The following is a 285,310-nucleotide window of genomic DNA, read 5'->3' on the forward strand; positions in this document are numbered from 1 at the left end:
CGTTCCAATAACTGTCCTGTGTGGTCACTCTTAATTCATGTCTGGCTCTGGGATTATACCGTCTGTTATCTTGACTGTGATTTCATTTAACGTGTTCATGTCACCTTGTGTCAAATTCCTTTAATCCGACAACACTCCGTTGGTCCATACATTCGGGGGATAAAAGGAGAATTGCATGTTTTTTAATCCTGAAAATCTGTCATGTCCATTCTGCAGTCACCCAGGGTGAAGGACGGGTCCCAGAATATGGAGGTGAGTCTATTTGTGGTGGACATGACCTGCAACTCTTGATTTATTGTAATGCCTTGTCAGAGCAATCTGCATGACTGTCTTCATGTGTGTCCATTTCTTTTTGTTGTTTCCATATAAAATGTAAAACACCTGCTGATTTAGTTGCAAATGTGTTGCCTCTCAGCTTTTCCCAGCAGCAGCAGCAGCATCAGAAAGCTCCACTGGACATCTGCAGGCACCTGGTGCAGCACCTGGTGCAGCACATGAGGCCCCGGCGGGTGGGGCCCCGGCAGGAGACGATGCTCCTGCTAATACAGCCAGCCTCTCGCAGGCACCCACTGCTCAGGTGAAAACTAACAGAGAAATGTTCTTAGTCATCTCAGGCAGTGGAAAATGCTGAGCAATTACTGCACAGTCATTCCTGTACTGTTGCTGTTTCAGGATCCAGCTGCAGCCAATGCCAGCGTCCCCATCAGCCTCGTCCTGAGACTGAGGAATCCCAAGAAGGAACTCAATGACATCCGGTTTGAGTTCATGCCCGGCAGAGGTAGGAATGATTACCTAACCGTTTCTCTTCTTCACATGTGCATGTAACGCTCAATCTCATATCTTTGTTTTTGGACACGCCCCCTTGTCCCCCTTCAGACTCTGCTGATGGAGTTTCTCAAGAGCTGGTTTCAGCCGGGTTGGTGGACGGGAGGGACTTAGTCATTGGTAAGTTGGAGAGATAGCACTGGGAGGGGAAGATCAGGTCACTTGCTCAGTTTACAACTCGATTCAAATAGTACATATTATACTACATTATATTTTATATATATATATATATATATATATATATATATATATATATATATATATATATATATATATATATATATATATATATATATATATATAATGTAGTATAATATGTACTATTTGAATGTGTGTGTGTGTGTGTGTGTATATCATATCCATATTAAATAAGCATATCACATACTAATGCAAACCATTATTTGATTTCTCAACATTTATTCCTCTATAGTATAAAAAATGTGCACCTGCTTGAGCTTTTTGTTTGTGTTTTTCTTCTGTCTAGTTGCTGCCAATTTGCAAAAGATTGTTGATGATCCTCAGAGTACCAAAAACTTGACCTTCAAACTGGTGAGTGCATGGACAACAATCATTTGTCCAATACATCAGAGTCTGTCCACTGATGTGTAAATGAAGTCAACAGGTTTTCCTACAGGCCGTTTACGATCATAGATCATTTCTTATTGCTCGCTGTCTTCCAGGCATCTGGTGTGGTGGAGGAGTCTGAAATCCCTGACGATGTTAAACTCATTGGATTCGCTCAGCTCAGCATCAGTTAAGTCACGCAGAGCCAGAAACAAAGGACAGAAACTATTGGTATTGCACAGCTGCATTGTAGTCAATTCCAAGAAACCACTACTGCCAAAGAGAGGAAGGAGAAGATGAGGATGGTGATGATGAGACATGGAGCTGGCAGGAGTGTGACACTACTGCAGGATGCATGAGGACCACATTGAGAAGAGGCTCAGTTCATCACAGGAATCACACTTGAAACGTTTACAGTGCGCTTATACAGTAAATGGGAGAACAGATGCAATCAACTATATGAACTCCTAATTTCTTTTTCTTTCTTTTTCTTCCTCTTCATACATAAGCACAATCCAAACCATCTCCTGCCAGTACTGGAAGTGATTTTTCTCCTTTTTTTTTTTTTAATCAACTGTGCCACAGAGTCGTGCCACCTTTACATGGCACCTTAAGCTACACTAAAATTGAAAAATGTAAATTCAGCCTTAGTTCATCAAACTATAGATTTTACCAGTGTGATTGGTGAAAAATTAAGTCTGTGTGATCATTTGGCGTATTCTCTGTACGCCTGGCGATTAAATCTAAACTAAAATAGCCCTTAAAACTGATTGAAATATCTTTATTGACACACTGCAGCATAGTTTTTAGTTCTTAAAGACCAGATAACTGTATAAGGCAGCGCAACTCCTCCACAGCGTCGGTGTGCGCTGGTTCGTCAAAACATAACCAGTGTGTTTGCTCAGACTGCTCCACTGATTGATTCAATGATACAGAAATCAGCTGTACCTGTAGTTACAATACCTGAGCCATCAATCACTGATTGAGACTCTCCTAATATTCTTGTACTATGCAATAATTATTTTATTTTCACCATTTGTGACCAATAGTTGCAAATAATATTTTCTCTTTGCTTGATAAACCCACTTTTTGTGCTCGTACCTCAAAAGGAGTTCATACAGAGTTCAGAAGGAGTCGACCAGCCAAACGGGGCAGCTTTAAGAACCTGCAGTGAGGATTTACTGTCATTTTTACAAGCATGTCGATCAAATGAGAAGTTAACACACCAACAGGCCGACACGGGTAATTTCCTCTTCTTTTTTTTTTCTACGTCCCCTTGCAAGATGTAACTTAACCCTGGTTACAGTTATTGATAAAATAGCTGGGAAGAATCCTGAATGCTGGTGATGAGGGTTGAGGCGGCAGCAGCTGATGAACTTCTGTGGAGGTGTGCACGCTCCAAAAAAAAATAAAAACGTTCCACCAATTTGAAATTAAACTTTAGGGGGCAATAGATGTTGTAACTTGGTAAAGTGGATTTTAGTCATGCAGACAGTTTTGGTCTTATTGTATGAAGTTTTTGTCTCTGAGATTTCTGCCTGTGTCCCAATAGAGCAAAAATTAACATTTGTTTTTTAGCATCTTTGCTCTGAATGGTACTGTTAGTCAGTCAGTGTGGTCACCATTGTGATGACTCCAAATACTATTGGCTGGACCCTGAAATGAGCTGCGCGTGTTCAGTGTATCTGATGGATGGAATGGATTGACCTTGGTGACTCTGACCTCTCGTCGAGCTCCGCCATCAGGTCCAGATGTGAGTTGTGTTCAATTCCTTGTTTTATGACCAAAATTCTGCAAACTAACAAACATTCCCATCAGCAGTGTTGTGTTATTAGCATGCTCATTGCACAACTGTTTCGACTCTTGGTGTTCAAATCACTGAAATGTTGTAGTTCCTTTAAAAAAAAAAATGGTAGTACGTCCTGCTAGTTATTGAAAATACAGTGGAGTGTTACTGCTAGAAGCATGGCTCTATGGATGGTGATCCACTGACATAGTGGCACCTTGAGGTTGTGGTACAGATACCCCGGATACCCCCTGTCCCCTGACTTTTGATCTTGTAACCAAATCTCAGCCTCAGGTGAGCTGTGTGTTTAGCGCTAGCGAGCAAGTGTCGGCATGCTGAAAGACTAAACAAAGTAACGCCTGCTAATCATCAGCATGTGAGCGATTTAGCATGAGCAGCTAGCAGAGCTGTAGACTCTTTGCTTTGGTTAAATATAAGGCTTTCAGTGCTCTGAACACCACATGTCACATAATGAGGGGCAGCAGGAATCTGAGCAAATAGAACTCCAACCGCCTGCATGGCTGGACACCACTAGTGTTAACTTTTTCATATTTTGGGGTGAAGTAACCCTTTAAACTTTTCCAGAAGCCAGAAATTACTTTAGGTTTTGTTTTGTCATTGGGCAAAGTTGTTTTCACAGTACTGTAGTCACTTTTCTTCATAAACACTCACCAACAAATCCCTGTCGTCACTCCCAGTGTAGCTGTATGGTTGTAGTACCACGACAAAGAGCTGTGGTCTGGCTCCTTGTTCAGGTACCGATGTAAATGGTGTATGTAAAAGAAGTTGTAAATGTACGTTTGATGGCAACTCCATGCACTGTCACACCAACAGGTTTGTATGTAACAATGTAGATTCATTGACTGTTTAAATGTACATGTCGGATAAAAGGAACATTTTACTTGTAAATATTGATTATGGCAAAAAAAAAGAAAAAAAAAGACTGAGACTCGTGTTCAGTACATAGTTAAATTTGTTTTGTAGTGTTTTCCACTGTTGGCCTTTTGTTAGAGCATCACTAATCATGCACAAATTATTTGTTCAATTGGCACCTTATTGATACGTTAACTTGCCTATACTTTGAAGTACATGGAGCTTGTAATGACACACTGTGCTTTGACGTCATGAAATTCAGTTGTTCTCACTGAAACCTGTCCGAGCTGATGGATAAAATGTTCTTTTAACAAGGCGGACGGCACAGGTCATACTTTCCTCTCTCTCCCAGTGTGTGTATGTGTGTGATTTTGGTGAAAAGTAATGATTGATCATCAAAGGCTTTGAGGTGAAAGTCACCTGGATTTTCTAAATTTGTTTCCCTTCCATCGTTTACTCATCGTTCTGCCTGTTCGTGGTAGCACTGAACTGAATGATTAGTGTTAATTTAATCAGATGATTGGCAAGTACATTATTCTTTTAATTTTTTTTTTTTTTTTTTTTACAGATCATTACATATATTTTTAAATAAGCTTAATCATAAAATGTCTACATCTACAAATGCATAATTTGAAGTGGAATATTTGTGGGAACACAAGAGATTCCTCGACAAAGTCTATACATTGTTGAAAAAAATGTCAACACATGAAAAATGATTTTTAGTAGCTGAATAAAGTCACATGATGGAATTCAACGCGTGGATGTTTATTTAAAATGTGATGTCTCAAAGCTCAGGGTGTTTGGGTCAACCATTAGCAAACGCAGTTTACATGTGTGTTCACACATTTAGTTACTGGCTGAAGTCAGGTGGTTAAACATTTATTTTGACTATGACCTATGTCTGAATAAGACAAAAGCTTCCCACTTTGTGGAGCACAACGTCTGCAGTGTGAAAATGACCGATTTTGGAGAGATCCTACGAACCATTGGGGACTTTGGTTTCTTCCAGAAGGTTCTCATTCTCGGCTTGGCCTTCCCTCATTTCATACTACCAGTTTTCTTTTGTAGTATTCTTTTCATCCAGTCAGACCCAGAGCGACACTGTAACACAGACTGGATCCTCAGAGCTGATCCTAACCTGACCACAGACCAGCAGCTGAACCTGACTCTGCCCCGGGAGGAGGATGGGACCTTCAGCAGGTGTCGGATGTTTGTCCCTGTGGACTGGGACGTTGGCTCCATCAGGGAGTACGGACTCAATGAGACCACAGGTTGTCAGAGTGGATGGGTGTACTACGACACCCTGTATGAGTCCACCATAGTCACTGATGTAAGTAATGAGTGATGTGCACTGCAAAAACTCAACATCCTTCCAAGAATATTTGTCTATTTCTTGTCAAAATGTCTCATTTCTAGTCAAAACTAATTTCTTAAAACAAGACTCATCACCTAAAAATGAACTTGTTTTTAGATCATTTTTACTTGTTTCAAACAAATTTTCACTTGAAATAAGTAGAAAAATCTGCCAGTAAAAGGAAGGAGGAAGAAAGAAAGAAAAACTTGCTCCACTATTTTTCTACTTTCAAGTGAAAATCTGCTTGAAATAAGTAAAAAAAAATGTCTAAAAACAAGCTACTTTTTATGTGATGAGTCTTATTTTAGGTCAGTGCTGACCTTCCTACTGGTTTTTTTCAGTTTGATCTTGTCTGTGACAAGTCCAACATGGCTGAAGTTGCACAGACAGTTATCATGACTGGTTTACTCACTGGTTCATTCGTCTTTGGACCAACAGCTGAATCGTAAGTGATCTTAAAATGATAAATGATACATCAGATTTTCTGCAAAATGTTGGGAAACAACCCTTCAATAGTCGCTCACTTTCTAAACTTCAGGTACGGCCGCAAGAGAACCACCCAGATACCAGCTGTCCTCATACTAGTATCTTCCTTGGTGGCCGGTTTGTCTCCAAATTTCTATGTTTACATAGTCTTCCTGTTCGTACTTGGGGCTGCGCTCGGAGGATACAGAATGAACTCCACTGTATTAGGTATGACATAATTATAATACATTTATTACTTTTTGCATATGTTACAACAAACATGTAATGTCCTGTTCTTTCATTGCACTTTGGTGTTTAAAAATTCTGTGTGTAGCCACTGAATGGATTGGGGTCAAGAGACGGTCTTTTGCCTCCTGTGTGAGTCAGATGTTTGGAGCTCTGGGACAGTGCGCCATGGCTGGTCTGGTCTATGCTGTTCGTGACTGGAGAACAGCACAGTTTGTGATGTCAGGGGTTCAGGCCTTTGTAATCTTGTACATATGGTATGAGTTCTATATACTTTTTTTTTTTTTTTTTTTTTAACCTTTGTACGGTGTTGTGTTTGGTTAGTGACACACTTCCTGGTCCCAGCAGGCCTCATCCAGTTTAACCACATCTATCTAGTTTCACTGCCTTTGTGTTAAATCACATAATAAGATAATAACAATGTTTCAGGGAAATTGTAATCAGCCTTGATGGTTTGTGTTTGTGGTTTAGACTCTGACAGACTTTTTGTTAGTTTGACATTTTATATCTTTCAAGGTGGATTCCCGAATCTGCAAGATGGTTGCTGGGAACTGGAAGAAACGAAGAAGCAAATAAGTTGATTCGTAGAGCTGCAGCAATCAATAAAAAGAAAATCCCAGAGAATCTGCTCAACAAGGCAAGTCAGATGTAACTCATCACATGTGATCCGATGAAGGAGCTCTACAGTATGTAACTATTTGTATTTGCTACAGAGCCAAATCACCCACCCAGAAGAAATATTGTGAGCTAAGCATCAAACTTTATTTTACCTAATTTTTATGTTTCTATTATATCTTTTATTTTCTTCTGAAGTTGATCTGTCTTTTCATTCTCCAATACTGAGTCACAGTAGCCTCCAAACATCCCATCCCCTGTCAAAGATAGAAAAATATAAGGTTCCTCCAAGCTGGCAAATTTTCATTCAAGCAAGTGGCTGCCATGTTTGAGTTTGGCATCCACTTCCTATACTTACAGTAGGCTATATAGTATTGGGTCATAACAGTATTTGTTTGTTGAAATCTTAGATTTAAATAATTTCACGTAATCCACTGGTTATCATGAAAAATCATTTTTCATCCAACAACTATCAAGATATTTCAATAATAAACATAAATAGCAAACTCAGTAAAGTGATATTTATCCTTCAGGAATGTGTTGTCCTCTAATCAAACTACACTTGCCCTTCAGGTAACTGAGAAACGAGAAGTTCAGAGAGGAGGATTCAGAACTATTTGTTCTTCACCAGTCCTGATGAGAAATTTATTCATTATATCATTTGCCTGGTATGTGAAGCACATGTCTTAATACATTTTAAATTGTAGGCTATTTTACCTTGAATACATTTTTGCTATGTTTTGTGCTATCAAGGTTCTCATTAAACCTTGGCTACTTCTGCCTGGTTCTGAATGTGGGTAAGTTTGGTCTGAGCATCTTCCTGGTCCAGTTCCTGTTTGGGATCTCTGAGTTCCCAGCACATCTCCTCTGTATCTGGGCTCTGGAGCTGGTGGGGAGGAAAAAGTCCCTGATATTAACTCTCCTGATGGGAGGACTTGTTTGTCTCTTAACTCTGGTTTTCCCTCAAGGTGAATTTCCTCTCCTTCATATTCATATTCAGTCAATGAGAATACATTAGTTGGACTGTCATTGTTTTAATATATTCTGTATATCAGACAGTGCTGTTGTTATCACTGCCCTGGTGACGACGGGGAAGTTCTTCTTGAACTGGGCTGGTTCTGTATGTATGGTCTACATCCAGGAGCTGTTTCCCACCTCTGTCAGGTACAAATGTGCAAATGGTATACTTACCAATATTCAACATATTCTGTGTAGATTTTTTTTTTTTTTTTTTAATGACCTCCATGTGCCACTTTTCAGGCAAACGGCCGTTGGTCTGGGCTCCATAGCGTTTAGAATAGCAGGGCTGCTGTCTCCATTGGTCAACATGTTGGCCACATATCACCAGTCCGTCCCCATCGTACTCTTCAGCAGCCTGGCAGTGGTCAGTGGAGCTCTGGTCATCCTCCTCCCTGAGACCAGCAGAATAGAGCTTCCTGATTCAACCAACGAGGCCGAGGGCAACAGGTGAGCTGTGTTCCATGGAAATGTGATTAATCTTCCTCCTATAATAAAATGTTGAGAGGACCTCACCACACAAACTGCATGAGCTCATCTCACTTCTTTATGTGGGACATATAAGTTCACAATGTGTGATGGTATGCTGCTGTATCCTGTCACCCATTAACAAATATACACATAGGGGAAGAAATAATAACACTGTTTTTGTTTGCTTGAACAAATCTAAAATAATAAAAGACATTTAAGAACTGAATCTCAGTTAGTCACTGAGTGTTTCTGGAAACGAGCAATAGTCAAGAGCTCAGAGGCGAACCACTATAATTATATTATATTATATTATATTATATTATATCCTTATTGTAACTTATAATTTTTAACAAGTTAAATTAAAACTACACGTACATGAACACTCCGGTACGATAAAGATCAAAAATAAATTTATATGGCCAGAATTACATCCGAATTTCAGTTAGTCACTGAGTGTTTCTGGAAACAAGCAGTAGTCATTATATTATATTATATCCTTATTGTAACTTGTAATTTTTAACAAGTTACTGTAAATTGAAACTACACGTACACAAACACTCCTGTACGAAGATAAAAAAATAAATTTATATGGCCAGAATTACATCATATAAATGTTGTATGTGTTTTCATTATAGGAATATGACCGCCAAGAGGAGTGGAAGTAACTCCAACATGACTGACAACAACAACAGCAGAAACTGCACCAAGCTCTAGTTGGCAAAAGACAGAGACACATGAAACGTCCCTCACTTGTTGGGGCCCGACTAAATCTGTAACTTTCTCAGAGAACTGCTTTGATAACTGCAATTAAATGTGCCTGCCATCAGCTGATCAAAAATCAGTAGCTTGAAAACTGTTATGCAGGTATATGACGAGATGAAAAGTGAAAGTACAAAATCTTGGACGACCTCAGGGTGGCGCTGCAACAAAGATGTTTACGTTTAAGCCTGCACCTTAACTTTTATCATTGATCAACTCACCCAGGACTGTTTGTCAGATTCTTCGAAAACTGAGTGTGAATCATCTGCAGGTAAAACTTGTACAAAGGTGTTCATATGATACTGACTCTGAGTCTGCCCCCTGTACAACAGGGGAAAGGTAATCCAAACTATTGTGACACTGACAAACACCCAAGTGGTTGCTTCAGTTATAAATGGCCAATCTCCAATGCAAAATCTGCAATCACTCTAATTGAACAAAAAGTACTCATTCAAACTAAGTGCCAAATCTGTCTATTATTTAGCCTGTGCATTCCCTGAGTCCTTGAGTATCTTTTATGTGTAGCTATGCATGTCTGTGTCTGATTGTGTCTCATTGTCTCAGCTTGCATTCATGGTAGCTCATTAACTACTGAATAAAATACAAACACCCAAATTCTCATTTACCTACTCATTTACCATATCTGACCTGTTGCTCTGTCTTTAATTCTGTCTGTTACTAAATTTCTTGAAGTGATAACGTTCAGATCAGCCGTAATCTGTTTTATGGTCGAAATGTCTTATCCAGAACCATGTACAGGTCCTGAGAGGGAATACATGAGAGACAGTATATTAGGCAGACGGTCAGAATTTTCTGAACTAGACTCAGCACAAATGTACTGAGCTGTAAACACAACCAATTACTATTACCATTATTAAGGTAAAAGAAATGATGGTTATTACTGTAAGACTAGTGACTTTGAAGCAGAGAAGCAGGAAGCCAGACTTAGGGCTGATCAGACAGTATCAGAGAAGAAATTATGACAGTGGAGAAACTGCACAAGTCTGCAAATGTGTAGGGTTTGTGTTGTATTTAAAGTATGAGAGATGAAATAGAGAGATCATCTCACTAAAAAATATGGCGTCAAGCAATGGTCCCTCTAATTTTCAAAACTCCTGAGCAGAAATTCAACTGCTTAAGCGTACACAGTACGTCCACATGCTGGTCCTATGGCCTCTCTCCAACTCCAAATATCAATACTATTGGCTATTACCATAATGATTAATAACAGATTATTTTGACAACATTACCTAGGCTACTCCAGTTACAGTTAATGATAACAAAATACAATATTGTTTTGGCAAAATAGAGTTTGCATTTATTGCCATATGAACAATATGAAAAAAATAACTAACATCAAGTTGGTGTCATCAACTCTTAGCACTGAAGCATTCTTGATATGAACAGTAATAATAATTCTCAAGCAAAAACTTAAATCGTAGTTGCACTACAGACCACGGTTAAGGTCATACATTTCACAATTCAAAGCGCACATTAGGGAGAAATGAACAGTAAACTAGTCGGGGATATTTGAGTGTTCAACATTTTTTTGTCTTCTGGGCAAAGAGGTGGGGAGCAGTGTGCAATTGCACAGTAAAACACCTTAGAGGGAACAGTGGCGTCAAGCCCCATGCAGAGATAATAAACTGAACTGTATTCAACCATAAACCTATGATGCGAAGCCTGCGGAGCTAGTTCAGGCAGACAACTCAAGCTGCGCCCATCCTGATCAGCTGATCAGTCACATGCCCTCCTCCTCCAAATATTGAACCCCCTCGAAAATGAGATGGCACATCTCAAGGGGCTATCCTGTAAAATAAAGTCAAATAGAGCGGACTATTTAAACCCCCCAGTTTACTTGCTCCTCCCTGGCTATGCTGCTGCTGCTGCCACTGCTATTTCCTGCTCTGCTGCCTTGCTGCTGCTTCTGCATACATCTCGCTGCTGCTGCCCATGAGGTTTTGCAGACCCACCTCCTCCCCAGCATCCACCTGTGGGCTCTGTCTCTATGATCCCCTGGGGGGGGTCTGCTTCATTCCCTGTAATGTCTGGCAAACCAGATCATTCAGGGAACAAATAACTGAGACAGAGCCTCTATGCTACCTATGCTGTGCTTCAGCTCGCAATGCTTACAATCAATCCTGCTGCAACCATGCTCAAGAATATGCTAACTATGCTGTTCTTCAGCTTGCCATGCTTATACTCAATACATTATTTGTTCTCATTTCAGAGTTGTCTGACTGAACTGAATGTGACAAGCCTGCACACAAAGGGTATTTCTGAAAGTATCATTTGTAACCTCCAGTTCACAGATACAACTTCTTATCAGTCTGAAAACAAGGTGGTATTGCTTTATGATTGGCTAACGGATACTCAGTCCAGCCTTGACTTTCCACTTCGGAAGTTACAAATTGACATGTGGGCTGACAGACTGGACTGGTTGTAAATGTCCCCACTGTGGGACAAATAAAGGAATCTTAATTAATTAATTTAACATTTACAAAACCTGGTGACATGACAAAGACAAAACATGCACGGTGGATATTAGAAATATCTTTAGTTTTCAGTGCTAAAGTGAATGAGAGAGGGGAAAAAATTCTGAAGTGGTGAAAACTCAAAAAGCAACAACCTCTCTGTCAGACTAAGATTTTCAGCTTGTGACCTTAATCCTGGGTCATCAGACAAGTTGCAGTGTGTGTCGGGGTCAAAGCAGCATTTATGGGCAGATCAATCTAGACAGGAAGAACAAGAGGCATTTCCCTTAGAATCATAAGCCTGACAAGATTGTTTTATTTTCCTTTACAACAATAAAATCTCGGCTAACTGCGTCACTACAGTTACGATGGCTCCATATTGTGTAACATTTTCACCTGTCATGTAATACAGGCAGCATATTGCAAAAGTTAGTCAAAGATCAGCAGTTCTCTAGATAAGACATGATATAACACATTGTCTGCAGAGAGTCAACAGAACAATGTTACTGTGGTTTTACTAGTTGCTGCAAAAATTATTTTGAGCAATGTCAATACAATAAAATCGATAAAACAATGTATTCATTTTTGTACATTTGCTGTTTAGCAAGATTGCCACTGTCATATGGTCATTTTGAAAAACAGAAGCGTGTGAAAGCTGTTGATCAGTGAGTACAGAGGTGAATGTAACTTTTTGGCATCAAGCCAAAGCACGAAGAGGTTATGAAAGTGTCACATACAGAGAGGTACAGCAGTGTTCTGGTTAAACTGTTATAGGTATAGTGTTTTTTTTTTATTTTCCAAATGCAATTACACTTAAAATGCTGTCTCATCCTTCCTCGGCTGTTCAGCCCTGGGTTTAAACATTAATGGGCATTGTTTAAAGGTCATCATCGTGCAGCATCTCTAAACTGAAAGTCAGCTCTGTCAACATGGCTGATTTTGGAGAAATCCTCCGGAGTATAGGAGAGTTTGGATTATTTCAGAAGGTCATCCTTTTTGCTCTTTGCTTCCCAAACATTTTTCTTCCTTTTCACTTTACCAGCGTATTTTTCATCCAGTCAGACCCAGAGCGACACTGTAACACAGACTGGATCCTCAGAGCTGATCCTAACCTGACCACAGACCAGCAGCTGAACCTGACTCTGCCCCGGGAGGAGGATGGGACCTTCAGCAGGTGTCGGATGTTTGTCCCTGTGGACTGGGACGTTGGCTCCATCAGGGAGTACGGACTCAATGAGACCACAGGCTGTCAGAGTGGATGGGTGTACTACAACACCCTGTATGAGTCCACCATAGTCACTGATGTAAGTAGTGAGTGTTTACCAGTGTACCCCTGTTATTCACCTTCAGGAAACATTTCATTAGACATTTTTATTATTTTTATTTTAACAGTTTGACCTAGTGTGTGACAGGACTAACTTGGTGGAAGTGGCACAAACTGTGCTGATGGCTGGAATTCTTGTTGGCTGTCTCTTATTTGGACCATTTGCAGAGTCGTAAGTGCATACAGTTGTACAAAATATGCACGTCATTTTACTATGTCATCAGAGAGTTCATCATATCAGCAGAGAAAGTACGTTTTTGTATTATTCTATCTCTTCCAGGTTTGGTCGGAAGCGAGCAACTCAGGCTCCCGCCGTTGTGATGTTCATATTCACTATAACAACTGGATTATGTCCCAACTATTACTTATACCTGGCATCCCAGTTCATGGTGGGCCTTGGCTATGGAGGTTATCGCCTTAACGGGGTTATATTAGGTACAGTAAATCTGTGTTAAGACAGATATTTAATTCTTAATTTATAATGCAAACTCACAACCTGTTGTCTTTTAACTTTCATACAGTGGCCTTGAGCTCTGCAGCGTAAGAAAACACACTCAGCAAGCTGCACACCTGTTGTAAAACACATGACTATGTTTTCTTAAGTTGCAGTGTGTTGAGCTCTCAGGGCCATGGTTATGTTCTTTATGGAGCTTCAAAACTGACAAAATTTTAGTCTACATCAATAAATAATATATTTGATGAATAAAATTAGGTTAAACTAGTGCAGCCTTACACAAGTTGTAGAATAAACCATACCCTAAACTCAGTCCGTTTTACAGTTATTTTATGAAGATTTTGGAGTGTACAGTAAATTTTTGCAATATTTTGCCCATGACATTTTTGTCAATGAGTAGACAAAAAATTAGAAATACATCTCAATCCTAACTCCAATGATTATATCACTTTTATATAACAGTTTTAACACATACTAAATGTTTCCCTTTATGATGGTCAGATTTATTATAGGTCTGCTGCATGAGGCTCTGGTGTTAACTAGTTGCTAAGATAAATTACATTTTCTTATATTCATATTTTCCTTTCCTTTGTTGTTAATCTCCTTGTTTTACACATGCAGAATATTTTCTTCATCAATGAACTCATATAGAAAACTGTTTCAAGCGAGCTTCACTGAGAACAAGATGTGTATCTATGAACCCACCAAGCATCCAGCTGCACACAGCCATTCATATAATGTTTATTTGCCTATATACTGTACAGCATACTGCTGCATCACTTCATACACTGTGCTCATAACATTATCTACTTCATTGCAACTAATGCTGCTACTTGTTTTGTTTTGTTTTTAGCATGTGTCAGTTATTTCTGACTCTAGTTTGTGATTATTAAGGCTAATGTGTTTATTTTCTGTTTGTAGCCACTGAGTGGATCGGGGTGGCCAGACGATCATGGGGGGCATGTGTAACTCAGCTGTTTGGTGCAGTTGGGCAGGTCATACTGGCTGCTATGATCTACCACATCAGAGACTGGAGACTGGCTCAACTTATCACAGCAGCTCCATTTGCCCTAATTGTTGTTTATATATGGTGTGTATTAACTCTTTCTTTTACCATATTTTCATTAGTTTAATTTCATATAGTAAATTGCACATACTTAAAGGTGTCACTGATATTGCTCCTATCAGGTTTATTCCAGAGTCAGCCAGGTGGTTGTTGGAGAGAGGAAGGATAGAGGAGGCTAAACAGCTCATTTCCAAAGTGGCAGCCATCAACAAACGTCCTGTTCCACACTCTCTGCTGGAAAAGGTACAGACCCCTCACATGAAAACTGATTATTGTCTTTATATTATTGAATGTAATATTACTAATAGGAAAAAATGCAACACAATATCACTGCTACAGATGCTACACAACAGACTGCCAGGGGAACCTCAATTCTCCTTTTGAAGGAAGCATTATGTTGAACTGTAATGGACTGGAAACAATACAATCTATTGGTTATTTGAGACATCGTGACAGACCGACTGACATACTCTATTTAATTTATAACATAATAGCATTCATCACTCCCAGTGTGAACAAACACTGATAGCCTACTCTTTGGAAGGCTGTTGGATTACATGGTTTGCTAACACAAGCAAATGTTAGCATGATGTTGTGTCCACCTCCTGTGCATTACAGATTGTTCTGACAGAAACTGAGAAAAAGGGAGGCATAATAATTCTTTTCCAATCACCTGTGCTTAGGAAGTATTTCTTAACATTAATATTGGCATGGTAAGTAGCATTCTTCAAAATAACTCTGAGCTCTACTATTTGTATTCATTCTTTCTCTGTGGGAGACTAATTCTTGTTTTCCTCAGGTTCTCACTCAACGTTACCTACTACTGCCTTTCATTCAATGTGGGGAAGTTTGGCTTGAGCATCTTCCTGACGCAGGCCATGTTTGGTCTGTCTGAGCTGCCAGCTCATATACTGTGCATCTGGCTGCTGGAAGCAGTGGGGAGAAAAGTGTCACTGATGGCAACACTTCTGACTGGAGGATTGTTGTGCATCTTAATCCTGGCTGTTCCCCAAAGTAAAGCATTTCAGATGGCATTTGCATCATTTCTGTCTGGTTTTAGATACATGTCACTCAGGGTCAGTTTGAGCTGTTGCAATCACAAGTCACAATCCACTTCACTGGCTAAACTGTCATTAGCAACTCATGCAATCAATAAATATGATTAATGACAAAACTTATCACATTCCACCAGCCTTATCTGTTCTTTGTGTTTAGTGCTAATTAACCATTATTAGCATGCAAACAGGCTGAATCAAGAAGATGAACATGATGAGCTTTAATAATCATCATGTCAGCATTGTCACTGTGTATGCTGCTAGCATGGTGTCATTATCGTTTAGCTCAGACTTTTGTTCCCAAGTCTTTTACATTTTCCCCAACACTGTTTTTCTGTTTAAGGTAATGCTGTTGCTATCACCGCATTAGCAATTGGCGGACGTTTTTTCATAAATTGGGCAGGATCCGTATGCAATGTGTACGTTCAGGAGCTGTTCCCAACATCTTTTAGGTAAGCTGAGTCTTTCCATCTCACTGTAATTAATATACTGAACAGTGAAATGTTCATTATAATGTTGTAATGGTAAACTACCAAAGATGATACAGTATATTTTCACAGTCATTTTGACTTTTGAAACCACCAAGAAATACTTTAACAAACTGTAGCCTACAGGTTTGACATGTGTCCGCTCATGTTTCAGACAAACAGCCTCCGGTTTGGGCTCCATTGCAAGCAGAGCTGGTGGCTTATTGTCTCCACTGCTCAACATGTTGGCCATGTATCACTGGTCCATACCCACCGCAGTGTTCAGCACCCTGACTCTGGTCAGTGGAGCTCTTGGCTTCCTTCTTCCTGAGACCAGGAGAAAAGAGCTTCCTGATTCAACTGATGAGGCTGAGGGCAACAGGTGAGCCACATGGAACATTTAGTATGACAACACGAACCTGTCAGACAGCAATAGTTTCATTTCTGTAGCGCATCTTAAAATAAAGAACATTACAGTGCACATGACACTGCCCAATTAGATAAATTACACTTCTCTGTCTTCCTTTCTTCCTCAGAAACAAGGCGGCCATGAAGACCCATGGAGCATCCAGTGTGCTGCCACTGAGCAAATCAACCAAACTATAGTGTCTGAAAATTCTGTTATACTTTCTGTATGTTGTTGCTCTGTCCTAGTCCAGATCCAAGCAGCTACTCCTAGGTCAAAGGAGATATGCAGTCATACAAGAAATAATGAATTATAACCGAAGATTAGCAAGACACTAACATAAGACCTTCGTGAGCGTATTTATGGACGCTCCTTTAGTTATCTTGCTGAGCCACACTCCAGCTATGTCAGCACTTTCATACTCTACTCGACATCGTGTCCTGACCTCTTCTGCCACCCTCTGGAGAAACTTTACACTTTCAGTCAAACCACATGTGCTGAGGAGACCAGACATCACTCTGTGGAGGGCACTCGCACTTTACTGTCACAATCAATACCAAATCAATACTTTCTCCCATCAGATAGCCTAACTGACTCAACCAACAATGCAAAATATATGTAAACAGAACAAAATAAATGTAAATGTTGTACTTAATGGTTTGATCTCATCATTACTTTTTGTCTTGAATATTGTGTTGAATAAATTATTAACTGTTCACTATTTTGAACCTATTTTCTATAACGTATGATTTATATGTGATGTTTATGGTACAATATAAACTGTTCACAGGGATCGGGGTATTTATTATTTTAAATGCCTGACTCTCTTTAACCCAGGGTAATAGACACTGTATTGGTGCTATTTGTGGGGAAAAACAGTCCTGGTTTGAACAAGGAGAAAGTTGAAAGGTGAAAACAGTATGAGCTAAAGCTGTTGCAGGTGATAAATATACGACAAAGCATAGCACCAACTGCTGACAATTAGGGTTAAACCTACATAGTTCATGTCCCTTTACATTTCATACATTTTGGTTGTGATTAGTGGCAGATACTGTACACATCAGGTGTGCACTTGCTCACTCATCTTGGCATTCCACACATGACTTGACAAAGGCCTTATACTGGCCGAAATGTTGTCAAATAAATTGGTTGCATTTGGAGTTGAGTGTGCAGCGTTTCTCTTTCCTTCCTAGTATATTCCATCGCCAGCACCTCTAAAAAACTATGGTGTGCGTTTGCTTCTCATCTCAACACATTTTCGTGTAAACTCAACTCTTTTGCACAATCTACCTCCACTTAATACCCCATAATGACAAAGTGAAAATAAAATGATCAATATGTGAACATTTCAAGGTCAAGGTCAAGGTCAAGTTTATTTATATAGCACCTTGAGCCAAAGTGCTTTACAGTTAAAACAATTTCAATTACAGTTTAAACATCAGAAAAAAACACAATAATAAAAGCACAATAAATAAAATAAACATCAGATAAAACATTGGATAAAAGCACAACATACAATAAAACTGTAATGATAAAACAATCGGTCAAGGGTTAAAAGCCAGGGAGAAGAGGTGGGTTTTCAATAGAGATTTAAAATCCTACTAAGTTTGGAGCTGTTCTGATTGGGAATGGTAGGCTATTCCAGAGTTTAGGAGCGGCGACCGCAAAAGCTCGATCGCCTCTTGTTTTTAATCTTGACTTCGGTATGCTGCGGAGGAATTGGTCAGCTGACCGTGATGTTCTACATAGAGTGTGGGGGACAAGCAGGTCACTTAAATAAAGGGGAGCCAAGCCATTCATGGCTTTGAAAGTCAACAATAAAATTTTAAAATGTATCCTCTGGCAAACAGGAAGCCAGTGGAGAGACCTCAACACTGGGGTTATATGCTCAGTTCTCCTAGTACTTGTTAAAAGGCGAGCGGCCGCATTTTGGACTAGCTGGAGACGCTGGATAGAGGACTGGTCTAGGCCCACATACAGAGCATTGCAGTAGTCCAGCCGGTTTGTAATAAAGGCATGCACCACTTTCTCTAAGTCACCCGGGGAAATGTAGGCTTTTATTTTGCTTATTAATCTCAATTGGAAGAAGCTTGAGCTGACCACAGATGAAATTTGTTTTCTAAATTTAAAAGAGTTATCGAGGTGCACTCCCAGACTTTTCACAGAGTTGAGCGTATTTGAGGAGATTGGCCCGAGGATGGGTTCATCCCCCAATGTTTGTGTCATTCAAAATGAGCATCTTCTTTATACAGTCTATGATGAGCATGTGAGATATGAAGTATCATAAAAGTAGGATTTGCTACATGATTATTTGATTTGGTTTGGGATGATGTGTGTACCTCATAAAAACACTAAAACACTAAAAAGGTGCAGCCTGAACATATGTGTGTGTACAACACAAGTTGGATGCTGTTTATAAAGACGGGCTATACAAATAAAATTGCCTTGCCTTATGTGTGTGACTGTATACTGATAATAAAATGCAGCAGCATTGCATGCATGAATAAAAAAAAACAGCAAATTGTTCAGAGAATAATAAACTTTAGTGCACCTCAAATGAAGATAGTTAAATTTAATCATCTGTGTGTTAGGTTAAAAATTAATGGGCATTGTTAAAACCTGTGATCCAGCATTTTCAAACTCACACAAAGTGAGACAACTGACACCAACATGGCTGATTTTGGGGAGATCCTGAGGACCATTGGAGAGTTTGGATTATTCCAGCAGCTCACTCTGACTGCGCTTTGCCTGCCAAATATTTTTTTGTATTTTCTGTTTGCAAGCTCTATTTTCATCCAGTCAGACCCAGAGCGACACTGTAACACAGACTGGATCCTCAGAGCTGATCCTAACCTGACCACAGACCAGCAGCTGAACCTGACTCTGCCCCGGGAGGAGGATGGGACCTTCAGCAGGTGTCGGATGTTTGTCCCTGTGGACTGGGACGTTGGCTCCATCAGGGAGTACGGACTCAATGAGACCACAGGCTGTCAGAGTGGATGGGTGTACTACAACACCCTGTATGAGTCCACCATAGTCACTGATGTAAGTAATGAGTGATGTGCACTGCAAAAACTCAAAATCTTTCCAAGAATATTTGTCTTTTTCTTGTCAAAATGTCCCATCTCTAGTCAAAACTAATTTCTTAAAACAAGACTCATCACCTAAAAAATGAACTTGTTTTTGGATCATTTTTACTTGTTTCAAACAAATTTTCACTTGAAATAAGTAGAAAAATCTGGCCGGTAAAAGGACGTTTTTTGTGTTTGCAATAAGAAAGAAACACTTACTCCACTATTTTTCTACTTATTTCAAGTGAAAATATGCTTGAAATAAGTTTTTTTTTAAAAGTCTAAAAACAAGCTACTTTTTATGTGATGAGTTTTATTTTAGGTATAATCCAGGTAACATTTTTTTTAAAATTATTTCAACAGTTTGACCTAGTGTGTGACAGGGCTAACTTGGTGGAAGTGGCACAAACTGTGCTCCTGGCTGGAATTCTTGTTGGTTCTTTAACATTTGGACCTTTAGCTGAATCGTAAGTGTATATTTCACATCTTACTGATATTTGTAATTCATACTTCAAAGTTGCAATTTAGTAGAAAAAGGAGAATACCTGCACAATGTCTAGACTCGCAAAAAGAGTAAATTTATTAGACTACAGCATTTCGGTCATGGGCCTTCATCTACCTGAATTTTTTTTTTACTATTTTTGCAAGTGCAGACAGTGTGCAGGTATTCTCCTTTTTCTACTTTGTTGTTCGCCCCTACAGTGTAGAACGGTTTGGTGTGAACAGGACTTTTTTGACTTTTGACAGCCGAATAAAATTGCAATTTAGAAAACATGACGATGAAAGTGATGAGACTGAGCCACATTTTATGCTATGTGCTCACAGTATGAAGTCACAAAAAACAAGCCTGCTGAAATAGTATGATCTATTCATACCCTGTACTCTGAATGTGAAGTCATAGGAAAACTATTCACAAATGTGCAGATTATTTATTTAATTTACTAACTTAAAGCTGCAAACTTGTGATCTCACTGCAACATTATAGTCACAAGCTGAGTCTTTCATTAAGTTCATGTGACCATAGGACTCTTTTAGTGTTTTGGCTCCTCTTGTATTCCACACGTTCACTAGACAAACCAACTTGATCTTGAGCATTATAAATGCATATTTGACAAAATGTCAAAAATATTTCCACCTGTATTGATATATTCATTCTAAAGCTAAATTAATCAGGAAATAGTGCATGATTTCAATTTTTATCCAAACAACCCACAATGCAGCATTGTTACAGTGACTGTATTGAATTGATTTGATGTTGCTCACATGAAGCGAGTGCCCTCTAGTGTACGGTATTTAACAAAATGGAAACTGCTTCCTCATTTATGCTGTCTGTTGGGCTACCTACTGGATCATGTTGTTTCTTTTCTGTGTCTTTCAGGTTCGGTCGCAAACGAGCAAATCAAATTCCACTGGTTATAATGTTCATATTTGCAGTGTCAGTAGCACTGTGCCCCAACATCTATTTATATCTAGTAATGCTGTTCTTGGCTGGAGTCGGAGCTGGAGGATATCGAGTCAACTGTATAATACTGTGTATGTATATACGCAATTTGAATGAAAGCCCATTCAATACTAGCATATCCCCTGTGTAAATGCCTTTTCAAAATGCTATAATGTAGCTTTAGCTTTAACTTTTTAATTTTTTGTATCATTTCATTCAATCAGATGCATATTTGAGCCCAATAGGCCTGGTCTTAAAAAAGATAAAGTAAAAAGAAAAAAAAAAGTCTAATTGTACTAATGTTAGCTAAATTAGCTAGTTACAAGTGATAGGTTCAGCAAGTTGACTGTGACTGGTTCAGCCAAAATGACATATTCTATATTTTTCTAATTGCAGCTACTGAGTGGATTGGGATGTCCAAAAGATCATGGGGAGTGTGTGTGACTCAGCTCTGTGGTGCACTGGGGCAGTGCATACTGGCCGGTGTGGTCTACTCTATCAGAGACTGGAGACTGGCTCAACTGGTCACAGCAGCTCCACTAGGAGTGGTTGTCATCTACATATGGTGCGCATGCGCTCTTCTTGATCCCCTGGTAGTGTTTGATTTTGAAGTGACACTTTCCTTATTCGTGTCAGGTTTATTCCAGAGTCAGCCAGATGGTTGTTGAGCAGAGGAAAGAAAGAAGAGGCCAAACAGCTGATTGTCAAAGCAGCAGCCATCAACAAACGCACTGTTCCACATGATCTGCTGGAAAAGGTACTGAAACTTCAACTGACACACAGATAGATGGTACAATTCAACCTGACCTCTTAGTTAAAGTTTGTGACTTTGTGCAAGGCTGCCTCTTTTTTAAATCTCATTAGGAGAAATAAGAGAGACAGGAGCAAACCAAATTGATGGTGACAAAAAAAGTTGAAGAATCATACAGAATAAAGTTTGTTTGTTTTTAATTTCAGAAAGGTATTTTTTTTTGCATATCTATCTCAAAGTTTATTCAATCAAATTTTGAAATTAACAAAATATCTCTATCACAGATTTCAGTGCACGACACTGTGAACAAAGGAGGTATAAAAATTATATTCAGATCATCTGTTCTGACCAGATACTTCTTCATTTTTGTCTTGGCATGGTAAGCTACAATTTCCAAAAGTCACTACTGAGAAAAATAAAAATAGAAAAAAATGTATTGATGTAGGCCTATATTGTTATAACCTATGATGAAAATGGTTATATGCTCAATGAGCCAAAATGCAGCAAATTGATGTTGTTGATGAAATGACTGATCACAAAATCCATGACAGTGAAGAAACATTTTGTTGTTAATGTTACATGAAACCATCCAACACATTCTCTCTTCAGGTTTTCACTGAACCTTGCCTTGTACTCCTTGTACTTAAACATGGGAAACTTTGGCTTGGACATCTTCGTGACACAGCTCCTGTTTGGTGCCATTGAAATACCAGCCAATATATTTTCCATGTGGTTGTTGGAGGTGTTTGGAAGAAGAGTATTATTCATAGTAACACTTCTAAGTGCAGGATTCTTCAGCTTACTCATCTTGGCTATCCCCCCAGGTACACACCATTCAGTTGGTTAGCCAAGAGAGACAGTTAAAGGGATAGTTCACCCAAAATTCAAACTGCACTCATTATCTACTCACCCTCATGTCAACTAAGAGCTGTGAGAATTTTCAGAGTCCTCCGTGCCTTCTCTGAATTACGGGGGGGTCCGTGCGGCAGTATTTGTCCATATAATGGTTGTCAATGGATACCAACTTTCTTCGTCCAAAAAGACACACCAAAATCATCCAAATACCTCCATACTGCTCGTCTGTAATGTCCCTCTTGTATTGAAGCCCCGACATGAGAAATTGTTCTGAAAAAAATTAAATAAGTCTATATTTTAAGCTTGTTTGTAGCGGAAGCTCCCAGTGTCTCGGTTCACTGCTCTGACCGGCGGAACAACAGTGTCTTTTTGGACGAAGAAAGTTGGTATCCATTGACAACCATTATATGGACAAATACTGCTGCGCGGACCCCCCCCCCCCCGTAACTCAGAGAAGGAACAGAGGACTCTGAAAATTCTCACAGCTCTTAGTCATCATGAGGTCGAGTAGATAATGAGTGAAATTTAAATTTTGGGTGAACTATCCCTTTAAATATTTTTGTCCCATTTGACTGTGTTAAGTTTTTTCTTCTCTTTTTCCAGGATATGCCATCGCTGTTACATCTTTAGCTGTCGCAGGGCGTTTTTTCTTTATATGGGCTCGTGCTATATGCAGTGTCTTTATGCAGGAATTGTTTCCAACATCTGTTAGGTAGGTGTGAACAGTCTGTTTTTAGCCTCTGGTCTTTTTGTGTAAAGTGAGTGACAACTGACAAATCAGGCAATAAGTATGAGCAGTATGGTAGGAATTAATTTACAAGTATACGTATGGCATCTCTCTAATGTGTAATTAAAGCAGCACTAATTCAGCATCTGACCCATTTGCCCAACATCCCCTTTCAGACAAACAGCCACAGCTTTGGGAGCTATATCAGGACGAACAGGTGGATTACTGGCTCCCCTGCTAAATATGTTGGCCATGCACCACTGGGTCATACCCACCGCAGTGTTCTGCAGCTTGACACTGGTCTGCGGGGCACTTAGCGTCCTGCTTCCTGAGACCAGGAGCAAAGAGCTTCCTGAAACGGCTGATGAGGCCGAGAACAGGTAACTAAGGCTAATATACACAGTGTGTATACTGTATGGGTTGTTGACAAATATTAAAAAATATTTTTTTTGTAAAACACATTTTTTGTGGAAAAATATATATTCATGTAGTTTGAAATCTGATATTTGCGAATATAAGTGATCACTAACTTTTTCAATTATTTTACAGTTTTTTTTAACATCTTCTCTGACCTACACCATAGATGTGTCCTATGGTGTGACGTAAAAAAAAACTTAAGAAAAAAAAAAACTTAAATACTACACAAATACTGTAGCATGAGACCCACCAAAAGCGACCGGAGCGACAGCCGTCATTCATTTTCATTGGCGACAAGGAGCGACCGGCGACGGGGAGCAACGCGATCTGAGCGATGCGATGTGAGTGACGCGACGGGAGCGACAAAGATTGAACTTTATGCAAATGAGCAGCGGCGCAACTGCAGCGACAGCCAATTGCGGACTGGGATTCTCACAGCCGGAGAAATTGAGAGAGCCTGAATGGACACATCCGCAACACAGCTTGAAAGTCCCGCCCCTTTGCTCACTTGGTGCAAGGGTCTGCTAGAGCTGGCAAGCGGCGCGATAGGAGCGACCACGCCTGGGATCCACTGGCGTTCGTTGCGTCCGCCGCGACGCAGCTGCCTGTTCATTTTCTATGGGACGCGTCAAACGCAGGGTCACTGTCCAATGGTGAGAGAACAGCTCGGGGGGTCGGGGGTCTGCTTGTCCACTGTCCGTGCCTCTCAGTTAACTCGCCGATCTGTGTTCCCGCCTACCGAAGCGTCCGTTTTTTTGGAGGCGTTGCGTCCGGCAAGAAATCGCATTGACGCCACTGGATCCCAGCCACACTATCTCCGACCAATTCGCGGAGCGTCGTGTCGCTCCCTTTGAGAATACATTGGGTGGCGCCGTCGGGAGTCGGCGTCGCCGCGCAAAGCATGCTGGGATACCTGACGACGCGACCCAATGTATTCTCAATGGGAGCGACGCGATGTTCCGCAATTTGTATAGTGTGGCTGCACTTCAACTACAGGCGATTTAGGGTGCTTTCACACCAACAGCAGTTGGTACGCACTAAACAGTCCATTCGAACCAAAAGCTCTTAGTTCGGTTCGTTTTCGTTGGTGTGAAAGCATCAATCGCACTCGGGTGCGCACTAAATCAAGCGGACCGAGACCTCTGAAAAGGGGTGGTCTCGGTCCGCTTCATTCCGCACCAAATGCCAGCCTCTGGTGGGGTCCCTCTGGTGTGAAGGCGAACCTGGACCAACTCAGGTCTACCAGTGTATTTTCATTGAAAAGTGGGGTGTGTTTGGGCCCGCCACAGTCTCTCACGGAAAAAAAGAAACCGCGTTTCACCATCTATCATCTCTGCCAGTCTGCCCCTCCACCTGCCATCTCTCACGTGCGGTCACACCGCGCACACACACGCACACACACACAGAGAGAGAGAGAGGCGCATGGAGAGGTTGCGCTTGGCCGCTAATAAACAGTACATCTATGAGCTGTATCGCGCTATTTGTACAGTATTCTACAGTGTTCTCCATTGTGAAAGTCCAAATTGGCGCTCATTTCTACCAGAAGATGACGAAACGTCATTCAGACCAGTTTTAGTTCGTTTGCATGTGTGAACGCGGACCATTCCGCAGTCTGTAGCTACAATGTAACAATTTTACTGTCTGGTGCGGACCAAATAATTGAACTAGCGGTGTGAAGGCGCCCTTAATCGCTTTTGGTGTGAACGCTTTTCATTTAGAACACGGCTGTCTCTGATTGGTCAATCACCAATTATTCTGCGGTGTTTTCTCGATAGACCACCGTCAATGTAGACCACCGCGGAGCCGACTGTTGCTAGGGACTCCATAGCAACAGCCGACTGTTAAGGCTAATTTTACATGAATAAAATCTCTTTTAATCGTTATTTTGTGTTACATTATTGAATGATTTAGTTGTAGGCCGTGTTCTAAGCGGGATAATGTATCCACCACTTTCCGGAAAATGACGCTGGGTGTCGCCATGACACTCCACCGTTACTGTTAATTGTTGATAGCATAGACTGGTTGATAGACATTGCCCGTGATGACTTTATTTATAATCATCACGTAATGTTAATGAGAACAATACGGACGAGGTAGCTTTATGTCACATTTTCACGTCACTATATCACTGTTGCGACTACTCTGATGTTTATGAAGTCTATAAAACGAATTGTTGAACAAACATTTTAGATTAGCTGGGCTAACCGTTAGCTGTTAGCCGTTAGCAGTGTCAATAAACAATAACTCAATAAAGCAGGGTAGCTTATCATAGCTTAGTATTGAAACTGATTCAAAAGCTGGTTGTAACTATTTATTTATGTAGCCTATTTATTTATTTTAGAGTGGCGACAATTATTCAATGAATTGATCGACAGAAAATTGATCTGTAATGATTCTGATTATCGAATAATCGCTTCAAGCTACTTTTAAGCAAAAATGTCATGAATTCACAATTTTTTTTATATAGCCTATGTTCAATTGATATGGTTTTAACTATGTCTACATTCTTGGGAGTTTACTTTGGTCCTTGGTATTGATATAAAGTTAAGTATGTTGTTACAATTGGGTCCCCGTATGCGTTACAATCGCCCCCACGTAACATTTGACTTCTTGTGTTTGAATCAATATTGTGACTCAAACATTTTTTGTAAAAACATTTCATTACTGTTAACAAGTAGAACATAGATAGAAGATTCCTACATATAAAAAATTATCCAAATAGCTCAAGCGGTTTTTGAGTTATGACATCAAAACCAAAAAGTGTTAATTGCCACCGGTCTCCCCTACAGTGCACATGACACTGCCCAATTAAATACATTAGACTTCTCTGTCTTCCTTTCTTCCTCAGAAACAAGGCGGCCAAGAAGACCCGTGGAGCATCCAGTGTGCTGCCACTGAGCAAATCAACCAGACTATAGTGTCTGAAAATTCTGTTATACTTTCTGTATGTTGTTGCTCTGTCCTAGTCCAGATCCAAGCAGCTACTCCTAGGTCAAAGGAGATATGCAGTCATACTGTACAAGAAATAATGAATTCTAACCGAAGATTAGCAAGACACTAACATAAGACCTTCGTGAGCGTATTTATGGACGCTCCTTTAGTTATCTTGCTGTGCCACACTCCAGCTATGTCAGCACTTTCATACTCTACTCGACATCGTGTCCTGACCTCTTCTGCCACCCTCTGGAGAAACTTTACACTTTCAGTTAAACCACATGTGCTGAGGAGACCAGACATCACTCTGTGGAGGGCACTCGCACTTTACTGTCACAATCAATCAGCAATACCAAATCAATACCTTCTCCCATCAGATTACAGACTCAACCAACAATGCAAAATATATGTAAACAGACCAAAAGAAATGTAAATGTTGTACTTAATGGTTTGATCTCATCATTACTTTTTGTCTTGAATATTGTGTTGAATAAATGATTAACTGTTCACTATTTTGAACCTATTTTCTATAACGTGTGATTTATATGTGATGTTTATGGTACAATATAAACTATTCACAGGGATCGGGGTATTTATTTTTTTTTAAATGCCTGACACTCCTGAGCTCAGGGTAATACACACTGTATTGGTGCTATTTGTAGGGAAAAAACAGTCCTGGTTTGAACAAGGAGGAAGTTGAAAGGTGAAAACAATATGAACTAAAGCTGTTGCATAGCACCAACTGCTAACAGCATACCCCCCAAAAATAGGGTTAAACCTACATAGTTCATGCCCCTTTACATTTTACACATTTTGGTGTAAACAACTCAACTATTTTCCCACAATCTATCTACACTTAATACCCGATAATGATGAAGTGAAAATAAAACTCAGGCCATGATCAACATGTGAACATTTGTGTCATTCAAAATGAGCATGTGAGATGAACAAGTTAAGTTTATAAGGATCATAAAAGTAGGATTCAGGATGTCAATGTGTCCCTCATAAAAACACTAAAACACTAAAAATGTTAATTCATTTACAAATCTGCTGCAGCCTGAACATACAGTATGTGTGTACAACACAAGTTGGATGCTGTGTATGTATGTGACTACACTGATAATAAAATGCGGCAGCCACCTCTGAGGAAGAGGTCTTATATAAATAGTAAATACAGTACCAAGTCTAGCCGTAAAACATCCTGAGGCTCAGTCCTGCTGTGAATCAAAACAAAGCAGCAAATTGTTCAGAGAATAATAAACTTTTAGTGCACCTCAAATGAAGACTAGTTAAATTTAATCATCTGTGTGTTAGGTTAAAAATTAATGGGCATTGTTAAAACCTGTGATCCAGCATTTTCAAACTCACACAAAGTGAGACAACTGACACCAACATGGCTGATTTTGGGGAGATCCTGAGGACCATTGGAGAGTTTGGATTATTCCAGCAGCTCACTCTGACTGCGCTTTGCCTGCCTAATATATTTTTGTCCTTTCTGTTTGCAAGCTGTATTTTCATCCAGTCAGACCCAGAGCGACACTGTAACACAGACTGGATCCTCAGAGCTGATCCTAACCTGACCACAGACCAGCAGCTGAACCTGACTCTGCCCCGGGAGGAGGATGGGACCTTCAGCAGGTGTCGGATGTTTGTCCCTGTGGACTGGGACGTTGGCTCCATCAGGGAGTACGGACTCAATGAGACCACAGGCTGTCAGAGTGGATGGGTGTACTACAACACCCTGTATGAGTCCACCATAGTCACTGATGTAAGTAATGACGAATTTACAAATGCACCCCTGGTTGTCACGTCCATAACATTTTAATTTTTTTTTTATTTCAACAGTTTGACCTAGTGTGTGACAGGGCTAATTTGGTGGAAGTGGCACAAACTGTGCTCCTGGCTGGAATTCTTGTTGGTTCTTTAACATTTGGACCCTTTGCTGAATCGTAAGTGTATATTTCACATCTTAATAATATTTGTAGGGCTGGGACTCGATTAAAAAAATTAATCGAATTAATTAGAGGCTTTGTAATTAATTAATCGCAATTAATCGCATTTTAATCGCATATAAATATTTGTAATTCATACTTCAAAGTTGCAATTTAGTAGAAAAAGGAGAATACCCGCACAATGTCTAGACTTGCAAAAAGAGTAAATTTATTAGACTACAGCATTTCGGTCATGGGCCTTCTTCAGATAGATCTACCTGATTTTTTTTTTTACTCTTTTTGCAAGTGCAGACAGTGTGCAGGTATTCTCCTTTTTCTACTTTGTTGTTCGCCCCTATACGCACCTGTTTAGAACTGTTTGGTGTCAATATCCTTTATTTAACCATAGGTAAAAAAAACTAATTGAGATTTAAAACCTCTTTTCCAAGAGTGACCTGGTCAAGACGGCAGCACAAAAGCAAAATAGTTACACAAGTCACAAGACACAAATAAAATACAATCACACCTTTCAGGAAAAACATGGTTAGACAATGCAATCACACGATCCGGTTGAGCTCAATTCTCTGTCTTTTATAATTGACTTGAATTCCCCCAGAGTTACAAGATGTGTCAATTTCAAGTCCTTCTGCACATCGTTCCAGGTAGACGGGGGCAGAAAATTTAAAAGCCTTTTTGCCCAGTTCCGTTCTGACTCTCTGGACCTGCATCTGTATAATGTCCTGAGAACACAGGCCATATCGGCTGAAGTTATGTGTAAACACAAATATGCAGGCAAAAGTTCAAAAATAGATTTATAAATAAAAGTCAGCCAGTGAGAGAGTCTATACGGACATTCAAGGATGGACAATGTGCAACGGCATAACTTGATGTGCACAGGACTTTTTTGACTTTTGACAGCCGAATAAAATTGCAATTTAGAAAACATGACGATGAAAGTGATGAGACTGAGCCACATTTTAGGCTGTGTGCTCACAGTATGAAGTCACAAAAAACAAGTCTGCTGAAATAGTATGATCTATTCATACCCTGTACTGTGAATGTGAAGTCATAGGAAAAATATTCACAAATGTGCAGATTATTTATTTAATTTACTAAGTTAAAGCTGCAAACTTGTGATCTCACTGCAACAAAGCTGAGTCTTTCATTAAGTTCATGTGACCATAGGACTCTTTTAGTGTTTTGGTTCCTCTTGTATTCCACACGTTCACTAGACAAACCAACTTGATCTTGAGCATTATAAATGCATATTTGCCAAAATGTCAACAATTTTTCCACCTGTATTGATATATTAATTCTAAAGCTAAATTAATCAGGAAATAGTGCATGATTTCAATTTTTATTCAAATGCAGCATTGTTACAGTGACTGTGTATTGAATTGATTTGATATTGCTCACATGAAGCGAGTGCCCTACTCTAGTGTGTTTAGCGTAATGGAAACTGCTCCTGATTTAAGCTGTCTGTTGATAGCCTATGGATCATGTTGTTTCTTTTCTGTTTCTTGCAGGTTCGGTCGCAAACGAGCAACCCAAATTCCACTGGTTATAATGTTCATATTTATAGCGTCAGTAGCACTGTGCCCCAACATCTACTTATATCTAGTACTGCAGTTCTTGGCTGGAATTGGAGCTGGAGGATATCGAGTCAACTGTATAATACTGTGTATGTATATACGCAATTTGAATGAAAGCCCATTCAATACTAGCATATCCCCTGTGTAAATGCCTTTTCAAAATGCTATAATGTAGCTTTAGCTTTAATTTTTAGTATAATTTCATTCAATCAGATACATATTTGAGACCATATTGCAGAGGCCTGGTCTTAAAAAAGATAAAGGAAAAAAAAAGTCTAATTCTACTAATGTTAGCTAAATTAGCTAGTTACAACTAGGTTCAGCAAGTTGACTGTGACTGGTTCAGCCAAAATGACATATTCTATATTTTTCTAATTGCAGCTACTGAGTGGATTGGGATGTCCAAAAGATCATGGGGAGTGTGTGTGACTCAGCTCTGTGGTGCACTGGGGCAGTGCATACTGGCCGGTGTGGTCTACTCTATCAGAGACTGGAGACTGGCTCAACTGGTCACAGCAGCTCCACTAGGAGTGGTTGTCATCTACATATGGTGCGCATGCGCTCTTCTTGATCCCCTGGTAGTGTTTGATTTTGAAGTGACACTTTCCTTATTCGTGTCAGGTTTATTCCAGAGTCAGCCAGATGGTTGTTGAGCAGAGGAAAGAAAGAAGAGGCCAAACAGCTGATTGTCAAAGCAGCAGCCATCAACAAACGCACTGTTCCACATGATCTGCTGGAAAAGGTACTGAAACTTCAACTGACACACAGATAAATGGTACAATTCAACCTGACCTCTTAGTTAAAGTTTGTGACTTTGTGCAAGGCTGCCTCTTTTTTTTAAATCTCATTAGGAGAAATAAGAGAGACAGGAGCAAACCAAATTGATGGTGACAAAAAAAGTTGAAGAATCATACAGAATAAAGTTTGTTTGTTTTTAATTTCAGAGAGGTATTTTTTTGCATATCTATCTCAAAGTTTATTCAATCAAATATTGAAATTAACAAAATATCTCTATCACAGATTTCAGTGCACGACACTGTGAACAAAGGAGGTATAAAAATTATATTCAGATCATCTGTTCTGACCAGATACTTCTTCATTGTTGCCTTGGCATGGTAAGCTACAATTTCCAAAAATCTCTACTGAGAAAAATAGAAATAGAAAAAAAAAATTGTAGTATAGGCTATTATTATAACCTATGATGAAAATGGTTATATGCTCAATGAGCCAAAATGCAGCAAATTGATGTTGTTGATGAAATGACTGATCACAAAATCCATGACAGTGAAGCAACATTTTGTTGTTAAAGCAGAAGTAAGCGATATTTTTGTGTTACTATAAGTCTTAAAGCAGAAGTAAGATCCGGTCATTTTGGCTAATGCTGCGTTCCAGGCAGGCTTTTGAAATCGTAAATTACAGCTTCAAGTCACGACTTACGACTTTGTAGCGTTCCAGGCAACCCACTCGTGTTTTTCCGACCTGTTTTACCTGTGAAAGTCACTATAACGGCCACTCGTAACTTCCGACCCGGCGTGAACTCGTACCAGATCGAACTGGTATGACTTCACAGGTCGGAAACACACGAGTTACGAGTTTCCTTGAACGCACCATAACAGTCCTCGTCCCTACGTCACCACATTCACGGCGTCCCTTGGCTGCACACACAGCCCTGCATGCCGTTCTCTCTCCTCATTGGATAAAAACTGTAGGATACGATAAATGTTTTCTCCTCGGCTCAGAGCAGAGCAGAGTGACTGACAGACCCGTGTTTCGGTCCAAACACTCTATGTAAGTGATTGCTGTCGGAAGATATAACTATTTAAGACTTATATTAACACAAAAATATCGCTTACATAGAGTGTTTGGACCGAAACACGGGTCTCTCAGTCACTCTGCTCTGCTCTGAGCCGAGGAGAAAACTTTTCTTGTATCCTACAATTTTTATCCAATGAGGAGAGAGAACGGCATGAAGGGCTGTGTGTGCAGCCAAGGGATGCGCGTGAATGTGGTGTCGTAGGGACGAGGACCAATAGATCCATGACGAGGGCGGGGGCTGCTAACTCCATCGGCTGACAAGAAGTTATGGTGCGTTCAAGGCAACCCGTAAGTCGTGTTTTTCCGACCTGTGAAGTCGTACCAGTTCGATCTGGTACGAGTTTATGGGTCGGAAGTTACGAGTGGCCGTTATAGTGACTTTCACAGGTAAAACAGGTCGGAGAAACGCGAGTTGCGGGTTGCCTGGAACGCTACAAAGTCGTAAGTCGTGACTTGAAGCCGTAACTTACTGTTTCAAAAGCCTGCCTGGAACGCAGCATTAGCCAAAACGACCAGATCGCTTACTTCTGCTTTAATGTTACATGAAACCATCCAACACATTCTCTCTTCAGGTTTTCACTGAACCTTGCCTTGTACTGCTTGTACTTAAACATGGGAAACTTTGGCTTGAGCATCTTCGTGACACAGCTCCTGTTTGGTGCCATTGAAATACCAGCCAATATATTTTCCATGTGGTTGTTGGAGGTGTTTGGAAGAAGAGTATTATTCATAGTAACACTTCTAAGTGCAGGACTCCTCAGCATACTCATCTTGGCTATCCCCCCAGGTACACACATTCAGTTTGGTTAGCCAAGAGAGACAGTTAAATATTTTTGTCCCATTTGACTGTGTTAAGTTTTTTCTTCTCTTTTTCCAGGATATGCCATCGCTGTTACATCTTTAGCTGCTGCAGGGCGTTTTTTCTTCATATGGGCTGGTTCTATATGCAGTGTCTTTATGCAGGAATTGTTTCCAACATCTGTTAGGTAGGCGTGAACGGTCTGTTTTTAGCCTCTGGTCTTTTTGTGTAAAGTGAGTGACAACTGACAAATCAGGCAATAAGTATGAGCAGTATGGTAGGAATTGATTTACAAGCAGGGGCGTAGCACCAAATTCTGTGCCCTGTAGTACACTCGTGGGCCCCTATCCATGCCAGTGCACAGAGCGCAGAGTTGTTTTCAAGGTAAATTTATACAAAGCCGCCGATGCGCATTCCTGTCAGGGCAGTTTTTCGGCAAGCAGTCAAACTCTGTCTCGTAACGTTCTGATACCCCGATTTATGTTTTTTTGGGCGGCATTAGGACAGTTAGCCTCCAGGTCATTCAGTCTGGGCTCACTGATGTTAAACTTGTCGCCGGCCGCTGTCTATGGGCAGACTAAACCCTTTTGCGCCTCCAAGAGGGGGCCCCCAGAATGTAATATGTTGGGAGGACTGTGACAGAGTTCATTCTCTCAGTTGATGTTATCAGTATATTTGAAATAAATTATGACACCAATTAATTGGAGGGCCCAATTCATTCGAAATAAAAACATCACACAAAAAAATAATAATTTCAGGATTTTCATGGGCCCTCTCCCTACTCGGGCCCTGTGTAGTCAGGTCCCCTTCCCCCCCCCCCCCCCCCCCCCCCCCCCCCCCCCCCCCCCCACTACCACGCCAATGTTTACAAGTATACGTATGGCATCTCTCTAATGTGTAATTAAAGCAGCACTAATTCAGCATCTGACCCATTTGCCCAACATCCCCTTTCAGACAAACAGCCACAGCTTTGGGAGCTATATCAGGACGAACAGGTGGATTACTGGCTCCCCTGCTAAATATGTTGGCCATGTACCACTGGGTCATACCCACCGCAGTGTTCTGCAGCTTGACACTGGTCAGCGGGGCACTTGGCTTCCTGCTTCCTGAGACCAGGAGCAAAGAGCTTCCTGAGACGGCTGATGAGGCCGAGAACAGGTAACTAAGGCTAATATATACAGTATGATAGGCCTATACAGCCTACAATATACAGTATGTGTGATCAGATATTATATTTTATCACTGTGATATCGCTCATCTGTCCTTTGTCTTTTCAGAAACTGCACCTCCACAAACACAGCAAGTTGTCCATATGCAGATACAACCAAACTGTAACACTGAACATTATCATGTAGCAGTAGGCTATAAAGTGCACCGTAAAATATTTCTTACCCTTTAATTGTTGAATATGAATGACCAATGAATTTGTCATAAACTGACTAGCCTAACTATTAGGCCTAGTAGCCTAACTGGAATTTTTACTGATCATAATGTATGTAAACATGAGAAAAATAAATTATGACAAATAAAAAAGAGGAACATTTCTGTTGCAAACCTTTCTTTTAATGGGCTACTAATAGGTTTTAATTTGCTGCTGAACATGGTTTCTTGATAAGAGTTTCAGCTCTCTTTGTTCAGTCTGAGTCTTCAGGACAGACTGAAGGCTACATAGTTGCTATAGGAAAGTGACAGCTAGTTAGCTTGTTACCCTCAGGAGAAGAAAATAAGTCATAGACAAAACTCAACGTTTCTCTCTCCACCTCTGGAGACTGTGCTGGTGATTAAAGAATAGATTGAAGAAATGTTTGATTCTGAACTTGTGCCTTTTCTTCTAGATTGGTAAGTTAGCTGTTCATGCTAATATTATCTGTGTGGCAAATTTGTGGCAGTTTTCTTTTTCTTTTTTTATACATACAGCCGATTATAAAGAAAAAATATCAAATAACGCAACATGCCAAGATAATTTCTATGTTGTTGAATGCTTCCTGCCCAATAGGCATTAGCCTATATTCAAATTATTTTGTACCTTGATAAGCTAGCAAGTCACAGTCATGTGCAGACTAAGCAAACATAGCCTACACAAAATGTAAGTGGAAGGTTGCGAAGAAAATAGCAAAAGGTTAAAGATACAGTTTATGATATAGAGACATAAATTCAGAGCTGGAGTCACGTACCACTCTAATGTTCAAATATGAGGCTAACACCAGCAAACAGTTAGCTTAGCTTGGCACAAAGACTGGAATAGGCCTAACGTTACAGAGACTGATCAAATTAAGTGTCAGTTTTTGCACAGTTCTTCATCATCTTCATACATCATGACATAAACATTAAAAAGGTGTGTGTGCGTGTGTGAGCAATGACCAATGAACAAAAACACAAAATTGACTGGGACTTAAAAGGTGAAATTTTATTGCAGCAATTTTCATAATCTCATAAAATTTTATTTTCTGGAATGAACAAAAACAATTTACAGTCAAATTACACCTAATTACCCAGGAATCCTATCATTTCCATGGAAAATAATCTTAAAATGTACAGCTATTTACCAAAATGTACAACTGTTAATGTAATTCATTCTGCAGCTGTAATATAAAGACACATAAAGACACGCACAAATTTGAAATGAAATTTGAAATATTACAGGTTGTGTTGAACACATATTTCTAAACAAAATGAAATTGTTAATGAGAACAACATCTTTGATTATTTAACTGTTAAGAGGCTTACAGTATAGGCTACAGGTTTTAAAACAATGTTAATATGATTTCTTCTTTTCTTATACTTTCCAACTTTGTGTAGCCTATTGTTTTAAATCACAGACAATCACCCGAGCAGATCGTCCATCCAGCTGCTGTTTGTGTCTGTTTTTGCTGCTGCTTGCTCAGTATTATTGCTTTCAAGCCCTAAAATACTGTCCATAAATGAATCAGCAGTGCCAGCCTCAGATTGTGGCAGCAGCTGTGGTCCTGATGTGAAGATGTCATCAGCAAAAATATCAATTGGAGCTGAAGAAGCAGCAGCAGCAGACGATGCATCTAAACCAAGTAAATCATTCAGTGGGTCAGGAGAGGCTGCACCGTTTGGAACTGCAAACACACCTGCACTGTTTGACATGTCACCAACTCCGAAGGTGTCATCGATAAAGGTAGATGCCTGGGTTGTGGAAACTTCAGCTTTTCCCTGATCGGACACATGAACAGCAGGAGGCTGGGTGAACAGATCATCATTTAGGCTGAATATGTCAAAGCCAGAGCTCTGGTCATTTACCTGGCTGTTTATATCAGGATCTGAGGTTTGACTCTTATCTTGGTTTAGAGGTGCTGGGTCAGGGACAATCAGCTCATCTGACATACTGAGTGTTACCTCACTCTCAGTTGACATTGGCTGAATGTCAAGAAAACTAAATCCTTCAGAAGCCACAGCTGCAGAAGATGAAAACATATCACCAGGTGTGTTTCCAAAAAAGTTCTGAGATTCAGACAGACCAAAAAGACTGGAAGAATCTGCAGGAGGTTCATGGTTGAGGTCAAACAGCGCTCCTTCTCCAATGTTTCTTCCATCATCTGCTGCTGCATCAAATAATTCGTTTGGCTTTTGAACAGATTCATCAGTATTGATCTGAATGACCAGCGGCTCAGTGGGGACAGAAGTGACACTGTCTCCAAAATTATCATCATTAAATGGATCACTTAAAACTTCATCGCCACTTTTCTCAGCTGTCAACTGGCTGAATGACTCCTCAGATGATTGGCTCACTGATTGCACGGCAGCAGGAAGATCTCCAGACTCAGCTATTCCAGGAGCAGAGACCAACAGGTCCTCGGTCCCACTGCTCTGTAAATCTGACTCTTGATCATCAGTTGGATGAGGAGCTGCATGATCCTCACCCGTCTCAGTAGTTGAACTGTTGAGCAGGTTGGATACCTCTGTAGATTTGCTTATATCCTCACATTTGTTACTCTCCGGTATGTTTGACTCTGCAGAATTTGACTTCACATCCTCTTGTTCCAGAGATGGGACTTGAGGCGTGTTGTTTTCGTTTTGGATTTCCTCTGTAATAGCTTCCTTTACCTTCTCTGTCTTATTTTCATCATGTGTTTTGTCCTGTCTTTCATCTTGTGCAGCCACTTTTTTGCTATCATCTAGCCTCTCTGTGGATGACTGAAACAGTCTTCCCAAGATTCCACCTCCTGGTTTGGCTTCTGGTTTTTTGGCATCTTTTGATTCAGCCTTGTTTGTTCGTTCATTCCCACCTGATGTGAAGAGCTTAGACAAAGGACTCTTTCCTTTAGACCAGGAGCCCAGTCTGGGCTTGGTCTTTTCAGCTGGTTTTGCAGCATCCTTCAGAGAATTTGTTCTCACAACAGCCTTATTCTGACTACCATTATTTTCTTGATCATTGGCTGAGTCAATCTTTTCAGGTGGATTTTTATTGCTGTCATGGCTGCCTTCTTCTTCAGTCATTTGTCCTGCAGAACTGTGCAGGACGGCTGGATCTTGTAGTTCATGTGGATTGACTGAGCTTTCTGGGATAACATCCAAATGATCCGGTGACTTTTGATCCAGTACATCTTCAGTTGAACTGGAAGTTTCAGTGAGACTCTGAGTATCATGTGATTTCTCAGGCTTCTCTGCAGCTCCATTGAGAACTGTAATATCAGCTGGAGGACTCACTTGACTGCCCTCAACCAACGTATTGGTTATTTCTCCATGACATTCATTTTCAGGGAGTTCATGGCTCACTTCATTTTTGCTCTGTTTTTCACTGAGCTCAGATGTCAAATGATCAAAGCCATTTCTTTCTTCTTGCATGTCCTTGGACTTATTCACTTGATTTTGTTCAGATTGCTGTGGAGGCTCCAAGATCGTTTGAGAAGGTTCATCAAACTGAGCCACGTCAACTTTGGGAGCAAATCGTACAAACTTCTTAGCTTTATTTGGAAATAAATCCGGCCTGTTAACTGCTGGACTGTAGTTTGACTCTGAAGCGAGTGCCACATTTGTCTTCGCTATTCTTTGGTTTGTGTAAATAAAACCTTTATCTGTGGAGGGTGAAGTAAAGGTGAGCTTTCTTGGAGAGATGCTGTCTTGGTTGCTTCCAGCTTTGGTTGGATCAGTCCTCTGTTTTGATTCCTCTGAACGTAACTCAGGTGAGGTAAACCTTGTTGTCTTTGATTGATCCTTGATCCCTTTGTCCTTCACTTCCCCTGACTGGTTGATCTTTAATTGGGTCCTGTCACTTTTCTGATGCTCTGTAAAGCTCATGCTATTAGTTGCTATTTTACTGATGTCAGGGCTCTTATTCAGAGCTGGTGTATACGCCCTCTGTGATGAGTTAACACCCGTATTCTTCTTCTCTGGTGGCCAGCTCATTTTCAGTTTGCCTTTCACATCAGCATCTCTCTTATTCCCAGGCTCCGTTACAGATGACTTTGTAATAAACACACTTGCCGAGATGTCTCTTGGCCCATCAGAAGTTTTCAAGTTGTAGGTAGCTGTTGGTTTTTTAGTTTTGGGAGTTGGCGAAGCATCCAGCTCATCTATTCCTTTATTTTCCCCAAGCCAACGATCTTTATGTTGTTTGTGCCCAAATCCCTCATCATAATTTCCCTTTCTTTTAAAAAGCTGTTGGTAGTGAGACATGCAGTAGAACTCTCCATAAAGAGAAGAATAGTTGCGAATGCTGAAACAAAACAAAACAAAGCCTTTTGTGATATTAAACTTTTTAAAAATCAATCAATCAGATATTTTTGAATTTGATTTATTTGTCATGCTTCATCAGCTTAGGTGAATGATTTCAGTATTTTTTTTTCTTAAATCCTCCATTATAATGTTTTAACTCAAACAGCACATAGAAATTTACTGTGTACTAAATATGGGAATTACTCAGCAATTTATCTGAATCAGTTTTTCGAACCATAAAGTAACCTCACCTGAGCTTCTTCCGACAGTGCTTACAGCAGAAACAGTTGGTGTGCAGGACAAGTTTGTTGGCGACCATTTTTTCCATTGGATAGACAGGTGACAAACAGGCTGAACACATTTCCTGGGCAGGTGACTGGAACTGGGATAATAAAAAACAACTTCAGTTCAATGGACACCGACATTAGAGGACCTCTCTGTCCTGTTTTTATTCCTCCTACTTTCTAAATATTTTAATGATTTTCTTTTATTCCTTTGATCCCAAGTTGTTGAACATTACATCTATCCTCACTATGTATCACAGCCTCTGAAACTTCTGATTAGCTTGCACATTTTAGTGACCAGACAGTTTAACCAGACACCTAGTATAGGTACAATACAGTAGCCTACACTATTATTAAATTCTTGGTAAAGAAAACAATATGAAGCCAAAGCTTAACAGCTATGTGATTTGAGTGAAAACTTTTTATTTCATTTCAAATGTGTTTGATAGTGAAACAGACCCAAGGCCTGGTTTAGCCCAACATAACCTAGTTTCATCTTCAAACAAACTTAAATCTGCCTTATTTGCCTGTATTTTGCTAATTCAGGCCATAGAAATAGAAAAACAATTATTTCATCATATTTATTTACCGGTACTGTATTTCCATTGCCAGAGTGAACATTTGTGAACATTTAGTAAATTATTTGTCTGAGCTGACCTGCTTAGGTTAATGGAATAATGTACTTAAAGTTCTTAAACTAAAAACTTGTATATCTATTAATGATTTTAAGTTTATTTTAAAGAATGCAGTGAGGGAGCTCATTGTTTTTTCTGGAGTGAACAGTGTGTGAGTATCCGACATTTTGTTTTGATTGTTTATTGTCTATCTTGTATGGGCTGATTTGACATGGCTGCTACCTTGGCCAGGTCTCCCTTGTGAAAGAGATTTCTGATCTCAATGGAACATCCTAGTTGAATAAAGGTAAATGAATAAATAAAATATCAGTGGTTGATGACATGGTGTTCCATGATAATTGACAATATTCAACCCATTAAGATTTAAAAGAAATGACAGGATGAAGAGGCACCAGTGCAAAAAAATAGAAATCAGTTTTTAAGACCTGGTCTTTAAACTGTCATTTATTTCACCATTTACACAACAGAACATACAGTATCAACTATATGCTAATATTTAATAAAAGAGGAGAAACACTTGATCGTGTGGTTACAGTATAAAATCTATAAGACACAATTTTCAATTAAAAGTCAACATTTTTTAAAATATTTTTAGATAATCAGTTTTATGACTAACAAAACCTTTTAGTTTAAACATATTGTGATAAATATACAAATGGAATAACTGCTTTTCTAAAAGTAAAGGACTGGGAATTGCACTCTCTGATAAGTGGCTTGTTTAGTGCTTGTCCTTTGGTTGGCTAAATGTTACAAACACTGTTCCTTCCTCCTTGGCATTATTTTCAAAAGGGCGACCAGATCTTCGCAATAAAGGGGACGTTACAACTTCATATCTGGTTGGACTCCCAACTACTTCAAACAGAGCAGATGAATTAGTGTCAGATTGTTTGGTGACAAATGTTGAGGTCGTGGAGGAAACAAATACGTTGCCAAAGCCGTCGGTCTCTTCATATGTCTCACTGACAGTCTTTGTGCCGATGATCCCTGCAGGTTGCTCTGGCACAGTTTTCACCTCAAGCACACTGACCTTGCGTTGCACAGGATTGTTTGTACCATTTTTTGAGGACACTGCAGCAGACTCCTGTCTCAGCTCACTTTTTGCATCCTGGGAACTATCCTCTGTTTTTGGTTTAAATGTGGACATGGTTGGCTTTGGTTGTTCAGCAGGTTTTCTGGCAGCTGAGTGAATGGAGATGAATGACGGGGAGGACTGGGAAGAGGACTGTCTGACCAGTGGCTTATTGTGCACTTGTTTTGTGTTATTGTGTCTAGGCACTTCTTTCTTGGAAGAAGTTGAATCTGAAACATCAGTGATCTCTTTTGTTTGGCCTGATTTGGCCTTGCTTGACCCGATACTTATTTTCCTGATGTTGTTGGCAGACTGATGGTTTCGCTCAGATTGGAAAGATTCATCAAAAAGTCCTGACAAGCCCGCAATGTCAGCCTCAGATTTAAGATTAGAGACAGAGTACAAGGCCTTTTTAATAGCCTCTTCAATGTCAAGAAGTTTTGCAAGAGTCTCTTCCTTAAGATTCATTATGTCTTTACTTGCCTTCTCTAGATCTTCAAATGCAGTGTCAACTGAGGAGATACTTTCTAAATCATCATCCTGTGTCTCTACTTCAACTTTCTTTTCCTGTGTTTTACTTTGTTTGGCATTTCTGCTTGGAGTGGCTACCCAAGCAGGGACATTCTCATATAATGTCTTCAAGGTGGTGACGTCAACACTGCTGGTTTCTCCTTCCATCTCCTGGACCTGAGACAGGATTCCTTGGAGTTCCTCTCGTTTTTTCAGATTTTCAAAAATTTCCATTGCTGCCTTCACATTTCCTTTCATGATCTCCTCCTTGTGAACAGAAAGCCTCTGCCGCCGCTCATCCTCCGTCTCCCTTCCCTTCTTCTCTCTAAGAACAACTTTATCCTCAAGCTTTTGATGCTGTCCATTGAGGTAATTTTGCTGTAAATGGCACATATCAGCCTGACTGTTGGTGTCTGACACCTGCACCTCAGTGCTATGTTGTTTTTTGATAGGTTCAGGATTTGATTTGGTTTTTTGAATAATGGTTTTGTTTGTACATTTATTGTCACTCTCATTTATTACTTTAACCCTTTTGGATAACAAAGGGACTTTTCTGTCCAGAGACTCACTTTCCTTTCTTTCAAAGTTCTGTAGAGCGGCTTGCAACCCCATGCTCATTTCATGTTTACCATCTTCTGCATAACTCTTCATACACATCTGAATCTCCTCAGCTGCATTAATTTTCTGTATTAAATTCCTCTCCATTTCCACAGTGCTGTTAATTACTTGGCAGTTCGATTTGTCCCCTTTAAGTGGTGCTGTTTTCTTTTGCTTCTTGATTTCCTGAGTCACTGAGTTGATTATTAGATGTTCATTTGACTGACTTGAATCTTGCACTGATTTATTAACACATTTTTTGTGGTATGTTTCATGTAATATTTCTTCATTGGTTCTGCTTGCTTGTAGTTTATCTGTAGAGGGCAAAGGGAATTGCTTGGAATTATGTTTTGGAGGAATCTCTGCGCTCATCCCATTGCCGTCGATGGGGGAAGAAACTTCAGGAGTAGCAGGAAGTGGAATATTTGGTTCCTCGTCTACAGCTATTGATTTCATCCATTGTGGCTTTGGTGGTAAAGCTGGCTTCTGCTCCTGTGGATTCTCACTAGTCTTTTGGGGGAGTGGAGGTGGAGTTACACACTCAGAGCTGGATGATATTGAGTTTCCATTTGCTACAGGGTTGGGTGTTGAATTCTGTGTTGTAATGCGTGGTTGTCCTTCACAGGTTACTGAAATTGAAGGAGACAATGTTGTGTCAGATGGAGGCACAGACACCACAACACATGGCTTGTGAACAGTCTCGCTCCTCCCTGAACAAGCCCTACCTGAATTTCTGTATATCATTGCAGCTTTATAATCTCCTTTGGATACATTTATACTAGAATTTCTAAGAGATTGCAGAGCCAATTGAACATTACCTTTTACAATATCTTCTTTGTCTAGGAGCTTCTGTTCTGTTGCTGCATTCTGCAGAGACCTAATAGCTGCCCTCACATCTCCTCTGATAACTTCTTCTGTCTCATCTTCTGTCATCTGGCCATTACACTCATAACTTACAAAAGGTGGCAGTGATTCTGGTGCACAGGTACTAACTACATCTGCTCTTTGTTGACAAGCCTCATAGGAAACATGGCTTCCCTGACCTTTCACTGCATCACTGACCTTTGGACAAGTCCTGATTTGCTGGCATCTGGAGGAAGATGAACACGTGGATTGCGTCGCTGCTGATGAGCTTCCCTCTTGTGCCGAGACATTGATGTTGTATATTTTTCCAGGAACAACGACTTCACGCTCCACATTCATACTTTGCTGTTTAGCCATTTCAAGGGACTTTTTAGCTGCTTTCACATCTCCAGATATAATGACCTCTTTTTGTGCAGGGCTTCCCTCTATGTCAGGACTTTCTGTCGATAGATCCATGTCATAGATAGTTCCAGGTTTAATGATCTCCCGCTCCACACACATGCTCTGTTGTTTTGCACGTTCCAATGACTGCAGTGTTGCTTTGATGTCCCCGGCCACAATCTCCTCTTTTTCCACCATGACGGCTTGCTTTACTGCAAGTTGTTGCTTCGCTGTTAAGACATCCCCAGGGATTATTTCTTCCTTTGGAACACATGTGTCAACACTGAAAGAGCACTCGGATGAAAAAACTTTTTTGGTATTCTGTACATCTCCTGGCAAGACATCAGAAATGGTTCGCTCCACCTGTTCTTTCTGCTGGCAGAGACTTCTCTTTGCCTCTCTCACATCCCCGTGAACGATTTCAGTCTGTTCTTTAGCAAGAACACTGTCACTATCAACTTCATCCCCTGACAACTCAGTATGAAGACTCTTCAGGTAGTGCAGATCTCCTTTCTCAATGCAACTTTTGTACAAGTTTACATTTCCCTTTTCATTGTCATCCACTCTACATGATGCTGCAGTCCTCTGACTCTTGGCAGTGGCTAACAGATTTCCAATCGTTGACTTCACATCTCCCCTCTCGATGATGTGACTCTCAGTTCTGGTCTCACTGTTGCAGATGAGTGAATAAACGGACATCTCTGCTTGTCCCCCTGCAGTCTCTTGCATTACGATTCCTTTTTTCAAAATCTTGTCTTGAACAAGCAATTCATCAATCATCTGGACAATGTTTTGTATCCTTTGATCTTTCTCGAGGTTGATAGTTGTGGGTGACTGGTAGACTGGAAGTTCTACAACTGTTGTGTTCACGTCCCCCTTCTCCACCTCTCTCAGAAGAGTAACTTGAGGCTTTAGGGTTGGTTTAAGTAAGAGTTGTAACATGATGTTCCTGATGTTACCCCCAACAACCTCTTCCTTCTGGATTGTCACACCTTCATTGCTTTCAAGCAGATATTTAGCCATGTTTACATTACTACTTTCATTTGCTTCTATTATGATGCCGCTTGAGTGAACAAAAGACATTTGGTGTAGATACAGCAGGCTGTCAGCAACACTGTTGGCAGTGATCTTGTCCAATGGAGTGGTCTCAAAGAGCCAGGTAGTGCACTTCACATCAGCTTTTGGTATCTCCTCCTCAACTCCTTGCTTTGAGGCATCCTCAGGCTCCTTGATTTTGTCCAGTGGCTGAGATTCAAACATCCAAGTGCAGCGTTTCACATCTCCTTTCTGGCTGTCCTCCCTGTGGACAGTTTTTACTGGACCTTGCTCCTGAGGTTCCCCTTTCAGACTTTCCATCGGTTGATTCTCAAAGAGCCAGGTGGAGGTCCTGACATCACCCTGCTGTACATCAGTGACACTAACCATTCGCACAAACTTCTGCTTCTGCTCAGCTTCAAATATCTGCTTATTGAGCTGCACACTGCTGCTGCCAAAGTCTTCAATGACCCTGACAGAGGGCTCCTCTCTGCTGGCAAGGGAGTCCAAAGGTTGCGTCTCAAATTTCCATCTGGCTGACTTGACATCTCCCTTTTCAACATCTTCTTGGGTGACAGCTCGGATCACATAAACCTCATTCTCTGCTTTGATTGCATCGAGTGGTTTTGTTTCAAACATCCACCTTGCTCCTCGTACGTCACCACTCATTACTTCCTCCTTTTTCACTGTTGTGACCTCATGAAACTGCCCCTTTTTGTCTCTAATGGCATACAGTGGCATGGACTCAAACATCATGGTGCTTGATTTCACATCTACATTGCTTTCCGGCTGTTCCGCAGTGAGCAAGTTCTGCTCAAGGGGTTCATGTTGGATTTTGTCCAATGAGGAAGTTTCGAATATAAACCTCTTGTTCTGGATATCCCCACTCTCAGCACCGCTCTCTCTCTGAATTTCTGCATCATTGTCCTTATTGATCAGGTTCATGGGGCAGTTCTCAAACATCCAAGTAAATTTGTGTACTGAACCCTTTTCTATGTGCTCACCTTGGGTTTGTTCATCAGACATTCTCATCATTTCAGATCCTATTTCATCAAGGGACTGAGATTCAAAAAGTTCTTTGACTCGTGAGACATCTCCTGACTGAAAGTTGACCTGGCTGACACATCTCATGTCTTGTTCTGAATTTGTTTCCTTCCTAATTCTATCCAAGGTTTCTGTTTCAAAAAGATGTTTGACTGTTTGAACACCGACCTCTGACTTGACTGAGTCCTGTATGGTATTGCAGAGCTTCAGATTGTACTCCTCACCATCTTTGATGCTGTCTAGAGGCTGTGATTCAAAAAGCCAAGTAAAGGACTTGACATTGGTTTTGTCAATGGCTTCTTTATCCATCACTTTTTCTGATTTATCATACAAAATGTCCATTGGTTGTGTCTCAAACAGCCATTTGCAAGTCTTGACGTCACCTTTATTCGGCTCTTCTGCTGCTGAAGCATTTTGTTCTGTCTTGTTGAACTTGGAATGGATCCCATCTATTGTCTGGGTTTCAAAGAGCCACTTTGCCGTCTTTACATCACCCATTGTATCCTCCTGTCTGGTAATGCCTTTGATTACCTCGACATTTCCTTCTTCATCTGCAAGCTCATGTAAAGGTTTGGTCTCAAACATCCACTTATAGTTTTGGACCTTCCCTTTGATGAATTCTTCTCGGCTTACTGTTGTGATTTTATGGAGGTTTCCAGAGCTGTCCTTGATTGCATACAAAGGAGTTGTCTCAAACATTTCTTTGTTACCCTTTACATCTCCTGGTGTAATGGCATTTTCCTTCTCAACAATTTCTTCGTCAGAATGAGCAATTTTGCCCAAAGGAATCGTTTCAAAAAGATGTTTGAATCCCTTTACATCACCCTTTTCAATCTCTTGTTCTTTAAGCGAGGCATCCTTTTTGATACTGCAGCTCTCAAACATTTGCTTTCTGCCTTTCACTTCTCCTTGTTCATCAGCTGAAAGGGTAATTTTCTTCAGACGCCCAACTTCATAGGTATCAGTAAGAGTCTCCATGGGTTGAGTTTCAAACAGCCACAGAGAAGTCTTGACATCCCCTCCAATGATGTCTTCCTTTTCTGGTGAATCTCCTTTCAGTGCTGCCAAAGGTTTCATCTCAAAAAACTTCCTTTTGTTGACAACATCAGCCTCTCCTTCACATTCACCCACAGTTCCTTTAAAATTGTCTGCTGCTCCCTCAACCTCTTGTATGGTGTCAAATGGCTGTGTTTCAAACATCCACCTCTTTTGGTCAACTCCTGCTCTGTGACCCTCTTCCAGTGATATACCCCGAATTATTTTCACTCCATCAGTTCCCTTATTAATCAAGTCCAGAGGCTGGGTTTCAAAAAGCCAGCGGGCAGTACTGATGTTGTTGCTGTTGATCTCTTCCCTGCAAATGGATTTAATTTCATGAATATTGCCGCTGTTGTCTCTGATGGCACAGCAAGGCTCTGCTTGGAAGAGTTTCACAGTCTTCTGGACGTCTCCTTTCTGCTCCTGGAGCTCTGATCTCAGTTTCAGGAAGCTATAGTCTTCTACAGAGTTGCAGCGACCCAAGTCACTCACTGTTTGAGACTCAAAGAGAAGCCGAGTCCCTCTCACATCTCCTGGCTGGATGGGTTCTTTCAACACTGCCTCGACCAGTTCACCCTCTTCTCTTTTGGTTTTATTTACAGCATCTAAAGGCTGAGTCTCAAACAGCCACGTTGATGTTCTCACATCACCTCTGACAGACGTCTGTCTTTGAGCAAACATTTGTTGGCTGCTGTCAGCATGCTCAAACATTGAGGACGTGCTCCTGACATTTCCACCTTTTAACTCTTCATCATCCAGCAGCTTCTTGGTTGCATGAGGATCCCCAATATTGTCTAGGGTCCAATTCTCAAAAATCCACCTCATGGACTGCACTTCAAATTGATTAGCTGTATCTGCTGTGTTTTCTGACTGAACCGCCTTCATTACATCGTCATCCACGACATCATCAAGATTTGCCCTTAGGTCTGGGTGGATGTGTTTGAAGAGCCTCTTCAGCTCATTCTTCTGCCGTTGCTGATAGAATGTGGAGAAGGTTTCTTTAGGTGGAGGAACAGGGAGGCTAGTCAATGATGAAGGCCCTTCATAGTCCAGGGGTCTAGGAGGTACAGGAGGAGGTGGAGGGAGAGGCAGGTCTTCTTCATCATGAGGGGGTTGTGAAACTGTAACTTTCCTGGCTATGTCAGCCATCTTGAAATGAAAAGAGAGGGAAGTAATATTGTCAGAGTTCAGTAAATTAAAACAATATTAGAAAAAGTACATGCAAATAATATAATGTCATGCATTTGGCAAGTGAAGCCATACTTTACCTTTCTCGATCCTCACTTGATGTTTTTCACTGCAAACCATCTTCTGTCACACCAGGGTTAACAAAACACTTCATAGCTGTTAGTAGGCAGACATCAGCCAGACATTTATAACTTAAGCTCAAACTCTTTTTTTCTCTCTAGAACCATCTGGAAGAATAAATCTTTTATTGCATATAGTCCCTTTTTTTAGTATTTGGTAAGCGGATATGTTTTGGACAATAAAAACAAGGATTTAGTCATTCATTTAAACCCGCATTGTTGTCTACTTGGGGGCAGCAAACACAAGTTACCAATACATACGTACAGTACAATCAGTTGCTCTACCTGATTAATTTAAGTCCAGTATTCATGCCACTGTGCTTTTCTCTAATAAATGCTCATTGCCATCCTGCAGTCAGTTTTCTATTTTGTGTTATAGTTGCAAGAATTGGTCGCCTGCTGTGGCCAACAACTATGCTGTGAAGAGCAGCTGCAGAGGGAAATTGCAGTTCGAGCGGAAAGTTCACTTACAGCTATTTGATCAGTTACTGATATAGGCATGGCCGTTGCTAGGAATTCTGGGCTCCCTGAAAAAATACTCAAGTGGGCCCCTGCCCCCTGACTTTTTATTTAGCCTACTCTGTTTTGATGCTAATGCAGCATTACTATGTAATAATGTATGTACTATTAGTCAGGGTCTTATGCAGAATAATTCAGTCATACAAAGATTAGACTACTGGGGTTTTTGTGGGCACTACTGGGCGCTGGGCCCCTAGAATTATCATCACCTTTCTCCCCTATACAACGGCCCTGGATATAGGTGAAGATGAAAGTCAGTACTAATTGGCATTGTTTCATTTTGATTTAATGTATTGGAATACTGAGCCAAAATAATGAATCATGCATCACTGTCAGCACAGTGCCTACACACTGCACTGTAAATATTAGAACGTAGATTCAGACACTTAAAGGTGTACAGAAATGGCCGTTTGTCCTGTTTGTCGCGCCGAGTTGTCACGAGCTGCAACACGAGTTTACCCGAGTGAGGAAAACGAATTTGATTGGTCGTTATCGAGCGGGCGGGATATTCAAAGCTTGGGGCGAGACCGAGCTCCGTGTGTGTGTGTGTGTCTCAGACGTTTGAATTACGGATGACGGATCCAATATCAGTGGCTGGTGAATCGTGTACAGGCTGACGTATAATCCGTGCGCCTGCACTATCCAATGCGAAAAAAAAATACACACTTTCATCCCGGATTTACTCAAAAATAGAATTTTGCACAAAGTTTGACCTACATCGTCTGAAAGATGAGTTATTACATTAATTTTATGATCCAGAGTGGGCTCAAATTCAATTTTCTTTTCTGTACACCTTTAAAAAAAATCTTGGGCACTCATATTAAATTTTAATTTCATATAATTTTTCAAGGATGGCTTCCCCAATTGTTTCTGTAATCTTCTGAAGTAGCTTTATAATCTTGTCACATTCATGGCATCAGGAATTTTCACGAGGTGTATATTCAGTGTATTACAATTATTATGAACTTCTATAATGTAAATGTCAAGCCAATGCAATGTTATTGCTTCAGTTCTAGGTCAAAGGTTAACTGTCTTTGGTCATGCAAGCAGAGTGAAATAGTGAACTACCACAGCACACAGTTAATAGCAACCACACTTCAGTAAGGGGATGAAAATAAAGCAGGAGAATACAGTACCTTACTGTTTTTAGAACTTGTCAGTGGAGAACCAATGAATTCCTGCTGAACAACAGAAATAGAAAGTGTGATTTATATGGCTTTGGATCATGAGAGGCATTATTTTCAGTGTAAGTATATACTACGCACTGTTCTGCACATGTGCTATATTTGAGGAATGCAGTAGATTAAGTGCAACATGTGGAGTTGCTCCTATTGTCAGAGCATTGTGGCCATTCCCCACTGAAGCCCCTTGACCTCAGTGTGTGGGGAGGAATGAGAGGCATTTCTGGAACTCACTGGCTGTGTTGAGCCTCCTGTGGAGTCGATAGCTGCTGCTCTTGACAGATAGAGAGCTGATCTGTCTCTCACCGAGGAGGAAGTAGATATCCTGTCTCTGGGTAGTCCAGCTGGGGATCCTCCCTTGGTCAGTGATGGGCTAATTTTATCACCTGTAGCATAAAGACAATATAAATACAATAAGATTTACAGCCAAAGTACCAAAGTAACTGGCTTAATAACAACAATAACTGTGGTAAAATAAAATTTGGATTGTCTCAAATGTCGATACACTGACTCTTGTGAAAGTAGGACTCAGATATTACTGTGTCCCAAAATAAACAAAGCAGAGAGGGTCTAGGTGTCTAGTGTCAGCAACAAGTTTAATGATAACACTGAGTGTGTGTATTTATAGTGATGTTCATAGTATGTGTATATATATGATCTTGGAAACTTTCTTATCACTGTTGTAGCTCCTTGTTAATATGGAAACAATGTTGACCATTGCAGTGTGGCCTCCAAACTGTGATTCTGAGCAGCTCAGTGGACGTGTGATTTATTGTGCCAAGGAGAAAATATATAACAAACTAGTCAGTTTAGGAAGGCTTTGATCCCAGGGGGCTGACAAGATTAATAGGCCCACACAGCCTGCTCGCCTGCTGCCTGGGATGTGCCCCAAATTGCATGCAGTGGATTGACCATGACGCCCAAGAAGAGAGAGACAGAGAGAGTGAGAGAGAGAGAGAGAGAGAGAGAGAGAGAGAGAGAGAGAGAGAGAGAGAGAGAGAGAGAGAGAGAGAGAGAGAGAGAGAGAGAGAGACAGAGAGACAGAGAGACAGAGAGACAGCAAAACAAAACAGCAACTGCTAGCTCAGCTGGAGTGACACAGATTGTTTGCACATTGTTTATGTGAGCCATCAAACCATCAACTCCTGACCAAAGGAATGTGACCCCATGAAAAACATGGAAATGATTTCAGCTTTAACCTGCAGCTGAGTGTTGCTGCTATGGTACTGTGATTGTTGTAAGGAAATATCCTCTAAAAATACATAAAAAGAAAACAACAATAACCTAATGGTGAAATAGTGTGGAGTTATGTTAGTCAGGAATAAAGTGGATATGTTTGATTCAGAAAATATTTCAACAACAACAGCCCAGTGAACAATATGGGTAGAGGTCAACAGGCCTGTGTGTTGCACAGGCCATCCAGCTGTAACTAATGTCCAGATTTGAGCACACCTCCTCTTTTCACACACTAAGCCCTCCCAGGACAAAAGGACGGACCAACAAGCTGGCGCCTCTCACGAGTCCGGACTTAAAGCATTTTGCATAGATGGATGAGCAGACAGAATGAGAGCCATGCGCGTCCTCACCCACTAAACTGAGGTCAACTTCATCACTTATCATCCATACATTCACACACAAACAGTTTGATCTTGTTTGTAAAATCCTGTTCTTATCAATCAAAGACATCTCCTGGTGCTTTCTGACTCCTCTTTGATCTGGGTTCATTCTGCAGGAATGAAGAGGAGCTATTAGCGGCTCAGTAATGTCAGGGAGTTTTGGGCTGCTGGCAGCTGTACAAATGATGGTGAAATGCAAATGGTATTTGTTCTTCACCACCACCACCTTCACCACCATCAGCTGTTGCCAATCGTAGCCACATTCACAGACTGTAATGAAAATCTGCATGCCAGAAGGTAGCTCACTCCGGAGGGCCCCGGACCCCCCAAAGCGCACACACCCCGGCACAATATACATTTTTTCCCTTCTTGTTTTTTCTAACCTTTATGCTGCATCTCACTCAGCAGTTCACAGTCATGGAAAGAAGTAAAGCCAATAACAGAGTTAATACTGTTCTCTGACCTGCTGTCTCAGACACGTCTATGACAGCGGCTGAAAACTGATAGTCAACTTAAGACTTAATGAAGATGCCAGCAGCATCATCAAATCTCTCATTAGGAAAGACATGCACATGGAAAGAATCTGCATCACCTCTGTTTCACTAGTTTGACAAAGCCAGTAATTCAATTTTAGACCATTTTATAGGTGTTATAATCAATTGATTAGTCGATTGGAAACTACTTAAAATTAATTGTTTCAGTTATGGTCTTTTCATCAAATGTTTATTCTTAATTTTTTTGAATTCATCATATATCTTTGTCATACAGTTTTTTTTTTTACGTTATAGAACAAATCATAAATTCATCATTAGTTGTAAACCTAAATTGTTTATTCTAATGTTTTATGCTCTATGAATTAAATGAAATGTATTTTTGCTGAAATGAAAACAAAGCGTGTCCACTACGACCATCAACATCCATTCTGCTTATCCAAAGAAATCAAATCTCACTGGATAAAACATGAAAACTGTCACACAAAACTACATTACACATTAACATTTACCATTTCAACCCAGTTAACACTCAAGATACTCACTAAAACACCAGCGTCGCTCTCACTTCCTTCCCTGTTTATCCCCTCTGTGCTGGGTAACTGACTCTCAAGGCCTGTGTGATGTGATGTGTGGCGCAGCCTGTCTCCTCTCTGCCTCGTAGTTCTCTGTGACTGATCGCTTTCTAGTCCTGTGGCCTCAGTGACAGCTGATTTTTATCAGGCTCCGCTGCCCCAGTGGAAGACTTTGGCTATTTTTGGGAGGGTGGGCTGGCGGCTGCTGCTGCTGCTGCTGCTCTGGCTGAGTCAATCACCTCTGTTAGTCACCGGGGGACTGGGGCTCCCCTCCACCTCCCATTCCCACAGCTACATTGTCACCCACTATAACGGGCACTGGGTGGGACAGTATCTGTGTCAGTGGGCAAACACAAACAGGAACACACTAAACGTCCTGTTCTGGTTAGACGGTACAATGCTGACTCTGCTAAGGGCGCTCTTTCATACCGTAATCATTCAATCCAGTGGTTGAAATATACCTTGTAAAGAATATAAAACGATTTTCAACATTCTTTAGGATAATTCACTATAAATCGTGCCGGTAATCCTCAGAAACTCTATAGGAGACACCATAGATGTCCCCTCACATTCCTGCCTGTGTCTTATTCATACCAGACACATCCCAGGGTCAAAGCGTCAGTATGCTGGGGTGATATCAGTTCCACAGCAGCTCAGAGGGCCAAGGTCTGCGTCACGGTCAGAGCCGTCAGTGACAGCCTCACTTCTATCTTAAGCATGTGTGCCAACACATAGTTATGTATTTGCACCACTACATCCTCGTCTTTATTTAGCTGTTTCCTTGCAACTCTCAGGGTCAAAGAACACAGAGGTTACTGTTTACTCAGCTCTGTCAGGATTTAAAACTTCATTAAGATTTATGTGATACACTGTAAGCTCATGTCTTTTTATAATTTCACAATATCTGTAACTTCCCCTTAGTCTATCAGAAACCATTAAAAGGACTGTTAGGGATACAAACATTAAATGACTGGATGGGCTTTCACAGGTTTCCAACAGTGAGTACTACAGATGATCAAATGTGGCACAAAAATACAACAGTGAGCTCATGCCTTTGAGGAAACCCTGGCTTCCATCCCATCTGCCCTATCAGATCACAGAGGCTGTAAACATGGAATATAGCACCGCTGCTCACCGTGAGAGTATCTGGACGCTCTGTTGTAAGACTCTTGAAGCCCTTTCATGGTCTTTACTCCGTCTGCGCGGGAACTTCCCTGTGGATCAACAACATGCAATGTGATCGAGACAGTTACATCTGTTTCAGTGTTGCATGGTTTCTAGCCAAGTTAGCAGTTTCCCTTCGTCCCCAGCCTTAATGCTGACCTGGGCTAACCACCTACTGGCTTGATAAGAGAAGTCAATCATCCACTCAATCATATAATTTCAAACTGTTCTTTAAAAAAAATACACGTGCGTGCCAGAGTGGCTTTAGATTTCAGGAGAATGTGTTTGGGACCTGGGCTATCACATGCGTACCAGGACCAGCTTCAAGTCAATCCTATACCACCAGCTGGAAAATATAGGCCTGATATTGAAGTTTTACAAGAATATTATGTAATATTGTTTGTTAAAGGGATAGTTCAACATTTTGGGAAATTGGCACATTGCCATAATCCCTATAGTCATAGCAGTAGGTTCGTTACCTTTATTTGTCGGTGCAAGCTATTTTTAGGACGGCGGAGCAGAGCCGTGAGCTGCTCAGAGCTACGCTACGGAGGCTCATGGGATTTCTTAGTTTCCCTCATCAAACTCATCAAATACACAATCCAACAACTCCAAAACGCTCTGGTGGACAAGTTGTGACCTGCACATTCACCACGCTATGAGATAATAATGTTACGAAACTGCTTGCCAAAAAACTGCACTTGACAGGAACATCAGCGGTTTTGCCTGAATTTATCTAGAAAACAACTCAGTCTCATAAAGTTCCGTTATTATCTCATAGTGTGGTGAATGTGCAGGTCACAACTTGTCCACCAGAGCGTTTCGGAGTTGTTGGATTGTGTATTTGATGAGTTTGATAAGGGAAACCAAGAAATCCCATGAGCCTCCATAGTGTAACTCGCCGTTCTAAAAACAACTTGCACCGACAATTAAAGGTAACAAACCTACTGCTAAAACAGGGATCATGCATGGGCCAATTTGCCAAAATGTTGAACTATCCCTTTAATTGCTAATTAGTCTTTTGGGGGGTTCCTGTAACACTATAGAATGTAAAGCACCAAGTGCAGTGAAACATTGTGATGTATTGTGTTTCCTCATGTTTGTGCAGGTATTCTACACACCTGTGTAGTGTTCTCCTTCAGTGGGTTGTTATGACCTCTACAGTCCTGCAGGGGGGGGTCTCTCCTCGTGTGGCTGCCAGCAGCAGACCTCAGGTTCAGCCCAGGGCTGCTGTGCTGGCTCTCCTGCAGGTTGGCCTTGGACTCAAACAGGGCACACAGAGCCCTGGTCCCTGAGGACTCCTTCTGAGGGAGGACGTCCATGGAGCAGCTCCTGAACAGGTTGAAGCCGGACGCCTGGAAGGCAGAGGTTGATATTCATTTGAGCTTTTGGACAGTGTGGTTTTAATGACTGACATACTGCTCCTCATGATGACTAAAAGAAAACGAACAGATGCACTACCTGCAATTTATGTTCTGCTTTGTCAGTCCTTAGGTCAGCATGACTTTGGTAACTGTTTGAAGAAATATATTGGCACAATAATCAGCAATGATGCTTGTACAAGCATCATCTGGGAGTTTGTGAGGAATAAAATTAATGAAATTGTCTTTACACCCTTGAATATGACACAAATGTCCAACTTTCATTCCCTGCTGGCTACCAGAACAGGACTGGGAAGCTTCCAGTGTGTGTAAATGAATGAACATGAAGCAGTCAGATGAGGTAAATAACGCTGTAAAGTGAACAACATGCATGTGCATACATGTATTTTGTAGCACTTACTGTTGCACCAGCTCAGACACAGACTTCCTCTTCCAGTGGGTTGGCGCTGGCAAGACCCTTGACCTCTCTTGACCCCAAGAGAGACTCTTCAGGGACTGGGTCCTCCTCAGACCAAATGTCTCCATGGTAATCCCTCTAATGGCAGCTAAGGTAAGGAAGAGTTAAATCACTTTCTCACAAACATGTTTTTGGTCACTCATCATACAGCTTACAAACTATTTAGAGCAGTAAAGAACCATATAAATCCATATAAATGCTTTATTCATTCGTCTTCCTTACTAGTACTGAAACACACAACTAAACTTCATTTGAGTTATTGTGTAACTATGTCACAGTGACAGTCATATGACTTTGTTAATGTTTCTGAATGTCTGCACTGAGGCAGCAAACCCAAACCAGCACCTCAGTCTGACTGTGTGCTACATTATAGTAAGATATGATTATATTGTTTCTAAAAGACTTCTCTCACTCTCAAAACAAAAACAGGCACAAAGGAAACTTAGAGCAGAAAAGGTTATTTTCTAATTCATATTCCATAAATTAATTTGGGGGTAGAAACCCATAAATTACAAAGCATAACACAATTACATTGTTATCATTGAAAATAGATTCCTGCTGTTCTGTTTTTGCAAAAAATCTAAATAGATTTACCTGAGCAGAAGAAGAAGTTGCCTGTGCATATCTGTCTTTCTGACTGACTTGTGGTTTAGGAGCATCTCTCACAAGACACGGTCATTTCCTGTGACCAAAGTCCTTAACACCTTGTGATTCAAGGCTTCCGGACATAAGGACTTGGTACCTTCACTAGCTCTGATACATTTCTCTGATTGGTCAATAAAACACTGCAGGGGATTATTTGTATGATGGAAAGAGGATCACAAAATGATTGTCTCTCTGTAAATGAAACATGTTATTTTTTGTAGTAAGTGGTAATGACAGCGATGACAGTGTGTAACATAAAAAAAAAAGATGCAGAGGAACCACGACAGCTGGTCCAGTCAGATGTCAGTGCTGAAATGCCTGGCATAGCCTCTCTGTTACTGTATCTCATGCCAAAACCCAGAGCAGCAGCATTTTCTGCACCTCATGCTTACCATGGTCTTTTTTATTGCCGCAGCAGGAGTCATGTTCATTCACCTCACATGCCATTATTCCTTAATGTGCTTAGACGATGATGTGTCAGTTTGCTGTTTCCATTCTGCCGATACAGGACTGAACCAAAGTGCAGAAAAAGCTGATGCTGCATGTAGTGCTCATTCCTGTTCCTGATTACAGCCTGCTGCAGCTCAGTGAAGTTACAACTCTGCCAGACTATTGCCACATGAAGTTTATACACCAATAAATCAGAGGGAACTTTATATTTCACTTTTTACTTTTTCTTGAGCAGGAAACATGAGGTAACCATTAACTGTCTTTAAAATTCACAAGTCGACAGTGTTTCACAGTGCACACATCACACTCTCTGACAGTTCAAGTTACTAAAATTCTGGATTAAGGGGAGACACTACAGGTGAATAGGGTAAACATTTTAAATAACAGATATCACCATGAAACTTCCCAAGTTTATCGCTTACATTAAGACAAATATTTTTTGTATCACAAGTTTTGTCAAATGTTATGTTTAAATATGTAAATGAGGCAATATCTGATGAAATATGTGCTACTGTAATTTGCATACATTTCCAGAACCGAAATCTGAAAAGTGGATAAAACTCCTTTCAAAATTCTTGTTTTATTTTGTTGACATATTAGAGTCAGAAGTTTTTATAGAGGGGATTTTGGATATCTCTTTTTATCACTTTGTAAATAAGAAAATACTGTCACCAGCCCTAAAAAAAAATCAAATTTTGCCATGTTTTTAGGAATAAAATGTTGTATAAATCAGGCTGTGAATGATATATCAACAATTCCCTCTGTAAAAACCTTCAGAATATAGACAGGAATAAAACTGGAAGGTTTGGTGTCTGTAAGTGCTGCTGAAGTGGAGATTTCGGGCTCAGAGTATGAGGAAAAACTCATTTTGAGAAAACGGCCTTTACAGACTTGTACTGGAAAATTCCATAGATTGTTAATGTAAATCATACTTTTACGATTGGTTGCGGATACAAAGGAAATGACAACGTTTGGAGCCTACATCATTGTTCAGGAGAGAGAGAGCTTTACAATGATACCTGACATGACCTGGGTCAGACAACAACGTAAGTCACAGTAGCATCACCAAATCTAGGAGAACATGGCCAGAAGACGCCATCCCTATGCTGCAGGACTGTTTCTATCACACGGATTGGGATGTATTCAGAGGGCAGGGCACGGACACTCGTGAATCCATGGATGAATACACCTCCACTGTCCTATGCTACATAAACTTCTGTGTGGATAACGTTACATCTTGGAAACATTTTCGTGTGTATCTGAACAGGAAACCTTGGATGACACACAGTGTAGAACAGCTGATCCGAGCTAGGGACTTGGCACATAGCTCTGGGGATCCTGAGGCATACAGCAGAGCCAGGGCTGCACTGAGGAGGGGCATCAATACTGCCAAACAACAACACCGGAGGCGTATTGAAGCCTGTTTCAACAACTCTACGAACTCCAGGCAGGTATGGGAGGGCATCAGGGCCATCACGGACTATAAGAGCAAGGCAAGAGTAACATCTCCCTCAGCTGATGCCACCCTGGCTGAGGACTTAAACCACTTCTACGCCCGCTTTGACAGGGAAAACACAGACTCTGTGCTGTCCCCCCTTCCCTCCTCTGACCCTGCCCCAGTCCTGAGCTCTCATGAGGTAAGACGTGTCCTCCGCAGCATTAACATCAGGAAGGCAGCCGGGCCGGACGGCGTGCTGGGCCGGGTGCTGAAAGACTGTGCTGCAGAGCTAACGGATGTCTTCACCTCTATTTACAACACATCACTGTCTACATCATGGGTTCCCGCCTGCTTCAAGGCAGCCACTATTGTTCCCATTCCCAAGCAGTCAAATGTCACATGTCTGAATGATTACAGACCTGTGGCACTCACCCCTATTCCCGCCAAATGCCTTGAGAGACTGGTCATCAAACACATTAAAGGCGCAATACCACCAACACTTGATCCACACCAGTTTGCGTACAAACAGAACAGGTCGACTGAGGACGCTATTGCCATCGTGCTTCACTCACTACTGGAGCATCTTGAGCAGAAAAACACCTATGCGAGACTCCTCTTTGTCGACTTTAGCTCGGCCTTACAATCCGGCCCTTCAAGCTCCAAGTCAAATTACACCATCTTGGACTAAACATCTCACTGTGCAACTGGATTGTGGACTTTCTCATAAATCGAACACAGAGTGTGAGAGTGGACAAGTACACTTCCTCCACCCTTTCAATCAACACCGGGGCCCCCCAAGGGTGTGTGCTCAGTCCTCTGCTCTACACCCTGTTCACACATGACTGCTCTGCTTCTTCTCCCTCCAATCTCATTGTTAAATTCGCCGACGACACCACAGTGCTCGGACTCATCAACAACAACAATGAGATGGATTACAGGACCGAAGTGCAACATCTAGCAGCATGGTGTGTGGATAATAATCTCATACTGAACATCAAGAAGACCAAGGAGATTATTGTGGACCCCCGCAAAAAGAAACAAAACAACCATCTTCCACTCTCTATCGGCAGTGAGGCGGTGGAGAGGGTGGCGCACTTCAGATTCCTGGGAGTGACCATCACTGAGGACCTGTCCTGGGGCATCAACACCGCCTCAGCAGTAGGAAAGGCCCAGCAACGGCTCTACTACCTGAGGCAACTGAAGAATGCCGGGATCCAGAAACAGCTGATGGTGAACTTTTACAACTGTGCCATCAGCAGTGTTCTGACATACGGTTTCCTAGTGTGGTTCTCCAGCTGCACTAAGGCCGAACAGCAGGCACTCCAGCGGGTGGTAAAAACAGCGGGGAAAATCATGGGGACCATTCTACCAGAGATCAGTACCATCTATACCTCCCGCTGTCTGAAGAGAGTGCGTAACATCCTGCGTGACCAACACCACCCGGCCCATCACCTGTTCCACCTGCTGCCCTCAGGTAGAAGGTACAGGGCCTTATCTGCCAGAACCACCAGAATGGCCCACAGCCTGTACCCTCAGGCAGTGAGGCTGCTGAACAGTGCCCCCCTCCTCTCTCTCCCCCCCTCACATGGACAGTAACCACACCCCACCTTACAATAACTGTGAACTGGTCTTTGCATTGCTGCAACACACACTATACTACCTCTGAACATGTTCTCTGATGCCCCTGTTTCTGTTTTTGTCTTTCCTTGTTTACACTCCATGCCCCCCCCCCTCCCCCATATGGACAGTAACCACACCCCACCTTACAATAACTGTGAACTGGCCTTTGCATTGCTGCAACATACACCATAGTACTACCTCTGACCATGTCCTCTGGCGCCCCTGTGTTTTCTTGTCCTCTTTTTCATGTACATGATATGCCCATGGGATTCTGCACCATTGCACATTTTGCACTATGCACTTTTTCACTATGTAAGGTTGTATGCTCCAACGTAATTTCATTGTTATTTATGGCAGTGACAAATAAATGATTGATTGATTTGATTGATTGATGTTAACTTTTGGTGAATTTAGGAGAAATCTACCAACAAAAGAGACTAAATGAAGTAAAATAACCTAAATGTGGATTTTCTGTCCATTTCTTTTGACTTTTCTGAGAGAATACATGTTAAGGAATAAAAATAGCCCAAAATCTCAAAATTGATCAGTGCATAAAATAATAATAATAATATATATTAATATCTTTTGTCATTATTGTAATACAGTATATTTTATATTATAGAGAACTCAGTTTTTTCCATTAGATGATACGAGCAGCTGTGAATGTGCAGTATGTAAGCACAGGTAGTAAGCTATCTACTGGGCCTGGGCTATCTGCCTGACACACCTCCGACGGTGCCAGTGGGTCAGTTGCAGGGTCATCAGCCTTCACTGATGTTTCGCTCTATTAACCCCAGAACATCTCATAGTGCTGGAACTGCAGATATGGGACATAGAATAGCAACAATTTTTGTATTTATCAAGAATTGGATGGTATATGTTTACAGTACTTTTACAGTCAAACATTTTCATGCACTGTAGGCTCAATTTTTGATTAATCAAAAATCCGAGAAACAAGTTTTGTGGAGGACAGTCTGGAGATGCTCTGTATCAAGTTTGGTGACAATTGAGCAAAAATTGTGGGAGGAGATACATTTTAAAAGTTTTACAGTTATTGAAAAAAACAGAGTGATGGACTTCATAATTTGTAATAAGTTTAAGTGGACAAAAGTTTCAGCAGAAGAAGAAAGAAGAAGAAGAAGAAGAAGAAGAAGAATTCCTAGGAATACAATAGTGTCCTGGCAGCTGCGCTGCCCGGACCCTAAAAACAACCCATTGATTTTTTTCTCAATATCATTTCCGAGCCAGGAGATGGCACCAGAGCAACATGCCTCCACCTATCTACAAACTGTGGTTAAAGGGCATCATAGCTGCCAGCATGTTGACAGAACATGTGTTGTTATGCTCATATATCAGGGGAGCTGAGCACTCACGTACTATGCACGACACCTTTTTGCAGCACTAATGGATTGTTGGATTATATTTGTTTGTGCACACGTCAATGAACAAGTATCACAACAAACATTACTGAATTCAGTAATGACTCAAACTCCAGTGATCAGTGAAAACGCCATCCGATATCTGACAGTTGCGTTGTCAGCCTTGAATGCACGTGTTTTGCCAGCTGCAATAGAAGAGAGACAATCGGTGAGGGATTGAGTGTGGAGGGGAGGGACGGGGGAGTCAGACAGTCTCACCCACATGGCTCCACAGAACAGTCAGTGCTGGCCTGAACAGCTGAGAACAGAGCAGGTCTCCTTCCTGCTGCTGCTGCTGCTGCTGCTGCTGTGTGCTCCTGCAAAAGCCTCACATGGAGCCACATGTGACAGCCAACACCAACAGCAGAATACACTGTGCTGGAGCTCAGAGAGCACAGGAGCTCCCACTGCAGGGCTGACAGCCAAACGCAATCAGTGGCACAATGATAACACAGACACACAACTGCGTGCACACACTTTACACGGTTTTGTTGGTCTGTAAATGTGAATGCATAATCAAACAGTGAAAACATAAAGAGATATACATCTCTACTCCAGTGGTACATTTTACTGTTCTCCTTCAGGGGGAAATGTCTCCTGGGTCCACATTGCATCACACAGGCCAGTTTGTGAGTTTGTAAGAAAGGTCACCACAGCTCTGTGGCTGATGTTGACAACAGGCTCATTGTTGAGAGGGAATGTCAAACCCAATCACACAGCTGCTTTGCTGTTACAGCTTGCTTTGCTCACATGCAGAGACAGATAAGATCACTTCTGTTGAAAACTCTAGTTGTGTAACCTACTGTGCTTTCTGGGCTGCAGCTTGACTTGCTTTTGCAAAAAAAATAGGTGGTCATAGACATAGGATATATAAGCTAAAATTGCTCATATGATAGGCCTATGACAGAAATATTTAGGCTACAATTACTTTTTCTGCAGTGCATTGCCTTAATCAGAGTAGCAGCTTTGAGCCTCACTGATCCTAGTAATGACAAGGCTGTTAAGTGAGGGCATTTGAATTATGCATTGCGGTTCACTGTACTACATGTGCACTGTATGCTGTTTACTGCCATTATAACACAGATCTCTTACATACCAGTTTTTCAGCCTACATGTTGCTCTGCAGGCAGCTCCTTGGACTGCAGGTTGCAGAGATAGGATATTTCCCCTGGATGAGCCCCAGGATTAGTCAGAGGTAAAACTGGCATCAGGCCAGGCCGTGCTGTTAGGGTGTCACAGGAAGTTCTCTGGTGTCACCCCCCTGAATGAATACCACTGCACAAACAAAAACACAGCAGTTGACATAATCACTTAAGGTGTCACTGTGGTGAAATTTTATCCAAAGTCTTTATTTGACGGCGTTTCCACAACGGAGCAAGTGTGAGATTAGCATCTCTTTGATAGCGGTTTGGCACACAGTTGAGTTTAAAGCTCATGGAAACCTAATTTCCATACGAGCCTTTTAACAGGAACAATGGGTAGCTACATGAACACAACAGTTCCTTCCAGTGCTAAAGCAGTTTTGGTTATCTCTTGAGATTTCTGTCTGCACTGTTTTACCGTCACTGTACCCAGAGCGCCGACAACTCGCATTGGAGCTCATTTGAGACAAGGAGGTGATGTCACATGTGTGTGTGCTAAACAGAGTTCAGGGTTCAATCAACATGTGAAATTTTGGACTATCTGTACACTATATTCAAAACTTGCAATCGTTTCATAGATTTTGGTAACATATATCTTAGCAGTCGTGTTAAAAGGCAACATGAAAAAATTGTGGGTGCTGTCGCCAAGAGGCACGGACAGCAATGTTAACATTAGTGCAGCTAATGCTATATTAGCATTCCTCATCATTGGAGGAATGTGCTAGTTTATTCACTGTTACATTTGCCAATACAGTATTATTACAGCTGGAGGTCAGGACTTTTACATTTAAATGAATACTAGAGCTGTTGCCAAACAAGGTAACACAATATTGATTATGTAATAAGCCTGTCAGCACGGGATAGATCTTCCTGGGTGACACCAGTTTAAATGCGGTGTCTGTGGTGACCTTGCTATGCTGATGCACTGGTAGCACTGATTTTTATTAACCAACAATGTTTAGTAGATCTGTGTTTAAGTTTGTGAAGATTTTGTCTCTGCATTGAACATTGCAGTGACTTTCACTGCCAGTTGGGGGACACAAAAGCTTCACACCGCAGATTTTACAGTAAAAATACCAACTCCAGAGAGATGATCTAAGGTAAACAGCGACCAGTCAGCAACATGTCAGCAGAAAATGTGTTCTGCTTTCTATGTAAACTAAAAAGTTACCTAATCCATCACATCTGATTAATTGTTGGTATATTTTGGTTACATCTTTATTATTTCAAGGGTTAAACAATGTGACTGAATCCTATTGTTATACATTATTATATATTATATTATATTATATATTTTTAGGAAATACAAAATGTCACCAAGTTGTGAATATTTGATGTTACAGTGAATTGGTTACAGTAAGATTTGAAACAAGTTTCAGCGTCTTACAATAAGTCCTGGAAATTTGTTGAAAACTTGAATCTAACATAATTTGATTAAGGCCTGACGTACCAGCTTCAGACAAAGACATCAACATCTAGGTCAGTGAACCTGGAGCCAGAAAAAAATGGATCAAAAGAGCTAATACCACTGACGTAAAAAGAAAAAAAAAAAAGATGATGATGGCAGTCATGCTGATGATGAAGACCAATATAATGATTCACTGCCTTTCCACCCTCTAAATAGAAACGGCTGGGCTTTATTTGCCCTTGCGACCATGGTGACGACTGTCAAAATATGACATCAGAGGCTGTGTGAAAATGAGCCAAGATGTCTCCAAGTGCCATAGATGGATAGATAGATAGATAGATAGATAGATAGATAGATAGATAGATAGATAGATAGATAGATAGATGGATGGATGGATGGATGGATGGATGGATGGATGGATGGATGGATGGATGGATGGATAGATGGATAGATGGATAGATAGATAGATAGATAGATAGATAGATAGATAGATAGATAGATAGATAGATAGATAGATAGATAGATAGGCCATCATTGTAAATAAGAATTTGTTCTTAATTGATTCTGCCTGCAAATAAAGGTTAAAAAAAAAAAAAAGATAGATAGATACTTTCACGGGTTGCAATTTATTCATGAATTAATAATTACATATACATCACATACATAGGCCTATGAATTTGACCATTCTGCAAAATAAATACTTGTACTTCATGTACCTTCGGTATATTTTTATGGTTATGATTTAGGACTGTCTATCATAACCATCAAGGAAGTAAGTATCAGGGGGGAAAAAAACACAATATCCGGATGGCAGTTGGCACCTTACATTACTACCTGACTGGAAAGCAACAACACTACCTGATACTTCCTGTCATGCCTGTTAACACTGAGCGGGGTCCTTAAAAGGAGGGCAAATCCCTGAGATAGAATCCACAGGAAGGAAGGAGACACTGGGGCACAGTTTCACATGCCTGAAGCTTTGTCAACTCTGTCAGTATATTGCTGTATGTGGGCCACTGCTGGCACAGCTTGACTGAGAAAACGGGGCCACAAGAGCCATTGGCAGCAACCTGAGAGGCTGCCAGAATGTGAGTTAGCCATAGGTTGTGTAACATGGACTCTGGCCTGAAAGCAGAGTAATGGTTTACTCTCACTGTTCTCCGACAGATGTGAGACAGGATCATCTGTCAGACACTGAATATGAGTGGGAGACATTGTTGGGGAAAACAGCTCTGACATAATGAGCCTATACTGTGGCGCAATCAGTTGTCCATACATGACAAAAAATGTAAAGAAATCAGGTTACGGAAGTGAATAAATACAATGCATGATGAACAAGAAATGATCGTCGCACTGCTTTTCTAGTGAAATTCAAATTGTCCTACATGACTCATCTCCTTCTCCGCAAGTGTCGACTGGACGCGCCACACGTAACAAAGTCACACTGTGCGTGGCAACAGCCGGCAAAAAGGAACAGGAAACTCCAACTGTAAGGCACAAATGTATTTTTGTCCACGCAGTGTGATGGTGCTATAAATAGCCCACAGCCTCACGTAGCACTTTGATCATGTGTTATGAGTAAGTCGCTCTGAGATCTCAGAGAGGATGCACACACTGAATTTACCCTCAAGATGCAGAATCTACAGTACCTCACATCAAACACTTTGATTAATATCATTGTATTATTCATACAGACTCCAAGTCAAATAAAGGATGATAATGATAATTACTTATTCATGTGCTGTTTGCCCTGTATTAATTCTTTGCTTTGCAGTTGCACACTCGCATGGTGTTTACTACCCACCCAGGTCAGTGGAATAGAAAACACACACATCATGCACTACAGTGATCCCTGCCAAAGTGGGTCACAGTCTTTGTAACACACTTCCACTGAGTGCTGAGGTCGGGACAAGCAGTTCTACCTCTGGCCACAGCATTTGCACCAACAGGTATTTGGTATTTTGTTTAACTCCTCACTGATGCACTGATGTGTATCAACACGGGGGTCAAAGCTTAAGCTCAAGAGTGTTTTGGACTTGTCTGTCTTTCCGTTCATCTGTCTGTCCATCTGTTAATCTGATGCTCTGTTTGTCCGCCTCACTCTGTGCGCAGAGCTTCATTTTCCTCCCAGTCGGGGACACAGAGTAGCCTATGATTATCTTTAAAAGCAGAGACACTGGAATGTTAATCCCTTTGCTTTTTCTCACTCGGTGGACTCTGTACCAACCTGCGTTCAAAATGAGCGTGTGCATGGACAAAGTTCAATTCATGCCTACATCTGTTTATAAGAAATGGAGTGCAGCGTGGAAGCAGGGTGGAGGATTTCTTCCTAGGGCAGAAGAGGCAGAGGCTTTACACCAAAGTCCATAATCCTGCCCACATACAGCTCCTCTACGCCTCAGGGAGTTCCTGGCGCTTAGGAGTGTCAGAATAAAATCATAATTACTGAAGAACACCTGTGAGTCATATAGTAAGTAAATACCAAGGAGTGCATGTCACCTGTAATAGAGTTCTGGTCACCATTTAAAGATGTCAAGTAATTTCCAAAAACAGAAAATAGGCCTACCAGACAGACCACAAATAAAGAAAGGTCATAGAAATGGGAAACACCTAATACTTCATTGTAATATTTTACCACCTAATTTTACCTAATGTTGAAAATGACAAACTCTCTCTTCCAACTTTTTTTACGATTTGGAAAGCTTAAGAAATGATCCAAGTTACAAGCTGCTCAAACAATAAACCAAACAACAAACATAAACACTCTTGAGCCAGCACATGTGGCCCCACACGTTTCTAATAGCTGATTGCCTCCTGATGATAATCATCGGGCTGGACATGTGATTTATTTACCACCACATCATTGTTGTGACGACGCAGTGTGATCGCAGCAGACAGGAATCTGTGGGCAGCAGCGTCAGTCATGAGCGTCTCCTGCCCCCAGTGTGTCACCGCCTGCGTCAAGACAGACAGGGGAACTGCAGAGAGTACGGCAAGCGAGAGGAGTTCTCCTTCAATACCTGGGACTTCCGGCGTCGTCGAGAAATAGAGTAAAGATTAACCTACTAGTTATGTGGCTTTGGTAAAGGCAGGTTTTAGTTACGACTGTTCACACAGAAGTTGGTAATACTTTTTTTGATAACGTGTGAACTTCAGTTGTTTCGTTTCATTGCGAGTTTCAGTTGATTTGACCGGACGACGTCAAAACCACCTCCTAATAAAAACCTGAAGTTGCTTTAAGTAAGTGAAAACGCTGCTGCTGATTCATAAAGTGGACTACCAGGTGTCAGTCGTACAAACAGTTTACGTCTGACTTCTCTAACACAAATATCCTCAGTAACATCGAGCCGTGCGCATGTGTGAGGTCTGCGGCGGTTTCAGAGAGGGGTGAACTATCTTGAAGCTCCGTGTTGACTCTTTGGCAGCTCCCAGCCAGTGCTCTCATGTTCACACTAGTACTACTGTGAAGCTTCACATAAACACAGAGGGACACACAATGCTCAATTGGCTGGACCGCGGACAAGAGACATAACTTCGTGTCAAATTCAGCCTTCCTTCGTTATTATGCTGCCTTTTACTTGGTGGTGAGTAACTAACGAGAAGTCACCGCACGACTCCCGTGTTGGTTTATAATGTGTCTGTCAGTGATTATAATCACCTTATCGCATTTTATGGTCAGAACTTCGCAGATGTTTATCTCGAAAAATGTAGCCTTTATTATTGGACAATTAGCACGCACTTTATTGTTAAACATTGACCATTTAAACACAGTTGTGGAGTCTTGGACTGGTGTGGACATTATTTTAAGTGTTTACACAAACTTAGTGGTGTGGTGGCAGAGGAAGTTTGCTGTGCTTTAAATGAGCTTGTGGCAGTCTGTGGAGACAGGAGGGGACAGGGTGGGGGGACAGTGTTGTCATTGTAGTTGACATGGTCGCCGAGTGTCTCGGGGAGGGGTGAAGAGGTCAGCTGCCTAATGACTAGTATTATACCAAACAGGAAACCACTCTTCTCCAATGAAACCTCGGTGTGACATCCGTGTTACATTCCTGTAGGGATTTAAAGCGTGTTACCCGAACACAGCAGTCAAGTATTACACAGTATGGCCCTTTAACGTATTATGCTTCTCTGTATGTGGTTTATTTCTCACTAATGTCACTGTTTAAATGACCTAATCTGAACTATTAATGCACTATGCCCCCCCCCCCCATCTCACCTTCTATTGCCCCTCGTGAACGCGCACGCGCACCCCATGCCTCTGCTGCTTTGAACCTTTAAATTATTGATGTGGTCTCAGTGGAAGCCTACATGTACTGTAGCCTTTCTGCTCTGTCAGATATTAAATGTAATACATGTGATGTAACTGGGACAAGAGGCAGATGCTGCAGTGCTGGTGTGATTACAAATACTGTCACTTCACTTTGAGTTGCACTGAACAGACGTGCACATGTGTTTTCGGCGCAGATAAATCCCTTTACACCTACTGTCTGTGTAGCAGAGGCTCCTACTGTGTAAACACTGCAAATGGCACAATACGCTGTCTCTTGTTTCACCTCCTATTTGCTGATGGATCCAGGAAGTTTCTCACTCTGAGTACATACACACACACACACACACACACACACACACACACACACACACACACACACACACACACACACACACACACACACACACACACACACACACACACACACACACACACACACATACCCAACCCCACTGGTGTTTGAGTATTTGCTTATTACAGACAATTTGAAACACATTGTTTTTTGAATGAGTCAGAGCAGGACTGAGGCTGGTCCAGCCTGTCAGTGCAGATAAATGTCAGTTAGCACTTTATACTCCTTTTTTTCTGGCCAGTTGCACTGTCACAGTTTTACCTGGTGTACTCTGTCTTCTAGAAAACATGTATGTTATGTTGTTGTTGTTTTCAGCTCGGTTGGTGTCAGTGGTCAGCTGCTTGTATTACTGTTGCCTATTAGATCATAATGGAAATGAAACATCCCAAGGTCAAATGGTTGTGATTGTTGAGGGGAAAGAGTTCAAGTTAAATTGCGATTATTCTGTTTTCAGAGAACGACTTCACAGAGATTTGACTGTTTCCAGAACTGTCACTTAAAATGAAAAACCTAAACCAATCAGAAGCTGGATGGATTTGTCAATTAGCATCAAACTTTTCAAGACCAAACCCTAGAAACTCTAATTCCAGCTTCCCAACCATGTGTAAATATGTTTCCTGATACTTCAGTGATATTAGCTGAATACCTTTATGCTCTGGATTGTTTCACAGAGGGAAAAAAACAAATCAGCTCGGACTTTTGGGAAATTGTGAAGTATTTTTTTTTCTTTTTTCTGACATTTTATGGACCAAGCTGCTTCATCAGGAACTTATTCAGCAGAATAACACTGACATCTTAGCATTAAACCAAAAAACCACAGCAGTTTGTCTTACATCCAATCACGCATAGGCTTCAGAACATGGATTTACAGCTTCTACACACACTGCTAACGTGACTTGTTTAACTCACCAGGTTGGACTAGTCGAATAGCAGCTTTTCTTCTCTTACATCACCCCCCTTTTACAACATACTTTCTTGAACTTTGTAGTTCTCAGCCGCCTGGCTAAGGTTTGTAACCTTGAAATTACTCATTTGGATTTATTTTCCATGTTCACATCCAAAAATAACAGCCACTTGAACTATTACCCCCCCCCCCCCTTCAGCCATTGGACGGTCTGTTTCCACGTATTCACAAAAAACTTGAGGCATCAGTGGAATGTTAATTACTCTGCAGGAAAAAGAAAAAAAAGAGCTGTTGATTAAAAAAAAAAAAACTCTCTGAAGTGCTCAGCTGGTTATATGTGAAAGTAGGATTTCAGCCCACATTTGCACACTTATGAAACATGAGTTTGTGGGATAATCACTATCAAGATGTGATTAGCCTATACAAACTCACGGCCTGACACCGGCTCAACCAGCAGAGCAGCAGCCTTCAGCAGGAAATAGAAATATCCTCTCATTCCTGCAGTTGTCATATTCAAAAGACGTTGTATTCGACTCTGTCAAACATTGTCGCTGTGTAACTGCTGCTGTCATTGCATTAGACTTATATAATGTCTCATTTCATGTTCGGGGGAGTAGGAATGCTGAATGCTGAAATGAATGCCATTCTTTGGATGAAGCCACACAGCACTGACCTGTTTTAGAATATTGATCTTGTGCATTGATAAATATTTAAACCAATGTGCCTTTTGTCTTTGCAGAATGTACATCAGCCACTGCAGCCAAACAATGAGAGACATCCTTAAGAGAAAGTTTGCCGAGGTAGTGGACAACCCCTGCTACTCCTCCTCCTCTCCTCCATCCTCTCTCTCCTCCCCTGCCTCCTCGGAGTGGGAGTCGGACGGGGAGAGCAGCTCCTCGGACAACCAGGAGTTCAGCCCCCGCAGCCCCTCCTCACCCACCACATCACCCAGTAAGTCCCCAAAGCCCAGCAGCCACTCTTTCAAATAATGCAAACCTCTTCCTTATCTGGTCGTTTTCGCTTCAGTGTTTTATAGGAGTGTCTCTTATCACCCTGCAGCAGCACTGTTATGACTTGCTGATATGAAAACGCTAACCTTAGGGCCATTCCTGATAATGTGCCCAGAATGACTCGCCTTCTCTGGACTGTCTGTCCAGTTGCGTGGAGGAAGCTCATTTGCCTGAGCGATAGTGCAGCGTGGAATCAATTTGAATAGCAAGGTCCCTTTAAACAAGTCATATCAAATGTCCTCACCCAGGTATCACACAGCTGCACACAAGGCTTGCAATGAGTAAACAATATTCTGCCAGTTGCACACTCCAAAACCTCATGTGTTACAGTTGAGGTTTGTTGACGTGAAGCTGCACAACTGGTTCAAACAACAGTGCCCCAGTGTGGAGCTGCAGAGAGCAGCTTAATCAACTGCTCTTGGTTGTTTACGGCTGCTGGAGTGCAGCCTCAGTTATGTGTGAAGGTCAAGACAATTTTCTGAAACCAAACTGTCAAAGCAAACGGTGGTAACCCGGTGGATATCAACAACTAAACTGGCAGAAGGAGTCTAATTACATCCTGCCTGGTCAACCTTTCAGCAGTTAACTCTCAGCTTCACCTCTGTTCACTGTCTGCTGTTGATCTGTCCAGCTGTAGCCCTCTCTTGGTATTTCCTTCCCACATGTACAGTATGTTCAACTAATGACCAAAGTCACTTAAGAGCAGCAGCCAGTGCAGTGTGTCCCCTGGTGGCCGTCAGAGGCCTACACAAACCAAAGCATCTGCCAAAGTATTTACTGTAACACTCAGTTGGAGATATTGTTCATGAAGCTTCCTACAATGAGTTCCAGCAAGGACAAGAACTAGATTTCTGATCGTCTAATTGTTGTGCTGTTCCTTTTTTTTTAAAGCATTTTTTTTTCTTTTAGCCTTGCTTTTAACTGATTCTTATTATTTTTATCGTTATAAAACAAACAAATTATTATCTATTATTATTACTTTTTTATTCTATTTTAATTCATCCATTTTTATTCTATTTTATCCTACTACACCTGTCTATTTTACTTCATTTTATCTAGTGTTTTCCCCATTGCAAATGATTGAGTGTAAGATAGCGTTTCCTCGATGTGTTCCCTATGTTCTGTGTTTTTATCATGTGAAGCACTTTGAGCTGCCGTGGGCATGAAAAGTGCTATACAAATAAAGCCTGATTGATTGATTGATTGATTGATTGATTGATTGATTGATTGATTGATTGATTGATTGATTGATTGTTAATGTTTTGTGTGTCTTTTTCAAACCCAACCAGTTCGGTCCATTATTAAGAGGCCTAAGCTTGGAGGTGCACAGGGCAGTGTGCGCTTTGACCAGGTGACGGTGTTCAGTTTCCCACGCTGCCAGGGCTTCACCAGTGTGCCCAGACGTGGAGGTGCCACCCTGGGGATGGCGCAGAGGCACAGCGCCCTCCAGAGGTACACGGTGGCAGAGCACGCATTGGAGCGGAGGCAAAGGCGCAGAGAGAAGCTCAGAGAAAGACGGAGACAAGAGAGGTTCAGCGCGCTGAAACACAGAGTAGGTTCACTCGAATTTGATGATTGTTTAGTTCACTTTGCTCATCTGTGCAGCAGTTTTCTCACTGTCTCTGTTGTTTGGGTTCCAGCTGATCATCAGCGGGGCCATGGACCAGCAAGAAGCAGACCGGCTCACTGTGGATCAGATCCCGGATGAAGAGGGCGACTTCCACATCAGCGATGCTGAGCTGAAGGACGGAGGTTTCCTCACACCGTACAGCTCCAGACAGCGGCAGGCGCTGCTCCTGGCGGCGGGGGTGAAGCGGATCGACCGGGAGGAGAAGAGGCAGCTTCACGCCCTGCGTCTCTCCAGAGAGGAATGTGGATGTGACTGCCAAGGTTTCTGTGAGCCAGAGACCTGTGCATGCAGTCTGGCAGGCATCAAGTGCCAGGTAATCATTAAGTGTCCCTTATATGTTCACATAATTATTTCAGAAGCGAACAAAAGGAATTCAAATTATTCCCATTCCCATGAGTCTCTGCGGCACATTAGTGAGGTTTGATGTTTCATCTTTGGCATTTGAAAGGTGAACAAATTTGAATATGAAACTCTAGTGAAAGTTGGTTAAGCATCTCATGCATATCAGTCTTTAATTAAGAAAGTTATGAAACATGTATCTTTAGTGCTTATTGCAAAGCAATATAATGATATACCGTATACACTATAAAACAATTTATCCAACATTAGAGATTTTACTTTTTGTACCTTTATTCTGTGGTAGCTGCCCCTTATTGACACCCATCAAGGTCAGGATATTATTTAGCTCTAAAAAACACGTCACAATTTATTATTGAATGTTCTCAATTATTATATAGTTGAACTGTAGAAGTAAAAGAAATGGGAAAAACTGGACATTTCCGCCTTCAATCCATTACAATATTTTTCTTGTTATTTTCCAACAATATGCCAGTGTTGTGGTATGATGTTACATATACTGTAATTGTAGATTTCATTCATATCGCCTACCCCACTTAGTGCTTGTGTTTTTTTCTAGCACACCTATGATAAGGAGGCAACTTTCTCTTAATATAACAGATCAAACTTTATCTGTGTTTGTCTGTCAGTGATAAACCTCTGACGCTGTGTCACAATCTGTGTTGTGTTTAATGACCCACAACTCTCTCTTTCCTCCACACACACAGGTGGACCGCTTAAACTTCCCGTGTGGCTGCAGTAAGGACGGTTGTGGAAACACTCGTGGACGTATTGAGTTCGACTCAAGACGTGTGCAGACCCATTACATCCACACCGTCATGAGACTGGAGCTGGAGAAGCGACTGCAGGATGAAACGCTGAGCCGAGACGAGCGGACGGGGACGGAGCTTCCGGAGGAGCACGTGGAGTACGAGCAGCAGGATGAGGCTCACACCGCGCAGAAAGCACAGGACAAGAGCTGCCCCTTTGCATTTAGCATGGAGGAAGACGGTCTTTCTCTCACCCTGCCCTCCACTCCTTCTTTCCATTTCATCCCAGAGCGGTTAGTAGTGGAGGAGAACAGCTGTAGCAGCGACATGACTGAATCCTCCTGCTCCTCCTCTGACTCTGACGCAGGGAGATGCCTCACGGGGAGTGAGAATCTCCCCGAGGTTGATGGGGGCTTGGCTCGTTCCCTTAATATCTGTGACTCTCAAAATGATAACTACTCCATGTGCAGTCAGCTGATGCATATGGGAGAGCCGTCACCTCGGCACAACAGCAACTCCCCCACACACGGCACAACTACTGACAGTACGGGACCACCCACAGCAAACACATTCACAGACAATAGAAGCAGGACCTCGCTGACGGATTATCTTGATGAAAATGCAAACCAGGCCAGAGACCCGTTTGACAGCGACTCGCTCGAGGACTTCCCCAACACCCCCTCCCCCACAGTGGACTATTCATCAGGCAGGTACATGGACCTGAGTCTGTCCTCCGACTCCGACCTGGAGTTCTTCGACAGCGACTACCCCTCTGGGCCGGTGCACAGCTCTTTTAAAGGACACAAGCATCCAGACAGCTTTGGCCATCTCCAGCTGTTCAGGTCTGTCACTCTGCCAGAGTGCGAGTCGAGCACCTACCTCCTGGAGTCTCTGATCGGCCTGACTGAACCCAGCCCAGAGCAGGTTTATTCACTCACAGATAATCAGTTTTTATAGGTGACTCAGGATTACAAAAGCTATATGTAATTATTTGTAAAGAGCACTGGTTTTATATATATATATATATATATGTATGTACGAATATTTCCGTGTACAAAGAGTGATTGATGAAATATTTTCCAAGCTGGATATTTTTTCTATTTCATAAAGATAATTTGCCTTTGTTGTTGAGAAAGAAATCACGCCTGAATAAACTAATATATGTTTTTCCATGAATCAATATAATGAGGTGTTATTTAATTTCCTCCTGTACCGTGGCCTCTGACAGTATTGGATTCTGATGAATGGAGCAGTATGCATCATTTTCAAAAGTTAATGTTACCTTTCAAGGCCATATTTTCCCAGGATATCAATAAAAGCAGCTATATTTTCACTGGCCATGGTGTACAGTAAGTGGGATAATCCACTTTGACTCATGTTTGCATTTTGTGAATTAGTTTTGATAACTGCAAGAATCATTGTGGATTATCCCTTATATGTATGGTTAGAATGTCTGTACTGGAATAATAAAAGAAATCATTTTTTATTTATTGATATCAAATTTGTTTGAGTGGTAATTTTGTGTAAGTCATTGGTTTTGAGTTAGCATGAAGAAACCAGGACTGCACAGATTCATTCATATAGATTCAGTTCAGTCAGCAGGTTCTAACAGGCCAGAGTATTGGGAAGTGCTGCAAAACATAGCTGATTATTGGACTTGAACTATGCCATAATGGCCCTTATTCACAGCAGACATTCATACTCTTCTATGGGGAAAACAGAATAATCACATTTTTGTCTTATCTCCATTAAGTGTCCCAGTAACGACATTCCAGCCAATCGACAGACACAATACCAGGAGCCTGAAACTGGCTGGCATGAATGGAATGAGGTCGTTATTAACGTAACTAATTTCATAGGTGTGTTTCCCCTTCTATGACTGCTGTGGAAAAGGTCTACTGCTGTGGTGTTTTTGTGGAGCCACTTTAGAAAATCTTATCACAACTTGCTCTTATAAAATAAACAAACAAACAAACACTTGTGTGAATAGTTGTGGCCTCATAACTGTAAGTTATTTTTATAATAAGGAATACACATACACATACACAGACACTTAACATATATCAATATAATGTGTATATCAACAATAACAATGGATATACAAGGGTATAAAAAGAACAACTTGTTTACACAAAGCATATGCTGATGGTTTTTTCATTTAGTGATTAGGCTGAATGCTTTGTGTTGTTTTACGAGCTCCGGTTTTAGTGATCATAAGCAAGTTACAAAGTTCCACAACTCGCACAAACACCCACTTCAGTTTTCTGTTCCTTGTCTACTTGGTTCAACCTAACAAGGTAATTGACATCTGCTGGAGTCTTGTGCCTCCATTCGGGAGTGTACTTACGTATGTTCCCTGGTCACATACTGGGGAACATAGGGATGACCCCCTCCATTCTCATGGACGCATGAAAAATCACATAATACTAAGGGATTAGCAAGGTTTCCCAAATTCAACATAGGAAAAAAAAAAGGACTTTTCACAGTTTGCTTTGCGTCTTGGTCTCTGTATGTTTGGGTCTGCTATTCTCTTTAATAAAATAAAATAAAAAAATATTAAACCAAACCAAGGAAACAACCAAACAAAAATAAAAAACATACAAGCCCTAAAACATTCCCAAATATGAAATATTTGGTAATAATTTTACATTATTTTGCATTGTTATCATTTGTGCGCGCGCTGTGTGTACGTGAACGCGCGCACGCTCGACAGCAGCAGCGCTCGATTGTTTTGGCCTGAGGACAAGATGGCCGCCAACTGTCAGCCGTGATAATTCTCACGCTCGTCTTATTTTCTTGCAATATTCATATTTGAGAGTTACTGGAAGAGATGGGGCTGTCACAGAGTTCAGAGGCGTCAGAGGGAGGGACGTACGGATACCATGTTCACGGCGTAAGACCTTTAACTATCGGCTTTGTTTGGGTTTGGTGCAGCTCGTACAGCAGCTAACAGAGAGCTAGCTGCTGCTGCTGCTGCTGCTGAGGAGACACCGGGGAAAACTGACGTGGTGGTGGTGACACCGGTCACTGCTCAGCCCCCAGAGCGAGGGGATATCATTATACAACACTAACCTTTACTCTGCTATTTAATGTTGTCAGAAATAAACTTTAATCCCAGTTAACTCGTCTCAAATCAAATACTCCATTAGTCCGTCACAGTGGTGCTCAGCGCTTCATCTGAATGGGAGATCAATACCTGTGTAGCTAATAATTTGACGTCTATAATGAACTACAATAGATATGTTACTGAACTTCGATGAATTTCCTTGTTTCAAGCTTTTCACTGCTTTGCAAAGAAATAGAAATAGACTAATAAACGCATAAACCTTGTTTTAGTGCTGAAGTGATTACTGGACCAAATCGATCGATTAATCGTGAGCGATCCAGCTGTCTGGGCTTGTCAAATGGCTTTTCTACTGTATGTTTTACATTATTCTGACTTCATTATTTTTGCAACAGGTGGTCAGTTCAATCAAGCAAAGTGATGTTGTTGGGCCCGAGGAAACAATGTTACAATTTGAATATTGAATCAGCTAATTCATAATATAAATCATCCTTTGTTGTATTTATTGAGTTTAGTGGCATATTATGTATAAAGGTTCCCTCCAGTTCTTAAATAAATAGAAAATGCTTGTCTGTTTTGACAGGTGCAGCCAAATTCACCTGCAGAGAAGGCCGGACTGCAGCCCTTCTTCGACTTCATCTTGTCTTTGGACAGTAAAAGACTTGTAAGTTAGTTGATTATCTGACAATAAGCATTGAAATTAGTCATTCACCACAAGATGAGTGTGAATAAAGGGTGCACAGATGTTAAAAACATAAGATTTTCTCCCCCTTGTCACTGTATCCCAGAATGAGGAGAATGAGCTGCTGAAGGAGATCCTGAAGGCCAACATGGAGAAAGCAGTGAGGATGGAGGTGTACAGCACCAAAAGCACGATGGTTCGTGAGCTGGAGGTGGTGCCCAGTACCATGTGGGGAGGACAGGGTCTGCTGGGCGCCAGTGTTCGCTTCTGCAGCTACCAAGGAGCCAGCGAGAACGTCTGGCATGTCCTGGTGAGCTGCTTCATCCAGGAAAACTCGTTAAACTGGCCTGAGCCTCTCTGCTCTCAGCTCATACAGTAGCTTTATATTGTGTTTGCTCTATAACTGAAATTGATTTCCCCCAGGACGTGGAGGCGAGTTCACCTGCTGCACTGGCCGGCCTTCAGCCACACACTGACTACATAGTTGGAGCAGATCAGGTGTTGCAAGATGTAAGGCTCAATTTAACATCATCATGCGACGCTGTGTTGGGTTCACATATATTTCCAGAGATCATTTCTGGCATTTTATTTGACCATTAGTATATATACTGTATATATATATTTATATTCTATAAAGCTGTGTTTAAAGGCATCTTTAAAAGTCAAGTTGTTGTTGATTCAGAGTTTCTGATTTCCAGTCAGAAGACTTCTTCTCATTGGTCGAGGCCCATGAAGGGAAGCCGCTCAAGCTGCTGGTCTACAACATACAAACAGATGGCTGCAGGGAAGTGGTGGTCACGCCAAATGGAGCGTGGGGAGGAGAGGGCAGGTATGCAACGATACACAGATGTGTGACAATTTCATGGTCACTTAGTCGCTTAGGAGTGTTTAACATTCACTACTTAGACTGTTTTCATGATGAATGAAGAGAAAGCATCACCTGGATTCATTCTTGTGCTTAAAGGAATAGTTCAGCATTTTGGCAAATTGGCCCATTGCCATAATCCCTATAGTCATAGCAGTAGGTTCGTTACCTTTATTTGTCGGTGCAAGCTATTTTTAGAACGGCGGAGCAGAGCCGTGAGCTGCTCAGAGCTACGCTACAGAGGCTCATGGGATTTCTTGGTTTCCCTCATCAAACTCATCAAATACACAATCCAACAACTCTAAAACGCTCTCGTGGACAAGTTGTGACCTGCACATTCACCAATAATGACAATAACCTAATGTTACGAGACAGAGTTGTTTTCTAAGTAAATTCATACAAAACCGCTGATTTTTCGGCCAGCAGTCTCTGCGTTTGCCTCGAAAACAACTAGCTTGCACCGACAATTAAAGTTAATGAAACTACTCCTAAATCTATGGGGATTATGGCAATGGGCAAATTTGCCAAAAATGTTGAACTATCCCTTTAAAACTAAATTTGGTTCCAATGATACACCTAAAATAAATCAGTCATTGTAAAGGTAAACAAAGTCAGTCAGCCAGACATTTACATTGAAAGTGTCCAGTGTTATGTGGCATGATTTTATGTTATAAAATGTATTAATAATTTAATAGTAATAATATGATATGAAATAATAAAAAAGTTTCCTTTCAGTTTGGGCTGTGGCATCGGTTATGGCTACCTGCACCGAATCCCTGTCAATCCCAATGTACCGACTCCAAAGCCCCCCACCCCTGAACCTGAAGAGGAACCTTCTCCCACTCTGCCCACACATGGATTCACAGAGGTAATGCTGAATTAGTGCTGCAATAAGTAATTACTTTTATGTGAATAATCAATTTTAATCATTTTTTAAATAAACAGGGTAATTGTTTAGACCAAAAAAAAAAAAAAAAAAAAGGAAAGGAAATACATTTTTCCACAACAGATAAATTCAATCATTTATGGATACTTAAAGAGATATCAATGAATGTTGAACACATTCAAGAAATGGCTTATTGTTGTTTCAGTGCCAATACAACTTTTTGCAGACTCAGTGTGGTACTCTGATGTTCAGTTAGATCAAACTCACCTCTGTGTGTTTTCAGGCGCCTCTGATGGCACCTTCAAGCCAAAGTGAAGAAGTACTGGACGTGGAGCAGGTCAGCATCCAGGAGGCTCCTCTCCCTCCACCCGTCCACAGAGTCATGGACCCTGGTCAGTTGTTTGAAAACAAGAAGGTCTCTGTCTTTTGACCTGTGTGTCCATCAAAATCTAATAATGGTGTTTGTGTTTGCAGGTTTCTCAGACTCCGAGGTGGCAGTGATGAACCCTGAAGCTGCAGATTTGGCGGACAGGCTGGATCTGTCCATGTCGTCCATCGACATGACCAACACTTCCCTGGCTATGCACGAGGAGAGGGAAGGTGAAATCTCTGGTGTCGGTGAGTTAACACAGCAGCAGCTCCTTTCACTTTCAGATTCTTTTAGCCACTTTTGTTAAAGGAGAATTCCGGTCATTTTTGACCTCTAAATCGTTGTCCTGATGGTCCCCCAGTGTTGGGCGGAGCAAAAAACGCGACTAAAATTGATGCAGGCAAACCAGAGTTACACCATTGGCTACACGGCGCTAGGGATAGCAACAACGCTAACCTATGGGGGCAATTCTTTCAACCACAACAAACACTCAAAAAAAAATCAAATATCTATGGTACATGACTAGAATCCTTATGACACACCACTGAACTCATATAGTGTACAATAAACAGTATAAACTTTGTGTTTTTGCATGTAATCAAGATAGCCGAACTCTGAAACATCCTGGAAAGACATTACTATCCGATCACAGAGCGCCTGCTCTCCCCGCCACAGAAACAAACACTTTTTCCTTGTTGTGATGATTTCTTTACAAAAATAAACGGTCAGAGATATTTTGGACATTACCACTGCACTGCTCAACCGTTTATTTTTTCAAGTTTATACTGTTTATACTGTACACTATATGAGTTCAGTGGTGTCTCGTAATGATTCGACTCGTGTTTTTTGAGTGTTTGTTGTGGTTGAAAGAATTGCCCCCATAGGTTAGCGTTGTGGCTATCCCTAGCGCTGTCTAACCATGGTGTAACTCTGGTTTGCCTGCATCAATTTTAGTCGCGTTTTTTGCTCCTCCCAACACTGGGTGACCATCAGGACAACGATTTAGGGGTCAAAAATGACCGGAATTCTCCTTTAATTCTCCTGACTGGATTTGGTTTCTTGTTGTACAGAGGAGCTGGAGGATACCGTGCTGCTCTCATCATCAGCTGAGGACCAGGACGAGTCACAAGAGCTGAGCTCCCAAGTCACCATGGACCTGGCCTCTGCGCTGGCTTCCACTGACATTTTCTCTGATTCAGGTTTCCCGCCAGCTGAACCACATCAACTGCCCGCAGAGTCCACAGACCCACAAAGCTTTCCCACCGAGTCTAGTGAGAGCCCAAGTCTACCAATGGGTGACTCACCTCTCCCTGTGGACTCCCATGATCCTCCTGCTGAGCCCCCAGCCCCGGCTGAAGACCCTCCCTGCCCGTCTCCTGTGGATCTCCTCCTCCAGGCCTCGGCCGCTGACGAGTCGACGGCGGACAACGACTCTGGCGCTCTTGCCGCGGAGGGAGCTGCTTCAGGATCAGAAGAGGAGTCTGTAGAGCTTCTAGATGTGGATCCTGCTCAGCAGTGCAGCCACGAGCACCATGACGAGGAGCCAGAGGAAGCACATCTTGATTAAACTCGTGTCAGGCCACACAGAAAGTACAGAAATCCAGAGTGAGCTCGACAATCACTTTTTAAATGTTTTTTTTTTAAAAGAAACGCTATAAAGAAAGTACAGGCCAACCAAGGGAAAGCTGATAGTCTTACCTAAGTGTACATGATGAGGTTAGTTACACTACAGAAACCAGCTAGAGCATTAACATGTAATAGAAAAAAAAAACTTTGAGGCACTATAGTAATATTCTCTGTTTTATATGTGAGAGTTGAAAGTTACGGCTGATTTAAAGCCAAAAAAAGAAAGACATTTTTATCAGCGTTTTGTCCTCGTGTGGTGCAAAATTTAGAATATACGGGTGACGAGTCTTTGTTTCTGGTACACTAATGTGACGACTACTTGAATACTTCCAAAGATAAACACGTTGTATAAGGAAAAAAAACACACAACAAAATGCGTTTACTACGGCAAAGACCAGCTGCACCTTTATATGTGTAACACTATTAAAGTTTTTATACACTTTAAAACCAGATGGTTGTTTTAGACGAGATGTGTCATGGTGCAATTGTATCTGTTAAAGAAGCATCATCCGCAACTCTGTCCCACAAATAGAGCTTTTAGATAAAGCTTCATTATAGGAGGGAGGGACATTTACATTGATTGGGTTTTACAATATGTTTCTTGTGGGATGAGGGAAATATTTGTCCACTTGTATTAAGGTAAAGCAGCCAGTTCACATTTTGACATATCTGTCTTCAGTTTAATTTATTGCGATCCATGATCACTTTGAAAGCCATTTAACTTCCTGTCAAGCTGGAATTATGTCCCTGTGTTTTATTTCCCATTATTTTTACCTTGTAATCTATGCAACAGTAGATGAGAACTGCCTGTGACTTCACAGGCAAGTGCGTTCATTATGTAAATCCAATAGATAACAAGCCTTTTTAATAAGTGTGATAACACAGTAATACTGCTGATGAATAGTTTTCTGTTTTTCTAGGGGGCTACTTAAATGTTTTTTTTTCCACTGTCGATGTAGGTGCTAGTGTGTAAAATAAGGAAAAGTATTTTTGCAGATATTTTATCAATGAATTGTATGTTTTATTAGGAATGAGTGCAGAGTCTTTTGATGAATGTGAAATGGGTGAATCTTCGATGGTTAAACAATCATATCACTTGACTTAAAAAAAAAAAAAGTTGTCCCTTGTTTTGTCTTATTTCACACTCATCAGCTCAACACATTACAACTCAAGAAACATCCACCTATAATTCCCATCAATCTCATTGTTAAACCATTCCAATTTATTTCTCTGAATGCCTAAAATATACATATTTCACAAATTATTACAACAGGGATATTGCAGTGTTGTGGCCTGATTTACGGTACCCATCCTGCTTTTGGCCAATTAGAGCTCACTTGATGCGTCCCCACTGCAGCTTTACACACACACTCCTCATGGCAAAAATTAACTCCAGAACATTTACAATGAAAGGATTTGTTGTTCTGGTTGGTGACACACTAAGAGAGAAATGGGTATTTAGCGTTTATTTCACTTTGGTGAATTTCCCACAGTGGTTGAATGTTCATATATTCTCTTGGATGAGATTCCCCTTCAAGTTATATTTATGTTTCATTGAACTCCTATTGAATCTAAACGAAATATACATTAGGAACAGCCCTCACTGTCAGCAAAGTCACTGCTCATGAGCCAAGCACAGAGCGAGTAAGCACGAGTTATTGTTAAAGATATATACCTTATATATAATTTCCCCAATGACTTGGACGACGACTGACATTCTTCAGCGTGAAACTGCAATCTCTGGGTTGTAGTGAATACAACAAATGCAATTTATAACATCCAAGTCAAATTACCTTCATGATCACAAATGTGCTCTAGGGATTTGGAAAAATAACTTGGTTCTTAAGTAAACTGTACAACAACAAAATAAAACTGCTGCAAAACCAAAAAAATAATAATCAGTCAAAAATGTTGTACATATATTTACAAAAAAGAAAAAAAAAGAACATTCAGTCCATTGAGAACAGCACAGCTAAACAGAAGAGACAAAGACAAGTGTTTCTGTCAATGAGGTTCAATGATTAGACGTCTAAGCCAAGGTTAAGTTCAGGTTAGGATGAACCACGTTGACAACAGAACGGATTCGGGTGGTTTCGAAGGACTGTGATGCTACCCAGAGACCCACTGTACTCCTAAACTGGTGAAACTGCTGAGACGGGTGTTGGGTGTTTGTAGAACGAGGACAGTTTCTGGAATGTACTAGAACAGTCTACTACATCCATGTGTATATACACACACACACACACACACTCAGACACAAGCACGGTCGCTTCAAAATAAAATGCCAGTCGGGAGGAAAGAAACAAACATAGCAGTCAAAGATGTGAAAAAAAAAAAGAAAGTAATCAGTGTGTGAAGTGGTGAAAATATTGGAGTCCATTCTTCAAACTGTAAAAATAAAACAAAACAAACAATATGAACCACTGATCTCCCAGGTGTCTGTTGACTGCTCCGGCCTGTTACTGGTCAGTTCCCTATGATACACCATGAGCCACGTCCTCACACATTTTTACTGGTTTCTCATTGATACTGCGACTCTTGACCACACAATGGGGTTTAGGGTACTACATGTCAGAGGTGGGTGGTGATTGGCAAATGACAAAGAGTTCTTCTTTTTAAAAATTGATGACTTTCACGTGGACTTCTGCCTATAGTGAAGCGTCAAGTCCCCTCCACTCTTCCAGATAAAATGTTTAACTGTTCGCAGGTCCATGTTGGGATCCAGAACCTGGTTCAGAGATGAAAATAAATAAACAAAAGGGTATTAATAAATAAAATAAATCCTAATTTAGAGATGCAGAGCTCATGTAGAGATGTACTGGCGAACACTGTGTGCGTACCTGGTCTTGACACATGAGCTCGATCTTCTCCTCAGCTAGCATGGCCATGTCCTCCTCCTTCTCCTGCTCCCCCGGTTTGTCGTTGGCCGTGGAGCTGGTGGTCTGCGACTCGTTGTCCAGGTTGATGATCTTCTCGTAAACGTGCTCCATCACCTTCCTCACCTGGAGCATGTCACTGGCCGAGAGCCGGTCCCTGCAGAACGCACAGCGGGCAGAAATCAGCTCCAAGTGGGCAGGTTGTTAACTAATATTAAAAAGCTGCAGCATCCAGGTCAGTGTAGATGACGTTTCTTTATGTGCAGTTCTTTATTTGTTATAAGGAAATACATGTTTTTATAAATCCTACAAGAAAAGAAAGAGGGAAAAACTCACTTCTTCAGAGTTTTTGCACCAGAAGAGGAATGGGGTTGGAGGTAGAACGGGATTTTGTTGAACTTGGGCATATTTTTCTGCAACAGAAGAAGAAGAAAGATTATGCAATACATGTAAATATAACAAAGTACAACATGGCAGGAATACATGCAAAGTCTCAGAAGGCAAAACCTCTTCCTCTTGAATTTTCCAAAGAGCATTTACAATCATGATAATTACTTTGTATTTTGTTACCAACATTGTAAATCAGTTGTGAAATACTTACAAGGTAAGTAGTAAATAAGTTACTGAGAATACTCAGCACCATTAAGTTTTTCCTTCAACATAATGGTACAACACAAACACACTCATGTTTGCCCTTTGATTAAACAAACCTGCAGGTCCAACAGACTAAAGCTAGAAGACTAATGGCCCTTTTCCACTAGTGCGACTCAGCTCGACTCGTTTTTTTTGCTTTTCCACTAGCACCTAGTACCTGATACCTGGTACCTTTTTGGTAACACCTCAGCCCGGGCTCCAAGCGAGCCGTGACGATACTAAAACGTGACGTCAACGGACTGCTTTCCACTAGGGATGTCACGATTACTTGTTTTCACAAAGATTCCTAAATACCGTAAATGTTGGCATGTCATTTTTAATTAAAGAAAAAGCAAAACAAAACACGATTGAAATTAATGCAAACATTTGGTATAGATGACAATTTATGACCTGAATATTTCAAATACTTCCCCTGGGAATTAAGAATTGGTCATATATTAATAGATATTTGAAATATTTAGTGTAAACAATGAGTAATGTAATTATATTTTGACTATATTTGATTTTACACATTCATAGCGTTCTGAAATTAATTAATGCATAATAATCGTGATAATCGTAATACCGTGATTATTTCTCTGACAATAATCATACCAAGAAAATTTATAATCGTGACATCCCTACTTTCCACTGGCCAAAACGTCATCACTGGAAGAGTCGCACGCACGACGTCAGACACGAGAGTCAAAGGCGCTAATTTTAAAAACACACCGGCAGCAGCGCCCACTGAGCTGTACTGAGTATGAGACTGTTGTTATTCTTTCACGTCAGTTAAATGGCTGCTGTGTGGAAAACCACAACCTGGCCCGTAATCGAGGTGCAGTGAGTTTGGAGCCGACGAGAGGATAGAAAAAAATGACGACTCTTTAGGAGGAACTATGAAGGACTCAGCTGTGATGGAAAAGGACCTAAATCGAGTGGAGTGGAGCTGTAACTGTGTAGTGGAAAAGGGGCATTAGGTTTCACAGAAGGTGAAACACTGTACCTTCTTCATATGTGTAAGAAGAGAGCCATCATACTTACATCTACAGTTATATCAATAACCCACTGTGGGACTGTCTCATTCAGTAGCATGGATTCAGTCTCTCCACCTGAATCTCTACATAGCAACCTGAAGCAGACAAAACAAGACATCAGGGGCAATTATGTGCTGCAATCAGTCACTCAGCTGCTAACATTTCATATGACATGACAAATCAATATGACAAATATAAAACGGTAAGACATGATTACATAACAAATCCAATGCCAGTGCTCTCAACTTACATTCAACCTGCACTGTTAGTGAAAATAAATACCTGAATAGAGTTCTGCCTCCTGCCTCTCCAAAGATGACTGGCGTGTGTGGCGGCACCTGGAAATATCCATTTCCCTTCTGGACCCTGTTCTCCTGCTCTCCGTTCACTGTGGGCACAAGGAAACAATCCTGCTGTGAGAAAGACTGAAACAAATTGAATGGATCAACAGACGTCATCGACTGCGGAGGTTGGACTGTGTTTGGTCTCCTCACCGTGGTTCACCTCGTTCTCTTCCTCATCCATGGGGTTGATGCGAGTTCTGGGCCAGAACTCCAGCAGAGCCTGCAGCAGCAGTCCACCCAGGTTCACTGCAGAGACCCAGGGCCAAAGTCAGGCAATATTGAGTTACAGCCTCCACTCTGCACCATTTAATATGTAATTGTATATAAAGGTCTGAAATCTTACACTTTGGGTCGGACCCATCAGAGCTGGAAAACCCTGCGTCCTTTGCGGACACCCAGGCAGCGAAGCAGTCGCTCTCATCCAGTGTGATAGTGAGCATCTAATCATCATCATCAAACAAAAACACAACACAACTGTAAGACTACTAAACCAGGCTTAGAGGGGACTTCTGGGAAAAAAGGCACAACTGCTTGACAAGATTAAAACTTGTGGTATTACTAGGTTTGGCACTCACCCCAGTTTTCAGATCAACAGAGAACCAATTTGGCACATAGACCATCTTGAAGCGCTTTTTAATCTCTTCATCGAACTCCACTTTCCCCAAGTCTTCACCCTTGCAAGCCTAAAGGTAAAAAAAAAAAAGCTCATCAAGTCAAAACAAAGATATTATCTTCAGTGTTTATGACTCATCATGGCAGGAAAGCACCAAACAACCACAACAATCCTCTTCTGAGTGACAGGATTTGTTAGACTGTAATTTAAACCATCAGTTTCACTGAGGGTTGCATGACACGATCACAGATGTGATCACCCTCTAAACTCCTAATAACGCCTTCACTTTATGACGGATTCACCTTAAGGACATCCCAGAAAGCCACATTGTTGTTGGTATCTTTGGTGAGTATGTGTCTCTTGTCGTTCAGAATGTGGCACTGGATAATACTGGCACCTCCTGAAAACACAACAGAACATTTTACTTGGTGAAAAAAACAACACTATGACTCATTTGGAAAATGCCGTAAAAAACAAAAACCACAAATTCACCTTTGATGACTTGCTCTGGCTGAGTACACAGCGGTGTCAGAGGGGTAGTGCAGTCGTTGTCATACTCCCCTGATGATCTGAAGTTGTGCATTCCCTTTAGAGACTAAATAACAACACACACAATAATCATTACTGACTGTCCTGGATTTTAATAATTGCTCCACTACAAGAAACAAGTGTGACGAATATAACAAAATATATAATAATGTAGCACTCCATCATAAAGCTGGGAACTGTTTATCATATAAACACATATTACAGGGTTCCAGCTGAAGAGATGAGGTGCCACATGCACAAGTCAGTGTCTGCACTGAGTTCCAGTCATTATGTTGTCGGTCCCCCAGAGATCTCAGAGGTGTCACGCATGCTTACCCATTTATTAACGGATGACTTGGTGGTGGAGACCCAGATAGCTGGAGGTGGGTCAGCAGATCTGTCCAGTTCCATCTGGGCAAAGAGAAAGATGGGGAAAAAAAGGGTTGAGTGACTCTACATGGTTAGCTATGAGCACAGATTTGGCCGAGGGGAGAATGCCAGGATCGTTAATTCGATTCTCTAGTTTAAACTTTATTAACTTTTAATACAGCAACAAAATTCCTTAAAATGAGAGCTGAGAGCTCAGAGCTTCAAGGTAAAAGCAGAACATGATTCATGCATTGGACATGACTTGCCCTTACCCTACACATTTAAAAAAAAAAAAAATACACAAAAGTTACCAGACCCAGTATTTACATGTACACTGTAGACACCAGCTGAAAGAAGTGTTGGTATAGAGACAGGACCTGTACTAAGGTTACTACACCTTTTTTTCCTTTTTAAGTCCCATATGTGTTCATTAAAGCAGAAGTAAGAGGAATGTTTGTGTTAATATAAGTCTTAAATAGTTCTATCTTCCGACAGCAATCACTTATATAGAGTGTTTGGTCCGAAACACGGGTCTGTCAGTCACTCTGCTCTGCTGTAAGCCGAGGAGAAAACTTTCCTTCCTACAACCTTTATCCAATGAGGAGAGAGAACGGCATAAAGGGGCGGTCCTCTCTGTGTGTGCAGCCAAGGGATGCGCGTGAATGTGGTGACGTAGGGACGAGGACAGGGGCTGCTAACTCCATCGGCTGACAGGAAGTTAGCCAAAAGGACCGGAACGCTTACTTCTGCTTTAATCAGTGTATTTCATAGAGTTGGACCATTACTGCATAACAGAACATTTGTTTGGAGTTACAGAGTTTTGTGTTCGTACTTTGAGCACCGGGGCCTTTTCCTCACAGATGAGCACACGGATGTCTGGGTTACGCAGGTCAGTGCAGTAGATCTTTTTGTCCCTGCCTCCAGAGTAGACGTGTGTAAAGGCCTCGTTGACCTGCAGGGCCCACACCCCTTCATCGTGCACCCGGTAGGTGGCGATACACCTCTGCTGGCCGAGCGACCACAGGCGGATGGTCCCGTCCGAACTGCCCGATAGGCACTGAGAGGATGGAAGCAGAAGAGACGAAAACATTAACATTTGGGGGGTTCTGCTTAACAGTCTCCAACCACTCTTCATATCAAATGTCTTCACTCGCCTGTGTGCCATCTCGATTCAACAGCAGCGACTTGACGTTGTCTGTGTGTCCTTTAAGCTTCATCAGTTTCGCACATGTTCGAGGATCCCACACTCTCAGTACCTGAGAACAGAAAGAAAGCATCGGAAGAAAGATGAATTTGGGATATGCATAGACATACAACCTTGCACCACTCTGTAACCTTTCTGATATGCACACATGCACCAGTTTAAATCAAATTAATAAAGTATTCAAAAGCAGTTTGTTTGAGAGCTGTGATGTGAATTTTTGCTACATCTGACCTCAAGATAAAACTGAATAAAAGTATTTGAGTTAACATGAGTGTTGCATTTATCTCATGTTAATTCAACTAATGTGAATGGGATCACAGACCTTTTCTGTAGATCCAGAGACAATGACTGTGCCCATCTGGTTCATAGCCAGACTGTAGATAGAGTCCTTGTTTCCACTCAGTGAAGACGCTGTTGCAGGGGAAAAATAGAGTCAGTCCACAAACATAAAATAAAAAAATATAAGCCATTACCAAACACTAATTCATGTCAAATGCACAAGTATCACAATTAGAGTATGGGCACAGCTGTCAGAGAAACAACCATCACTCACTGGTGACAGTGTTGTTGGAAGCAGTGAGTGCTGTTAGCGTGTTCACATCCCAAAGAAAGATCTGGCGGTCCAGACCGGCTGATGCTACCAGCTCCTTGTCCTTAGCGTAGGCCAGAGCTTTCACATAGTCCTTGTGTGTTCGTAACGTGGACATGCAGAAGCCTTTGTGTGCGTTCCACACTTTGACTGTAGTATCTGATGAGGCAGATATCACTGCAGACAGAAGAAAACCAGTCAGAACTGTAGGAAGTAAAATGCAGCAGTGGGAACTTCAGGGCACAGAGCCTGATTTCTAAATCAAACAGCAGCCAATGATCAAACTCACATGTTTTTCCATTGCAGCAGAGAACTATGTCATTAACCCAGTCTGTGTGATGCTCCATCGAGGCGATGTACGGATCCTGCTGCAGTGAATAAGAGCAGACACTGAGACGAGTCCAGGTGTGGGTATAAACAGCATGTGACAACACAGCTGTCTGGGTGTAAAGTGGGTGTTTCATTATAATTGACCTGGGGAGAGGAAGCAGTCTTACCTTGTGCTGGTACACACTCCATATCCGGATGATGGAGTCCCTTCCAGCGGTGAAGAGCCGGTTCAGCGCAGGGTCCAGCTGGAGCGCGTTCACCCCATTTCGATTGTACTTTTCCACCTCATCTCTAATGACATAGGACACCTGACACACACAGGGAAGGGAGTGAGCAGTGAGCACACCTACTTCCTTGTGCAGAGTTCAACGTTAAATGCACTTGCAAAGCTAGCCGCCGACGTGTGCGGCCGAGTTAATTGACATATATTTTAGATATTAATTCTCTACACAAGCATTATAATAATGGACAAACACCGTGCTTAAAATACAATGTGGCTTGATAGTGTATTATAGCGAGGTTCGCGGAAAAAAAATCACTGAGATACGTACGCGCTTCCAGCAATTAGACGGAGCCCACACAGAGAGCAGCTAAGCTACTGTTAGCGCCGCTAGCAGCTCAACCCGCCGCTCGGACCGACACCGACCACCGGCGCCCACAGACAGGTTCACAGCTATGATACAGCGTGTCTGGACTTTAGTTGTGTACGGATTGTTTACTAAAGCATGTAGTCTTTTCACCGTGGCGCTAGCAGGAGCCGCTAACAGCAACCGTAACCCAAGCTAGCTGTGTTAGCCCGGCTTGAGTCATGACTCGTAACGGCAGCGCTGTCTTCTCCGGCCGGTTTCCGGTGTCGGTAAAGTCTCCGTGAAGCACCGTGACGGGCAGGACAGCCTCGTTTTGTTGTTGCCAAACACTCAGTAGCAATGTAACTCTGAACATTTACCTGTACTTTTCTCCGCCCAGCAGCATTTTGCCTGTGATGCGTGGCCATCTTGCATGTTGACAGTCAGTTCATGTGATTCTACATCCGGGAAAATAGAAAACATATGCACCTGAGCTTTATGGGTAATGTGGTTTTTACTCTGCCCCCGCTTTCGCTGCGGAAACTCTGAAGATTTGTCAACTTTTCAACTCTGGCGGAACTGGGAAACCTGTGAAATCTGTAAAGAAAAAATATATATTAGGGCCCATAAAAGCAAAGCAATAGGCTACTATGAACCGCTAATGTCTAGGCATACACTTCCTTTTATTTGTAGCCTACAGATTTTTTAATTTCCCACCATGACAACCTAGACTTTTAAAAAACATACACAAAAAAACGACCAGAAAATAATAATAACGTGGGTATGACTTCAGTGTTCTCACTGATGTGAACGCAACACAGGTAGGTTGAAAGTCTGTTTTTGACCACTAGAGGGCGCAACATGACACTGAAAACACTAACATGCAGGAAAGTGCAAAAAATCCCAATGGAAACACAAAACTAAAATGATGACAACTTGTATAGAATCACGGCCCTTTAAGGTTTAAGGTTCAAGTGAAACATGTTTCGAAATCAAACACCAGGTGCTTTTATTGATCAATTCCTCCCTGTGTTTGACCTCTTTCAGTCTATGTTTGACAAGGGAGACGGTTATAGCCTATAGTTTCTGTCTCTGCAGTGTAGGCTAAATGTAAAGTAAATTCAACATGAATTATGACCGAAAGAATACCTTATTAATTTGCTTTGGTTCAGAGGCCCCCACAGCCCCCCATCCTCACGAATGTAGCATATAGCCTAACCATCAACTTGACATGAGGTTAGGCTATACTTCCTATGTTTATCATTAAGAGTCACATAAGGTTTTGACAAATCAGAGCAGCCTAATTTGTGTCAACACGTCTTTACCGTACGGTCCTAAAAATCCTAGTAGGCCAAATAAAGCTGAAATTTCCCCTGTGTCCCATTTACTGATATTATTTTCTATAGGCCTACTTGGTGCTGTGGGAAAAGCGCCAGCTCTCTCACTACATCCTGTGTCATATTTGAGTGTGACATGGTGCGCCTATAGGAGCGGTAATCCTCTGTGGTCCAGCAGCAGCAGCATCCTCCCTCCCTCCCCCTCCCCTCCCTCCTGCTCTCTTGCTCAAGGGCAAACCGAGGTGCGTCTCTCCTGCCGCCGCGCAGCATCCGCCCCACTCCGCGGCTCAGGACCTCTCCTCTGTGGGATGAACGCGGCAGAGCCACTCGAGTGGCACGGAAGCGGGCAACTTGTGCGTCCCCCCCACTGCGGCAGGTGTCAAGATGTCTAACATAAGGTGATCAGACCTGTGGTGTTTGTGCAGAAGTCAGCTGAGTGAGTTTCCTGGTGACACTTCTCTGCCCTGTTGACTGGAGTTTGGTCCACGATGAAGCGGGAATAAGCCTTGAGTGGAAGACATGGATTTTGCTCGGAGGGTTTGGCTGCTCCTTCTCCTGAAACCCGAAGAACTTAACTCTGGAAACTATGGTGTAAACCTCAGAGTTTCATATGTAAGTATCCCCCGTGAGGACCTGTAGATCCTGGCGTTAATATTTAACATACAGGAAGTGTGTGGCTATAAGCAAGGACTAAATTATTGGTAGGCTAGCCTCTGCTGCCTTTCTCTGTTTTCACTTTGATGATGGTGATGGTTTACTTTTTTGTCTGGTAAAAAAAAAAAAAAAAAAAAAAAAAAACCTAACAAATTATTATTCAGAAAAAACCTCCGGTTTTTCAGCCTATTTAATATATAAAAAATAACACAAACATGGCTTATGTTATAGACTACAGTGTAATCCTAAAAAAAAAGAGAGAGACTAAATACCAGAAAGTGCATAATGCAAAAAAAAAAAAAAAAAAAAAAAATCCATTTACTGTTTTATGTTGGAGTCTTAAGCATTAAAGGCTTACACTTACTTTAGCAACTCACTTTCATGGGCTTTCCCTGTGCAAAATCTGCTAAAAACAGATACCACACAGGAAGGACAAGCATCTTTAGTGCGAAACACTTCTCCACCATTTCCATACTTCATTGAAATTAAATGGGAAAGACATTACATAATGATATTTGAGGAAGTGGGATTCATCCATTTCCCTTATTTGGCAACATCCTCAGCCGGAGTGTGACACTTGTTGTGATCATCATCTTGTCTAATGAAGGATTCGCTTTAAGACTCAAGTGTTTCTGGAGACAGAGGATTTAAATGGACATGAGCATCTGATAGTCTCATGTCATTTTAGTCATCACTCTAGTCACATTAATACTTTCACCACTGTCTCATTTAGGTCTATACCTTCCATAACCTACAGTACAGTACGTATTTAAGCTGTCTGCTTCAATTACATTGAAAGGTTTTTGCAAAAGAATTAGGTCATCAGTTCAGTCTGTGCACCTAGGACCACAGTGTAAAGCTCAGAGAGGTCGATGTACCGTTAAGAACATACAGTATATGTAGCTTACACTTTGACCTCCAGGCTGTGGTGGGAGGTTGGTTTGAAACTTTGTGTTGCGTTTGTGGTTTCAGCTGAAATCTGGTTGTTAAATTCAGTATTTGAAGGGGATATCAAATTTTTTTGTGTTATAGACACTTTTCTGTGAATTTGAAGTTTGAATTCTTGATCCATACCAAGACAGACAATATAATCAGAAATGGAAATGTAAAATGAGAAGAGCAACATACACATAGAACATAGTAGTGTATAAAACCACTAATTTCGGATTATATAATAAATCACTACGAGTGAATAAACACCGAAATGCTTGTTGTGTTATCATATCCTGAAATAACCCTCTTTGGGATCTAACCTCTTAAATCCACAAAAGCTCAAAACCATAATATTTGAGCAAAAATAATAAAAAAAAGCACATCATTCAAGATGCTGCTTTTACTACAGGAAGCTTTTATATAATTGTTTGTTTGGTTAAATATCCTTAGGTATATTCGGTCAAAGTTTTAGAAATAGTGCATGTTACATAATGCCCATGATGACGAGGTTAGCACACTTGGCCTATTTTAAGGACACAATCTGCAATATTAAATCCAGAACACTCATAGGAAACACGGAACAAATGTTTTTTCTGTTTTTTAGATATTTACAAAATAGAATTTAACAAAAACTCAAATAACAAAAATGTGTTACAGGTAATAAATAAATACATTTCACTACACAAAGTTACTGTTATGAAAGCCAGTTGAGAAAAACACAGAAGCTGCATTGACATTTTATCAGAGGTACAAATAAGAAGTAACAAGAAGTTGACTGACAACGTTCATGGTGTAGGACACAAAGTGAGACTGAGGTCAGACTATCAAAAAGAGGTCAGGTGGTCATAGTAGAGAGTGCAAAGCTTTGTTTGTCCTGCTGTGGTGTTTGTTTCATGTTGGAATACATGTTGACAAAGTAAAGCATGGCTTTCATAGAAATAATCAGTGTGACAGACAATCTGGCTGCAAAGTGGTGACACTGCAAAAACAACCAGGGAAACACTTGATAGAAGACGCGGTAGCCTCCTCTAGAAATCTGTTGAAAGGGAAATTCCTCTTATTTGGTCTGGTGCATTTTCACACTATTCAACGCAGTTATACAAATTTAGTTTAATCAGGAATTTCCTGTGTCGTGGGACTGTGTCCGAAAAGATCAGGTCTATTGAAATCCTGATTACAAAGCACTCAAAGTTTGTTTTTAACAGACACACTGAGTGATCATTGCTTGTCCACTCTGTCTTTGTGAGGCATGGCAACAAAAAAGTACAGTCAATTTAGGATGTATTTGTCAAATAAAGGAAGGTTTGACAGCTCTGAGACCCTGACAGGGATATGACATCAGTCTCCTATTTGCACTAATACCATACATGACGCACTACAGCTCCTACCCAGGAGGACTGTGACATTCATGAGGGTTACAACAAATCTCATACCAGCTTTTGTTTCCAAACATTATAATTTCCTGCTTAGCACAGATGGACTAGTTGAGAGATTTGAAGTATCCGGTGGTGTTACTGAAACACTTTTACTTAAAAGCTACGTGGTTGTTGAGATGAATTGATTATAAATTATTTTCTTGTTTCATTATATTGACTTGTTTTCATTCAGTAAGCCATTCACTGTGACAGACATTGCACTGTGTTCAAAAGAGATTAGTTCTCTTTAGTATTATGATTTATGCTTTTAAAACCTCAGCATGTGCTTTATCATATAGTTCATCATCTGTTGACTTAGAGTTTCCACAAGTTTCAACAACAAAAAAATACAGGGAGGTGATGCATGCTCTGTGTAAATTATACATGCAGAAGCTTCAAGTGACCAATGTATTGTATACTCACTATACTGCTCTAAGTCTGTAGCAGATTATTCTATTGATTGAAATATGAAATACTAGCTCATTAAAACTTCATACGTAATCTATATTCATACAAAAATACCTTTAAGGATAAGGAGGTCAAACATGCAGAAAGTACAGATTTTAACTTCTGGAGCAACTGATGAGAGGGGAAACACTCATGATCATTTTAACGTTCATAAACAGCCGTGATGGTGGATGCTGAGCAGCCAGTGAATCGGTGCCTTGCTCATGGACACAGTGGTGGCCGTTGATGAGCTCTTCAATACAGTCATTTTATACCTTTCACTAGTAGTATGTCAGGCTGAGTGTGTGTGTATTTGTGTTTGTGTGTTTGTGTGTGCGTGTCAAAACCACCACTCAATGCCACCGCTCTACTTTCAATCTAATTATCTTAATTATTTGCACTGATAATGACGATATCACATCTGGCTGTTATGTGAATGAAATGTCATTCAACTGAAATATTTTCCCTCCGTGCTGTTTAATTCTTTACAACCGTCCCCTCTCTAAAGTGAGCTAGCGTGCACCCTGGTAGATACGGGCAGTTTCTATGTGCTCATTAGTGTGTAAGTCACTGCGAAGTTTGTTTTAATTGTTCAGTCCTGTTACATTTGATAGTGGAGACACTGCGATTGCCTGTGAACGATTCGTCACATCCTGTCTCATCGTGACAGAGATGTCACTGCTTTGAACCCGTTTATCTGCTTTGTGACGTTGGAAATAGACCTTAACCTATTTATTTTGACAGCAAATGGGAAAGCACTGGATTCAGTATATGAGACGAGCTGATCTGAGATCAACCTGGGCCAAATAAGCAGATCAAGTGAAAGCAAATAACTAGCGTCTGGCTGGACGTGTGAAGGGATCAATGCATTTCAGGATAGGAGGAGATGAAAACTCATAGAGCTTAGTCAATATGAAAAGGATACAATAGTATTTCTCTGTCAAAAGGGGCGCATAGAGATGTAATCCTCTCTTTGGAGAGCTTTTTCAGTTATTAAAATATCAGATTGTCACTGGCTAAAATGAGAGGTTAAATTTGGGGTAGTGGAGAAGCCTTTGGTATTGTCTTTATTTAGTGGCTTTGGTCTCAGATCAGATAATCTGCAAACTGTCTTCATGTTTCCTCCAGATAGGCAGAGTTTGCTGATATGAACAAAGCAAATGTGCTCTTTTAAAACAGTTTTTAAAATTCAAAGAGGAACTTCTCTGGCAGTGTTTTAATGTAGCAGATGACCTGAAATATGTTGAGATATTTGTAGACAGAGCTTTGGACTGTAATCCCACAATGACTATGACCTCACTGTCAGGCAGCTGATAGTTCACTGTATTGATATCAGATCTTAAAAACCATTTAACATCTCAATTCCCTACTACAAAATTCTAAAAAAAAAAAAAAATCAATATGATTACTAATCATTTTTAACTTATATTTTCACATGCACATTTTTTCTGCTTACATTTTGTATCTTGTAAAATCAGTTTTGTGGGGGTTCATGGTTCAACTTTTATTAATGTAATAATTCATTGCTTTTATTTTTCTAGGAAGTCCCATAAGGTTTTTTAAAAAATCTCAAGAAAGAGATGTGTCCAATATATATATATTAGTATGTATTAATGAGACACAACAGACAAATTTCCACATGACATGACAGCAATTTGCACTGATGGGTGCAAGAAAAACTACAGTTTTCTTCATGAAGCCTTTAGCATTCTTTGATATAATTATAATTTAGATGTCCAAGGTAATTCGTAGTAATCTGTTTTTTTTAAATTGAACAATGCATTGTTGGACGTAATGTTAAAGTGGCTACTTTTACTGTTTTCTTGTATGTAACAACATCTATTGCACGTCTGCCCATCCTGGGTGAGGGATCCCTCCTCTGTTGCTCACCCTGAGGTTTCTCCAATTTTTCCCTGTTAAACTCCTGTTCCATGGAGTTTTTCCTCAGTGGATGTGAGGGTCTAAGGACAGAGGATGTTGTTGTGATGCCATGTAAAGCCCTTTGAGACAAACTGTTTGTAAAAACGGGCTATACAAATAAAATTGCCTTGCCTTACCTTGCCTTATAGCCTAATGATCCTTCAGAGGAGTATCAACGATAAACCATCACTGTGTGCGTGCAAGCACAATGTATCAATGCTCCGTAGAGCATTTTAAACATTTATCAGCTCATTGTCTTGGTTTTAACAGCAAATAACAATAATGTTCTAGTTTATTCACACAGCTCTTAAGGTCACCTCCACCTCCAGCTGCAAGAAGTAACTGTTTCTATTAAAAGATTAGCCTAAATAAACCAACATGCTACCCAAAGAGCATACAAACAAATCTAGTAACTATCAGATGAACATACTGTAGCCAAGCACTGAGCTGCTAAAGGTGGACAGCAAACCAGAGCTAAAGGACACAACATATTGGATTTGCATCTGCCAGTTGCTGAAACATGACTCCAAATAGTGAGAGGGATGTGTAAATAAACATTATTATTATATAAGGTAAAATCTCAATGTGGTGTATGAAAAAATGAGGTGTGTCTTATAGTGTCTTCTCAACAGTGATTTAAAAGTTATTATTTGGCCTGTGTACGAGCACTGAGACAGAGCGAGTCAGGCATTTTGGGATTTGCTATCAAGTGTGACCATAAACATGATACCATGATGAGTTTACCTTTAGGTTTGTTAGCAAGTTGATGTCATGCCCCTGCAGTTTCCTTCAGTTCAACAGAGGCAAACAGCAAGTGATTGCCATGCTAAATCAAAGCTGGTGAAAACCCCTGGTCAGAGCTACAGACTGTGGGCTTAATCCCTCTGACTCAGAACTATGGCTGCCCTAGTTTGACAGAGACAGTTGGATAACAGGAAGCGATGGTCATCGGGAAGGGTAAAGAATTTATATCTTGTCTCTGGACCTCCCTCAGTACCATCTTCCAATCAGGAAGTCAGAGGCAATCCAGCTTTTGACTTTAGCTTTTTATATTGCAATTACACAATGTTTGAAATAGAGACATGAGGGACCTTCGGTGGTGGAGGCATAAAGGCCACATTTTGTGTTATGAGACCACTGGGCTTTCCTTGTAAGAGATTAGAGATTAGAATATTTGCAGATCCCTTTCAGACATGTTTTTACAGAATCACTCTATTTTAAGCACTTATTTCTTTGAGCACAAATTAATCACTTTGATGGTGTAGATGCCTGTTCGTGAGAAACTGTTGTTTTTCCAAAAATGTAAAATCTATCTATAAAACCTGTAATGATTGAATATTTTGATATAATGTAGAGTTACAAACTGTAAACAACAATGCCATGTTGTATTGCGATAAAGTTGATATGGCTAATGTGCAAACACTGGCTACTATCAGAACTGACACATTTGGAGTCATGTTTGTGACCACCAACATGATGTAAATCCATCATTCACTCTTCTGTTAGACCTGTTTGCAAACTCCTGGGCTAAATATTTGGCTCTTTAGCTGCTAAGTGCAGCTACTTGTTTGTTGGCTGTTTGTTGCTGCTGAGCAGGTGCAGTTCACAGTGGTTTATCCAAGCTTTTTTAATGACAGTATGCAGCTGCTGCTGCTGCTGCTGTTGAAAAATTGAATTAATGACACCAGTAAGACCAGACTGTAGAGTAGGGCTAAAAATAAACTGTAAACATTGAAGCAAGACCACAACAATGAGAATGATTGCTGTGGGTTTGTGACAACAAGCTTTTTCACACTTTACAGAGTCATTTCATCCATTATAAAGATGTTGATTCAAGCTATTTCATAGCATTTGAAACTTATGGTTATGTTAAACTTGTTGTGCTTACAGTGGATAGAAAGAGTCATCCAAGCAGCTAAGTTGTTGTCTTTTATACGCCTGTTTTTTCTCACCTCCTCCCATCTTTTCTTTTCTTGTGTCTCATCTAGCTGTAAGTAAATTCTAGTACAGAAGAATCAGGATGAAAAGATGGCAGCCATGCTGTTACCAACGGGTCCTGATGGCTTGCGGCGGTTCACTCGCGAATCCTTGGCTGCCATGGAGCAGCGGATTGCGGAGGAGCAGGCCAAGAACGCCAAGGGTTGCCAGGAGACTCACAGGAACGCAGAGCTACCCAAACCCAGGCTCGACCTGGAGGCCGGCAAGCAGCTGCCACGCATCTTTGGTGACCTCCCTACAGGACTTATTGGGGTGCCACTGGAGGACATTGATCCATTTTACTACAGGAACCAGAGGGTGAGAGTTTCTGTCTCTGTGTGTGAGCTAGACGCTGGTCAAGTGGTAGCTCTTAATGTGTGTGTATGTACCTGTCTCAGTAGAGGTGAAAGTTTATTTGCATGCAAATAGGTCATGCACGTGGATCTACATTACTCTAGGTTGTTTCATGAAATGAAGTTAGGAAAATCTCCAATCATGTCAGACCATGGTTTGGCTGAATAAGTTCAAATTAAGTGTACAGAAGTAGATGATGGCTGATGTCTGAGATACCATTTCATAAGATAATCTGTTTGCTGTATTAACTTTGACATTTCAAAGGCAGTGATGAAACTAGAGTTGGCAAAGAAAATATAGTTCTCAATCCACACAAACTTACAGGGTTTCAGAAAAAGAAAAAGAAAAAGAAAACATTTTACCTTCAAATCTCAAGATGTAGCCTACATTACCCTGTCTATTATTACCTCCTGACTGTGACAGCCAGCCCCAAGCTTATTTGTTCACTCTGAAGATGTAAATATTTAAATGTGCAGTGTGTATGATGATTTACTTTAAGTAGAAGTAATGTATTTCCATCTGTGGATTACAGTACCAAACACTGGTGCCTTGTTAAGTAGCAGCAAAACATCTGGTCAAGACTAAATGACCAACTACAGTGCTCAGTGTAATGAATAGTAGTCAAGAACACATCAGGGTGAGCAGAAAAGTGACTCATCACTTTGTTGTTTATTTTTGACCTAGAAGAAGATGTATCAGCAATTGTACATTCAATACTTGTTTGTTTTTTTGCTAAAGATATAAATTCTGTTTCAGATATGACAAGCAACTATGACGTGCTGAGGGGAGGTCTCACTGACCTTCTCAACATTCATATTATTTACATTCAAGTCAAGGAGTTGTTTGGCCTCAGTTTGCACACACAGTAACTTGTCTGTCTGTGACATAAATGAATCGGTGCCAGGAAGAAATAATTACCTGTGACTTGTGAATATTTTCAAATGAGTAGGCCTAATGCACCTAACAGTTTCAGTTAGTAGCTAGCCACACAACATCCACAAGTTAAAGAAAAGTTAGTCAACAAAAAAATACCCGTTGATAATGTATCTTTAAGAATTTAACAAGCTCAGATTTTTTTTTCTTTAAAACTGGCAACTGATTTTGAATTGCTGTCATTCAGCCTAGTATCAATGATGCACTGTATTGTCCTAAGCTTTCCTCAGATTTGATTTACCCATGACTTCTGCGTATTTTACTTCTGGCTGCACTTTAAATTAACAATACATGTCTCATCTGGGCTTGTGAGCATGATATGGTAGTGATCCTCCAGATCAGCTGATGTTTTCATTGAATTTACCAAGTGGTGTTTTATTTAGAGCAGCCGAGGCGCAGCAATGGCTGCCTCTTTTTAGATCTCTTGTGGACACAGAAATAGGATTAGCAAGTTTTGAGTCGGTAGATCAGGCTGCTACCCATTAATGGGCCGCTTATGGAGAGATGAAAAAGGACGTGGCAGTCATTCTCAGGGTCTCTTTGTTTTGGCATGTGATACGCTGCTGGATGGGAGGATTATCCAAAGACTAAAAATATTTAAATAAATGCCACATCTGTTAGGGAAAGGTTCAGCCTGCTTTGGAGTTGCCTCCATTATCTCAGCTGGCCTTGCTTGCTGCGTGTATGGGGGCTCACTGCTTTCTTGGAGGCAGTACTGTTTATTGTGGAAGTTGACACATATGGTAGACACACTGGTAGACTCAACACAGCAGCTACAATATCATCCCTGCTGCACGAAGAAAATGGCTGAACTGCTGCTCAGAGATGCTGTCGGGTTTCTCTGCAGAACTAACAATGATATGTGTCTGTGCATGGAAAATTGGTTTTGGAAATGTATTTACAAGAAGATGGTATGTTACAGCATATTTTATTTATAGACTGTGACCACTTGTATTTGAAATATGTGATTTTTCTCATGACTAATGCCTGTTTTTTTTCTCTTTTTTGCAGACTTTTATAGTAGTTAACAAAGGGAAAGCCATCTTCAGATTCAGTGCCACATCTGCACTTTACATATTTAGTCCATTTCACTTCATCAGAACAATCGCCATAAAAATTTTAGTCCATTCATATCCTTTTTGATTACCCAGAACCTGTGTCAAATGATCTCAGTTGTTTATTTCTTAGTTGATGAATGTCAATTTAGATGGTTTGAATGTCTGAAATATAGGCCTAAATGAGGATACAGAAAAAACTGAATGACGTGTAACAGTAATAATCAGGCAACTCTCTCAGGACAGAATCCGATGTAACATTGCCACCAAAATAATAATTCTATGTCAGAAAAGGTCTAGAAACAGCTATTCATACTGGCTGATAAGCCAATTTCTAATATTTACCGATTTCCCCCTGTAGGTTTCTATTGGATTTTTCCGTTGTCCCATTTTTGAAACAGCTTTGTAATGGTCCTCTCTGGCATCGCAAAACAAATCCCCTCATATCCCTCTTTTAATCTCTGAAATGAAATAAGAGCAAGGAGATTTCACATCATGTGACGGCTGCCTATTAGTTCTCAGACAGCTGATTTGTACTTTACATGTAGAAGGGAATCTTTCCTCTGGATTCCTCTGATATGTTATAGATTAGAAAGCAACTGTTAATCCAATTATCGGTTAAATCTATCCATCAACTGTTATTGATTTCACAGAAGTTATTGTAACTGACAATAATATACTGTGGACAACATACTTAACAGTCCTAATACCATTTTGCAATAACATTATATAACGTGGTTTAGATTATTGAATAACTTTTTATTGCATTTTTCTAATCCCAAATCTTAGATTGTTCGGCAGTCGACAGAGCTTTGTTGTGGCTTCATCCATCCATAGGAGAGAATGATATCACCCTCCTGATTTAATGTTAAATGGAAATTACTTACATTTTCTGTAATCTGCATAGCCTACTATGCTATAGTCTAATGCCATTGGCACGCACACAGTGATGGTTTATCTTGATGGACATATAGGATTATGAGAAACATTGTGACTACGTTAGCTGTCTCTGTGTCAGTTACAGTTTTTGTCATGAGCCAATAATTTCTTGTGAACACGTCACAGTTCACTTTCCTTGACCTCCTCTCTACATTGTTTAGCTTGTTCATAATGTTCACTATACTGACCAACTGCTGCTTCATGGCCATGTCTGATCCGGCACCATGGACCAAGTACCTGGAGTAAGTAGCTACACAGACTGCTGCTGTACATTAAGCTTGTTGTCTCATCCTAAATACTTTGCCTGGGACAGAAACTGTAGCTACAACATGTTTTCTAATGTGGAGCTTTGCTGGGGTTTGTTGCTTTACCGGTGATGACTGAAGAGTCAGTTCACAAGTGAGTAGCCTAATATGATGCATGTAGTATTTCAGAACGCCACATATTCATGGGGGAGCATACATCAGTCCGACTGCCCAAAAGTCCGACGGCTCATTTCTCCGACTACCCATTCTACAGTGTTGCGGTTAGGTTCAGGTTTAGGGTAAGGTTAAGGGTTAGGGCTACTTAAGTCGGAGAAGTGGGAGGTCGGACTAATGGACGCAAAAATAAAGAAATGTATGGTCGGAGAAATGGGTAGTCGGACAGACGTCATGCGCCCATATTCATGTCGTGGTGTGGAATGACAGTCATCACGTAAACATCTTCAGAAATATTGTCCTGCGCATGATGATGTGACAGACGTGTTTATCATTATCAGTGGGTCAGAGGCATTAGCATGCAGCATGATACTCATTGAAAAAAAAAAGTTTAATGTTTTCATTTAGGTTTTGTAACTTTTAAAATAAACTGTGATTAATGCGAAAAGAAGACAAGATGCCTTTATTAAAATAACAAAAATGGGAAGATAGTAGTCTAATTCCTGTACGCGCCAGTTTAGTTTAGCATAGTTTAGCTAGGCTGAGAAGACTGTGAGGTTGCTAAGTAACCAGTAGAGACTCCAGGAAGAAACTTCCTGCTCTGGGCTACGACCTTCAGCCTTGGATCCAAATCCAAATCCATCCATCCATGCCTTCAGCCCATGATATCCCCCACATTAAACTTCAAATGGTACAGATTAAATAAGATGTTAATGTTTGTTGTTATTAGCTTTAGCTTTAGCATGTTTAGAAAGCAGAGTCTGGACACAGCCAGGCTAGCTGTTGACTGTGGCAGCCCTGAAGAAGACTGTGACAAGAATGAAACAACTATTACTTTTCACTGGAATGTCTTCACCACATCTTTTTTTTTATTTTTTTTATGTAAAGTTCAGTATTCTGTGTATTGTATGTGTGTGTGGTCAGTCACTATCTTATTTTAAACTGTAACATCAGTTGAATAATTGTAACTACAAATTATTTTTGCATTTAATTAGTTTTTGGCCAAGAGTTTTGCACATCAATGTTTTATCATGGCTTCCATAGTAAATAATGTCAGTCTTCACAGTTACTGTTGTGATTTATTTTAAAGCTGAAATGTATTGTGTTTTGTACTAACTCCTAAAACTGTCTTCCTCCTCCATGAATATTTTCTAGGTATACTTTCACAGGCATCTACACTTTCGAGTCAGCGATAAAGATATTAGCAAGAGGATTCTGTCTATTGCCGTTCACCTTCCTGAGAGACCCATGGAACTGGCTGGACTTTAGCGTAATTGTCATGGCGTAAGTTACAACACCATCACACAGATTATCATCACCTGAAATGTGTTAAAAATTAAAAATTAAAAGATGTGCTGTGTGTTCAGGTTCTGTCTTGGGACAGTTTTTATGCATTGCAATAATACAGAGAAGAAAAGCTTATCCCTTCTCTCTCGGTCATGTCAAAGTGACTGTAGTCAGTCAGTTATCCTGATTTGAAACACCATGAAAGATAAGCCTATTGTGGAGGTCAGAGATATGTGTGCCATGACTCACTGGCCAACAGGTAGCAGATTAGACAGGTGACCTCTCAATGCTGCTGCATTGTCTGAGACCAATCATCCTGATAGGACATTTATTTGTTTGGAAACAGCGCGACAAAATCACTTGTACTGGTTGTACCCTCTCTGAAAGCTGTCATTACCTGCAGCAATTAATTTGATTAATAATGGGCCAGTCGGCTAATTCATCTATCATGTTACCACATACACGCTCCTCTGTTGGTTAAACTCATATGGAGAGTGTAATCAATGTTTTTATCTTCACTTTGGACCACACAACAACTTAATGTAAAGAGTTGCTTGTAGTGAGGAACTAATGTGAATTATTGATCAGTTCAGTCAGCAGCTCCCTGCAGTTTAAAGAGCATTTTAACATCTTTTTAGCTCATGGGTTTTCTGCACCACAGACTGCAGACCCACTCTTACAGCATTGTTTGGCTTTGTTCAGCTAAAGTGGTTTTTAAAAAATCCCTGTAACCTACACTATATTACCAAAAGTATTCGCTCACCCATTCAAATGATCAGAATCAGGTGTCCTAATCACTTGGCCTGGCCCCAGGTGTATAAATTCCCTTAGTTCCAGTGAAAGGAACTTTGAATGCTTCAGGTTACCAAAACATTTTGGACGATTCCATGCTCCCAACCTTGTGGGAACAGTTTTGAGCGGGCCCCTTCCTCTTCCAACATGACTGTGCACCAGTGCACAAAGCAAGGTCCATAAAGACGTGGATGACAGAGTCTGGTGTGGATGAACTTGACTGGCCTGCACAGAGTCCTGACCTGAACCCGATAGAACACCTTTGGGATGAATTAGAGCGGAGACTGAGAGCCAGGCCTTCTCGACCAACATCAGTGTGTGACCTCACCAATGCGCTTTTGGAAGAATGGTCAAAAATTCCTATAAACACTCTCCTCAACCTTGTGGACAGTCTTCCCAGAAGAGTTGAAGCTGTAATAGCTGCAAAAGGTGGACCGACATCATATTGAATTCTATGAGTTAGGAATGGGATGGCACTTCAGTTCATAGAATGAGTAAAAGGTGAGCGAATACTTTTGGTAATATAGTGTATGTGATGTCCTTTATACCAAACTGAAAACTGGCAAAGTCAACAGCCAACTAGTGAACAAAGTGGAGCAGCTAAGGCCAAAGGGCCAGAAGTTAGAGAGACCAAAAACAGAGTTAAAAGAAGAGTGGACATGGGAATTCGCCTGGGACATTTGCCAGGTCAGGACAGAAACAAGACTGTAGGTGAATTTTAATGTTGCTTTATGTCTGCTGGCTAAATAGTTGATGCAGATTAGATATATAAACTTAAATTGTACGTCAGTGTTGTGTTTGCAGCTGCCGTTTCTGGAATTAGTTATTTTAGACAGTACACTCATGTAGTACTGTGTGTACTGGCATGAATTCCCATAGGGGAGTGTTGTCCCGAATTAAACGCTGCTGGAAATGATGATCCCAACATGTGACCTGCCTGCTGGCTGCTTTGCTCACTTGACATGAAAATTAATGTTTTACCGTCCGTATGTGCCCCCTGTGCCATTAAACACAGAACTTAGGCTAACGACAATGTGACTTCCCTTTTCGGTCACCGTTTTTAAGTTTTAAGTTTGAAAATATGATTAAAAGGCCTATACTTGATTATTTTACTGTTTTGAGAGCATCATCTGGCTGCATATGGTGCACTGCCTGCAGCCCGTGTCATTGTGTAGAACTTATACAGGAAGTGGGGGTGCCTCGCTCATTCACCTGGTGGAGCACATGCCAGACACGTTCTATGAGAACTATACACAGTTTTAATTTTCTTTAGTGTAGATCTATATTAAAAAAAGATCCTGACACACAGAAGACCTTCTTTGTTTAATCTGCTCTCACTCTGCATTTTAAATTGCAGATATGTGACAGAATTCGTAGATCTGGGAAATGTCTCTGCATTAAGAACCTTCAGAGTACTACGAGCCCTGAAAACCATCTCAGTTATCCCAGGTAAGATCATCAGCTCAAACTTCTTCAGATCATTTCTATGCTTCTCATTTCCAGTTATGTCTTCAAAGACACTGTGAAACTAAACATTCAAAACATTGTTTTATCTTTTTCATCAAGGTTTGAAGACCATTGTCGGGGCTCTTATCCAGTCTGTGAAGAAGCTGGCGGATGTGATGATCCTAACTGTCTTCTGTCTCAGCGTGTTCGCCCTCATCGGCCTGCAGCTTTTCATGGGGCTATTGCGACAAAAGTGCGTCCGCAGCCTGGCGCACTGTATCAACTCCTCCTACAGCCACAATGCATCCTTCATCTGTAACAACAGGACATGGAGCTCCAGGGCAGACTTCCTCAGCAGTGAAGGTAAGTCAAAAACAATATATCACACATGTTTAAAGCTCTAAATACTGCATGTATCGTTCAGTATTATCAGGTGAAGTTAATAGAAAAAATGTGTCCTTAACTCCGTCTTTTCTGTTCCTTAGATAATTTTTACAAAGTTGAAGGAGCAAAGGATGCCTTAATATGTGGATATGGAAATGATGCAGGGTAAGTGAGTGTCCTGCTTACTGCTTGTTATTAATCATCTGCAGGCTATTATATAATATTAAAATGTTTCGTATCTAATGGCTTTTGATCCCATGCATGTCATGTGTATAATTGGATAGGAGCTTGAGCACCGGGATTGGTACAGATAGTTTTTGCAGAACAAGAAAAAACAGACAGAACAATAGATGATATACACTCTAGGCTTGATATTGTCAATCTGTGACTTAATGTATAGAGGCATGATCCTGACAGAGGGAAGGGTGTAGCGTGTGAGAGGCTGTACACAAGACGACATGTGGTGTGGATAATCACCCTGGCTCCACTGGAACCCTTTACTGAGAAACATGGAGTTGCCAGCTGGAGAGAGGGGGGTCTTTGGAGATTTCATCATCTCAAAAGCTCTATGACATGATTAGGTTAACCGGAGCGGACCGGATCACTTCAGATTGATACCCTGTCATTGTTGAGAGGGGATACTGTGGTGATGTGAAGTGTTAACTCTCGTTAAAAAAGAGAGAAAGTTCGATTTGAAAGTTAAATATAAAGTTTTAGCATCTGTAGCTCACTCAGATGACTGTAAGTGTAGACATACATTGATGGTATTCTAACTGTAAAGTGACAGATTTTGTTCCCAATCAAAGGCACAGTGTGAAACCATCCAAATATTGCTACTCAGCCTACGCACTGAATAATCCTGTAAATCCAAATGCTTTTGAAACAAGCACAACAGGATGACTCTGCTCATGCCAGGCCCAGTTCAAGGGTTATAGTGAACTAAATACCCATCTGTGTGAATTTGAAATCCTGCAGCTTCAACAAATGGCCTCCATTAGGTGCTCTTGTTAATGATACACAATGATGGCTGATAGCAAATAACATAAAATGATGATATTAAGCTTTTGTGGGGATTTTTTTTTATGGTGTAAAAAAATCATTCTATACCATTCATGTTCTATATCATGATAGGTAAATGCTACAGAAGATAAGCAATGCATCGGAGCTCCATTTTATGAATTATGGCATAAATCACACTGAACTATTTTGATAATTGATTTATTGTTGAAGTCATTCTCAAGAAAAAAGGTAAAATAAAAAAACCTAAAAAAAAAAAAACCTGACTTGTTCTGACATCCCAAAAAGCTATTAATTTGATGTTTGTTTCACAATATTTACAATTACTGAAAAATAACTGATGATGATAAGGAATTCTGGCTTTTCTCTCAACAACAACAACAACAACAAAGATAAAAATGTTGTGTTCCTCTGGAACTATTTCTATCACTGTTACAACAAAAGGGATCAAGCCACAGCTGTCTTGTGTTGACTCAGTCTGTCCACACAAATATAAACATGTGATTAAGTACACACAACCAGTGGTTCCTGTCACAGGAGGAATCTCCAGAACCACAGTTTGATGACACACAGAGGAAAGGCCAAATTTATTATTAGCATTAACGATTGCAATGTAAAAGGTTAACTAATTGGCTGGCTAAGAGTTAGCCTAAACAGCCATTTACCAACTTACAAAGGTGATATGTTGTTAGCATATGTATTTCATATTAAAATGTTACTATTAATAATAAAGAAGTGTAGATTGTTGAAGTGCAGGGGAAAAGTCTGAAGAAAAACTCAAAATTATTGTTAACATTATTGTTAATGTTAGGTAGCCTATGTAAAAGGTCAACTAGTTGGCAAAATAAGAATTAGGCTTGAAGGTAAGACATTACATAACTGATGTGTTAACAAAGGTTAAGATGCAACAGAGAAGTCTGTATAAAAATGAGAAAGATAGATAGCAGCTTTGTTTGGCCATTCAAGATTAGGCGAACAGCTTTCAGCTCCCCTCCCCCTCTGGGCAGAAAGAGAGTCTAAGAAAATAAAAAGATCTATTAAATAAATTAAATAAGTTTCTTTCATCTAGGTTTAACAGAAACCTAGAGGTCCTTGATTTTTTTTTTATCACAGAATTTTCAAGTATGAACAAGTCTTTTTTTATTATTATTATTCTGCAAGGGATTCAGCTTCTACTAGTGATACGATATTTTAATGAGTTAACAGTTATTGTGTATACACAGTGGAGGTGGTTATTGGCATCAGTGCAGCCACCCCTTTGGTTTTTAATCTCACTCTGTAACCTCTCCTCCAAAAACACAGGAACTTAATCTCCCAAGAAGCAAAATCTGATTCAGTAATTTGTGTTCAAGTCAGAGCGAAAAGAGGATCCATCTGAGGGCATTCAGGGGGAAGTGACGTCATTAAACTCCCTTAAATAGTGGGTCAGTAAGATCAGACTAGTACTGATGAGACCTATGCAGCTGTCCCAGGGTTTACCTACGAGTCACTGCAATGGGACTTTCTTTTTTCTTTCTTTTTTTAGGTCTGCAGCTTGTTATTGTTTGTGTTTCTACCATTTGTGGAGCTTTAACAGCACTGTGATCCACATTCAGTGACATTCACATCAGTGGTATAGATTTCTTCTTCATCTAATGGGTGTGTTAATGGCTCTATGGAGAACAAGAGAACAAGGATTAGTCCTTTTGTCCCTTTGATTTAAACATTATTCTGTCAGTATGGTATGTAGCATTTATTGCTTGTGATTTTTGCGGTTAGATTGATGCGATATGAAGGACAGAGTGACGCAGCTTCATGACATGGTTACCAGGTTAGGAGGCAAAGTAACCATAGGTTTAGCTCATGTTTTGGTTTGTAAAATGAGACAGCCTTTTGACTTCTGTGACATTTTAGATGGAACTTTCTGCTGCTGACTGTGGAGACGGGCAAGATATTAAGCAGGTCAGGATGGAGGACGTAAAACATAGAGGATGCTTAATCTTTTGAGTGTATTCCAACAAGTAATCCCTGAGTAGATTTCCAAATTAAAGCTTTGGATACGTTATGATGACACACACTGACACACAGTCACACACATGCACACAAACACCCCAGACACAAGTGGACACACATGCACACACACATATTGAAATGATATTTTCAGCCTTGACGGTTAACAAGTTTGTGATAAATGATTTGCTCAAAGGTCCTGGCTGTTTCTCATCACGGCTACTGTAGAGTTGAGGCGAATGCTTATCCCCGCATCTTAAAGCCACTGTGCATCAAGGATTATGACTGATTGTATAGACAGCTTCAACTTTTGCCCTTGACTGGTTTGATGTGGGCATGAACACCCACTGCCTGAGTCCCGCCCGGGATAGAGGGGAAAACACTGTCGACACTGACAGATGTCTCTCTGCTGTTACACAAACTACAGGAAATGGATGGTAATTTTGCAGGATCCTTGTGTATTTTTTTTGTGTGTGTGTGTAGGGATTTTTTTGCAGCACATGTGTTATCAGGTTGATGATTCTCTGAATTTGCATTGTATTTGTGTGCATGTGTTGCTTTGTATCGCGCTCTCAGGTGCTGAATAGAATATGAAACATGCATAGTGAAGACCTTTCAGACCTCTTACACACCGATGGCTGTGTTGCCTTGATTATGTAAGATGGTGATGACCATTTGCTTAAAATGGGCCTAAAACATCCAGTAAGCTGCAGATACACAGATGTTAACACCTTGATGAGAGCTCAGAGGAGAATGGTCAGACTCAGACACTTTTTTTTTTTTTTTTTTACCGTATCTCAAATGACCAGTCTTTACAACTGTGCTGAGCAGAAAAGCACATTGTTTCCCAGTCATCTGAATCCAGTCGAAACCTGTGAGATGTGGTAGACTAGGAGATAGTATTGAATGTCAATATGGTGCAGAATGTCAGAGGAAGGTTTCCAACATCTGGTAATTGAAACCTCAAAGAACTGAGAGCTGAGGCTCCACTCACTATCAGCACGTGTTCCTCAAAGAGCATGTGAGTGAAGGTTACTTATCTCTAGTTTCAGGTTAATTTCTTCAAAATATACTCAAAAGTAGGGATGTCACAACTATACATTTTCTTGGTACGATTATTGTCGATAAATAATCATCGCGGTGTTACGATTATCACAATTATTATTAGGGCTGGCTCAAAAAAATCGAAGCTTCGAAGCTTCGTTCGTTGCCATGGAAAATCGATCATGAAGTCCGTGATCGATTTTTTTCTTTTTTTTTCTTCCTTTTTTCCTTTTTGACACCGGTTCTCATCGGCAATTGTTACATTACAATGAATAAGCTACTTGGCATCCTGGAAACCTGCCTGATTTTGGAGATATGCAGTGTTTGTTTGCCATTACTTTCATTATTTCTGCTACGATCGCGCCCCAACCCAAACTGCCTCTGCACGCAATAGGGTAGCGCTACGACTAATCAGAGCAAAGAGCTGGATGACGTCGGTAGATTAAACTTTTCCCATATCCATTCGGCAAAACACCAAATACATCCTTCTTCGAAATGAATGACTTCAGTGCAGTTTCTTTCTCAACTTTTAAAGAAAATGACAAGTTTAATTCTTTCAAAGTTGATGCCAACGCCGATTCAAACGATTCCTTTGCCAAAGCTATCTTGTCATGTTTTTCACCTTCGCAAGTATGTCGTCATCGCGTTAAGCCCGCCCAATGACTCTCTAAACAGATAGAGCGCTGTGATTGGTGAACACAAACGGTGTTCAAGACTCAAAAAGTTCCTATGGCTCGTTTCTAGACCCACCTACGAAGCAAATATATTTGCTGCCGCTAGGGTGCGTCTAGATTTCTAGGCTAAATCCCCAGGGGAAGTGTTTAAAATATTCAGGTCATAAATTCTTATCTATACCAAATGTTTACATATCATTTGTTGTTTTGTTTTTTTAAATACAAATGACACTAACATTTAAATTCCTATCAATTCAATGTTACATTAGTTGGACCAGTATCTGAATATTATTATTATTGTGGCGTTTAATACCACGGTTAATTGTGAAAACAAGTAATCGTGACATCCCTACTCTAAAGAAAGTAATAACTATCAGTATAAAGTAATATTAATATTGAGTAATAGATTTTAATATATCACTGTCTGCTGTGTATGACTAATGAGTAGAGTGTAGTAAGAGAGAAAACACCAGCATGACATGTGGTCTTCCATGTCGTTAGTGCTTCACTCAGATCCCACAGTGGGTACATGTGTCGCAGCAGCTCTCCTTCAGGAGTGCATCCTCAGTCTCCAGGGCAGTTACCATAGAAACCTGTGGGACATTACACCAGCATCTAATTGCAAGGGAAGCTTCACATTCACATAGACGCTTTTAAGTGACAGCAACGGCCTACGGTGTGGTAATAAGATTAGCAACCACAACATTAGGCAGTGTTTTTTTGTGTGTGTGTGTTTTTGTGGGCTTTGCATGTTTAGGCAACAACAATTAGATTATTAAGAAACTTAACTGAAAACATGGTGCTCTGAATAAATAGACGAGCAACGAATTGGACCTAAAATGCCTTTTCTATTGTAATATAAACAATCTATGCAAAAGTCTCCATTAGATTATAATAAATAAATACATTTTTTTATTTATTTATACATTTTACCATCACTGATTCCTAAAGCACAGATTAGTGACAGTTATACACCTCAGGCTTTTGTATTACTGTAATTGTAACATAGGACAAAGAAAAGCAGTAAATCATAACAACTGAGGAGCTTTAACTGTGGTATATTTATTATTATTTCATATAAAATATTGATCAACAAATAACAATATGTGTTGATCAGTATTGTGATGGTCAACTGATGAATCATGTGACTCAACATTTCAGCTCTGAAAATACAAAAAAATACATTAACAGTGAACTCATCTGTACAAGAAAAGTAAATCAAAATCATTTCTTTAACAGCATTTCCATGAATAAGAAGCATAGTTATTTTACAGTTTACTGAGTTGCAATGTTGTGAATTCATTATTAAAGCCTCCTGGAAGGTGGGAAAATGTACACATAATTAAGGACATCCTGGGTTATGAAATACCTAAAGGATGTAGTGTTATGTACCTTGGGAACTTGAATCACTATGTCCTGGTCAAAGACAGATATTTAAAGCAGAAGTAAGCGGAATGTTTGTGTTAATATAAGTCTTAAATAGTTATATCTTCCGACAGCAATCACTTCTATAGAGTGTTTGGTCTGAAACACGGGTCTGTCAGTCACTCTGCTCTGCTGTAAGCCGAGGAGAAAACTTTCCTTGTATCCTACAACCTTTATCCAATGAGGAGAGAGAACAACATAAAGGGGCGGTCCTCTCTGTGTGTGCAGCCAAGGGATGCGCGTGAATGTGGTGACGTAGGGACGAGGACGGGGACTGCTAACTCCATCGGCTGACAGGAAGTTAGCCAAAACCACCGGATCGCTTACTTCTGCTTTAATAAAAATATTACTGGTCACATGTAAAAAAACAAAAAAAACAAGAAGATGGTATAAGGCCGAGCCACCAGCTGTGAACGAATGGTTAGAAAGCATTAGAGAAGTCCATAACATGGAGAGAATGACATAAGACTTAGAATGAAGGAAAATGTCTTTTTGACTAAATGGGAGAAGTGGACGCGATGGGACACAGATGGAAATACTTGAGATTTGTCTTATTCATATTCTTTTCTCTTGGATCTGTATACAGTGTAATTTAATCATTTAATAATCTTTTTTTGTTGTTCCCTTTTCAGTTGTATCTGATTTTTTTCAGCCGCTCCACATGTAGAATGTAATTCATGGATCTCTATGTATACTAGGGCTGGGACGATATGCTTTTCTCCCGATTCGATTCTTCTACGATTTTTTGGATGGCGATTCGATTTAAATTGCGATTCTACGATATTGCCGATTCTCTCGATTTTTAGTCTGCATTTTTAACATTTATCTGCACACAAATACTGTAGGAGCCTATAAATTAACATACTCCATTATAAAGTGAACTTAAACCCTTTTCAAAACCTGTACTCCCTGTATGTAAAAAATGATAACAAATGCACATTGCGCAATATTTAAAAAAAATTCAAAAACAAAAAAAAAAATTCAAAAAACAAAAATTTTTCAAAAAACAAATCTATTTATAAATCGTCAAAAAAGATATTGCGATATTTATGTGAAACGATTTTTTCTCCCACCTCTAATGTATACCCTGTTGTTTACATGTGGAGAGGAAAAAAATAAAAATAAAAAAAGCCTCCTGGAAGGTGGCATGTCAGTGTGTAGACTATACAGTAGTATGCTTTGACAATTGGTTGTCAGTAATGTCTTCACAAAGCATCATGATGTGGTCAATGGGGTAAATGTTGTAAAACCGCTGTGCAGTCCTTAAAGACGGTACTTGTAGTATCTTCAGGTTTGTATGTTTTGTCCTGTGAATGAAAAGCGGGCAGCAGATTGATGGCAGCTTGAGCAGAGCCACAGAGGGAAGGAACAGCCTGACAGGAAGATGTCGCTGGCCTCACGCAGCCTCCTCTGTCCTCACTGCTGGATATTAGTGAGCATTCCTGCTTAGCTGGCCTGTTGGTGAGATCTACAGCTGTTCTCACAGCAGCGCTCTCCCCGCCCAGCTGTTTCCCAGCCATTACGAAATTATTCTGCACTCAGCTTGACATGGCAGTCCAGCTTGTTCTCAGCTGCTGGACTTAAATATTTGCTGTAATGCCACTATGCTGACAATGAAGATCAGAGATGGAGGCATCGAGCTGAAACATTTTTTGAACTGCAATTTGATATCCATCTGGCTCAGTGTAATCCCTTTTGCTCCAGTGCATTTTAGTGCTCCTGCCTGGAATGAATTTCAAGTGCCCTCTTCAGTTGAAATAATGGTGATGATAGCAGTGTATGTACTTACTGACTCATCCGCTTCTCTCCCCTGTGGAGTCAAAGGCCACCGGGCTACATGTAGATACTGGAGATGTTTTTAACTCTGGTAAAGCAGCCCGCACGCTACCACAGCTATATCTGTCCCAGCTGCTTTCCATTCACTTGTGTGCTGCATTTGTTTATCAGTCCTGTCCTATAATCATATGTCCCCTGCCTTTTAACTGTCTGTGCATTACAGGAAGTGTCCAGATGGATTTGACTGCCTAAAAGTAGGAAGAAATCCAAACTATGGCTACACCAGTTTTGATACTTTCGGCTGGGCTTTTCTCGCACTTTTCCGGCTCATGACACAAGACTACTGGGAAAAACTTTTCCATCAGGTGCCATTTTTGAATTTCCATTCTACGAATAATCTGTGCTTTTTTCTTTTTTTTTTTACCTCCCCAGAATAATAATCAATTTTCTAGTCTATGCAGACAAAAACATTAGCAGCAGGATGTAAACAACTCTTATTAAACTAGGTGAAAATCAGCTGTTATAAGTGTGTGCAAAGGATAACCTTAATAATAATATTTCGATTAACTATCAGTGTAATGTGATTATCAAGTTAACCTACAGAGAATAAGCACCTGTCTCAGCCTGTTTAGTGTCTTTTGGCTCTTTGTTTTGGTTTTCCAGCTGCAATTTTGTTTTGGTTTTAACAGTACACAGCTTTAATATTTATTTGATTCAAAATTCTTTTAGAAAAAACACTTTTAGCAGTAGAAAGTGGTTGTCAGTGAGAAAAACACTCAACTAGTAACAAGCCAGTGAACACAGAGCTAAGTATCACTTAAAAGTGAATTGAGACAAAAAAGAACATAGAAAACATAGATAAAAGGGTAGTGAATATTGAACAACAATAAGGCAATAACATGACAAAAGTAGTAGCTGCCTCCTTTGACCTATATGGGCCCTATTTTCCTGGCGCAACTCAGGGGGGCGCAGCGAGGCGAGCCCTGGCGCAGCTGGTGCAGTGGCATTTTCCTCCAGTGCAACAAGGTGCGCAGCGGATTCGGTAAATTGGCAGACTGCTGTGCGCCGAGATGGGAGTGGTCGCGCAGCAGGGGGAGGTGTCGACAGATTCACCGTGGCGCAGTGACAATTTGTTGCAGATAGACCGCGCGGAGTGTGCGCCGAAAGCTCGCCAGCTCCAACCTGGTCTAATCTCAGCGCAAGGTGCAGCGCAGCCAGCGGACTGGTATTTTGACTGCCCAGCGCGCAGTGCGCCCACCAGTTTCCACAGTTCCAGGCACATTTAAATGCAATTAATAATAATAATAATAATAATAATAATAATAATAATAATAATGATCACAATAATATATCTATATCTATATAGATTGTCCCGTCACACTGATGACAGATCAAAGGCTTGCGTAATGGAAACTCAGCCTGACTGAATTAACACAGATGAAACCAGGGAGGGACAAAAAAGCAGCCGTGGATGTCCCAAGAGCAGGTGTGGACACTACACACTGTGCCGTTGCGATGATCAGCTATTTATTTATTTATTTACTTATTGATTTATTAGGGGCCAGCGCGCATCGTCACGCGACCATAACAAATAAAACTGAAAACAAATAAACTATCATCTCTCACAGCAAACCACAATCAGCCTCGGCATCATAGTGAGCAGATATTCACATCTCCCATCTCAGGTAAATTCTAAAGAAAAAAGAAAAAGAGAGACGCTCCGTGATGCCTCCTTTACGCACAGCTGTTTGTTTATGTTGTGATCTGTGCACACGGGTTTAAATAGTAGGTTACTAAATATGAGTGTCTTTATTAATGGAAAAGGGGTGTGTGTGTTTTTTTTGTTTTTTTACTGGGTAACAGCTCTCAATATGTCAGAGCAAACCTGGATAACATCATAACCTCCTCCCTCCCAGACTACTTTTGCATCATCAGCCCGTGAGGTCTGTTCGCGCGACCATATATTCGGACACTGCCAGCTTGGACCGGACCAGAACATCAGTTTCCTCCCGTCTCACTTGCTGTGAGAGATGATAGTTTATTTGTTTTCAGTTTTATTTGTTATGGTCGCGTGACGATGCGGCTCAATAAATCAATAAGTAAATAAATAAATGAATTTTGCAAAAGCAGATAACTCCGTTTTTTTTAAAATTCTAGAATCTTCATTTTTTATTTACATATATCAGTCAAACCAAAGTTGAGTGACTTTGAGATGTAACAAAACAGACATATCTCAAAAAAATAAAGTTTTATTGAAAACAACACTATGCAAAGAATAATTACAAAGCCTCAGCTCATTTTTTTTCAAAATGGCACTTATCTGCTTTTGCAAATGAACTCTTTAAATATAGCAGATCATCGCAACGGCACAGTGTGTAGTGTCAACATAGCAGTAATCCATCCTCATCTTTCATCTGTGTTAATTCAGTCAGGCTGAGTTTCCATTAAGCATGCCGACAGCCTTTGATCTGTCATCAGTGTGACGGGACAATCGATATAGATATACAGTACGTGTATGTGCTGATTCAGATAAAATGAATAGGGGTTATTGTGATTATTAATTCCATTTAAATGTGCCTGGAACTGTGGAAACCTGCCTGTGAGGTCTTGGTGACGTGTGCGCACCAAGTCAATTGCCTCCCTCTTCCACGGTGAAATCAAACGTGCGCCTCTCGCGCGCGGCGGATTTAAAGGAGAGGAGCTCATTTGATTGGTGAAGATCTGACTCGGCTGTGTCAAACCCACTCCACGCCTTCTCTCCTCCCTCTATGCCATTTGCGCCGGTGGGAGGGAAGTAGGCGGGATGCGCCCCGCTGCGCTTCGAAGGAAAATTGCAAACTGCTCCTGGACACGCCTCGTTGGCGAAGCGAAGGCGAGGCGCAGGGCAGACTCGCCCCACCTGCACCTAGTTCACGAAAATAGATAGTGTCTGTCCAGTAAATAAGTAATGTAGTATCTCAATATAATTACAAGTATAGGCAGGGCAGGCTTTAAAGGGATAGTTCACCCAAAATTCAAATTTCACTCATTATCTACTCACCCTCATGTCGACTAAGAGCTGTGAAAATTTTCAGAGTCCTCCGTCCCTTCTCTGAGTTACGGGGGGTCTGCGCAGCAGTATTTGTCCATATAATGGTTGTCAATGGATACCAACTTTCTTCGTCCAAAAAGACACACCAAAAAACATCCAAATACCTCCATACTGCTCGTCTGCAATGTCCCTCTTGTATTGAAGCCCCGACATGAGAAATTGTTAAGCCGGTCACTGACACAGGAAGAGCAGTGAACCGAGACACTGGGAGCTTCCGCTACAAATAAGCTTAAAATATAGACTTATTTTAAATGCTGCTATGGGTACCTGGGAATGCCTCAAATGGAAATTTCGTTGTATGATATACAATGACGATAAAGCATCTTAATCTTATTAAATTTTTTTCGGAACAATTTCTCATGTCGGGACTTCAATACAAGAGGGACATTACAGACGAGCAGTATGGAGGTATTTGGATGTTTTTTGGTACGTCTTTTCGGACGAAGAAAGTTGGTATCCATTGACAACCATTATATGGACAAATACTGCTGCACGGACCCCCCCGTAAGTCAGAGAAGGAACGGAGGACTCTGAAAATAAGATAATGAGTGAAATTTGAATTTTGGGTGAACTATCCCTTTAATAAGGAGAGAGCAACACAAAGTCAAACAAAAACTCACATTACCTCAGCAATGAAATAAAATATTGATTAAAATGTTTGCCATTATAACTATTACATCATGTCATTATGTGCATTATGTCAAAAGTATAAAAAATGCAAACGGCCTTTACTGACATCCCGTCTGCTCCTTCAGACTCTGCGCTCGGCGGGGAAGACCTACATGGTTTTCTTTGTGCTGGTAATCTTCCTGGGCTCCTTCTACCTCGTCAACTTGATCCTGGCTGTGGTGGCCATGGCCTACGAGGAGCAGAATCAGGCCACAATTGCTGAAGCCTGGCAGAAAGAGAGGGAGTTTCAGCTAGCCATGGAGCACCTTCGACGAGAGCAAAGAGTAGGTGCATCGCAGCATGTTTTCATCTCATGGCAAACAACATACCCTGTAATGTCGTTTTTTTTTTTTTTTTTCTGTATGTAGTTGGCAGCAAGGAGACTAGCCCAGGAGACAGACTCAGTGTTATCGCCAGAGCTTTCTCCATTCTGTCAGAAGATGGGAAGTATACGACGTAGCAGCTGCAGAAGAAGAAGATCTCACAGGACGCTGTCAGAGGAAACAGAAGAAGAAGCTGCCGAGGAGAAGTTTGACCCACTGGACGAGCCAATGGTAAGATCTCTCCACAGTTGGACTTGATAGCACCCAAGTCTAAAGTCAAAATTACAAACAGCTCAAAATAGGGCAGCTAGACTTACTCTTGATTGTTCTTATAGATCGAGTGTTGACCGTATGCATTCTTGTCTTGGATGGCTGAAGGTTATTCATAGGTTATCCAGCAGTTTATTGTTATTTATTCGAAACATTATTCATAACAAGTATCCTACAGCTCTTTTTAATCAGATTGGTTATAATGCTGATGTTCACCACTACAGTACCAGAGCTTCAACCACGACCAAGAACTAATTCAATGAAAAGCACTGTTGTATATAGAGGCATTTCGTTATGGAATACTCTTCATTTAAGTATTAGGACTATTGCAAGTAAAAAAGCATTTAAGAAACATGTAAAGTCACTTTTTAGACTTAAGAGTTAATATTTCATGTTATCATTTTGAGAACTTTCTTTTTCTTTTCTTTTTTCCTTTCTTTTTATTGTAACTGGACCTGTGTATGTTTTGTAACTGGATCTGTGTATTATTATTTTATTTTGAACTTTTGAAAAGGACCCCAGGAAGACTAGCCTGGCGTTTGTGTGTCGGCTAATGGGGATCCTCAATAAACAATAAACAAACAATAAACAATTAGCCTTTGATGTTGGAGGTGATCAGAGATAACGTGGTGTCCTCTGTGTCTCTGCAGCCTCCTCTGTCTCCCCTCCCAGCCCACCCTCTGCTGGCCACGCTGTCCTCTCACCCCCTCAGCACCAGGAGAGGAAGCCAGGTCAGCATCTTCAGCGCTTTCCGGGCGCGCAACAACTCGGAGGCCGATTTTGGGGATGACGAGTACAGCGTTCACGGGGACGCCTTTAGGAGTCGCGCCAATTCCACAGTAACGCCCTGGAAGAGGAGGACGGGCAGCGTGAGGAGTCACTGCTCCCAAGTCTTCACCCCGAGCCTCACCGTCAACGGCCGGCTCAACGTTTCCCTCGACCAGAATGGAGTCACCACCGTGGGTTTGCACACGCCCACCTCCATGCTTGGTTACAGCATGGAGAGGGTTAGAGAAGACACGGTGAGTGATAAAAGCCTGGGTGTCATTTTAACATCCTCTAAAAGTAAAATACGTGTTGTGTGTTTCTAGAATTTTAAAACTAAATAGAAGTGAGTAGAAAGCCTTGTATATAATTTATCTTTGTTTCCTATCTACCAGGACACGTCTCCCAGGGTTTTCCTCCAGCCTTCCCCAACAGTGACAGATCCTCCTCCAGTACAAAGAAAAAGAGGGCTGAGCTCTGTCAGCTTCCTCAGTGATGCCATGGAGGGTAAGCTCTTTTGGTTATTAGATAGTTTGATATACAAGCTCTGGAAAAAATTAAGAGACCACTTCAAAATGATCAGTTCCTCTGGTTTTACTATTCATAGCTATGTGTTTAGGTAAAATTAACACTTTTGTTTCATTCTATAACCTACTGACATCATTTCTCCCAAATTGGAAATACAAATATTGTCATTTAGAGCATTTTTTGCAGAAAATGGCAACTGGTCAAAGTAACAAAAAAGTTCCAGTGTTTTCAGACCTTGTATAATGCAAAGAAAACACGGCTTTTTTTGTCATTCAAATTTGTATTTGTTTTAACATAACTCTACAGACATTTCAAGTGTTACAGATATCGCACAAATCAATAGCCTGTTCAAGAAAGCAAAAAAGGAGAAACAGATTGATAGGACGAGGAGAAAAACAGACAAAAAAAGAAAAAAAAACATCTGAAAAAATAAAAACAAAATACAACATTGATGAAAACAGAACACTCATCCCACAACTCAAAGCCAGCCCCCACCCCTGGCACCCCTCATGCTTCATACATATTCAAAGCATAAATAAATACAATTACATGCAATGTACACAACACTACTTTTTAAACTTAGGAAGAGTTTAGAAATCAACATTGGTGGAATAATCCCAATTTTTAATCACAGCAGTGTTTTTATTTATTTATTTATTTATAATCTTCCTCATAATTAAATATTGATTTGGTTCAGGTGATCAGCTAAGTAGAGTGAGTTGGTTGTGTTGGAGTTCAATAGACACTGGAATCGATGGCTGCCACACATGTAGAGAAGCTGATTTATTAACAACATTTTGGAGTGGTCTCTTTATTTTTTCCAGAGCTATATGTAAGCATGGCTGCCAAAATTTTGACCAAAGGATCGCTACCATTCCCACGTCTGTCCTGAAGGGGGTCCACTCATAATTCCAACATCACATTATTCTGAAAAATAACCCATTGTTCCAACATCTCAGTGTTTCAACCTTCCCACTGTTCTGACGCCCTGTTGTTCCGATATGTGATTACGGTATACTAGGCGTCAAGTTGTGTGCAAACAACGCGCTGGGGTCTGGGTTGTTTGGGGAGCTCTCCGTGGTGCTGACTCCCCCCGGCAGGTTAGATAGGTAGAATAGATAGATAGAAAACTTTATTGTTCCGCCAAGGCAGGAATCTTCATCTTTGGTCTCACTTACATAAAAAGAACACAGACACTCGCCAGCAAGACTTACATAAGAAAAAACAAATCAACAATGATCACATAGTAAAAATACATACATACAGGAAACATCTGCACTTCAAGATCCCCTTTACTGTGTCTTGTTGATTATGGAAATGGAATTGGGGATAAAGGAGCCCTTCTAGATCTTTTTCTTTGCCAGAGGTTCTCTTAACGCCGCCCTTATGGGGGTTAGGGTAAGGGCTACGGACAATAACGTTGTCTGATGTGCAGTGTGCACGGGCACAGGTTTTCTTTCACTTGTATCAGATACTGATGGTTATGGTTAGGGTTCGAAACATTGAAATTTTGGTACAACGGGATGCCGGAAAACAATGGGATGTCGAAACATTGAGATTTCGGAATTCGAAATTCGGAATTATGACCTGGCACCGTCCAGCAGGCTTCAGCAAAAAATGGAAAAGGAGTAAAATGGGTCTGTTGTGTTGGTAAGAAACCCCCTCCAGCTTCTCTAAAGCTTAAAGGGATAGTTCACCCAAAATTCAAATTTCACTCATTATCTAGTCACCCTCATGTCAACTAAGAGCTGTGAAAAAGGGGGGGTCCGCGCAGCAGTATTTGTCCATATAATGGTTGTCAATGGATACCAACTTTCTTCGTCCAAAAAGACACACCAAAAAACATCCAAATACCTCCATACTGCTCGTCTGTAATGTCCCTCTTGTATTGAAGCCCCGACATGAGAAATTGTTCCGAAAAAAATTAAATAAGTCTATGTTTTAAGCTTGTTTGTGGCGGAAGCTCCCAGTATCTCGGTTCACTGCTCTTCCTGTGTCAGTGCAAATCTCTCGTGATTTGCACTGACCGGCGGAACAATTTCTCATGTCGGGGCTTCAATACAAGAGGGACATTACAGACGAGCAGTATGGAGGTATTTGGATGTTTTTTGGTGTGTCTTTTTGGACTTAGAAAGTTGATATCCATTGACAACCATTATATGGACAAATACTGCTGCGCGGACCCCCCCGTAACTCAGAGAAGGCACGGAGGACTCTGAAAATTCTCACAGCTCTTAGTTGACATGAGGGTGAGTAGATAATGAGTGAAATTTGAATTTTTGGTGAACTATCCCTTTAAGGGTTAAGAATAGGAATGTTATTTATTTGGTTATTGAAGTTTAGAAGACATGAACCTGACCTACATGTTCATCTCATCCAACTCTCTTCCTCTCAGGATTGCTCTTGTAATTCACATGTTGTTCACACTCGGAGTATGGCCACTCGTTTTTGAAAAGAAAGTGAAAACAAATTTTTCAAGTGGAAATTCAACAAAAAAAGTCTGAGGATGAATAGTTAATAATGGTGTCTCTTTGCAGAGCTGGAGGAGTCGAGGCAAAAGTGTCATCCCTGCTGGTACACATTTGCCAAGAAGTACCTGATATGGGACTGCTGCCCCTGGTGGCTCAAGATGAAAGACTGGGTGAAGTTAATGGTTAATGATCCTTTCCTGGATCTCGGCATCACCATATGCATTGTGCTGAACACCCTCTTCATGGCCTTGGAGCACTACCCCATGACTGATGAGTTCAACACCATGCTCTCAGTGGGCAATCTGGTAAGTGGGGGGGGGCGGGGTTAATGATAACAGAGCGCAGATATGCTGCATTTAACACACTCTCACCTAAGTGTTGTTAGGTGGTAGATGAGCAATGAATGAGTTGAGTTATTCAGATAATGTATTTCTGTATCAGACAGCTGCACTTCTATAGCCAGTGATGCTGAGCTGGACTTGTAGGGTCATGAGGATCCTTTGCCAGAGCTGAGGCCGGCCTCTGGGGGCCCACACAAATGCGACCAAACAAACAAGAAGATCTGTGAAGGGCAGGGTGCACATTCATAGTGGCCGCTGCCAGATGCGGTACCCAATCCCCTCTGCTTGCCTGCTTCCCTCGCAGTGTTGGACGTCATCCATTGTTTGAGTTGCCAGCACTAATGTTGTATGCATGTCTGGGTGCCACCGTAAAACACATTTCTGATGTTATTTGGCAGTTGGCAAGTGTTGTCGGTGCATTACCTCCACCCTCTGGTGCTCTCTTTTAGGAGCTATGGATGCTCATATTCACATTCATCATTAGTAAATGGATACATTCAGGTTATCAAAAGCATGAGTTTGTTCCATGATAACACTCTTTTCCCAGCCCCTGATATTTCATCTGATTTAATAGTATATTTTTCTCATCTTGGTATTTTTTTTACATGAACTGTTTTGTTAAAATGTTTTACTCTAGTAATCTAAGGCAGGAGTACTCAGGTATATTGCTCAGGGGTCACATCTCCTGTGTGTGTGAGGATTATTTATGTACTGGACACAGTATGCTGCCAAATTTTTATAACTTTGAAACAGTAGGAAAACCATTAACCAAAAAAAGAAAATAAAGAGATCTACCTTTAGGAATCAAGCCAAATTATTGATTTTGCGTGCAACACTAGCAGCGATATGAGCAATAGTAAACAGTTTACTACAATATAGTGCACTGCACTGCATTTTGAAGTGAAAGTAAAATTAAAAAAGAATTAGCATTGCATAAATTGTCATATATTTACATTCTTAAGTGACAACTTCAAAAGCAAAATTTTTGAACAGATACCTTAGACTGGAACTGAAATTGAGTTTCTGAAAAACAGTGTGATTTTAGGGCAGACCCAAAACAAGCTCTGTGGTGGAAAACTTTCTTGATGTTTTACTCATGTTGTCACATGACTTAACCACACTGAACATTTAGCTCCCTCTGCCATTGTCACTAGGCCAATTGTGTGTGTGTGTGTGTGTGTGTGTGTGTGTTGCATCCACCTCCAGCATGCGGCACACAGCTGAGCTTCCCCTCACACACACATGCACGCGCACGTAGCGGGACAGAGTGTCACTCGTCCTTTTCACTATCCTGAAAGCAAAAGTGCATCATCAGCAAAGTCTTAAAAAAAAACAGAGATGGTGAAATAAAACACATACAAAATAAGTTTTGACAGCAGATGCTGTTGTTACTGCACAGAACTGGTGAAACAGTTTTATTACCAAGGGGCTGCTGCATTATTACAGCCTCTTTGTTGTTTAGATGATTTATTGTGGCAAAAATGTGAAATTAAACAACTGAAACTTGTTTCTGTTGCTGTGTTTCAGGTGTTTTCAGGGATCTTTACAGCTGAGATGGTGCTGAAGCTGATTGCCATGGACCCTTACTACTACTTCCAACATGGCTGGAACATCTTTGACGGCATCATCGTTTGCCTCAGTCTGATGGAGTTGGGTCTTTCCAATGTAGAGGGGCTGTCTGTGCTACGATCTTTTAGACTGGTAAAACAAGCTTTGACTCTCAACAGAGCAATATGGATGGATGGATGGATGGATGGAAAGATTGGTGGATGGATGGATGGATGGATGGATGGATGGATGGATGGATGGATGGATGGATGGATGGATGGATGGATGGATGGATGGATGGGTGGGTGGGTGGATGGATGGATGGATGGATGGATGGATGGATGGATGGATGGATGGATGGATGGATGGATGGATGGATGGATGGATGGATGGATGGATGGATTAGTGCAGGGGTTCTCAACTAGTCTCACTCTGGGACCCACATTTTCCCATGGTCATTAAGTCGCGACCCACTTTTATAGAACTCAAACCAAGAATTCTTTTTTAAAGTAAGTAAACTCATTTTGCTCTTTATTGAGCAAAGTGCATTTCAGAGCACATGAATGAAACTGAGGAGGACCATGACAACTGCATGTACGGAAGTGAATAAAAAAATATCAAACTGCACAAAATGGAGACCAACAAAATGATATATTTGACTTCTAATGCATCTCTGCATTCAGAGCATATTCACAAAAGTGAATAAATATCAAATTGCACAAAATAAAGACCCACAAAACAAGGTATTTTCACTGCAATAAGAAACTGAGGAGGACCATTACAACTGCATGTGTTCACGTGTCTCGTGTGCCTTTCAAAATAAGTTATTTTTCAAAATAAAAGACATGTCCAACATCAGTGGTGCATTAAATATTATTTACTTTTTTGCCCAGCTGTCCGCGACCCATCCAGAACGGGTCCGCGACCCACTTTTGGGTCCCGACCCACCAGTTGAGAACCACTGGATTAGTGGATGGATGGATGGATGGATGGATGGATGGATGGATGGATGGGTCGTGACAGTGTTATCTCACTGATAACATTCATCTGACAACATCATTTTCCATCATGAACATCCAGCGTTGTCTTGTATAGATGATGTAAAGATCATTTGTCTTTCTCACTCTGTTCTGGTCGTTAGTTACGAGTCTTCAAACTGGCGAAGTCCTGGCCAACTCTCAACACTCTCATCAAGATCATCGGCAACTCAGTGGGAGCCCTGGGGAACCTGACACTGGTGCTGGCCATCATCGTTTTTATCTTTGCTGTGGTGGGCATGCAGCTGTTTGGGAAGGCCTATCAGGATTGTGTGTGCAAGATCTCAATGGACTGTCAGCTGCCTCGCTGGCACATGAAGGACTTCTTCCACTCTTTCCTAATCGTGTTCCGGGTGCTGTGTGGCGAGTGGATCGAGACAATGTGGGATTGTATGGAAGTGGCCGGGCAGCCCCTCTGCATCCTGGTGTTTATGTTGGTCATGGTCATAGGGAACTTGGTGGTGAGTATTCATTTACTTTACTTATTCTATGAAAAGATCAAAGGTAACAATGAGTTGATCCTACTAACTGCACAGTTGAGATATTTGCCAGTTCCTGTGCGTTCACACCAAAAGTGACCGGAGCGACCAGCTGCCATTCATTTTCAATGTACGCTGGCGACGAGGAGTGACGAGGAGCGACCGGCGGCAGGAGCGACGCGATGTGAGCGACTTGAGCAACGAAAGTTGAGAGAGGCTCAACTTTATGCAAATGAGCAGCGGCCCGACCGCGGCGACAGCCAATTGCGGACTGGGATTCTCACAGCGGGAGAAATTGAGAGAGCCTGAATGGACACATCTGCACCACACTTTGAAAGTCCCGCCCCTTTGGTCGCTTGGTGCAAGGGCCTGCTAGAGCTGGCAAGCGGCGCGATAGGAGCGACCAGAGCGACTACAGGCGATTTTATCGCTTTTGGTGTGAACGCACAGTTAGTCTCTCATTTTGGTCAGACTCCTCATCTGAGTCTGAGTCTGTCTGACACTTGAACATGTGGCTGAGTCTCTCCGGTGTTGCCAACACCTAATGCCAACCATCTGGATATACACTGCTCTTTCACTGGTTACTGAAACCTCAGGACAAGACTTTGCATTAGCGTAGCTACTAACACTTGTGAGCCACTGCCAGTTTCAAGCTGACAAACAATATGAACTAATATTATGTTGTATTGAGTAATACTGGCCTGATTCTTTAACGGTAACTATATGATAAGAGGAAGTAGAGAGACGGTCAATTGAACACTAGAGCAACTAACTGTAATCAAATCCAAATGATGATGTCACAAGTAATCAGGGATTATTTTTGCGCTAATGAGGACGGGTGATTTTATATTATGAAGATGAGACCTTGAAAAGCCTCACTGTGATAAATGATGCAAACTCACACATTTGTGTAGAAAATGGAATGCCTCTATTGGCCCATAGGGCAATTCGTTTTCACACTCTGTCACTGAGCAACATAAATAGGAACATCACCAACACTGAACGACATGTAACACAAAAACACCACCAGACACTAAGCAACATGTAAAATACACACACCAGACAACAAAAGCCAGTGGATTGTGAATTTGTCCTCAGTACTCTTGAACGCACACGGAGGAAGTGGTTATGTCACAGCATCATGCTAACTGTCTTGCAGATTAGCATTAGCGGACTTCAAAATAGATCAAGTCTGGACGACGTATAAACCATCTGTTCTCCCTCCCAAGTCATATATGTTTAAAGTATTATCTGCACATGCTGTCATGCAGATTCTAGCCACAACAGACACACTCTATGCTCGGAGCAGCTTTACTCAGCCTCATGTCCAACAGGCCTGAATATTTTATCCACTGCTAATGAACTAAGCCTTACGGGTGAAACTGTGACCTAAGTACTGTACAAATCAGCCTCACTGTTGTTCCAGTTTTGTTCCAGGTATTGAGTCGCACACAGGATCAAACACAGCCTGCATGGCATTACATGTAGCTGTTTTTATAAAAAATGATTAATCTGTCCGACAGCTGTGTTTGCCCACAACTAAGTCACTAAGTTCCGTTGTAAGGATGCTTATTGTTGGTCCAAACATATGCTGATTTGTTGTCCAGCTGTGTCATGTGAGCAAAAGTTAACAAGAACAGAAAAAAGAAAAAGTCCCAGAAGAGTCAGGATTGGCAGCATTTATTTGTTTTCAGTCTAATTTTAACTCATCACATTTAGAAAGTAGGTTTAACACTGTTTCACCATAAATGAGTGAAAGGTTAGCTCCTAAAATTGATTTTCATGTTCATTTTCTTATTATGATGTTTTTTTTTCTTATTCCATTTTTAGGATTTCCTTTTTCCCGTTTGTTTATTCTCCTTCATTTAATTTTAGATCACTGGTTCTGATTCTGAAGATTTCGAGACTATTATCCAGTCAAAACAAGAGAAACATATCAGAATAGTATCACATACTGGAATATGAGCATCGTCTGCACTGCTGTCCATTCACTTCTTTCGTAAAATCCTGGCAGACTTTTATAAAATGGAGCGACGAGGCTTTGAGCGTGTAGTTACTGTTGGATATTTTTCAAACACCTGTTCTCAGCATGCCTTCTGTTCCCTCTGCCATTAAACGCTAGTTTGTTCCTAATCCTATGTCCTTTATCAGTCAGACATGCTTTAAAACCTCTATGGTTACCTTAGTTTGTTTTTATCTTCTTTGCCTCGGTGATGACTGAACTGCAAAACATGTTCTCAGACTATAAGTCACTGGGTTAGTTGAAAAATAGGACCAAATGAACAAAAGAAGTGTCTTATTTATCCACTTTGCACACACATTCAGGAGTGGATTAAAGATAACATGAGCACGTTTATCTGTTGAAAGAAAGACACAAATGTTAGCATGCACGCCTAGCTGAACTACTAAGGTGAAGGCCAAAGCTACAGCTTCAAGCTTTTAGGACAGCATCACAGTCGTAGTATCTCTATTTGAGTTCCCTTTTGTGGCTTTATGTTGTAAAAAACAAATCAAATAGAAAAAAACTAAATTAAGTTTCTACAATCCACCGTGACCATACACATACAATCAATCACACACAGCAGAGGTAGCATGATGGAACATAGGAATGTACAAATATAGCTCATATACTGTATATATACAGTATATAAATAAAGAAGAAATGAAGATTTTTTTTTATTTACTTATGTGTAAAGATCCATTGTTCCAAAATATTATTTTGAGTGTTACATATGCCACAGATATTTTGTGCCACAGCAGAGCACAGAGCATGACAGTAGAAACAACAGTAATTTAAAGAATGGGGCCCAGTGAAAGGTCAGTCTACCTGCAGCACGACTGCATCACAAGTAGGTGGTTTCACACCAGTTTACACCTTCTGATCCTCTAAATACACTTTTTACTCCCTCCAAGGATTCACCTCTGCCCTTTCAACAGCAGTGACCAATGAGGTACAGACACCTTTGGTCACTCTATTGCCTTGTTAGGGCACAGACTAGATCACAACACTGTTCCTTATGGAGTTTAATGGACAGAAACCTCTTCTGCACATGAATCGTGGGAAAGCTGTTTATCCAAGGGATTATCCAGGATGCTTAGGGGCGAGAAGGTCGGAGGGCATTCATCACTAATCATCTGCTCATGCTCCCCATCTCTGACTGGCTCAGTGGCTAAAGATGATCCTTACCAACTGTGCACATCACACATGTACACAGGCAGTGCACATGCAGACCACACACACATACATACAGTACAGAGATGTGCATGATGCTGCTGCTCTCTAACCGAGGAGACAGATTACTTGGGAGTTGGATGCTTGGAACCTTTGAGTTCAGTGTAGCTGAAAGTACCCAAAGCCATATGTGTCTGAGCACATCTGGGTAAAACATCCTCTTGTATTTAAAATGCAGGATTTGCCAGTGTTGACAAAGTATGTGGGCTACTGTGTTGTGCAAGGTGCGAAATATAAATGTTGACATGCACACAAAGTAAACAGTTTCAGGTGAAAAGGCTTCAAATAGCAAAAAATATCTAATAATCTCCTTTTCTTTGGTTTGGTAACAGGTGCTGAATCTCTTCCTGGCCCTGTTGCTCAGCTCCTTCAGCTCTGACAACCTCTCTGCTCCAGATGAAGATGGTGATTTAAATAACATTCAGATCGCCATAGCCCGTATCCACTCTGGTGGTAGCTGGCTCAGCACACACATCAGTGACTTCTACAACCGCAATATCAAGCGTCAAAAACACAAAGACAAAGAAGCCAGTCAGGCCATCAAGCTGGTTACCAATCATGTTGAAAGCAATGGAGGAGTTTGCGGACACTACGGAGAGAAATACGTCATCCCAGAGGAGGACAGCTACATGACCAACCCAAACCTGACTGTCATTGTTCCCATCGCACCCGGAGAATCAGATGTGGAGTTTCTAGAAGAGGAGGAGATTTCAGAGTCATCAGAGGATGAAGACAACAAGCCGGTGAGTTTGTCATATTTAGAAACAGATTTCTGCATGTTGCTCTTCGCTGACATCCTAACTTTGATTAGTGATGAAAACCACATGCTGTAACTTTTGTTTTAATCTGTCACAGCAATAGATACACAGAAACATCATCTTTGTGTTTAGTGTCAGCTTCTGGAGTCTCACAATTAAATCAATTAGTCGTAGATATGGGCCAATGTGGTGATTTGATACATACAAAACAACTTCAGTCTGAGGCAACAATGGCAACAAGTAGACAAATAGTCAAACATTGAGAGTGATAGAAGATAAAATTACCTAGCAATGAGAACAGCTCTGTTTAAATAATAAACTTTATTTATTTTATTTTATTTTATTTTATTTTATTTATTTATTATATTTTATTTATATTAAATGTCAGCAGCACAGCACCAAAGGAGTCTGTGTGTGGATTTAATTTGTTTTCAAGAGTTCAAGAGTTCATAGTTCTTCATGAGAAAAGCTGAAGCTACAATAAGATATTTTTGCAATTTTGTCATTCACTGTTTGTCTTGCCTTTTGATATACTGTATATGGAGAGAGACTCTGGCGAAACCACTGCTACATTAAAATCTAATTTGAGGAAACAAAAATGGGTAAAGCTCTCGGAACTCAGAAGTAGATTTGTTTTGTTGATGCCAGAAGACAATTGCTAATTGCAGTGATGTTGCTAGGTACGCGTCCTGCGTCTCTGACGCATTAAAATCTGAAAGGACGCAGTAAACTCACTATCCATGCGTCCCGGGGACGCACCTCATTTTCCCATGAAAAATGATACATTGTTAACAACAACTCGTGTTTAAAATCATGGGAATGACCGGCGGACGGCCATTATCCACCATTTAACCCACACAGCCATAGGTGTTGATGTTGCCCCGACCATTGAGCAGCAACGTAACAAGAAGACGTAGCGGCGGTAGTCGGTAGTTTTCTCTCTCTCTCTCTCTCTCTCTTTTTTTTTTTTTTTTTTGCCGCCGTAGTGTTTGTTGGAGCGGCGTGGTGCTGCACGTGACGCGCTGACGTTACTGTGTTTACATTTACGACGAGCATTAATTCTCAGTCCGAACCCGTTAAAAAAAAAAAAGCCTGGCCTCACCGAGTCATATTCTCGGCGCGAACCCGGCTCGAACCAGCGCGTCCGGACGGGTTGGACCGTCCATGCTTAGAGCCCAAAACAACAGTCCAGAGAGCCGAGGGACAGAGAGAGACAGCGCAGCAACAGGTGTGTGTGTGTGTGTGTGCGTGCGTGCGTGCGTGCGTGCGTGTGTGCTACCTGCTGTAAAGGGGGCTCTGCAGCCACAGCTCCCCACTACACCAGTTCTGAGTTCAGTTTAAGTTTCATACACTCCAGCCATTCTTGCCATTACAATGATAGGAACCTCAGTCAGTACTAAATCTGCTTCTTTCTTTCTTTTAAATTTACTTAAGCAGCTACAAAATATATTAGACATGTACCACACATCTGGCTGGAAGGTCTCAATGGTTCAAGAACTTTTTTCCCATCATTAAATATTAAAATGGAGCCAAGTAGCCTACTGCATGTTTGTTTTCCTTTTAAATAAGTTCAATATCAAGTGCTAATTCCACCTGCCATAACTGGCTCTCTCTCTCCTGTCTCTCTGGCTCTCAGACAGTGTGTGTGATATTCACAACACACACACTGTAATAATATCTGCACCTATTGATTGACATGCTGTTTTTGAGGTTTTTTTCTCCTTAAATTAATTGTTTTCTGTTTGTGTATATACTTTTAATATAAAGTGTCAAAATTATGTCATTGTGTGTAATGGCTGCACTGTTGCCGTGTCGCGCTATGGGTCCGTATAATTTCCTGCTTTTTTGTCCTTGGCCAATCACATCCCTGATCACACAGGGACAACATGGAGCTGCCTGTGTGAGTTTTATTAATGTTTACATCAGGTTGAGTTAAACAAATCAGTTTGCTGCTGTGATTTCAGTAAATACGGTAATCATCATAGTGTAGTGGCAGGAAAGACCATTTCATCTGTATCAAATATTGTGTTGGTCAAGAACAAGTTCAATTAGAGGAAAAATGTTTAGGGTGTTTTTACCGTTCCTAAATGTAAAAATGGGTCACATTGGACCCTCAACATTATTTAAAGGTTAAATAACGTGTTACTTAAACATTTTTCATTGTGCTGTGCTCTAAAAATATACTAACAAATACTAGTGTAGAGTCCTGTATAAGGAATGTTGAGCTTAAACTTAAACTTAAATTTAGGTTCTCAGGAAAATAGCTGCTCATCAGTAAATAGTTAATGAATCGATGTGGTCCATCAACTAACGATTAATGAATTAATCGATAATTTGCATCCCTAGGCCCTAGTTTTTTTTAAAATTGTGGTATCGAATAAGTATCGAGAATCGTGGAAATTTACAGAAATTCTGGTATTATGACAACCCTATTGGGGACCCATTGAATTTCCCAGGGACCCACCCAAATCACCACCTGTGGGTCCCGGGGACTCACTACATTGAAAACCTATCAACATCACTGAATTGTATAAGGATGTGAGTGAGGGGTCTGACTGGTGATGGTGACACTCGAGCCCACAGTGTAGTGTGTTACAATATGAAAAATGAAAGAAATCATAGACAGATCACAGGTGGATAGATAACAGTGGTGAGTGTGTATGCAGTGTCTAAATGATCTGAAGCAAAGAAGGGTGGTATTTAGTTTTTGAGATCTTTACATGTCTATCGGATTGGAGTTGTGGATCTTACATTTCCCTATGAACTTGAGCTGAAGCTCTATTTCTTCATTGTGTAGCTTGATTTTGAAGTTCTCAGATGAGCTCTGTTTTCGAATGGAGTTAAATTCAAAACATGATAATGTTGCAGCTACTGATGGGCATCAGTCAAGTGAGCAGTCAGGATCATGGCTGCCTTGCGAGGTAATTTAGCTGATGTGTATATGACTATATCATCCGCATAAAGCTGACAATCAGCCTCCAGGCAGCTTGTAGGCAGATTATTAATAAACAAGCTGAAGAACAACGGACCCAAAATCAAACCTTGGGGGACACCCTTTCTGTTAAAAGGGATCATCTGTCTTGGTCAATTTTGACGCACTGCTCTCTAGTTTGAAGGTATGAATAGGTGAAGAGTTCAAATAATGGAGGAGGGACATGTGGGGTGTAGTCAGGTGGGTGGGTGTGGGCTGTGAAGTGGACACGGATGTGGAGGCTTTCCGGACACGTAAGCTCTTAATCTGTCAAGCAGACAAGGTGAACTCTGATGGAGACGAGCGTCCTGGTGGGTGGCCACAAATATAACTTGTGGATCCAGATGTTTTATCCCAGTTCGAGTTATTAATAGTTAATATAAAATCATGCAGTGAACATCTGGCAAAGTTTCTCAGAAAGCTGAGTTGTGTGACAAGAGGATGGTCATAAAAAGGATGATGTAACATTCATATGAACTGGACACATAGTGAAGAGCATATTTTGTTTAAAGGGACAACGAGGAGTTTCTATTTGGTTATAAAAAAGTCTCACGTTAAAGTGGATGAATCTACGCTACCCACACTTGTTAATGGGCCCATTTTCGTTAAATATATTGTTTTGTCTCTATCGTTATTTTGTTATTATTAGTGGTGGCGGAAATGCTGGGGGAGCTGACCAGTGTTTCCTTACTTTCGGTTTCGCGGCGAGTCATGAGAATAATGCCGCCGAATCGCCATTTATGGTGGAAACTACGACAGTATGTGATCGTCTTCAAACCTCTGACTTTAATTCTTGATGAATGAAAACATGAGTCTGTTTTTGCGCCGGTCAAAGAAATTCACGGTGCGCGCAGAGGCTCGTAAATGTAGTGTGAAAATGCTTCGCTTTTCCAAAACTCCTCGTTGTCCCTTTAAAGTCAATGGCTTGGAGAATATGATACAGGGAAAATGTATGCATTTGTTATAGTTATGGTTTCAGTCTTGTACCTTGTACTGATAAAATATCATTAGACACAAGCAAGAGTTCCTTAGCTGTGAAGCCTTGTCTCAGTATGACAGTGTGCATATCAAAGGCTCATAATCTTGGACCTGACTCGACTTGAAGCTCCCTTTAAAGGCCAAGGTCAGAGAAGACAGAGCATGTTTAGTAATAAAACTAATGATGGTTTCCTAACATTTCCTGCTTCAGTTTCATGGTCACTGGTATTCATACTGATTCAAGGTCGCATTGCACAGAATAAATAGACCCACTGTTCATGTTAATAACACCTGAGCTTCTTTTGTTCTGACCAAAGTTGTGTCCCACCTCAGGGTCTGTGTCCTTTGGAGGACGTGCTCCATGAATGTGTGACCCTTTGTAGCTGCTGCAGGCTGAACTCAAATGAGACGGTCTGGTCTATTGAAGATTTTCTCCGTGCAGCACTTGTTGTGTTGTAAAGCACGGCTCCTTTTGCTTCTAATCAGAGACTCTGGGGTTTAAGGCCCTTGAGTTTTAACAGTTTCACTGTTAGCTGTTGAATTGAGCTGGAACCCAACACTTACATTAAAAATGTAATCCTCTGGCTGTCTGTTCACTTTCATTACTGACACAAAAGACTCTTGGCATAGGATGGAGCACAAAGGACCCATCCATTATTGCTAGGAAAAGAAGGCCATACATTTGGGGCAGTCTAGTCGTGGTGCTATGACACAAGCAGTCTTCAAAAGCAGTGCATGAAAGTGTGGCACAACTAAAATGTTGAGAGATTGTATAAGCATGGTCAGACCCTGGACTCCCCACACCCCCACACAGCTGTTAGCATTTGCATTTATTCCAATTGATTATATTAGGATATTAGGATATCTGCTCATGTTGAAGGTGGGCAGAGCTCTACTTAAATCACTGCACTACTATCTCAAAGGTGCCAGGTGCTGTGGAGAGCACAATTAAGCAAACAGGTTAATTGAAAAGACCTGTGTGGTGGGAGCATGGGTGTGTAAGAGCTCTAAGAGGCTTGGATCACCATGCTGAAAAAACAGTGTTTCATGTCTGATAGCACAGCTAGTGCTAGTAGTACAAGCAGTATTTCACAAAGAGTAACAACAACAACCACACTACGCTGGCTCTGTCAACAGGAAACATAATCCTCCTCCCAGCGGCTTTGAAGCTCACTAATTAACACGTTATATCATGTTTCTTTAATCTGTACAAAAACAGACTAATAGAAATAACAGGTTCTGGTTTTACAGAGGGTTCCATGCTCAGCTGTATTAGTAGCTGTCAACTAAGTTAAACTTACATTTTTAAATAAATGTAGAGATATTGTGTGGTAATAATTAGTGAGCTAGGTGGATTTATCTGGTATCTACGTATTCACAATACACACATGAGAGTGGTCTAAATTATCTCATGTAATTCTCAGCAAAAGCACCTTTAACATTTTATTCGGACCACTGGCACCACTGTTTAAATATGAGAAAAGCAATGCGACTCATTGAGATTCACTGTTATAATCACACCCGGTTATTAGTGTGTATTAAGATGCTCATGTTGCCTTTGACCCATTAGATTGCATAACCACCGTACACTCCCACTCTGACGTGTGGATCAGTTGAGCAAATGTCTCTCTCAGGCTCCCGTTAGTCTCCTTCTTTTTCACTCTCTTCACTCTCGTCCCTCCCTCTCTGTTCCTCCTACATTCCTCCATGGGTGAAAGTGCTGTGGGTCGGGGGTCCGTTGAGGTGGAGGGTGTGTTGCTCCTGTCCTCTCTGGCAGGCCGACAGCAGCAGGCCAGATGTGGAGCCAGGCCCTGCAGAGCAGATTAAACTGACACAGCTGAGCAGAGCCAGGCAGGGCCAGGCTGAGCTGAGCGGGCTGCAGTCTGGCGCTCTCTCCTCCTCTTTTCCCTGCGATGCTCCACTCCACACACCACACCAGAATTAGGCATCAGGGAAAATGGAAATGAAAAAAAAAACTCTCCTCCAGCTCTCCATCAGCTTAACGGGACATCAGCAGCTGCTCAGCAGTAACGAAGGCTACGTTTTACATGTCTAGAGCTTTAAACACTAGAAAAATGGCAAGATTGTAACCATTGAGAGAGTGTTGCCTACGTCACGGGACTAAGAGCAAACAGCTCAGTGTGTGTGGAAATTATCACTAATCCCGCCATTGTATGTAATCTTAACTCATCAAAATACGTCAAATTGTGTCAGTGCACATTCTCTCTCTTCAAACACTGAGATGGTTACGCTGGTAATCTCCTGTCTCCAGGTCCTGTGGATGCTCTTTAATGCTGGATTAGATTTACCATTTTATAGGATTGAAACTGCACCTCTGTCCCATAAATCATGTTAAATATGTTGCTGTTACAACACACGAAAATCTCATCAAAATTGTATTAAGGCTCAGAGATTGAAAAGCAAGGCAGTGCGTCTAGGTGAGCTGGCTTTGATGGGATGAGTCCTCGGTGAATGCAGGGGACAGAGATGCTGCTGCACTGCTCTGTTCCAGTTGAAGCTTGAAGCACACAGTGGGCTTACGGCCACGTCCCAGACACTGATGTCACAGCAGGTGTTTAGCAGTTGTGTGGTACTTTGTGGAGGTATGCGTCCAATCACTGGTCCCACGTGCAGGAGAGAGGCCCAATAAAAATAGATAATGAATCAAAGTGGCTGATGACAGTGAGGCTTGTTGTTTCTCAGGAGGAGGTCAGCCTATCAGAGGGCAGCACAGTGGACCTGAGGAGGCCCGGAGATGAGGTTGACGACTTTTCAGAGATGGCCGATGAGAGCATGGAGCCAGACGAATGCTTTCCTGACTGTGAGTATAAAGTTATTAAAGGGATACGCCAACATTTGTTTTCGTGTCTTGCCTCACTCCAGAGTCCATGACCAGCAGATAGACACCATCCTTTCGACTGTGCGTGCAGTAACAAGGGAGATAGAGACGTATCTCCTGTAATTAGCTTAGCTCAAACGCTGGAAGTGTATAGGTAGTGTTAGCCTGCCTCCTACCCGAGCCGAAATCAGCAGTCAGAAGCTGATTTCATTTTAGCTCTAAACTCTGTAAATATATCACTTGATCGACATTTCAAACATTTTTAGGCAAGAACATAGCCGTTTAAATCAGCAGTGTGTCGTTAATTTGTCTAAATACCAGCTGTTTACAATTTTGTTCGGACGAAGTCGGCGCTACTCAAGCTAGCCGCACTTCCGGTTACTTTCACAAAATAAAACACCTGTTGCCCTTTACATTCAGAAAACAATGACGATAGAATTTGTGCTTTTACTTTGAAATAGGAAGCTAACCTACCCTCGATGTAGCTAGCTTGAACCAAAATAAACCGTCTTTGCTTGAACCCTCCGTTCTGACCGATGTCGTCCTGTTACCGGCATTTGACTGCTCAAGATGCCTTACCGGAGAGTTTTGTCAGCTCTGAGACGAAGATCGGCCCGTTTAGAGTTGCTGTCTCTGATGACTTTAGGTGGAGGCAGGCGAACACTACCTATACACTTCCAGTGTTTGAGCTAAGCTAATTACGGGCGATACGGGCTCTCCCTTGTTAGCCCACTGCACGCACAGTCGAAAGGATGGTGTCTATCTGCTTGTCATGGACTCGGGAGTGAGACAAGACACGAAAAAAAAATGTTGGCGTATCCCTTTAACCTACTTTATTTTACTTTACAAGTGGTCTTTTTTTGCTCTTTCATGTGATATAATAATAATAAAGGTGTGCTGGTTTGCTTTCACATGACCGCTCAGTGTGCATGAGGTACTGTCAGTGCTGTAACATCAACACCAGCCGTGGTCTGGGTCAGGCCTGGTGGAGGCTCAGGAAGACCTGCTACCAGATCGTGGAACATAGCTGGTTTGAAACCTTCATCATCTTCATGATCCTGCTCAGCAGTGGAGCTCTGGTAAGGCTACGAGGTGCCACTGGAAAAATAAAATAATCATTATAATATTTTTGAATACATTTAAACTCACAGCCCTAAAGATTTCAGGTGTTAGCAGGAGGTGGGCGTTTGGACTCCAAGTCCCAGAGTTGTGTGGGCAGCAAAGACTCACTGAGCAGCTGCTTTACCAGGAAGAGTAACTGATGTTATGTGTTTACAGTGTAATCACACAACATCACATTAGAGCTGTTTCTCTGAGCAATTGCATCTAATTTCACTCTTTGTATCAGAAGTAACTTAACACGCTTACACAGCTGTGGGAGGGTGGACAACATGCTGAGGCTGACATAACCTACATTGCATAATGATAATTACAACATAATAACATTCACACATGAACAGTTCACCTCAAATTTACTTCAGAAAATGTCTGATCCCAGTCCAGTTAAATGCCTGATCATGATATTACCTCCACAGTACAGTACAGCACAGTAACGTTTCTCATTGTGATATGTTGTAAGGCAAAGGTAACTGGTACCTGAATCCTCATTATATCTTCAGATTCTTCAACAGCAAAAAACAATGGGCCTCATTCACCAATATCTTCTTAAGAATCTTCTTAGATTCTTTCTTAAGTTGTTCTTAAGAAGTTCCTTAAGAAAACCCTACGTCAGATTCATCAACGCGTTCGTAAGCCTCAGAATTGTTCGCAGCTGTGTTCTTATGCCAACTCCTCGTAAGTTGAGGGCGTGTGCCAGGTGAGTCTAATTAACATATGATTAGCATAGGTAACCGCCCCATCAATGCCCGTAAAAGGGCATGAGACTGCAGGGCCGTGTGCAAACAGAACCCACAGGCACTGAGCAGAGAAGGTGAAGTAAGAAAGAAAGTTGAAATGCTCAAATGAAAATCTGGGAGGGAGCACCAGACTCCAAACGTAAAAAGAACTTAAGTAGTGAAGTGGCGCTACTGCGGTAGGAATTAAACAAAGAAACAAACAAAAAGCTTATATTTAGTTTATATTTTATATTTACATTTAGTAGCGTCAGCAGTGGATGCAGCTCTTCGGGTTGTTAACAGAGAGACCACACTCTCACATGTGCCACCATAAATATCATCATATTATCACATATGAAAAAAAAACAGTTGTGTGTAGTGTGAACACTTACAGTAAGTGCACTGTTGCAGCCCGCAATTAGGAAAAAAAAAATCATATCGGCAGCTGTATGCCCCCCCCCCCCCCCCCCCCCCCAAAGAAAAGGGGGGAAAAAAATGATATGAATTAAGTGTCTATAATGTTTTTTAAGAGACTGAACTGATTCGTCAATTATTATTATATGATTATTAAAAACATCATAAAAGATAAGAAAATAATTCTTATTCAAATCATATGATATCATACAACTGCAGAACAAAAGAAAACGCTAAAATCGGTTATTTTTGCAGAAGTCTCAGCACTTAAAAGTGCGTAAGTATACTCCTGACTGTTCGTAGATTTTGTTCTTAGTTAAGAACAAATTCTGGATAAGAAAACATTCATGAATGCCACAATCTTCGTAAAAACTTCGTAAGTAGGACTTAAGAACAAATTTGTTCTTAAGAACGGTTCGTGAATGAGGCCCAATGAACTTCCCAGACTGATGATTTTGTGATGAAGTCGTGTTTCTCACATGGCTGTTCCTGTATCACTGCAGGCATTCGAGGATATCTACATTGAGAAGAGAAAAGTGGTAAAGGTGGTGTTGGAGTACGCCGACAAAGTCTTCTCTTACATCTTTGTGCTTGAGATGTTCCTTAAGTGGATCGCATACGGCTTCAAAAAGTATTTCACCAACTACTGGTGCTGGCTCGACTTCCTTATCGTGGATGTAAGTGGACTTTTTTCTGTATCTCTTGTGTTTTTATTGTGTCACTTAATCACATCAGGTTGAACTGTAATGCCTCCCATTGTAGCTGAATGTAGGCTTTCATGTTTGTGGGACTTACAGCTGGGTAAGTGTCATATAACTTACAGGAAAGCACTTGACAGTTCATTTATACTTTGCAACACCTGGACACGTTCTTGATGAATTTTTGTACAAAAACGACCATCTCTTCCTCCTATTTGAAATAAACTCTACATGCAGACTGCTAATAACACACAAAACAGCAGTTAACATTTATTGTAATGCCAAGATTTGTCCAGACAAATTAAAAGAGAGCTCCAGTGACGTCACACTTTGCGAGCATGTCACTGTGTTTGGGTAAAATGGATGTGGCGCCGTAGTGTGTAGTCATCCAAAGTGCCCGAGGCATGCAGCCCGAGGCCTGACTTCTCCTCTGATTTCACCTGCTGTTACACAGATATCCACAGACCGCTCTATTGTTAGGGTAAGTTGTAGTTAGCAGGTCCCAGGTGAGTATGGGCTGGAATGGGATTTGGAAACTTCTGCATCTGCATCACAAATGCGTCTGTGTTTCTTCACTCGTAAGTGCTTTCTGTTGCGATATCAAAAGCCACCGTCTTGTTTCCAAACAAATACATTTTATGATGAAATTCCATAAAAGAGAGTTTACACTTTTTTTGTTTATTATTTGAATCATTTACTTCAGGACCTTGGCTTTTATATCAAAAACAAATGCAGTGCCATGTACTCTGAGGTTTATCTACAGAAGATCTGGTGTAGTTGATATTTAACCAATAAAACATAAAACAAACAGTTTCATTTACAATTTAGAAATGCAGTGGTTGAACTCATGTTTTAACTGTTGTGTCTAATTCATGTGCTGAGTGTTATTTGTTATGCCTGTTTTTAAAGAAATTACCAATCTTGTTGATCATTGCAACTCTAGCACCTTTCTTTTCTCTTTATAAAAAAAGTATTACTTTACTTTCTTTTACTGTGTTTTTGTATTTTTCTTTCTTTACTTTTCTGGAGCCACAGACTTCTCTAGCCCTTATAATTAATTTTGAGTATCTTCTTTAGATATATTGGACAAACACATCTGTAAATAGACTTTTATAAAGAAGACCATTGGGACCTTATTAGCCCAAATTGTTTTTAATGAACTTGGATCAATTTGATGCAAATTGGGAAACAAATTTGGCAAAGACGGATATAAATTCTTTATAAAACTCACTCTATTTGATATATATACATATTTTATATGCATATATAGCTGAGTATGCAAATATGGACACTATTCATCCATATATGCATACTTGTCTGTGTTTTGTCATCATCAATCATGACATGGATTTCTTGTTTCTTTCATTTATATCACGCCATTTTCATTCATCCAAGGGTCATTCGACAGCGGAATACCATTTTGTTTTGTCTGTTTTGGATGTAGAATAGAGTGGAAATCTAAATTTGCTAAAAGGTGATACAACAACAAAAACAAACCTAAACCTCAAAAATGAAATAATTGTGTTCCTAACTGTGGAATGTCCCAAAATACACTAAAACAATAAAATATGGCTCATTAGATATTATACCAGTCAAGTATTTTCTTTAAATGTTATGTACTTTATCAGAAAATGTATAAGCACTTGTGTTGAAAAGACAATGTATGTCATAATGCTTTATTCAGTACTTTCAGAGTCAGTTCTTTCATATTCCTACTTTCCTTCCAAAGGTTTAAACATGAACATTAAGTAACATAGACATTTAACGTGTTTTATGATTCCCACAGTCAACTGCCTCTCTGTTCTCCATCCAGGTGTCCTTGATAAGTCTGGTGGCAAACTCACTGGGATATTCAGACTTTGCTGCCATCAAGTCCCTGAGGACCCTCCGGGCTTTGAGACCTCTCAGAGCTCTGTCCAGATTTGAGGGCATGCGGGTGAGAAATTACATTTTTACTTCTGTAACTTTTCTTTCCTGACGTGGATTGGCCTTTGGTCTTTTTGTGGGAAATGTCTGAACTACTGGATGAATTTTCATTCAGGCATTTCTTTCTGCTCCCCGTCAGGATGAATTGTTATTTGGTGCTCACTTTTCATCTAGCGCCATCATCAGATCAAAGTGTATTTTTGTCCAAAAACTTGGTTAACAGCTCCTTTGATACATTTCGAATTTAGCACTAATTAGCAAATGCTAGCATGCTAAGACGTAAAACTAAGATTGTGACCCCCTATATCATCCAATATACTGAGTCCGCCATTTGTAATGTTGTCTGTAGCTATAGTGCAAATTATTGTAACCCTTGTAATGAGCTCATAGTAACGCATCGTGAAAAGTAGTGCACAGCCAATGTTACTAACTAAGCAATATTCAATCATCCACTGGCAGGAAAATTGCACAGAGGAAATGACCCAAGTAGTGTCTGAAAGTATTTAATGAGGTCACAATGAGAACCACCTGGATAGTGAGTAGGAAGAAGTGAATGAGAACGTGGTGACACAATTAATGACTGTGGTTCACCTGAACATCCACATGTTAGCTTTGTCATTGTGAGCATGCTAACATGCTAAATTTAGCTGCAAAATGGGCGCATGACGTCTGTCCGACTACCCATTTCTCCGACCATACATTTCTTTATTTTTGCGTCCATTAGTCCGACCTCCCACTTCTCCGACTTAAGTAGCCCTAACCCTTAACCTTACCCTAAACCTAACCTTAACTAGTCGGAGAAATGAGCCGTCGGACTTTTGGGCAGTCGGACTGATGTATGCTCCCCCTGCAAAATACAGCCTCACAGAACAGCTAGCATGGCTGTACACTTGGCCCTGTCCGGTCTTAACTATGAAACTTAAGAATGTGACACCACTGGACATGGGACGGGTATGTTTCTACTTGTCTACTTGGAATCACCCTTTAAATGTAGGTGATTTTATTTCTGTAGGAAATTTACAAAAGGACAACTTGAAGGCTCAGTTATGTTTTATGCTGCCTAACATTCACAGTCACCTCGATACCACAGCCAGTTCTGTCAGGATCCTGTTTTTTGATTTTTCAAGTGCTTTTAATACAGCCATACATTTTAGCCGATAAATTAAGTAATTTTAAATTGCATGTAACAAAACCATTGCCTGGCTTTTAGTCTATCTTCTAGCTCGTCCCCAGTATGTCAGGCTTGACAAAGCTTCAGACATCATTTTAACCAATACAGGAGCTCCACAGGGGACAATTTTATCTCTTTTTTAATTTTCGCTTTATACAGCTGATTACAGACATAGTCAGCCATCCTGTCTAATACAGAAGTTTTCAGACGACACTGCACTTGGGGGTCTGCTTAAGCATGGCAGACCTGGCCTACAAAAAAGAGGCACACTCATTTGCCAAATGGTGTGATACACATTTTTTACAGCTGAATGTTGGTAAGACAAAAAAGCTTATCAATTTTAGGAAGAAGAAAGAGGAGGCTGTCCCAGTGACAATTAATAATCAAAAAATAGAACTTGTGGAGTCCTACAAATATCTTGGTGTCCATTTGGACAGTAAGCTCAACTGGAAGGAAAACACTGGGGTCTTATTGAGGAAGGCTCAGTCTAGGCTTTTCTTTCTGGGGAAACTTAGATCCTTTGACATCAGCCCAAGGCTGCTAGGCATCTTCTACCAGGGCATCCTGGCTAGTGTCTTATTTTATGCTGTTCTGTGCTGGGGAGGCAGTTTATCTATTGACAACAAGAACAGGATTAATAAGATGATCAAGAGGGCTGGCTCAGTGATTGGTTTTAACCCAGACAAGCTTGAGGTAATAGTGGAGAAGAGAACAAGGACCTTCTCTACAAAAACCACCCACTTCACAATATATTTAAGGAGCTCAAAAGCTCCTTCAGTGAGCGGTTAGTGATGCCTCTGATCTACTGAACCACTCAGACGCTCCTGTGTTCCTGCAGCAGTCAGATTTTTTAACAACAATCACTAACTAGCGGTTGTTTGTTGTTTTTTTTTTACCTTCTGGAGGTGTATATTTATTTATTTATCTTTGCATGTATCAATTTAATTCACTTGTTTTGATCAATAAAGTTTTCTATCCTGTCCTATGTTGAAACCAGAGTAAATAAGTTGTCTTATTGATATACCAGTAGAATTTGTGTAACTATCACTCAGTGAACTGTCCCATAATGAACAAAATGAAAAAGTGAGACTGATGTTTTTCTTGTTTGTTGTCCATCAGGTGGTTGTGAACGCTCTTATAGGAGCAATCCCCTCCATCATGAACGTGCTGCTCGTGTGTCTCATCTTCTGGCTCATCTTCAGCATCATGGGAGTCAACCTGTTTGCCGGCAAGTTCGGAAAGTGTGTGAACAGAACGGGCTTCATTCACAGTGTCACTGTGGTAAACAACAAGTCTGACTGCCTCGCCATGAACGACACCCAGTTCTACTGGACAAAAGTCAAGGTCAACTTTGACAACGTAGGACTCGGCTACCTTTCTCTTCTGCAAGTGGTGGGTTGAGTTTGTGATATTGTTTTTTATAAATGATAAAGCCAGTGGTCGATGTGCAGACAGTAATGTTGTGTAATGTCATATTGTATTGCAGGCTACATTTAAAGGATGGATGGAGATTATGCATGCAGCTGTTGATTCCAGAGGTGTAAGTGTCTCTTACATGGCTTACACTACACCAGTGGTTCCCAACCTTTATTGACTCATGACCCCATTTTGACATCACACATTTCTGGCGACCCTGCAATCACATGATCATGGCCGTCAATCAAGATGCGCCAGCTCAGATATTTTTATATGCTGCATTTTATTTGAACTCGATTTATATTCGAGACAGTGAAAGTATAGAATGCAGCTGGTTAAGATTGTGTGTGGTGTTTTCAATCATAATATTTTTTATATTTTTATCAGTACGGTAATTTTTTTTATCAATTATTAGACATTTCAGGTGACCCCATTTGAATTCCAGGCGACCCCATGTGGGGTCCCGACCCCAAGGTTGAAAAACACTGCACTACACCATCAACATGTTACTGTGAGGACTCACAAAACTGTTTGTTTTCAGGTGGAGGAGCAGCCCATCAGAGAAATCAACCTCTACATGTACCTATACTTTGTTGTCTTCATCATATTCGGCTCCTTCTTCACCCTCAATCTCTTCATCGGTGTCATTATTGACAATTTCAATCAGCAGAAAAGAAAGATGAGTATTAACAGTGCGCATGTCAGACCTGGATCACTTGGTCTTTTTAAAAAAAAAAATCTTGACATTTTGTAACTTGTACTGCAAATATTAAGACCCTGATCTGGTTGGACCAACTTGTTATGAAATTATTCTGTTTTCTTACTGTAAAAATAATGTGAAGTGTTTTGGCCTATACTTAGGTGGACAGGATATCTTCATGACAGAAGAACAGAAGAAGTACTATAATGCAATGAAGAAGTTAGGATCTAAAAAGCCACAAAAACCCATTCCGAGACCTTCGGTAAAAATCCTTTTTTTTTCATATCTATATTGAACTGTGTGTTGCCTGTTGATGACTAAAATCTCACTGTCTCACTAATCGCATCCATTGTTCAATCCTAGAACATGCTCCAAGCCTTCTTCTTCGATCTCGTGTCCAAGCAAGCCTTTGACATCATGATCATGATGCTAATCATCGTCAACATGGTGACCATGATGGTGGAAACTGATGAGCAGTCGGACCGCATGGAGTCTGTCCTCGCTAAGATCAACATGGTCTTCATCGTGATCTTCACCACCGAATGCCTGATCAAGCTCTTCGCCCTCCGTTGTTATTTCTTCACAGTCGCATGGAACATCTTTGATTTTGTTGTGATAGTTCTCTCGATTGTGGGTAGGTCGAGACACACTGCAAAAACAACAACAGAAACTCACAAGTATAAGCTCTAAGTAGTTTTCAGTATTATTAGTTAATTTATTGATGGTGAGCAGGATGCCATTTTAACATTTTGTTTTATTTGTGCTAACTTCTCATGAACTTCCACATTTCAAAAACTCCTGAACATTTTCTATTATTCAAATATCATGTCACAAAGATAAATGTGTTATGAAAATTACAATGTGTATGAAACTTTCAGCTGCATCAGCTGATTCTGTTTTGAATGGAAAAAGTGTTTCTTTTTGTCTTCCATTCATTTCATTTACATTTCTCAATTTCAAGTTGCTCATCAGGCAGGGTAATGAAAACATGACTATTGCCATATCATCGTATGAAGTCATTATGGTGAAGTATTTACATGCCTTGTAGGCATTGCCGTCCACATTAACATTAATCTTTTGTTGTGTTTGTGTCCAACTGATGAATGTAGGCAGGAACACTCTCCTTTAAGCTCTGTTTTGGGGTCTCCATCGACCCCCAAGGGGAATATGTGGGTTTTTAATGCTTAATTATATTCCTCAGCTATAATCAAAGTGATAACTACGGTTTAGTGCTGGACAGGGAGCATATACTGGTGTTATTAGAGCTTTTTCACTGAAATATGTTCCAAACTGGGCTGAAAACAAGGTTGAGAGGAGGGAACATGTTTGTGGATTTGATGCAATGAATGACCTCTTCACACTACTCATAGTCATTTGATCTATTGTGAATATAATTTTTTTTGTAGTGCAGCTTTAAGTGTATTTCAATTGTTTAATAGTGAAATGACACAAACTCATTCTTGTCTTGTTTCTTTCTCTTTTCAGGGATCGTTCTCGCAGACATCATTGAGAAGTACTTTGTGTCTCCGACCCTGTTTCGAGTCATCAGACTGGCGAGGATAGGACGTGTACTTCGACTCATACGTGCAGCCAAAGGAATAAGAACTTTACTGTTTGCCTTAATGATGTCCATGCCAGCACTGTTCAACATCGGTCTCCTGCTTTTCCTCGTCATGTTCATCTATGCTATCTTTGGAATGGCGAACTTTGCCTATGTGAAGAAACAAGATGGGATTGATGACATGTTTAACTTTGAGACCTTTGGAAATAGTATGATCTGCCTTTTTCAGATCAGCACCTCTGCAGGCTGGGACAACCTCCTGAGTCCCATAATGTCCAACTCCCCTGCTGAGTGCGACTCTAGTTTTGTCAACACCGGCACCATCACCCGGGGGAACTGTGGCAGCCCGTCGGTGGGCATAGCTTTCTTTGTCAGTTACATTATCATTTCCTTCCTCATTGTGGTAAATATGTATATAGCTATCATTCTGGAGAACTTCAGTGTTGCCACAGAGGAAAGCACAGAGCCACTGAGCGAAGACGACTTTGAGATGTTTTACGAGGTTTGGGAGAAGTTTGACTCCGAGGCCACGCAGTTCATTGAGTTTTCCATGCTGTCGAACTTTGCCGACACTTTGTCTGAGCCGCTACGCATCGCCAAGCCCAACAGGCTCAATCTGATCGCCATGGACCTTCCCATGGTCAGTGGGGACAGGATCCACTGCCTGGACATACTGTTTGCCTTCACGAAGCGTGTCCTCGGAGAATCTGGTGACATGGACGCCCTCAAGCAGCAAATGGAGGAGAAGTTCATGATGACAAACCCCTCCAAGGTTTCCCACGAGCCCATCACCTCCACGCTGCGCCGCAAGCTGGAGGAGGTGTCTGCGATCATCATCCAGAGGTGTTACAGGAGGCATCTGGTGCGCCGGCAGATGAAACAGGCGTCCTACCTCTACAGACAAATAAACTACGAGACGGTGGTGGATGTGGAGAACGCTCCGGAGAGAGAAGGGCTGATAGCCTCCATGATACAGCACTACGGGCCTGTGGGGGTGGAGATTGTGGTACAGACCACAGAGGACACGTTGATGTCCTCACCACCGTCTTATGACAGCGTGACCAGGGCAGTCAGTGACCCCTCCGAGGTTGTCCCATCAATATCCAGAGACTCTGAAGTCGGGGAGGCTGGTGGTGAACACTATGAGGAGACTTTTCTTTAAGATGCAGTTGCGTGGAGAGCGATTGTGTGGTTTTTGTCTGTTTTGTTTACAGCAGAGAATATAGCTCAAAATAACTCATGGTCAAAGAGAAGAACTTTTTTTTATATATGTTACCACATCCAGAGGAAATATGCAATATTTTTAAGTAGCTCACAGCCTCTGTTGAGACTGAAGAACCAGTTTTGTTACACAGTCACAACCTCCGTCAGTGGAGGAGAGCTCTGAAGTAACTTGTCCTCACCTGTCTTCAGCATTTGTCAGGAACAGAAAGAAAAAAACACAAACTGATGCCCTCTATTGTTAATGTTCACCTATAGAAAACATGAATAACACATGGGCTTGTATGTTTTACCAATGTTCAGTCATAACACCACATGATAACCAACATAAGCTCTGCCATAGAAAACTTTTGTGATTGTTAAATTATTTTTTATCATACAATTGGTTTAACAATGAAATCTGCATTTTATCTGCATGGCACTAAAGAGACAAATAAAACCTCAGAGACCGAATAAAAAATAAAGAGAAGTCAAACAGAAAGTAATTAAAAGAGACTCTTATTATGTAAAAACAAAAGCATCTAGAAAGGGTTCAGCAAATGCAGCTCAACATTAGTTACATTTCTAATACATTTCTGCATTTGGACAGATGAAACAGTGGGGATTACTAAGCCATGTGACAGAGATACATATTTGTAAAAGCTAAAAAAAAAAACAACAACAACATATATATAAAGAAGATATACTGTATATCTATATACATTTATTTTTGTGAAAATATTTTCTGTAGGTTTTTCCACATTTTATATAAATACTAAAAATTCTCATGTTCACATGTCCAGATGTTTTGATAATGATAAAGATCCCACGCTACAAGGGCTCAGAGGTTTCAGCTGTGTGGCTGCCTGCTTCACCAACATACTGCAGCCTCGCAGCTCATGCACCAACACAGAGACAGGGCTAAAAGCAGATGGAGAATATTGAGCAGAATGCAATATCTACCAAATAATTCCCAGTAAGCGTCTATACTGTAGCTGCTGACCTGAGAAATAAGAAATTTGCATGTGTGACTGTAGCTGCTATAAAGTTCTTATTCAGGAGTTATTAATATGATTTAATCAAATTGATATCAATACATATAGAGTATATATACAATTTAACACATTTCTCGTGTGCTTTCTTTTAATTTATGATATTATTCAAATGATCCCATAAAATATGCACTCAGATTGAATTCAAGTTATATATACACTGTATGCAATGGTAGATACGTGGCTGTAAAATAGAAGTAAATTAATTTATCACACCCACATGAAAAAGCACAATTTCCAGTTCAGATATCTTAATATCAATTTACATTTATCTATCTTCATATGCAGAAATACAATGTTTTAATCAAAATCAAATGTATTGTTATTATTATTATTTTTTAGTCAAACACCGCACAAGTTTTTTGCTGTGTTTCAACTTGTGTGTTGATCACAAAGACGGGTTGTGTGTACTAATAATTCCTGAAATATGTGCCTGATTTTGATTGTTATCCGCACACTTCTCTGAATCTCTGTAGACCATTTAATTTGATCTGATGGATGTGGATTGGAAATGAATGAATGCACCGGAAGCTCATTTTGTAATTAACTGTGTAAAGAGCTTTGAGGCTGTGTAATGTATGTATGTAAAGATCATTTTTATCTGTTTTTTTGTAATGTATTTATATTGAAAGATCACTTCAGTGACTCTCATGATGGCCATAACACAATATGATCAAATAATATAAATTTACTGTGTTCATTTTTATATAAAAGACGTACTTTGAGAAGCTGATTGTCTGTATTGCATTTAGGTTGATCATTTCACAGACTGTTTTATTAAACGGTAATAAAGCTTGTTTCCATATTTTTGGGTTTTCCAACTCTTAGCACGGTTCAAGTCATAGGTTCATGATTGGAAAATTCTGATAAATAGACTTACTGTATATAGATAATCTTTAATGTACTGCTATTGTTTATTTGTATGTTTTATATTCATAGATATTGTTCAGAACATACTACATGGTCTTTAAGGGAAAACTCACAACTGTTCAGTGTCTCCATTTTCACATGAGCAACCAGTTAGCTGATTTGACCTCATTACAAGGCAGGGCGCTGTTAAATCTCCCTGAGTCCATGTGTATAAAAAAACAAAAAACAAACAGGACAGATGTGCACGAACCTCTGCATCTCCATGGCTGTCTGTCCTTGTGAGTGTATTGCCCTTTAAACCTTGAATTTGTTTATAATTGCAGTACAATCACATAAAACCCCTCCACAACCTAGTCTAAATGATCTGTGCCATTAATGAATGAATGATGATGTAGTCATTGAAGTAGTTTACAGAGGAGGGACAGAGAGAGAGAGAGATACCACAGTGATGCTGCTACATGATTCATCATCAGAAACTACAATTAATAGTGACCAACCATAAAAAAAAGAATCATAATCATAAAAAAAACAAAGAAACTTTTTGCCACTTGTGTTTGTGACTCTCACTTTTTCCATACCTCAGTGAGTTTTAACACAAAAAATGTTTTGTTATGTTTAGATTTTAGTGCCGATTCAAGTTAATAGTTGAGCACTCCTACATTTTCAGTTTGGAAAAAAATCATCAAGGGTGCCAATTTGGACTTAGCCCCAAAGAGATTTCCTCTCTCTGGTTGTCGGGGTGGTCAAATCCAACTCTGACCAGCTGGGATAGAGGGATAATCTGTGTGTAAAAAAAAATCACTTGTTTTAATTACACACTAACAGACACACAAATGCACGCACTCTCTCTCTCTCTCCCCTTTCTCTCTCTCTTTCTCTTACGCACACATACACACAGTACCCAAGTACATGCATTAACACAACCACAACACCGATGCACACTATACTTTGGCCATCCATCGTCATAATAGACAGATGCTTACTTTGAATTTAATTTGGGTTTGTGGGTAAATTGCCAGAAAAATGTGACTTGACTAAATGTGACTTGGTAATTGATCTGATTTTTAAGCGTTTGGACATGTGGTGGAGATTAAAGCTTCATCAGAGAGAGAAAACATTTTTAAAAAGATTAAAAAGGCAATATGTCTAATTGCAAAATGCACCAGCACACAGTAAAAGACACAAAGCAATGTCAACGCAATTCATTACAAACTGTCTAATATAAAAATGATATTTGATAAATGACATGTTCTATACATGTCATTTATACAAATAACATTTAGTTAAATGAAGGTCATGAGTCCAATGGAGTCAGATCGTCATCAGTTACAGTAAAGAGGTCAGTGTGCATGTAATTCATTTTCAACATGATGTGTCTGTGTTTTTAAATCTGTCCATTGATAGTAGTAGTTTTTATAGCAGCTCCTTATTGTGGAGAAAAGAACACAAGGGAAGCGGAAGAAGGAAGAAAGTTTAAAGATACATCAGACAAGAAGCTCTAAATGAAGAAAAAGAATGCAGTATACGTCTTGTCTCTATACCATTACAGAATATTATCTATATGACTATGACTTATTATTCATACTTAAATATTATTGTTTCACTGTTCTCAATAACCTTGGGGAAATATAAGATCATGTACAAAATAGACCTGAACAAAAATACATTTCATCTTGCATTGGGAAATAGTCACTTTATAATGTATTGCCTTATAATTTTGACTGTGTAATTTAAAATGTTCAGCCAAGTCACAGTGGAAACAGGCTGACATGATAACCAACATAAGCTCTGCCATAGAAAACTTTTGTGATTGTTAAATTATTTTTTATCATACAATTGGTTTAACAATGAAATCTGAATTTTACCTGCATGGCACTAAAGAGACAAATAAAACCTCAGAGACCGAATAAAAAAGAAAGAAAAGTCAAACAGAAAGTAATTAAAAGAGACTCTTATTATGTAAAAACAAAAGCATCTAGAAAGGGTTCAGCAAATGCAGCTCAACATTAGTTACATTTCTAATACATTTCTGCATTTGGACAGATGAAGCAGTGGGAATTACTAAGCCATGTGACAGAGATACATATTTTTATATATATAATATATATAAAGAAGATATATATCTATATACATTGTCACTTTATAATGTATTGCCTTATAATTTTGACTGTGTAATTTAAAATGTTCAGCAAAGTCACAGTGGAAACAGGCTGTGTGTGGTCACAGGGCAACATTCAAATGCATTCACCCACCTGATGAATCCAAGTCCAATATTCACTCTGAACTCTGTTCTGCTCTCCAGTCTCCACAATATCTGCTTGTTTAGCTGCTAATGCTGCACTGTGTCCAGTCAGCTCACTGATAACTTTGTCTGCCTGTGATTTGGTGCTGAGCATGTAATATGTGTGTTTTAGAGCTGTTCTGCTGTAAATTGCTCCATCATGCAGCCACAATGATTGGTTAGCCAGGACAGAAAGTTGAAGCTGTATGTGCAGGATGAGATCAGTGAGCTGAAAGATGTTATGAAGCTGTAGAAGTTGAGGGAACTATAGAGTCAGGTCAGGCCAGTACGTGTAGCAGCAAGTAGGCTACATTTGATCTATTATCATCATAAGATACTGATTTTAGTGACCAGAATATACGTATATATACTGTATATAGTATATTTATGTCAGGATGATCTCAGATTTTGTATCAGTATCAGTAACATTTCTGATTTAGCATTCCTACTGTAAGCTACTAAGTAAGAAATGTAAGTGTTGTCAGTGGAAGTTACAATACGGTTCGACTCAAATTTAGCTGGAAATTACATTCTGGTATCTGCTCATCATGAAGCTCCTATAGTGCAGTTAAATATTCATAGGAACAAAGTCAAGTTTGCAATGTCCTCCAATTGTTTACCAGCCATAGAGGTTTTTAAAATTCAAAACAAAGGTGCACTCTGACGTGGTTGTCTTTAGCCTGGGGAAGCTGGTTTGCTGCTGCTAATGACAAAATAAAAATAATAGTTGACCTCACTAAAAGGGCAGAAAATCCAGAAGAGAATAGGAAATAGCCTTTTTTTTTTTTAAGTACAAGAGGTGCCTCAGTCACTCACCATGCAGTGCAGGGATTTACTTAGTCATGGTGTCTAACGCTGCCCAGATGGTCTGATTTGGCGCTATCTAATTACTTCTCCCATGGTCCTCTATAGTTCTGATGAATACTTAGTGGGCGGCGGGCCGCTGCTGTTGGAGATCCTTCACTGCCCCCACCAGGGGAAGCAGGCATCTACAGATCAGTGTGGTCTGTTGGCAACAGATGATAGGGAGGAGAATGAGGTGAATCAGGAAGGAGATAAGAGGCTAAGGCCAACAACATGTAAAGTTTATGTGAAATAGAACAAATGTGATTTCTGAGGCCAGTTGTTTGACCTTTTTCTATTCTTTTTAAAACAGAAGGTGGATTTAAAAACGACATACCGTAGTGTTATTAAGCCATTTCCTTTCTGACAAACTGACAAACTTACAAAGCCATGCTCCTTGGCTTTGCATCCTCTGAAACCATGCTTACAAAAAAAATGCAAATCAATTTAGGAAAAGGGTTTGTGGAAATGTTTACTGTTAGATAAGCACTTCAAGGCTTTTATGAAGGAATTTCTGTTTAGAGAAACAACTGCTGCTCTGAAGCCTCTGTATGAATGTTTTGGCATTCACATGGATGAACTGGAGTGGAAGGGATCGTGCAGAGGAAAGTATTATTTCTGCTCAAAGAATGATGCTGATGATGAACTCTGGGAGAGAGGATGGTGATGATGATGATGATCTAATGTGGCTGAGACTGGGGCTTTGTGGTCCAACAAGCAATTTGAAACTCACGGGCATCCAGATGGTCTCTGTCAGTGTGTGTGGACTTCTGGAAACAACTAAACATGTTGTATTCTTATGTAACAATCAGAGGTGGGAGCCAACAGTCCGACACTGAGTTGTCAGAGTTTCTCTTTCAAGTGTTTACACCTTGAGTGAATTTCAGGTTTGCGTTACATAGAGCCTGGCCTGTGGAGGGCAGCATCGCGGCCTGTGGAGGGCAGCATCGCGGCCTCACGGTGGACGGCCGGACAGGAATTAATGAGACGAAGAAGAGGAGCCCGGAAGTGGCGTTCAGCTCCTCATGTCAACAAGAAGAAAGTGTCGTGGAGTGGGAATAAAAGACGTTTTTCACTGCACGAGGAAACTATTCTAATTTAGAAACACTCACCTGTTCCCATTCAACTAGCACAGCTCTTCAGGGGATTAAAATGGGTAAAGTTTAGTCTCTTACTGCTGTCTTCATCGGTTTGTTTTGATGTTAGCATGCCTGCTAAAGCTAACTTCATTGCATTGATGCATTACACGGGGTCATTCCTATGTTCCCACAGCCTTATGTTCCCACATTTCTAACTTTTGTTGTCACTGAAAATTAGGCCCCATGTTCCCACAGCCCTTTGGTCCCACCATTGGTTGGGTTTAGGCAATGAAGAAAAGAGTTGGTTAAGTTTAGTAAAAAGACCGGTTAGAGGCTAGACAGGCCAGATAGATAGAGTCCAGATAGGTAGAGAGAGTCCAGAGGGAACATAGGGCCTAATTTTGAGAAAAATCTTAGAACTGTGGAAACATAGGCATGGACCCCATTACACTTGTGGGATACAGAAACAACTAACCTGAACAATACTTTTATGAACATCTAATCGTTTTTAGTTTCTCATTTCGATATTTTTTTATATTTTAATGAAGTTAAAATCACACTCATATTGAAATCTTTAAGAGGGGGGGCATCAGTGTTAAACACAGTGAGGCCAAACCTCCAAAACAGCATAAACAACATTCATGCACAATAAAAGATAATGAAGACCTGCAGTCTTTGTGGCTTAATGTTTTATTAGGGGCATGAATCAAAAAACACGAGACAAGATACAGAACTTCTTGAGTCTTTGCCGTTTGTCTCTGTGTAAAAAAAAGTGTAATCCACATCCACTGAAAGGAGCTCATATTTTCATCAGTTGTTGCCACAGCACAACTTTTTGAGTCTCACCTGATGATTGTTACAATTTCTTCTCATGTAGCATCTCTCTCTGTCCTGTCCTGTTAGAGAGCTCCGTCCCCACGTCCTCGCTGAGGCTGCTGGCTCCGCCTCTGAGAGTGATGCTGGCTGTGATGTGGAAGGTGGTTCATCAGAGGAACATAAAGCATTATGGGAAAGTGGAGGAGTTTGTGTCCTTGGTGACTGAAGCCGTCCCTGACATCTTGACTAATAGACAGATGAGACTGCTCACTCTGGGCTTAAGAGCAAAGGTAACTGATGCAGCCTACATACTGGGAATCAATGTAGTTGGTGTTGGCAGATGTTGAATATAATAGATAATACTTATAGCAAGCCAGTGTTACTTATTCATCTGAGTTATGATATTACATAATAGGATAGAATATATTATAAATGTATCCCATTGATTATAATACTTACCCTATATTTAAGTGCAAGCATACAATTGGATGGTCAGAAAATAACTGCTAACTTAATTGTTAATGTCTCCGTCTCTTTTCCAGGTGACTTTCCAGATGTTATGTTCTGAGGAGTCCGAGGATCTCAAACGTGTGGGAACTCACTTCAACAACCTCCTGCCATCCCACTCAAAACAGGTGTGACTTTTTCAATCGTGACCTGAGAACCACTCTCCTGTTTTCAGAATTGTTCTGCTTAGATAACACGCACATTTTTACTTGACAGCTTCAGCCAGAAAATGAAGCTCTCGAAGACAACTTTGTCCGGCTTGTTCAGAGTCTTCTGGAGGACCCAGATGGGAGACGGCACTTCCTCGAGGTATGACTCCGTTTTCCCCTCATTGTTAGTTTGAACACGAAAGGAGACATCTGGTTTACATGTTTGACAAATCCATGCACCTGTTTGATTTTTTTGTCCCTCAGAATGTGTTTCCTGTGGAGTATGGTCCCGGCTTTGACACGGCACTGGAGACTCTGACTTTTGAGTTCTTCAGCCGACTGGAAGAGCTGGTGCTTATACCAAACTTCAAACAGGTGCAGAGACCATGAATCCTGCTGCAGTTTACAATGTATTTCCTGATTTCTAGTCCATCAAAATAATTGTGTTTTTGTTTGTATGTTTTTCACTAAGACTGCTGTGTGGATCAGTGATACATCCTCTGTGCTAGAAGAATACACGCAGTGTGTAACCGCAGCAGACGACTTTAAAGTATTGCTCAAAAGCAAAGTTCAGCATGAGCAAATGGCCAAGCTGGATTCCAGTGGTAAGTGTTCATGTGTTTATCAGTGTGGAAATAGTCACTTGATGAAAAGATGAGTTAACCCTCCTGTTGTCCTTCTGGGTCAAATTGATCTGTTCACTTCCCCCATCCTTCCTTCTTTCCTTCTTTCCTTCCTTTCTCCCTTCCTTCTTTCCACAATCCTTTTTCCCTTGCTTCTTTCCTTCCTTCCATCCCTTCGTCTTTACTTCTTCTTCCTTCCTCTTTTGATCCAGTTGACTGGTCTGTTCCCTCCCTCCATCTTTCTTTCCTTCCCTTTCCCTTCCTTCTTTCCACAATCCTTTTTGCCTCCCTCCCTTCCTTCCCTTCGTCCTTCTTCCTTCTTTTTTGACCCAATCTGTTCCCTCCCTCCATCTATCTTTCCTTCCTTTTTCCCTTCCTTCTTTCCTCCCATCGTTCCCTTTGTCCTTCCTTCCTTCCTTCTTTCCCTTCGCCCTTCTTGCCTTCCTTCCTTCTTTCTTTCCCTTCGTCCTTCCTTCTATCCCTTTATCCTTACTTCCTTCTTTCCTTCCTTCCTTCCTTCCTTCCTTCCTTCCTTCCTTCCTTCCTTCCTTCCTTCCTTCCTTCCCTTTGTCATTCCTTCCTAACAATTTTAAATGTTAAGCAGTCAGGTTGCTTGACCTTTTTCTTCTTTTTAATTTCTTTTCTCAAAAAGTGCCGTCTCCCTCAGAGCAGCAGCTGTTATCATCATTATCCCTCCTTCCATCACTGAGAGCAACCGACACCAAAGATGTGGAAACCAGCGCACAACAATCTGAAAACCAAAGACAGTCTGAGGTGATGTGTCCTCGGGGGGAGGAAGAGGAAGACACGAGGACAGAGGATCAGACATGGCCGGGTGATGATGAGAACCAGCGACATCTAAACAGCAGCGATGCAGAAGAAACGTCAGGAGAGATGTGCGGTGACAGTGTTCCTGGTGTTCACACTGTGGAGGAGTGCGACGACGACAGAGCTCCCTCTACATCTGCCGAGAGTCCTGCGTTGTCCAGCCACACGATCTCCCCCCCTCGGCAGAGAGTGGCGCACAAATGCAGTCAGTGCGGAAAGTGTTTCATTTACCGCTACGAGCTCCTGGAGCATCAAAGATTGCACACGGGAGAAAACCCTTACAAGTGCTCTCAGTGCGGAAAGGCCTTCAGGAGGACGTCTGACTTGTCCACCCACAGACGAACACAGTGCACAAAAGCAGCTTACATCTGCATCAAATGTGGAAATAGCTTTCAGTCCATACAGGAGAAATTCAGACACCAGTGTGTGCACAGCGTCCAAAAGTTTGACTGTTCCCAGTGTGGCAAAAGCTTCAAGAAAATGTATTTGCTGGGTAAACACGAGCTGACTCACACCCAGAATCGTATTTTTACATGCAGGCAGTGCAAGGAAGTGTACCCCAGCATGAGTGAGCTGAGATCCCATCAGAAGGTCCATCCTCCTGAGCTGTCCAATCAGTGCATGCAGTGCGGGAAGTTTTTCAGCTCTGTTGCGTGCTTGACGGCCCATGAGCTGCGCCACAGACAGCAGAGGACACAGATTTGTGTGCATTGTGGCAAAGCTTTCAAAAACAAACATGACCTGAATCTTCACATGCGCAGCCACACGGGCGAGAGGCCTTTCCAGTGCACATACTGCGGGAAACGTTTCTCCGTGTCAGGAAATCTGAACATACACATCAGAACTCACACGGGAGAGAAACCGTATCTGTGCTCCGACTGCGGCAAGGCGTTTGTTTCGGCCGGCGAGCTGCAGATACACAGACGCACCCACACGGGGGAGAAGCCGTACAAATGCAGCGTGTGTGGGAGAGGATTCACCATGGCGAGTAAAGTGACGCTGCATATGCGTGTTCACACCGGGGAACGGCCTTACATCTGCCCTGAATGCGGGAAAGGTTTTTCACGTGGAAGCGAACTGAAAAAACACACCATGAACCACACAGGGGTTCGACCATTCGCTTGTCAGATGTGTTCAAAGACTTACACCTGCCTCAATCACCTGAAGAGACACTTAAAAACTCACAGTGTGGTCCAGGCCCAGTCTGTCTGACTCGGTTTAGTTACCAAAAAGCTTTTTTCAACCAATGTCTTTATACGTTCCATATACTGACTCTGGTGTTGACTTGTTGGACTGTGTTATAGGTTTCATTGTCAACCTCAGTTGTAAGGACTGCGTTGCAGAAATGCACTTAGTACTGATTAATCCCATATCCTGCTTTGTCAGATCTGTTGTGATTGTAAACTCAGTAAGCATGTCACTTTTGCTACGTGGTTTCCTAATGCATATGTTAAAAGGATTTCTAAGAAACATATATGAATACCAATGTTGTCTAAGCCTATTTGTCCCTGACGGCAGCAGAATTTATATTTTAAGTTAACATCAAACATCCTGTTCTGCTTTTTACAGCCAGTATTTTTGGCACTTTCAAAAAAAAATGAAGAAAGACAAGAAATACACTCCATATGAACCCAGAATATTTTGGGAAAATGAATAAAGTGATAATTCACTGAATTTTAATGGGAATTCCTTTCTAACTTGGTTATTCAAAACTTTTACCTTTTCTATTTTCTTTTATTACTTGAGGACTTTTTTTTTTTAATAACGACACGAGTTTGTGAAGTTAAAATGTTCCTGTTGTCGGTAGTAATTCATTTTGCTCCGACAGCGAGTCAGTAGTGAAGCTCTACTCCGGGTCACACCGTGCACCAAAACGAGCGCCCCTGCTCCAAACAGCCTCGACCGGGCCAACGCTCCCACAGTGAACAACGTGTTTCAGGAAGAAGTTGGCGCCTGAAGCCCCCTGCGCTGTTAGCTAAACACGCTAACCGAAACTATGAGAGATATGACTCTGTAAAGACGTTTCACACCATCGCCAGTGGAGGTTTCCAGAATGAACGAAATGGGTAAGTAACAGCTCAGGAAGCTTGCAAAACTGCATGTATGGTTTCTTATGCGGCTAGCCGAGTAGCTGAGAGAAGGATTAGCCGAGGCTCACCAGGCCTCGACTAATCCCTGGAACAAGAACTGTTTTGCTCAATAATACGCCGGTTTAACCAGGCAACACCAGCGGTCTTGTGGCTCGTCTCTTAACATGAATATTTTGCACAAACAGTGAATGATAACTTTAGAAATGCTTCTTTACACCAAATGCAACACGGTGGTCGTGTCTGCTTCTGAACCGGGAGCAGGTTAAATTGAAGTTAGGGGACTGGCGCTATGCTAACAGCTAACAGCTAGCTGTTTGGGGACGTCCGTCTCTGTGAACTAGCTGCACACTGCCCTAACCTACGCACTAACGCACCACAGTATCCGGTACCAGTTTAAAAACACTACATATGTTTGTGTTAGCCAGTTGAGGACAGCACCGGCAACCAGAGCCCATTACCGCCGGTGGTCGGTGTGTGTAGTGGACACAGCCTGGCTGGTGCGTCAGATACCTGGCTGACACACTGCTGTGCTGCACACACCGGAGCTCGCGCATCACAGGGAGGGATCAGAGTACAGCGACTAGATAGTGCTGACTGTATAGAGACAGATGCTGTTTTGTTTTGATGAGGACAGGCAGGTCTGCTCTCCATCAGCTCTGGAGCCGACACCGCCCCCCCCCCCCCCCCCCTGAATAAAACGTGTTGAAGTAAAGCCCGAGTGCACACAAACAGCAGCGGCAGTGCACTCCGCTCTCATGATGCTTTTCAGTTTGTTTGACTTGATCTGGTCTCTGTTTCTGAAGAGTTCAGCGTCCCCCTGTCCTCGCTGGCGCTCCTGGTCCCCCCACTCCGGCTGATGTCGGCGGTGATGTGGGAAGTGGTCCGCCAGCGGAACATAAAGCACTATGGGAAACTGGAGGAGTTTGTGTCCATGGTAACAGATGCCGTTCCCGAGCTGATGAGCAAAAGAGAGGGGAGGCTGCTGTCACTGGGCCTGAGAGCCAGGGTAAGAGATCAGACGTGTGTTGGTGTGTAGAGACTGAAAACATCCAGCGTTTGAAAAGATTGTCACTGAAACACTGATTAGTAAAACGCAAATTAAAATTCCTACAGACAACTCTTGAACTGTTGCGCTCTGAACACCCTGAAGATCTGAAGGCTGTAGAGACTCACCTGAACCGAATCCGAACTTCTTGCATTGAGGAGGTGAGTGATAAATGTTTTTTATTGACTGGTATGATTACAATTTGAATCCATTTTAATCAGAAATGCCAATAAATGAACACGTTCACAATTATCACATTTGAGAATTTTCTACCCTGTGATGTGAAGTTGAATTTCAGTGACAATGTGACTGTTTATCCTACTTAAACAACTTTAACGTCAACATGCGATCTAGGAAATTGTTAGGCACAGTTTAAATTACCTAAATAAGGAAACAATCATGCAGCCCTACCTGGTGGTTTCATCTTTTAGGGTCCTGAACTCATCTCACTGGTGTCTTGTTTTCCAGACTAATGATCCTGTAATTGAAGCACCAGAGGCGAACTTTATGAAGCTGGTACAAGGTCTCATTGAGGATACTGACGGCAGAGAACATTTCCTTAAGGTCAGATTTATGTCAAACTTTCTCTCGTTCCATTCATTGTCTGTTGTGCTCATCCATGCAGGGTTACAGAGGGGCTGGAGTCAGTCCCAGACGTAGGGCTCTGGACCGGTTGCCAGTTGGCTCAACGCAGAGCTGACATATAGTCACAAACACACACACTTACATTCGCGCACTACGAGCTACAGGCAGTGGCTAACAACAGCTAACGCTCATATTAAAGCATATCGCAGTCGAAACGTAGTTGACGAAGATGGCTCCTTTTTTCTTTTTTTCAGCCGGGTTTAGGCAGAGAATTATCACTAATTAGACGGATCACGTCGGGTCCAGGCTTCAACACCCGCGGGTTGGACCGGGTTGTAATTTTCAGATCCGTTTATAACTGTAGCAGGCAGCAAAGACAGGAGTAGATACTGAATGGGAGGCGTGGCTCTGACTTTGCTCCTTACCAGTGGAAAAGCAAACTGGTTCTTTGGAGGCACCAGAGTGGAACCAGCAGCATGGAACGAGCACCAGGGACTTTTTGGTGGAAAACACACACAGGGAGAATATGCAAACTCCACCCAGAAAGGCCACTGGCCCTGGAGTTGAACCTCTCTGAGAGGCGATGGTGCTAACCGCCACACCACTGTGCGGCCCACTTAATTTATGTGGTGTGGTAAAACATACAGTTTGCTAAGTTTCAAATCTTGGCATCAGTATATCATCACAGCTTGATGTTCCAAAAATGTGAAAAATGTTGTTTTCTACTGTTCATCGAGGACATAGTCATGTCTTAAAACCTACTTTTACAGGAAGGCTTTTTTAGAGTAGCTCTGTTGTTTCCCACCTTTATTGTTTTTACTTCAATTTTATTCCATTTATTCTATTTGTTTTATTATCGATACTGCTGATTATGGTTTTATGCTTTTATCCTGACTGTTTTATCTCACTCCGTAAAGCAGATCAGGTTTTTGGTTTATGTTTTTCTTAAAGCAGAAGTGAGTGATCCGGTCGTTTTCGCTAATGCTGCGTTCCAGGCAGGCTTTTGAAATCGTAAATTACAGCTTCAAGTCACAACTTACGACTTTGTAGCGTTCCAGGCAACCCACTCGTGTTTTTCCGACCTGTTTTACCGGTGAAAGTCACTATAACGGCCACTCGTAACTTCCGACCGGTGAACTCGTACCAGATCGAACTGGTACCACTTCACGGTCGGAAAAATACGAGTTTCCTTGAACGCACCATAACAGTCCTCGTCGCTACGTCACCACATTTACGGCGTTCCTTGGCTGCAAACACAGCCCTGCATGCCGTTCTCTCTCCTCATTGGATAAAAACTGTAGGATACGATAAATGTTTTCTCTTCGGCTCAGAGCAGAGCAGAGGGACTGAGAGACCCGTGTTTCAGTCCAAACACTCTATGTAAGTGATTGCTGTCGGAAGATATAACTATTTAAGACTTATATTAACACAAATATATCACTCACTTCTGCTTTAATGTTTGTGTAATGTTTGTGATGACGGTGTTATTTTTGCTTGATCTGTAAAGCACTTTGTAACTGTGTTTTGAAAGGTGCTATACAAATAAAGTTTATATAGTCATGTTCTTACGGTGACCTGCTGGTCTTCTCTTTCATCTGACAGAATGTGTTTCCTGTCGAGTACGGTCCTGACTTCGACACAGCACTGGAGACTTTGGTTTGTGAATTTTTTACAAGACTTGAGGAGCTGCTGCCAATACCAGACTTCAAACAGGTAAAGAAATGATTACTCAACAAGGACAATGTCAAATAGTCAGAGCACTTTGAGCTTGAAATTCAAATTAGCTGTCTCTCTTGTACAGACTGCATCTTGGATCAGTGCTGCCCCCTCTGTCCTAGAGGAATACATGCAGTGTGTCTCAAATGGAGACGACCTTAAATTCCTTCTCCAAAGCAAACAGTGCCATGGGAAACTGGCAAAGAGTAGTGTTGGTAAGTGCACAGTTTATGCATGTTATATCAGATGATGAAGTAATCATGGTATATCGGATAACTTTCTTATGTTTCCACACAGCTCCGTTCCAGTCAGACGATCTCCTCATACCCTCTCTGTCTCTCCCCCCTTCGCTGGAAGTGGCCATCGCTTCCCACCCGAGCGGCTGTGACGACGAAAATAACGACGTTCCTCAGATCGTTATGTTCGACGAAGAGCTGTCGACAAACCCCTCCACCTCAACTGACTTTCCCGAATCGCCAAAAAGGACTGACATCTCGTCTTCTCCGCGCAGGAGACAGCAGTCGGGAATGCATAAATGCCCCGAGTGTGACAAAGTCTTCAAGCATCACTCTGTCCTCATCGAGCACCAGAGAGTTCACACGGGGCTTCAGCCCTACAACTGCTCCGAGTGTGGGAGAGCTTTCAGGACGGCCACCCTGCTGGCCGGGCACCGGCTGCGCAAATGCAAAAATGCAGCGTATCTGTGTATTAAATGTGGGAACAGTTTTCCAACCTCGCTGGACAAATTCCGACACCACTGCCCAAAACGTGGCCGCAATCATGACTGTGCCCACTGCGGAAAGACTTTTCAGAAGTCCAGCAGCTTGAAGGAACACCTGCTGACTCACGTTCAAAGCCGCCTTTTCAAATGCAGCCACTGCGGCGTGGGTTTTTCAGGCATTGGTGACCTGAAGTATCATCAGCAGGTAGATCACGATAAGCCATACCAGTGTAAGCAGTGCGGAAAGAGCTTTATTTCCTCCAAGTGTCTGACCAAGCATCAACAACGACATCAAGAGGTCGGCGAAATGGAGGCGGCCAAGTTAATGAGTGGAGGTAAACACAGGAAAAGTGGCTCCATACACCGCACGATTTCAGCATCTCTGTCGTCCAGGAAGTCCTCGATCAAAGCCGCCTACCCTCGCGGACGAGTCACCCACAACTGCCCGCTGTGCGGAAGGAGCTTTAAGTATCGCTTTGAGTTTCTGGAACACCAGAGGTTCCACACGGCGGTGAAACCCTACAAGTGCTCTCAGTGCGGCAAAGCCTTCCGCACCGAGGCTCACCTGTCGGGCCACCGGAAGAGAAAGTGTAAAAATGCCGCCCACATTTGCACCAAGTGCGGGTGTCAGTTCAGGTCCGTACACGAGCGAGTCAGACACCAGTGCGTGCAGCTGCTGACGAAATACGAATGCTCCCATTGCGGAAAGACCTTCAAGATGGCCCACATGCTCCGAAACCATCAGATGAGTGAACACCAGCTCCCCTACAGCCCCAACCACCGCTTCAGGTGCAGATACTGCGACGAGACGTTCCCCGGGATCAGCGAGCTCAAGTACCATCAGAGGGTCGACCACGAGAAACCCTATCAGTGTCAGGAGTGCGGCAAGTGTTTCCTGTCTGAAAAATGCCTCGCCAATCACGAGCTGCGCCACAACGACGACAGACCGGAGAGCTGCCTGGTGTGCGGCCGCGGCTTCCGAAACCGCTACGACCTGAAGCAGCACATGCGCACGCACACGGGAGAGCGGCCTTACCAGTGCACCCACTGCTCGCAGTGTTTCTCCACGGCGGGAGGACTGAGGAGTCACACCAGGGTGCACACGGGCGAGAAGCCGCACGTTTGCCCCGACTGTGGGAAGGCCTTCTCCCAGATGGGGGCGATGCGCACCCACAGGCTCACCCACACGGGGGAGAGGCCGTTCAAGTGTACGGTGTGCGGCAAAGGTTTCACGATGGCGCACAAGGTGACGGTACACATGCGCGTTCATACCGGAGAGCGGCCGTACGTGTGCTCTCAGTGCGGGAAAGCCTTCTCAGATGGAAGTGTGCTGAAGCAGCACATGTTGAACCACTCGGGGGTGAGACCGTACCACTGCCAGATCTGTCCCAAGACCTACACCTGCCTGAACCACCTGAGGAGGCACCTGAAGAGCCACTCAAACTTGAACTGAGTCGGACATAAACACAAGCTGGAGCAGAACCTAATAGACATTTTACACATGTACTGAAACACTGCCTTTGACAGAGAGTGGCTACTACTAAAATTGCAACATACTAACTAAACCAAGCAATACATGAAGGAATATGGAATGCTCACTGCTAAAAAATGAGGTGAAAAGTTTCATTTACTCTGCATTGTAAAATAAATGTAACCATAACATCCAGTTGTTAATGTCTATGACAACCAAGCACAAAGAAATGTCTCTTCTCCCTCATTCCACACCAGGCTTTTCCTTGAGTGTTTTTTTTCTTACTTCAGTTTGTTATGCATGGATACACGTGGATGTTAGATATTATTTGGTTGAGATAATGGGTGTTCAGAACAGACGCTGTAACATTGGTGAAATTATATTTTTGGAAAGGCCTAAGAATGTTGACTGTCTTTGAATAAGCTGAAAGACAAATACATTTAGTGCAAAGTTAAAAACGATGACATGAACCTATTCCTTAAGGCCTTTTTATATCCCCACTATGGTTTGCAAGGTTTGTGAATTTCAGATTAAATTACCTTGTTACACCTTGTACATGTTAACTGACTTTATTTAAAGTAGTCAGGATCACAGCAGAAGGTCTCACTAGATGGCAGTAAGTGACCATCAGCTGTGTTCCCCCTTGATCTCCATGTGTTATCAGGCTTTTGTGACTCTGAGCTGAAATTAATAATGGGATCCGTTACCTCACGCATCACGAGCTGAATTTATTTTTAGGTTGTTTATTTTCCAGTTTTTGAAGGAAGCAATTTGGTGTTATATGTGCTGCAGAGTGGAGCATAATAGAGGAAAAGAAAACATTCAAGCAATCTTTTGAGGACACTAGAGATTGATGAGGGAGGAGGAAGTTAATCTGGTTTACTTCCTGTCATTAACGTTATTTGGTGTGTTTTGGAATCTTGATTAGGCTGCAATTTCCTCATGTTTTGACTGGCGCCTTCAGTATCTGAAGTGGGGTAAACCATGACAAAGAGCAGTCCTCACTTTTCTTTTCTTTTCTTTTTTTTTAATCAGTTTGCATGGGGCCACTGTGCATGGTGCCCAGTTTTACAGTTCAATCTGGACCACCACTGTTCACAATACTTTTTATGTTCGCTTGGACCTCAGGCAAATGCAGCTTTGAGTCGTATGGTAACGGGCACATTGGTTTAATATCTTCCATCTGTGCCAAGCTCACTTGAATGTTTTCTCTGGAAAAGAGAAGCTGATTTTCTTTTCTTTCTTTTTTTCTTTTCTTTCTCCCTTGTTTCATGCTTGTGTTTCATCTCATCTGCGGTCGCTTATGAAAAATAACGTTTGAATCACATTCTCTGAGACAAACCCACATCTTTGCTCTTTTCATATCCCCAAAGTACAGCCTCGGAGATGGATGCGGTGCCCTGTTAAATGTTGCAAGATGCAAAAAAAAAAAACGAAACCACAAGTTGTAATGATCTTCAGACTGGAGACACTGGCTGTGCTTTTTCTTTGTGACTCAGAAGTGCAACTAATCTTCTCCAGCGAGCATCTGAATCCTGCGGAAACTCGTGCTGCGTCCTGCCTGCCAACAGAACATTACCCAGAACCGCTCCGCTGTAGGAAGTATGTTACTGCATTTATCTGCTTGTAACGGAGCTCTATCTCTATCGCCGCTTGTTTCAGGACATGCCCTGTCTGTCTCCTCGGCTTGGACAGTAATGACCTCTCAGTGATCCAACCCCCACCTGCCAGCTTCAACTACAACAGATTCTTTCTTTTGAACAGAAATTGTTTTCACAATCGTTACTGTGGAAATTGAAAATGCTCCCAAATGCTGCACTAATGAATTCCTTAAGGATTTTTTATGGAGTAATGTGTTTCTGAGGAAGGCTGGTATTGAGACATCTCTGAATACATGCAGCAATATTTTACACATTCACACAACTGCCAGTGATCCAACAGATTTACTATGAGAGCTCGCTAATAAACACAGATCATTACCAGATGTCTGCCCCTCTCTCTCTCTCTTTCTCTTTTTTTCTCTCATCCCTCCCTCCCTTCTTTCTTTCCCTCTCCTTTCCTCCCCTTTATCCAACTAACGTTTTCTCTCCACGCAACAGTGATCTCAGTGGAAAATGTGAGTCCAGGCCTTTCCCTTCCCTTCGGTCCCACGCACACATGCATGTCCACAGCAACCTTGGAACATCCACCCCCATCAACACTTTGCCAAATGAGCGATCCATGCCTACACCTCCCTGCCTCCTTCCATGGAAGTACCTCACCCCTCCCTCCCTTTCTCCCCCCAAAACACAAAACTGTTTCCAGACTCCTTTCCAACATCTGTACATGAACAGCCAGTAGGGGGCACTGTGTCTCTTCCTGTTTCTGCAAAAATCCCCCTTCTTCCTTCATCTCCCCCCACACCCCACCACACCCCTCAACCTCTTTTTTTTGCTTTTATGTTCAAGTCAGGTCTGGATGCCACAGTGTAAACCAGATGCACCCAAATTCCCGCTCACCCCAGTCTTCCACAGAAAGGAGAGAGTTTTACACAAAGAGAAGAACAAGATGCTTCCCATCTGTACTGTCAGCTGCTTTTCATTAGGCTCCATGAAATTACTCCAGTGTGCATCTACTTCTTCTTGATTGTCTTTATGTGAGGGGAGGGGGGGATATAAGAAGCCCTAGCTGATTTCTGATTACACATGTTCTGAAAGCATTCAGACACAGTCACAATCAGTTTCCACGTGCACCCTCTTTGGAGAAAAGTAAAGAAAAAGTCTGTTTGTTTAGTTTTTTATTAGGTTAAGAATAAACCGTCAGCTGTGTGATGGTTGGATCGTCCTGCAAACTCAGCAGGCTGCTTGTTCATGTCCGTGTGTCTCCGTGTCCTCCTGGACCCTTTTAAGGAAGCAGACATATCTAGCATTTTGTGTAAACTTTAAAGTCCGTGCGCGTTCTGGTGTATTCCCATCTCATCCTCACAGGAAAAGCGCGTGAACTCCCACCACCCCTCCTCTCCGCTTCTTCCTCCTCCTCCCCCTCCTTCTCCTCATCCTCCTCCCTTTGCCGTGCGCTCTGGTCCTCCTCTGCGCGCTCTGGGTTTCGCCTCGGACAAATCGCGGTGGAGCGCTGGATCACCAAAAGTTCGCCGAATTGGTTTAGAGGTACCGGGCTTGGGGGGCCGGAGAGGTTCGGTGTCTTGTTTTCTGGGGGCCGGGGTGCTGTATATTTTTTTGAGTTTTTAGTTTTTGTTGCAGTTTAATCATGGAGACTTTCAGAGGTCTCCTTGCGTTGCTGTGCGTTTTCCTGGCCGGAGCGCAAACGCAGGTCCAAAGAAACAAGTTTACGGGTAAGTTCGCAGGAATCTGTCATGCTCTCTAAAAAAAATGTTCTACTATCTGGTGTTTATGGCATAACGCTGCATGTAACGTGGTCTTTCTGTGCCTGACTGTGTTGAAGTGATGTCTTGCTGCAAGAGCTAGTCCAGATGTTCATTGTCTCTGGGTTGCATAGTTCTGAAGGTTGACTCGCCTTCACAAATCAGCAGCAGCGACACCACAGCAGCTGGAAGTAGGATCAGAATATGAGGCTGGTTCAGCTCCTCCAGTAGGCCCTTGTTTGGTGCCATGCTATAGTGGGCCTGGTATGGGCTTTGGGTGTAATGCAAAGGAAGAACTGCTAGTGCTGTTCCAAAACAGGTGATGTGTTGAAGATATGCCTGAAGAAGAGTATTATTATTATTATTATTATTATTATTATTATTATTATTATTATTAGTAGTAGTAGTAGTAGTAGTAGTAAGTGCAGCCTAAATTCAGAAAGTCAGTATGTGGGGCCTGGACAGAGTAAGTCCTGCACCTGTTAGAAGTTTACCTGTGTACAGAGCGTGTCATGTCACCCAGTGGGAGGCCGGCTGCTGTCCTGAAGGCCTCCAAGCGCTGTAATGACGTCGCTACAGCTGATGGATGAATGGATGGAAGTGCATTTTGGATTGTTTCTGGTTCTGCAAGGATGTGGATGATCCATTTGCTGACAGCCATGTTTGTTTGTTTCCTGTGTGTGTGAGCAGACTGTCCTGTTGACCTTTACTTCGTACTGGATACATCTGAGAGTGTCGCCCTCAGAAAGTCACCTACCGAGTTTTATATTGACCAGATCAAAGATTTCACCAAGCGCTTCATAGATCAACTCGAGGACATGTAAGACACACAAACACACACACACACACACACACACACACACACACACACACAAAACAGGTTACCTGCAGTGGTGGAAAAGGTTTTAGAAAGCAATCAAACCTTCACCACTAGTACTGTACCTCCAGTAAAAGTCTATGAATTCCAGTTGTTACCTAAATATTAACATGTCCAGTCCTACAGCTTTTCCCAATCCTGCAGTGGTGTCCAGGTGTCCCCTCTGACATTGTGACATCACTCGTGGGCGTGGCTACAGGTGCAATACAGCACACTGACCAAACCTAACCACACCTATTAGTCTACTGATGCTGGCTCTGACCTCAAATCCCATCCAGCACCTCAAAACTCCATTGAAATACACTATTTGAGTACATTATACAGAAGCTATGGTCCCCGGTTCGATTCCACCGGTGGACCTTTGCTGCATGTCATTCCCCCCTCTCTCTGTCTCCCCATTTCCTGTCTCTCAACTGTCCAATCCATTAATCCCCCCAAAAAGTCCTTCTCTGCACCATGAGTTGATGCTGAGTGACTGTTGCACCTGTTTCTCTGTATCCAGGCGCCACCAATGTGACCGCATCCTGACCTGGAACTCAGGAGCGCTGCACTACAGTGATGAAGTCATCATTGTGCGAGAGCTGAGCGACATGAACACTCAACGCGAGGCCCTGAAGAGCGACATCGATAAAATCAAATACATTGGCAAGGGGACTTACACCGACTGCGCCATCAAGAGCGGCCTCGCCGAGCTGCTTATCGGGTAATAATAACACACACATACATGTAGTATACACTTCAGCAGTGATATGAGAAAGCTGCTGTTTCATTTCCAAGTGTGTGTCTGTTCGCAGTGGCTCCCACTACCACGAGAACAAGTACATTGTGGTTGTGACCGATGGTCATCCTCTGACTGGTTACAAAGAGCCATGTGGAGGAGTACAGGAGGCCGCGAATGAAGCCAAGCAACATGGAGTCAAAGTCTTTGCTGTCGCCATCTCACCTGACCACGAGGTACCTTAGTATAAAGTACTCCTAGCCTAACACAACACAACTCAGTTACCTCAAAATCAAAGATATCAAAGGTGCTGGAAACCAATCATTCTGGTAATATGAGTAATCAAGTCCTTTATAAAAACTCAATTTGCTGCCATAGTTTAAATTTGTGATTATTTTCTGGACAGATTCCTCCATTCATTTTCTTTATGTTCACTTTCATAAAGATACATATATATTACAGTTAACAGGCTATCAAATCAGATCATACCACAGCTATACACAGTCCTGATGAAGTTGCTTAACTGTGTTGGAATACTAAACCCATCCCAAATACTACCTACAGATGGTTTTGAAACAAATAAATCATTGGCTGATTTATCCATGTAATGGAAACAGGTTTTTGGGGGGTTTAAAGATTCTTTAATTTAATTTAAGTATATCATATCTATCTGTACATTGACAGAATTGTTGGTCTCTGTCCATCCTGTGTGTGAAGACATCTAAGTGCAAGACAAATGGAGGACACAATCCAGTCTTAGATTGAGTGTAAAGGGCAAGTCCCGTCCAGAAATGCATTTCAAACTTTAGAAGTAGACTGTATCCTATGAATACTATATACAGTCAAGTGGAGAAGGAGAAGTAAACTCATTCAAGGTGAAGTGAGGTGAGGTTAGGGTAAGAGGGTACTTAAGATCAGTAAAGTGAAGTACAATACAGTAACATGATGCAAGGTGAAGTAAAATGAAGTGAAAAACGAATATTTTTACACACTCTCAGGGTCTAAAACTTCTCATTTGCATCAGTGTGTGTAGTACACTCATCCACACAGACACACAGACACATAGACAGTCTCCTTGACTCTTGATGTGCATGGGCAGTTGTGTTTTGAGCACAGACTGTAAACAGTTATACAGTTTATACAGTACGTACTCCCGGACTACATTCTGCAGACCGTACAGTATTTGAAATCCTCCATTTGTCAGATGTTTATGTTAAGTGCTGCCAAGAGCCAAGATTCATTGTTCACACTGTGTCGACTCTGTGGCCTGATGCCTGGAGACAGACAAAAAGAGAAAAGGACAGGGACCTCATGCTCAGAAAGATGTGAACAGAGTGAACCAATCCAATCCCTGGATGTTGGACATCAACTGAAGATACGAACCAAAATCATGTCAACTAGTAAAAGATGAGTTCCACCCGCTGCTCTCAGGCCTGGAGGTCATGATGTTTGTGTTGTGTCTCCGTCCAGGACACCAGACTGTCCCTCATCGCCACAGATCAGAACTACAGACAGAACTTCACCGCTGCAGACGACGCCAGATCCGTCAACACCAAGATCGGAACCATTCGAACCATCATTGATATGATCGTATGTACTATTATTTTATTATTTTTGATTGATTTTATTGTGCACTTTAACATGCACTATGCACTTTATATATGGATTGCTGCTAGTCCTCCTGCTCCTCCTTCTTTTATTGGTCTGGTTTTATCTTATTTTTAGTTATTGTTTATTTGCAATCGCCTTGTCGACATGGAAATAAAGTATTGAATCTTAAATGTATTTTCTTCTCTTCTCCTCATCACATTTAATTAACCTGTGTTTCCTTTCCTTATTTTTCAGACAAACGAGACAAAGGATGTGGTATGTTTTGTTTTTTGTTTTTTTGTTTTTTAGATCTGTAAAGAAATCTTTTGATAGTAGATGGTGAACCGTTATTGTGTGTACATTAGTGGATTTCCTCACATTCAAACAGTATGACTAAACATGTCATCAATAAGCTTTTTGGCAGTTTGTATCTTGGTAGTTATGATTCTTCCTGATTTGTTTTGACTGATGGATTAGTTATGGATTATTCTTTACTTCAGCTGAAACATGTCACAGTAGAACTGGGATGGAGAGTCAGTTAAAACAAAGTGTTCAGTTTCCTACTCTATTATGTTTTCTTGCCAGATTTACTGTTTATGACTTCATGACCACCAGGGCTGTTCATCTCTTATTCCTCCCCAGTTACTGGCTCGGTCTTATTACTGGCAGCCCTTTGCTGCCCTCTAAACTCCCTCAAACACAGGAAACATGGTGGAGTCACACAGGAAACTGAAATGAGCAAATTAAGATTGCTGAGATATTCAGGATCCTGGTTACTTCTGTATCTCCAATAAAATGACGGCCTTTATATGTTAAATTATTAGACATATTTTCCAGCTCTGGTCTTAGACATGACAATGTTAAGTTCAGAAGACTTAATTATTGTCTAAGATCAGACCAGATATCATAGGGCCACATCCTGTTTTTAAAGATTTGAACAATTGTCAACAATAGTCACATCAAGCCAAACATAAAATAACTACTTTAAGATTTTAATAATTTTTCTTTTCTCTTTTTTCTTCCAGTGCTGTTCCTTTGACTGTAATGTAAGTATGATGTTCATTACATTCCTGCCAATTTAACTGCTTTTTGGTTTACGTTTGTTTTGAACTATTGTTTTATTGTTTTGGATGCAGGCTCCTGGAGGCCCCAAAGGACCAGACGGCGACACTGGCTCTAAGGTGTGATGATCATACAAATACATCTCATTTCAGAGACCGGCTGCAGCCGGTGCACTCAGCTGCACTCCAACAAATCAAACAATCAAACTAATAAACGTTTGTTTGTTTTTTTCTTGTTTACAGGGAGAAACAGGTAGACCAGGAATGCCTGGAGAGAAAGGAGATATTGGTGCAATGGTAGGTCATTTTCTCAATACACACATGTATATAGGACACAACAACATTTGTACTTGGAGGACATCTAATGATATTTCTTTTTTTTTTGCCGTGTTACAGGGAAACGTTGGAGATCCTGGTCCTGTTGGTTACAGTGGAATGAAGGTAGAGTACACATGTACCACTAACAAAGCGTTAATAGTGTTAATGTGCTTCACTCACTTCAGTCTAGTTTTCTATCAATGGACGTAACAGACACTTAGCAGTAGCAGCAATGATACACACAACAGCTGAGAGTAATGATACAATTCAAGTCAGTTCATTCATACTCTGCATTATCTCAAAGTGCTTTACAGGAAAGGTCAAGACCTTAATCTTTTGTAAGTAAGTGCAATTAAATAGAGGCACCAAGCCAGATGAATAGGTTTACATTATTAACACCACAATACAATGTCTGCCATGCGTGATGATGGCTTACAGACATATAGACATTTTTCCCAGCACTTTGTGTATTGGTCTGCTTGAAGTGTGAAGATGAAGGTCACACTCTCCTGACCTCATGCGGTTTCCTCAACAGTAGCAGTCACTGCACCTGCAACTGTTTCCATACCACTGCTTTCTTGCCAGCAGCTAAAATATTTGAAATAGGAATCATCTTGTGCTGCTAATTTAAAAAGTGTGAGCACTTTTCCACCATTATTGGTTTACACATTTTTGACCCAGAAAGAGAGTCAAACTGATCTATGCTCCATCAGGATGCTGTCTAGTCCCTCTCAATGTATTTCACTTTACTCACCGGCCATTATGATGTTTTTTATTTACTTATTTATTTTGCACGAACATATCATTTAAAACGGCATGAACAATCATCATGACTGGGATGTGCAAAGGGGAGGCATGAAACCCTTATATGAAAACCTCACCCACATATTCAAAAACCAAATTTGTTACAAGTAAAAACAAGAACACAGGGAATAGTTACACGATAACGAAAAATAAGTAGAAAAGTAAGTGATTATACAGTAAGTATAGGGAAGTAAGGAAAAATGCATACATGAATGAATAATGCAAAACAATAATAATGAATGTAATAATGAGAAAAAGAAGAAAAAAAGAAAAGAAAAACATGACAAGTTTATCTTGATGATAATAATAATGTGTGTATTTCTGTTTCCAGGGAGACCGCGGTGGCAGAGGAGAAAAGGTACGAACCCATCACACAAATACGTCACCATGTGTACTCTGTTTGATACGACTCTGACTGATGTGTGTAAATCACGACTGACTGATGTGTGTGTGTTTTCATGCAGGGTGACAGAGGAGCCAAAGGCTACAAGGTGAGCTGAGCTCTTCCTGATTCTCTCTTATCTCTGCTCACTCAGAAATCTAATAGTTAATTATTCCATCACTTTTACAATCAAATTTATTTCATCTCTGTGTTTGATTTTCTTCCTCAGGGAGACAAAGGTCAAAGAGGAAATGATGGAACTGACGGACGCAAGGTGAGTTACTGACCTCAACATCCAATCGGAGGAGCTGTGGCTGTCTGTCTGTTTTCCTTTTCACTGGCGTTTATTGTCCTATGTGTTTCCTCATCAGGGTGAAGCTGGTTATCCCGGCCTTCCCGGCTGTAAAGGATCTCCCGGATCAGATGTGAGTTGTATATCTCTGTATAGTCTCTGATTATGGTCTCCAGACAGCATGAATCACAACCAGGTGGAGATCAGTCATTAGATGTTCACACCGATAATGACATCAGGTTGAAGGACTGCAAATACACAGCCAATCAGAAGAGGAGGCGTTGGTGCATACACACACTTTTTTGATTTCCCCTGTGTTGATTTCTGTCTTGGATACAGTAACACACTGAGACAACCCACTTCCGTATCTGCCCAGGGTTCGGCTTCATTGTTTACAGATCAACCATTTGCATCTTTAGGAATGTGGCTGTCGGCGTGGCCCTGACCAGATCGCAGACCTGATCGCAGCGGCCTGGAGGCCTGCAGGCTGAGGCCATTAGCTCTTTAATCACCGCTCAGTTTACATTCTCCACTGTCAGATTGTTTAAATGAACAAACACACATGCGCACACGAGCGTACGTGCACAGCAGGGCCTCTTAGCCCGAGTGTTGTGGCTTCAGCTGCTCATGATCATGTGCTGAAAGTCTCTCTGTGCTGGATGTTTCTAGGGGCTGCAGGGAGACGGTGGACCAAAGGGAGACCCTGGTCCTTATGGACTGAAAGGAGGAAAAGTACGATTTTTGGAAATACTCACATGGTCAGAGATTGTCAGATTATCTCCTTGTGGTGGGTGATGAGACATTTCCCACTTCTTCCAGGGTGATGCTGGAAGAGATGGTGAACCAGGAAGGCCTGGAAACTATGGACCTCTGGGACCTCAGGTAAATCAGCACACAGGTAAACACAGGAGGATGATGATGGAGAGAGGAAGAAACATGTCTCATATAGATGTGTGTGTCGTGACAGGGTGATCCGGGCCCTCGTGGAGCTGATGGGGACAAAGGAGAGCGTGGTGACGATGTAGGTAACAATTTTGCCGGACAATGCCAAAATCAACAGTTATGCAATTGTTCAGCCCCAACTGATGTCCTGATGTGTGTGTGTGTGTGTGTGTGTTTCAGGGCCCACCTGGACCAGATGGCGGTCGCGGCGAGAGAGTAAATAAACATATGATTAATTGACTCAAAATGTGTGTTTTCTAAGTGTGAGCTGCCAATGTATACATTGATATCTGTAAAATCTCTTGTAGGGAACAATCGGAGAGAAGGGCGAGCAAGGTTCCCGTGGAAACAGAGGGCCCAGAGGCGAACCGGTAAGTGATGATAAGGATGACAATGTGGAGAAATGAAGAACAGATCCCGGGTCCCTCAGGGGCCTTCTCCTTTCTCACATCTCATAGAAATTCATGGGAAATTCAGTTTGGCACTTGTACTGAGGCGACTGCAACCACACTGACCTTAATGGAAGCCATACTTATTATTACAGCGCCGGTCTCAATTAGCTCGCCTTAAACATTTCTTCTTTTCCTTGTCAGGGGGAGCCAGGACCCCGTGGAGAGCAGGGGAGGGAGGGCTCAACTGGACCCAACGGAGACCCCGTAAGACACACACTCACACACACACACACACACTCAAATATAAACACACACAGCAACTGAAATAGCACAAACAGAAGCTACGTGCTCCGATTGTTAGCCTGTTGTTTTAGGAGGCAGCTCAGCCCCAGAAAACGAACCACCCACTTTTTCTCTCTGGCAGCATCCTTTTTTTTCCAGAGGGTGAGAGGGAGTGTGTGCGCATGCTTCCTGGTCAGCGCTCACATCCATATTTCACGTTGAGAGGGGAGTACATTCAGAGACACTTAAACAGAGGCGAATCTGGCCGTGGCCCCAGAGCGCTGCCCACCTCTGCATGCTCCATCTCCCCTCTCTCATTCTCAGTTTTTTACTCCTCCTGGGAACTTCCACACTCACTCTTTCCCCTCTGACTCAGTTCTTCTCTCCGTCTGCTCCAGCCAAAGCCTCAGTATGGTTTTTCTTAATAAGGCATCGAGCAGTGTAATAATAATAATACGTTACAAGCGTTAGTTGTGGTAACCTCCGTGAAGTCAGGAGCTTCAATGGCGCTTTTGTGCTTTTGGCTGATGATTAGTGAGGGACTGGATGGTACAGAAAACATGGAATAACTGACATGTTGGGCCGACCCCTCACACCCAGGAAAAACTGTATGCTCACATGCTAGGGATGTCATGATTACTTGTTTTAACAATTAATCGCGGTATTAAACGCCACAATTAATTTATCGCAAAGATTCCTAAATACGTCACTTACCAAAAAAGATTATGTCGGAACCATCTCGGCAGATGTGCGCCAAAGTAAAGGTAAATGCACAGATACTGGTCCATTTACCTAATGTAACATTGAATCGGTAGGAATTTTAAAGTTTGCGTGTCATTTGTAATTTAAAAAAAAAACTGTTAAAATAAACTTAAACATTGGTACAGATGACAATTAATGACTTGAATAATTAGAACACTTCCCCTGGGGAATATAATTGGTCCTTTATTTATAGATACTTAGAATATTTTGTGTAAATAATTAGCATTGTAATTATTTAGACTATATTTGATTTTACACATAAATAGTGTTGTGAAATTAATTAATGCATAATAATTGTGATAATCGTAATACCGTGATTATTTCTCTGACAATAATCGTACCAAGAAAATCTATAATCGTGACATCCCTATCACATGCAGTAATGTGCTGTACATCATCTGCAGCGATTAAACACTGTCAATCCACATTTTATGTGATTACGCATATATAGCGCTGAATCATTATACCATAGAAATGTGCAAATGTTAACTTTTATTTAGGAAGTAGCCAGGCTACTGTGACATTTTAGGATAGCTCCTTTTTTAAGTCTTTACCAGGATTAGAAGAGAAGAGCAGTACTGGGCTCAGCTCTGTTCATCCTGGGCAGGTTGGTCGACCTGTGTGATTTAGCCTGGCTGTGCTCAGACAGAGGCAGGAAAAAAAGAGAAGAAAAACGACCCTTCCAAGAACTACCGAATGTCCCTGTGTAAATATTCATCAATACATTCGACGGTTCTGTTCAGTTTCAGCAGCGTGCAAAACATGACTCATGGCTGAGGGGCTGCATGCAGCAGCTGGGCCCAGCTGTTAGAGGAAGATGGCGGCTAGTCAAACACTAACTCCCTGTAAACGACAGCATTTTGTTTTCCATTACGCCAAATTATTGTTGAGATTTACAAGGTGCAATGTGTAAGTGAGTCACCTTGGGAGGTTTAGAGAGTTGTTTTTCTCACACTGACCTCCTCCTCACGTAGCTGTTAAACCTTATGCCTCCAGTCTTTGTGCTGAACTAGACTACAACAAATAGGATGTGGATTTGTCTGCAATGTTGAAGCATTGCGTTAACATAAGTTACTCATGTGTGTGTGACCTGTTCCTGCAAGCTGCTAACAGTAAGCTATAGCATGATGCTAGTGGCTGTGCTGTAGGCCTAGATGTTGTTCAGGACATTTAGTATTGAACTCATACTTATAGGATTTTCTTCTTTCGGATTAAAAAAAAAACTTATCATGTCACACTTAAGATGAACAACTATTATACATACAGTACATATAGATAATTATTTAAATGCATGATGGAGCCTTTCAGATCTTGCAAACCAGGCAGATCTGAGAAAAGCTCACATGTAGCTAGCACGGTCTGAAAACTGCAGTTCCTTTAATGACCACTTGAGTCTTGCTCAGTCCTAAAATGTAGCTTTATTGCAGTACTTACTCCTTAATGGCATGTGTAGGGGGAGTGGATTTTTATATATCTCAGCTATTTGAATTTTATTAAGGTGTGAAGTTCTGCATGAATGAAGACAGGCTTCATCCCACCTCTTTGCCTATTTTTGGATTAGCTGGCAGTGAGTCCCAGTCAGGCGCTGGCTGCCAACTTAGTGACAGAGCAGCTCACTCACAGGAACCAATGGATGACGTTATGGAGGCTACGCCCACTTTTATGATGCTATCACGGACTGAACACCACAATGAAAAGACAGGTTCAGGTTACCAAAAATCATAGTGATTATTGTACAGGAGAACTAAACACACAAAGCAGAGAGAAACAAGCAGAGATGACTGAGACAAGATGTCAAAACTGAGCAAATGTCACTTAAGTCTAAACTAAAGAAGGCGTAAAAAGGGGCAAAAAAGGGGGAAGAGAAGGGAGAATGCAGAATAAATTCCCCAGGAGAGAGGAGACAATCCGTGGCAGGAAGAGAATCTGAAATGAGAGCAAGTGAAGTAAGGATAACACATGGTAAAAAAAATAAATGATAAGAAATAATAAGAACAGAAGTAACCTAGAGACAGAGCTTCACTCTACTTGCATGTCATAGCAGTGACTTTCGTTGTTATTAAAGTGAAAGAATAATGGACAGAGTTATGGAAAATTGTTATAATATTTAATCTAACAAACAAACAGCAGGTGCAAATATTTTCTCCTGACCTCCAGAGGTTAAACCTCTCACATTGCTGCAGTGTTGTAGAAGTGTGTCAGTACAAAGTGACATCCCAGCTGGTGTGGCTGCTTCAGGCCACGCCCATCACTGAGAGAAACGTGACTTGATACTTACAACCAGAGTGAATCACTGTATCATTCAGTCATGTACAAAGTGAATCTTTAAAATTGAAAAGTTTCAGGTTGTCTTATTGAAGTCTGGATGAATTCTGACATAATGACAAAATATTGTGATTTCTTTATGAGGCGAATCAAACCATGACGAAGCCTTTCAAAAAAGACAAATTTACCACATTAACACTGGTGTTGTTTTTCCAGGGTGAGCCAGGAAGGGCCGGGTCGCCTGGATACAGAGGAGATGAAGGCGCACCTGGACCAGAGGTGAGTCCAACAGGAAACACACACACACACACACACACACAAACACACACTGTTGCTGAGCCAACAAATACTGAAAACATACTTGCTCGGTACAGCTGTGATAAGATCCTACAAGAGTCAGAGCAGTTTTAAATCATTTTACATGAGAAGCCTTTCTTATGTTTGTCTGATATTTATTAACTTGTTTCAAGCTTAAAGTAAAAAAAACAAAAAAAAAACATGTTCTGTGCACCAATCAGGATTTAGAAGCATTTTAATTAGAAGTTAGTGAGTGTTTGTAGCTTTTCTGCTCATTCTTAATCAGACAGCCATGATGAAGAACACATTAGCCATAATGTTGCAACTCTTTATACATAGTAGCCTAAGTTAAAGCAGAAGTAAGCGATCCGGTCGTTTTGGCTAACTTCCTGTCAGCCGATGGAGTTAGCAGTCCCCGCCCTCGTCCCTACGTCACCACATTCACACGCATCCCTTGGCTGCACACACAGAGAGGACCGCCCCTTTGTGCCGTTCTCTCTCCTCATTGGATAAAGGTTGTAGGATACAAGGAAAGTTTTCTCCTCGGCTTACAGCAGAGCAGAGTGACTGACAGACCCGTGTTTCAGACCAAACACTCTATGTCAGTGATTGCTGTCGGAAGATATAACTTCTTCCGACAGCAATCACTTTGTATTATTAACACAAACATTCCGCTTACTTCTGCTTTAAGGCTCATTAATGTTTTATATAATCGAAGCGCAGACATAAGCAAAAATAACTAAATGTGAAACATATAATACTTCTTTTCTGTAACTGGAACATATTTAGCGTTAATAATTTAATATTATGGAGAAATAGTAAACATTGTAAAGTGTTTTCAGTCGATACCATATGAGCTCCAACTTGGCATGTAAAGAACTGTCTGTAATAACCGTATAAATGTGCAGCTCATTGCATCAGCTACAACCATAAAGCTGATCACAACCATGTGTGTTACAACTATTATCATCATTATTAGAAGACATTTGTCTGGACACTCACCTCAGTAATCACCCAGACTGTAACAGATTGCTGTTACTGATCGTTGCAAGCAGTTCAAATCACCCAGCTCTGTGCAAACCCTAATCTTTAGGTTTTTATTTACATGCTTACACACACACACACACACACACACACACACACACACACACACACACACGCACACACACACACACACACACACACACACACACACACACACACACACACACACACACACACACACACGGTGCCTGAACAACATTCACGTGAACACATGTAATGTGTTTGGCTCCAGTTGAATGTTATAGTTCATACGTTGCTAACATAATCATTGCTTTCGTCTGACAGGGACCCAAGGGACCGAGAGGAATCAAAGGAGCTCCAGGAGACAGAGGCCAGATGGGAGTGAGGGTGAGTATGGGAGAGACAGAGAGGGGGATGGGGGGACGGGGGGGTGGGGGGGACAGATGTGCACCATCCATCATAAGCCCTGCCATGAGGTTTGCATTTGTGTGTGCATGTGCGCACAACTGTTTGAATCTTAAGTGTTTCTTTCCCATTACAGGGAGAGGATGGTGCCCCAGGAAACGGTACTGAAGGTTGCCATGGCTTCCAGGTATGTGGCCACATCTGTATGATGTCATGTATAACACACTACGCTACATTGAAACGTGTCGAATCTGAACATTTCTGTGTCTTTTAGGGTTATCCTGGACCCCGGGGAGACGCTGGTGAACCGGTAGGTCATCTGTCACATGTCCTTTAACCTTCTGGACTTTTATTAGAAATCATTCATATGGTTGTACCTGGTTATCTTTTGCCTTTTGCATACATTTTAGCAGCAGCGCCGAATGAAACCAACCAACACTGTTTGAAGTTCTCTGAACTCAGTCGTCATGCTCACATTCCCTCGCGACCCCTAACATTTACTGTGTGACTTTCAGGGCGGCAAGGGAACCCCTGGACCCAAAGGAGATGATGGAGATGCTGGAGATCCAGGACCTGATGTGAGTCTGCCTTTGACTTGTCTCTTTTCTGGAGTTGCTTTTCGCTCTTGATCTCTTTTTATTGTTCTTCAGCCCTCCCTTGGCAGAGAGCGCTGACAGGATGTGAATCACATGTCTCCTTTTATCACCACACTGATATATTTCTTTTTTATTGGTTCAACACTTTTAGTAATATACAATCAGACGATTCTTCTTTTAATTTCAGCCTCTCATCTTGTTTTTTTTGTGTACTTCTTTTCTTTCTCCTTTTATTCTGTCTTTCTGTTGTTCCTCTCTCACACTCTTCTGTTCTGCAGCTGGGAATGCTTTCTTAAGTAGATCTGCACTCATTTTTCTGTGTGTGTGTGTGTGTGTGTGTGTGTGTGTGTGTGTGTGTGTGTGTGTGTGTGTGTGTGTGTGTGTGTGTGTGTGTGTGTGTGTGTGTGTGTGTGTGTGTGTGTGTGTGTGTCGCTAGGGAAGATGGCTGTGATCTGATGCAGCTGTGTATATGGCGTTGTTAGGGATACCAGGAAATGAGCGGAAACGATGGACTGCATTACTCTTCTGGTGTGAATGTGTGTATGTGTGTGTGTGTGTGTGTGTGTGTGTGTGTGTGTGTGTGTGTGTGTGTGTGTGTGTGTGTGTGTGTGTGTGTGTGTGTGTGTGTGTGTGTGTGTGTGTGTGTGTGTGTGTGTGTGTGTGTGTGTGTGTGTGTGTGTGTGTGTTGCATCTGTACATGTGTGTGATCATCCACATCTTCATAGCATGCCAGTTTAACGTTCTAACCCCCGGTTCAACCTGCTCGTGTTTACATTAAAATTACTGCCTTTCCAAGGTTCATGTTTCATGACATTTAAACCTTTCTGCACACGCTTTTGAACGTCTCTCTGCTCCGTGCATCGGCGCACCGTGACCTCATTTCTTCAAGAGGAGTCGCACTCTGTAAGCCTCAGATCAGTTTACTTCTCCTCAAGACTCTGAAGCACAGTGCAGGGATTAGACGGAGAGGTATAACTCACCCCGTGTTTACACTTTCCACTTTGGTGACAGCTGCAAACAGGAAGTATCTCATAACCCTTATAACTGATTCTACAGCTGCTATGATGCACGAGTTGATAACAAAGTTCCACTGACTCCAAACATTTCCAGTCAGTTTACAAGATGCAGCTTTTGGAATCCCGTTACAACATCTTTATCGATTTCAAACTTGTAAAAGCTTCTTGTTTGTTACCCCACTGACTTTTTGAAGCATACAAACAGCAGTTCACAGGAATGTAAAGTAAATTGACCAAGACACATCAAGTAAACCATATCGTAATAGACAAAGACAGAGCCAAGGCGATGCTAAGCTAACCTGCTGCTGGCTATAGCCTGGTGTTTAACAAGCAGATAAGAGCCTGCTATCAATTTTCTCTTGGCAGGAAAGCAAATAACTCCAAAACTTTCTTCTTTAGTCTGCTGTTGCTGTATCAGTCTGTGACCAGGTCTTGACACAGATACATAATAGTAGCCTGTGCCATATTTAATAGATCTCAATGGAAAAAATGAATCCATTACATTCCATTTATTCCCCGCGGCATTCATCCGTCTCTGTGCTCCTTGTTGTGTCTTTTTTCCTCTGAACAATCACTTGTTTGTCTCTCCACAAGTTTTACTCTCAGCTGAGCGCTGTTTTTTTGGACAGGAGACTGGAATCTGTTTGGCCTGCACATGAAGCTTCAAACTGAATAACAGCATATGCAGCTAATCTGCCGCTGGGCTCATTGTAATTTTTTTTTGACCAACTGGATTTCTGAATTGTTTAAATATTTTCACACTGTATGGACACGTACTTTGCTGCTTGGCCTTTCTCTGGCCAGAGGGGACAGGCAAAGAGGAGGAGGGAGTGTCAGAGACGACGAAGGTGGAGACTTTTGACTTATCACACCAGTTTAACTTTTTTAACTAACAGGCTTTGAAATGATGACATACACATGCTGGACGAGGTACGACAGGCAGTCACATCTGGCTCTGTGTCATCAAATATGACGCCATAAACTCTTGGCACGACATATGTTTATGTTTGCGGATGATATGACCCATGGTCTTAACATCAGAGTGTTTAAAGTTGAGAATGTGCCATAATTGGAAACGTGTGTGCTCTTATTCAAGGCTGACAGCAACTAGGTACGTGTGTGTGTTAAAAGCCAGGTGCTGGCATCACTGTCTCTCTCTCTCTCTCTCTCTCTCTCTCTCTCTCTCCGTCATATCTGTCCACTGGAGGCACGGGGCTGTGCAGCAGACTCCAGATCTGCTCCTTTAAGTCGGCGTCTGACTCACATCAAAGAGCAGCAAAAGATTTATCATGATGATTTGTGACTTTAGTGCCAGTCTGCCCCGTTCCCCTCACTACATCTCATTTCTGTCTGCCACGCTGAGCTGTAAATAAGTATTTATGTGACAACCAATCAGAATGTGTTTGAAGCCGAGAATTAAAGGTTGAAGTTAGTCTAATAATGATCTTTAAGACTTGAGGGTAATCCCTTTTTACTGAAGATCTAAAAATAAGCCTATTTACAGTAATGGGTTCAATATCGTTCATGAGTAAACACACTGCTTTTAGTTTAGTTTAGTTTATTTATTTATTTCATTCCTTTTGAGTCCTCATGTGTTTCCAGGCCGGTTCGGAGGCTGTTCCTAGTGCATAACACATTCAACATGATATCTGCTTTCAGTGTCTCTCAATTTTTCCTCCTCAAACCAAAATTCCCTAATTTCTTTAAAGTGTGTAACAGTATCTGTGGGAACATGCAAGTTAATGATGAGCTAATTTTCCAGAATTGACTTATTGACTCATGTTAAGCTGTTTATTCTACAGTGGAGCAGTGGAGCAGCTGCAGGGGCTTTAGCTGCTCCCTCCTCCTGCAGCTGTGATGTCTTGATAGACAACCAGATCAGCTCACAGTTTAGATTTGACATGGACTTAGAGGCTTTCCTCAGAATGACTGTACATGTTGGCAGCGATCTGAGACGATTCCATCTTCACAAATGATATACTGGTGTAAATTTGTTTAGAGTGGGACGACATAGTGCAGAATACTGGATGTGTTGTTGATGTTAAAACGAGGTGTGATCAGTGCGTTGTTGGTGCATTGTGTTTTGAGGGAGCTGAAAGCAGCTGTTTTATTTATTTATTTTACCTTTATTTTACCAGGCAAATTGCTTGAGATAAAAAAAAAATCTCTTTTACAAGCATGGCCTGGCAATAGCTGTGCACCTAACCAAGGAAAACCTGATCTGAAGTCAGTGGTGCTGTATTTTAATCATCTTTACCTTTGTTAGCTATGTTTGCTCTGAAATATTTTGTCTTAATACCTGTTGTTACCCGTCCTTATGGTGCAGACACACATGTCTTGTAAAAGGAAAGGAAGATGGCACCAAAAATACACCCACAGTTCCAACCTTTTTGAACCTGCAACCATTTTTTCCGCCGTTAAAGCGGACCTGAAGGACACACCCTGAGTGCACCTAATCCATGCTTTTTTAATTATAAAACCTTTATCTCAAGGCTCCATATTAGGAGCATTACTTTTCTAACAGTAGATGTTATTGGTGACATCCTTTGTCAATTTGATGTAAATATTAAAATTTCAAGTAAGAAACATATTTTCATTCCAGTATTTATCAACGAGACGCAGACCAAAGGCCACGGTGATGTTTTGTTTTCAGTCCTTCCCAAATGTAGCATTCTAAAAGTTAAAGCAGAAGTAAGCGATCCGGTCGTTTTGGCTAACTTCTTGTCAGCCAATGGAGTTCAAAGGGAATGGCGTGCTCGACTCTAGTGTAAGAATAAAACTGGGTGCCGGCTCAAAAATCGAAACACTGAAAAAACTGAAATAGCAGCACTCACAAAATAAACTTGAAATATTTATTTAACGCACAGCAGTGCCTGACGGACGCGTTTCAGCCCTTGGCTTTCTTCAGCGTCACGCAATGCGTCACGCAATGCGTTAAATAAATATTTCAAGTTTATTTTGTGAGTGCTACTATTTCAGTTTTTTCAGTCGATGGAGTTAGCAGTCCCCGCCCTCGTCCCTACGTCACCACATGCACGCGCATCCCTTGGCTGCACACACAGAGAGGACCGCCCCTTTATGCCGTTCTCTCTCCTCATTGGACAAAGGTTGTAGGATACAAGGAAAGTTTTCTCCTCGGCTTACAGCAGAGCAGAGTGACTGACAGACCCGTGTTTCAGACCAAACACTCTATATAAGTGATTATAGGAAGATAGAACTATTTAAGACTTATATTAACACAAACATTCCACTTACTTCTGCTTTAAATCTGTGCCTTAATACAGCAGCTGCTACAGTCTTATCAAAAAGACAAATAGTTGAACACATAACACAAATTATGTTTCTGCTCATGTGGCATTTAGTGGAACTTCAATAGTTATTGATATTCAGATGGATACAATGGATAAGGAAACTATTTTTCTTTTTAGATTTCTACCATCAGGCCTACCGAATCTCAAAAGTTGCATCACGAGCAAAAATTGGAAAACATTGTGTGTGTGTGTGTGTGTGTGTGTGTGTGTGTGTGTGTGTGTGTGTGTGTGTGTGTGTGTGTGTGTGTGTGTGTGTGTGTGTGTGTGTGTGTGTGTGTGTAATGTCAGTGAAAGGATTTAACTTTAACATAAGCAGTGCAGTCATATGGAGGCTGGTTAGTACAATACACCTACAGGGCACAAGTTGTCAACATGTCATGAAAACATTTCAGACTGTGACTGATGTTGTTCAACAGGGAGACTGTATATACATCCTGGAGTTTCAAAAAGAGCATTTGCTTACCGTCTTTTAATCTGCATGTCATTTTCTTCCTTCCACAGAACAACCAACCCGGGCCTCCAGGATCAAAAGGGGCCAAAGGTCACAGAGGACCCGAGGGCACATCGGTAAGAATACCATGAAGCCGGGCCGTTAAGTGTGTGCGTGTATGTGTGTGTGCGTGCTTGTGTTGTAGGTTCTCCCTCCAGATGTATGCAAGTTGAGACACCGGAGGGACTGTTGTCCACATGCTCAAACTTTCACTTTCAACCATAGCTTTGGGGTCATTTGGACTGTTTGTAAATCTCTACAGTGGGAAGTGGGTGTGTTCTGAAATAACGCTAAATCTGTTATTCTGAATGAATTTAGCAAAGCACAAACTGAATGAGATTACATCAGATGACACCGCCACAGCAGAAGAGACATAAATTTGACAAAAAATGTTGTAATTGTTTTTACATTTGTATTCATTGAAATTATGTGGCAATATCCCACATACTGTATCTGTTGTTGTTTTTTTGCTAATCTGACAAAACAACTTTCAGTTTCTTCACCCTGTCTGTGGTACTCAGCCACAAGCTCATTATTTTACAGCTGAAGTTGTAAATGCATGAAAACAGGTCAAAGGTATAAATTTCTATTTTTAAAATTCAGTCCGTAATTTCCTAAAACACCTGTTTTTGCTTGTATTTATTACTATGACCTAAACAGAGGTAAATGGTCTATTTGTTGGGGACTATTTTCAGCTGCGGATTAAGACACATTCGCTGATGTCATTTACTGCACCAGTACAGTAGTAGAATAAACAACAGTATCCTGTGAGCATGGTAATGAAGGAACATGTTGTTCATGCTGTGACTCACTGATGCCTTTTTAATAGAGCTGGGACAAAAACTGAGATCTAAGTCGAGGAAGAAGCCACACAGGCACTCCTTGTTTATAAGATCAATTCATTGATTTATTGACAATACGAAATGTGATAAAATCATTAATGAATTGATAATTTTATTACACTGAGCAAACAAAAAACAAACCTGCATCATGGTCTATTTTTCCACCTGTGGTTGCTGCTCGTCCCACACATAGACCCACAGACGTCCGGTAACTGAGCTTCGTTAACTCATTACTCAACATGAGACCAAACCACATGATGAAACGTAAAAAAATCGGCATCTTTTGGTTTTTTAGTTTGGCGCCGTCTATGTAGGAAAGATTTGTTTAATAAGTGTAATTCCCCACCTCTCTCACCAGTTGGCAGGAAGAAGTTTGTGGTACTGGGCCGTGTGAAAAAAAGAGCAAAGATTGGATCTAAATATAAAAGCCATGTTCTCTGGGGCAAAGTATCAGTTCTCAAACTACCCTCAAAAAACGTTCCCATCTTTCTTTCTCCTCTCTACTCATCCCCCTCTTCCTCCTCCTCCTCCTCCTCCTCCTCCTCCTCCTCTCCTCTCTGCTGTCTTGTGTCTGTGTTGCGTATTTCTTCATGAACCGTTTGTCATGTGATTCTCGGGACAGTTTCTCTCGTCTACAATTAACGGCTGCCTCTCTCACTCTCTCGGTCTCTCTCCTGCTGGCGTCTTTGTCACAGCAAAGAATGCTCTTAAACTGAGTTTAATGTCTGTTAAAACAAAACAGATGGTTTTTCCCGCAGCTGAGCAAAAAAACAAAATGCTGTGGCAACGAACTTTTTGGAAGATTCGCATGTTGTTGCAGGAAGATAGCCGCGCACAGAAATGTGTGGGTGTGGATGTGGCTTCTGTGACGGAGGGATTCTGGTTTTCAGTGAAGGGAGTAATGCTTTTCCTAAGAGTCACCATTTTTCTTTATTCCAGTTAAAATAAAAAGACTCTTCCAGGAGTCTCTGTAATCTTGAAGTCGGACCAGATCGACCTTTATCTGGACAGTTTTCTGAAGAGATAAACACACATCTATCAGGATGAATCACACTGTCTCCCTATCTTCTCTGCTCACATTCATTCTCTTTTTTCCATCCAGGGACCTCCTGGGCCTCCTGGACCACCAGGAACTGATGTGAGTATAAAAAAATTTGAATCAGTCTCTTTAATCTGAACCCTTGGCCTCATTCTAACCCCAGGGACAGAACAGCAAAGCACCAGAGGCTTAATTCCCTCTTCAGGCTGAGCTAGTTCTCAACCTGAAACTGATACTGTGTGTTCAGTCTGAAGCCACACATCCAATTTCCTGAACACAGAACACAAAAACCCATAGTCTTTAATAGAAACAGCCCTCTAAGTAAAAAATATGACCATTGTCTTCATTCATTGTTTTCTTTTTTTTTTCTCTTTTGAAGCTTGAAACAGTGGAGGGCTTGGTTGTGTTTGAAAGTTATGTAATGTGATTTAACAGCACATTGCAGCACTGTAACATGTTACTCCACCTCTCCCTGCAGGAATGTGAAATTCTGGATATCATCATGAAGCTCTGCTGTAAGTTATACGCTCACAGTTAGACACACACACACACAAAAAGGAGGCTACACATTAAATACTTTGCCCTTTTCAACTCACAGCCTGATTAACCAAACATGCAATCAAAACCTAAAGAATGTGAAGGTCATGAAGGTCCTGTTGTGTTACGTCGTTTTCTGGCCAGTCAATTAACTCTGACTTGTGTTTTTTTTTCTCTCCATCCTTTTCTAATCACTTGGCAGCCTGTTGTGGTAAGTCTGTACGCAATCTACACAGTCATTATCAATGTTATGGCCCGCACTCCACGGAGAAGTGTTTTCCTGAGAGATTGAGTTGATGTGTGTTTTGTCTGCGTCCTCAGAGTGTAAGTGTTCCTCTCTGGACCTGGCGTTCATTGTGGACAGCTCAGAGAGTATCGGTGCCACAAACTTCGCCCTCGCCAAAGACTTCATCATCACAGTCGTCGACAGGCTGATCAAAAACCAACAAGTCAAGGTAACAGCCCTAACCCTCTTTCTTTAGTCACAATGACGCCATCAATGTCGTGAAAACGGTTTTTCATAGATGTTACTGTAGGAACCGCCTGCTTTGAGAACAAACCTTAAAATAGAAAGTGTGAATGAAACATATTATTTCTGATTTTGCAACTTGCTCTCATGTCTCTCCAGTGACTCTCCTCTTCCACTTTGGATATAATTAGTCAGGATGGGTGGGACGCAGAAATGTTGACAGAAGAAAACACATGGCTGTAGACATAACACACAGACCAAAACACACAAGTCACTATGCAACGTTTTTCTTTCCAGTTTGCAGGTAATGAGTCCAGAGTGAGTGTTGTCCAGTACAGTGGAGCGCAGGCCCAGGAAAGTGTCCAACTGGGCGTCAACGTCCACTCCCTCACCGAATTTAAACAGTGAGTTCACATGCATGTAATCACAATCCTGCCTGTCTTAATACTTTCTCTCTAGCTTGTTCATTAATTGTGCGGTGTAGGCTGATGGTGATTTATACTGACTCACCACTGCTGCTGGGCTTTGATTTCAGTCTTTCAGTTGGAGCTTCACACATTTAGCCTCAACTTCAAACAAGTCAGTATTTGGAAGGAGTAGCACAACAAGCTCCTTATTCTCTTCATGGGCCAGCAGTGCATTGATAAAATCTTACTCAATATTGACTGTGTGGACATGACAGCGAGGATATATGAGATACACAGTCAATATTGAGTAAGATTGTAGCAATGCACTAGCCACTATATGTCATAATTTTGCACCCAGCTCAGTGCCCCCAAGTGTTTATAGTTAGCTTAGCCATGTTAAAAGCTAAAGGTTATGTCAATTAAACATTTATTTAATCACGTTTCATTAGTAAAGAATTAAATATTGTAATTAAGATGATAAAAGTCTCGTAATTTGGGGAAAGCAGGAAGTAAATAGCTTAGCTTAGCTTAGCTTAGCTTAGCACAACAACTGGAAGCAGATGCAGCTCTCTTTATAGTAGACTAAAACATTTAGAAAGTATTTTGATTCTAGTTCAACATTTTGGCAAATTGGCCCATTGCCATAATCACTATAGTCTTAGGAGTACATTTGTTACCTTTAATTTTCGGTGCAAGCTATTTTTAGAACGGCGGAGCAGAGCCACAAGCTGCTCAGAGCTACGCTACGGAGGCTAATGGGATTTCTTGGTTTCCCTCATCAAACTCATCAAATACCCAATCCAACAACTCCAAAACACTCTGGTGGACAAGTTGTGACCTGCACATTCACCACACTATGAGATCATAACAGAACATTACGAGACAGAGTTGTTTTAGAGGTAAATACAGAGACTGCTTGCTGAAAAACTGCCCCTGACAGGAACGCGCATCAGCTGTTTTGCATGAATTTACCTTGAAAAAAACTCCATCTCGTAACGTTCCGTTATTATCTCATAGCGTGGTGAATGTGCAGGTCACAACTTGTCCACCAGAGCGTTGTGGAGTTGTTGGATTGTGTATTTGATGAGTTTGATGAGGGAAACCAAGAAATCCCATTAGCCTCCGTAGCGTAGCTCTGAGCAGCTCACGGCTCTGCTCCGCCGTTCTAAAAATAGCTTGCACCGACAAATAAAGGTAACGAACCTACTGAAGGGATTATGGCAACGGGTCAATTTGCCAAAAATGTTGAACTATCCCTTTAACCCATACAAAACCAAACAAATTAAAACTAAAATGTTTCTTTTATCATAATTGACAAGGTAAAACTTTTTTTTTGTTATGTAGTCTCTTAAAGCAAAGCGGTGTTTTGTGTCATCAGTTCTCTCTGTGTCTGTGTGCAGGACAGTGAAAGACATGCGCTGGCTGGCTGAGGCCACATACACAGGCGAGGCCCTGGAATATGCTTTGAGCAACACAGTCAGGCTGATGACACACGAGAACAAGGTTGTTCTTGTTCTCACCGACGGTCGCTCCGACATCGACAGGGACAAGGTTCCCCTCAATGTTCTCTGTGGTAAAGACGTCACGGTGAGTGTCACGGCTACTGTATATGTCACTGAACTAAAATAGTTGGGTAGCAGCTAACCTAACAACCTGTTCCCTCGTCTCCAGGTGGGGGGTTTGGGAGTGAAGGACTACTCAGGCCGTCAGCCCAACCAGGAGCAGCTTGGAGATGTGGTGTGTAAGAGCGACCAAACCAAACCAGGCTTTTCATTCGTCCTGGACAACTTTGCTGAGCTGCTTGATGACACTTTCCTGCAGAACCTCACATCCAGAATCTGCCAAGGTAAACACACGCACACACGACCTACACAAAAAACACATTCACGGTCATTTCGTTTGCACCAACTGAACGTTCTGTACCATCATCAAACGAACTGACTGAACCTCTTTTGTTTTTTCATATAGATAAGAAATGCCCGGACTACAAGTGTCCCAGTAAGTCTGTTTTACAAGTGAATGGAATTGAAAATGTATAAATGTTATTTTGTCAAGGCTGTCATCATCTGGCTTTTTATCTAATGTATTGTGTCTTGTGTTTTGCAGTCACTTTCACTGAAGCTGCTGATGTTTTGATCATGATGGACAGCTCAGCCAGCGTCGGCCAGAAGAACTTTGAGACGAGCAAGACCTTCGTCCGTCGCTTGGCCGACCGCTTCCTGACCGCAAAGAGGAGCGCGGGCGCTACCGTCAGAGTGGGCGTGGCCCAGTACAGCCGCAGCGCCCGCATGGAGCAGCCGCTGACCACCAACTACACCCTGCTGGCCAATCGCATCGAAGAGGCCGCCTTCCAGAACGACGGCACCGACGTGCTGCAGGCCATGGAATTCGGCATCAGGAATTTACGAGGCCGCGGAGACGCTTCAGGAGGAAACAAGAAGCTGGTGCTGTTCTCCGACGGAAGGTCTCAGGCCGTCACCGAGGCCGTGCTGGAGAAACGCGTTCGCGAGGTGGCGGACGCCGGCGTGGAGCTCTTCGTCATCGCGGTCGGCAGCCAGGTCAACGAGGCCAACCTCCGCACGCTAGTGAGCAAGGGGCGGCTGGACGACGTCACCTACGCCCAGCGCCACCTGTTCCGCGTGGCAGACTACCCGTCTCTCCTCCGCGGGGTCTTCTCCCAGACCGTCTCCCGCAGGGTGTCCATGCGCTAAACGCAGGGCCTCAGACAACAGGACCAACACACGCTTTAGATTTTTTAGTCCCATTATGAATATTCAGTCTCACTCATTTACCGTACACTGTGTTCAAGTACTTTTGTAGAAAACAAAAAAGAAACGGCAAATGATTGTGTCGCAGAGAAATGGAAATGTCGTCTTTTTTATTTTTACCCTTATTTTACCAGGCAAATTGATAAGAGTGATTTTATGAAATCCTTAATTTCATGAAATTGTTTTAACAAATGTTTCATGGGACATTTTCATCCTGAGTTGCGCCTCCTAGGTAGACTATCTCAGGCTGTGTACAAATTTCACCCTTTATGTCTGGATCATTAGTCCTTAACTGAAGTGATAGCACCACTGTAGAGCACTAGAGGCAGTAACAACAGTAAACAATTGGAAGAAATTCCTAGGAGGCAAAGCTCAGGGTGAAAATGTCCCTTTTTAAGAGAGGTCACTTCAGTCCTGGAGAGCCATCAGAAATGGCCACATGTTAATGTTTTTCTAACTTTCACTATCACTGGGCAGATTTCTACTCAGGGATTCTGCAATTCCTGTTTCACTATCACCTTTGAACTTATCCCAAAGAACTAATGTGAGTTTTTAAAATGGCTCATTGAGGTTACGCTCTCTCCAGGACTGGAGCTCCGGCCGTCTGAGGGATTATGTTTAGGGTCTAATGTGGGCTTATTTTTTGTAGCTCTTACCACTCTTTCAAGCGGTGCCGGATGTGCAGAATCACACAAGTCAACCAACCAGAGCTGTGAACGGAAAACTCACCGAAACAGATTTTTGGCGAGTGCCAGCTGTACCTAAATGACTGTTAACATAGAGGGCAGGCTCATGTTTGGCTAGTCAGCTTTATTGTAAGTTTTGCCTCATGAAGCCTTTGGAAAAAAAATGAATTGGAAAAGTCGTAACATTCTTCCTTCTTGGTGAAAAGTTACAGCCGACATCACTTGAAAACTTTATGAAGTCACCAAATCGACAGGATGTGACATCAGACGGACTCTCAAACAAAACCCATCAGCACCTCAACCTGGTACTAATGAGGACACAACAGCTGGACTCAACGTGTGCGAGTCTCTCTGAGCGTGTGCATCTGCCTGAGTGTGTGCATCTGCCTGGGTGTGTGTGTTAGTGTGTGTGTGTGTGTGTGGGAGGGGCACCCCTGTGTGTACATAGCTTACATGTTTATGTGTGGTGGTGAGGTCATTTTTTACATGTAGCCTTGAGTGATTCATAAACAGTTGTACAGGGTCAGTGGATCAAGTGTCTGACCCTCACACACACACACACACACACACACACACACACACACACACACACACACACACCTTTGTACTTCATCAGTGCGGTAGGAAAACATCTGTCACAGTTGAAGGCTGGAAAGGAAATTTAATGGGACTCTTGATGCTGCAAAGCCCCTCACGCCCACACACACAGACAACACACACACCTTTAAGACCCCCCCCCCCCCCCCCACTGTAAATTCCAGACGTTCAGTTTTGTTGTTATCAGTGGCCCAGAGTCGCTGTTGTTGTTATCTGTGGTGCTATTAGTCTCAGTGTATCAGCCTCTAGCCATGTCGTTCAAGAAGATATTTTTACCTGAGGACACAAAACCTCAGGACTGTTGTAAGAGCTCCTTCAATAAAGGTTGCTACACCAGACTCTCAGCTCGTTGTTGTCCACTCACTAACACACACACACAGACACAGAGTGATTGGAAATTGTATAAGCCAGTTTATGATGGAGCATATTCATGTGCTTATAACTCCACTGATCCTTCACACTTTCTTACTTGAAATAAACCATTATGTAATTTGGCAAAACCCTTACTTTTCAACTGGTACCATCGTGCAGTCAGAATTTACAATTCATAATTTTTTCTTTCCATTTATTGAATGAATGAAATTTGTATATTTCGGTCATACAACACCAGCACATACTATACACAATTGCAACCATACACACACACACAAAAAAAGAGAATATCATACAGTGACTGAAAAGGGAACAGGCTGAAGCCCATGGCTTATATTTGCCTATCCTTTACTCTTTATTACCTAGAATGTCAACAGTCCAAAAAAATAAGATGAAAGTAATCATTACTGTATTTTATAATTTTTCATTACATTTCAAGGCTTTCTTAGAGACTCTAAGACTCAACAAAGAACTACGTCTTCAACTCATCACTGAGCTTATTCCACATTTTAACTCCCAAGACTGAAACACATTTGTATTTTATATTAGTTCTCACTTTGCACATTTTGAAAATCAACAGCCCTCTTAAATTATAGTTTCCTTTTCTTAATTTAAATTACTGAAGAATACAAACTGGAAGGCTGCTGTTCTTTACTTGAAAAATAATTTCCATTGTCTTTAGGAACACAGTATCTGAAAATGTTAATGCATTAGATCTTATAAATAATGGGTTGGTAGGTTCACAATAGCACACTTTGTTTATTATTCTAATTACTCTTTTTTGAAGTTTGATTATATATATTATTTTGCATACAATAACACACACACGCGTCTATCTTATTAAGAAACCGCTCTGATTAACCTGACTCTGCAGGTTCCTTCCTGTGTCATTGAAGAACTGCCGGATACCGCACATCTGCCTGCTGTACCTGCAATTGTAATAGGCCTAAAAAAATGTTTCTGTCTAAGCTAATTAGATGCTTACATCCTCATCTATCAGATAATGACACATGGTCATGACAAACCACCCGTGATACCATCTTTTTTCTACCATCTCTTCGTGCTTTCCCAACACTCTACGTCGTTCTGGTAAATTGAGTGGAGTCTCTCCACATGATCAATGGTTTGAGTCTCTCTGAGTCTCAGCAGTTGGATCAGCATCTCGATGTGGAAGGCTGTCCCATTGGCCCAGGCGTTCAGGGCATCACTTAACATCTGCTTGTCCCTCACCATGGTCTTCTTCAGCTTGACCAGAGCTTCACCCAGCTTCAGTTCAGTCTGTTTCAAGTTGCTCCTGGTGCATCATGTACCAAGTCAGGCACAGGTCAATCTGATCCCAGACCTCGGAGGCCTTCTCCTCAGCAAACACAGGCCGCAGAGCATCCTTTGTGTTTTCCTCAGGTGGACTGAGGGAAATGATGTCGATGGCCAGCACTCCGAGACCCGTCAGCGCAGAAGATGGTAACAAGCCAGCCAGCTTGTCTGCCAAGCTCTTGACCCAGTCTACAGCCAGGTCACCTGCCTCCAGCCTCCTCTTCTCGTAGTCTCAGGTTCTCTGAGGAATCAGGACTGCAGAACCTCACGATGTTTCCATTAACTCTCAGATCCAGGCCATCTTTGATTCCCTTCATATTGCATATTTTAACAGTTTAATATGAACAATGTTAAACTGTTAAAATATGCAGATGCATTTATGTCAGAAATGAATCCCACACTTGAGGAAGCTTATTTGAGACCAGTCCAGCTATGTGGCCAAAACAAAAGAACTCATAACAACAAAGGGAGTTACTAATGTCACCCCTGCTGCTCTCAACAACCAGACTGTGGAGGTCGTAGATCAATTTAAGTATTTGGGCACAATCATTGATCACGCCTTGAGCTTCAATGAGAACTCAGGAAGTGTTTTTAAGAGAGCAAACCAGCGACTGTTTTTAATCAGGAAATTAAAGAGCTTTGGTGTAAGTCGACATATTATTGGAAATGACATATAGAGGCCTTGTTGAAAGTATTTTTGCAGTTTAATAGAGCTGCCTGGTATGGCAACCTGAAGATACAGCAGAAAAGAAGCTTTCCTCTATAGTAAATATTGCTGGGAAGCTGGTCGGTAAGCAACAACGACAACTCAGTGAGCTGTTCAACACCGCAGTTGTCAGGATGGCCAGACAGATATCGGAGGATGTTACACATCCCTTAAACTCAGAGTTTGAACTGCTCCCATCCGGCCGAAGATTCAGAGTTCCCGAGATGAGCCGGGAAATTTTTAAGAAATTCTTTATTCCACAGGCCAGGAGGAGAAAACTTCTTGTATACTTCCTTGTATCCTACAAGCTTTATCCAATGAGGAGAGAGAACGGCATGAAGGGCTGTGTGTGCAGCAAAGGGATACGCGTGAATGTGGTGATGTAGGGACGAGGACCAATAGATCCATGACGAGGGCGGGGACTGCTAACTCCATCGGCTGACAAGAAGTAGCCAAAACGACCGGATCGCTTACTTCTGCTTTAAGAAAAAAAAAGAAAGGTTCAACAAGTTTCTCTTGTGTGGGAACACGAGGAGCGAAAACTTCTACAGAGTTTTCCTGAACATTAGAGTGAGGCACCAATTCAGTATAAAGTTTGTCACCTGCTCACCTGCCCAAACCTAGTGAATAGAATAGGCAATTAAAAAAACTCTATTCGTAACCTTGAAGTGTCTAACGACAACAATTAACTAGAAACAGCATTTCCTAACGGAACATGCGTGTGAATGCTGAACCATGCTGAATTAGCAGAATAAATTGACAAAGACATGCGGAATGGCATACAAGAAACATATCCATGGAAGGAATTGAACCCACAACTTAATGAGTGGTAACCTAACACACTAACCATATGGCCACAGAGAACCTGAGGTAAAATGAGCTTTATACTATGAGGAATCAAAGACTGTCCAATGACAGCTGAATAATTGGAATCAAAAGTCAAGCAATGATGTGAAATGACTGAGGCAGGAATCAAACCCATGACCTTATGATCATTAAGCCTTTACTCTGCCACTCGGCTACAGAGAGCACACTGCTTTCAAGACTGTTGTCATTCATTGTAATGTGATGATGTGCTGCAAACTGGTATGAGTAATCAAGGAGATAACAAACACCTGTAACCAATTGAAGGCGGGGGAGGAGAGCAGAATTCAACATAACATAACAAGAGTTCTTCCCTTGGATTCGAACTAGTGGCCTTGGGGTTGGCAAGCGGCCATCCTACCCCCTACACTACAGTGGAGTTGTGGGGAAGAGGTTGAGACTCAAAGGTTGAGACTTTGATGAATGTGAGATTTTTCAATGATGCTTTAAAAAGCATCATAAATGAGCCATTAGAAGTTTGTCTACAAATCAGAATTTGAATGAAGTCTCTAGCAGAAAGTACGACATGAATGAGGCAGGAATCGAACCAATAATCGAATCAATAAACCTTTACTCTGCCACTTCGCCACAGAGAGCACAGACATAAGCATGTTGCCATTGTAATGTGATGATGTGCTGCAAACGGTGGCAGAAGCAATTAATGCGTCTCTTAATGAACACCTGTAACCAATTGAGGGTGGGGGAGGGGAGCAGAATTCAACATCACATAACAAGATTGCTCAGCCTGGATTCAAACCAGTGACCTTGGGGTTGGCAAGCGGCAGAGGTGTATAGTAACGAAGTAGATGTACTTCGTTACACTACTTAAGTAGTTTTTTTGAGGATTTGTACTTTACTGGAGTTCTTTTTTTAATCAGGACTTTTACTTTTACTTCACTACATTTAAAAGTTAAAAAATATACTTTTACTCCGTTACATTTACGTTCGCCACCTCGTTACTCGTTACAAATTGAAATAGAAATATAATTACCTGTAGGCTAGCCTATATGACCAAATAATCGCCTGCGTGCAAATATGCACCTGTGCTCTAAAAGCCGTCGGGGGTCCGACCTCATTCAGTAAAAGCCTGTTCACTTAAATGCCCGGGCGATTACTAAACTAGTATTTGAATCTGCGATAGTGAAGTATTCACACAGTCTCTGTCACCACGACCTGCTGCGGAGGAGGAGGAGAGCTGTGGCCGCAGACGGCTCCAAAGATCCGCTATGCGTAACAGGATCGATCACTCTCATGCGCCGATTGATAAGTTTCTTTTTTACCGTGCACCACTGCATGCGTGCCTGTTGCAAATACCCTCCTGGCTGGTTTTTATAAACGCCTGGGCTCCAAGTTGATAGAGCATATTAAACGCCCGGGCCACTAATGATCATACGGTACACAGACAGACGCTTGCTTTATGTTCTCAGCCAGTCACAAGACACTTGATTCACTCACTCTACATGTTTGCTCAGGTGTTTTTTGGTTTTATCATTCCACATCTATTCACCTGAAAGTGAAATAAAACAACACACGAGCAAAACAAGTGGTTGTTTTCCTTCTTTTTATGCTAAATACTTTGTACTTGTAGGCTACTTGTACTTTTGATACTTGAGTATATTTTTTCACAAGATACTTTTGATACTTAAGTACATTTAATGTGAGCTACTTTAAGACTTTTACTCAAGTAATTTTCTCATGGGTGACTTTTCACACTAATTAACAACAGTTCATGAAATTACATTTATCTCAAAGGCATGAGATTTAGCCTACTAGAATGTAGCCCCGTTTATACCAAGAGAAACCAATGTTCAGAAGTTGCTTTTTCATAAAAGCAACTAGGACAAAAGCCTAGCTGATAAGAAAATAACAGTTTCATTCAGGTTTTCCTTCATTTTCCCTTTTTGTCCTCACTGTAGCAACATGACAACTTCTGAGCTAGGCTTGTGGGGAAAAAATGTATCCATTAGTAATGTCTCTAAGTTGTCTACAGTCATGACTCATGGGGATGTACAGTTCTGTGATACTCTTCCACATAGGGCTGGGTAGGTTTGGGTAGCTTTTTATGCCCTTAAGAAATGAAATCATCACTTTAAAACTGCATTCTATATTTATTTGGGTTATCTTTGTGTATTAGTGTTTATGTAATAATGCGAAACATTGGGGTGATCTGACATCTGTCTATCCTAATGTCTCGTGTCACACAGGAAAATGTTAGCAGCATTAGCTAACTATCAAACTTATTCATTATACTCAACTTTCTCACCCCAGAATTTAGAGTTTGAGTCAAGTATTTACAAATAAACTATAATGTCAGCTAGTTTTTATATGTTCGCTATAGGAGCCTATGTTCTTACTCACCCGATGCTGGCTTGTTATTTGTATTTTCAATACAAAATGTCATATGATTTCAGCAAATATTGATCATGAGCAGCGAGACAATGAAGGATTAGTTGCTGCGTTGATACATTTTAACATCAATATAAAGATATGATTTCATTTCAACTGTGTCTGTGTTGTGGCTGTGGTGGTTCAGTTTACATGCAGGAATTTGGAATTTGGTTGGATTGAATGATATTCACTACATTTACTCCTACTTAACGTGAGTACAGTTTTGAGGTAAAAATACTTTGTGGGAAATATTGTTCTTTTTCTCCACAACACGTATTTATCTCGAGTTGAACAGGACAGGCAAAATACTGTAGGGGAGAGCGGGGTAAGTAGTGCCAATTTTTATTTAAATTGCCTTTAAAGCAAGGGGATTATAATAAAGCCCCCAACTCATATATGTACATATAGTTTAGGATGTTGTGCATCCCTGGGAACAATCACTTTGAATCTTAAATAAACTGTTTCAGAAATATAGCTTTAGAAAAAAAAGTGGTTTTGTGGCACAACTTGCCCCCAGTGCGGGGTAAGTTGTGCCATTAGAGAGAATACACTGGGTTAATAGTGCCATTGATAATTGAAGTAAAACAGGTCATTTCAATCTCACAAATGATAATGCTATATAAAAGCAAGACATTCAATATAAAATGAAAGCTGGAAGCGGCGATGATCGGGCCCTCGCTTGTCCCCATGCAGTCGCGGAGGCCTGAGGCACGCTGGGGGCTGTGGCGCAAAGAAACGCAATGTTTTGTTCATCCACCAGGCTACGAGCACAACCAGACTGGGCAGGTGTGTTCAGGGGCGGTCCCTCATCACACATGTTAAGTTTCAAGTTCCAAAATTGGCCTTTGGCACAAATTACCCCAAGCCCAGCATTTTGAGAAAAAAGGATTCCCCAGCTGTTTTGAGCTGGCATCATGCTAACTGTATAGACTCATGGTGTAGCTTAATAAAGCACTAAAACATGTGTGAACTGTTTTCAAAGTTATCTATAATTGTTCAAACACGGCAATCAAAAAACCTTGATCATAGAAATTTTACTTTGGAGGGCAAAAACTTGTTTTTTGAACATAAATGTGCTTTCCTCTCAAGCCATGTGTCTCCCTTCTTGATAGGATGAGTGAAATGGATGCCCCTTCAAAAATATGTGGTCACATGACCAACTTCTTCTATGGTTTTCTAGATAACAGGGGTGGAACTACTTGCCCCATGGCACAAATTACCCCACTCTCTCCTACAGACTGTATAACTTCAGTTCACTGGGGCAGACCGCTGTACTGAGCTCCCTTTTGCCCTGGAGAAAAAATCCTCCCTCTGTTGTCATGAGTGATTATTGTCTTGATTGAGACTGTTGATTGTCTTCACACTCTGTTTACAGGTATCCTTATTGTCAGTTTGTCCTACATGCTTCTGATTACATGGCAAAGTGTCTAGTGAAGGTACAAAGTAAAGAAAGGCATGATTTCACTCTAAACACCAACTCTATAAGAACCTTGGGTGCAGTGGTGACAGTGTAGTAGAGAGATGCCGTCCCTTAATCCTAAATCTAACCTACTGTGTGAGCAAGTACCTGCCTGCTGAGGTGCAGGGCCGGCCCTAGGATTTTGGTGGCCCTAAACAAGATTTTTGTTTGTGGCCCTGCACTCTAAGCGCAAACACCAAATCACTGGTTAAAACTGAATACAGACATGTTTATGCCCTCTGAGGTTTGAGGCCATTTTCTCGACTTTTACCTATTTTCTTAAATTTATCTTTTTAAGATGCTTGCAGATGTAACAATACTCAAGTGTTTTATGTTTAAATATTAGAACCTCCGCTGTAAGCACACTGAGGCCAATTTCAATTTGTCCTAGAACACTGTATAAAGAAATCATTTAGGCCAAATGCTGGAAATTTGAGGTCTGCTTTTTGAAAAATTTCAAATCCCTTGTGAAAACACACCTTCAGTCATGAGAATAAACTGTTTTGGTGCTTGAAATAGGATATGAATACAGTAATAGATAAGTGTAGAAAACAAGTCTAAAATGAAATTTTGTAAGATTGCTTTTTGAGCACAAATGTTGTCATTCTGCCATTCTATTTTCACCAAATGTCTCAAATGTGAGATAAAAGAAGCTGAATATTGACTTCAAATTGCATATAAAGCTCATAGCGTGCGTGTCCACCTCAGGATGTTTAAATGACTTGAATGAACCTCGGTACCTTTCTGATCATGTGGCCCCCCACCTACACCTAAACAACCGCATAGAGTGTTTATGCCAGGGGCCGGCCCTGCTGAGGTGCCCTTGAGCAACACACTCAATCAGCTCCAGAGCTGCTGTGCTGCTACTGGCTGTGACCTCTGACCTCCCTGTTGAGGATGAACAAGAGAAGACAGAACTCCTCCCTCAGGGGTCAACTGTGTAATATCACTACAAACATCTTTTTATACATCCATAAATGTGCTAAAATATACCGTTTATACACATCATGGGCATGCAAATGTTAAATTCCCTTCCTCCCCGTGGCTCAATGAGAGACAGATGTTTTATATTAAATCTTATTCACACTGACTGCAGCAGAAATTCAGTGGAACTGTCTGAGTTTGAGTTACTGTTTTGATCTTGGCTCTGTACATTTCTCTGTGTGTGTGTGTGTGTGCACGCTCATGCACTGTATGTGTCTGCTCTCTTTGATACATCCCTTCCTGTGTCTAAAGTCTAAAATAAAAACTGATCAGGACTTATCAGATCGCTCCACAGAGTTCATGCATGTGTGTCTGTTAGTTTGTGTATGTATGCATGGGTGTGTCCACTTGCACGCTGATGCATATTCTGTGCATGATATTCAGCATTATCCACGCAACCTTTGTGTGTATGTGGCTGTGTGATTGTGTGTGTGTGTAAGGTCGGCAGTTCCTCAGAAATTTGTCTTGGCTCCTCTGACGTTTTTCTGAAATTCAATTTCCTTCTTCCTCCCGTTTTTTAAAACCACAGCGACGGGACTTCTCACTGCCATATTGTCCGTAGACCTCAGCAAAACATTTCCACCGAATTTCACTGGTAGTGACATAAGTTTCACACATGGACTTGACCGTGCATGATGTGTGCACAACCCCCTGTTTAAGTGTGTGTGTGTGTGTGTGTGTGTGTGTGTGTGTGTGTGTGTGTGTGTGTGTGTGTGTGTGTGTGTGTGTGTGTGTGTGTGTGTGTGTGTGTGTGTGTGTGTGTGTGTGTGTGTGTGTGTGTGTGTGTGTGTGTGTGTGTGTGTGTGTGTTGGTAATGCACAAGGGTAACGACTCCCAGCTGCCTGGTCTGAACAGAGAGCACATCTGGAAAAAAGGAGGGAAAAAGATTTCATAAAGAAGCAAAGGAGAAAAGGGGAGTAGATGTTAGCTTATCATAAGTTTATTGTAATATCCTGTTTATTTGTTCTTGAATATAGAATTTGGGATTCAGCAGCCGCACTAGAGAACATCTGGAAGAAGTACATCATTTGCATTCACATACAGACAGTCATGGAGATCAGGACTCCCTTGTAAATAACCGTCCGAGCTGTCACTGTATGCATCTGTGCAGGCTGCAGGAACATGCATCTGCTGTTTGACAATGATGTGCTGTGTACTTCCATGTTTGTTTCATGCTTTTGTGTTTCTACTGACACCCAGTCTGCATCCCTGTGTGCTGAATCGTTCTTTGTGCGTCTTCTGTCGAACAGACCGAGTGAAGTCGCAGTGATGTTGGCAGAGTTGAGCTGTTTATGATTCTGGTACTGATTCTGCAGAAATCCCCCCAGAGTTAAACTCTCTTTTGGTCCATGTGAAAGAAATAAAGAGAGAGGAAAAAAATGGAAGAGTGAAAGAGTGTGTGAGAGAAAGAGTGAGACAGAGGCTGGTTTACTCTTATTTGGGAGGGAGGTCATTCCTATTGTATGAGTCACACAGCTTTAAGAGAGACCAGAAGCCCCCCTCCCTCCCGCCCTCCGCCTCCGCCCCCGCCCACCTCCACATTTCTCCATCACACACACACACACACATATACAGACGTATTGCTCCACTCCTCTCTTCGTCTCTTTTTAAGGAAAAACTCTTCACTGGCCAAGACAGAGAGAGGAACTTCACAGTTCTAACTCTGGTCAGCAGCTGGCCTCCTCCTCCTCCTCCTCCTCCTCCTCCTCCTGTCTATCTCATCCCTTCTCCTATTCGGTTCTCTTGGCCGACTGCTGTATCTCCTCCAACCACCTCTAGGCTGCTTGTAATCCACTACACTGTCATACATACATTTTGACTGAAAAGCAGGGGGAGCTAAATGTTTAAAACTTGCTTGTCCAAGTGAACTGAATGTCCTTAAATGTCAAAACAGCGTCTATTACCTGTAAAGGTCAGCCCCACTCCACTCGTCAAGTTTCATCCAAACCCTGCATGTGATATTCTCCTGCCTGCCAAGTAGATCTCTCATCATTTCCTGATGATTCACATCAGCACTTTTCACATTTTTATATTTAATACAAATGACCTCCTCATCCTCTCCAGTCTGGTGGCCTGTCGTGCAACAGATGTGGACTTGGATGAAGCCTCCTGCTCCTGACATGGCCTCCTGTGCTCTGGGCTGCTCAACACATTAGTGGCAGTGTTACTGGTTAATGCACTGGCTGCCCTGCAGGCAACATCAGAAAGTTTGACCTTATTAGAATCTGGTGTGTTTAACCAGGTTTACTGCAACGGGTACACCATCACCAACAATGGCATGAAGTATGCTTTACATTCTCAATGTAAACACAAGTGCAGATGTGCTGCTCATACATGACAAATCCCATATAAGGGAGACCTCCCACCATGTCTGCAAAGACTTTAAGACATACAAATAGGCAAACAGGCGGCTGAAGCACCTACATGCGTATAAACATGCTGAGCAGACTCATGGACAGTCTGTCAGTGTTTACGCAAAGTATAAACTCCTCTCACCAGGCCAACTAATTGCAACCAGACTACCAGACACAAGCCAGGGCTGTTTGTGTGTGAGTGTATTTATGAGTAAAGGGAGTTAAGTCTGCTCTTTATCCTGTTCTATTTCACCCTGACTCGCCACATGTGTGAGAATAACTGTAAAACCTCTCAAATGCTCTATCTCAGGAACATGAAAGCTCAGAGTGGCCCCAGGGCCATGCCATGTGCTGAGCTGAGGGCCACATCCACACAACCGTGATATCTCCTGATGCTAAACGGACATTGGTGTTTAAGGCGTCTTCAAGGGGGATCAGTTCAAAAACCTCAGCTGTGCTCTGGCATCATTTTCTACTAGTATAGGAGTGTCACTGGTACAATATGCCATGGGCACACGCGCACGCGCACACACGGGTTCCAGCGGAGCCACGGCGCCTCCAAGCGGACAGCAGAGGACACTGGGGTGCGCTGTGCGCATGCAGGAGGAGGGATCAGAGGTTGTTGCTGGGGCTGGACCGGGACAGGGGAGCGAACGGACGGCTCTTCTGCGTGAAGTAAACGCGCATCCAAGGCTTTATTCCCCATTTCTCATCCCACAACCCTTTTCTTTCTCGGCTTTCCTGTCTGCTGAGATGAGATAATCAACAGAGGAACAACTGCCCACGAAGATTTTAAGTAATTGGAAAGACTTCAGGTATGTAGCACTTTTACGCACAGCGATGTGCAACACTCTGCTCTCTCCCTGCCTCATTCTCTCTCGTTGCCTGTCTGTCCATCTGTTTCTTCGTCTCTTATCTTGTCCTAAAACTCCCACTCACTGAAATTATGGTGTTTTTTTAGTCAAACCAAACTGCTGCGCCAAAAAACTTTGGGTGCGTAAATCTTTGAAAAAAAACCACAACTTGCTTATGAGGAAAAGCTTAGGTGGCGCCCACTTGTGTTTTTATCTTTGCATACTTTTGCATGCCATTTAGGCTACTGATGCAGTGATGAAAAGCTGAAATAGATTCCCACTTAATCTCGTGGTTCAGACAGTGGGAGCGGAGTGGGAACATCTGCAGGAGCGACTCCTCCGCAGATCAAAGCGCTCTGTCCGCTAGAGGGAGCCACAGCAGACAGAGGTTTGCTCTGCTGTACTGACCATTAGTGGGTATATGGTCCACTGATGGACACTCGCTGGCCTTAGAGCTGAGGAGTAGATGCAGGGTTGTGCATAGACACCAAAGGAGAGGATTTGCTGACAGATTGCTTGTAATCTCGGACAGGGCGTGATCTGGATGTCATGTCAGTCAGCTGTTCTTCAGAGGCCCTCAAAGACCCAGACCAATAGAGGGGCCAGATAGGGGCCACATAACGTGTGTCAGATGGTCCCCCTTCTCAGGATATTCTGAGGTCAAATAATCATGCAGGATTTCCTGACTTCAAAATCAGTACTTGCCGCATATTCCTATATAAACTTGTGTTAAACCAATTGACAAACATGTGTCAGTGCACTGGGGCTGGGAACCATGACGGCATGTGAACTGTGAGAGAGAAATCCTCTGGAGCGCTGCAGACGGAGGCCTTGAGAAATCTTGTGGTTAAAATCTGAAACATGAGGCTAACTATATAAAGTCAGCTACCTGCTCTCAGCTGCCAAATACAACCAGACTGTTCATGTCATCACCTGAAGTAATGACTGTATATTAATCCCCATAGCTTGAAAGGATGGGGTGCTATATTATGATAAGGTAACTCACTCCATTCCATAATCCGTGCACCGTCCTGGTTTCTCTGCAATAGAGTCAAACCGGTTACATAACTGTGGCAGCCATTTTGTTCCCATGGTAACATTCAGTTTGTATTACATCCCATAACTGATACCAGGTGCAGAATCAATGTTGTGTTTTATTTTAAAAAGCTGTTGCAATGTTGTTGTGTTTAAATAGCCAAAACATTTTCTTGGTTTGTGCTTTCAAGTTTTCACATGAACTTCTTTCCCTTTTCATAATTCTTGGTTGCTGTCTTGTTCCTTTATGTGTCAGACAGGGGAGCAGGAAGATGTTGGGGTTAGAGGTCATCGCACTCTGTCTCCTTTTTGGAGCCCTGACTAACGGCCAGCAATCAGAGTGTGCCAGTAAGTACCATCAGACTGAACTGTAGCTTCTTCACAGCCTCAGTAACATGCCACCTTTAATGTGTGAACACAACTTGAGTCACTTGCAGGGAACATTTTTGTCCTGCTGATTTTGATACATTACTATTTTCTATGGAGTTTTTATCTATTCTTTTTGTGTGTCCTCTCCAGAGAAGAATGAATGTCCCATAGATCTATACTTCACCATCGACACATCTGAAACCATCGCCCTGCAGGAGCCGCCCCCTGGAGCCCTGGTGGAGAGCATCAAGGTTCCCTGTTTATTACTTATCTCATTTAGCCTATTACTTTAACCTCAACACAAATTGTCTCTATGTGCCATGTTGTGTAATGTCTGTGCTGTGTCTTGTTGTAGAGATTCACTGAGGACTTCGCACAGCGTTTAGACGATGTTGAGTTCAGAGGCGCTGTGCGTATCAACTGGAACATTGGTGGACTGCACTTCTCCCAGAAACAGCAGGTGTTCAGTCGCGTGGCATCCAAGAGCGATTTCATCAGTGTAAGTCACACATCATCATCACACACACTTCACATATAAAGTTTTAGGAGTAGTACTAGTAGTAGTAGTAGTTTTAGTAGATTGACAATATGGGTGATCTGTTGTTTGTTTTGCTATTCACAGTAGTGTCACCCAGGGGTGAGCACAAGTGCTTTGGGGGCACGGGGCTAAAATCAGCTGTAGGTCCCCACAACATAGAAAATGGCAACCAGGGGAAAAAAAATAAAGAGGCTTTTTGTGCATCGTGTACTGCAGAGCAGAAATGGCTGGTAATTCCAAGATGAACATATAGTCCCAGTGATTTAAAGCAGAAGTAAGCGATCCGGTCGTTTTGGCTAACTTCCTGTCAGCTGATGGAGTTAGCAGTCCCCGCCCTCGTCCCTACGTCACCACATTCACGCGCATCCCTTGGCTGCACACACAGAGAGGACCGCCCCTTTATGCCGTTCTCTCTCCTCATTGGATAAAGGTTGTAGGATACAAGGAAAGTTTTCTCCTCGGCTTACAGCAGAGCAGAGTGACTGACAGACCCGTGTTTCGGATCAAACACTCTATATAAGTGATTGCTGTCGGAAGATAGAACTATTTAAGACTTACAGTATATTAACACAAATATTCCGCTTACTTCTGCTTTAACAATGCAAGCACAGGTTGCTGGTTTGATTCCCTTGTCTTCACTGGTGTTTTGCTCACTGCACTGTCAAAAAACACAAAAATATTAATCAATTATAGTTATAGTGATTTAACACTTAACCTCCAACAAAATAATTTTCCCATTTCATTATAAAAAAAAACACTCATGGCCACATTAATTTATGGTAAGGTTTAGGCCTAAGCCAGCAGCCAGTTAGCTTAGCTTAGCACAAAGACTGGGGACAAGGAGACACAGCTGGCTCGGTGCTGTCACTAATTAACATATTATATCTAATTTGTTTAATCAATACCAAAAACCAAAGTCATCAACAACAGTTCTTTGGTTTTTGCAGGTGGTTTTCACTTCACGTCTAATTGCTCCCTGCCAAGAAATAGTCCAGCAAAGTAACCCATATAAACATTCAAATTGTTGTATTTACACTTGAGATTTGTGTACAGATGAAATATTAGTGAGCTTTAGAGGTGCTAAACACAGCCAGGTCCGCCGTCTCCAGTCTTTGTGCTAAGCTAAACTACCCTCAGTAAATTACCTCTGCTGCTGGCCATGTTCATATATTTAACAGAGTCCGTCCTCTCCTCGTCCATAAAACAGGTTCTTTGTACACATCCACATAATAACTTACCAAGTTGATTATTGAGCCTTGATGAGAACTTATTTTCCCTTGTTTCCAGGGTGTCAGAGGAATCAAGTACCTGGGTAAAGGCACCTACATTGACTGTGCCCTCACCAACATGACCCAGGAAATGCTGCGTTCACCCCAGTACCCTACAGCCCTCCGATTCGCTGTGGTCATCACCGACGGTCATGTGACCGGGAACCCTTGTGGGGGTATCAAGGTGGCAGCAGAGAGGGCTCGTGACGAGGGCATCCGGATATTTGTCGTAGCAGCATCGAAGAACGTTGAGGAGACAGGTCTGAGGGAGATCGCCAACTCTCCAGCAACAGTCTACAGGAGGGACTTCATGGCTGTGGATTTCAGCCAGGGCAGAGCAACCATACACACAGAGACCATTGACCGCATCATTCAGACAATGGTAATGCACAGACACACATGGAGAAATATAATCAACTATCGGTGATTATTAGTGCCTATTATGTTCACACCTTGTCTCTTTTGTCTTCACAGCAACATTTAGCATACGTGGAGGTAAGACATCTGACAAGACAAGTAATAATCAGAGATGTGAATATTTCAGTTTCAGACTGTGTCATGACCGACTGTTTCTCTTCATTTCATACAAAACACAGTGTTACAAGGTATCCTGTCTGGAGACACCAGGACCTCATGGTCCAAAAGGCCACAGAGGACAAAAAGTGAGGTTCACACACACATACACACACACTTGGAGTATTTATACACCAGCCACTTTCATCCTCACAGACATTTTCTCCATATTACTCTGTGATTGCAGGGAGCTAAAGGTGACAATGGCGATCCAGGCCCAAAAGGAGAAAGAGGTCGTCCAGGAGACCCTGGTATTGAGGGTCCAATTGGTCAGCCTGGTGTCAAGGTAAGATGCCATACTTTCACCTCCCCACCCTTCACTGCAGCACACAAAATATAAATTCAGTGTCCGATTATACAGTGATACATACAATTAATCTTCTCCTTTTTCCCTCTTTAGGGAGAACCAGGTCTTAAAGGCGACAAGGTCAGACATCAGTTTGCATTTTCAATAAATTACTGTTTTTAAAAATTAATTTCAATACAAATCTGGTCATTTTGTGATGACACAAATCTCTTAATGTACATACATCTTCTGTCTGCCCACAGGGAGAGTTTGGAGCTCAGGGGAAGAAGGTAGGACTTTTTTTCCCGTTTCTAATTTACTATTAAACTCAATCAGTCAATTAGTACTGAAATGTGATTGGTCCTTCTCCTCTAACTGTCCCTTTGTTGTTAGGGTGTGGCTGGTATCGCAGGACGTAACGGGACTGATGGACAGAAGGTAGGAACTGTGAAAGACTGAACTTTGAGGCCGAAGTTTTATTGTCCAGTTTAGAAAATGTAGAAACTTGATTATATTCTGAAAACTTCAATTAGAGCATGTCTGATTTTGAAATAAGTTTAATTTTCATTTTTGTGATTTTTTTTTGTTTTAGGGTAAAATTGGACGGATTGGCGCCCCCGGCTGCAAAGGAGACCCAGGCGACAGAGTACGACACTGAACAACATTCTAGTTTGTTGGTAGGCTACACTCATATTGGTGATGTTATTGCCTCTTTACGGTGTGTGCTTGATGGTTTGCAGGGTCCTGATGGACACCCCGGAGATGTCGGCGAACGTGGTCTTGGTGGTGAGGATGGAGACAAGGTAAAGAGTCTTCTGTCAGCTTCATACACAGACCATAATCAATCCACACATTGTTTACATTGTCCGTGTTTGTGTCATGTCTTCAGGGAGATCCCGGACGCCCTGGTAGATCTGGTCCCACTGGCCCAGCTGGAGTGGAAGGACCCAAGGTAAACCAGTCCCTCTCTTGAGTCCAAGGCCAGAGGTTATGTTAAACACATTGAGAGGCTGATGTCTGGTGTTTCTTCTGCAGGGGGAGAGGGGAGGTCCTGGATCACCTGGCCTCCCTGGGCTGAAAGGAAACCAAGTAAGATTCTGTTCAACATCACGGACAGAAACACACTCAATCATAGACTCGATCACATGTGTCAGGTGACTCACCTGTGTGTTGTGTTTCCTAGGGAACTCCTGGACTTCCAGGAAAGAGAGGAGAGGCGGTAAGAACGTCCGATTCACCCACGACCATTTCCTCTGTCTGTCTGTCTCTGTCTTTGTGTTGATGCTGATGTTTTTTCTGGTTTATGGTGTTCTAGGGGAGAAGAGGGGACTACGGGACAAAGGGTGCGCTAGGACCTGATGGAACTAAGGGAGAAAAGGTATGATTTCATGTACACAATCATGCAAGTGTAAAACATTATCATAACGAGACGTGTAATTCTACTTCTCCCACTGGAGGGCTCGTTGCTGATAGTATTATGTATTTCAGGGTGAGATGGGGCCAGAGGGCACGAGAGGACTTCCAGGTGAAACAGGAAACAAAGGTACAAAGGTAAGAATAACTGCATCACTGTCTCTATAACCTGCATATATTCATATTGACATCATACACTCTTGAGTTTCACTCCCATTCACTCCACCTGCTGTCAACACTCTCTCTCTGAACAGGGAGACAACGGTCTGCCCGGCCCCAGAGGACCTCCAGGAGCACCAGGAGAGTCCGGGAGAAATGTAGGTGAAAACTAACCTTTGGACGTATAGAACCAAAGGCCTTATCTAGCTTTGCTTTAACACTGTTTGTAATGTAGGGTACCAGAGGCGACCCTGGTGATGCTGGGCCAAGAGGAGAGCCTGGACAGACTGGACCCAAGGTAAGAATAATGTGTATATGTGCAGTATCATCTTCTCTGCTTTATAGCAGCAGTTCTTCATCTTAATGGCTCCGACTCTATTTAGGGAGACCCTGGAAGACCCGGCTTTAGCTATCCTGGACCAAGAGGACCATCGGTAATGTATACATGCACTCTAAATCCTTGCATTTTCACAAGCAGTGACACACTTGACTCATAAAACTCCTCCTCCTCCACTCCTCTGCAGGGTGACAGAGGAGAGAAGGGTAATCGTGGACCTCGTGGCAGCAGGGGAGACTGTGGTCACAAAGGCGAGCCTGGGAACAAAGGACCTGGGGGAGAGGGAGTACGTAACTTCTGTTGTTGGACAGATGCTGTCATTTAGGGAAATGTTTTTGAAGATAGTTACATATGTATTATTTCTTTGCTCACAAAGGGTGAGCCAGGGTCTCAGGGTGAACCTGGCCTCAGAGGACCAAGAGGAGAGTCCGGACGTGATGTAAGTACACTTAAACTGCACATACATCAAAAATCCAGATGCATCTCGCCAGCAAAAGCCAGTCTAAGCTTGTATACTCATTAGTATCTAAGAACAAACCAGAGTAGACACGCACATCACACCAGCGAGGGCAGGTGCAGAGTACAAAAAATAGGCAAAATAGAAAAAACAAGGGTACTCGCAACTCTGCAGGACTCAGCGTATCAATTTATTGTAGTGACGTACGTTTCGAGCAGTAAAGGTGTTCTCTTCGTCAGACAGTAGGATAGATAACAGAAGCCATCTTAAATACTACTAGTCACATGACTTGATCAGGAGAGGATAGCATGCAGCTGTCAACTCACAGGTGACAGAATTAACAGAAATAGCAAAAAACAGCACCGCAGCCTCAATACCATGACCTTAACAATTTCAGTGCATATAAATCAATGTACATTGTGTCACACAATCAAAACACTATTAAAACATTATACCAGGACTCAGGCCGAAAAAGGGGCCGTCATGTAATAGAATTACAATAATTACAATATTAACGACAATAAATAGAACAAAGTTCTCAACCCAAACAATGTAATCAGACATAAGGTTGTCATATACTGTAGGATGGGTATAATGACATCTTAAAGTGCAGTATTCATAATAAAATGACAACAACACATGTGATGATAGAAGTAACAGTCATGATAGAAGCAGACAGTCATGATAGAAGCAGACAGTCAACCCAGAAAAGAACTTTGTTCTATTTATTGTTGTTAATATTGTAATTCTTGTAATTCTATTACATGACGGCCCCTTTTTTGGCCTGAGTCCTGTATAATGTTTTTATAGTGTTTTCAATGTACATTGATTTATATGCACTGAAATTGTTAAGGTCATGGTATTGAGGCTGCTGTGCTGTTTTTTACTCATTAGTATCTGCAAGCAAACCTGAACCAGCCAGGATTTGATAGACAGTGATGTGATTTTGTGTGTTCTCCTCCTCCACAGGGAGATCCAGGTCCCGAGGGAGACCCCGGCCTCACTGTAAGAATCATCCAACCACTGTCCTGTCACTGTCACATCAACCAACACACAGAGGATGCACTGGATATGACGATGTGTTTTGTTTGTTCCTGCAGGAATGTGACGTCATGAACTACATCAGGGAGACATGTGGCTGCTGTGGTGAGTCCAGGCAGGACCGGTTGGTCGTTTGTGATCCGTACAAGCTGATTGGCTGTCAGATCATTACAGTCTGTGTTCTCTTGTCTGCAGACTGTGAGAAACGGTGCGGGGCCCTGGACATCGTCTTTGTGATTGACAGCTCAGAGTCCGTGGGTCTCACCAACTTCACCCTGGAGAAGAACTTTGTCATCAACACCATCAACAGGCTGGGATCCCTCGCCAAAGACCCGCAGTCAGAGACAGGTGAGCATTTGTTCCATAGCGTCTGTGATCAGTCTGATCAGAGTTATTTCAAAATGGCTATCACCCTGTATGTGTGTAACCGTGGTGGCCTGTGTCCGCTAGGCACAAGAGTGGGAGTCGTCCAGTACAGTCACAGTGGAACGTTCCAGGCCATCCGGCTCGATGACCCCAAGATCGACTCACTGTCTGCTTTCAAGGTTTCACACGCAGTCAGACACAAACAAACACAAACAGCTTTGAAGTCTGCTGTATCACAGTCTGTCCTTTCATCTCTGAAGTCCAGATGTTTTATACTATCTCATCTGAACAGATCACATCTGCTGCTGTCTGAACACATTAGGCAGATGGAAGTCATCACAGTTACATATGTGTAGGCCTATAGGCTACATGTCTTATTGTTTCTGACATGTATGAAAACATATGATCTGGCATTTACCAGTGGTAGACAGGACAACTGTGGCTTCTTCTATTTTTTTTTTATATCACTGTCAATAAAAACTGTAACTTGATTCAGCTGATAATTACTGTCAAAGCCAGACAGCAAACTGTTTATTTAGAGTCAATCCTGCATACACTGCAAATACTTTCTCGGTCACCAAAACGACTCTTCCCAAATATTTAAAGTGACTGTTTTTTTTTTGGAAAATTGAAGTCATTAATTGTAACCTGTTTGTAAAGATTTGTATCTTCAGTAGGAACCAACAGGCTTGTGGCTGAGTAGCACAGACAGAGAAGGTAGTGGTGTGTGTATATAAGGGCAGAGACTAACAAACACATTGTACGCTTTGGTCTTTTTATGGGATTTGTTGACAATAAGAAGAATACAGGAAAAACAACACACTTAACCCTCAGGTTAGTTTACACAGGTGTTATAGTACAAACTGCCTTTAGTTCACTCTTGAACATAGTTCAGATATTTGTTTTAACTAATCTAATTAAATTTGGACAATTAGCTTTCTCTGTTAACATTGTATTTCAAGCAGATGTCGGCTACCCCATGTACCTTGATGGATCCCAAAAACTACACATGAACATCTCTCACTTTCTGCCTCATCCACTATTCAGGATGAAGTGAAGCGTTTGGAGTGGATTGCTGGAGGAACGTGGACTCCATCTGCTCTGAAGTACGCCTACGACCACCTGATCAGAGACAGCCGCAGAGCCAAAGCCAATGTCACCGTCGTTGTCCTCACTGACGGACGCTTCGACCCCAGAGATGACGACTCGCTGCTCACCTACCTCTGCAGGTGCCTGTCATACCATTTTGCATAATAATCAGTGTTTGTGGAGAAGGTAAAAGTTTTACATTGTTGTTTGTATTTGTGTGAGCAGTGATCCCAGTGTTGATGTGAGCGCCATCGGTATTGGAGACATGTTCGACCAGCTGGAGGAGAACGAGAGTTTGAAGAGCATCGCCTGCCAGAGGGACGGCAGAGTGATGGGCATGAGGCGCTTCGCAGACCTCGTGGCCGAAGAGTTCATTGACAAGATTGAGACCGTGCTCTGCCCAGGTATACACTCTTTTACAGAAACACACATGACGGTCAGATCTGCAGTTCAATTTTGTCTTGGTTTTTGACCCTATCCTCTGTCTTTGGCTGTAGATCCTGTCATTATATGCCCTGACCTCCCGTGTAAATCAGGTAAGACTATAAAACATTATGCATCAAATATGCTTTGGCTTTGCTTTGTTTCCTTTTTCGAAGTTTATACTCGTTGGAATTATGAAGGCGTCAGTATCTTTTAAACCAAGTACTTGTTGTATTGTCAATTAGCATAAACATACTCACTTAAAATGGTATTTGGCGAGGTGTGTGGAAATGAGAAAGTTGTCTCACTTTTTCATGCACACCAGCAAGTGTAACATGATGAATAAGGAAAGACTGAAAGTATGTGCTGTTATCCCCTTTTGTATGGCTCATTGTGTCTTATCCCTTGTCTCTTTGGTGGCAGGTATGAATATATTTTACCTTCATATGTGTCCACATGTTTGAAGCATACTGACGCCTTCGATCTGTTGCATTAGATGCAGTGTGGCTTCAGCTGAGGTCAATGTGTCTGTTGTGTTGTTACTCTTCATTTGCTACGGAACAATTCATTTATGTGGCAATAAAAAAAACAACAACAGACAAAACCAAACTTGAGTTTTTGTGCAACTTGGCGTACGTCCGGCATCTTAGTTGGCTGTATTGCTGCGCCGTGTTTGTGGGACCCCGCCCACAATGTTATTCCGCCCACTTGTTGCAGGAGGGGGCATCACTGTGGGGCAAGCCCCTCCCCCCTGGAAGCCACTGGCCGAGGAAGGCAGCCCCCCGCTGGTCCCCACCTCTTTGGAGGGTGTGGCCAACCTGCTGAATGGCCTGAGCGAGCAGCAGTACGGGGTTGGCGTGGCAACCATGGCGTACACAGCCCAGAGAGCCAAACTCGCCCAGGGAGCGGACAGACAGCAGTGGACCCAGCTGTTCATCGACTCCTTCAAATATGTCTATGGGGACATTATGGGAGACCCCGAGAAAGCCTTAGGACTTTGCTAATGCTAATATGCTAACCATGCTACCTCACCAAATATGGCTGCCAAGTGACTAATAAGCTTACTGCTGGATATACAATAGATTTTATCAAAACTATGGGCATTTATGTTAACTCTTTGGGTGCAATATACAAAAGAAATGCATGACATGAAGCTGGCCCTGTCATAACAGCCTAATGTGGTTACTGTCTGTGATGGGCCAAAGGTCAAAATGTCCATTCATGATCTTCCCTCAGCTCATGAATTATGTCTGATGTACAAATTAGCGCTGTTTCTCAGAAAAGTATGTCAGTCAGTAATATGATACATATCATTTCTTCCATCTTAATGGAGGAACTTTCTTTTTTCATTGGAAAGCAGATGTCATCCATTTGTTGGAGACAGATTCGTCTGTAGAGCCATTCATGTTGCTCCTGTATAGTGTACAGTGGCTCTTTCATGAAGCCTCGTTTCCACTGTGAATCATGAGCTCGCTGAATCACTCTGATGACTTTTTTTTTTTCTTCTTTTTTTTTTTGCTGTTTTGCACATATCCATGGTTACGGCCGTTACTTTTGTCTGTGAATGACTCATGTCGATGGAAAAGCCATTACATGTGGAAAATAGCTGGTGTTATACATATCACAATATACAGTACTTGAGTCAGAAGTTGGTGTATGTATGTGAATGTTTTGTTAAGTGACGATGAAGGAACTATTGTACGTTATGCCCTTGATTGGTGCATGATTTTTTTTTGTTTTTTTGCATGTGGCTTGGCTTGTAAAGTAGGATGACTAGAGGAAAATGACCACAGAGCTGCTTTACCCACATGTTATGGTACCATTAGCTCCGGGACTGCAACTTGTTGATGTGAACTATGTTTTGTTTAAAATGTTCTCGCAAGAATAAAATGGTAGAGCAAACTTAAAAGTGCTTTCTTGAAGAGGCCACCAGTGATCTGTGAGGGTTTACAGTGACTCACACAGCTGGACTGCAGCTAGCACGTATGGAAGTATAGCATGTTAGATAATATTTTTTTGCTGACTTTGGCCACTGAGCATCTTTTCTCCAGATGGAGCTCATCAAGCACAATGTTTGATTTAAAACCTCATGTACGTGTGTGTCTGTTCCAGAGCCTGCTGTGGCTAGCTGTGTCCAGCGGCCAGTGGATGTGGTGTTCATGTTGGATGGATCTGAGAGGATGGGACTGGAGAACCACCGCAGGGCCAAGGAGTTCGTCGAGAACGTGGCTCGTCGCCTCACCCTGGCCAACGGCGCCGCAGACGAGAGGAATGCCCGTGTGTCTCTGGTCCAGTACGGCAGCCCGACAGAACAGAGGGTGGAGTTCCCGCTCACACACAACCTCACGGTGATCGCTGATTCACTGGCAGGTGTGAACTACATGGACTCCTCTTCTGCTCTGGGCAACGCCATCATCCACGCTGTCAACAATGTGGTGTTCTTCCAGGTAGGCCTATAGCAAACACACAAAGTCATACCGACACAGTCAAGTGGCGATTAGCAAACTGTAGCTGACATATATTGTTTCTTTAAAGGTGTACAGAAAAGAAAAATTAATTTGATTCCACCGTGGGTCATAATAACATTAGTGTAATAACTCATCTATCAGACGATGTAGGCCAAACTTTGTGCAAATTCTATTTTCGACTAAATCCGGGATGGAAGTGTGGTAGTTTTTTTTCACATTGGATAATGCAGGCGCACGGATTATGCGTCACGTTGCTCACGATTCATCAGCCACTGATATTGGATCCGTCATCCGTCAATCAAATGTCTGAGACACACACACACACACACACACACAGACAGACCGAGCTCGGTCTCGACCCAAACATTGAATATCCATCAACTTAATTTTCTTTACTCGGGTAAACTTGTGCGGCATCTTGTGGAAACTCGTAGAAGGAGGCGCGACAAACAGGACTAACGGCCATTTCTGAACACCTTTAAATCATACAAAATTTCTAAAACCTCTTAAGTAGAGATGGAGCCTGGAGGTTTTGGACTTAGTTTAACGTAAACGTTAAAGGGAAAGCTGCTTACTCTTTTCTCTCCAAAATTCAATCCAAGCTAACTTCATCCTATCTGAACCTCCACACGAACACACAGATAAAAGAAGTGAATTAACCCCTCACCCCCCACTAATGAATGACAATAGTCATATTGCCTAAAATCTTGATTGTTATGTTTGTAGAGAGCACGCCAGGCCCGTCGCAACGCTGAAGTGGCCTTTGTCTTCATCACTGATGGTATCACAGCCAGCGACCAGCTGGATGAGGGCATAAGTGCCATGAGAAGATCGGAAGGCGTTCCCACGGTGATCGCCATGGGAACCGACACAGACGAAGAGGTCCTGCGGAAGGTGTCATTAGGGGACATGTCGGCCATCTTTAGAGGAGCTGACTATAACATGTTGAACAAACCCTCATTCTTTGAGCGCTTTGTCCGCTGGATATGCTAGTGAGGAACTGTAATGCTCTACATCATAGAATTAGAGTCTGTAGAAAGAAAGAAAACACTTGCTTCAGTGTACACGTTTAAATACATCATTCATTGTGATGAATGGTGGATGTAAGGCACTGAGATGGTTACATATCCTGTTTTTATTGGTGAAGGTTAATTTACAAAAGCCAGAAGAATCCACGTAGGAGCAGCACACAAAAAACATAAGGTCGTAACATCATTCGAAATTCAGTTGCTGTACCTGTTCCCAAATCCACGGTCAGCACTTCCAAACAAAGACACTATAAGAATCCCAGAGAAAAGGTGTATGATTATTGAATGTGTACGAAACAAACTGTATGCTTTATGTTGTTTTTATTTTGTACTGATTTTCAGTTTTCAGAAAAGAATCTCTCACTCTCTTTCACTCTCTCAGTCTCTTCTCACAAAGTCACATTATTTACATTAAAGGTGCTAAAAAGAAAAAAGAGGACAAAGCCATCTGACTGGTTCTGATAACTTTTTTTTTTACATCATGTTATGCTGTAATTATTGTAGTTTGTTCAGGGGATTAAAAAAAAGAAAAGAAAAGACATGCAGACATGTTCATTTCCAAGGAAACAAAATCACACATAAGTGCCCCACATTCAACCACACAGGAATCACACACATACACACAAACTGTATGCCATAGTAATTTGACACAAATCTGTAAACATGAAGTCAAAATAAAGCCTACTATGGTCACCCCAATACCGTGTTTTGTGTTGGTAAGATATTTACTATGTGCTTGGATCCATGTGCATCATTAAATCACTGCAAAAGAACTGGCTCTGATACTAACTGGAGAAAAGAAAGGAAATATAGCAAACACATAATGCAGACATACACATTTCTGACCAGTGGATTGTAATGTTTACCCCTTGAAATCAAGCTGTCTTTACTTTTACTGATTTAATTCTGATATAGTTTGCCGTACAATGGGTGTTTGTGTATCTTGCTCCCTCTGCTGGATGGAGACAGACAAAGCACCAACTCTTACAGTAAATTGAGTCATGTCTTTTTATAGTTATTTGTCAGAAATTCACCAAAAACTAATGAGAATTAGAATAACACAGCTTGATACAAAAAAACATTTTTAATAACAGAGATTGACACATAAGAAAATAATATCGTTGTTACAATGGTTTAATGTAAAACAAAATAAAGAATAAGAAAAAATGCCATAGGATACATTTATAGAAAATGAAAACATTAGAATAAGAGCACATAGTGTAATATTGATACTTTAGCTTTTTTTTTTAAAGATGATATTGTTTTCACATAGGATCTCTTAATTAAAAACATGAAAGTGAGGTCGTGGTTTGGCAACTTCACATCAATGAATTATAATATATATATATATATATATATATATATATATATATATATATATATATATATATATATATATATATATATATATATATATATATATATATATATAGAACTTCACAGAAAACATATGATGGGCATAATTAGAAAAGATTTCCGTTCATGGTTGATAGTTTTATCAACAACAACAATTGAGAAAATTTGGAGAATATGTCACTAATCATGAATCAATTATATCCAGGAAATTATGTCTTTGAGCTTATGTACCTTTACTTGAATAAAACGTGACCTTTTTTAAAACCAACTTGACCACATCTACTGGATAAATTTGTCCACTCAAAGACTCCGTAGTAGAAACGTGACCACCACAACCAGTGGGACGTTCGAGTTGCTTTGCCTGTCGGTGCAACTCAGTAGTCGAGTCGTTTCACACCATAAACTGCAGGACGTCATGTGGCTGCATGCTTCAATATTATCCTCGTGTAATAAACAATAAGGGCGATACATTAAGAAAAAAAAAAAAAAAAAAGTCGGAGGCGCTCGGCGTGTAAAAAAAAAAAAGGCCGGAGCAGCCAGTCTGGACCGGGTCTGTACTGTAGTAATATGTAGCCTAACGCTTCCATCCAAGTGACTGGAAGATAGTTTGGTATCATATAAAATCCGTGCAGTCCGGAAAAGGTGAGGATTTCTTCCACGGGCTGTGGCTATTTTCTGGATGCAGCTGTTGCCAGAACAAATCGAAAAAAACCCAGTAGAAAACACTGGTTCTGTGTCAACACCAAAACCTCCCGCATATCAGCGAAAGATTAGAGTGGTAAGCCATGATTATTGGTAAGTGGGTCTGCTATCAATATGTTCACATTGAAGTACCATTAGTTAGTGAGAAACAAAATGTAAAGAAAATCTAAAGCTGTTAAAGGCAGGTCAGGTCTGCTCATTGACACTTTTGCCAGAGTTGCATAGTGATATTAGAGTGGCTTCGTAGATTATGATTTTATTTTTCTTATTATTTCGGTTATGTAATGTATTGTAGCCTATGTAATGCTTCCTTTATGTAATTTAAAAGTAGGATTCAGTGGAAAACTGAGACCTCTGGTGTCTAGTTTTCACAGTTCAAAGGTCACAGCATTACACAACCTGGGGGGGTGGGGGGACTACGGTAGTTTATTTACTGGTACATTATTTACAGGTATGTAAAAAGCACATACCAGTTTATCAATGCATTTTGTTGTCATAAGAATAGTGTCATCGGTCAACTATGTGAGTTGAAGCCAGTCATGCATAAGTATTTAATTGCATCAGAGTTATGTTTTGTGTGTGTGTGTTTGCTCCAGTGCAGCCGGTATGGAAGGCGAGCCCCTCTCAGCCCTGTGCACCCCTGCTATGGTGGTGGATGTGGACAAAGTCAAGAGAAATGCCCAGAGGATGATGGAGCGCTGTCAGAAGCTGGGAGTCCAGCTGCGGCCACACATGAAGACACACAAAACTCTGTACGAACACCTCCTCCCACACTCATATGTCCATATAACTTACATAATCATGAGGATGATGAGACATTTCTGCTTGTTTGTGTTCATGTGTAGTGAGTGCGCTGACATAATGACGGGTGGATCACGCCGATGCATCGTGGTCTCCACACTTGCAGAGGCTTGTTTCTATGCCGACCATGGATTTGATGACATCCTCTATGCATACTCTGTTCCCTTTGATAAGGTTATCTCAAGTCACACTGTGCTTGATCCCTTTTACACACAATCTATACTGTATAACAAAGTATATAGCGCACTATATTTTAAATGTGTGGAATCTACCGATACCTGGAACACAGTTTCCAAAACAGTCATTGATTCACATCTTCCCAATTAAAGCAGAAGTAAGTGATATATTTGTGTTAATATAAGTCTTAAATAGTTATATCTTCCGACAGCAATCACTTACATAGAGTGTTTGGTCTGAAACACGGGTCTCTCAGTCCCTCTGCTCTGCTCTGAGCCGAGGAGAAAACATTTATCGTATCCTACAGTTTTTATCCAATGAGGAGAGAGAACGGCATGCAGGGCTGTGTGTGCAGCCAAGGGACGCCGTGAATGTGGCGACGTAGGGACGAGGACTGTTATGGTGCGTTCAAGGAAACTCGTATATTTTCGACCGTGAAGTCGTACCAGTTCGATCTGGTACGAGTTCACCGGTCGGAAGTTACGAGTGGCCGTTATAGTGACTTTCACCGGTAAAACAGGTCGGAAAAACGCGAGTGGGTTGCCTGGAACGCTACAAAGTCGTAAGTTGTGACTTGAAGCTGTAATTTACGATTTCAAAAGCCTGCCTGGAACGCAGCATTAGCGAAAACGACCGGACCACTTACTTCTGCTTTAACTAATCAATGATTATTATCAACATGCAGGTTAATGCAAATAACATTAATGTGACAGAAATTTGTATAATTATCACACTGGTTAGGTTCCAGCTATAGTCAAAATACCATGCATGCTACTTTATGTCTGTATGTGTGTGTGTGTGGTTGTAGGTGGAGCGTTGTGCAGCCCTGTCAGAGAGACTGGATCTCTTCCAAGTTTTATTGGATCATCCTGAGGCTCTGGAGCAGCTCAAAAAGAGACCACTCAGGGACGGTCGGCAGTGGCACGTCTGGCTGAAACTGGACTGTGGCAATGGGAGAGGTAAACGGGTCGGGAAAACCATGACACAGCTGGCATTAACTAACTGTGTACTTGCTTGATTTTGTGTTTGCCCTTTTGTTGTAGCCGGTGTCCTGCACTCAGAGCCCAGGGCGCTCGCTCTGGCTCAGGCCATCGCTGAGACGGAGGGCGTGCAGCTGACAGGAGTGTACGCTCACTGCGGGAACACCTACAACTGCAGAGGAGCCGAGCAAATACAGGCTGTCGCTCAGGAAACCACCACCCTGACTCTGCAGTTCATGGAAAAGTAAGTCACAAGTAAAACAGGTATCGATGTGTACTAATGTACTTTTTTAATAGTTTCCTTTCTTTGCACAACTCTTGTTGGTTCATAGGTGTGATTGAAGAAGAAAGGAGACTGACATTGAGTTCATAAGAAAGCACTTTAAACTTCTGACATCAGACAGAGATTGGGATTAACACTACTTAAATCTTGCTTATTTACACTGTCCACCTTTCCCACAGTACGTTTTGACCTCACCAACAACAAACAGCAGGCAGACTCGAGAAGCACAGAAGATTCATAAATATAAATGCTGCTCCTTTGCATGGAAAAAAAAATGGATGGATGGACGGACGGATGGAAAGATAAATGCAGAATATTGAGCTTCATTGAATGGGCACAGATCAAGAGACAAATGACTTGTATAAGATAAAAATGGATTAAAGATAATATATCAATGAGTTTATACATTGTTCTACAAGGTTCCTACAAGTTCATGCAGGTTAAAGTTATTTGACCAATAGTTATCGCATGTGAGTTAAAGGGATAGTTCAACATTTTGGCAAATTGGCCCATTGCCATAATCCTATAGTCATAGCAGTAGGTTTGTTACCTTTATTGTCGGTGCAAGCTACTTTTAGAACGGTGGAGCAGAGCTGCGAGCTGCTCAGAGCTACGCTATGGGATTTCTTGGTTTCCCTCATCAAACTCATCAAATACACAATCCAACAACTCCAAAACGCTCTGGTGGACAAGTTGTGACCTGCACATTCACCACGCTATTAGTTAATAACGGAATGTTGAACTATCCCTTTAATGGCCTTAGAGCATAATTATTTCAAGTAAGCTTTTAGATTAGTGTCTAATAAAATGTGTCTTTTATATGATTATTACTTAATCAGCTCTCTGGGTTTGTTTCTGGCAGACTGAAGGCTGTTGGCATCACCTGTAAATCCAGCATTGGCTCCACCCCTTCCTGTAGTCACCCCGTCAAAGACATGGCGCAGCTCAGTGAGGTGCATCCTGGGAACTACGTCTTCTATGGTGTGTGGAAGGATGTAGATGTCGTTGCATCAGATTTACAGTTGAACTTACTCAACATAGTGAAAAACTGTATACTGTAGTTACCAAACAGCAGTTGTCGCTTCCAATGGGTTTTAGATGCGCAGCAGTCAGTGATCGGCTCATGCAGCCTGGAGGACGTGGCTGTGAGGGTTTTGACGAGGGTGATTGGACACTGTCCTCACAGGAACCAGCTCCTGATTGACTGTGGATGGAGTGGAATCAGGTGCCCTAATTAGTTGATGTAAATCTATACTATCCATATCAGCTGTAGCTAATGTTTTTACCTAAGTCATGATGTATTTTATCTTCATCTCTCTCAGTCTTGATGGAGCTGGAAAACTTCCCACTGGATATGCTGTGATCGAAGGTCATCCAGACCTCAAGTAATGCTCTTACTCTCTCCTTTGTTCTCAGTTTTAACTTGTGGAGTGTGACTGAAGTCAACTGATGAGAGACTTTTCCCTCTAGGTTGTTGTCTATGACCCAGGAGCACGGCAGAGTGGAGCCCATCTCCGGACCACTGGACTATAGCAAGTACCCCCTCGGCACTCTGCTCACCCTGATCCCCTACCATGTGAGAACCCTTCAGTGCTGAATCAACCTGACTGCTTTATTGTCATTCTCCCTCTGATCTGACCATCTCTGTTGATTCCTGTCAGTCTTGTGCAACAGCAGTGATGCATCCTGTGTACCATGTGCACTCTGAGGGCCGTCTGCTGGGGAGGTGGACACCCACTCGCGGATGGTGAACAACCAACTGTTCAAGAATGCATAACTCTTTTAGCATATCTGCATTAACACAGAAAGAAGGACTTCTTTGAGCGACTCCTGACACCTGTGATGGAAATAATTTGGGTTTTTTCTGTGCTCTCCATGAATTTTCACCTCTTCTTTCCTCTGTTCTCCTGAGCGACAGATATCTGCAAGTAGTAGAATTTAATTCCAAACTAGAATTATAGATTTGACTCTAATTAAATCATTCGTCATACTTTTATCGGCCTATTCCCTAAATAATGTGACAAAAGAAATGTAGAGAAATACACATTTATAAACGTTTCAATGTCTAAATAAATCAGTGCTTAAGTACTATATTGTCTCCTCATTTCATCAATGCCACCTTGCAGTGATTTGAAAAGTGTCAGTATGTGGATTTCAATAAATGTCATTGTGCTGTGGAATAGACTGAAACGTACAAATTGACTTGACAGAGGAAAGTGCTGGAAAATGCAAGATGAACATAGACAAAGAAATAAAAGATGAACTGAGTGACAGGTTGTTCATTCCATATTGAGTTGCAATCACAGGCTGGTTTCCACTTATTTTTGCTTTCCAAGTATCTTAGTGTGTCCAAATTATAAAAAGAAATGTGTTTATATTTTTAAATCATAATGCAGGCGGTATTATTGCTGTAATAAAAAGTCATCCTTCAGTCACAAAAAAGTAATGTGGTTCATAGCCGAAGAGCATCTTGGGAAATGTTGTTTTCTCTGAGGCCAACGCTCTGATTGGCTACGCTGTGACCTTTCACTTGTCACGTGGTTTAAAAACTTCAGGAGGATGGCGCGGAAAGTTGTCACACCGTGTGTCTGTGGAGCTCTCGTGTTGTGAAGGACTTGTTTACATTTCTCGGCTGATTCTGACATTTTATATCGAGTAAGTTTCCTTTCTGTTTCTTCCTGCTCCGCTCCTCTGTGAGGCGTTCAGGGTCCGTTGCTGCTGACCGGTCACTGCGCTTCTCCACCGCAGCAGCACACTGACGTTAACACCGACATCTGATGCAGTTACTAGGGCAATGAGTGACGAAGCCGTAGTGATAATAACTGTCTGTGTTGATGAATACACACATGTTGTGTTTATAGCGGTTGCATTAACTTACATTGTGTGTCTCCCCCTCAGTCATGAGCGTGTTGGAGGTGAAGTTCATCGGTGATGGAGACGTGCTGGAGCACATCGTGGACAAACAGGAGGGTATGGACGACAGAGTCACTGTGGTTGTGTTGACATGTTGTTGTTGAGGAGCAGCAGGCTGACCTGTCTGTGTCCTTGCTGTCAAAATCAAATCAAATCAAATTAAATGGCCTTTATTGTCATTGCAACAGACAAGTGCAACGAAATGTGTGGTGCCACATCCATTCCAGAGCTAAAACAGACTAAAACAAGCTAAAAAGGACAACCTCGAATGACACGCATGTATACTCACACAAGAAAAAATAAATAAATAAGTCATCCAGTTATTAAAAATCAGTATTATAATAAAACCTGTAGGAATAAATAGATATTGCACAATAACATTAAAGCAGAAGTAGGTTCAGGTTCAGGTTACTTTATTGATACCCAAGGGTAAACTAGTTTTGCAGTCGAGAGTTAAACAAGCAACAGAAAACGAACAATCAAATCAGAAACAGGACATTTAAAAAGAACACATACACATAAAACAAGAGACAGCTTCGGCTCGACAGAAAGTGCTGCAGTTCATGAAATAAATATAAGAAATAAAAAACATGAAACTAAAAAAAGAATTAAAAACACCAAGAGCAAAATTTCCTCCAAGTTAAGAATTAATAAAAGCAATGAGATAAAAAAAAAGGGGATACATCATGCTCCCAAAAGTGACTTGTGCAGCTTTTGTGCAAATTACAGCTTGTTTACCAGTGTTACTGCAGCTGGAACAAAGCTGTTTTTATAACGTTTTGTTCTGCAGTATGGGACTGACAACCTCCGTCCAGAGGGAAGAAACTGAAATTCACTGTGCAAAGGGTGTAAACTATCATTTAAAATGGTCGTGGCTATCCGCTGTTACTGTCTGGTATACAGGGAAGAAGGGTTCAGCTGTGGCTCACCTATCAGCTTACGTGACCATTTCACAATTTGATTCAATGCGTTCTTGTTTTTAATAGAAAGGCTTCCAAACCATGACGCCAAAGAAAAGGATAAAATGGACTCAATAAAAGCACGATAAAAAAGAATCATCATGGTTCTGTCAACATTCCAGTAAGACAGTTTTCTCAGACAGTTACAAACGCTGTTGTCCTTTTTTACACACAGTTTCACAGTTTTCTTGAAAGTTCAATTTAAAATCAATGATAGTCCCAAGATATTTGTAGGATTCCACACATTCCACTAACTGACCTCTTATGGTAAGTAAGAAGTAAGCGATCCGGTTAGCAGTCCCGGTCCTCGTTCCTACGTCACCACATTCACGCGCATCCCTTGGCTGCATCCACAGAGAGGACCGCCCCTTTATGCCGTTCTCTCTCCTCATTGGATAAAGGTTGTAGGATACAAGGAAAGTTTTCTCCTCGGCTTACAGCAGAGCAGAGTGACTGACAGACCCGTGTTTCAGACCAAACACTCTATATAAGTGATTGCTGTCGGAGGATATAACTATTTAAGACTTATATTAACACAAATATTCCGCTTACTTCTGCTTTAAGAAAGTGCTGTTTGGTGCAGTGGTGAAGAGTTATTTATTTTTGGCTGGTCGCCGTGGTTAATAAGTCTGATGGCCCAGGGGTAAAAGCTATTTCTGTGTCTGTTGGTGCGTGACTTCTGTATCTTCTGTCAGGGGGGCAGAGCAGCGGAGGGACCGTCCAGAAGATGGTCACGTTTAAGAGCCCGGCTGCCCGGCGGCCCAGGGGGGAGGCGGAGGGGGGAGGAGGGGATGAACATGGAGCCTGTGATGAGCAGAACTATATCCAAGCTTTAGGAGCAGACAACACAGAAGGTGAGTGAGACAACTGTCCTTTCTGACTTTGTTGGCAGTAAACTGAGCTCACAGCCAACTAGTTCCTGGTTTCTTCATCCCTGATACACTCTTATTAAAGTACGTACACTTGGATAAAGATAATAAAGTCTTGATGTTGTAATATAAACAATATTTTCATTTGCAAATGTTTTAGAGAAGTGTTGATTCATCTTGTAGGCTGTGAGATGAGATTTGATGCTGTTGTTCTGTATAGTGTCCTTATTTACTTCGGTGAGAGTAGACTGGCTGTATGTATGATCACATCATATGGTCAGTAGTGGAGCGTCAGTTCTTTGTGATACAGTGTATATTAGCATGAGTGCTGCTGATGATAAAAGTGTGTGTGTTCTTGTTTTCACAGAGGATGAGGAGGGTTTGTCCAGAGTGGCTGGATCTTCTATTTTCACTTTCCAGAAAGTGAAGCGAGGCCACAGCATGGCTCAGACTGGTGAGCCTCCACTGCTCACACTCTCCACATCATAGACCTTGTTATCTTGTTGTCACGGAGATACACGCCTAGATTTATCATCATTAACTTCGGTTTTTATTTATCACACACTTTGTGTTTGTGGTTTTATTAACAGCAAGTGAGCTGGCTCGGACTCCTGGGAAAAATGTGACTTTCAGCAAGACTCCAAATGTTGAACCCTCCACTCCCACCAGAACAGGCCGTAGTGAGTCCGGTGCATCCTGCCTTGTGTTTGTCTGCATCTCACCTTGTGTTCATTTACACACAACTAAGCTTGATCTTTCTCTCTCCCTCTCTGTCAAGACCACAGAGGTGAAAGTCGGACTCCACAGAGGGTGAGACTAATATAAAAGGCTGTTTTTTTTAATGTAATTTCACTTCTAGTGTTTTCTCTGCTGCTGTTTTCTCGGTGTAACCTTTTCTTTTTGTACGACAGAACAAGAAGGTTCAGTTTGTCTCCACAACACCACACAGGCTGAGAAAGAGAATGACAAGTGAGTTTATCTTGGTGCAGTGAAAGTAGCTTCTCTTCCTGTTACAGTCAGACACTGAGACTCGAGCTGCTAACTAAAGCTGTTTGCCAATTTCAGCCCCGAGCCTTCGGTCGGACAGTGACAGCGAGCTGTCGGCCTCGGGCTCTGAGGAGGACGAGGATGAAGATGGGATGGAGGATGAGCAGAAAATAAAGAAAGAGGACAAGGAGAACGTGAAGACTCCAAGGACACCCAGTAAAGGTTCATCTGCCGCTCTGTACAAGACTCCTGCCAAGAAGAGCAAGATCACTCCTGAGCCCCCGAACCAGCCCACTATGGTTGAGGAGTACTTCGAGGCCCACGGCAGTTCAAAAGTCCTGACATCAGACCGCACCCTGGAGCGTTTACACACCCCTAAACTAGACAGGGTCAGTATATGAAAGCCAGTTCTCTAAATTGATTAAATCTGCTGTTTTTAAGTTGGAGTTTATCTCTACTTTGTGTTTGCAGGAGACGTTGGTTCAACTTTTAGAGGGAGAGCCGTCCTGCTACTCCAAAGAGATCCAGCAGCTCCACAGCAAACACAGAAAGCACTTTAGCAAATGGATGTTACAGTTACAGTGAGTCTGGTTTTTGTTTTCTTTGTACTGAATGTCTTTTTGTGGCTTTTAAAAAACTAAAACAAAAAGTGTGTGTGTTTGTGTGTAGATTGGGCTTCAGTGTGCTGGTCTACGGTCTGGGCAGTAAAAAAGCTCTGCTGGAGGACTTCCGCGTGTCTCACCTGGCTCAAGAAATCCACCTCGTGGTCAACGGATTCTTCCCTTCTATCACTCTTAAATCAGTCAGTGTCTCAAATAAAACCTAAAATAAAACCAGAGCAGTAAAGCCCTAAAACACCAATGACGCTCACACATTTTCTTTACATGTGCTTTCTTTGCAGATATTAAATGCCCTTACATGTGAAGTTCTGGAGCAACAGGGAAGTTTCCGAACACCCTCAGACCAGATCCAGTTCATCACTCGGACTCTTAAAGACAGTGAGTGTGTCTCTGTTTAATATATATATATATATATATATATATATATATATATATATATATATATATATATATATATATATATATATATATATATATATATAGTTTTCTTTCAGGGACCATGTACAAAATACATTAATCACATACGGAGATGCTTTGTACTGGATTTAGCTAAAAGCTAGTTTCCATCTGCAGTCCCTGGGCAAGTAGAAACAGCAGGATAAACACAAATGCATGCATGTACACACATGCAATTTAAAATTCAGTAAATATCAAAAATATATACGCAATCTTACTACATCCAGAGAATCAATGGACCAATGCAGTGTATTGAGATTAGTGCTGACGAGACTCAGATCTTAAAGAGGAACTAAGCAGGATTTCTCCTGTGGCTATGCTACATTTTTACCTTAATTAAAAAGCTCCAGAGTAATTGAGATAGTTAGTTAACTACATGACTTGTGACTTGATACGAGTGAGAATGGAGGCTCTGCCTTCCACCTGGCGTCTCACGGCTGAAAACCAACATTGCAACATCAGTGTAGTTACTCGGTTGCCACCCCAGTGTCCCAGCTCTCATCTCTGCGGCACAGCAACACAAACGCGCTCCGTAACTGGCAATCTTTTGTTTATGGCAGTTAAGACTACATAAATGCACACGTCGTAACATCGTATATGTTATATAACGTTATCCACCGCTCCATGTATTGATTTTTCGCCGGCTTCGTTGTAAACAAATGCACATGGCCAGGCGGAGGGTTGGGAAAACAGCGGAAAAGCGACCGAAATTGCATAGTTCCTCTTTAAGATCCATTTTTTTCACCTCACAAGAAAAGGGGCAGAAACCTGCACTGTCAAGCTTGTGTTGAAATGATGTGTGTTTTACCATTAAACATGTCCACGCAGGTCCAGATTTCCATGTGTACCTGATAATCCACAATATCGATGGGCCCATGCTGCGAGGAGAGAAGACCCAGAGTGCACTGGGGCAGCTGGCGTCCATCCCCAACCTGCATTTAGTGGCTTCATTGGACCACATCAACGCTCCATTGGGTGGGTGTTTGTAAGCGTGTGAACTGCTGCTGCTGAGTTAATGCTGTTGAGACGTGTCCTTGCAGCTGAGTGTCTCCTGTGTGTTCCCAGTGTGGGACCAGTTCAAGCAGAGTCAGTTTAACTGGCTGTGGTGGGAGTGCGTGACCTTCCAGCACTACACGGAGGAGACGTCGTATGAGAACTCGCTGCTGGTGCAGCAGACTGGCGCGCTCGCTCTGTCCTCCCTCACACACGTGCTCCGCAGCTTGACGTCCAATGCAAGGTACCGCACTCACGTCCATGTAATGAGCTGTTAAAGGGTTCGTGCTTTGTTCAAGCTCTTCATGAGCGTGTCTTTTCATTTTTTACAGAGGAATTTTCAAACTGCTGGTGAAGTTTCAGCTGGAAAACAAAGACAATCCCTCATATACAGGTACACATTAAGATTCAAAACTTTAAAATGATAAACAGATTTCTCTCCCAAAAGTGTTTGATTCTAATATTTTTCTGTCAACGTGTGCAGGATTGTCTTTCCAGGATTTCTACCAGCGCTGTCGAGAGGCGTTCTTGGTCAACTCTGACCTCACACTGAGGACTCAGCTGACTGAGTTCAGAGACCACAAACTGATACGGACACGCAAGGTAGAGCTGTGATTAATTTTGGACCTGTCGACTTGATCTCGGTGCCATTACTTTGTAGAATCTACTGCAGGTGACCGTTACTTACATTTATCTCCATCATTGTCCAGGGTGCAGATGGAGTGGAGTACCTGCTTGTTGCTGTGGACGCGAGCACCTTGATGGATTTCCTGGAGAACGAGGAGGGTGATTGAACTAACTTTCCCAGCAGAATGATCAGCCAATGATATCAAGGCCCAGTGGCATCTGATAGGAGACCCCAGCTCCCAGGCTCTGCTCAGTTTAAATCATGTCCTGTGAGTTGTCCAGATGCCCCTTTGTACTGTAGCACTCTGAGTCTGAATGTGTACATGTTAATTTGTGTCATTAAATTCAACACTGATGGTTATTGTATTGCAATTTATTTGTCTAATTATCAGAAATAGATTTACAGTTAGCAAAACATACATTCTTTTGTTCTTACAAGGCAGGAAGGCATGCTGCATTAAAAAACAAAAAAGCCAAGGAAATGATTCAGTACTCTGCCACGAGTGAAAACTGGACCACAAATAGAAGGTGTCAGTGAAAGTGCAGCACATGCAATGCTTAAAGTGATAGTTCACCCAAAATTGAAATTTCACTCATTATCTACTCACCCTCATGTCGACTAGAACTGGGAGAAGTCTCAGAGTCCTCCGTGGCGTCTCTGAGTTACAGGGGGTCTTGGCATAGCAGTGCATGTCAATATGACGGTTGCAAATGGATACCAACTGTCTTCGTAACAAAAAGACACACCAAAAAACATCCAAATACCTCCATGCTGCTCGTATGTAATGTCCGTCTTGTATTGAAGCCCCGAAATGCGAAATTGTCCCGAAAAAAATTAAATAAGTCTATATTTCAAGCTTGTTTGTAGCAGAAGCTCCTCTTCCCAGTTCGTCCAAATTTGACGAACCGGGAAGAGGAGCTTCGAGAAGCTTCCGCTACAAAACAAGCTACGAGCAGCATGGAGGTATTTGGATGTTTTTTGGTGGGTCTTTTTGTTACGAAGACAGTTGGTATCCATTTGCAACCGTTATATGGACATGCACTGCTATGCTGAGACCCCCTGTAACTCAGAGAAGCCACGGATAACTTCTCCCAGCCCTTAGTCGACATGAGGGTGAGTAGATAATGAGTGAAATTTCTATTTTGGGTGAACTATCCCTTTAAAGGAGTCAGGAGGTAACAGGAGAGAGTGGGGGGTGGGGGGGGTTAGGACCCTGTTTCTAGTCTCTATAAGGATGAGATTTTGGTTTAGTCACGGTGAAGGGAGCGTGAGGTTTGGCCCTGAGTGCATGCTGTACAGTGTCTCACTGTGTGATTTCGGCAGTTTTGTGTGTCTGCAGTGAATCTTTCAGTGTCTCTGGGTCCAGTGTGTAGGTCTGGAGTCTGTTCTGCGTGGCTGTGTTTACAATGCGAAGCTCCTCTTCATCCAAATCATTCAGCAGCAGCAGAACTGCATGGAGGGTGTGCGTCTGAAAACACAATCAAAAGGGATCAATCAATGGCTGAGGCGAACAGAGTGTTCAAAGTCGTTCAAAGAGTTTTAGTGGAGCACAGTTCAAAGACAAGAGGCTACTACCTTTTTCATTGGGGATGTGGTTTCTCTGGTTGATGGAGAGGAAAGAGAGGGGAACTTGTCTCTGGAGAGCGGCTTCATCCCCAACTCTTCCCTGATTTTACTGTAAAACAAAAGAGGAAATATGGGGATACTTTATCTAATTCTGTCTAAATTAATTTGACAATTTTGTTCGGTTAGGGAAAGTTAAATGTCTGTGAATGTTTATGTCTGGCTGTGAGGCTCACTTGGTCTCCTCCATGTTGTAGTTGAGGGGGTCGTTCTCCGTCTCTGTTTCTGGAAGCCCATTTGAGGAAAGCTGGTTCTGGATGCTGCCTGGTGGGGTGGTGACCACTTCACCTTCCATGATAGCCAGCGAAAGCTCATCATCTGTCACTGCTGCACACACACACACACACATGAGTTATCAGTATTCAAAGCTGTTAAATATGATACTTTTATGACAGCTGGGCAAACTTATCTGCTATGAGGCGCTAGATAAGACATGAAACGCACCCTGAGTGAGGTGAATGTGTCACCAACATACAGGTGTGATCAAGTCATTTCCAGTCTTATTAAAGAGTTTAGTTTTATCTAAACCATCTTAACCCTCCTGTTGTCCTCCTGGGTCAAGAAAGGAAGGAAGGATTTTTTTGTTGTTGTAAACATTCTCTAATGTGTGAATAAAAATTAATTGGAAAGAAAGAAAGGAAGGACGAAGGGAAAGATGGGAGGAAAGAAGGAAGGGGAAAAGGAAGGAAAGATAGAAGGAGAGAGGGAAAAATAATTGGGTCAATTGGGTCAAAAAGGAAGGAACAAGTAAGGGCGAAGGGAAAGAAGGGAGGAAGGAAGGGGGGAGGGAAAAAGGACTGTGTAAAGAAGGAAAGGAAAAAGGAAGGAAAGAAAGAGGGGAGGAGGGAGGGAACAGAAGGAAGGAAGAAGGGAAAAGGGAAGAAAGATGGAGGTATAGGGAACAGATCAGGTCAATTGGAACAAAAGAGGAAGGAAGAAGAAGTAAGGACGAAGGGAAGAAAGGAGGGAAGGGAAAAATAATTGTGGAAAGAAGGAAGGATGGAGGAAGAAAACAGATTGGGTCAATTTGACCCAGAAGGACAACAGGAGGGTTAAAAACAGCCCAGTCATTTGAATAGTCACACTGCACACTCACGCAGGTTGTCCAGCCTCTGCAGACGAGGCAGGCAGCGCAGCACAGTGAGCCGATACTGGCTGGACTCTGCTTCACAACAGGGGTTCTCTGCCAACCACAGCACCTTCAGGTTTGTCAGCGATCGCAGGTGCGAGAGCTCAGACAGCGAGGGGATCAGGTTCCTCCTCAGGTAGAGCTCACACAGGGACAGACAGCCGGCCAGAGGAGCCAGAGAGGAGATGCGGTTGACACTGAGGAGAGAGAGGATCCCAGCCAGGAGTCAGAATGAGTCAGTGTGTCAGTGTGGACAGTAACAGCTACTACATGTGTGTGTGTGTGTGTGTGTGTGTGTGTGTGTCACCCACCTCAGTGTCAGCACCTTAATGTTGGGCATTTGAGAGAAGATGGAGATCTGAGAGGACAACATTAGGGAACATGTATTATTACAACACATATGCATATATAAAACAATATAAAGAAGAGGAATAAAGTCGAGTGCATAATAAATAGTGGTTTCACTGTTCCAACAAATACGATAGCACTGTTACTCACATCAGTTAGGCTGCATCCCCTGTAAAAGAAAACGTAAAGTGTAACGTTACAATTTGGAGACGGATGAAAAACAAAGCTGCGCGTGTCAAACTTAACCCATCAACACGCAGCTGTAGTAAACACCAACTTAACTGGTGGTCTGCTAAAATGAGCCACTTACCAGCAGTTCAGTTTCTTTACGCTCTCCAAGTCGGAGGCCTTGGCCTTAGCGAGAACCAGTTTCCGTGTTAGCTTCATAGCTCATCACCAAACTAAATATATACGTACAAATATTTTTAACGGACTATATCTGCGCAAACAACAAAGGCCGCATTATGACAGTCCGAGTGGACAAACATTTCAACTCAGCAGCAGCAGGGATGTTGTCGTCCACACCATTAATACGCATGCGCGTAACTACCGAAGCGTCCTTAGTAACAGGTTTCCATTTCCTCATCCTTCTGGATATGCATATGGATACATTGTATTTTTAATTTTTATTCATTTTATTTATTTATTTATTATTTCATTTTCTCATTTTTGTCAAGCTCTGCTATATGTATTGTGCACTCTCTGTACTTTAGTGTTGTTTCATGTTTGTATAATGTCATGTTTGTATGTTTCAAATTTGATAATAAAGTTTGTTTAAAAAAAAAAAGGTTTCCATTTCCTTTATCGTTTTCTTTATTCTTGGAAGAGTTTTCTTCTATCGTGTTCATATTTGGAAAAATGTGTACAAGAAACTCTACACTCAGAGTTGGGCTGTTTATTTTCAGTAGAAATATATTTTTTATATGTAATAATATGTGCGTCCTTCGAAAACTCCAAGTCCCACAATGCAGCGCGGCTGCGACTGAGTAAATCGCGCCTGCGCCGTAAGCAATCCCTCTTTGGACCTACGTCTCCACTGAAACGATGGTGAGCGAGATTGTCCCCTTCCCAATCCGTGTCAATCTAACGTTTTCTGTGCTGTAAATGATATAATCACATATTCTGAGGTTTAGGATGTCCTCCTTTGTCCAACCCGAGTCATATTGGTGTTGGATTAGTGATTTTATAAACAGAAAAAACGATGTTTTCATGTCCTGTTGAGACAGCAATGGCTGCCACCATTGCCAAACTCACTTGAGTCAAAGTACCGGGTGGGCTGGTCGTTTTAGCTCGCTGTTTGTCTTTTATACTTACATGCCGTGCTTGGTCAGGAGACCCGCACAATTTAAAATGATACGAAAACACTGTTTTTGTGTTCAAATGAGGGTCCGTCGCCTGAATCTGCCCCAGGGTTGTTGAAGTTAGCTAGGTGGCTAATCTGTGCAGGGTGCTAGCTGGGGAGCTAGTGACAAGACCAGTGTCCCGCCTGACTCTGGGGGTTTTGCTGTTATTAAATGTCATAAATATTTTAAGCCTGCTATATATGACACTGTTGCATACTGTGGTCTTTGCCTTTGGACCGGGTTATTGAACTGGATATTCAGAAAATACACTACATCATCTACCACCGTTTGCCTCTGTAATTTAGCATAAGCCCAGTTAGAAAGTGTCGCCAGTGCTTATTGCTGATACACCTGTATTGATGTTTGTGTCCCTATGTTTTCATGTTGTTCACAGGCCAAACGCACCAAGAAGGTGGGGATCGTTGGTAAATACGGCACGCGTTATGGCGCGTCGCTGAGGAAGATGGTCAAGAAAATTGAAATCTCCCAGCACGCCAAGTACACCTGCTCTTTCTGTGGCAAGGTAAGTGCAGATTTAGCATCAGCCAAAGACTGCTCTGTGACTAATTCATGATGTGCAGGAAGCAGTGTGTAAATTATAAAGTTTGAGTAGATGGCAGAGATTTCACATTGGAGTACACACGTTGCATCTGGATAAATGTCAACATACCCTTTCATATCTGTTTTTAATGTACTTCATTTATGTTCACAGACCAAAATGAAGAGGAGGGCTGTCGGTATCTGGCACTGCGGGTCCTGCAAGAAGACAGTAGCTGGAGGTGCCTGGACTTACAAGTAGGTTTCTTTTAGCACACTGCTCCATCCAGCAGCATGTTAATGAGATTGATCCTCTGTGTATGATTCATAAAAATGAAATTTGGCTTCAAGTGTCTTTGACCGATCAAAGGACTGTCTCACTGTTAAAATACGACTGTGCCAGCTGTTCTGTGTTGGGCTTGTTGCGTTGAACTAAGAAGAACTGACCTGACTGTCATGAGCCTCGTTATCAACTCTGAATCAGGATTTGTGCACATGAAGCTTCAGATAATGTAGAAACTTATTTTACTGGATTTGGAAATACTTTTTCCAGGACAACAGCCTCATTTTTCTTTGATAATTGGAAGGAGTCAGTGATGATGATGACTTACAGAGCAGTGCATTCATCCAGGCAGATGTAGAAGTTATTTTTATGGCTGTGTCAATGGAGAGACGTTAAATCATCAACTAGAGAAAAGCCTAATTAAATGATATAACAAATGTCCACACCAGACCACAGTATGGAAAATTTTAGATTGGATTTTGTGTTTTGATCAATAGTATTGCTTTAACGGTCTGAGTGAATCACAAACTGACTTATCAGTGATGTCAAATTAAGCATTTCTATTCATCAGACATGTAATTGCCAGTATACTGGAATGAGCTGCTGTGATGTGGAAAGCTTTTTCTTCACTACTAAATTCTCACAAAGGTGTTTAGTCCTTTAATTTAAAACATTTGTAACTAATGTGGTGTTTCTTTTCCAGCACAACTTCCGCTGTCACAGTCAAGTCTGCGATCAGGAGACTGAAGGAGTTGAAGGACCAGTAAACCAATGCGATCAACGCTGGTGGATTTGGGACTTTATTTTCTATAACTTAACCGACCTGGACATGGCCACAACGTCCAAAAAATAAAGCAGTCTTGGAGCGGAATCCTTTTGTTTGTGTCTCTGTGCTTCTGGTCTACAATGTAGTAGTAAAATTAAAACTGGTGCTGTGTCCACAAGAAACGTCAATAACCTTGCATGAGTGAGAATCGTCACTGGAGCTCAGGCTGCCAATAAAGTTGAAATGTCACAGGCAGCACAGCTGCAGCAGTACATTTACATGTAGAGGTGACCAGAGGAAAGAGGTTAACTGTTGGGTTTTAGACTGCAAACACAAACTGCTTTCTTGTCGCGAATCAACTTTAGTGCCGTGTTTGCCTTTTGGACATCGAAGCTGAACCATTTCAGTTCAACATCACTCCTTTTACATTTGAGCTCTTTACTCACTTGAAAAAAATACTGTTGACAGGAGCAGAAGGTGAATATTGAAACAATCAACAGGGCAACATACAGTATACCTGTCCATTGAAATTGTGAGTCATCTGAACACTATTGAATTTTAAATGTGGAATATAGACCTTTTTCACAGCAGTTGTTCACCTATTAGTCACAGATGTAACAACCTTAGTGATGACTGCAGTCCATGTGCTTTGGTATTTTATGTCTGTGATTTTGTGACATGAAACATCTGAGGTGTTGGTAATGATACTGTTTTCACCAGTAATGGTCAGTCTCATGAAAAAGCTGTATGACTGGTGTAACAGGGTCAGTATATACATTTTTAGTTTGTTTTGATTGCTCAGATAGATAAATAACATTTGGAGACCAGCGCAAAATTGGAGCTCTGTCACTGATGGCTCATTTTATCAATATGAAACGACTGAAGGATTGTCTTTGTTACTAGAAGAAATCTACATGCATCATAATTAACAGACATACAAATAAGTGCACACAAAAAATACAAAATTAGGTTGAGATATAAAGGAAAGGACTTTGGAGACAAAGTGCAGTTGTGTTGTACAAGGTAAATTCACGAAACCTAATGGTCAGGACAGCAGCAGGGGCATGGTTTTGAAAGTGTCGCAACGAGCGTTGTGCATTTCTCTGTGACATGAATTATCCAAGTCTTATGTAACGGTAGTTGTGGGGAAAAGTCATAATTTGCTTTTTTCCCCCCCAACAATGTACAATGTTTATTGACAAGCGCTGTTCAGCTCATAGAGATTGAATGGACGCTTGTAGGAAGCAGTTGCATAGACGACCCTGAAGGTGGCAGCAGTGCGACGCCACCGACGTCACCTGCCGTAAACCTCCCAGCAGAGGGCGTAGTAGTGTCGTAACTCCCAACTCCACTCAACAGCATCAAAGAAACAAGTATGGCGGCTTCCAGTGTTTTCAGACCGGGACTGTTCAACCACAAAGTTGCAGTTGTGACGGGAGGAGGCTCCGGTATCGGTAAAGCCATCTCTGCAGAGCTGCTGGAGCTGGGTGAGTGGTGCTACTGTGTCAGACCAGAGACAGGGTGTTGTGATCCACAGAGCTGACCGAGGGACCACTGCAGTCTGATGAACTTTGCCACACATGGAGTGTAGAGTCCGACCAGTGAAGAGCTACATTGGACACTGTTATTCATGTGGAGGCGCACAACTGTCAACATGAACTATATAAAGTGTAACAGTTGAAAAATTGTAGAAAGCCACGGTCAAATGAGCCGTCGTTCGTCTTCGCGGAGTCAAGCCAGCCGCACAAACATTTTAACTGCGCCCGTATCATAGAACTTACGGCGAATGCTCCGAGTCCACTGACAAAGCTAGCGCTAGTTTAGAACCAAGCGAGATGACTTCCGGTTTTCAAAATAAGACGAGGATAATACGAAGGTAATCGAGGTGTGTGTGTGTGTGTGTGTGCTAGGTTACACCTAAAAGGGCCTATTTAAACAGGAAAAAGGCCATATACGCCATTTTTACTGTACAGTTACATCAATATGGTCCATAAGTTCGGTCAATACTTGGTACAGTTGACTTCAGGACCATCCTGGCCACTTCCTCAGTCATTATCAAACATTTTTACTGTATCATTTTGGAGAAATTAAGCGTCAAAGTTGCATCTTTAGCGTCTTTTAAACAGGAAAAAAGGCCTTATACGCCATTTTTACTGTACAGTAACATCACTTTGGTCCATAAGTTCTGTCAATACTTGGTACAGTTGACTTCAGGACCATCCTGGCCACTTCCTCAGTCATTATCAAACATTACTGTATCATTTTGGAGAAATTAAGCCTCAAAGTTGATTTTTTTATCTTTCTTTTTAAAGGAAAAAAGGCCTTATACTCTTTATTTACTGTACAGTAACATCACTTTTTACTGTATCATTTTGGAGAAATTAAGCCTCAAAGTTGCATTTTTTGCTTTTTTTAAACGTGACAAAAAGGTCTAATACTCCATATTTACTGTACAATAACAACACTTTGGTCCATAAGTTCAGACAAAGGTTAGTACAGTTGACTTCAGGACCACCCTGACTACTCCCTCAGTCATTATCAAACATTTTTACTGTATTTTGGAGAAATTAAGCCTCAAAGTTGCATTTTTTTTTTATTTTTTTTTTGAAGGAAAAAAGGCCTTATACTCTTTATTTACTGTAGGCCTACTATAACATCACTTTGGTCCATAAGTTCAGGCAATGGTTGGTACAGTTGACTTCAGGTCCACCCTGGCTACTCCCTCACTCAATACATTTTTACTGTATAATTTAGGAAAAATTAAGCCTCAAAGTTGCATTTTTTGCTTTTTTTAAAACATGACAAAAAGGTCTGATACTCCATATTTATTATTTACTGTACAATAACAACACTTTGGTCCATAAGTTCTGTCAATGGTTGGTGCACTTGAGTTCAGGACCACCCTGGCTACTCCCTCAGTCAATGTCAAACATTTTACTGTATCATTTTGGAAAAATTAAGCCTCAAAGTTGCAATTGTTGCTTTTTTTAAAAGGAAAAAATGCCTTATACTCTATATTTACTGCACAATAACATCACTTTGGTCCATAAGTTCAGGCAATGGTTGGTACAGTTGACTTCAGGACCACCCTGGCTACTCCCTCACTCAATATCAAATATTTTTACTGTATCATTTTGGAAAAATTAAGCCTCAAAGTTGCATTTTTTGCTTTTTTTTTTAAAGGAAAAAATGCCTTATACTCTATATTTACTGCACAATAACATCACTTTGGTCCATAAGTTCAGGCAATGGTTGGTACAGTTGACTTCAGGACCACCCTGGCTACTCCCTCACTCAATATCAAACATTTTTACTGTATCATTTTGGAGAAATTAAGCCTCAAATTTGCATCTTTAGCTTTTTTTAAACAGGAAAAAAGGCCTTGTACGCCATTTTTACTGTACAGTAACATCACTTTGGTCCATAAGTTCTGTCAATGGTTGGTACCAACCATGGCCTGAACTTATGGACCAAAGTGATGTTATTGTGCAGTAAATATAGAGTATAAGGCATTTTTTCCTTTAAAAAAAAGCAAAAAAAATGCAAATTTGAGGCTTAATTTCTCCAAAACACACACACACACACACACACACACACACACACACACACACACACACACACACACACACACACACACACCTCGATTGCCTTCGTATTATCCTCGTCTTATTTTGAAAACCGGAAGTCATCTCGCTTGGTTCTAAACTAACGCTAGCTTTGTCAGTGGACTCGGAGCATTCGCCGTAAGTTCTATGATACGGGCGCAGTTAAAATGTTTGTGCGGCTGGCTTGACTCCGCGAAGACGAACGACGGCTCATTTGACCGCGGTCAGCCAAATGCAATCTCCAAATCAGGAGCTGATTTTTTTTTTTTTTTTTTTTTTGTAAAAGTTAAAATATACATTTATGCATACAGCATTTCATAGCATATTCTCCAGATCACATAATTCACCATCTTTTTATTTGGTTTATTAAAGGGTTAGATATATATATATATATATATATAGTGTATATATATTTTATATATATTTAGAGAAAATGAAAATAGCAATATCTGACAATTGCAATACTATTATTTCTGCATACTCTTCAATACTCAAATTTCACACATTACAGATCTGCTTAAATATGGAGAGCTTAGCGGAGAGTTTATTCCTAGTAATCACCATATAACTGTATAATAACTCATTAATGAGAAGTTGTTGCATGTGATGGTGAACTGAGTGAGTGGCGTCTCTTCAGGCTGCAGTGTGGTGATCGCCAGTAGAAAGCCAGAGAGGCTGGAGGCAGCAGCTCAGGAGATGAGACAAAAAATCCCTCCCTCCAGCCCTGCACGTGTCACTCCTCTGCCGTGCAACATCCGCGATGAGGATGAGGTTGGCTTACACACACACACATACAGCCTCTGAAACAGCTTCATATTGACAGAGCTAATGCATAACCATATGATTATATTGTGTCATCTCCCTGTGCTGCAGGTGAAGAATCTAGTGTCCACAGTGCTGAAGCAGTACGGCCGGATAGACTTCCTGGTAAACAACGGAGGAGGTCAGTTCAGCAGCCCAGCAGAGCACATGTCCTCCAAAGGCTGGAAGGCCGTGATAGACACCAACCTGACCGGGACCTTTCACTGCTGCAAGGAGGGTGAGCTGCAGACAGAGGCGTTGCAACAGGGCAGGCAGCCCAGGCAATTGCCTATAGGGCCCTATGCTGGAAGGGGGCCCCCAGGGACGGCTGACATTGGTCCATATCGGTGACAACCTGATGTTGCCACTGGCTGTGTACATCGGATGTTGTGCCTAGTCAACTCAGTATCATATATAAAAATGTAACCACCCTAGCGACATAGCATCAACAAGCAAGCGAGTGAATATGTACATTCACTGAGCGAATATTTTGAAAATAAAATATATATTTCTCGCTAGAAATGTAATCAAAAGAACATTTTATGTAGAAACGACCTCAAAATATAGATTTTTTTTCCACTAAAAATGGTAGAAATATTTGCTATGTTTTTTGTTCTCACGTCCGAAACCTTGAAAGTCACGTGACTTGGACGCAAAAAAAAAGAAAAAAAATAGTCAGGAAAAATGTAACAGTCATACAATTTAAGAGCCGTTATTGTAAACCCTCTATGTTTTTGCACTTGGGACCAACATAGCCACGGTAAGTTTTATATGAGACTGGGTTGGCATAGTATGCAGAATTGAATCATCACTGGTTTGGGATTTTTGGATTCATTAACAGTTAACGTTTGTTGTCCCGGTTGGGGGTGGGGGCCCTCCAAGTTACCTCTTGCCTGGGGCCACCAGAGTGTCTAGAAACGCCCCTGTGTGCAGACAGACAACACTGGTGAATAGGCGCGTTTCCACTGCAGGAACTTCGGGGTAATTTTACGGGGCCAGCCCCGTTGGTGCGTGTCTCCACTGCAGGAACCTCCCCCACAGGGCCATTTACAGGAACCTTTACGGGGGCCAACAGAGTACCTACTCCAGGGTAGGTACTCCCTTCGGCCCTGAAAAGCTCCTGGGTGGGGCTCGAGGTTAACCCGGCACTGATTGGCTAAAGCTAGAGCAGGCTCTTACGACATCAGAAAGCACCAAAACAACCGGCATTTTTAAAAGGGGGAGCAGAAGCGGAGCATTAGCTTAGCAGACACCGCTGTAAACAACAAGAAAACAGCAGGAAGATGTACGACAAATGGACTGACGATGAGGTGCAGGCATTGATGCAGTCTACGGCACCGAGGAGATTCAGAGGGTTTGAGTCATCGCGGCAAAATGAAAATATCAGCTCACCTCGACACACTGGGGATCCATCACGCCGCAAAACAATGCCGTGAAAAGTTAAAAAAAAAAAAAAAAATCAAGCAGGATTACAATTAACCGCCATGTGCACAAACACACAAACCAGAAACGCTGCTACCGCCTCAGCTCCTTCCATCCTTCTTCATTGTTGTTATGATTTTTGTGCATGTGCTTGTGACCTGCCTGGGTGACGCACAGCGATTAAGCGGCGATCGAAACTCATGACGTCGCCGCGGGGTCCTACTCTGCAGTGGAGACACGGCCACTGAGAGGGCCGAGTGAGAGGACGGTTCCTGTAGAAGTTCCCACCCCCTCCCTTTACCAGGAACTCCTGCAGTGGAAACACGGCTCATGATGTTAGAAGTCCTCTGTGTGACTGAGTCCTCTGGTCCTCTCCCACACAGTCCACGCTGCATGGATGAAACAGCATGGAGGCGTGATCGTCAACATCATCGCTGACATGTGGAAGGGCTTCCCAGGCATGGCGTAAGCAATCAATCACCTCCTCCCAAATTCACACACAAATTTCCAAACTCGCTGTTTTCCCTGAGGCTGAAGCTCTGTCTGCTCTCTCTGACAGTCACACAGGAGCAGCGAGGGCAGCGGTGGATAACTTAACAAAGAGTCTGGCCATCGAGTGGGCACACTCTGGAGTCAGAGTCAACGCTGTAGCACCGGTACGTACAAGTCATAATTTAGTGCATAATCAGTTTTTGTGTGTCGTTAGGTAATTTAAAGACGATGACTTTGTCTGGTTGTAGGGTACGATCTTTTCCAAAACAGCCATGGAGAACTACAAGGAGTTTGGACCAAAGCTCTTCAAGATGTCTGTTCCATTCAGCCCTGCAAAGAGACTGGGAGTACCTGAAGAGGTGCGTGAAAATTTTGCATGCAATTTAGTAACACTCACAATGTGAACTGAAGCTTTATTATACCTCCATGATGGAGGCAGTGTGTTTTCAAGTGGTCTCTGTCTCATTCTCGTGAACTCTGGATCTCTGTGATTTCTTCAAATTTGGTTCAATTATTTATTTGATTTGGGAAAACTGATTTAAAGGCCAGTTGATTTATTTCTTCATTAATGACAACACACTGCTAATAACTGGTGTGAGACAGAATAAGGTCTGACAGGCATGAGTGACTCTCTCTATTTTATTATTTCTGCGCTCAGATCTCATCAGTTGTGTGTTTCCTGCTCTCTCCGGCCGCCTCCTACATCTCTGGAGCCACACTGAGGGTAGACGCAGGGCAGAGTCTGTACCACTCCATTTGGGAGATACCCAGTATGTTGACTTCCCTGATATATGCACATATTCACACTTTGGTTTTTGTGGTGTTTGATGTTCTAACTTCCTGTGTGTGTGTGTGTGTTTGTCTCCAGACCACAGTTCATGGCCTGAGGCTCCAGAGGGGGAGAACCTGGATGCTCTCAAGGATCTACTCAAACCACAGAGCAAACTCTGATGCAGTCTGTGACAAAGTCTGAGCCTAATACATAAACACAGGCCAATAAGTATCATGGATGTTGAGCTGTACAAACCACACAGGTCATATTGACAGATCACCATGGTGCCCTGGTTATTAGACGGTTGGATTTATTTTTCCAATCATGTACGACAAGTGATTGTATGTAATTAACAGTGACATCTGTATGATTAATTTCCTGGACATTAATGTATGACATTAACTGTTGACATGTGTGAAGAGTTTTTTTTGTTTTTGTTAAATCTCTCTCTAAAATTCAAGATTTGGTGCCTGGATGATTCATAATGGGGATTCAGCAACTACAACAGATCATTTGACACTGAGTGACATTGTGTCTTTTATGATATGTAACAAATTATACTTTTAAATCTTGGTGTGACATGTTAAGAAACATATTTGTATCACTTCATTTTTCTTTAATGCTAAGGGGATCACAGCAATTAAGCTCTTTGTTATTATAGTGGAGTCAAACTTTGGATAATAAAATAAATAAAATATTTTTGTCATTAAAATATATAATAAGCATGAGAATGCACAGTTATTTTCAAACAGTGGACAGGGTTGATGGTGAAAATATAGTTTTATTAAAACTGAGTTTTGTTATCATTTTTAGCTGTCCTGATATGCTCAGGTATGGATTAGAAATAATAGTACATGATTAATATAGTGTGTAATTTAGTAATGTTTTAGCAGATACTGTCTTACAATGTACAAAAAGCGCAAATGTTGATCCATTTTGTAATGTGCACAGGAGAAAACTGTCTGAACGAACTCTGAGAATTTTGGCCCGAATGCGCTGCCGTAGTTTTGCCATAACACGTTTCTATCTGTCGCAAAGCTCAGTGCAGCAGCAACAGAGGTCACAACAAACCGACAGGTACGATGTGTTTCTTCTTATAAACATTCTTATTCATGACATATTTGGTCGCTTTGTGCCACTGGGTTGAAACACTAACTTCACACATATGAAGCTGTAAGCTGTAAACGTTAATTGTGAGAGAACCGAGTTAGCGTAATGCTAACTGAGGAAACGCTGCCTGTCTCGCAACACACGAGTGTGTTTGCACAAATATCACTGCGATAATCATATCCCATGTTTTAAGTTCGACAGTTTAGCTAAATAATGAATGACAGTGATCGGTTTTAGACAGCCAGTGAATGATAAGGTTATATGTGTGTGTCAATAACGTACCGGTGAAACAGCACTGAACTTCATCAGGGTGAATGTCATGTTGTTTCATTGTACATTTATTAGGAAAATAGCTGTTTTAACGTACAAAAACAAGATACATCAGCGCAGTACCACAGATTTAATAACAGTCACTGGTTCAACAATACTAAAACAGATCAATCATTACAAATTCCTGACGTGGCATTTATTAGAATAAGAAATACACAAAATTGTTGAGACTTTGTTTATAAAAGTGGTTATTTCAGCTTCAATGCAGACGCTTGAATTCACAGACAGATTGTTGTGAAACAATGTTAAGGTGATTGGCATTTATTTATTTATCAATTGGGTTTGGTCCAGCTGAAACTGAGGTTAAGGTGACACACAAAACTTTGTTCACCAAATCTTTGTTTTTATATTAAGAATGAAACCAAAGATACGTCCGTCTTTTGGTGGTGTAATCTTTATTAAGTTTAAGAAAATGATACAGATGGCGAAACAGTTGAAATATTATTCACATAGAAAAAACATTTTTGGCTGAAATGTAAAAATAAAACAAATGTGAACCTCTTGTAATCATTCGGTCTTCTGAATTAGCCAGTCATAAAATGTGATCTGATATCCATGTCACAAAGTCACAAAAGTAGATTAACAGATAATAACACACAAATAGTGGCAAGTAGCTGTGGATCAGTAGTGCACAATTTTCTGCTTGATTTACTAGATTTGGCCTTGTCTTGCTGCATCCCTCAGTTTCTTCTGAGTGTCAGCAGGTGGCGGTAATCAGGATTGACTCTTTGATAAATGTAGGAAGTCATTTTCCCATTGATGGTGTCAAACTGTCAAGGCACAGAGGCAGTAAAAACCCAATTAAATACATTTGATTAATAATCATTTGTGTTACTATATGCAGTGCCCTTTTCATTAGACAGAGTTGAAAACACCTGACTCCAATAATCTTTTATATTGCTGTTATTAGCACCAGGTTTATACACTGTGAGTGTTTGAATACACTCATTACAGACCAATATAGTTGACATGAATAGGCTACAGGTAACTCCAAATGCTGCACATGTTTTTTTTCCACTGTCTCCTGTATTTTCTCTTTGTTTGAAGTCTGACAAACATTTTCAGTTATCCTGACTCTAATCACATCTGCATGTCACAAATTAGAAAAATAAACACGAGGGGCACAAAATGAACTAAATGCTAATAAACATTACAACATGCTGGCAACATGAAACATGTTTGTGTGTAAATATTTTCAGTATGGGAGGTGACCACGGCGACAGCAAGCTGTCCATGCCAGACTGGCGGCAGTGGAAGACTCAGGGAACACCAATGGAGTTCACACAGCAGAGGTTGGCAGCCAGGGGCCTCAAGGACCCATGGGCACGGTCAGTCATTTAATCATCATGAGAGTTTTCTGACTTCATTTTATATAAGTATTTGACTCCTGACACTTTCTCCTTTGTCACTCTGCAGTAATGAGGCATGGAGATACTCAGGCGGCTTCGCTCGCGCTGTGACTCTGTCAGATGTTCTGCTGAAAGGATTCAAGTGGGGCTTTGCTGCCTTTACTGTTGCCCTGGCTGTGGAGTACGTCATGTTCCCACCAAAGAAGGGCGGCCACTAATAATCATTGTCCCTCAAGACCATAATGGAGTATGATAATATTGTGTATTTTCAGTTTATTAAATGTTGTTTTGATCTCTAAATGGTATCACTTATTCTTTTTACACCCTCCATTTAAATCATCACCAGTGTTTTTGACTTGTTCATTGTTGTTTTCATCTCAGTCATACTGAGATGAAGGTGCAGATGTAGCACCGTGCTAGGCTAGTCCTGTTTTCTCTTGTTGCTCAGTTTCCACAAACATAGCTTCATGCATTTCACTGTCAGAATGAAAACAACCAGAAGCACCGTAGCCAGCAGCGCTATTACATCCAGACACGAATATTGGATCCAGTTGAGGTCAACACCAGCAGATTTAAGATGTTTTGCTCCTTTGTGGCGCATCACATATTCTGTCCAGTACACTGACAGGTCGAGCGGCTCAACTGGCCGGTCTCTATGGAGAGTCGACAGCTTCTGCACGTTCTCTTTATACCTGGAAACACAAACGACTGGTGAGTTCATGAATACAACACCGACATATGAAAGAAGATCTAAAGCTGACAACCCCGTTGGGAATGACCCTCTGACTCCTCACCTGATGTCATGTAGGACCTCATTCAGTCCCTGAAGGAGACTTTCTGTTGTGATGGAAAAAATGTCCAACGACACTCCTGCTCCTTTATTCACCAACCTCTCTGCATTGTCGTACTGCTCCGCCCCCAGCGGCACCATCACCATGGGAACAGCGTGACACAGTCCCTCATAGAGACCGTGTGAGCCAGCATGAGTGATGAAAGCCCGAGCTCCAGAATGCGCTAACAAACAAGCATGCACAAAGTTAGTTAGGTTGTCAGTTCCTGCTAAATGTGACTGACTGTGACATGATACATGAAGTAGACACACAGACCTAGCAGGTCGTTCTGAGGCACCCACGCCATCATCTTCACATTACCTGGAACATTGTCAGGAGCCTGCCCAGTGTATCTCCATATCACCTTTCAAAAGAAGGTCATTTAGAGCAGTGGTTCTCAACTGGTGGGTCGGGACCCAAAAGTGGGTCGCGGACCCGTTCTGGATGGGTCGCGGACAGCTTGTCAAAAAAGTAAATAATATTTAATGCACATCTGATGTTGGACATGTCTTTTATTTTGAAAAATAACTTATATTTAAAGGCACGCGTCACGTGAACACATGCAGTTGTAATGGTCCTCCTCAGTTTCTTATTATTTGCTCTGAATGCAAAGATATCAGTTTCTTATTAATGTGGCCTGAATGCAGTGAATCTTGTTTTGTTTTGTGGGTCTTTATTTTGTGCAATTTGATATTTATTCACTTTTGTGAATATGCTCTGAATGCAGAGATGCATTAGAAGTCAAATATATCGTTTTGTTGGTCTCCATTTTGTGCAGTTTGATATTTTTTTATTCACTTTTGTACATGCAGTTGTCATGGTCCTCCTCAGTTTCATTCATGTGCCCTGAAATGCACTTTGCTCAATAAAGAGCAAAATGAGTTTTTTAAAGGCTTAAAAAAAAATCTTGGTTTGAATTCTATAAGTGGGTTGCGACTTAATGACCATGGGAAAATGTGGGTCCCAGAGTGAGACTAGTTGAGAACCCCTAATTTAGAGGACTCTTCGTTGTGTTTTATGACCAGTATTAATATTTATGTTTATACCGTATATGTTCCTTTACCTTCTGTGGAATATGTCTGAAGGCCTCTAGGAAGATGGCCGCTGTCTCCTCTAGCATATCTGAGACCATCGTGCCCAGAGTGAAGACCACAAACCCATTCTCTCCTGACACCCAGGACTCCAAATCCTGAAAAAAACACAAACCTGATGTAGAGGGCAATACTAAAGTGATGGAGAGGTGAAATAAAACTAAAATGTTGATGGGTTTTCAGGTCAGAAACACTCGGAGCTGTTACCTCAGGCAGAGGATTTCTCACATTGCAGTTGATGCCACCAACTTGAACCATGTTCGGCATCAGAGGGCGTGGATATTCTAGTACCAAGTCAGTTCTATTGAAACACAGCATCACAAGATTTATTTTAATATGTGAAAAGAGACTTTTTATGTTTAAGGGATATAATGAAATAGTGTCTGTTATGTGTTCTTCTCCCAAATATCAACAAGTACAACATGTACATGTTACCTCAGCAGCCAGATAGCAGAGTCTGACAGCACCTCAGCTACGCCCACCTCCTCTCCCAGGAACTGATAGGCCATTTGATCAAAGCGCCAGGAAAACAGCATAGAGATTGGTAGCTCTAGTAACGCTACCTGTGGAGAGGTCAGAGGTATCACAGCACAATTAACAAATGCCAAATATTAATGCTTGATTTCAGTTTTATGTGTTAAATTTTAACCATGCTTAACTGAGGTCTTCATGACATTTAGTATAGATTTAACTGGATCATTATGAACTACATGGCTGAATGTGCACTAAAGCTCAGGTCAGTTTTATAGCGCTATGTGTAGCTAGGCAAGCTGTGTGTCAGTGCCAATATTTCAGAAATACTTGATTTCTTGAGTGTGAAATAAGAAAATAAGAGGGATTAGTTTGACAAACTCGAAATTGTGATGTACTTGATAATGGGCACGTTGTATGATACAATAACATATCCATCCTTCATTGTGCTCACCAAAGTGTTGACAACTCTCTGCTTGAAGCTCATTTTATCTGTGTATCCAGTGAAATAGCGAGGCACATAAGAGGGAGGGGAGGGGCAGCCTGCAGATCTGAAGTCCAAGGAAAATGGAATACCTCTCAGCAAATTGACAGTGGGGATACCTGGGGGTGATTTAGCAGAGAGAGGTGAGGAGATGTACAAGCATGAAGATAATTGTGGTGTTTCAGAACTCACCTAATTTCCGAGCTATAAATGAACCTGTGGGAATCATGGGGTCTGTCAACATGGCATCAAAGCCCTGCAGTGAAAGAGACAGAATGAGTGATAGGAAAATAGAGGGGTCTCAGTTTGTCAGTGGTTTTCATCACAAGTCATCAGTTAAGAGTAACAAGTACCGGTACATTTAGTTAAGTAATGTATTGATTAGGACTGAGTTCTGTAATGGTAAATTATGCAGTAATATTGCACGCAACAACTCAGAAGATTTATCCTGTGACCCCTTAGAGATACACCACTGGAGTCTTCTTCGTCACAAAGGGCAGCCCTGCAGGAGTCTAACATGGATGAGGAACAGGTCTGACTTACTGCCTGCAATGTGAACCAAGCTCCCACTCCAGTCGTACAGACACCATACAGTACGCAATGTTGCATGTCAACCAAGACAGCCCCACAACAAGCAGAGACTTGAGGTACTCAGGGTGGATCTCATCCACCCCCGGTGCCTTGCCACTGAGGGACTTCTGAACTACCTCAGTGATTTCAGCTTGGGTTATGGATTAATCAACCCCTGGGTCCTCAACCTATGCTTCCTCTACAGAAGGTGTGTCAGTGGCATTCCTCCACAAGTATTCCTTCCAATATCTGACAATATCCCCAGTTTAAGTCAACAGCTCCCCACCTCCACTGTAAACAGTGTTTGCAGAGAACTGCTTCCCCCTTCTAAGGCGTCGGACAGTTTGCAAGAATTTCTTTGTGGCTTACTGGTAGTCCTCCTCTATGGCCTCCCCCAAAGAGTTTTTGGTTCTGCAACCACCTATTGCAGCTGGTACCCTTGTTCAGCTGCTTCAAGAGTCCCACAAGCCAACCAGGCTTGATATGACAACAGCTTGACGGCATGCCATACTTCCAGTGTCCATCACAGGGTTCAGGGGTTGCTGCCACGGCAGGCACCAGAAACATTACAGCCACAGCTCAGAACGGCTGCGTCAACAAGTTGAGAACATGGTCTGTCATATACGGTAGCCAGATGCGCCTGCGCATATACTTGGATACTTACGGTGTTACCCAGAAGCACCTGAGTGTGAGACAGGAAGTTAGTACAGCCGTGTTGCTGTTATACGGTTCGAGAAAAACATTAAAAGCTTGCTGAGGACACGAAAATGACTCCTTCTCCATCATTTACATAGTCCACTCGGACTCAGTCAGTACGTTTACATGCAGAGCTTAATCGAGCTATGCTCAAAAATCGATTTTGGCGTCAAGTCGGACTTCTGTCCTTGTCTCAATATACATGCAACTGAGAAAACCGAATAACTGACGGGGTCCTCCCGCTCATGCGGCGTCACCCGTTGTTTCAGCGGGTTAATACGCCCCCTGTCCTGTTGACTTTTCTGTCACCTCCAAAAAAACTGAATATAAACAACTTAGTAGCTTAATAATAAATTCTCAACTGCAGTTCCCGACCAGACGCGTCAGTCTGGGCTGGATGCGCGGAGAATAGGATACGGGCTTCCTTTTTCCTTTTTCCTCTCTCTCTCTCTCTCTCTCTCTTTCTTTTTAAAAAAAAAAACACTCTTGCTGGTGGCGCTGTGTGAAATGCATTGACTCGGCGCTGATGTTGGGTTTTTTTCTTTACTTTGCCGGTTTCTTCTCTGCTCCACTTGGTGCCGTCTCTACTGTTGTGGAGCATGCGCACATGCATTGTCCAGTTATACTCCGACTAAGGTGTATACATGACGGAGAAAATCGAATTCCAATCGCATTATCTGGGTGTCTTAATCGGAGTTCTCAACTCCGATTTCAGTCGGACTAAGGTGTTTACATGCACTTCAGTTGTCCAGTTATAGTCGGATTAAGGCAATAATTCGGTTTTTTCAAGTGTCATGTAAACGTACTGAGTGTCTCCAACCTCCCTTGGGATCTGGTCGAAGCTTTCCTGGCGATGGGAGTTGAAGACCCCCCTGACAGAGGGTTCTGTCAGACATTCCCAACAGACCCCCACAATACGTTTGGGTCTGTCAGGTGTGTCCAGCTTTCTCCTCCACCAGCGGTCCAACTCACCACCAGGTGGTGATCGGGTGACAGCTCAGCCCCGAGTGTCCAAGACATATGGGCTAAGGTCAGATGACACAACCATAAAGTCGATCATTGGTCGAATGGTCAGCACACATGACTCTTACCTGTGTAGTGGTATGAGGCGCCACTGTTGTATTGAACACGGGGTTCTGCTGCAGTAGACACTCGTTTTAGCTTGTAGCCAATCGTTGCTCAAGCCTAGAGTATAAAAGTAGGCCGTGTCCCTCTTCCTGACCTCTCGCTTCCTGCCTCTTCGGCCCGCCCACTCTACAGGTCGTTGCGTTCGCTGCTCGCAGCAGAGCACAGGTAGGCGCACTTTAGCGTGCTGTTTGTGTACATTTGTGAGCGTTGTTTTAATTTAACTCAAACCGTAACTCCTTAATAGAGCCGGCATTTCCGCCGCTGTCGAGGCGACATAATGCTACTGCGCGTGGTGCCGGTTGGTGTGTGTGTGTGTGTGTGTGTTTGGCTGCCGCTCGTGTGCGCTGCTACGAGCTCTACCAGGACTTTCAGCCACTCACTTGGACTGCGTGTGTGTGAAGGTAAACAAGGTTTGGTTATTTGTCATGTGATTAATGGTATAATTTCATTTCATTTAGTTTTCATTTGGGATTTATTTGTGTTAGCTTAATATTGGTTAAAGCAGAAGTAAGCGATATTTTGTGTGTTAATATAAGTCTTAAATAGTTATATCTTCCGACAGCAATCACTTACATAGCGTGTTTGGACCGAAACACGGGTCTCTCAGCCACTCTGCTCTGCTCTGAGCCGAGGAGAAAACCTTTCTCGTATCCTACAAGTTTTATCCAATGAGGAGAGAGAACGGCATGAAGGGCTGTGTGTGCAGCCAAGGGATGCGCCTGAATGTGGTGATGTAGGGACGAGGACAGGGGCTGCTAACTCCATCGGCTGACAAGACGTTATGGTGCGTTCAAGGCAACCCGTAACTCGTGTTTTTCTGACCTGTGAAGTCGTACCAGTTCGATCTGGTACGAGTTCACGGGTCGGAAGTTACGAGTGGCCGTTATAGTGACTTTCACAGGTAAAACAGGTCGGAAAAACACGTGGGTTGCCTGGAACGCTACTAAGTCGTGACTTGAAGCTGTAATTTACGGTTTCAAAAGCCTGCCTGGAACGCAGCATTAGCCAAAACGACCGGATCGCTTACTTCTGCTTTAATTGAGTTGCTTTTGTTTTACACAGAGCCCTCTTCATTTTGTTTTCCTCTCCCCCCCCCCTAGAGCTGAAGGCTGACGGTGGTGGCGGTAGTCTCCCTGGGTGGTGGTGATCCCCTTGTGTGTGTGTGTGATCCCCGTTCAAGATTTATTTTGTGTGCACATCACGTTTTTGCTGTGTGAGTGGGGTGCTCTCCTTTTCTTTTGGACTTCACCTTCCCCCTTTCGACCCCCCCTCCGGCCGGTAAGCCTCAGCCAGTAAACCCCCTGTGCTTATTTAATTTCATTTTTGCAAACCTTGTCATTCATTTTAAATAAAATTTTGTATGTGATCATTGAACTCCGTCTCCTACCCTCCCTGAGTTAACAAACCTGAGTGTCCTTTGATAGGTGATAGTTGACCTTTAGTACGGGTCCTTGGGCCCTAACCCAAGGTGGCGTTGTTGACGACAAATTTAGTATACAACATAGTATAAATAACCCTCGTCTTGCCACACCTGGGACACTAGGGTTCAAACCCTGCCCGGGCCTTCCTTCGTCCTGCCAACAACAAAAGTACACTCAGGTTCAGACTGGGGAGTCTGTTCCCCCCAGTCACACCCCTCCAGGTAACGCTGTTGCTGCCCACATGGGCGTTGAAGTCCCCCAGTACAATGGAGTCCCCAATCGAAGCAGCTTCCAGCATCCCTCCCAGGGTCTCCAAGAAGGTCGGGTACTCTACACTGCTGTTTGGCCTATAAGCCGACAGTGCCTAAACCTGCCTAAACCCATCCAAAGGCGAAGGAAGGCGACCCTCTTGGCGGCTGAGGTGGGGAGCTATGAGAAAGCCCACTCCAACTCACTGCCTCTCACTGTGGGAAACGCCAGAGTAGACGAGAGTCCAGGCTCTCTCAAGGAGTTGGGTTTCAGAGCCCAGATTGTGTGTGGAGGTGAGCTTGACTATCTCTAGCCGGTACCGCTCAACCTCCCGCACTAGCTCAGGCACTCCCTCCCCAGTGAGGTGACATTCAATATCCCCATGGCCAGAGTCGTTATCCAGGAATTGTGTTGTTGAGGCCCCCTACAACTGCTGTCCAATCCACAATGCACCAGCCCCTTCTGAACCTTCCTGCAGGTGGTGGCCTATAGATGACCAGGTCCCATGGGCAAAGACCCAGTCACCAGATGCCCAACCCCATGCAGGGTGGGGCCCCAGTGACACCAATCTGGGTGATGTAAACGTCCTTGTTTGAATGCTTGTCATAGTGGTCTGACCCATCACCTAGGACCTGTTTGCCCTGGGAGACTCTACCAGGGGCATTAAGCCCCCGACAACATAGCTCCTTGGATCATTCGGGTGCTCAAACTAATTACCAAACTGTAGAAAACGTGGTGAAACGTGCACACTGGTGCAAAATGTCACTCAAAGGAGTGATTTCCTGCAGATCAAGCATTTGCACAAGCATGATTTTGGCTGCAAGATTTCCATTTTCAACAGAGTAATCATACATTTACTTTGGTGCATGTTGTGAATATTTCTTCTACTAAGCAGAATATACTGCCCAAATTCAGCAGCTTCAGCGTTTTATCCACAGGGCCATAAACACTTTACACTACAGGGCAATCAAACACAGCAACAGCCACAGAACTATCTGGAGTAGTCGTACTCGATATAGACCCAATAAATGTCACACAATTCAGAACAAAGTACAAGGCTGTTGTTTTGCATTTTCATGGTGTTGTGTTCAGTTTCTGTGTTTGCACTCACCTGCTGTGCCAGATGTGAGATGAGACTGTCGTTGAAGAGCAGACTCTCTGCGGTGGTGTGGAGGAACTCTGTAATTTTCAGAATCTGTGAGAATCGTTTCTGAATCCGCACCATGAATGACTGTGAAGATTTTTGCATAATGTCTTTGTGCATGGACATCAAAGAGTCAAATTGAGTCTTGTCATAAGGAACAGGAAAGGTCACAATGTCGTAGTATTTCCCAGGACCCATCCGCATGTTGACCTCTGGAACCACCACGGTGACCCGGTGTCCACGGCGACCCATTTCTTGGACAATGGCCTTAATACCCACCCAGTGACTCCCATCCATGGGTACCACCAGCAAGTTACCCAAGAAAGAAGAAGTGGTGTCATTTGCAGAACTGGTGACTCCAGCCTCCTGTGTCTGTGTCTTCTCCTCTGGTCTGGACTTTTCTGTGGCAGACTGCCGCGGCTCATCTGCAGCACCATTCACCGCCATGTCCACATTCAGCAGCAGAAACACAAACACTGCTGCTTTCCACATTGTTCTACTTTCCTCGATGTCAACGCCTCACTGAACCCAACACAGCGAAAAAGGAGGGATAAAAATGGATCAAGGAAAATAACACCTACTCTGTGTTGTGAATGTAAACTTGGGCCGCTCTCTCTGGCTTGTTGGAATTCCTCTGTGAGTTAGCAGCGTTGTGTGTGTGTTCAAAGTCCAGACTTTGACAAGTCTGACAATCATGGCCCTCAGCAGCTGGCGGTAACAGATATGGGACTGTTTGTAGTTTAGTTACTGTTTGACGCGCACGCGCACACACACACACACACACACACACACACACACACACACACACACACACACACACACACACACACACACACACACACACACACACACACACACACACACACACAGCTATAGGAAATAGGTGAAAGGTTCAGTGGTGGAAAGTATGTTGTGTAGTAGCCTATTAGTCCTACTTTTGGCAGTGGGTCCTAATCATGAAAATTCATCGAAATCCAAAATGACATCTCTGTGTCAAAGCATGGTGATTTGCTGACAGTGGTCCAGTTTCAGCTAATTTCATTTTTACATAATTTGAACATTAATCCATGTATGTTCAGGGATGGTTCCCAAAATGACACTCTGTGATGTCACAAATGAGATGTACTGTTCAGGCCTGCCTCTTTACCTGCACTTCATTATCATGACCTCCTCATTATACACTTTAAAATGGAAAAATATATAATTCATGAAAGTCTCAAAAAGTATCCTGAGAAATGATGCCATTCCTTCCATGGCAGATTTTTCCCCACTCTGAACTCTGGACCAGAGCAAACTCTGAGTCTTCACATCAGAAGGAAACTGATTTATATTTATGTTCCATTCAGATCCACTTTGATGTTTAGGGTCATTGTCTTATGGCATCACTCAGGGTCTTCAGCAGATGGAGATTCACCCTGACATAATCCCGGCTGACTCTTGAATAAATCTGAAAATTATTTTTCCCATTGATGGTGTCAAACTGTCCAGACCCAGAGGCAGTAAAGTCCCAATTCATGATGCTCCCTCTGCTGCACTTCGCCTCTGGGATGATGATGATGGTGATTTTGATAATGATGATGATTTTATGATGGTATCCTGTGCACTTTCAACCTTTCACATTGCTTTCTCTTCTTCTCAAACAATGTAACCATAGTTTCCCAGGATTTCCCCAGTAGGGGTGTAATATCAACATCCTTCATTTTAATTTCATTTCATTTATTGTTTATTTGCCGAGGACAATGCACATTAATGAACAATTTAACGCCGTGGCGTCATGTAAGTCTGCCGGATTTAGCTAGCTTCCTTTGTAGTTGGTCTTGAGTCGACTAATAAATATTTAAACTCATTAAGATTTTACTGTAAGATTTATGTTTTACATCAGCACATACTTCTTGTGAACAGCAAGACACTCAAAGACTCATTGACAGGGTTGGGATCTCCTGACTCCAATAATCTTTTATATTGATGTTATTAGCACCAGGTTTATACATTTTGTCCAACTTACACTGTGAGTGTTTGAATACATTCAATACAGACCAATACAATCAAGATGAATGCAGGTAACTCCAAAAGCTGTATTTTCTCTTTGATTGAACTATGATTAAAAAAAAAAAAAAATGTCAATGAACTCTGACTCAGTGGAAGACTGGGGGAAAGGCACCGTTTCACACAGCAGACAATCATCATTATCCCTCAAGACCATCATGGAGTATGATAATATTGTGTTCTATTTTCTGTTCATTAATGACATTTTGATCTCTAGATGGCATCGCTTATTCTTTTTACACCGTCCCTTTAAATCATCAGTGTTTTTGACTTCATGTAAGTAATTGTAAGTGTTGAGTTATTTCTATTTGTGGCAGTTGAGGGTCCTGTCACTATGCCTCCAATTAATCATGCGCCCTGGCTACTTGGCCAAGGGACCAAGTGGTTAGCGTGCATGACTCTTACCTAGGAGTCTGGGGTTCGAAGCCTGCCCGGGCCCTCTTCACCTTGCCACATATTCTAATGACCATTTTAACAAACTCTTAACATAGCAACTCATTGTTGTTTCAGATGTAGCACCGTGCTAGGCTAGTCCTGTTTTCTCTTGTTGCTCAGTTTCCACAAACATAGCTTCATGCATTTCACTGTCAGAATGAAAACAACCAGAAGCACCGTAGCCAGCAGCGCTATTACATCCAGACACGAATATTGGATCCAGTTGAGGTCAACACCAGCAGATTTAAGATGTTTTGCTCCTTTGTGGCGCATCACATATTCTGTCCAGTACACTGACAGGTCGAGTGGCTCAACTGGCCGGTCTCTATGGAGAGTCGACAGCTTCTGCACATTCTCTTTATACCTGGAAACACAAACGACTGGTGAGTTCATGAATACAACACTGACATATGAAAGAAGATCTAAAGCTGACAACCACGTTGGGAATGACCCTCTGACTCCTCACCTGATGTCATGTAGGACCTCATTCAGTCCCTGAAGGAGACTTTCTGTTGTGATGGAAAAAATGTCCAACGACACTCCTGCTCCTTTATTCACCAACCTCTCTGCATTGTCGAACTGATCCCCCCCCAGTGGCACCATCACCATGGGAACAGCGTGACACAGTCCCTCATAGAGACTGTGTGAGCCAGCATGAGTGATGAAAGCCCGAGCTCCAGAATGCGCTAACAAACAAGCATGCACAAAGTTAGTTAGGTTGTCAGTTCCTGCTAAATGTGACTGACTGACATGATACATGAAGTAGACACACAGACCTAGCAGGTCGTTCTGAGGCACCCACGCCATCATCTTCACATTATCTGGAACATTGTCAGGAGCCTGCCCAGTGTATCTCCATATCACCTTTCAAAAGAAGGTCATTTAAAGGACTCTTCGTTGTGTTTTATGACCAGTATTAATATTTATGTTTAGACCGTATATGTTCCTTTACCTTCTGTGGAATCTGTCTGAAGGCCTTTAGGAAGATGGCCGTTGTCTCCTCTGGCATATCTGACACCATCGAGCCCAGAGTGAAGATCACAAACCCATGCTCTCCTGACACCCAGGACTCCAAATCCTGAAAAAAACACAAACCTGATGTAGAGGGCGATACTAAAGTGATGGAGAGGTGAAATAAAACTAGAATGTTGATGGGTTTTCAGGTCAGAAACACTCGGAGCTGTTACCTCAGGCAGAGGATTTCTCACATTGCAGTTGATGCCACCAACTTGAACCATGTTCGGCATCAGAGGGCGTGGATATTCTAGTACCAAGTCAGTTCTATTGAAACACAGCATCACAAGATTTATTTTAATATGAGAAAAGAGACTTTTTAAAATGGCATATCATGAAAAAGTGTCTGTTGTGTGCTCTTCTCCCAAATATCAACAAATAACCTTTGTACATGTTACCTCAGCAGCCAGATAGCAGAGTCTGACAGCAACTCAGCTACGCCCACCTCCTCTCCCAGGAACTGATAGGCCATTTGATCAAAGCGCCAATACAACAGTGTGGATAGTGGTAGCTCTAGTAACGCTACCTGTGGGTCAGAGGTATCACAGGATGTTTAACGAACAGCAAACATTAATAGCTGATTTTAGTTTTATATTTGAAATTTTAACCAGGCTTACACTGAGGTCTTCAAAACATTCAGTACAGGTTTACAGGTCAGGTTTAACTGTGTCTTTATGAACTACATAACTGGATGTGCAGTCAAGTAGGGACACTGCCACCAAGGGCCTCTGATATGTTGGCTAAACTGAATGGCTGAGGTCAGTTTTATAGCGTTATGTTAAGTTAGTGCCCAATATCTCAGGAATACCCGATAACTTCTCCAGAGTGGGAAAAATAAGAGGGATTAGTTTGACCAACTCAGAATTGTGGTGAAGTGAATAATGTGCACATTGTTTGATACAATAACACATCCATCCTCCATATGCATCTGCCTGTATTGTCTACCTATAAATGCTCACCAAAGTGTTGACAACTCTCTGCTTGAAGCTCATTTTATCTGTGTATCCAATGAAATAGCGAGGCACATAAGAGGGAGGGGAGGGGCAGCCTGCAGATCTGAAGTCCAAGGAAAATGGAATACCTCTCAGCAAATTGACAGTGGGGATACCTGGAGGTGATTTAGCAGAGAGGTGAGAGGCAACGTACAGATGCACAAGCATGAAGATAATTGTGGTGTTTCAGAACTCACCTAATTTCCGAGCTATTATTGAACCTGTGGGAATCATGGGGTCTGTCAATACGGCATCAAAGCCCTGCAGAGTGAAAGAGAGAATGAGTTAGGGGAAAATAAAGGGGTCTCATTTTCTTAGTGGTAATAAATAACCTTCAGTGTTTCTTCCCCTTCATATAGGCTACCCATCTCATACAGAAGAAGGGAGGTACATCAGCTCACACTGTCTCTGTCATGCTCATTTTTTCATCAGAAGTAATCAGTTAAGAGTAACAAGTACATTTACATCAGCAGCCTACATTGAAATGCAGGCTACTGATGTGCATTTGAGATCTTTCAATTGTTGCTGCTTCCTATGGCTCTCTACAAAAAATGCATAACTACTGAACTTTATACTATGTATCTGACAGACAAGTGCGGCACAATATGGTGCAAACTAGGGCTGCAACTAACAACTTTTTAAATAGCCTAAGCAATTAATCGATTAATTTGATCAATCGATGAAAAAAATACTTTTTTATTTTCCATCTCTTCAACATTACAGGTTTCATCTGGGCTCTAAACTGACTTTTCCACTGGTTGCGCTGCTGCACCAGTACATGATTTGCTCATACTTTTTAAAAACAGACTCTGAGGCTTCCATCTCTTACTTATTGTGTACGAAACAAAAATAAATGATGCCCCTAGATTTCGATACAAGATACAATCATTCATGATGGTTGTAAAAACAGATTCATGTTTAAAAAAAAAAAAAAAACTGTTCTCTGAATCATGACACAGTTAGGCTACAAAGAGAAACACACAAAGAGCATTATGGTAAGCATAGCAACTCAAGAACAAAGTACAAGGTTGTTGTAGCCCATTATCATGTTGTGTTCAGTTTCTGTGTTCCCACTCACCTGCTTTGCCAGATGTGAGATGAGACTGTCGTTGAAGAGCAGACTCTCTATGGTGGTGTGGATAAACTCTGAAAATGTCAGAATCTGTGATAATCGTTTCTGAGTCCTCACCATGAATGACTTGTCATTAATGATGTCTTTGTGTGTGGACATCATAGAGTCGATATGAGCCTTGTCATAAGGAACAGGAAAGGTCACAATGTCGTAGTATTTCCCAGGACCCATCCGCATGTTGACCTCTGGAATCACCACAGTTACCCGGTGTCCACGGCGACCCATTTCTTGAGCAATGGCCTTAAGACTCATCCAATGACTCCCATCCATGGGTACCACCAGCAAGTTACCCAAAAAAGAAGAAGAAGTGGTGTCATTTGCAGAACTGGTGACTCCAGCCTCCTCTGTCTGTGTCTTCTCCTCTGGTCTGGACTTTTCTGTGGCAGACTGCCGTGGCTCATCTGCAGCACCATTCACCGCCATGTCCACATTCAGCAGCAGAAACACAAACACTGCTGCTTTCCACATTGTTCTACTTTCCTCGATGTCAACGCCTCACTGAACCCAACACAGCGAAAAAGGAGAGATAAAAATGGATCAAGGAAAATAACACCTACTCTGTGTTGTGAATGTAAACTTGGGCCGCTCTCTTTGGCTTGTTGAAATTCCTCTGTGAGTTAGCAGCGGTGTGTGTGTGTGTGTGTGTGTGTGTGTGTGTGTGTGTGTGTGTGTGTGTGTGTGTGTGTGTTCAAAGTCCTGACTTTAACAAGACTGACTATCATGGCTCTCAGCAGCTGTAAGCCACAGATATGGGACTGTTTGTAGTTTAGTTACTGTTTGATCTAAGCTATCTACTATCTGTGCAAAGATTAGTAGCTACCAATTCTACATTAAGCTATCTCATATACTGACTGTCAGTGTATATCTATGAAGTTCTCTCTCTCTAAACATCACCTAGTCAAAACAGTAGTCAAAACAACAGTTTGTTCATGGCGTCTAACAAAATAGTTATCATATGTTAGAAAACCAGACTAACCTGAGCAAAAAGAAACAGAGTTAGCAGGACACACTGTTGAGTCCTCATAAAGACTGACAACTCAGGTGGAAAACCCGGAAATGCCTGCCCCCTGGGATGATCACCTGGCATTATACTGCCACCTACTGGTCAAACTGGAGAAGTTCTCAAAGGTAAGTTTTGTGAAAACAAAATAAATTTTCCACAAATGTGGGCACACATCAGTGGGCATCACACAAACACATGCATAAACAAACCATCGGACGTTGCCGCCCTTTGCCCAATCTTCTGGCTTGCCATAAACATGCCATCCCGCCTTTTGCCTCATCTTTTGACTTGCCATAAACGTGCCATACCACCCTTCTATTTTATCCCGCTCTTTGCTCAATGTCTTGGTTAACCAGATATATGCCATAACTCAGCCATATATTGCTGGCACAGATCTTGTCTATTAAGCCTAACCATAATCATACCACATTTGAACCAAAGGGCCCAAAGCCAAAAGAAAACCCAAAATGACAAAGGTATGCCAGAATACAGCCAAAAACATTTGCTATCTGGGTTATTACCTGTATCACAAGGGAAGTATACATACATACACACACACACACACACACACACACACACACACACACACACACACACACACACACACACACACACACACACACACACACACACACACACACACACACACACAGCTGGAGGAAATTGGTGAAAAGTTCAGTGGAGGAAACTAAGTGTGTTTTGAGACTGAAAAAAATCCATCCAAATTAAAAGTGACATATCTGTGTGTAAAGCATGTGGTGATTAACTATGGAGCCCCCTAGGGGACATGGGGAAAAAAATTGATGGGTGAAAAAAAAAAGGATGAGGTTTCTCGAGATCTCGCAAACTTTTCTCGAGATCCCGAGAAACTTTTGTTACATCACAGACTGTCTGTGATGTAGCAATGCCATCAGGTCTTTGTGTGTGGACAGTAGAGTCAATATGAGCCCTGTCATAAGCAGGCTTGGGGAGTAACGGACTATGTAACGGCGTTACGTAATCAGGATACAAAAAAAGGGTAACTGTAGTCCGTTAAGTACAGAAAAAAAACCCCGTAATCAGATTACCGGTACATTTGATAAAAATGGAGATTACTTGGCTGATTACTTCACATTTTTTAAATCAACCACAGGCTATAGAGAATGTGAAGCTGACGTCACGCCGCTTTGCGTTGGGGAACGACGGCGCCATCTTTGGAGGAACGCAAACGTAAACAGAGAGTGGGGACTGGATTCAAGACCCAGATTTACTCCCTCCACTGACTTATCCAGACATCGTGAACTATCTCGTTTTTGGTATTAGTGCATATACTACTGTGGCATTTTTTTACGCAGCAGCTGTCCCACCATGATTACTTTTAAGCGACTTTGGGGAACTTTTTTTAGGGAGACGAGCAGTGTTTACATCCACGATCCTCCAAAGATGGCGCCCAACGTCTCACGGCGTGACGTAACTTCACATTCTCAGAAGCCACTCGCCGTCTCGTTGTATTTCAGAGGTGAGGCACACAGACGGAGCACCTCTGCCTCTTCTGCCCAGACGGTGTATGTGTATGTGGCAGAGGCTACGCTTCCTCATTGCGTAACTCTACTAAGTCTGAGCGGTACGTAAATTCACGTTGCTTTCGTGAATTGTAAACACAGACGGCCCCCTCGGTTTTTGCGTCCAGCAGTTTAGCGGCTAATTCAACAGCAGTGATGGATAACTGTACCGGAGAGGCTCAACAACTTCATGAGCTTCATTTGAGGAATAAACGGCAGCTTTTACCTGACGGGAGACCGACGCCTGAGCTACGGTAGCTAACAGCTAGCAGGTTACAGACTTTCTCTCTCTCTCCCTCTCTTCTTTATACACACACACACACACACACACACACACACACACATACACACCAATAGGGGGAACAGGGGACCTGTCGGGCCAAGCTGCCAAGAGGGGTCTTATGTTTACACTTATTTTGAAAAAACAAACATGGAATATAAAATTGACTTTTAAGGTCTTTTACCATAATATTACTGAAAATGTGACTTTTAATTATTTTTAAAGAAATTGCCAAGAGGGGACTTGGATCTCTGAGCGACATTTACCTATCAAAGAGTGGACCTCCACATACTGCAGTGGAGCTGTCTGCACCCATTCATTCACCTAACGACCCATTCATTCACCTAATGAGTCCTTGTTCACAACAATGACTTTCTCAGTTTCTTTCAAAAATGGATAATATAACTTTAGAGTTATCATTACTTATTTTAAAGTCTCTGTAGTACAAATTGTATATAAATATATAATCATGGCCACATTTGAGAGTGAATATTTTTTATTGAATTGCATGCAGTTCAGAAGTAACATGACTGCATGCACTAATATCAAGTTCTGCAGTATAAGCAACAACATTTACTTTAAACCGGCTTTAATATAGATTAATTTTTTTTTCTTAACAAAGATAATTTGCTCGTCCGTCTTTACTCATCCATAAATGCGTTGCCTCTGTCATTCTTAGCAGTCCAAGAGGGGATCTACTATCATCTCAATTTTAAATAGTCAAAATGCTCTAGACATTTGGTTTCAACCAATTAATAGGAAATAGGAAATGCATTTTATTTATTGTTTCGCATTGCAGAAAAAAGGTCCACACTTGGTTCATATGGAATGACAGGGGTCCACTGTTGGCTGGTACATAATGACACAGGTTCCCACTTAGTTAGCATGGAGTGACATACACACTCCATCATGTATGAATATGAAAGAAATAAGCAAAAGTGATCATTCTTAAGATATTTTTTTTTCATCAAAACTTAACACAAACATTTCTAATAAAGTAGCACCAATAATGTTTTCATTATTTTTAAATGTAGGGTGTACTACTGCAACACACATTTCTACAGTCTATTAATTTTTCCCCTACAAGAGTTTTATACTCCTTGACTGCATTTTTGTTATAGGAAAAAATATTTGAATTAAAACTAAGGGTTTTAGGTCATTTTAATGTACTTGCATCATGAATCTGTATTTATGAGGATGTATTTTATTTACTGTTTTACATTACAGAAAAAGGTCCACACTTGGTTTATATGGAATGACAGAGGTCCACTGTTGGTTGGTACGGAGTGACACACACACTCCAGCATGGGTGGATAAGCAGAAATGAGATAAATTGCTAAGTTTTAAGATACATTTTTAATCTAAATTTAATACAAACATTTGTAACTATTAATACACACAACACACACACACAAACACATGCAAACACACATATTTAAACTAAAGTAGCACTGGTGAAGTTGTCATTGTAGTTTTTTTAAAACATGGAATGTACTGTGAAAACTCTATGGCAACCTATCAAGATACTTAAGGGAATATTTCAGTTATTGACATTTATGGCTCAACAATAAAACATGTATGGGAAAATAAAGGAGGCGCTGGGGGGTCATCAGTTTGTCTGAGATACAAGGGATAATTCTTCTAGAGGATGGATTAACCTCACTAAGTAATATACCACTGCAACACACCTTTCTACAGTCTGTCAAGTTTTTGACTTACTGAAGTTTCATACTCCTTGACTGCATTGTTGTCATGGGAAAACTACTTTAAATAACTAAACTCAGGATTCAACATGGTCTGATGGTCCAGAGCCACAAAGTGTTATTCTGTAGTAACCTAATATCCCATATAGATGAAGCTCTGTGGTGGCCACCTATTGTCACTCTTCTACTTTTTAACAGCACATGGTTTCAATCAATTTTAATGTACTTGCATTCTAAATCTATATTAATAGGGATGCATTTTACTTATTGTTTTACATTGCAGAAAAAAAAGGTCCACACTTGGTTTATATGGAATGACAGGGGTCCACTCTTGGTTGGTGCATAATGATACCCACTAAGTGCCCACTTAGTTAGCATGGAGTGACATACACACTCCATCATGTATGAATAAGAAAGAAATAAGCAAAAGTGATCATCCGTAAGAGAAATGTTTCATCACAGCTCCACGTTACACTTGTTCCAGGCTCTGCCCGTCGTTTTTCTCTAGAAATAGAAACTTTTTCCAACTTTTTTTTATCTCTGTGTAGCGATTGCACTCGTCTTCTCCTTCTATTTCACTTCTTGCTCTGATCTACAGTCTCATTCGTTCTACACATCCCAGAAACCCCAAAATTACTCACAGTGTGGGCGACAGCGTCCCCATTTACCAGCCGCAGAAAACTGCGTTTGACGTATACAGTATGTACGTCAATGGCACTCAATGAGTTAAGTGGGAGGTACACAATAAATCTAATTCTAATCAAATTTATTTTGAAAACAAATAGTAGAATGGCAATCTGATTCAGTGATTAATTTGTTACACATTTGGGTTGCTTCCTAATGATTTTTTGATGTTTTAGTACCCAGCTAAACACAACAACAAGTGTGTATATTCCTTACTATCTACATTATGTATGTGCCTTGTAGGCACTTTACTTGCAGTGTTTTATAAATCTGAATATTTTTTGTCACATCACATCTACCCCGACACTTTAGAGCACTTCTGTCTCGACGCCGTGTTTGCCTTCGTTCTGACCTGAACACGGCATGTGTTGTTTGGGTTAGAAACATGCACATTTGCAAAGGAAAAAAAGCAAAATCGATAAGCGGAATCATTAAGCAGGCACGCACACAATCCCAAGGAAATGATCACGTGGGAACCAGTTCTGAAGAGGAACCGGTTCTCAATTCCCACCCATAGACTTCAGTCCATGATGTGGACACAAAAGCATTCCTCTACATTGAAGTAGTGAAGTCATCAACACTCATGTATTTCACAGATCCTAAATCCTGGTACACACATAAAGATTCTCTAAATTTCAACCAATTTTTTATCTGTGAAAGACCCCACACGTGAAGATAAAAAATCTGTGATTGAACAGTTTTGATCGTATTGTGTGTGGTGTGCTGTGATATTCCAAACACAACACACCACACACATTAAGATTTTTCAGAGTCGTGACCCTCCGGTCAGAAAACTCAGAAAGAGATCAGTATTGTTGTAGCTACTCTTTCGGGTCTATTTCCGGAATGGACAATGAGAGCGATGTAATTTTTTAAAATGAAAGCGGGACACTTCAGCCTTTACAACGATACCATCTGTGTGTGTCTGTGGCTTCGGAGGCCGAGCAGTAAAGCGGCTGTGAGCGGCGGTCACATGATCATTTAAACATGGCTGCTCTATTGCTGGCTGTTGCTGGCTATGATCGCTACCGTCTTTGCTATCGGCTATCAGGAAATCTCCCGTGTATGCGTGAATGTCTGTGTGAACCTCATGTAATGCCAGGGCTGCACCGTGGCTCTCTGTGTTGTGTCGAGAAGTGGCTTGCTGCGAGCAGCATGCAGAGCTTGGCACTTCTCAGCACAACACCAGCTTTCCACATGCAAGATGACTTTTGATTTGTAAATATTGAACATGTTTAATATTTACGATTATCAATTCAGCGCCGAACGTTTTCTGAGGCGATTGTTGTGAGAATTTTGACTCTTAACACACCACACACTACAAGAGAATCTCATAAAATAATCTTAAAACCTTAGGATAATCGGCCGATTTTTGTCTTTGGTCGGAAGGGGGAAGATCGGGGCAAAATCAGCTCGATTATCTTTATGTGTGTGGTAGGCTTAACTCTACCTCCACTCTCCACTCTAAATGTGGAACTGGCTGAGAAGTGAGTGAGGGCTTTAAATCTGTGCCAGACGACTTGTGTCAGTCCTTGACTGTCGGCAGTGTGGGGGATGGTTTCTTGTAGCTGACGATGGTCGTTAGCAACTCTGAAGGGCAACCTGGAAAAGACTAGCATCCCTCAGCCAAGATCTTATATCCAAATCAGACTAACAGACAGTGGAATTCCCCAGTCCTAGGTTGGCCATGTGCTACACACCTATGGACTTCTGTGGCAACTGTAAAGAGTGGGTGTCCCAGCAATAATCCACCCTGTCAAGTCTTTGATGAGTTTTGTAAAGGTGTGTGATGCCTTGTGATCAGTATAATATTTTGTCAGCCTTTATATGGTCAACCATGGTGTGCCAGTAGAAATGTTTCTGAAATTAGGATTTATCAGATTTCCAGAGATACAGGGGATAAATCAGCTATAGTGGATGGAATAACTCCAAAATACCCACTGTTGAACTACTGCAACACACATTTTTACTTACCAAACTATTAGCTCTACTGGAGTTCATGTATACCTGTCTGCATATTTTTGGTCCACAACAAAAGTTAAAACTAAAACTAAATTTGTGTTCTTTTTCACTCTGTATATTACACACTGTATCACATAGTCATACACATCTATAGATGAAATTGGTGTATGAATTGAAACCTAATTTAAAGTTGTCAAAAGGTACAGGATTGGCACAGGGTCAGAGAGTTTATATTAAGTGGGAAGTACACAATAAAAGCTGTATTCAGTTCACACTGGTGCTCAGCAGAAATGGGTCTGGTTGCTTTCAGGATGTGTGGATTGTACATTCAACAATCCCATATTACCTTATTCATAGCATCTGAAGTGGATTATAAACAAATTCAATTAATTGTGTTCAGAAGATGGTAAAACGTTATCTAATTTATTTATATTTTAAGTAATTCATTTGTTATCTGTTTTGGTTGTTTCCTAATGATTTTCTTTCGTTTCAGTACCCAGCTAAACACAAGTGTGTATATTCCTTATTATCTAGGTATAACCTTGTGCATGTTGTAGTACTGTAAGCAATGTGACTTCATTACATTTACACACAGTTTTCTAAGTAGAGTTGAACATTTTTAATGGGGTTTCAGTCTATGATGTGGGCACAAAACATTCCTCTACATTGAAGTAGTTAAGTCACCAGCACTCATGTATTTCACAGATCCTAACTTTAAGGTAGAGTTGTTGAACTGGGATCTGAGAAGTGAGTGAATGGAGTGAGAGCGGAGTGAGTGCCAGATGACCTGTGTCAGTCCTTGAGTGTGGGCAGTGTGGGGGATGGTTTGTCGTAGCTGACGATGGTCGTTAGGTATTTTCAGGTTGGGCTTCAGAGTTTCTACCTTCTTTCAGCCAACATCTTATATCCAAATCAGACCGACTGAGACACAGGTATTCCCAGGTCTTAGGTTGGCCATGTGCTACCTACGCACCTATGGCCTTTGGTGATTCAACTTCTGTGGGAACTGTAAAGAGTGGGTGTACCAGCAATATTCCATTTTGTCTAAAGAATTGTCAGTTCTTTGATGAGTTTTGTGAAGGTGTGTAATTACCTGTTATAATATTCGGTGACAGGGCCTTTATATGAGCCACCATTGTCTGCTAGTAGTAATGCTGTCTGAGAACAACAATTAACATGGAATAAGAAATTCGGATTCATCAGATTGTCATGGATACAGGGAATATGTCAGTGTGTGGACGGAATAACCCCCCAAAAAACCCTGTTAAACTACTCATTAAAAGGTATTTAGAAAATCAAGGGAAATAAAGGAACGCATAAATATAAAAACACATGCAAAGCCTTACAAAGCCTTGTAAAGGACAATTAGGACACAGCAAGAACTATATTCCTCAGACACGGTCCACACCACTGTCAACTTTTTTTATTTGTGTTGCAGCAGTTCAACATTGAGCTATTTGGGGTTATTCCATCCACACAATGCCTTATCCCTTGTATCTTTGGCAATCTGATGAATCCTAATTTCTTGTGCCATGTTAAGTAAGATGTTGTTCCCAGACAACATTTCTGGCAGAGAATGGTAGCTCATAAAAATGCTCTGTGACTCTATATTGCATGTACCCATGTTTCAGTCAGTCTGTTTTGAATGTAAGTAAGTGGAGTGAAATGCACACTCCATCATGTATGAATAAGAAAGAAATAAGCAAAAGTGATCATCCTTAAGAGAAATTTTTCATCAAAACTTAACACAAACATTTCTAATAAAGTAGCTCAGATAAATACAGTGGGGCCAGGCCGTTAAGTGCTTTAAAAACAAACATTAAAAGTTTAAAATCAATTCTGTAAGGGACAGGGAGCCAGTGAAGGGAGTTAAGAACAGGAGTAATGTGCTCACGTCTATTAGTGTTAGTTAAAAGACGGGCAGCAGCGTTTTGGACAAGTTGGAGGCGACTGAGCGAAGACTGGGAGACGCCAACTTAAAGTGCATTGCAATAGTCCAATCTAGAACTGAAACATTTTGACTGTGTGAATGTGTGTGGCAATAGTTTAACATAGGGATCCTCTCAATGAATTATCCCTTGTATCTCTGACAAACTGATAATCCCCCATTCCCTCTGTATTTTCCCATATCAAATTGTTGTATATCAGTACCTCTTTGATGGTTTACTTGTACATAATATATCATCGTAGGTTGCCATTGAGTTTTCACAGTACACCCCACATAAAAAAACACGACATTACCGTTGCTACTTCATTATAAATGTTTGTATTAAGTTTTGATGAAAGTTTTGAGCTTTTGAGGTTAATCCATCCTCTAGAAGAATTATCCCTTGTATCTCAGACAAACTGATGACCCCCCAGCTCCTCTTTTATTTTCCCATACATGTTTTATTGTTGAGCCATAAATGTCAATAACTGAAATATTCCCTTAAGGTTGCCATTGAGTTTTCACAGTAACTAACCCTAACTCCATGTTTAAAAACAAAACTACAATTACAACTTTACCAGTGCTACTTAAGTTGAAATATGTGTGTTTGCATGTGTTTGTGTGTGTTGTGTGTATTATTGGTTACAAATGTTTGTATTAAATTTAGATTTAAAATGTATCTTAAAACTCAGCAATTTCTCTCCTTTCTGCTTTGCTGGAGTGTGTATGTCACTCCGCACCAACCAACAGTGGACCCCTGTCATTCCATATAAACCAAGTGTGGACCTTTTTCTGTAATGTAAAACAGTAAATAAAATACATCCTCATAAATACAGATTCATGATGCAAGTACATTAAAATGACCTAAAACCCTGAGTTTTAATTCAAATATTTTTCCTATAACAACAATGCAGTCAAGGAGTATAAAACTCTTGTAGGGGAAAAATAATAGACTGTAGATATGTGTGTTGCAGTAGTACACCCTACATTTAAAAATAATTACAACATTATTGGTGCTACTTTATTAGAAATGTTTGTGTTAAGTTTTGATGAAAAATTTATCTTACGGATGATCACTTTTGCTTATTTCTTTCTTATTCATACATGATGGAGTGTGTATTTCACTCCATGCTAACTAAGTGGGCACTTGTATCATTATGCACCAACCAACAGTGGACCCCTGTCATTCTATATAAACCAAGTGTGGACCTTTTTCTAAAACGTAAATCAACCAATAATTCCTATACAGATTTATGACGCAAATACATTAAAATTAATTGAAATCACATGCATTTAAAAAGTAAAAGTCTGACAATAGGTGCCCCCAGCTTTATCTATATGAGATGTACGTGGCCAAAAAGTAACTTTTTGTGGCTCTGAGCCATCAGGCCATGTCAAACTGTGTTTTCCCATGACAATAATGCAGTTAAGTAGTATAAAACACCAGTACAGTGAAAAATTAATAGACTGTAGAAATGTGTCTGGCAATAGTTTAACATAGGGACTTTGTGAGATTAATCCTCTCAATGAATTATCCCTTGTATCTCTGACAAACTGATGATCTCCCAAACCCTCTGTATTTTCCCCAAAGATAACAAATTGCCGTGCCAATACTTTAATATCAGTTACTCTTTGATGGTTTACTTCTACATAATATATCATCATAGGTTGCCATTGAGTTTTCTGTAATATAAAACAGTAAATAAAATACATCCTTATGAATACAGATTTATGATGCAAGTACATTAAGATTACCCTAAATCCTAAAACCCTCTCTTAAAAAATTAATAGACTGTAGAAATGTGTGTTGCAGTAGTACATCCTACATTTTAAAAATAATTACAACATTATTGGTGCTACTCATTATACATTTTTGTGTTAAGTTTTGATGAAAGTTTTCTCTTAAAAACTATCACTTCACACTCACATGATGGAGTGTGTATGTCACTCCATGCTAACTAAGTGGGGTCGTGTGTCATTATGCACCAACCAACAGTGGACGCCTGTCATTCCATATAAACCAAGTGTGGACCTTTTTCTGCAATGTAAGTCAACTAATAATTCCTATACAGATTGAGAACACATGTATATTGTAAAATTGAAACCCTGTGCTTAAAGAAACTGGACAAGCAACAATAGCAAGGTCAATTATTTTTAATGTTTAATCAGAATTCAACAGAAATTATCTAAATTACCATTTTATTTAAAATTTTGTTATGGGTGATCAATTTTTTCAATATTTTAAAATGTCTATTATACCTAATACAGTGTTGAGTTTAAACTTAAGACATCCATGAAAACAGAACCTTTATATTTTGTTACAAAGAATAACAAATTATGTTTCAAGGTACTGGTTTGTTCACTAAGGAGCCTGTTTGATAGCCTCTCTACAGTCTGAAAGGCTGCCGGGGCTGCAAGTCGTTCACACTATGGAGGAGTGTAAGAAACGACGTGTGTGAATGAGTCGTTAAAAACCCTGCTCCAGCCTGCCGGGGCACTGCTGAATATGGTATTTTACACACACACACACTCAGGTCCCCTCTTGGCTAAAGTTAAAAAAATTAACCAGAAGGTTTTTCACATGATTTTTAGTTGATTTAAAGCATGTCCAAGAGGGGACCTAAAAAAAGTCCCCTGTTGGCTGCTTAGTCCCCTGTTGGTGAATGTGTAACGACGCCGATGTCCCCTCTTAGATAGGTACAACAGTGCACACACACACACACACACACACACACACACACACACACACACACACACACACACACACACACACACACACACACACAGCCCAGGTTGTCTGTCATATGTAAACCTTGTAATAGCTTGTTGAGTACAGTTAACGTTAGGTCATTCCATGAAAACTGTTAAATTTGGGCTTTGGAAATTTGAGTTTTTTGATCTCAACGTTTTTTGTTTTTTTTTGTTTCATTGCATGAAGAACATGTAACACTTGCAAAAAAACATATTTTTCAAGCTCAGACACCCTTTTCTGACGGTCTTTTATCACATTAAAATCCCGAAATCAGAGTTTCTTTTTCCACCCCGTCACAGGACAAAGGTTAACAAATTGAACAGTAATTTTAGATTAAAATAAGACAAACAAAAAGTTATTCACTTCAGAAGTATTCTTTTTGTTCAAAAACACCAATAGTTTGTTTAAATTATTTTTTTTTTATCTTTTTTTTTTTTGTTAAATCACACTGTGACGGTGTGGAATATATGTGTGACGGAGTGGAATATTGTGACGGGGTGGAATGGACAAAATTTAAGAACATACTGATAACACAGAACAAAGTGTTTAATTTGATGCTGGGGGAGGGAAATGTGAAAGTGATAGAGATTTAAATATTTTATACTAATTCAATATGAAGAACAGTGCCACTGATTCCACCCCGTCACTTTAGTGTGTGACGGGGTGGAATGTGACGGGGTGGAAAATCTAAAGCAATATGGCCGAAATCCTGGATGTGCTAAAAGCTAACACTGCAGTTAGCATGGAATTACATCGTAAAATTAAGGATTTATACAAATGTAATTTGAAATTTTGATTTAAAAATTGTTTTCCCCACTTTTTGTGTGTGACGGGGTGGATATGCTATGCTTAACGGAGAAGGTTTTGAAAGAAAAATTTACCAAAAATGTTCTAAAAGAAAAATCAGAACTCATCATTGTTTGCACTTCCCTCCTTCAAACTCTTGAATGATGTCACTCCCTGTTTCCTGTTTCCTTACAGGAAGTTTATTGCATTTTGGCGCAAAATTACATTGGTGTGACGGGGTGGAATATGAAATTGATGGACATGGAGAAATTATGCTATTTTAATAAAAAAATATGACATTTTAATATAATTAACATATTTCCTATTAAGAAGAAAGTATTTCTAACTATAAGAACAATAAATGTTTGAGATTTATTTGATGTTTAAGTTTTACATTACATGAATGAGAAAAATGGTCAGAGCGGACATGAGAAAATGACTGTAGTTTAACACAAAAAGTTATATATGTGCAAATTGTATATTTATTATTTACTTTTATTTTACCTCATGCTAGAAAGTAAACTTTAATTAATGGCTTCAGACACTGAAAGTATTACTGACAGTTTTATTATGCCTCCTATACCTCTTTGAATGTTGGGGACCCAAACTTAACAGTTTTCATGGAATGAGTGTGGATTAATTGTTAACGGTTTGTTGTGTAGCTAATGTGAGGGGTGGTCCAATATCATGATCCTGTTATTGATGAGTTGGGTTTTAATAACAGCTGATCTGTGTAATGTTACTGGCGGCTGTCACTAATGTTGATAAAGTGATGATTTACAATCGAGAGTTTATCCATTGTGTTTTATTTTGAAATTTAGCGGATGCTCGGTGCGTTTCATTTCCTGTTTCCTCTGCGTGGATTGATGCGTGATGGCTGCGTGACTGAATTTGCATGTTTGGTATTAAAGTAATCCAAAAGTAACTAAATGTAATCCGTTACATTACTTAAATTTTGTGATACTTAGAGTAAGTTACTGATTACATTTTCTAACAGGTAACCTGTAATTGTACTGGAATACATTTTTAAAGTAACCCTCCCAACCCTGGTCATAAGGAACAGGAAAGGTCACAATGTTGTAGTATTGCCAGGACCCATCTGCATGTTGACCTCTGGAATCACCATGACTCGGTGTCCACGGCGACCCATTTCTTGGACAATGGCCTTAATACCCACCCAGTGACTCCCATCCATGGGTACCACCAGCAAGTTACCCAAGAAAGAAGAAGAAGTGGTGTCATTTGCAGAACTGGTGACTCCAGCCTCCTCTGTCTGTGTCTTCTCCTCTGGTCTGGACTTTTCTGTGGCACCATTCACCACAAGAGCCGTGTTTCCACTGCAGGAGTTCCTGGTAAAGGGAGGGGGTAGGAACTTCTACAGGAACCGTCCTCTCACTCGGCCCTCTCAGTGGCCGTGTCTCCACTGCAGAGTAGGACCCCGCGGCGACGTCATGAGTTTCGATCGCCGCTTAATCGCTGTGCGACAGTTTCGACCGTGACGTCACCCAGGCAGGTCACAAGCACATGCACAAAAATCATAAACATCTTCTTTTTTTTTTTTTTTTACTTTTCTCTGCATTGTTTTGCGGCGTGATGGATCCCCAGTGTGTCGCAATGACTCAAACCCTCTGAATCTCCTCGGTGCCGTAGACTGCAATCAATGCCTGCACCTCATCGTCGGTCCATTTGTCGTATCTTCCTGCTGTTTTCTTGTTGTTTACAGCAGTGTCTGCTAGACTAATGCTCCCCTTCTGCTCCCCCTTTTAAAAATGCCGGTTGCTTTGGTGCTTTCTGGTAGCGTCAGAGCCTAGCTGCTCTAGCTTTAGCCAATCAGTGCCGGGTTAACCTCGAGCCCCACCCAGGAGCTTTAGGTACTCCATTGGCCCCCGTAAAAGTTCCTGTAAATGGCCCTGTGGGGGAGGTTCCTGCAGTGGAGACACGCACCAATGGGGCTGGCCCCGTAAAATTAGTTCCTGCAATGGAAACGCGCCTCATGTCCACATTCAGCAGCAGAAACACAAACACTGCAGTTTTCCACATTGCTCTACTTTCCTCTGTGTCAATGCCTCACTGAACCCAACACAGCGAAAAAGGAGAGATAAAATGGATCAAGAAACACCTACTCTGTGTTGTGAATGTGAACATCAGGCTGCTCCCTTTGACTTGTTAAATTTCCTCTGTGAATTAGCAGTGTTGTGTGTGTGTTCAAAATCCTCACTTTGACTAGACCAGCAGTCCCCAAACTACCGCCCGAGGGCCATTTCCGGCCCGCCTAAACAATTGGAGTGGCCCACTTAACAATCCCAAACAATCCCTTTAAACATGGCCTGTTTTTTTAAAATTGCAGTTTCCTAATATAAAATATCCGCATTTGATGATTAATGTTGGCATTTCAGTGATGTTGCTAGGTACGCGTCCTGCCTACCTGTAACCTGACGCATTAAAATCTCAAAGGACGCAGTAAACTCACTATCCATGCACCTCATTTTCCTCATGAAAAACGACACAACAACTCATGTTTAAAATCGTGAGGACCGATAGTGCAGGACCAAGTCGATGCCGACATGCAAAAAATACATCAGTACCTACCTGCCTTTTTTCGGTACCGTGAGTACTGAAAAAACACAACTTTGCCCTCGGTGGACTGTGTCGACTCCTGTCGGGACAGATGCGACCATAACACTGACTTTTACGCATACCAGCATGAATCATAAATATGAATTAATTTCTAAAACCAGTAGGATGGTCAAATCTAAATCAAATATAACATTATTCATTATAATAGGCGGCTGCGGGCAACAAGTCGAGTGCGCCTGATGAAGCGGAGATCCAATCTGTGGAGAAGCAGGTGGCTGAGTTCCTGGGCACCAAAAACATCGATGTGGATTTCAACAATGTTGAAACATGTCACCTCCTTCCCCGGAGGAACGATTCTGGAACATGCGTTGTTATGCTGAGATTCACCAACAGAAAGCACAAGATTGCAATGCTGAGACAGGGCAAGAAACTTAAAGGCTCGGACGTCTTCATCAACGAGAATCTCACCTAAAGAAGGCAGACATCGCCAGAAAAGCTTGTCAACTAGATAAGCTTTTGCTTCTCCCGCTTTCCTTTTCGGGCCATGTTGCTGTATTACTTCAACTGAGATTATGTGTGATGAAGTCTGATTTTACTAACATGTCCGAAATGAATGAATAAATAAAAATAAATAAATAGGCTACATCCCCTGGGTTACATGCTGTCATTCCGACATCCCACCACTCCGACATACTGCTATTTAGACATGCCAACGTCCTACCATTCCAACAAAGCTTTCAATATAAGGAAATGTGCGTTACTCAACAGGTGACTCTGGACTCTTACTTTTAGACTCTCTCGATCTATCTGGCCTGTCTAGCCTCTACCTGGTCTTGTTTACTAAACTTAACCACCTCCTTTCATCATTGCCTAAGCCCAACCAGTGTAAAATCTTTTGGGGAAAAATATGCTATTAAAGACATTGTCAAAAAAAATAACAAAACGTCATTCCAACCATAGGACGCGAGAATTGTTGGAATTATGGGACATTTGATAGAAAATTAAGAGTTGCCATTTAGACAATTAGAGGCCTATGTCGGACTGGTGGGATGTCGGAATGGCGGTTGCCCCTCATCCCCTGTGTAAGCTACTGCTTTCATTCTCATTCAAGCTTTTTTTCTCTCCTCCTTTTCTCACCTGCAGCACAAGGAGAGCAGGGCATCAAACATAAAAACACCAAAGTTAATGTGCTTAATGTCAACCAACGATGCCCACAGGCAGGAACAAGAGGAACAATGTACTACACAAATCAATTGGGAGTCCATGTACGTAGATCATGTAGGTCCAGTCCATGTAGATATTCATATAGGCTACTCGTGCCACACATTGGCGGGTGTTGGTGGTTTATTACATAATGCACCAAATTATTAAATTTTCTTCATTAAAAAGTGCAACACCTGCAGTTTGTTATAACTGATGCAAAATGTAACAACTTATTACAAAATGCAGCATTATTACATAATACGGTGTTACAGCCCATCTTTTTAGTTATTAGTCCCAGTGGGTCCTAATCAGGAAATCCATCTAAATCCAAAGTGACATCTCTGTGTAAAGCATACGGTGACAGCAATATTAGCTGACAGCAGTCTCAGTGAGCAGTAATCCATATGGCTTGTTCAGCGATGGTTCCCAAAATGACACTCTCTGTGATGTCACAAATGAGCTGTGCTGTTGAGGCCTGCCTCTTTATCTGCACTTCATTATCATGACCTCCTGTCCATACACTAAGCCTCGCCTTTAAAAATGGAAAGAATATAGTACTCATTCAGAGTCATCCACATTCACAGGCTCACTGCTAGGTTAAGCTTTGACTGGTTCAGTGAGGCCACTGTGTCCCATTCAGATTCACTTTGATGTTTAGGGTCATTGTCTTATGGCATCACTCAGGGTCTTCTGAGGATCAGCAGATGGAGATTCACCCTGACATCCCGGCTGACTCTTGAATAAATTGGAAATTATTTTTCCCCATTGATGCTGTCAAACTGTCCAGACCCAGAGGCAGTAAAGTCCCAATTCATGATGCTCCCTCTGCTGCACTTCACCTCTGGGATGATGATGATGATGATTTTATGATGGTATCCTGTACACTTTAAACCTTTCACATTGCTTTCTCTTCTTCTCTTGGTCTTGAGTCGACTAATAAATATTTAAACTGATTAAGATTTTACTGTAAGATTTATGTTTTACATCAGCACATACTTCTTGTGAACAGCAAGACACTCAAAGACTCATTGACAGGGTTGGGATCTCCTGACTCCAATAATCTTTTATATTGATGTTATTAGCACCAGGTATATACATTTTGTCCAACTTACACTGTGAGTGTTTGAATACATTCAATACAGACCAATACAATCAAGATGAATGCAGGTAACTCCAAAAGCTGTATTTTCCCATTGATTGAACTATGATTTAAAAAAATTGTCAATGAACTCTGACTCAGTGGAAGACTGGGGGAAAGGCACTGGAGTTCACACAGCAGACAATCATCATTGTCCCTCAAGACCATCATGGAGTATGATAATATTGTGTTCTATTTTCTGTTCATTAATGTCATTTTGATTTCTAGATGGCATCGCTTATTCTTTTTACACCGTCCCTTTAAATCATCACCAGTGCTTCTGACTTTATCTATTTGTAAGTGTTGAGTTTTTTTTTTTCTATTCTAATGAACATTATTAAAGGGACAACGAGTTTTGGAAAGCAAAGTGTTTTCACACTACATTTACCATGAGCCTCCGCGCGCACGGTGAGACGGACGTCTTGCCAAGAATGTTTTCATTCATCAAGAATTAAAGTCAGAGGTTCGAAGACAATCAGATACCGTCGTAGTCCCGACCATAAACGCCGATTCGGCGGCGTTATTCTCATGACTCGCCGGGCAGCGTCAGCGAAACCGAAAGTAAGGAAACGCTGGTCGGCTCGCCCAGCATTTCCACCAACACTAATAATAACAAAATAATGATAGAGACAAAACGATATATTTATTGAAAATGGACCCATTAACAGTGTTGGGTATAGTTACTTTGGAAAGTATTTAGTTAGGTTACAACGTTACCATCAATTAAAAGTTATCAGTTACATTACAGCGTTACCTATGAATAAAAGTAACGCGTTAGAGTACTCATGCGTTACCAAGCCTTTTGCAGCGCGCCTCGCACATGCTGCAACAACTGACAGACAGCCTCTTTTAAATGCACCGAGTCCTGACGAATAACATCAGTCATCCAACCAAATTAGCTCTACAGGATAACATTAACAGGAAAGACAGTCAAAAATATGCCACAAAGCGGTTTTTTTTTTTTTTGATTCAGGGGTTGCCGTGAATCCCTCTCAGCGGCTTCACTGCTCGATCTGTCTGTCAGTTTGAACGGAGCACTCACGTGTGGAGAGGAGGGAGGCTGGCGAGACGTGAACTTCCAACCTTGTGTTTAATAAAAGTTAAAAATGCGGTAGATACTGGTATCACACTGCTGCTACGGCAGCCCTGGAGTAGAGATCCGGGCTGGACCGGGGGAGAACTGAGCTGCCGCTCGCGGAGAGGGAGCTGCTGAAAGCAGCAAGCACTGAGAGCCGGCCCGGGCTGCTTGTTGCTGCTGGAGAAGCAGGTCTGTACGTGGAGCTAATCTATGGGCCCTTAAATTGGAAGTGGATTTTTTGAGGTCGACAGAAGGCTATCACCAACGCAGTGTGCATTTTACCGTTATGTTCTTGTCCTTTTCGCTGGCGAATTGAAACACACACACACGTAGGTCAGCTGGGCACAGACGCATCACAGCGCTGCGCCTCGTCTGACACGTCCGCAGGTTCCACAGTAGTCTACTGTCTGACAAAAAGCAGGCTGCAGTCAGGATTTCCCTTTCCTTATCTGGCGAAAAGTAGCGGATTACTTTTTTAAAAAAATAACTAAGTTACTGATTGCTCAACGCACGAAACGCGTTACACGAAAAAAGTAATAAAAGTACTCTAACGCGTTACTTTGTAACACGTTACCCACAACACTGCCCATTAATAAGTGTGGGTAACGTAGATTCATCCACATTAATATGAGACTTTTTTATTGTTGCGGAATTTTTCGTTCTGCCGATGGAGAAACTCCTCGTTGTCCCTTTAACAAACATAGATGATGAAGCAACATTTAAAACTCATTGTTGTTTTCATCTCAGTCATACTGAGATGAAGGTGCAGATGTAGCACCGTGCTAGGCTAGTCCTGTTTTCTCTTGTTGCTCAGTTTCCACAAACATAGCTTCATGCATTTCACTGTCAGAATGAAAACAACCAGAAGCACCGTAGCCAGCAGCGCTATTACATCCAGACACGAATATTGGATCCAGTTGAGGTCAACACCAGCAGATTTAAGATGTTTTGCTCCTTTGTGGCGCATCACATATTCTGTCCAGTACACTGACAGGTCGAGCGGCTCAACTGGCCGGTCTCTATGGAGAGTCGACAGCTTCTGCACATTCTCTTTATACCTGGAAACACAAACGGCCAGGTGAGTTCATGAATCCAACACCGACATATGAAAGAAGATCTAAAGCTGACAACCACGTTGGGAATGACCCTCTGACTCCTCACCTGATGTCATGTAGGACCTCTTTCAGTCCCTGAAGGAGACTTTCTGTTGTGATGGAAAAAATGTCCAACAACACTCCTGCTCCTTTATTCACCAACCTCTCTGCATTGTCGTACTGATCCGCCCCCAGTGGCACCATCACCATGGGAACAGCGTGACACAGTCCCTCATAGAGACCGTGTGAGCCAGCATGAGTGATGAAAGCCCGAGCTCCAGAATGCGCTAACAAACAAGCATGCACAAAGTTAGTTAGGTTGTCAGTTCCTGCTAAATGTGACTGACTGACATGATACATGAAGTAGACACACAGACCTAGCAGGTCGTTCTGAGGCACCCACGCCATCATCTTCACATTATCTGGAACATTGTCAGGAGCCTGCCCAGTGTATCTCCATATCACCTTTCAAAAGAAGGTCATTTAGAGGACTCTTCGTTGTGTTTTATGACCAGTATTAATATTTATGTTTAGACCGTATATGTTCCTTTACCTTCTGTGGAATCTGTCTGAAGGCCTCTAGGAAGATGGCCGTTGTCTCCTCTGGCATATCTGACACCATCGAGCCCAGAGTGAAGATCACAAACCCATGCTCTCCTGACACCCAGGACTCCAAATCCTGAAAAAAAACACAAACCTGATGTAGAGGGCGATACTAAAGTGATGGAGAGGTGAAATAAAACTAAAATGTTGATGGGTTTTCAGGTCAGAAACACTCGGAGCTGTTACCTCAGGCAGAGGATTTCTCACATTGCAGTTGATGCCACCAACTTGAACCATGTTCGGCATCAGAGGGCGTGGATATTCTAGTACCAAGTCAGTTCTATTGAAACACAGCATCACAAGATTTATTTAAATATGAAAAAAGAGAGTTTTTTTAAAATGTTTAAGAGATATAATGAAATAGTGTCTACTGTGTGCTCTTCTCCCAAATATCAACCTTTGTACATGTTACCTCAGCAGCCAGATAGCAGAGTCTGACAGCACCTCAGCTACGCCCACCTCCTCTCCCAGGAACTGATAGGCCATTTGATCAAAGCGCCAATACAACAGTATAGAGAGTGGTGGCTCTAGTAACGCTACCTGTGGGTCAGAGGTATCACAGAATGTTAAACGAACAGCAAACATTAATAGCTGATTTTAGTTTTATGGGTTAAATATTAACCAGCTCTGTTATGTTGGCTAAACTGAACAGCTCAGGTCAGTTTTATAGCGCTATGTCAAGTTAGGCAATGAACTCAGAATTGTGGTGAAGCGAATAATGTGCACATTGGTTGATATAACACATGAATTGGTTGAATAACACATCCATCCTTCATAGATGCATCTGCCTGTATATGTCTAACTATAAATGCTTACCAAAGTGTTGACAACTCTCTGCTTGAAGCTCATTTTATCTGTGTATCCAATGAAATAGCGAGGCACATAAGAGGGAGGGGAGGGGCAGCCTGCAGATCTGAAGTCCAAGGAAAATGGAATACCTCTCAGCAAATTGACAGTGGGGATACCTGGAGGTGATTTAGCAGAGAGAGGTGAGAGGTGACATACAGATGCACAAGCATAAGATAATTGTGGTGTTTCAGAACTCACCTAATTTCCGAGCTATTAATGAACCTGTGGGAGCCACAGGGTCCGTCAACATGGCATCAAAGCCCTACAGAGTGAAAGAGAGAGAACGACTAAAGGGAAATGTAGAAATAAAGAACATTCAGTGTTTCTTGCCCTTCTTATACCGTACTCATCTATAGCTCATACAGAAGAAGGGAGGTACATCAGCTCCCATCATCTGTCTCTGTCATGCTAATTTTTCCATCAGAAGTCATGAGTGAAAAGTAAAAAGTACATTTAGTTAAGTAATGCACTTGAGTTCTTTCAACTGTTGCTGCTTCCTACAGCACAGCTCCACTACAGAAAACGCAAAAATACTGAACCAAACTCTTGAGGCAACATAATCATTATCATCTTATTTTACTGACCTTCTTGTTGTTGTTTTTTCTAACAGTGTAGACACTTATTACTAATGCATCTCTTCTGTTGAGTTTTAAAAATGCAGCTTTTTTGGCGTCACATCCCATTCTGAGTTTACCAAATTAGCACCAAGTAAACCTCAAGCCCAACCTGGGAGTTATGCGGGGTTGCTCGGAGGACCTCCCTGAGGGCAGGGGAATATTTGAGCCCCGAAACGTCCCAGGAGATTTCAGGGTGGCTCCTGCTATGGAGACACGCATCCATGGGCCCCGCCCCATAAAAGAACCCTTACGGTCCTGCAGTGGATACAGGGCTCATGAATGTGAATGCAAGATTTCAGTTTTCAGCTGAGTAATCATACATTTACTTATGTGCAAGTTGTTAATATTTCTTCTACTAAGCAGAATATACTTCCTAAATTCAGCAGCTGCACTGTTTTATCCACAGGGCCATTAACACTTTACACTACAGGGCAATCAAACACAGCAACAGCCAAAGAACCATCCAGCGTAGTAATACTGAGTATAGACCCAATGAATATTCAATTCAAAGCCAATCATGATGTGGTGTTCAGTTTCTGTGTTTGCACTCACCTGCTGTGCCAGATGTGAGATGAGACTGTCGTTGAAGAGCAGACTCTCTGCGGTGGTGTGGATGAACTCTGTAATTTTCAGAATCTGTGAGAATCGTTTCTGAATCCTCACCATGAATGACTGTGAAGATTTTTGCATAATGTCTTTGTGCATGGACATCAAAGAGTCCATATGAGCCTTGTCATAAGGAACAGGAAAGGTCACAGTGTCGTAGTATTTCCCAGGACCCATCCGCATGTTGACCTCGGGAATCACCACAGTTACCCGGTGTCCACGGCGACCCATTTCTTGGGCAATGGCCTTAATACTCATCCAGTGACTCCCATCCATGGGTACCACCAGCAAGTTACCCAAGAAAGAAGAAGAGGTGGTGTCATTTGCAGGACTGGTGACTCCAGCCTCCTGTGTCTGTGTCTTCTCCTCTGGTCTGGACTTTTCTGTGGCAGACTGCCGTGGCTCATCTGCAGCACCATTCACCGCCATGTCCACATTCAGCAGCAGAAACACAAACACTGCTGCTTTCCACATTGTTCTACTTTCCTCGATGTCAACGCCTCACTGAACCCAACACAGCGAAAAAGGAGGGATCAAATGGATCGAGGTCGATAAAAAAACAATAACACCTAGGCGTACTCTGTATGTAAGCCTTTGCCTCCCCCTTTGAAGCTGCTCTCTCTGGCTTGTTGAAATTCCTCTGTGAATTAGCAGCGGTGTGTGTGTGTTCAAAGTCCTCATTTGGCAAATCTGACAACCATGCCCCCCCAGCAGCTGAAAGCCACATGGGACTGTTCGTAATTTAGTAACTGTTTGTTGTAGTAAAAAGGCAACTGGACGACTTCTCTTGTTTGAAGACGTTTCACCCCTCATCCAAGAGACTTCTTAAGTTATGAGACTAATGCAAGAAACCCACGTATTTAAACCCAGACTGGGTGGTCCTATGTTTGGTTTCGGGTGAAACCAAAGTCACATGACCACACCCCCGAGACTTGAGTCACATGACCACACCCCAGAGACTTGAGTCCAGTCATTTAATGAAAAAAGGTTGAACAAATTGCAACAGAAGCAAACTCAACAGATTTTGTATCCTCAACATGTCCTGAGTGAGGGAAAAAAAGGCCCGAAGAATCCCATTGGGGGAAAATTTCGAAAAGGACCTAAATATAGCCCATTTATACGCCTATTAATTATTTTTCTCACGTGAATAGGGTAAAATATTTAACTTTTAGATATCACCATGAAAATTACTGAGTTGTTTACTTACATTAAAGACCCCCTCCCATGAAAATCGTGTTTTTCGTGCTTTTCACATGTTCCTGTGGCATTTTTCTTGTGTTAGAGGACATATCAGCAGAAAAGGACGTGCAAAATTGCATTTCTGAGTTTTTCTGCCTTCAAATTGCTGTGAACCAATGGCAGACGCAAACTGGCAGTTTCAGGGAGACTGGGGTTGACGTGTCACAACCCCAGGGGAGGGCACTAGTGCTACAAGCTCCCGCCCCGCTCTGCATCTGGTGAAAGGCTTGACAGCTCGATGTAGGTGTCAAGGTATAACAGGTAGTATAGCTCACCTGGTAGAGCAGCTTGCACCGTGAGCAAGGACTATATTCCAGTCTGGGATTGAATCCCAGCGTGCAGTTTTACGCTAAACGCGCTGAATCGGTAATTGTACAATGTCCAGCTGTCAGCGAGCGGGGGGTGGGGTGGCTGGGCGGGGCAGCGCAGTCTCCGCCCACTCTCCAGAGGTGCATTGCTAATGAGCTGCTGGTTTTACAATAACCAAAAAGGTCGCGGGAGGGGGACTTTAAGACAAACAAAAAATGTATTGCAAGTTTTTTGAAATTCTTTGTTAACATGAGAAAACAGTGCATAACCTAATTACGTATGGCTAATTTGCATACATACAACACCAGATCTAAACATTGGGTATAGCTGGTGAAAATGTCTTGTTCAATCTGGTTGACATATTACAGTTAGGCACACAGTAGCTTAATGAACTAGGGCGCTTAGGCTACCATGTAAAACGAGTGCTTCCCACAGCGACGGGTTCGAATCCAGTCCATGTCCTTTGCTGCAAGTCCTTCCATCTCTCCATCCCCCTTTCACAAATATCTCTCTATCTATCATTAAAGGTGAAAATGCCAAGAATATATATTTTTAATGAACTGTTGGATCAAAACAACCATCAGAAGATAAGTGTCCTTTCCTGATCTCAGCAGCAGTCACCTCCATAAGAAAGGCATGTCATACCTGCCCCACTATGGTGGTGGTCATCTTGAAATTTCAAGTGGTTTCTTGTTGAGTCACCGATGGAGTCAACTCATCCCAATTTTCATGTTGGTACCACCACAGCAACTTTATATATACCTGTGCTGTCAAAACGGTGGAATTTATGCAAATTTGCTCATGTTAACAAAGAATTTCCAAAAACTTGTATTTTTTGTTTGTCTTAAAGCTATGGTCTACGATTTGAAAGAGGATGAGAATTTTTTTTAAAAAGCACCCCCCCACACCCCTCCCCTCCGAGCTCGTATGGCCCGCCCCTCGGAGCCTCCTCGCGACACGCCCCCTCAGAGCGGAGCAACAAGCCTGCTGCCAGCAGAAACCAAACACGGCTTTGAATGCGAGTAAAATGTCGTATTCACAGTCACAACTTCCACAATAAAACCAAAGATTACCTGTTAAACATAAACTCCGCTGTATCAGCACTGCCGCTGCAGCCTGAGCGGGGTCTCTCTGCACTGCGGCGCCGCGGAGCTACAGGCCCCGGTCTTCCTGCTCCTCTCCCCCAGACACAGCACCCTGTCCTGGGTCGCCCGACGCGAGCAGTCTCCCTGTAGCTCGGCTATGCTCGGCGCCGCCAATGGCGGCAGCGCCGGTCCCGATGCCGCCGCTGTGCACCAGCTGACGGTAATGAGGCGGTGCCAGTTGCCGTCGTCGCCGTACCCGACCGCCGGTACGGGCACCGCCGCCATTAGCAGCGCCGAGCACAGCCAAGCTACAGGGAGACTGCACGTGCCGGGCGACCCAGGACAGGGTGCTGTGTCTGGGGGAGAGGAGCAGGAAGACCGGGGACTGTAGCTCCGCAGGGCTGTGCAGTGTGCAGAGCGACCTCACTCAGGCTGCAGCTGCGGCTGGAAGCGGCTGTGTGTCGGGGAGAGGATCAGGAAGACTCGCCGCAGCACCGGTACCAGTAATAAGGGCAGTAACACATTCTGTGCTTCTGTATTGTGCTTCTCTGAATCCTAGTGGGGCTTTCAGCAGCAGACCAGCCGGGGTTCATGTGTCTGTGGCTGAGCAGCGCAGGGCGGTTACAACTACTTGTAGTTTCTAAGCGGAAGGGGGTGGGGACGAGGCGGGTTGAAGCAGGTCGAGGAGGAGCAGGGGAGACGAGGGGATGAGAGTAGCAAGTGAGGCCACGCCCCCATTCCGGTGAAAACAAACTGCTGGCTTTGACTGGTGGTAAATACAAATCCCGCCGCAGTCCGTCTTGATTTCACCTATCTAACATTAACCGGCCTGGAAACCTCCTGCAATAGCTAACGTTTGTCAGGCAGACAGCTATATCACGTTGTTTTATCGAAAAAATTAAAGATTAGAGAATATGTCCATACAGCCTACCGGAGAATGACCCCACTCAGCGGCGAAAGTTGCAGTATATAATGCTGGGTGAAACATGTCAATCAACTCCCGCCGTAGTGCAGTGGTTAGCAGTGTTGGGCAAGCTACTTGGAAAATGTGAGCTAAGCTACAAGTTACTCTACATGAAATGAAGCTTCACTACACTGAAGCTACCCACCAGAGAAATGTAGCAAGCTAAGCTACAATAAAATGACAAAAGTCGCTTAGCTACATCAAAGCTTTTTTTTTTTTTTTACATCAAACCAACTTCAATCCAAGTCATTGCTTTCTAGTGATCAAAAAAACTTTAAGACAAACAGATCGGCAAAAAAAAGTTCATTTTAATAGTTTAGGCCAGCAGTACTCAATAGGCGGCCTCCGGGCTGCATCCGGCCTGCCGGCAACCTATTTGTGGCCCCCGAACTGTTATTGTATGTATGTTCAGTACGTGTTTTGGTTGGGTCAACACGTGTATATCGGGACTTGTCTCCATGCCAACGATACACAGACAGCCTGTTACTGGGTCATGCTGCGAGCGCATTTTAAGTTTCACTTTCGTTTTTGAAGCGGTTCTCATATTGCCGCTTTGCCAGAGTAGGAGCCTAGATTGCGCACGGAGGAAAAAAAAGAAAGAAAAGATTGCATGAAAATGGCGTGTTCCAAGTTCTCTGCCAAAAGAAAGGTGGACAGTGAAATTCGCCAATTCAAAGAAGAATGGACTGAAAAATGTGCATTAATTCTCCCTCCAACCAGCACAAGACCCATGTGCTTAATATGCCAGGAGACTATCGCTGTGATGAAGATTTCCAATTTGAAACGGCATTATGAGGCAAAGCACACACATTTTGAAGAAACATATCCTCAAAATTCAGAGGTAAGAACAACAAAAATAAATTCACTAAAATCGTCATATCAAGCTGCAAGCAGGATTCTTGTCACATCTATGACACAACAACAAAAAGCAAAAGAAGCCTCACTTAGAGTGGCTTGGATTTTGGGTAAACACAAGAAACCATTCTAAGATGTAGAAATAATAAGAGAATGCATGACTGAAGTGATGGACACAATGTTTGAAGGCAAACAAAAAGAAGAAATTAAAGCTAAAATTAAGCAAGTCCCCCTCTCAGATTCCACAGCAAGCAGACGTACTGAAGTACTGGCAGGTGATCTAGTTAAGCAGCTGTGCGATGGAATAAAAAATGCAGAGTGCATTTCCCTAGCTGTGGATGAATCCACTGATACCACTGATAATGCACAGTTGATGGTCTTCGTGAGATATTATGATGAGTCAAGAAAGGAGTTTGTTGAAGATGTGTTGGGCATGGTAAACCTCTGTGGACAGACAAGAGGTGAAGACATTTACAAGGCAATACTGCAAATGCTGAATGAAAAGGAAATAGATGTGAAGAAAGTTGTGTCAGTTGCTACTGATGGAGCTCCAGCTATGATGGGCAGAGAGAAAGGACTGGTTCAGCGCCTGAAAGTTCTCCACCCTCACCTGCTATCTTATCACTGCATAATAGGCTCTATGCCGAGGGTCACATGACCAAACCGGAAACCGGGTAACTCCACTTCCGCTTAGATTCTGACAAACACAACGCGCAGTAAAAACAAATCAAACAGACCACAGCCAGCTACTTCTACGCATTCTTTTGCTACAGGTAGTTATAACGTTATAGTCTCTTTTATGTTGTATGTAATGTATAATGTTTTTTATCGCTTTTATGTTTTATGTTTGAAAAATGTCGAGTAAAGACAGGGAAAAGAAGGTGAAGTGCCAGCCAAGGCAAGCAACCACAGCTTTTGCTGTGTTCCTGAATGCCCTATGTCAGGGAGATTCAACAGCTCTGTCAGTTTCCATTCGTTCCCCAAGGAT

General features: G+C 41.7%; 23 protein-coding genes across 32 annotated transcripts in view; 17 read left to right on the forward strand and 6 right to left on the reverse strand.

Annotated features, from left to right (window-relative positions):
* The window catches only part of LOC311000831 (serine/threonine-protein kinase OSR1-like), a 13,925-nt gene extending 9,136 nt beyond the window's left edge, over positions 1–4,789 (forward strand). For 2 of the 3 annotated variants that reach the window (XM_083991685.1, XM_083991686.1), the window contains exons 12-17: positions 217–252; positions 416–577; positions 673–778; positions 877–945; positions 1,310–1,374; positions 1,506–4,789. In XM_083991685.1, the coding sequence (XP_083847811.1) occupies positions 217–252; positions 416–577; positions 673–778; positions 877–945; positions 1,310–1,374; positions 1,506–1,583 (516 nt within the window). In that variant the 3' untranslated portion in view covers positions 1,584–4,789. Of the gene's footprint in view, positions 1–216; positions 253–415; positions 578–614; positions 779–876; positions 946–1,309; positions 1,375–1,505 lie in introns of all 3 variants that reach the window. The other variant, XM_083991687.1, reaches the window with a different exon arrangement.
* Positions 4,790–5,003: 214 nt separating this feature from the next.
* On the forward strand, positions 5,004–9,451 carry LOC311001228 (solute carrier family 22 member 13-like; the record flags this gene model as incomplete). Its single annotated transcript, XM_083992255.1, has 10 exons — positions 5,004–5,378; positions 5,744–5,847; positions 5,941–6,095; positions 6,202–6,370; positions 6,630–6,750; positions 7,302–7,396; positions 7,482–7,696; positions 7,784–7,892; positions 7,989–8,195; positions 8,852–9,451. 10 exons carry the CDS (start codon positions 5,004–5,006, stop codon positions 8,928–8,930), a joined length of 1,629 nt encoding a protein of 542 aa, XP_083848381.1. The 3' UTR covers positions 8,931–9,451.
* A 2,927-nt stretch (positions 9,452–12,378) lies between these two features.
* On the forward strand, positions 12,379–16,781 carry LOC311000476 (solute carrier family 22 member 13-like; the record flags this gene model as incomplete). Its single annotated transcript, XM_083991199.1, has 10 exons — positions 12,379–12,753; positions 12,842–12,945; positions 13,054–13,208; positions 14,149–14,317; positions 14,416–14,536; positions 14,912–15,006; positions 15,093–15,307; positions 15,692–15,800; positions 15,991–16,197; positions 16,352–16,781. 10 exons carry the CDS (start codon positions 12,379–12,381, stop codon positions 16,419–16,421), a joined length of 1,620 nt encoding a protein of 539 aa, XP_083847325.1. The 3' UTR covers positions 16,422–16,781.
* A 2,110-nt stretch (positions 16,782–18,891) lies between these two features.
* LOC311000618 (solute carrier family 22 member 13-like) lies at positions 18,892–26,474 on the forward strand (the record flags this gene model as incomplete). Its single annotated transcript, XM_083991358.1, has 10 exons — positions 18,892–19,266; positions 19,656–19,759; positions 20,671–20,825; positions 21,130–21,298; positions 21,370–21,490; positions 21,769–21,863; positions 22,094–22,308; positions 22,943–23,051; positions 23,243–23,446; positions 26,450–26,474. 10 exons carry the CDS (start codon positions 18,892–18,894, stop codon positions 26,472–26,474), a joined length of 1,572 nt encoding a protein of 523 aa, XP_083847484.1.
* A 1,336-nt stretch (positions 26,475–27,810) lies between these two features.
* LOC311000974 (solute carrier family 22 member 13-like) lies at positions 27,811–33,949 on the forward strand (the record flags this gene model as incomplete). Its single annotated transcript, XM_083991901.1, has 10 exons — positions 27,811–28,185; positions 28,263–28,366; positions 29,875–30,029; positions 30,322–30,490; positions 30,562–30,682; positions 30,961–31,055; positions 32,328–32,542; positions 32,633–32,741; positions 33,509–33,712; positions 33,832–33,949. 10 exons carry the CDS (start codon positions 27,811–27,813, stop codon positions 33,887–33,889), a joined length of 1,605 nt encoding a protein of 534 aa, XP_083848027.1. The 3' UTR covers positions 33,890–33,949.
* Positions 33,950–39,605: 5,656 nt separating this feature from the next.
* xirp1 (xin actin binding repeat containing 1) lies at positions 39,606–51,525 on the reverse strand. 5 transcript variants are annotated; one of them, XM_083990640.1, is made up of 5 exons: positions 51,353–51,525; positions 48,935–49,086; positions 48,656–48,700; positions 42,394–46,842; positions 41,685–41,960 (listed from the first exon to the last, which is right to left on the reverse strand). In XM_083990640.1, the coding sequence occupies exons 4-5, from the start codon at positions 46,840–46,842 to the stop codon at positions 41,958–41,960; spliced, it is 4,452 nt and encodes a 1,483-aa protein (XP_083846766.1). In that variant the 5' UTR covers positions 48,656–48,700; positions 48,935–49,086; positions 51,353–51,525; the 3' UTR covers positions 41,685–41,957. The 5 variants fall into 5 exon arrangements, with proteins under 5 accessions (XP_083846764.1, XP_083846763.1, XP_083846762.1 ...); XM_083990638.1 differs by having other exon boundaries at positions 39,606–46,842; positions 49,007–49,086; XM_083990637.1 differs by having other exon boundaries at positions 39,606–46,842; positions 48,656–48,697.
* A 14,450-nt stretch (positions 51,526–65,975) lies between these two features.
* LOC311000855 (cysteine/serine-rich nuclear protein 1-like) lies at positions 65,976–72,954 on the forward strand. Its single transcript, XM_083991717.1, has 5 exons — positions 65,976–66,090; positions 68,772–68,983; positions 70,332–70,594; positions 70,683–70,985; positions 71,737–72,954. The coding sequence occupies exons 2-5, from the start codon at positions 68,773–68,775 to the stop codon at positions 72,733–72,735; spliced, it is 1,776 nt and encodes a 591-aa protein (XP_083847843.1). The 5' UTR covers positions 65,976–66,090; position 68,772; the 3' UTR covers positions 72,736–72,954.
* Positions 72,955–74,522: 1,568 nt separating this feature from the next.
* On the forward strand, positions 74,523–81,612 carry gorasp1a (golgi reassembly stacking protein 1a). The gene is made up of 9 exons (XM_083991792.1): positions 74,523–74,671; positions 75,426–75,506; positions 75,631–75,834; positions 75,948–76,034; positions 76,223–76,353; positions 77,125–77,257; positions 77,559–77,667; positions 77,750–77,893; positions 78,716–81,612. The coding sequence occupies exons 1-9, from the start codon at positions 74,609–74,611 to the stop codon at positions 79,210–79,212; spliced, it is 1,449 nt and encodes a 482-aa protein (XP_083847918.1). The 5' UTR covers positions 74,523–74,608; the 3' UTR covers positions 79,213–81,612.
* A 103-nt stretch (positions 81,613–81,715) lies between these two features.
* LOC311000906 (WD repeat-containing protein 48) lies at positions 81,716–88,800 on the reverse strand (the record flags this gene model as incomplete). Of its 2 annotated transcripts, none has more annotated exons than XM_083991790.1 (18): positions 81,716–81,999; positions 82,112–82,304; positions 82,484–82,560; positions 83,825–83,912; positions 84,100–84,205; positions 84,312–84,407; positions 84,505–84,601; positions 84,737–84,844; positions 85,077–85,174; positions 85,267–85,369; positions 85,639–85,713; positions 86,504–86,728; positions 86,826–86,927; positions 87,198–87,286; positions 87,429–87,641; positions 87,754–87,832; positions 87,962–88,102; positions 88,741–88,800. In XM_083991790.1, the coding sequence occupies 18 exons, from the start codon at positions 88,786–88,788 to the stop codon at positions 81,904–81,906; spliced, it is 2,034 nt and encodes a 677-aa protein (XP_083847916.1). In that variant the 3' UTR covers positions 81,716–81,903. The 2 variants fall into 2 exon arrangements, with proteins under 2 accessions (XP_083847916.1, XP_083847917.1); XM_083991791.1 differs by having other exon boundaries at positions 87,754–87,829; positions 88,741–88,788.
* An 8,294-nt stretch (positions 88,801–97,094) lies between these two features.
* On the forward strand, positions 97,095–145,760 carry LOC310999969 (sodium channel protein type 3 subunit alpha-like; the record flags this gene model as incomplete). Its single annotated transcript, XM_083990596.1, has 26 exons — positions 97,095–97,361; positions 99,342–99,452; positions 100,469–100,566; positions 101,899–102,027; positions 104,180–104,271; positions 104,389–104,631; positions 104,754–104,817; positions 112,801–112,942; positions 116,424–116,621; positions 116,706–116,891; positions 117,581–117,956; positions 118,050–118,202; positions 120,761–120,999; positions 122,563–122,736; positions 123,725–124,081; positions 127,664–128,074; positions 134,742–134,859; positions 135,802–135,956; positions 137,630–137,803; positions 139,638–139,760; positions 142,041–142,313; positions 142,408–142,461; positions 142,879–143,020; positions 143,199–143,299; positions 143,401–143,671; positions 144,523–145,760. The coding sequence occupies 26 exons, from the start codon at positions 97,095–97,097 to the stop codon at positions 145,758–145,760; spliced, it is 5,889 nt and encodes a 1,962-aa protein (XP_083846722.1).
* A 6,099-nt stretch (positions 145,761–151,859) lies between these two features.
* LOC311000619 (uncharacterized protein) lies at positions 151,860–156,297 on the forward strand. The gene is made up of 7 exons (XM_083991359.1): positions 151,860–152,000; positions 152,827–153,029; positions 153,282–153,374; positions 153,463–153,555; positions 153,660–153,770; positions 153,868–154,000; positions 154,671–156,297. The coding sequence occupies exons 1-7, from the start codon at positions 151,997–151,999 to the stop codon at positions 156,056–156,058; spliced, it is 2,025 nt and encodes a 674-aa protein (XP_083847485.1). The 5' UTR covers positions 151,860–151,996; the 3' UTR covers positions 156,059–156,297.
* A 460-nt stretch (positions 156,298–156,757) lies between these two features.
* Positions 156,758–162,842, forward strand: LOC311000211 (uncharacterized protein). The gene is made up of 7 exons (XM_083990864.1): positions 156,758–156,912; positions 157,740–157,942; positions 158,050–158,142; positions 158,450–158,545; positions 160,169–160,279; positions 160,368–160,497; positions 160,580–162,842. The coding sequence occupies exons 1-7, from the start codon at positions 156,900–156,902 to the stop codon at positions 162,454–162,456; spliced, it is 2,523 nt and encodes an 840-aa protein (XP_083846990.1). The 5' UTR covers positions 156,758–156,899; the 3' UTR covers positions 162,457–162,842.
* A 2,693-nt stretch (positions 162,843–165,535) lies between these two features.
* Positions 165,536–191,323, forward strand: col6a1 (collagen, type VI, alpha 1). The gene is made up of 35 exons (XM_083990833.1): positions 165,536–165,805; positions 166,526–166,655; positions 167,215–167,415; positions 167,507–167,666; positions 168,901–169,020; positions 169,276–169,296; positions 170,046–170,066; positions 170,157–170,201; positions 170,325–170,378; positions 170,478–170,522; positions 171,535–171,561; positions 171,668–171,694; positions 171,815–171,859; positions 171,957–172,010; positions 172,547–172,609; positions 172,697–172,759; positions 172,845–172,898; positions 173,000–173,035; positions 173,128–173,190; positions 173,413–173,475; positions 176,737–176,799; positions 178,147–178,209; positions 178,364–178,414; positions 178,502–178,537; positions 178,743–178,805; positions 183,652–183,717; positions 185,585–185,620; positions 186,000–186,036; positions 186,261–186,269; positions 186,380–186,513; positions 186,825–186,931; positions 188,335–188,521; positions 188,606–188,780; positions 188,903–188,932; positions 189,041–191,323. The coding sequence occupies exons 1-35, from the start codon at positions 165,721–165,723 to the stop codon at positions 189,643–189,645; spliced, it is 3,039 nt and encodes a 1,012-aa protein (XP_083846959.1). The 5' UTR covers positions 165,536–165,720; the 3' UTR covers positions 189,646–191,323.
* Positions 191,324–202,017: 10,694 nt separating this feature from the next.
* On the forward strand, positions 202,018–215,701 carry col6a2 (collagen, type VI, alpha 2). The gene is made up of 32 exons (XM_083990832.1): positions 202,018–202,241; positions 203,572–203,663; positions 203,835–203,935; positions 204,040–204,183; positions 205,510–205,872; positions 205,965–205,985; positions 206,087–206,152; positions 206,251–206,349; positions 206,464–206,490; positions 206,613–206,639; positions 206,743–206,787; positions 206,942–206,995; positions 207,090–207,152; positions 207,239–207,301; positions 207,385–207,438; positions 207,533–207,568; positions 207,665–207,727; positions 207,838–207,900; positions 208,017–208,079; positions 208,157–208,219; positions 208,305–208,355; positions 208,446–208,544; positions 208,635–208,697; positions 209,685–209,720; positions 209,816–209,861; positions 209,952–210,104; positions 210,207–210,301; positions 211,170–211,351; positions 211,437–211,615; positions 211,709–211,747; positions 213,747–214,081; positions 214,829–215,701. Exons 2-32 carry the CDS (start codon positions 203,588–203,590, stop codon positions 215,093–215,095), a joined length of 3,036 nt encoding a protein of 1,011 aa, XP_083846958.1. The 5' UTR covers positions 202,018–202,241; positions 203,572–203,587; the 3' UTR covers positions 215,096–215,701.
* A 1,136-nt stretch (positions 215,702–216,837) lies between these two features.
* LOC311000732 (D-serine dehydratase) lies at positions 216,838–221,512 on the forward strand. 3 transcript variants are annotated; one of them, XM_083991548.1, is made up of 10 exons: positions 216,838–217,281; positions 217,790–217,940; positions 218,034–218,163; positions 218,975–219,125; positions 219,210–219,390; positions 220,292–220,410; positions 220,528–220,654; positions 220,752–220,814; positions 220,900–221,005; positions 221,091–221,512. In XM_083991548.1, the coding sequence occupies exons 1-10, from the start codon at positions 217,272–217,274 to the stop codon at positions 221,178–221,180; spliced, it is 1,128 nt and encodes a 375-aa protein (XP_083847674.1). In that variant the 5' UTR covers positions 216,838–217,271; the 3' UTR covers positions 221,181–221,512. The 3 variants fall into 3 exon arrangements, with proteins under 3 accessions (XP_083847674.1, XP_083847675.1, XP_083847676.1); XM_083991549.1 differs by having other exon boundaries at positions 216,838–217,264; positions 217,785–217,940; XM_083991550.1 differs by having other exon boundaries at positions 216,838–217,264.
* Positions 221,513–221,973: 461 nt separating this feature from the next.
* orc2 (origin recognition complex, subunit 2) lies at positions 221,974–228,140 on the forward strand. The gene is made up of 16 exons (XM_083990619.1): positions 221,974–222,084; positions 222,328–222,399; positions 223,997–224,155; positions 224,538–224,624; positions 224,761–224,850; positions 224,949–224,980; positions 225,082–225,139; positions 225,236–225,546; positions 225,629–225,738; positions 225,827–225,959; positions 226,059–226,155; positions 227,062–227,208; positions 227,299–227,470; positions 227,559–227,620; positions 227,711–227,829; positions 227,937–228,140. The coding sequence occupies exons 2-16, from the start codon at positions 222,330–222,332 to the stop codon at positions 228,018–228,020; spliced, it is 1,731 nt and encodes a 576-aa protein (XP_083846745.1). The 5' UTR covers positions 221,974–222,084; positions 222,328–222,329; the 3' UTR covers positions 228,021–228,140.
* A 921-nt stretch (positions 228,141–229,061) lies between these two features.
* Positions 229,062–231,472, reverse strand: cfap410 (cilia and flagella associated protein 410). The gene is made up of 7 exons (XM_083992202.1): positions 231,265–231,472; positions 231,105–231,123; positions 230,918–230,964; positions 230,574–230,803; positions 229,654–229,804; positions 229,430–229,529; positions 229,062–229,322 (listed from the first exon to the last, which is right to left on the reverse strand). The coding sequence occupies exons 1-7, from the start codon at positions 231,339–231,341 to the stop codon at positions 229,158–229,160; spliced, it is 789 nt and encodes a 262-aa protein (XP_083848328.1). The 5' UTR covers positions 231,342–231,472; the 3' UTR covers positions 229,062–229,157.
* Positions 231,473–231,944: 472 nt separating this feature from the next.
* rpl37a (ribosomal protein L37a) lies at positions 231,945–233,988 on the forward strand. Its single transcript, XM_083990862.1, has 4 exons — positions 231,945–232,001; positions 232,692–232,820; positions 233,010–233,092; positions 233,821–233,988. The coding sequence occupies exons 1-4, from the start codon at positions 231,999–232,001 to the stop codon at positions 233,882–233,884; spliced, it is 279 nt and encodes a 92-aa protein (XP_083846988.1). The 5' UTR covers positions 231,945–231,998; the 3' UTR covers positions 233,885–233,988.
* Positions 233,989–235,253: 1,265 nt separating this feature from the next.
* On the forward strand, positions 235,254–241,420 carry pecr (peroxisomal trans-2-enoyl-CoA reductase). Its single transcript, XM_083990789.1, has 8 exons — positions 235,254–235,370; positions 238,126–238,259; positions 238,362–238,527; positions 240,095–240,176; positions 240,271–240,367; positions 240,452–240,562; positions 240,862–240,973; positions 241,072–241,420. The coding sequence occupies exons 1-8, from the start codon at positions 235,259–235,261 to the stop codon at positions 241,152–241,154; spliced, it is 897 nt and encodes a 298-aa protein (XP_083846915.1). The 5' UTR covers positions 235,254–235,258; the 3' UTR covers positions 241,155–241,420.
* A 561-nt stretch (positions 241,421–241,981) lies between these two features.
* ndufb3 (NADH:ubiquinone oxidoreductase subunit B3) lies at positions 241,982–244,064 on the forward strand. The gene is made up of 3 exons (XM_083992274.1): positions 241,982–242,052; positions 243,615–243,743; positions 243,832–244,064. Exons 2-3 carry the CDS (start codon positions 243,616–243,618, stop codon positions 243,980–243,982), a joined length of 279 nt encoding a protein of 92 aa, XP_083848400.1. The 5' UTR covers positions 241,982–242,052; position 243,615; the 3' UTR covers positions 243,983–244,064.
* A 112-nt stretch (positions 244,065–244,176) lies between these two features.
* Positions 244,177–252,588, reverse strand: LOC311001239 (UDP-glucuronosyltransferase 1A1-like). The gene is made up of 9 exons (XM_083992271.1): positions 251,816–252,588; positions 246,833–246,896; positions 246,611–246,759; positions 246,121–246,248; positions 245,893–245,986; positions 245,658–245,783; positions 244,871–244,958; positions 244,559–244,778; positions 244,177–244,456 (listed from the first exon to the last, which is right to left on the reverse strand). Exons 1-9 carry the CDS (start codon positions 252,338–252,340, stop codon positions 244,186–244,188), a joined length of 1,665 nt encoding a protein of 554 aa, XP_083848397.1. The 5' UTR covers positions 252,341–252,588; the 3' UTR covers positions 244,177–244,185.
* Positions 252,589–252,658: 70 nt separating this feature from the next.
* LOC311001241 (UDP-glucuronosyltransferase 1A1-like) lies at positions 252,659–258,474 on the reverse strand. The gene is made up of 9 exons (XM_083992273.1): positions 257,414–258,474; positions 256,533–256,596; positions 256,303–256,451; positions 255,742–255,869; positions 255,517–255,610; positions 255,282–255,407; positions 255,106–255,193; positions 254,796–255,015; positions 252,659–254,693 (listed from the first exon to the last, which is right to left on the reverse strand). Exons 1-9 carry the CDS (start codon positions 257,933–257,935, stop codon positions 254,423–254,425), a joined length of 1,662 nt encoding a protein of 553 aa, XP_083848399.1. The 5' UTR covers positions 257,936–258,474; the 3' UTR covers positions 252,659–254,422.
* A 16,470-nt stretch (positions 258,475–274,944) lies between these two features.
* Positions 274,945–280,670, reverse strand: LOC311000510 (UDP-glucuronosyltransferase 1A1-like). The gene is made up of 9 exons (XM_083991244.1): positions 279,817–280,670; positions 278,846–278,909; positions 278,615–278,763; positions 278,211–278,338; positions 277,985–278,078; positions 277,749–277,874; positions 277,573–277,660; positions 277,263–277,482; positions 274,945–277,159 (listed from the first exon to the last, which is right to left on the reverse strand). Exons 1-9 carry the CDS (start codon positions 280,342–280,344, stop codon positions 276,889–276,891), a joined length of 1,668 nt encoding a protein of 555 aa, XP_083847370.1. The 5' UTR covers positions 280,345–280,670; the 3' UTR covers positions 274,945–276,888.
* Between the last annotated feature and the right edge of the window lie 4,640 nt (positions 280,671–285,310).

This window comes from Trachurus trachurus (assembly GCF_905171665.1).
Source record: "Trachurus trachurus genome assembly, chromosome: 17".
Classification (NCBI taxonomy): domain Eukaryota; kingdom Metazoa; phylum Chordata; class Actinopteri; order Carangiformes; family Carangidae; genus Trachurus; species Trachurus trachurus.

Coding starts and splice junctions, on each gene's coding strand:
- LOC311000211 (XM_083990864.1), top strand. Junction 157,943..158,049: donor CACTGGGCCTGAGAGCCAGG/GTAAGAGATCAG, acceptor AAATTCCTACAG/ACAACTCTTGAACTGTTGCG. Junction 160,280..160,367: donor CAATACCAGACTTCAAACAG/GTAAAGAAATGA, acceptor TCTCTTGTACAG/ACTGCATCTTGGATCAGTGC.
- LOC311001241 (XM_083992273.1), bottom strand. CDS start 257,935: ATGTGGAAAGCAGCAGTGTTTGTGTTTCTGCTGCTGAATGTGGACATG. Junction 255,408..255,516: donor TGAGAAATCCTCTGCCTGAG/GTAACAGCTCCG, acceptor TGTTTTTTTCAG/GATTTGGAGTCCTGGGTGTC. Junction 255,194..255,281: donor TCAGACAGATTCCACAGAAG/GTAAAGGAACAT, acceptor TTCTTTTGAAAG/GTGATATGGAGATACACTGG.
- cfap410 (XM_083992202.1), bottom strand. CDS start 231,341: ATGAAGCTAACACGGAAACTGGTTCTCGCTAAGGCCAAGGCCTCCGAC. Junction 230,804..230,917: donor ATTAAGGTGCTGACACTGAG/GTGGGTGACACA, acceptor CTCTCTCCTCAG/TGTCAACCGCATCTCCTCTC. Junction 229,323..229,429: donor CCACATCCCCAATGAAAAAG/GTAGTAGCCTCT, acceptor TTGTGTTTTCAG/ACGCACACCCTCCATGCAGT.
- LOC311000855 (XM_083991717.1), top strand. CDS start 68,773: ATGTACATCAGCCACTGCAGCCAAACAATGAGAGACATCCTTAAGAGA. Junction 68,984..70,331: donor CTCACCCACCACATCACCCA/GTAAGTCCCCAA, acceptor AAACCCAACCAG/TTCGGTCCATTATTAAGAGG. Junction 70,595..70,682: donor TCAGCGCGCTGAAACACAGA/GTAGGTTCACTC, acceptor TTTGGGTTCCAG/CTGATCATCAGCGGGGCCAT.
- ndufb3 (XM_083992274.1), top strand. CDS start 243,616: ATGGGAGGTGACCACGGCGACAGCAAGCTGTCCATGCCAGACTGGCGG. Junction 243,744..243,831: donor CTCAAGGACCCATGGGCACG/GTCAGTCATTTA, acceptor GTCACTCTGCAG/TAATGAGGCATGGAGATACT.
- LOC311000619 (XM_083991359.1), top strand. Junction 153,030..153,281: donor CTCTGGGCTTAAGAGCAAAG/GTAACTGATGCA, acceptor TCTCTTTTCCAG/GTGACTTTCCAGATGTTATG. Junction 154,001..154,670: donor GGCCAAGCTGGATTCCAGTG/GTAAGTGTTCAT, acceptor TTTCTCAAAAAG/TGCCGTCTCCCTCAGAGCAG.
- LOC311000732 (XM_083991548.1), top strand. Junction 220,411..220,527: donor TGGGAACTACGTCTTCTATG/GTGTGTGGAAGG, acceptor AATGGGTTTTAG/ATGCGCAGCAGTCAGTGATC. Junction 220,655..220,751: donor TGTGGATGGAGTGGAATCAG/GTGCCCTAATTA, acceptor CATCTCTCTCAG/TCTTGATGGAGCTGGAAAAC.
- LOC311000510 (XM_083991244.1), bottom strand. CDS start 280,344: ATGTGGAAAGCAGCAGTGTTTGTGTTTCTGCTGCTGAATGTGGACATG. Junction 278,910..279,816: donor TCTCACATCTGGCACAGCAG/GTGAGTGCAAAC, acceptor TTCACTCTGTAG/GGCTTTGATGCCATGTTGAC. Junction 277,661..277,748: donor TCAGACAGATTCCACAGAAG/GTAAAGGAACAT, acceptor TTCTTTTGAAAG/GTGATATGGAGATACACTGG.
- xirp1 (XM_083990638.1), bottom strand. CDS start 46,842: ATGGCTGACATAGCCAGGAAAGTTACAGTTTCACAACCCCCTCATGAT.
- orc2 (XM_083990619.1), top strand. CDS start 222,330: ATGAGCGTGTTGGAGGTGAAGTTCATCGGTGATGGAGACGTGCTGGAG. Junction 224,156..224,537: donor AGGAGCAGACAACACAGAAG/GTGAGTGAGACA, acceptor TTGTTTTCACAG/AGGATGAGGAGGGTTTGTCC. Junction 224,851..224,948: donor TCCCACCAGAACAGGCCGTA/GTGAGTCCGGTG, acceptor CTCTCTGTCAAG/ACCACAGAGGTGAAAGTCGG.
- col6a1 (XM_083990833.1), top strand. CDS start 165,721: ATGGAGACTTTCAGAGGTCTCCTTGCGTTGCTGTGCGTTTTCCTGGCC. Junction 169,021..169,275: donor GAACCATCATTGATATGATC/GTATGTACTATT, acceptor CTTATTTTTCAG/ACAAACGAGACAAAGGATGT. Junction 178,210..178,363: donor GAGGCCAGATGGGAGTGAGG/GTGAGTATGGGA, acceptor TTCCCATTACAG/GGAGAGGATGGTGCCCCAGG.
- LOC311001239 (XM_083992271.1), bottom strand. CDS start 252,340: ATGTGGAAAGCAGCAGTGTTTGTGTTTCTGCTGCTGAATGTGGACATG. Junction 245,784..245,892: donor TGAGAAATCCTCTGCCTGAG/GTAACAGCTCCG, acceptor TGTTTTTTTCAG/GATTTGGAGTCCTGGGTGTC. Junction 244,457..244,558: donor GAGGTCCTACATGACATCAG/GTGAGGAGTCAG, acceptor TTGTGTTTCCAG/GTATAAAGAGAACGTGCAGA.
- gorasp1a (XM_083991792.1), top strand. CDS start 74,609: ATGGGGCTGTCACAGAGTTCAGAGGCGTCAGAGGGAGGGACGTACGGA. Junction 74,672..75,425: donor ACGGATACCATGTTCACGGC/GTAAGACCTTTA, acceptor CTGTTTTGACAG/GTGCAGCCAAATTCACCTGC. Junction 76,354..77,124: donor GCGTGGGGAGGAGAGGGCAG/GTATGCAACGAT, acceptor GTTTCCTTTCAG/TTTGGGCTGTGGCATCGGTT.
- col6a2 (XM_083990832.1), top strand. CDS start 203,588: ATGTTGGGGTTAGAGGTCATCGCACTCTGTCTCCTTTTTGGAGCCCTG. Junction 203,664..203,834: donor CCAGCAATCAGAGTGTGCCA/GTAAGTACCATC, acceptor TGTCCTCTCCAG/AGAAGAATGAATGTCCCATA. Junction 206,788..206,941: donor ACGGGACTGATGGACAGAAG/GTAGGAACTGTG, acceptor TTTTTGTTTTAG/GGTAAAATTGGACGGATTGG.
- pecr (XM_083990789.1), top strand. CDS start 235,259: ATGGCGGCTTCCAGTGTTTTCAGACCGGGACTGTTCAACCACAAAGTT. Junction 238,528..240,094: donor CTTTCACTGCTGCAAGGAGG/GTGAGCTGCAGA, acceptor TCTCCCACACAG/TCCACGCTGCATGGATGAAA. Junction 240,368..240,451: donor GAGTCAACGCTGTAGCACCG/GTACGTACAAGT, acceptor GTCTGGTTGTAG/GGTACGATCTTTTCCAAAAC.
- rpl37a (XM_083990862.1), top strand. Junction 232,821..233,009: donor CCTGCTCTTTCTGTGGCAAG/GTAAGTGCAGAT, acceptor TTATGTTCACAG/ACCAAAATGAAGAGGAGGGC. Junction 233,093..233,820: donor GGAGGTGCCTGGACTTACAA/GTAGGTTTCTTT, acceptor TTTCTTTTCCAG/CACAACTTCCGCTGTCACAG.